This window comes from Aedes albopictus, chromosome 3 (assembly GCF_035046485.1).
Source record: "Aedes albopictus strain Foshan chromosome 3, AalbF5, whole genome shotgun sequence".
Taxonomy (NCBI): Eukaryota; Metazoa; Arthropoda; class Insecta; order Diptera; family Culicidae; genus Aedes; species Aedes albopictus.
Window position 1 is genome coordinate 139,158,574 of NC_085138.1, and position 288,358 is coordinate 139,446,931.

Below are 288,358 nucleotides of genomic sequence, written 5' to 3' on the forward strand. Positions count from 1 at the left end.
TTTGGTGTAGAATCATGCCCTGAGTTCGAAAACGCGAAGGAAAAAAATTACAGTAGAGCGGATTTTTTTTCGACTTTCCATACAAGGTTGATGATTTGAAATCGATTTTTGTTCTATTCTTAAGCAACGTCGCTCACTTCAAACATCTCATTCTTCGTAATCAATACTCCGATTGAGCTGAATTTTTTACTGTAACTCGCCTACATATAATTTGTCAAATAAACGTTGAGAAAGAATTTTTAAATTGTTTTTTCCTTATTGAAAAAAATACATTTCTTCATATATTTTTAGAAATTTGGCTAAAATTTAAGGAGATCGTCCCTAAAACTCGCCAATATCTCGAATTTCATCATTCTGACGCAAAACCTGTGTTCAGATGATCGAATGGTATTGTATTCAGCTTTTAATTTATGGAAAAAGATTTGAAATTGGTTGAACAAAACGCAAGATATTTGAATTTTAGTAAATTCCATATTTTTAAAAGTTGTAAAACTCGATATTGAGCTAAAACTCAAAAACTGGTCTACTTTAAATTTTTTGAAGCACGGTTTCGAAATCAGTGCTAAATTGTGCTTCAAAAATTTTGGTCGTTGACAGAAGTTCACGACTTTCGTTTTATTTTGTAAACTAGTGTTAACAGAGGGCCATAATTGAACAACACAATCACAACGACGACCCCTTTGCCTAACGTTCTCGTGTTGAACGGCTAGGTACTAGTAGTTTGATGATGACTACTAGCCCTAGACAGGCAAAAAGATCGTGGTTGTGATCTGTTAAATGTTGTTCGGCTTTGCTTTCGGTTCTATCGATCTGTGACACTTGTTCAGAGATTCATATCGAGCGAACGTTACTTATTTGATTTTCGCGCTTTCATCTCGTATGCTCCTATTGTGTCCAAATGATCTTATTCGAACCGAGTTTCATTCTTTCTTGCCAACTGAATTTTACTTTCTAGGTTTAATCACCGCATGACTTTATCATAATTGAATTTTATTGGCTTTTCTCGGTGAACTTAATACTACTCAAAGAAGGAGGGAGTAACGAAAGTAATGAAAGAAACGGTGGATAGAATCGCAAGTGTGCGACGAGAGAAATTGAATAGAAGTTGAAAATTAACAGAGGGCCATAATTGAACAACACAATCACAACGACGACCCCTTTGCCTAACGTTCTCGTGTTGAACGGCTAGGTACTAGTAGTTTGATGATGACTACTAGCCCTAGACAGGCAAAAAGATCGTGGTTGTGATCTGTTAAATGTTGTTCGGCTTTGCTTTCGGTTCTATCGATCTGTGAACAAGTGTCACAGATCGATAGAACCGAAAGCAAAGCCGAACAACATTTAACAGATCACAACCACGATCTTTTTGCCTGTCTAGGGCTAGTAGTCATCATCAAACTACTAGTACCTAGCCGTTCAACACGAGAACGTTAGGCAAAGGGGTCGTCGTTGTGATTGTGTTGTTCAATTATGGCCCTCTGTTAATTTTCAACTTCTATTCAATTTCTCTCGTCGCACACTTGCGATTCTATCCACCGTTTCTTTCATTACTTTCGTTACTCCCTCCTTCTTTGAGTAGTATTAAGTTCACCGAGAAAAGCCAATAAAATTCAATTATGATAAAGTCATGCGGTGATTAAACCTAGAAAGTATCACTTACCAAAGTAAATCCAGAGAATGTGAATTATCCCCCTCTTGTCTAAGAAAAACTTTTAAGCGTTCACTTCATGAGTGTTTACTTTCCACGTCAAGTAAGCAATGGCGTGGCGGTGTGTATGGCGTTTCTCAAAATCAGAAATTTGTACCACTTGCCGAAGTAAATCTTGGCCCAACAATATCACCCCTACTAACAAGCATTTCCATCTACAATCGATTCAAGCATTTCTAGATAAGTCTAAGTTAAGCGTCGCATTCAGTGTATTTCTGTGTGGAATAGACTTAATGCTTCTGCTCCCTAGCGGGGTGGAAACGCGCGAAAGAATTTTCTTCTTTGTTTGTTTTTGCATCGAAAAGTGGTCGGTTGTGGACGGTGGTTTGTGTATTGTCAGATTTCTTGAAGCATGAACACCGCGCGGTCGTTGAAATGTTTCAAAAAGAGGCTTTGCCCAAAAGTTCACGAGGTATATTGTTTTCGAAAGAAAACGTAGGAAACGCCGCAATGTTATTTCCCATAAGAAAGAAGTAAACTGGGAGTGAAAAACGCGGCTGTATCTTTCGGAAGCGATAGGCCGCGTGAACTTTTGTGCAATGTTGAAGAATGTTGAAGCGTTGAAGAATCTGGGGCTGCCGGTGTCCGGGTTAGGGGAGCGGATGGTAGTGAACCTGGTCGCGTCAAAAATGGACAACGATACCCGAAAGGCATGAGAGGCGGAACAGAAATCCGGAGTTCCTCTGGATTACGCCGGAACGATCGAGTTCCTGAAAAAAACAGTGCCGGATTCTGGAGAAAATGGAGGCGAACAGCAAACCAGTGGACATTGGGAAGCCGGTTCGCCCGGCAGTGAAATCGAAGACGCTTATGACCAGTGAACAAAAGAGTACAATGTGCGATAATAAACATGAACTGTACAAATGCGAACTTTTCAAGAAGAACAGTGTGAATGAAAAATACAACCATCTGCGGAAGTTTGACTTGTGTTTTAACCGTATGCAGAAAACTCATCGAACAACCGATTGCTCTTCTTCGAACTCCTGTCGGAAGTGCAGTAAAAGACACCACACGTTGCTGCATCCGGAGGACAGGAAGCTCGATGAGCCACAGGTGAAGGCACCGCCGTCTTCAAGGGAAGAAACGGCTGTACGACCGACGGACGAGCACCGAGCTCGCTCTGAGCAGCCATCCATTGGCACACCCGAAACCGACCGAAGTGAACAGAACCTCGCCCTCTGCACGACGGTGGTTACTCCGAAGAAGCAGACGTTGCTCTCGACGGCCGTGATCCTAGTTTACGGTCGAAGCAGCGTTCCATTTCCATGCAGAACGCTAATTGACTCGTGCTCCCAAAACAGTTTCATCACCGAACGATTCGCCAACTTGTTGGCCTTGAGGAAGCATTCCTCGGACTATCTGGTCAGCAGCCTGAATGGCGGATCCATTCGTCATATTCTACGAACAACGATCAAGTCTCGGCTGTCGGACTATTCAGCGAAGCTCGAATTTCTCATCGCGCCACGGGTCACGGTAGACCTGCCGTCAAAATCATTTGATACTTCCCACTGGAACTTGGCTGCAGAAAGTATTCTCGCCGATCCAACTTTCAACAAGAAAGGTCGCGTTGACATGCTGTTAGGAGCGGAAATGTTTTGGGATTTGGTGAAGAGCGGTCGGATCAAACTAGCAGAAAATCTTCCTTCACTCACGGCTACAGAACTTGGCTATGTAGTTGGAGATGTGTTATCGGAGAGGATCCAGTTTTTGCACGGACCTTCTTTAACGTCATGGAGGAAGAAAATTTGAACGTCACCCTGCGTCGTTTCTGGGAGATAGAAGGAGCGGACAACTTTCGTACGTCGTCAGCAATGAAGTCAAACGACTGCATCGAACATTTCCAGCGTACCCACACCAGAGATTCCGAAGACAGGTTCATCGTACGACTGCCTTTCAATGAGCGAAAGGGGGAACGTGGTGAATTTCTTGAAATGGACACCCGCCTCTTTCTTAGTTTGGAGCGAAGGTTAGACCAACATCCCGACCTGAAACAAGAATACTCGGCCTTCATCGCGGAGTACGAAAGCCTTGGCCACATGAAGCAGGTGGAAGCAAACTTGAACGAAGCCCCAGGACCCACCTAAAGCCTGCGCACTTTAGAATCGGTACGCTTTCTACCGGCTGCAGATCAAAAACGGTTTAACCTAGAAAAAAATGTTGTAAGAAGCAAATGAAGCTTATTTATTGTTTTTTGTAGGAAAAATATGAAAAAATCAGTTGATTTTCTTCAAGATAAAATTTTGACCTGATTGTGAAATTCATGCCATTTAATTCTGCACAAACCAATGATCGCCAATAGTTTCAAATTTCACAGCTTACGGGCTGATATTTCCACAAGAAACAAAATTATACTCATCAAACGTATGCTCAAAACAAGTTACGACATTAAACTCTTGACAAATATAGTCCACAAGACCATAATAAACTAATAGCCTTATTGTCCATTCACGCTATATTCAAAACATAATTTTACTCAAACTAATTTTTTATGAAAAAATATTTCCTGAGATCGTTTTTTGGATCTACAATTCCCCAATTCAAGTGGCCCAACTTAATTCATATCGAAACCTGGATTATTTTTGGAATTATTAGCAGTTTTCCCTCACAGTAGTCGGAAATTAACAGTCATAAAGCTAACTCCTCATAATAAGCCTAAAATAAGACAGTTTTCATGGATAAAACACTGAAAACCATATAGATTATGGAACTATAGATGTGATTCTATGATACAAATAAAAAACTTCTGTGTAGATTTAGTTTTATTTAAAAAAATCGTTGGATATTTCACGCCATCAAAACTCATCCAATGAATTTCGTCAGCAATAGTCCATACAGCTTTCGAGCCACGATTATTTATATTGTACTGCATCAAATCATTGGTTTCTTCTATACCAATACTATTCGTATAGTGTCCTTCCCGTATACGCATTTGCCGAACTAATGATTATGCGAAAACAACTTTTTTGAAAGGTCAAAAAGGAAAGGAAAGGAAATATCTATGCAAGTCTTTGATTTTCCATAAAACCCTTCAAAGGCTAACCATAGCTATATTGGAAATTTTAAAACACACATGGAATATTTTACCTCCCTTAATCAACAATCATAATACCAACAACTATTCAATACTGCGTAATTGGTGGGTTTGATAATTATATATTCCTACACAAATCTTGAATCTGACAATGATTGGTTTTTGCTCAATGTGTGCAGAAAAAACTGGCACTATTTACGAATTCAGATCAATAGTTCATCTAAAAATATAAAAACAACAAATTTTATATTTTCCCTACAAATAACAATAGATATGCTTCAATTGCTTCTAATAACACTTTTTTCCAAGTGACACCGTTTTTGAGCGGCAGCCGGTTGAAAGTGTACCGATTCTAAAGTGCGCAGGCTTTATTACTTGCCACACCACTGTGTCCTATGACCGGGAAGTACGACAACCAAATTAAGAGCCAGTTCGCGAGAGCCGCAACCCCTTCTTGTATCGATGTGCTCCGATTGAGCTGAAATTTTCAGGGTATGGTTTTCCATATAAAAGATGATATCTGACCGATTTTCAGATTTTTCCGTTAGGGGGAAGTGGGGTAAAATAGCCCTCAAAGATTTCATGTCTAAAAATAGGTAAAATCACTAAAATCGCAATAACTTCCGCAAAAGTTAACGGATTCAGCTGAAATTTTGGATGGACACTCTACTCCTATGGCACTTCCATTTAAGCCAAGCGTTGGATATTCTTTGATATTTAATTTGAAGAAAAACGTTATTTTCATAATTTTTTTGACGATTTTCAGGGCGCCTGTTTTCGTACCAACAGAACTAGGATGAAAAACTGAGGATTACCCAAGAGCTTTCATTTGATATGTGACCCAGATGCGCCAACTTAAAAACTTTCGAAAAAAAATATTTTTTTTCTCGGGTATGCATTTTACCCCATATTTTTAGCTATCTCAAGAAGTGTTGTCGCAAATTATTACAACGTTATTTAACTTTCAAGGGGTTTTTCTTCAATATTAATTCAACAGAAAAATGATGACTAAGAAATGCAATTATTAGATTTTTTTCATTTGGGGAAAGTAGGGTAAAACGGACTAACTCAACCTCCTTTCGAAATAACCTTGTTACGATGTTCTCTGATCGGTCTTTAATTTTCAGAGTTCTTTATTCTATTCAAGAATAGATGCTTTACCACATATTTTTTTCTTGAGAGGATAACGGGGTAAAACAATTCTCAGAAAAAAATGTTGAAAATAATCAAAATTTCAAAGCCTACGAATGCTTTGGTAAAACTTGTCGAAATTTCATGAAATAAGAAAAAAATTCTTAATTTTTATTGCTTATTCAATTGAGCAAGTCTGACAACATTTTGACGTCGAGAAATGTCACAGATTAGCACGTGGTGTGTGAGTCACCGGATTTTCTCTCGATTTTTCTTTTGGCATGTATCTCCGGTTCAATTTTCTCTTTTTTTCTCGTGAAAGTTGTTGCAGTGCACAATGGTCCACGACAAAGATTTAAGAGGAAAGATGCATTCAGCGCCTTCAAATGATTTTTTGGACAAATATGGTCTTCTACGAAGTTGTTCCTAAAAATCAGGCCCTCTTTTCAATGTACATAAAAATTAGGGTGGTCCATATTTTCAAAGAAATTGGGAACCAAACTTTTTTATTTGCAAGAATAACTGTATACATTCTTCGGAAAAGTTGTAGATCTATCAATTTTGAGCAAGTTTCCTGAAGACTTTTTTATGTAGCTTTGAAATTGACCGATCTAGAGATGTTTTTTTCTGAATAAGCTCCAAGAAAAACCGGTTTTCTCGCGTTAACTTTTTCAGTTTCGATTTTTCATCAAAGTCGCCCATGAAACATTTGTAGAGCATTTGAAGACGCGTCGTTTCATGCGCTGTAATGGTCCTTATATCTTTTGGTTCAAAAGTTACAGGTGTTTTTCCTAAAAAATATTTTTTTTTAAAGGTGTTAGGACCGATTGGTGTGTAAAAAATGCTGGAAAAGTGCCTATTTTTTTCTACAAAACCATCAATATATTTTGAACGGAATGACGAAGCAACATTCCCAGCGCACGAAAATGTGCGTTATTTTTGAGTTCTTGAATTGTTCTTAGGAAATTTTGACGTGAAATTTGAAACAAAAAAGATAAAGGGTGACGCTAGAACAAATCGTTTTATTGCTTTACCGTTTTTGTTTAAAATTTCTCGTTTAAGTCGCGTAAGAACCACTTTTACAGCTTCCAAAAAAAAAGCGCATTTTCGTTCGCTGAGAATGTTGCTACGTCATTCCGTTCAAAAGTTATTGATGATTATCTAGAAAAAAATAGGCACTTTTCAAGTATTTTTCACTTGAGTTACAAAAAAACACCCCTCTAATTTTTTGATGTGTTTTATAACAACGTTTCTTCTTTTGAATGCGGGCAAAAGATAATTTTTATGATTGCCCCAACCCGTCATAACACCTTTTCAAAAAAATATGCTCTACAAGTGTTTCTTGGGTAGCTTTGATGAAAAATCGAAACTGAAACAGTTAACGCCAGAAAACCGGTTTTTCTTGAACCACCCTAAGCTTATTCAGAAAAATATCTCTAGATCGGTCAATTTTAAACCTACAAAAAAAAGTATCTGCAGGAAACTTGCTCAAAATTGATAGATCTACAACTTTTCCGAAGAATGTAACAGTTATTCTTGCAAATAAAAAAGTTTGGTTCCCAATTTCTTCGAAAATATGGACCACCCTAATTTTGATTTACATTTAAAAGAGGGCCTGATTTTTGGGAACGACTTCGTAGAAGACCATATTTGTCCAAAAAATCATTTGAAGGCGCTGAATGCATCTTTTCTCGTAAATCTTTGTCGTGGACCATTGTGCACTGCTGCAACTATCACGAGAAAAAAAAAAGAAAAATGGACCGGAGATGCATGTCAGAAGAAAAATCGAGAAAGAATCCGGCGAATCACACACCACGTGCTAATCTGTGACATTGCTCGACGTCAAAATGTTGTCAGACTTGCTCATTTGAATAAGCAATAAAAATTAAGAAATTTTTTCTTATTTCATGAAATTTCGACAAGTTTTACCAAAGCATTCGTAGGCTTTGAAATTTTGATTATTTTCAACACTTTTTTCTGAGAATTGTTTTACCCCGTTATCCTCTCAAGAAAAAAAATGTGATAAAGCATCTATTCTTGAATAGAATAAAGAACTCTGAAAATTAAAGACCGATCAGAGAACATCGTAACAAGGTTATTTCGAAAGGAGGGTGAGTTAGTCCGTTTTACCCTACTTTCCCCAAATGAAAAAATCTAATAATTGCATTTCTTAGTCATCATTTTTTCTGTTGAATTAATATTGAAGAAAAACCCTTGAAAGTTATTTAACGTTGTATGCGACAATACTTCCTTAGACAGCTAAAAATATGGGGTAAAATGCATACCCGAGAAAAAATTTTTTTTTTCGAAAGTTTTTAAGTTGGCGCATCTGGGTCACATATCAAATGAAAGCTCTTGGGTAGTCCTTCAAAACGTAGTACTCAGTTTTTCATCCTAGTTCTGTTGGTACGAAAACAGGCGCCCTGAAAATCGTCAAAAAAATTATGAAAATAACGTATTTCTTCAAATAGAATATCCAACGCTTGGTTTAAATGGAAGTGCCATAGGAGTAGAGTGTCCATCCAAAATTTCAGCTGAATCCGTTAACTTTTGCGGAAGTTATTGCGATTTTAGTGATTTTACCTATTTTTAGACATGAAATCTTTGAGGGCTATTTTACCCCACTTCCCCCTAACGGAAAAATCTGAAAATCGGCCAGATATCATCTTTTATATGGAAAACCATACCCTGAAAATTTCAGCTCAATCGGAGCACATCGATTCCACTTCCTTTGGAAAGGGGGTCGCGGTTCTCGCGAACTGGCTCTTAAGAGTAACTCTGTTGTTGACAACTGTTGTCTTCGACGGTTCAGCGCCTACGACTACGGGAGTTTCGATAAACGACGCATTGCAAGTTGGGCCTACTGTGCAAGCTGACCTAGAATCCATTCTTCAGAACTTCCGCAGTTTCCAATATGTCTTCACTGTAGATGTACCAAAGATGTTTCGGCAGATTCGAGTACACAATGACGACGCGTCGCGACGCGTCGTACCAGCGTATACTCTACAGAACCACACGATCGTCTCCACTGAAGGTATTCCAACTGCAAACCGTTACATATGGGCTAGCTTCTTCCCCATTCCTGCCCACTATGTCGCTATGTCAGCTTGCAGAAGACGGTCGGGAAAAATTTCCTTCGGGTGCAGCAGTAATCAAGAGATCCTGTTACATCGATGACGCCCTGAGTGGAGGTCATACGAAGGACGAAGCTATTGCGTTGTGCAAGGAATTTGAGGAACTTTTGCACACTGTACAATGGTCCACGAACCAGATTTACGAGGAAAGATGAATGCAGCACCTTCAAATGAATTTTTAGACAAATTTAGTCTTCTACAAAGTTGTTGCTAATAATAAGGCCCTATTTCCAATGTACATGAAAATTAGGGTGGTCCATATTTTCACAGAAATTGGAAATCAAACTTTTTTATTTGCAAGAATAACTATATACATTCTTCGGAAAAGTTGGAGACCTATCAATTTTGAGCAAGTTTGCTGAAGATAGTTTTTTGTGGCTTTAAAATTGATCGATCTAGAGATATATTTCGGAATTAGCTTAGGGTGATTCAAGAAAAACAGGTTTTCTGACTTTAACTTGTTCAGTTTCAATTTATCATCAAAGTCGCCCAAGAAACACTTGTAGAGCATTTGAAAACGCTTCGTTTCGTGCGCTGAGACGGTCGTTATCTCTTTTGGTTCAAAAGTTTTGAATGTTTTTCTTTAAAAATCATAGTTTATTCAAAAGGCGATATTGCGGATGGGGCAAAGATAAAAAATATCTTTTTCCAGCATTCAAAAGAAGAAATATTGTTTTAAAACATATCAAAAATTAGAGAGGTGTTATTTTTGTAACTCAAGTAAAAAATACTTGAAAAGTGGCTATTTTTTCTAGAAAATCATCAATATCTTTTGAACGGAACGACGTAGCAACATTCTCAGTGCACGAAAATGTGCGTTTTTAGAAGCTCTAAAAGTGGTTCTTTGACGACTTTGATGAGAAAATTGAAACAAAAAAGTTAGAGCGATAAAACGATTTGCTCTAGCGTCACCCTATGAAAACTATGGGAAAATGCTCAAAATTTGGGCAAAACCGTTTTTTCGCTTTATCTTTTTCATTTCAATTTTCTCATCAAAGGCGTCAAAGAACCACTTTTAGAGCTTCTGAAAACGCACATTTCCGTGCACTGAGAATGTTTCTACGTCATTCCGTTCAAAAGATATTGATGATTTTCTAGAAAAAAAGCCACTTTTCAAGTATTTTTTATTTGAACAATTATAATTTTAAAGCTACAAAAAAATGTCTTCAGCAAACTTGTTCAAAATTGATAGGTCTCTAACTTTTCCGAAGAATGTATACAGTTATTCTTGCAAATAAAAAAGTTTGATTTCCAATTTCTGTGAAAATATGGACCACCCTAATTTTCATGTACATTGGAAATAGGGCCTTATTATTAGCAACAACTTTGTAGGAGTCCATATTTGTCTAAAAATTCATTTGAAGGCGCTGAATGCATCTTTCCTCGTAAATCTGGTTCGTGGACCACTGTGCACTGGTGGATTCGAGGCGCATAAATAGTGCGCCAACGCGAAGGAGATTTTGGAGCATATTCCAGCACACTTGCGAGGAACCGACTTCAACGTGAATGACGGTAAGACTTCTGTTGTGAAGACGCTTGGCATAGCATGGAGCCCGGAGGAAGACTGGTTCCCCGGGTAGACGAGAAAATCTAAATCAAACACTTTTTGCTGTCATAGCTCGATGTGATTTTGATGAGTTATTCAAAAATCTTATGAATATCGCACGAATAGCTCAAAGTGATATGATATCAGTTTTTGTTCTTGTCGGAATAGCTGAAAATTTCTACATAAGAACAAGTTTAGCTCTTCTGCACGAAATGGAACACATACACCCATAGAGATGGCACAATATTAGTGAAATATCATGTGCCCCTTTGTGAGCTGTGGAAACGAAGAACCACATGCTCTTGTTCCCATGTTATTTACAACAGCGAGCCACAGTTGAGTGGTAAGCATCGCCGCCTGTGAATCCTAAGGTCGTAGGTTCGATGCTGCATGCTGACATTTTTCTATTTCATTTTTTTCTAGAAAAAAGTGACAAATCTTGTCTGCTATTGTTTTGATCTTGTAACATCTTAAGAAGCTATTATTGAGTAGTTCACCATATTAGATTTTGCTATTATTTCTGTTCTTTTACCTCTTATATCAATCAAACCAATATCAGTTTTTGCTCTTCAGTAATTCAATCAATCATAACTGAATATGCTATTCGTCAGATTTTTCCACCTACTCGGGTCACCATGCAAATGGAACCGATCATTAAAGATCGTCAACGTTTGACGCGTAAGCAGATATTGAGTGACATCGCGAAAATTAAAATCTTCGATCCACTGGGTTTCGTGGGACCCGTGATAACTGCGGCCAAGCTGATTTTTCGTGAAGTTGGATTGCTGAATCGCAACTGGGACGATGAAGTGCCAAACGATCTGGCGAAACGCTGGCACACTAGGCCGTCCCTTATTTTGCAAAAATTGGAAATGTTATAAATTCGTCAGTGTAAAATGATCGTTTTAGCTAAGAAATGATCGTGTCAAAATTTGAAGTCCATATCTTAAGGCTAAGTGGTCCCTCAAGGGGCCTAAAGTTGTCAAAAATAGTATGGGACCAAAAAAACATGAATGTTTTTTTCGACAAAAACTACGCTGTTCTACTAAAACCGGTAATTTTAGGACCCTAAAAGGCCAAAAATGTGCTTGGAATTGCGATATCTCTACTCGTTTTTGAGACAGCAGATCTCATCTCCAGAGGTGAACGTTCGAAGAATTTGATTTAACGAGAAATTTGGTGGTATGGCCCTGCTGCACTGCAAATATCCAACGTTTCCGTAGACCAGCCACCCATAGTACCCGAAAGTGAGTTGCCTGAAATTCGACCATCAATTTGTTTGGCTGTGGCGATATCAACCGAATGGTTGCCGATATTCAAGAGGATTGGCAATTTTGCTAAACTACAACGGTGCATGGATTACGTCGTCCGTTTTGCGCACTACATCATCTCCAGAAAGAAAAAGTAGATAAAGGGACGACCTACCGCGCAGGAGACCGCTGATGCTTTGAAATTAATAATACGCCTTGTTCAGCGCGAAGCTTTCCAAAATGAAATCTCGGCCCTTCAAGAAGGATTGGACGCAAAACATCGCCTACGGAACCTAAACCCGTTCATTGATCCTGAAGATGACGTGTTGAGAGTGGGTGGGCGTATCAAACGGGCATTCATACCGTTTGATAGTCGCCACCAGATGCTGCTCCCAGCAAAACATCCTGTAACTGAAGCACTTGTTCGGTATCAGGATGAAGAAAACCTACACGCAGGTCAGAAGGCACTGCTGGTCGTTATTCGCCAACGGTACTAGCCGCTCAATGTCAAATTAACCATTAGGAAAGTGATCAAAGCATGCGTCACGTGCTTTAGTGTGAATCCAACGAAAACTACTCAGCTGATGGGTGATCTCCCTTCCTACAGAGTCCAGCCTGCTCCTGTGTTCGTCCACACTGGAATCGATTTTGCGGACCATTCCACATCAAATCACACACCGGGTTGAGGAAAGCAATAATAACAAAAGGATATCTCTGCTTGTTTGTGTGCATGAGCACCCGGGCGCTACACATTGAGGTGGTCTCGGACCTCACCACAGAAGGTTTCCTTGCAGCGTTGAAAACGTTTGTGGGTCGTCGAGGATTGCTGAGTAAAATTTACTCAGATAATGCGACCAACTTTGTTGGATCGCAAACCATGTTGGAGAAGCTAGCGACACTATTTTCTGAAGAGCAACACACAAAAAGGGTCGATGAATTCTGCAGAACCAAGGGGATCGAATGGAGCTTTATTCCACCGTGGAGCCCCCACTTCGGTGGGATATAGGAAGCGGGTGTAAAGTCGGTTAAGTTTCACCTGAAACGGATTGTGGGATCTCGTAGCTTAACGTTCGAGGAACTGACAACTACAGTGGTGCAAATTGAAGCTCAACTCAATTCACGACCACTAACGCAATGTAGTGATGACCCCAATGACCTTACAGCGATTAGTCCGGCGCACTTTCTCATTGGCAGAGAAATGCAGTGTATCCCTGAACCCTCCTACCTCAACTTGAGGGAATCCGCGTTGTCTCGGTGGCAACTCGTACAAGCGGTGCAGCAACAGTTTTGGAAACGTTGGACGTCCAAATACTTACCCGAGTTGCAGAATCGTCAAAAGTGGTTCAAGGTTACCCATTGGTCCTTATCGTCGATCCAAATGCCCCACCAATGCAGTGGCAGTTGGCCAGAATCATAGCTCTTCATCCGGGACGAGACAACGTCATCTGAGTTGTTACGCTGAAGACGCCGAAGGGGGTATGTAAGCGACCTGTGACCGAAATCTGTCTCCTGCCGTTAGATAAGGACCCCGTAAAAGGATAATTGAAATGTTGCATTTCAACGGGGGGGGAGATGTAGATCGTATAATGTAAAACCCACACTACTTGTTATCGATCAACCAATATGTTACTTTATTCATTCGCATTGAAATATGACAACTCTTTTCTCAATAAATAAACTAGTTCTGTGAAACCGACGGTAGAAGAAACACGCGTTTTTCTTTCGCTACCGATTCCGAAAGTTTTAATACAGTCCACTTGCCTCGTCGGACACCCTCAATATATTGATCCATTGTCAGATCTTATCACCAACCATAGGTGACTCCTAGATCGACAACACAGCGAAACAAAAATTAACTATTGGTCTGTCTCAAGAGCAAACTTATATGCCTCCGACAGATTTTGGGTCGCTGAATCTGAATCCGGGCTAAGATTTTTTTCCAGCACGTCACAATTTGGAGCTATGCCTCTATTTAGGTAAATCAATTTTCAAAGCGAAAAGTTCCTGGAGCGATCGGGAAACTAACGCAGACACCCTCATCTTTGCATCATATCCGCACGTTTACCGCTTCAGTTATACAGGCCCTCTGCTAAGCCTTTATAAATTTATTGACCTCCGTCCCTCGCAAACCGTTTCCAAATCACATATGTATTTTTCATCTAAAACACGAGACTAGTACACCAGTATGAAAATGACCAATTTTTGGTATACATGTTTCAGCACGGCATAACAGACCACCCAAACAAAACTGCCATTGAACTAAATAGCAAATCTATAAATTCAAATTGAAGTACACATTGCGCTCTATTATGCCACGTCGTGACAATGAAATTCAATCTCGAGATATTACCCTCTGCCTTCGGAATCCACGGAGCTGACCGAAGAATCGTGCCGTGCTCCAACCAGACAGAGTGCACCATCAGTTCCATCAGGGATCCAATTTATTTCATGATTAAGTCATAATCATTAATTTTGTTACCACCCCCAACAGTCGGTTGTTCCAAACCTGCCGCCTACCATTCATAACCAGATAAGTACAATAAATGTTGCTGCCTCGCGCCACGTTTTGGCCGGTCGGCGATCTTAGCCGAGGATTGGCGAAGAAAAAGACTTCTCCCAGTTTAAGTGACGTGCAATAATTAAGCAGGACCCGAATTAAAACATTTCTCCAGCCCTGGAAGATGGGGATCTTTCGTGTTGTAGCCATAATTTCCACTTGTCAAAAATCTGACCTTTTACCGTAAGGAGCCGTGAAGTAACGACTTCTTCAAACAGAAGAGGAAAAAAACCACAAACAACCTACTGCCAAAAGGGCGCTCCCTCTGCGGTGCGGTGGTGCGTGCGATTTATCGAAACAAGAAGCGCAAAAAGGAAGCAACTGGATCTCGGCCCCGACTCCGGAGGAATAATGGCACCAGCGAGAAAATGAATCTCTCCGAAATTCAGCCGCATTGTTTATCACTTTGCAGCGCCCATTAAAACATGATTTCGAGGGTCGCGCGATTTCTGCGTCTTTGAGGTCCGCAGCGGAACGCGCGCATACCAAACTCCGTACACCGGCGGCGGACCACCGATGCCATTCGCGTAAAACATTCCACGCAAATCGACCGAGGTCCCATTGACCGATGAGGCGTATGGGGGTACCGTAGAACGGAGTAATATTGAAGGACGGGCTTACAGGTGAGTTCGATATGTTTACTCGAGAAAGTTAACGAATTAGTTTTTACACAGTTTTCGTAGTTAGAACGTACAACTTAGCCTGTCTCTGACTAACTTTTGAGTATCCATATTCTCATGAGTTCAACCGCGGAATGCAGGTTCGTATCATCAATGTCATTCCTACTAACGGTAACATTTTGTGCCGGCTCGCGCTTCGTGCGCTATGCAAAACACGCGCGGCGAACCCCCTTTAGAGTAGTCTGGCGTCGGCAACCTGTAGGTGAGCAGGTATTATTCCACAAAATAATAACAGCTTCAATTAATAATAAAAACCATCCGACACCTCAATGATAACTGCTTCGATTCAATTCTCCAACCGAGAGGGACCGAAAGAAAAACAGATTTTTGTTTCTTTGTAAAATGGCCCGATGGGTTCAAGCTCCTCACAAACCTCCTGCAACGAGAGAGAAGATCCCATCTAGACTATGGATTGTGCGCGTATGGCTACGAGCTGGGGTGGGTAACACATGCCACCTTGGTGGTAAGACTCGTATGCACAAACATGCTATGATACGCACTCAAAGCCGCTGAAGATAAGGTAGGATGCCATGGCGTCGTGACCGCGAAAATGTAGACGAGCTGTATCACCTAGCAGTGTGATTTAGAACAAACCGTAGATATTTTTTTTTCGAAATGATGATAGTTTAAAAGTTTCCGTAGCGTAAGCAATAATATCCATGAGGAAGCGATTTGATAACGAGCAACCGTAGGAAAGATCGGGCAGTTGAGCCTGCTGAGAGCTGTAGCAATACGCAGAAACTTATGGATAAAAAATTGCTTTTAGTCTTGTGTGCCCATGGGTCGCAGAGGCTGAATGGTTTTCGTTCAGAGTGATTACATGCCAAATACCTTGACCTGTAGGTTTGTCACATGTATTTCCGCCGACCTCTTTTATTTCTTTGTTGACGCAAGCCCTTGGGCTGCAAAACGGTGAGTCGATAGGAGAGCGTCCAACATCGCTCTGGTCCGCACAAGTTCCTACCTCATGCTTCCACGGGTCAAGCGATGACAAACCCATCCCCATCAGCGTGGTCGTCCCAGTGTTGGTTGGGACGTTAAACAGAACTGGCACGATGGCCCTCCGGCGAGATAGGAGTGTTGGCGTAGGCCCAATAAGCCACCCGTAAAAATCCCCATTTCGAATAACATAGGAGAAAATACGACTCGATATACGACTCGAATCGGCAAAGATCTACGCGACGAAATAAGGACTACGATTGGAAACTTGGAACATGGAATTGCAAGTCACTAGGTTTCGCAGGATGTGACAGAATAATCTACGACGTACTACATCCCCGCAACTTCGACATCGTGGCGTTGCAGGAACTATGTTGGACTTGACAGAAAGTGTGGAAAAGCGGGCATCGAGCGGCTACCTTCTACCAAAGCTGTGCACCACCAATGAACTGGGAACAGGATTTATAGTGTTGGGCAAGATGGGACAACGTGTGATCGGGTGGCAGCCGATCAACGCAAGGATGTGCATGTTGAGAGTTAAGGGCCGTTTCTTCAACTACATCATCATCAACGTCCACTGCCCACACGAAGTGAGACCTGATGACGAGAATGGAGCGTTCTTAGCGCAGTTAGAGCAAACATACGACGTCACGTGACGTGAAAATCGTTGTCGGTGACATGAACGCGCTGGGAAGAAGGGGGGAAACGCACAGATGAATAATCGGGCGAACAGCCTGCACGCCGTATCGGATAATAACGGCCAGCGATGCGTAAACTTTACAGCCTCCCGTGGTATGGTAGTTCGAAGCACCTTCTTCCCCCGCAAAGATATTCACAAAGCCACCTGGAGATCACCCGACTATCAAACAGAAAACCAAATCAACCACGTTCTAATCGACGGTAAATTCTTCTCGGATATAACCAATGTCCGCACATACCGTAGTGCGAATATAGATTCGGATCACTATTAAGTAGCTGTGTGCATTAGTGTGGGTCATCGGAACCGTTTTCTCAGATCAAAGCTTTTTGGGTTCCGTTTCGGGTCCTGAGTATCTGTGCAAAATTTGAGCACGATCGGTTGCGTCTACACTTTGCGCATTGCAATTGAAATTTGTATGGGATTTTGTATGGGAAAACATACTTTTTTGCATTTTAGCCATAAGTTTAAAAAGTTTGTCTGAAACTTTTCAACCGATACAGTAAAATGATAGCCTAAGATGTTCTGAAAAACTTTGTTGAAGACCGCAAAGCGATCCGATGCTTGTGAAAATAGATATAACCAACGAACCGTATGCATGTGTTTATGTTTTAACATGTAAAGGAATAACAATAGCAACAAAATCATGCTGTTTCGCCAAGCAATGCCAACGCTATAACTTTTTTCATAAGCATCAGATCACTTCGCGGTCTTCGACAAAGTTTTTCAGGACACCCTAGGCTATGTTTTCACTTTAACGGTTACACGGTTTTAGAAAAATCCGAGCTTGTTATTAGAGAAATGCAAAAAGTATGTTTTCCCATGTAAAACCCCATACAAACTTCAAACGCGATGCGCAAAACGTAGACATAACCAATCGTGCCCAAATTTTGCACACTTATTTGGGTCCTGAAATGGGATCAAAAAAGCTTTGATCTGATGGGATACCATTGAATTTTTCATTTTTCCATATAAACGTTGACCCACTCTAAGTGTGCATGTGCTCAAAACTTTCGACGGTTATAACCACGCGTCGAAATCGAACGCCGCGGCTCTACTTCGAGCAGCTGCGTAACGTAGAAGTGGCTCAAGACTACGCACAGCAGTTAGCAGTGGCCCTACCAACGGAAGAACAGCTTGGCGCAGCTACACTTGAAGATGACTGAAGGAACATCCTATCCGCCATAGGTAGTACCTCGGCTAAAACACTAGGCCTCGCGACTCCGAATCACATAAATGACTGGTACGACGGCGAATGTGAACAGTTGAAAAACGAGAAGAATGCAGCATGGGCGAGAATGCTGCAACATTACGGCTGTTCGGGTTCGTTGGGAAGTTGACCATCAATATTAACTTCTTTTCCCGATCAGCCTAGATAGCTGTGTAGGTTGTCTCAATTGGCTAAGAATAACACTACGGATCGCCTGATCCAGTGGTAAGAGTCCACTAAACAGGTGACCCCTAATTCATGGTGTTATGCGACTTTATGCTTACCGTGCCAAAAAATGAATGCTTGGGGGTCTAATAAAAACCTAACCACAAACAGAGCCTGTGGAGAGTTAGGACGTCTCCCACAGTATTACGCCTTTACTGCGTTAACCGGAGCAAGGGTGCAGTGGACCTTTCTTTTCTCCGAGATAATCAGTTGTCCTTCTTAAGTCTCAAATAAGGGCGGGGTTATTCAAATGTTGTTAATTAGCTTACATCCCAAGTAACACCGAAAACATAATCAGAAGTTTTAAACTAATCATTTTGTCCTATAAGAGTTGTTTCAAAGTTTTTCGAAACAAGTGTTGTCTTGTATAAGTCGTATTCATGATTCCAAAAAATAGTCCTTAATGATCTCTTATTAAAAAGTCGTATTTGAGTCAATATTTTGTCTTTTCAAACAAATCTGACATGTTGTTATCAATTTTGTTGGATATGTTCTAATAATGTTTATTTTGCCGCAATATGACAAGTCTGATTAAGTTTTATATTTGTCTTAATATGTTCATCAAACATATTCTCGGTAGGGACTTTCGGTTCTTCAGATTTGTGCTCATGAAAATTCGAGCTGTGGCTTCTTCACTTTAACGTTTCGCTAATAAATGCAAATACATTACAACACTCCAATTTATTGGGTTTTACCTTACATATCCTGTATTGCACGCGAACTTTTAATAGCGAACTTTCGATAGATTCTTCTCTATACTACTGCCGTCCAACTTACCCGATTATTGTAATAAGTATATAAACTATCACAATATTTTGCAAATCACATTTATATTTTACGACATAAAATGCCTTGAGTCTTTCTGTAATAGCTTCTTTAAAGACCACTGCAGACCACTTACGTCAACCCGTTGCACTATCAGGAGGATTTGTTTTGCTTTTTATAATAATGGTATAAGTTTGCTTGAATAAGGCGAATGGGGTCAATAGTGACGTAGATCGCAAAGGAAAATTCCTTGAATTTCTTCATGTCTACCACACAATAAGCAAATGAAAGCCCCTCTATAGCTCTACAGACTCAATATGTTTGATAAGTCGTATTAGAGTAATATTTTCAGTCTTACTTCCAATACTTGTTTTGGTTAAGTTCTGTCGAGACATAATATGTTTCATTTGTTCTTATGAAGTCATATTTAGGGTTTCTGCAGTATGTATGCAAACATGTGTAACATGATGACATGTTCAGTATGTTTCATAAGTCATATATGAGTAACATTTTCAGTCTGTCTTTCAATACTTGTTTTCGATGAAGTTTTTGTTAAACATAATATGTTTTGTTTGTCTACATTAAGTCATATTGATGTTTTTTTCAATAAGTTAACAAACATATGTAACATAAACTAATGTCATTATTTTTAACTAGGCTATGTTACACTACCGATCAGAAAAAAATCGATATGATGTTCAATATGTAATAAATTAAGAATAAAAACTATACTTTTACCGTGCCAATGCTCTACAATTTTGATTTTATTAATTAATAAAATTTCAATTGGCTCGACGGCATACATCAATTTTATCATCCTGGAAAAACTAGTAGTGTACCATTTCCATATAGAAATTGTTATCAACTTTCGCCGCATTAAAATATCCAGTCAAATATCCCATTTTTATCCATGATGTATGATTTTTTTGCAGGAATTAGAGTAATTATTTAGGAAAACAAAGCACTTTAGGTTACACTCAAACCTCCATTTAGGTAGGATCCATTTAGGTAAAATCTATTTAGGTCCCTCCATTTAGGTAACGTTACCTAAATGGAATTTGATTGTGTTTAGATCAGTTGGAGTACTTAAGATTAGGTATAAAGGTTGTTTACGGGAAAGAAGTAGTGATAGGTGCAAAGGGGATATGGGGGGAAGGGAGGGGGGGGTGTAATGCTGAGATATGCCCCCTAACTCCCTCCCCCCCTTCCGTGCAGTGTTGAAAAGTGTGAAAAGTATCCAGCGTCATTTCCAGCTGAAATTGAGATAAGCAACCATCCTTCCATCATTCAATTGATATCAGCTCCAGCATTGATGACGTCAAACCCGACATCAACCTATCATTCACCTGTTTTTATTTTGGCCACCAAACCCAATATAGACCCAACAGATGTTCGATGTTGGTCCAACAATGGCCCAACCTACGATAAAAATTGACCCGACTTTGACCCGACATTCAATATTTTTTCAGTCTGGCGGAATTTTGCAGGGTTTTTCGTGTTTCGTACACAGCTAGTAATTTGAATGACAATTCTGATCTAAGACCCTCCAAATCCCCCGAAAACGCCCTTGAAGCCCCTTCCTCCTGAAACCCATCCCCTCCTGGAACTTCTTGAAAGCCATTTGAAACTCCCTCCACATGACCTCCTTTAAATCTCCTAGTAACTCACCTTCTTAAACTTCTTTGCAACCTTGTACTCCATTTAGGTAATGAACTGAATCCATTTAGGTAAAAATTCTATTTAGGCAGTCCCGACTCATTACCTAAATGGAGGTTTCAGTGTACACATGCTCAAGTAAAACGATGGTTTTAATTTGTTTTATTTTATTATCCTTCAAAGATACGTGTTTATAAGGCGCATTGAATTTATCGAAGTACAAATGCCTATTTCACCAGAGAAAATGACTCGCACCACAATCTCTGGTCATAGAAAGCCTATTTTAAGTTGAAATAGTTTTGCTGAAATAACATCGCAAGCCATATTTTGCACTTGAATAGTTTTTTTTTTGACATTTTGAAACATAGTTGAATACGGTTATGCAACAAACATTGATTACGCTTTAGAAAAGAAACTGAATTTTCATCCTCAATTAGATAGAGAAGACGTGTGGTTTATTGAAAGTTGTCAAAATTATGTACTGTAAAACATACTAAGAAACATTATTAAGTATGCTTTGATTCATATAGAACATGATTATAACATCTCAAATATGTTGCCGAAGCTCCACCTTCTGCGCTTTTTCGGTCATATATCTGCCTGAAAAAACGATTTTATGAACCAAAACACAGTAACTGGTCATATTGGAGTCGAAATAATTCCTATAGAACATGGGTTCCCTTAATGCGTTTTCGCCATTGGCGTTTTTTAATTGACACCGATTTGGTTCGTCGTTGATGTTTCCTTTTTGTGTTGTGATTGTGAAGAGTGTTATCCTGTCTAATTTGGGTAGTGGCTACGGCAAGGAAACGTCAGATCAATTTTCAGCGTAAAAAGCGTATGAAGCCCAAGTGGATCTACTTCAAAAAGTTCATTTTCGTAGGGTAACTTCTGTATAGGTTACCTTGTGAACCCAGCTTTGCTTTTTTCATTATAGATGAAGTGTCGTGCCTCGAGCATGCTATATTTTAGAATAACGTTAACAGTATGTTTCAACTTTTCCTTATGGATGCCTTCAAGCAAGCTCTTGTATTCAGCAAATTTTCACTGATATTTGGCATCTGAAGTAGCTCAAACATTGAATTGAGATGCTCCAGTTTGATGGAACACTTAGGTAGTGCAGTTCATGGTTAACTTAACATAGAAGTGCACCTAACCCAACTCTGCATGAGCAGAATTTGTCATGAGTTGACTGATTGGCATGTGTCATATGAGGAATCTCCGTTTGACCTTCTTTGCACTTTTGAGTGTTCCTTCGCAAACTTTGCGTATTCAGGCGTCCCTGCTCAACAAACTAGGGAACTTAATTGGTTGAGATCACATTTTATGGATAACTCTCTTCCATTGCTACTCCAAGAGAGTTTCATTGTGGTTTTGTTATTACAACGCCCTTCATTGCGATATACCATAGCTACTGCTTTGAAAGAAGCTTGTCCTCTGCAGTCTGTGCGGACCGCAAGAGGTATTCCTGAATGGAACTCGGACCTGTTCAAGTTCCAATGTCTTCGGATAAACCAGACTTTCGTATAGCTACGAATCTTTGCTTCTACCCCGAGGATTGTAGCTATAGAATCGATTAAGTGGGCACTAAAAAGCTCTGCTTACTTCAAATCTCCTGGAGCAAATGGGGCTTTATCCTATTTTTCTCCAAAGGGACTTGAGTTTTTCAAACATGTTTTGAACTCTTGTAGTTTTCTACTGGGTATTTTCATGGCGTGTAGTTTTATCCCGAAAGGGTGCGTGCGTAGTAAAAAGAAGGAAAAAGTTCCAGATTTATCTGGTTACCTCGTTCTTTCTGAAATGCTTGAAACGCATTGTCGATTATCACATCTGTGATGTTCGTCTGGCTAACATGCCTGTTCATGTGAACTCACATGTCTCCCAATTTGGAACGTCCACAGTGACTCTTTTACACAAAGCTGTATACGTTTTCAAGAAAGCACTCGCTCAAACGTAGTTTTTGCTCGGGTGATTTCTTGAATATTGAGGATGCTTTTGATGACGTGCCTTTCAATGTCATATTGAAAGTCGCATGACGTCGCAAGCTACCTCCAATGAGCTATAGGCTCTTTTTACGCTTATGCGTTTTACAGTGTCCTTTTAAGGGCACTGATTACCCCGTTGTGGTATGGGCTATGAGCTCTCGTTGCGCTTAGGCGTTTATTCCCTCTTCTAGGGCACCCCTTCCTATTTCATCACCTTTCCCTTTCCCAATTCCCATCCCTTGTCCCATTCTCCCTCACGTAAATGATGAAATAGGCTCATATGTATGGCGATGGCACAATTGTCCCAAATGGAGGATAACGTGCCTATGGAGCCGGCCTTCTGATACCTGATACCTGATGGGCGAGAATGCTGCAACACCGTACGAGAGCGAATGAGGCACGTTATAGACAGACGCGGAACAGACAGAACTCAGTCTTCCGGACGAAGAAGCGCTGTACCGTGCTAAGGACACACGAAAGTTCTACGAGAAGCTGAACCGCTCGTGCAGAGGCTTTGTACCCCAAGACGACATGTGCCGAGATGATCACGGGAATATTCTCACGAGCATGCGTCAGGTGGTCGAGAGGTGGCGGCAGCATTAAGATGAGCACCTCAATGGCGATATTGCAAGTACCGAAGGTGGCGTTTTAACAGATCTAGGAGTATGTGAACAGGACGAAAGACTTCCGGCCCCTGACCTCCAAGAGATTGAGGAGGAGGTTGGCCGGTTGAAAAACAACAACGCCACTGGAGCAGATCAACTACCAAGCGAGCTTCTAAAATACGGTGGAGAAGCACTGGTGAGAGCACTACACTGGGTCATTACCAAGATTTGTGAGGAGGAAGTATTACCGGAGGAATGGATGGAAGGTATCGTGTGTCCCATCTACAAAAAGGGCGACAAGTAGGATTGCGGGAACTACCGTGCGGCCACACTACTGAGCGCTGCCTACAAAGTACTCTCTCAAATTTTATGCCGCCGTCTATCACCGATTGCAAGAGTGTTCGTGGGGCAATATCAGGGGGGTTTCATGGGTGAACGAGCTACAACGGACCAGATGTTCGCCATCCGCCAGCTGTTGCAGAAATGCCGCGAATACAACGTGCCCACACATCACTTGTTCATCGATTGCAAATCGGCGTATGATACAATCGATCGAGAACAGCTATAGCAGATTATGCACGAATACGGATTCCCGGATCGAGTGATGTGCGTAGTTCGAGTATCAGGGACACTCTCGAGTCCCTTTGAATCTCGCAGAGGGTTATGGTCTTTCGTGCTTGCTGTTCAACATGCGTTAGAAGGTGTAATAAGGAGAACGGGAATAAACAGGAGTGGGACGATTTTCACGAAGTCCGTACAGCTGCTTGGTTTCGCTGATGATATTGTTATTATTGCTCGTAAATTTAAGACGATGGCAGAAACGTACATCCGACTCAAGAGTGAAGCTAGGCGAATCGGATTAGTCATTAATGTGTCGAAGACATGATGGCAAAGGGCTCCAGGGAGGAATCACCGCGCCCGCCACCCCGAATTTATATCGACGGTGATGAAATCGAGACGGATGAAGAATTCGTGTACTTGGGCTCACTGGTGATCGCCGATAACGACACCAGCAGAGAAATTCAGAGGCGCATAGTGGCAGTAAAATCGTGCTTACTTTGGACTCCGCAGAACTCTACGATCGAATTAAGTTCGCCGTAACACGAAGTTAACTATCTACAAAACGCTGATTAGACCGGTAGTCCTCTATGGGCACGAAGCATGGACCCTACGTGCAGAGGACCAACGCGCTCTTGGAGTTTTCGCACGGTAAGTGATGCGTACCAACCCGTAACGTGGGTAGATCACCTTGGAATGGTGCGTTACGGTGTAAGATCTACGATTTCAAGTTTTGATCTTGCTATTTTCCAGCCCGGTTTATTTAAAGGCAGGAACATTCCAGGATCAAGATTTGGTGTACTTTTTTACATTACTTATTTATTTTTTTATTCTATTTATTTTTCACTGCTAATATGCTAAAATATATATAACAGTGGAGAACGTATCACAATTTAATACTTTTTTCTATTTCAGATTTACAAGCAGGCAATCAGCGATCAAAACGGCGAAGTATCCCTTTCTTTAGAAAGGTCAAGATTACCGTACGATACAGTGACAAGTAGACCACGTTTTCCGCGTCGATTTATTCGTGCCGAGTTCCATAATTTCGGTTTCTTTTTCGAACATTTACGATAATGTATTTTTGTTCATCACACCTTCAACTTATATTACGCGTTGCGAACATTCGCGGAAAATAAATAAGTACAACGGTTTTATTATCCGCAATCTTATAACACGGGAACGCGAAAAAAAAAGTAATACAAAAACATAGGTGAAACTCAAGTGCAACGATTTTATTTGAGGGGCCCAGAATCAAAGGGGTGTAAGTGACCATTTTGTCGATTTTGAGCTGAGCATATTATAGAGTTCTTCATATTTCAAGCTTTCAGGAACTTTTTTAAGATTGTTTCTACGATGATTGGAAAAATTACAATAAATCAAAGAAAATTGGGTTGATTTTGAAACCCCATACATTTTGTATGGGATGAAAAATTGATCAAAAACTTTAAACCTCATTTACTCGAAAGTGAGTTTTTGTCATTTACACCCCTTTGCCTCTAAGCCCCTCATTTGTTTAGTTGTCCAGTTTTCTCGTAAAGCTACGGAGCGGGTTTCGGTTTTTCAGCATTGGTAGTAACACTAAACGGAATTGCATACAGTTTATTTTCTGACTGAGAAACGATAAGATAAAACTTGCGTTATTACGAATTGATCCGTCATAAGCGTGGTTTAAAAATTATTCATACCCGGTATATAATTAAATTTAATACACAAACATACAATAAAATTATTGTATTCTTCCGACAGCCGGCTGGCGGAAGACTAAATCATATCAAGGGTTGCATAGCTCACATCACTTACCAATGTGAATCCAAATCTGCGTAACTTTCTATCCCTTCCCTTCCCACTAACAAACTTCCTTCCTGTGACAACCGTGGGGATGCGGAGGTACACACGGTCTCTAGTAGCAACGGATGTCACACCAACATTCCTTCCCTTCCCCGATGACCGTAAGGACGTGGCCGGCGCCGGTACTGACAATTTAAAGTTCTGAACCTTCAAAATTGCACATTGAGGATGGAAAGCTACACCCAGGCCCCATCCATTTGGTTCCCTGTGCAATGTTGACTGTTCTGATCAGTAACGGAGTAGCAACTACGAATTGTACGGTCATCTCATGCTCATGCTCATGCTCATGGTAAGTGATGCGTACCATCTACGGCGGAGTGCAGATGGACGACGGGACTTGGAGAAGGCAAATGAACCACGAGCTGCATCAGCTGCTGAGAGAATCAACCATTGTCCATAGCGCGAAAATCGGGAGGCTACGGTGGGCGGGTCACGTCATCAGGATGTCGGATAGCAACCCGACTAAAATGGTTCTCGAGAGTCATCCAACCGGTACAAGAAGACGTGGAGCGCAGCGAGCTAGGTGGGTCGACCGAGTGGAGGACGATCTACGGACCCTACGCAAAGTGCGGAACTGAAGACAAACAGCTATGGATCGAGTGGAATGCAGACGGCTATACAGCAGAGGCCACCCCGGCCTTAACCTGAACGGTAAGCTAAGTATGACGCAAGCCCTAGGTTTCTCCGGGTCCGGGACCTACCTAGAAGGCGTTGCTTCGGAGAGGTGCTAGTGCACATCGCTACCTCTATCTTAGCTGTGTAGCATTGCAGCAACGAATGTCATGACACGCTCTTTAAAGAGGACATCGAGATAATGTGCTGGCCCATTGCCAGCTTTAGTTCAGCTACCTGTGGCGGTCGTAAAAAAGTCCGCTTAAGTAGGGAGGAATAAGGTAGGCTGATGCGTATGTCATCTGACGTTACACGAGCCATCGGAGGTTTGGTTCAGGTGTCTGGAACCAGGGCACAAGTCATAGGACTGCAAAGACCCTGACAGAAGCAAACTGTGTTGGAGATTTGGCGTCGAAGACCATAAGGCACAAGGCTGCACGAGTCCATCCACTTGTCTGATTTGTACTGCGAGATCCGTAATCGACATTAAGCTTAGCTTCGGTAGCCACGTTGATTACGCCTGTGCTGTGTATGCCAGTACTTAGACGTAAGCTTCCGGCTAGTGTCAGCCGGCGTGGGGAACTGCACTAAGTACCGAAAGCTACCGTGGTAAGCTGGAAAGTACTTATAGGCTAATGTGCCTGAGGGTTGCGAGCGCGTACCGTATCGTGTCACACGACGCGCTCTGCGTCATCACTGATACGGTAACTATTGGCATCCTTATCAGGGAGAACAAAAAAAAACAGTTTTATCCCGAGGGTAGATAGATGGGTTAAAAGGCGTAATGGGGAAGTAATACTCCATCTGACTCAGGTCCTTTCAGGCCTTGGCTGCTTCCTGCAGTATATAAATCGTTTCGGTCATGCGCTTTTCCCCGAATGTCCGGTTTGTGCTGGTTTAGAGAAAACGACGGAAAACGACACTACCTGACCTGGATCTTCTGTCCGAATGTCTGTTGATATGACTTAGAAGAAAACGAAACAGTTATCAACTGAGAGCTTCCCCTGCCAATTTCCATTTTGCTTGTGCATATCGTGTGGCAGGCAAGAAGATGCTCTATGCCTAAAGAAGTGAAGGAAATTTCCATCGCAAAAAGTTCCTTAACTATGGCCTGAACTGTGAACTATGGCCCTATTCAGGATGTTCTAGGATTTAAAATGTCTTGATTCTCGAAAAATATCAATACCGTTCCAAGTTTTAATCGTAAGAAACACAAAAGGGCAACATTTTAGCCAGGATGGGCGCCAGAAAGAGAAAGCCCCTGCCAGCCAGAAATAAAATAATCGCATAAGCAAGCAGGTCCCAGCAGCCAGCCAGCGCCTCTGATCAGACTGGCGTCGCGTCGTCGTTGTAGTCGTCCATCCGAGGTCGCACGAGGACGATAACGACAACGACGACGACCCAATCTGACTAGCCAACCGCCGCAATCGGTGGCGACGCCGCCCAGAGGCATCCACGGCCGCCATCCACAAACAAGCAGAAGCAACCCGAAAAGGTTGCATAACAACGCACTCGACTAAATGGCACTCTATTAATCAAGTGCAGATCAGCAATACGAGCAACAAAAAATACCCGAACGTGTACCAAGGAATTGCTGGGGAAGCGCCGCAGCAGCGATTCAATGGCTCGAGTCCGGAGTGAGGGTGTGGCGGCGTGCATGCGGTAGGGAAAAATGAACATATAAACTGACATGCGAAATGGCACATCGTAATTGTGGTACATGCACTTTACGTGTGTGCACGCGCAATCGAACCCTGGCCCTGGCGGCTTCGGCTCCAGCGATTCTTCGACCCAAAGCGGCCGACGCCGCCGCCGACAAGTGAAGATCAAGAGGAGTACTCCACCACTTCACGGTGGTTTTTGTTGTTCTTTGGTAATTGATAATCTTCGGCCGCGTCGTCGCCAGCACCAGCAGTACGGTAGACATTTCGGATACTCGCGATACTGACAATTAGGAATTTGCCGTTTGAAGAGACTACTGGATAATGCAAGGCCGGCCGTGTGCTGAACCGGTTCCTAGATCAGCAAATAGTGTCGAATAAGCACCCCGGACTGATAGAGTCGAAGTGGTAAACGTGCGGATACTTGGCAAGACCATGGTGACGGTGAAGACTTCGATTCCCGGGTGATCCAGGAACTTTTCGTAATGAATGGATGTAAAATAATCAGCTAATATAACTGTGGAAGTGCTCAGAGCTGAGCTGAGAAGCAGACTCTGCCCTTGCCCGAATGAAATGCCAGACAAAGTGAAGAAGAAGCAAAACAATGCACCACCCCGGGGCACATATCTCCTGGGCTGGGAAGCTACCGATGCATGTAATTGCAATTATTATTAATAATGCGGCCGCGACGAGAAGATCTCGCGCGGGTTGGTCCACGAGAACAATGGAGAAATCAGTGCCGCCCGTGTCGTCGCGTCCTAGCAGTGTGCGGTGCGGTGCTTTGTTGATTCGACGCGATTGAATTTTAAGGCCTAAGTGAAATCTTGACAGGGCGTGCGTTCTTGCCGTCCAGAGAGATCTCGGCACCACCACCAGATGCCAATGGATGTGCGTATCAACTTGAAAGGAAGGCGGCGCTGAAACTGTTTCAGATCGGATTGTTTAGTTTTACATTGTTCCTTCTGGAGGAAATTATTAAGTTGAGTCCTGGTGGCTTTGATAAGAAATTTATCACAATCAATGGGAGCGGTTATGCATATGTTATTTCTAGGATTGGTGGGAGTTCGGCTTTGCAGTCTACAGGTCTCTAGAACAACCGTTTAGGATTCGTCCCTACGTGACAGCAATTGTTGATGCCTTCCCCTGAGGGACGAATCCTAAACGGTCGTTCTAGAGAACTGTAGACTGCAAAGCCGAACTCCCACCAATCATTATGCCCAAACAGTCGAACCCTCGAACATCTAACACTTATTTCTAGGTTGTTGCTGGGCCTCGGTCTAAGAAGCTAAGCCAAGTACCACTGCGAACATTGCCAGCTCCCATTCTCTATATGTTCACGGGTGCGAAGAGAGCCGATATGAGTTTTTAGGCAAATATGGTCTTCTACAAAGTTGTCCCTAATAATAAGGCCCTCATTCCAATGTGCATAAAAACTAGGGTGGTCCATATTTTCAAAGAAATTGGGAATCAAACTTTTTTATTTGCTAGAATAACTATATACATTCTTCGGGAAAGTTGTAGATCTATCAATTTTGAGCAAGTTTGCTGAAGGCACTTTTTATGTAGCTTTAAAATTGACCGATCTAGAGGTATTTTTCTGAATAAGCTTAGGGTGGTTCAAGAAAAACCGGTTTTCTGGCGTTAACTTTTTCAGTTTCGATTTTTTATCAAAGACACCCAAGAAACACTTGTAGAGCATTTGAAGTCGCGTCGTTTCGTGCGCTGAGATGGTCGTTATCTTTTTTGGTTCGAAGTTACAGGCGTTTTCCTTAAAAAAATCATAGTTTTTCAAAAAGGTGTTATGATGGGTTGGGACAAACATAAAAAATATCTTTTGCCCGCACTCAAAAGAAGGAATGTTGTTTTAAAACCTTTCAAAAAATTAGAGGGGTGTTGTTTTTGTAACTGAAGTGAAAAATACTTGAAAAGTGCCTATTTTTTTCTAGAAAATCACCAATATCCTTTGAACGGAATGACGTAGCAATATTCTCAGCGCACGAAAATGCGCGTTTTTGGAAGCTCTAAAAGTGGTTCTTAGGCGACTTCAACGAGAAATTTGAAACAAAAAAGATAAAGCAATAAAACGATTTGTTCTAGCGTCATCCTATGAAAACTATGACAAAATGCTCCAAATTTGGTCAAAACAGTTTAAACGCTTTATCTTTTTTGTTTCAAATTTCTCATCAAAATTGTCTGAGAACCATTTTTAGAGTTTTAAAAAACGCGCATTTTCGTGTGCTGAGAATGTTGCTACGTCATTCCGTTCAAAAGATATTGATGATTTTCTAAAAAAAATAGGCAATTTCCAAGTATTTTTTCACTAGAGTTACAAATATAACACCCCTCTAATTTTTTGATTCATTCATTTATTTAGTTAACATCAAATTCATGATACTACTGAATCAACAATTTGCCGCCATAATACTCGATTTGCAGCTGCAGCTCTCCAACCTCGGTCCCGCCCAACACTCGCCAGATCACGCTCCACCTGGTCCGCCCATCGTGCTCTCTGCGCTCCATGCCTTCCTGTACCAACCGGATGGTTAGCAAACACCAACTTTGCAGGGTTGTTATCCGGCATTCTTGCAACATGCCCTGCCCATCGTATCCTTCCGGCTTTGGCCACCTTCTGGATGCTGGGTTCGCCGTAAAGTGCAGCGAGCTCGTGGTTCATCCTTCTCCGCCACACACCGTTCTCCTGCACGCCGCCAAAGATCGTCCTTAGCACCCGTCGCTCGAAAACTCCGAGTGCTTGCAGGTCCTCCTCGAGCATCGTCCATGTCTCGTGTCCGTAGAGAACCACCGGTCTTATTAACGCCTTGTACATGGTACATTTGGTGTGGGGGTGAATCTTTTTTGACCGCAGTTTCTTCTGGAGCCCATAGTAGGCACGACTTCCACTGATGATGCGCCTTCGTATTTCACGGCTCACGTTATTGTCAGCCGTTATCAAGGAACCGAGGTAGACGAATTCTTCTACCACCTCGAAAGTATCGCCGTCTATCGTAACATTGCTGCCAAGGCTTGTTCTGTCTCGCTCAGTCCCACCTACCAGCATGTACTTTGTCTGAGCCGCATTCCCCACCAGTCCGACCTTTGCTGCTTCGCGTTTCAGGCGGGTGTACAGTTCTACCACCGTTTCAAATGTTCTAGCAATAATATCCATGTCATCCGCAAAACAGACAAATTGGCTGGATTTCGTGAAGATCGTACCCCGGCTGTTGAACCCGGCTCGTCACATAACACCTTCCAGGGCGATGTTGAATAGTAGGCAAGAAAGTCCATCATCTTGTCGTAGTCCCCGTCGAGATTCAAATGAACTGGATAGTTCACCCGAAATTCTTACGCTGTTCTACACACCGTCCATCGTTGCTCTTATCAGTCTGGTAAGCTTCCCGGGCAAGCTGTTCTAGTCCATGATTTTCGTGCGATTTTCGACTGAGCAGATTACTTTTAACGACTTGTCTGGCTTGCAGTCTTAATAAATTGGCCTACAAATTTATTTTCTTGGCTCCATGATTTTCTATTGCTATGTGCGGTCGATACTGTCGTATGCCGCCTTGAAGTCGATAAACAGGTGGTGCGTTGGGACCTGGTATTCACGGCATTTCTGGAGGATTCACCATCCGGTGAAGATCTGGCCCGTTGTCGACCGGCCGTCGATGAAACCGGCTTGGTAGCTTGGTAACACGAACTCATTTACTTTAGGTGAAAGGCGACGGAAGATGATCTGGGATAGCACTTTGTAGGCGACATTCAAAATGGTGATCGCTCGAATGTTCTCCCACATTAACTTGCCGCCTTTCTTGTGGATGGGACAGATTATCCCTTCCTTCCACTCCTCTGGTAGCTGTTCGGTTACCCAGATCTTGACTACTAACTGGTGCAGACAGGTGGCCAACTTTTCCGGACTCATCTTGATGAGTTCTGCTGCGATACCGTCCTTACAAGTCGCTTTGTTGTTTTTGAGCTGATGGATGGCATCCTTAACTTCCCTCAGCGTGGGAGTTGGTTCCTTCTCGTCCTCTGCTGCACCAACATAGTTATTTCCTCCGCTGCCTTGGTCCTCCGTGCCTACATTCTCTTCGCCATCCAGGTGCTCATCGAAGTGCTGCTTCCATCTTTCGATCACCTCACGTTTGTCCGTCAGGAGGCTCCCGTCTTTATCACTGCAGATTTCGGCTTGCGGCACGTAGCCTTTGCGGGATACGTTGAGCTTCTGGTAGAACTTACGTGTTTCTTGTGAATGGCACAGCAGTGCCATTTCCTCGCACTCCGCTTTTTCCAGGCGGCGCTTTTTCTCCCGGAAGAGACGGGTCTGCTGCTTCCGCTTCTGTCTGTATCGCTCCACATTCAGTCGGGTTCCATGCTGCAGCATTACCGCCTGCGCTGCATCCTTTTTCTCCAGAACCGCTCTGCACTCCTCATCGACCCAATCGTTTCGTCGACTCCATTCTACGTTCCCGATGGTGCTCTCGGCTGCGTTGTTGATGGCTCCTTTGACTGTACTCCAGCAGTCCCCTTGAGGGGCCACATCGAGCACACCCTCGTCTGGCAACGCTGCCTCGAGATTCTGTGCATATGCGGTGGCGACATCCGGTTGCTTCAGTCGTTCTTGATCGTACCAGGGCGGCTGCCGGTACTGTACATTGTTAATAACGGAGAGTTTTGAGCGCAGTTTAACCATCACCAGGTAGTGATCAGAGTCGATATTAGCGCCACGATAGGTCCTGACGTCGATAATGTCGGAGAAGTGCCGTCCATCAATCAGAACGTGGTCGATTTGCGATCTACGCTCCATACAAATTTCACAATTTTTGTATGGACGAAAGTCTACGAGGGGGGAGGGGGGGGGGTCTGAGATGGCCAAAATTTGGTCTACGTGGTTTATGAACAGCCCCTCATTGAAATGCGAAGCGCCCAAGTAACCACAAGCATTATATCATAACATTAATTCAATCGTATTATAGTTCAGCTAATGCAACATAACTTTTATTTTACATCTGTCAAGTAATGAAGCATTTAATCTACATTATGAAAGCATTGAAGCATTACGAGATTTTGACAGTTCTTTATAGTTCTATAGAGCCGTTGTTAAATGCTTCATTACATTACCATGTTAAAAGCTTTATAGCAATCAATAATGCAAGCATTTATTACTTTATGTATGCCTTTACTAAAGCTTCCATCGTTGTAAACAGAAAAATATCACCCAGCTCGAAAAAAAAACTGTAAAACACTTTTAGAAACAGAACCATTCAAAACAAAAGAAAAGCAAACCAAAACTTTTATGCGTTGCACTGCGTTGCACTTAGATTATCATGCTCAGATGTTGCTGTTTTAAAATTTATATTATGTATGGTTTTTTGGGTTTCTGGTTTGGACATGAAAACAATCAGATGCTTAGGGAACAAAAAGTATGTGGGGTACAGGTTTCCTTATGTAACATAACGCCCCGATTTCACAAAAGGAAGGATTAAAGCGCTGTCTGTATTGTTTCTTATTTATTGTATTTTAGATAGAAGTGAGCACGTATGAAAACAAAAAAAAACAGAATCAACACAGACGAGTTTATATTCGAGAGTAACAGAACTGATGGCATTCAGACCCCAGCACACTCAATAATGCACGAGCTAAGTATACTTTACTTTATGTTGCACATTTTTCCAGGTGCAAAATACATGGTATCGTAGCACACAGCGTTAACGCGTCCGAGTTTCATCGTGGTTCAGTTTCAGCAGTCTAGGTTCAATTCCCGAAATACAATAAAAAACATCAAAGTGAGAGTATCGGAAGATAAAAATAGATAGAAAAATGAAAAACATACTTTTTTCTTTTTTGACATGATGCATTAAGTATGCATTCCATACGATTTGATTGCATTAGCTATAAGGTACAAGCATTTTATATGCTTTAGCAATCACCACAGTAAAGCTTGCTTTAAATCAACAATAGTAGCGCCACTTTCGACTTTAAACCTACTTTAATGGTGCCTATATGACAAAACAACTTTATATCGCATGTCATATAATACACTATAAAACGAAATTAATGCTCTATATACAGCGTCATGGTTACTTGGGCGGTTTTCCAATTTTTCGGAATTTTCACAGTGAAAATGTATTCATTGTAAAGTAGGTGGAGAATGGAGTACAGTGAATATATTTTCAATGCACGCATTTGTTGTGTGGAGTTACTTCCACACACACCTTATAGGCTAGTCATCTCGGGACCCACGATTTTACCCTTTCGAAGAAGAACTCACTTTTTGCGAGTTTGTCGGGAGTGGGATTCGATCCCAGGTCCTCGGCGTGATAGTGCTTTAACCATCACACCAGGTCCGCTCCCATTATTATATTAATTTATTACAAATTTTATTTACAAACTTTTCCAATATTTCGTCCAAAAATCTCCAGTAGGAATTCTTATAAGAGTCCCTGGAACAATTTCTCAATGAAATTTCCATCAGAAGTACTTGCAGGATTTTTTTTAGAAATGTCCTTGGTACAATTGTCCAAAATGGAGGATAATGTTGCTATGGAGTTTTCAAGAATTGCTTTAAAATTATGTTTAGAAATTCTTCTAGAATTTTCTCAGGAAATCCCGCAAAGAGTTCCTGAAAGATTTTTTTGGAGCCAATGTTAGCATTAAAACCCCCGGGAGTTTCGCAGGAATTCCTCCAGGAACTATTGCAGCGGACCTTGTTGGATGGTTGGAAGCATATTTCAAACCAAAAACTTGGGATCGATCCCATTTTTGACAAAGTAAAAAAAAAAAGATGCACGAATGGATACAAATCTCGGAAATAGAGATAGAAGAATCCTCCAGAAGTTAGTTTCCAACTAATTTCCGCAAGCACTTGAAGGTATTTCAAAATCTTTGGATAGCCTGAATGAATACCTAGCGGAACTGCTGGATAATACCGGGAGAACTTCCTGAAGAAACTTAAACAGTGATATACTTAGAAGTTAGGCTTCATGGCCATGCGGTTAGTGGTTCCAGCCGTTTATGCGTATTGTTTCGATTCCCATTCCAGGTATCAGGTATCAGTATGTCGGCTCCAGAGGCACGTTCTCCTCCATTTGGGAAATTTGTGCCATCGCCATGAACACGAGCCTGTTCATCATTTACCTGACGGAGAAGAGAAGGAAAAATGATAGGACAGGGGAAAGGACAGGTAAGCGAATAGGATCGTCATTCGTCATACACCCAAAAGCGTACCACAATGGGTTCACATAGTGTCCTGAAAAGGACACTGTAATAACGCATAAGCGTTATACAATGGGTACAATGGGTTCAAACAGCATCTTGAGAAGGACACTGTGATAACGCAAAAAGCGTAAAGAAAGCCTATAGCTCTTTACCACAGCGGGTTAAGAACAGCAGAACGTCCTGAAGATTCAGGCTTCTGAAGTCAGTTTCACTTAATAAGTGTTTTCCGAGTACTCCACGGTGTGTTTATAGAGCAACTTAAAAACAAAAAAATAAGTAAGTCTGAAATTTTGCCTAATAATACTTTGGGCCATTCCCTTCAATTTGCTGGGTCGGTGAAAATCATCCATCGGGGGGTCTGGGACAAAATTTTTTTGTAAATTATTGCATCTTCTACAAATAGTCACAACTTTTTTGTCTTTGAAGATAGAACCATAAAAATTTCAGACGTTTCGAAGTAGTATGCGTAGATGACTGTGTGAAAATTTCATTGAAATATGTTGAATGGTTTTCAAATAATACCAAAATTATCAAACGCATTCTAAAATACTAAGCTTAGTAGCAAAAGTCCAACAAAATATCTATATATTTTTTATATAATAATACATGAACAATATTTAATTCTAAGCACCTTGAGTCATTATGATGGCGGTACTGTGAAAACTTGTTTTTCAAATGATGAACAGAAACATAGTCAAATACATGAAAGGAAAACACACACACTGCCATTATGTAGCTTTTCACTAAAGTATTAATTATTTATTTCAAGAGCGTGGTTTTGCGTATACATGTTTATTTTTTAATAATTGAGGTCTTATCTGAATATCAAATTGCAATCGAAAAGCTTTACGGGAGCGTGGCCCAATAATTTGGATTACAAAAAAACTGCTTGTTATTTTTTCGAAAGATATAGTTTTATGTTGAAAATAATAAAATATTCTACTAGTGAACAACGCCATAACAATGATCAATCACTCTTCCTCATGCTTGGAGGTTTTGAATTACACAGAAAATATTTTTTAAACATCATATCACTCAATCTGTCACCGCTACGTGGCTCGTGTGTGTCTCGTTCGTTCATCGCCTTGCTCCATTCGCGACGAAAGTGCTCAAACCTCAACAAACCGCTGCCAGTGCCGTGTTTCAGTACGAAAAAAAAAGTTCCTGTCCACTTCGCCACAATGAACCCGAAAGCCGTTCTCCTGTTCGCCTTGGTGACCGTTTCGGCTTCCCTGTGCCGGGCCAGTTCCTGCACCAGTCCGGAGGTCAAGTCGAGCTTCTTCTCCACCTCGGATGCCACCATCGTGAGCCAGATCGCCTTCGTGACGGAGTTTAGCCTCAAGTGCTCCAATGCCGGTGCGGAGAAGCTTCCGCTATTTGCCGAGGTCGGCGGAAAGCTGGCTCCGGTGGTGCGCGTTGGCGACGGAAAGTACCAGGTCAGCTGGAATGAGGAAATCAAGAAGGCCAGCAGCGGCAAATACACCATCCGGCTGTTCGACGAGGAATCGTTTGCTGCCGTCCGAAAGGCCCAGCGCGCCGGCGAAGACATCCAATCGGTGAAGGCCCTCACCAATGTGGTGGTCAGCTTCCCCGGTGCCTACAAGGGTCCCTGGATCAACTCGGAAATTCTGGCCTCCGGAGTGGTCGGATTCGTGGCCTACGTGGCATTTTCCACACGCAGCAAACTATTGGCGTAAACGGGGAGAGGAGATTTGAGAGGAGTTTACTTTCACCATCATCATCACCATCGTCGTCGGTTGGTTGGACGATAGCTTTCGTTCGATTCGTTTTTTTCTATGGTGAGCATTTTTGATTCTCTCATTCGTTTTTTCGTACAAGTAGGAAATTTAATTTATGAAAATGTTTTGTTTGTATGAGAAATTAGAAGAAGTCAAATTATTTCTCTACCGGACACATGTTCTAGATGTGATCTGGAAATGCTTCTTCTTTAGGTGCCGGCCAGAGTGGACGCGTCACGCGGCGCGACGCGGTGCAATGCGGCATTTGACAGGTCGCGCGTCGACGCGCGGCAGAACTCCGTTCATTGGAATACAGGGAAAACAATCATAACATGCCAGAGTGCGCGCGGAACGATGCGAAGCGGAAAGCGTTTAGCCGCGCGACGCACGACAAAACAGTGCATGCACTGTTTTTGATGCGGAAGTCACGCGGTTCGCGCGGAGAATTTTGTATTTTTGTGTGGGTTTCGTCCGTTTTTACCAAATCATGGCGGTTATTTTACGAAATTGTTTTTCAAATGCATTTAAATGTGAATGTAAAAAATATTAACATGAATAACATGTTTATTAATCGGTGGCGTCTCGTAACCTCACTTATCACCTATTCTGTGAATCAAAATCAGTAATTCCTTTGAATTTATGACTAAAGACTTAACGGAAATAATCAAAATCTCTGTCATTCTACATCCTTTACAAGCAGAGCTTTCACATTAGCCCTACCATGTTTCATGCACAAAAAGGATGTAAGCTTAAAAAATAGTTTCAAAATAAAAATATACTATTTTGAGTTAACAAACTTGTTCCATTGCCTTGCTGTATAAGAATAAACGAAGGGCGCCATTTTTTTACGTATACAACCCTGTGGTAGCTCTTATTGTATACGTTAAATCTTGTTGTTCATAAAATTTCAAAATTTGTACCTAAAGGACGGGTAGATTTGAGGTTAGGGAATCATCATTGTCCCAAATGTACACCTCTTTTGAATCATCAGAAGTAAATAGCATTTGAAGGTAAATTTAGATAAATGGTTCATTTTTAATTTTAGATTGAGCACAATAATCACATATTTCTTTGAAATTTTTCATCAAAAACCTCTAGAAAACTGTTGAAATGTTATGACTCTTAAACCGATAGAGAGGAGACAGCTCACTTTGATTGTGTGCTACTGGTTGTCAAGGCGAACCTGTCACAATCTGTCTCTGCAACCCGAGTTGGAAATTATACATTGATGGTGTGAAGTGATCCAATATCCAAAAAATCTTATCAAAACTTCTCACCGTTTGTTGTATTTTGAAAGATGACATAACTATGGTCAGTTTAATAAAATCTATCTAAATAAAAATGGAATGGTGTTTGTATGTCACGAATAGGCTCGGAAACGGGCCAACGAATCTGCACCATTCTTTCAGTGTTTTATTCGTGCAGGGCTCCGACGTGTTCGTGCGAAAAAAGAATTAGGAAAATCGACCGGGAGAGCATCGAAAACGAGAAAGTTTGAAATTTCATTGTGCGGGGCATTTTTCTACGGAGCTGCATGTCAAAAAACGCAGTAGGCAGGCAGTACGACGTTTTCCGGGACAGCTAGTAGTTAATAAATGAAATAGTTATTATTAATATTATTATTTATTTACGATACTTTACCATAGTAGTTATGGTCAGTATTCATGTGCAAAGGTGACGGAAATTATGACAACTTTTCAGTTTGCTTTACGAACAGACGCGTTGCACCGCGTTCACTGTGGCTATCAAGCCGCGTTGGAAGCCGTGTCAAAAACGCGCCGCACCGCGTCGCGTCGCGTGACGCGTCCACTCTGGCCGCGTCCACTCTGGCCTTAGACTGGATTAAGACCGTGCGAATATACAAATCGATAAGACTACTTAAGTCATTGTCATCAAATTGTTTTTCCTAGGCTTTATGCTGAGGCTGTTCATGCTTAATGTAGAAACAACTATTCTTTCAGTACTTATTATCAGTTATTTGTTAATCATATTGCTATTAAATTCAAAGACAAACTTAAGTTAAGGTCTAACAGCTATGTCAAATATCGTGGAATAATCCGGAAACTATGTTTAGTACCATAAAGTTGCCCTTGATCGAATATTGCCCAACTGAATTCTGTTTTGAATTCAGTTCTCGTTATTGTGTTCTTCAATCAAGACAGTGTTTTAATGTAGACTCATACCCGGTGTTGGTAAAATCATACTGAAAATAGTCTCATGTGCCGCTCCTGCGTGAGCAAACTCGCGCGCGATTCTGAATCATTTTCTCACGCGCGAGATTTTCATGGAAAATCTCGCTCTCACGAGTCAAGCGCCGAGATCTCGTTCGCTTGTAAAAATAATCCCAATCAATTCGAACGGCATTTAATGTTATTGTACGCTAGACTTGCTTTTGTTCTATCATATAATCCTAAAAACTTTGATGGCAGTGTGTGTGTTTTCCTTTTATGTATTTGACTATGTTTCTGTTCATCATTTGAAAAACAAGTTTTCACAGTACCGCCATCATAATGACTCAAGGTGCTTAGAATTATATATTGTTTATGTATTATTATATAAAAAATATATAGATATATTGTTGGACTTTTGCTACTAAGCTTAGTATTTTAGAATGCGTTTGATAGTTTTGGTATTATTTGAAAACCATTCAACATATTTCAATGAAATTTTCACACAGTCATCTACGCATACTACTTCGAAACGCCTGAAATTTTTATGGTTCTATCTTCAAAGACAAAAAAGTTGTGACTATTTGTAGGAGATGCAATAATTTACAATATGCGCTTTTAACAGTTTTTGCATAAAAACCTTCAAAAAAAAATTTTGTTCCAGACCCCCCGATGGATGATTTCCACCGACCCAGCAAATTGAAGGGAATGGTCCAAAATATCATTAGGCAAAATTTCAGACTTACTTATTTTTTTTATTAAGTTGTTCTACACAACACACCGTGACTCGGAAACGCAATCGCGCAAAAACTGGACAGTTACATATTAAATGATACGAAGTTAAAAAAACGGATTCACAGCTATCACAGGCAAATGAATCAGCTTGCTGAATATTCGCCATGTGATAACTGAGTCGGCAGTGGCCAGTCAATGCTTTGACCAGCATGCTGCAATTCTTCTTTGACAGATTTGTTAGATACTTTGCCACCCGAAGAGATGGCTCAGTACAATACATTTTTTTTTGGCGACATGACTCTAAACTATTCCAGTATTGTTTGTGCTGAGTGGCAGCCCCAATCTGAAACATTACCCAACACTTGGATATCGGAATAGCTGGCTCAGGGCCAATGAAGTCATGTGATGCTCCAGTGCGAGCTCACTCATCAGCCATTTCATTTCCAGCAATGAAAGAATGGCCAGGTACCCATACAAGGTGAACAGCGTTTGCTGAATTCAGCTCCTCGAGATGAGTTCGACAAGCAATAACTATCTTCGACGGAGAGTTGGCCGAAGCAAGTGCTTTAATGGCAGCCTGGCTATCTGAACAGCAGTATATTACTTTGCCCATTACGTGCTGCTGAAGTGTTGATTGCACTCCGCACATAAGAGCAAAGATTTCGGCCTGAAAAACGGTGCAGTGTCTACCAAGTGAATAAGACTGATGCAGCCTTAGCTCACGAGAAGAAACAACAGCACCTGCTCGACCTCCGAGAAGGAAGTCATCAGTGTAACATACGATGCCGTCTAAAATACTTCTCTCCAGATAACCAGATGTCCACTCTTCCCGGGATGGGAATTTTGTGGAAAATGTCCTATATGGAAAATTACAAGCAGTTGTAAGATCACTTGAAGCAAGGACAACTTTGTCCCAATTCACCAAAAGTGGAAGCAACGAGGTGTGTATTAAACTGCGGTTCACAGGAGTTTCCTCTAGTAGATCGAGTACCTGTAGACGGTAAGTGCAAGAAAGTGCTTCTTGTTTGAGATGAATGTGTAGTAGGCTGCGGCTTATTTTTCAAAAGTTGTTGAAACCTGGAATTCGTAAGCTCTTTTGGATTCAAATGACACAAAAAGAGAAACCTCTGAGTTTAAGCCAAAAATATTGAGATTTAGAGGTCGCGCAATCGCTTCAAAGTCTAATTTTCGAGTAATAAAAATGTGTTTTTACTTCAAGTGCCATAACTTTCTCAATTTTCAACCGATTTTCAATCTTTTTTTATGAATTTCTCACAAATTAAATTTAACTCGTAGAACATCATTTTTTTCCAAAGTTACGGTAATATGAGTTTTTTAAGATTTAATTCATTTTTTTTGTTCTTTTTACAAAATTTTTTAACTAAAGAGTCCTATAACTTTTTAACCGTTTGACCAATTTTATTTTTTATACTTGCTTTTGTAGATATTTTTGTTGCCTAAGAATGCTGTGAATAAACTGTACCTTTAAAATAACGTTTCAAGATAGATAAATATCAAAAACTGTTCAGAAAAACGTATTTTATTGGAAAAATCGGAATTTTGGCAAAATTTTAATAGTTTTCATGCTTAATTTCGGGCTCAAAGTGAAAAAATTATTCTCAATAATCATATGGAAGCCTTAAACTTCAGTTTATGGAGTGTTCTGAATAAAAACATATTTTCATGTTCGAAATGCGAGAAAAAAATGAAAAAAATCCTCCAATGTTTCCATATCCCTAAATATGATGCTCAGTATCTGGTTTGGAGTAAAAAAAAGCAAATAATCGTCAAAAACTCCAACTTAGCATGAAAAAATCACTTTTTAAGGCATGTTTTGACAGTTTTTGGTGAAAAGTATCATAAAAATGGCTACTTTGATGAAAAATTTGTTTAGGACAAAGATAGGCAACAAAAATATCTACATAAGCAAGCTAAAAAAAAAAATTGGTCAAACGGTTAAAAAGTTATAGGACTCTAAAATTAAAAATTTTTGTAAAAAGAAGAAAAAAATGAATTAAATCTTCAAAAACTCATACTTTGTGTGACTTTGGAAAAAAATGATGTTCTAAAAGTTTATTCGAAATTTAATTTGTGAGAAACTCATAATTGATTGATTTGTCTTTATTAGAGAGACTTTCAGCCCTTGGCTGGTTCGTCTCTGAGAAACTCATAAAAAAATATTGAAAATCGGTTGAAAATTGAAAAAGTTATGGCACTTGAAGTAAAAACACCTTTTTATTACTCGAAAATTCAACTTTGAAGCGATTGCGCGACCTCCAAATCTCAATAATTTTGGCTTAAACTCAGAGGTTTCTTTTTTTGTGCCATTTGAATCCAAAAGAGCTTACGAATTCCAGGTTTTAACAACTTTTGAAAAATAAGCCGCAGCCTAATGTGTAGTGGAGCAAAGTCAAAGAGAACTTCGAGCGCTGCCGTCGGAGTTGAAGAGAACGCTCCGGTCATCGCCATTAAGCACATCCTTTGGAGATGGCCTAACTTTGATTGGACCGTTCTCATTTCGCCCTTTTGCCACCACACAAGACATCCATAGGCCAATATTGGATGTACAACAGTTGTGTAAATCCATTTGATATACTTGGGTTTTAACCCCCATGTAGTACCAAAGGTTCGCCGGCATTGCCCGAAGGCCATACAAGCTTTCTTGATTCTGAACTCAACATGAGGTGTCCAGGAGAGCTTGGAATCAATAATGACTCCAACGTACTTTACCTGTTCAGTCACATTGAATTCAGAATCAAAGAGACGTAAAGGTCGAACACCATTACGATTTCGCTTTTCCGTGGAAAGAACTATAGATGTTTTACTCGGATTAACCGAAAGGCTATATTGGCGACACCAACCCTCAACTACCTGAAGAGCGTTTTGCATCAGGTCGAAAAGGGTGCTGATGCACATACCGACTAACATTGTTAGGTAGTCGTCGACAAAACCATAAGTAGGAATCCCGCTTTAATTGAGTTGTTTCAATAGCGTATCTGCTACGAGATTCCACAAAAATGGTGATAAGACCCCTTGGGGGCATCCACAAATACTCAATTTCCTATTCGTCACTTGACGCAATGTCGAGAAGAGATGTCGGTTTTTGAGCATTTGGTGAATCCAATTGGAAATCATTGATGATACCATGACCCCGCGCGGCTTCTAATATGGCATCGAAAGGCACGTTGCCAAAGGCACCCTCGATATCTAAAAAAACACCCAAGTAGGATTGCTTTTGAGCGAATGCCTTCTCGATATCGTAAACAACTTTGTGTAAAAGAGTCACAGTGGAATTTCCAGATTGGTAGGCATGTTGGTTCACATAAAGAGGTACGTTGGCCAGATGAACATCACGGATGTGATGATCCACAATGCGTTCTAAGCATTTCAGAAGAAAAGAGGTCAAACTGATAGGTCTGAAACTCTTTGCTTCTTCATACGACGCACGGCCCACTTCCGGAATAAACTTTACAGTAATATCCCGCCAAGATTTGGGAATATATTCTATAGCAAAACTACAAACAAGTAGTTGTTTCGAAACATTTTTGAAATGATCAAATCCCTTCTGAAGCAAAATAGGATAAATCCCGTCTGCCCAAGGAGATTTGAAAGGAGCAAAGCTATTTTGTGCCCATTCAATCGATTCTAAAGTTATGATACCCCGAGCCGAAGCTAAAGAATCATAACTACAAGAAAAGACATCAGGTTCATCCGAGGATGTAATATCCACATATCCAGGGAAGTGTGCACTGAATAAATATTCCAAAACTCCCTCATCAGAGGAAGTGAAATCACCGTTTGGCAAACGAAGTTCGTTCACTTGAAAATCCTTTGATTTTTCAAGGATTTTGTTCAACCGACTGGCTTCACTCAGACTGGAAATATTTGTACAAAGGTCTTACCAGCTGGATCGTTCAGCAGACCGAAGAGCTTTCTGCTAGGCCTTGCGAGTCGACCTGAAAGCCTCCGACATTTCTTCGAACGGAAAATTCTTCCTTGGGCCACTGACTGGGTGTCTTATATGTTGTCCGCTATATAGTGTAAGTTATGTTCAGTCTGTACTGCCTCTGGCTGAAGACGGTGTGTAGTATCTTTCATTAAATTGGTTATTATAATCAGACCAACGACAATCAAATCTCTATTTTAGGACCTCAACATCTTTTGGACGAATTTCTGACATTAATTGAACGTTTTGGGTTATCAACAATTATTTTAAAATTTGATGCTAGAAAACTGTGTTAAAACTCTCACTACACATTTCGGTACAAGATCCGGAATATAAAGTTTCATGTTTAAAAAATATTTATATGGTCTTTAAACATTAATAAACGCAAGACCTTTACCGACGCGTGCTTACTCGTCAATTCAACGAGTGGTACTGATCTTTCACCACTGAGAAAACTCCCAGGTCCATCCAAAATCTATCTTGTCCGTGTTCAACTCGCTCCGTTCAACGGATTTCTCCATCTGCCTTGAATGATCCCCTCCATCGCAAATTCAACGAAGTACACCACTCACTCTCCCGCCAGAGATTCAATCTTCCTGAGCACAAACGTAACGCCTCAAGCGCCCCATGCGCAAGCTCCCCATCGCCGCGCCGGTGGTGCCGCACAGCCAGAACCAATGCAGCACCACCTCTTCGAGACCCACCAAGCCAGAGCGCAGCCGCGTGGGGTGTTCCGCAAATCCCACACACTCATTCGTCGCACGGCTCGATTCCCACTCCCCAACCCGTGAATGAAGCGCTCGACCGCGCGGACACCGGCGGATTGGTGGGTACAAGCTAGGCAGCAGAGGCTGGACCACTCTCGCGTGGCGTGCGCTCGCGAGAGAGAGCTGGTTCGGTGGGGGCGAGCAAACGCGTGCGATCGCACCTCGATCGCAGAAAGGTCCGTCCGTGGTCGATGACGACCACGCATCCATGATCGTTGGTGCGACTGCTACGGCAAGGTATCCGCGGCCCGGTTGACGGGCTTCCAGTGCGATTGCGTCTGTCGCGCGGTTAAGACGATTATCTGATCTTGAAGGCTGTTTTTTTGGTTTCGTTTTACGGCATCTCCCACGGTATTTTCGAAGACGAGTCGAGTGTGGGTCGTTGAGGCGATCAGCTGAGTCGCTTGGGAGCTTCTTTCTTTCTGCGGTGTGTCGAGCGGTTCGTGGGTTAGTGTTGCGGCTTTGATGGTGAAGTTTTTGCTTTCGGCTCTCAACGCGGGCGGTAGTTCAAGAAGGAAACCGAAAGTGGTGTACGCCTACGCGCGCTTGCGTTGCCGCGTAGATTTCGTTCGGTAGATTCCGAGATCAAGTGGGTCTACGAGTGGTTGGACCTGGCGCCGTTCGTCTGCCTGAACGTGCATTGCGGACGAAGTGTTTATTTTTTTGGACGGAAGATCCTAGTAATTTGGAGAGATACAGATTGCTGAGGGGGGTTGAAGCGGACCAACCGCGAACTACCCGGATCGATTGTTGTTATTGCTGGACACACGCCAGATCCGATCGACCGAAGAAAGCAAAACACGGTTGGTGAATTAATAAATTTACATACTCAAGTGTGCAGGGCAAATCCAGAAGATCGAGACGAAGAAGAGGACGAAGTGGTCGGAAAGTGTTTCATATTTCCATCGCGGGTCCGTCAGTGATTTGTGCTGTGCTGCTAAGGCGTGGAAGTACACGGGTCTACACAGGAGCAGATAACTGGTCACCTCGGCGGTTCTCGCAAGTGCATGTCGATTGTCGATCCTGACGCGGAACCGGACCGGACCGAAGACAGTGAAGTGAAGTACCCAGCGGCAGCAGCGCATATAAAAGTGGCTATAAGTTGCAAAAATTTTAATAAACAGCGCATACGATTATCTTCGGTTAATCTGCGGGCGAGGTTTGCGATCGCTCTCGGGGAAGTCCGGGGATCGAAGCGACGCGACGGTCGGTGGTCGTCAGCGACCAGCAGAAGATACTCAGATGCGTGGCTGGCTGCTGCTGTCGGAAACTGAAGTAGAGTCGTTAAGTGGGCTTCGTGGCCGTGCGGCTAGAGGCGTCAGTCATCTAGACGTTTCGTAAGCCTTGGAGTGTGGGTTCGATTCCCGCTCCAGTCGGGGAAAACTTTTCGTCAAACGGAAAATTCTCCACTGGGCCACTGGGTGTTATGTGTGTTGTCCGTTGTCATATGTTAGTGCTTGTTCAGTCTGTACAACCTCTGGTTGAAGACGGTGTAGTGTCTTTTTTTTTTTTTTTTAATAATTTCAAAAGATCATTTGCTGGATTGCGTCTCCCGGGTGGATCGTACCTACACGTATATACGTGCGAAGAGTGACCGTGAAGCGATAAAACAGGAAAACAAAGAACCAAAAGGAGAAGAAACCGATAAGCGGAGGTTGTAGTGAAAAAAAAGAGAATCAAAATAAAAACAGAAGTACGGAAAGCGAAAACGGGAGACCGAGAAGAACCACAAGAAGCACAGTTAACAGATACTTATCGAAAAATTAAATTATTGATCGGAGCGTTTGCGGCGAGGATTGCAGAGAAGGAACTTAACTACCGAGGGCTGTCGAGATATCGATCCCAGCATAGCGAAGGTATGTACTACAAGCGTGTAGAGCGGACTGATTGGACAGTTTTATTTCGCTGTATTATTAATTTGTAGTGAATGTTATCCTATAAAGTGGCGTTTTTCATATACTGTGCTATCAGATGGAGGTTATCGGACGGCTTGCGGGTGAAGATTGTTTTCTTGATGTGTTTTAGTTATGGTTTTGAATTATGTGATGTGGATAGTTGGATATTAATTTTGTTGTCTTGAATCTGCGTAACAAGTTCAGCAAACGCATATCCTTGGGGATATCTGTTATCTACGACAAATCGTTAATCAAGTTACATAAAATATGTGTTTTTTTTTCTTTTGTTACTTGAATTTACCATTTAAACATCATAGTTTGTATTTAACTATATCAAAGAAATAAGATTTCTAGATTTTAGATTAGTGTGGTATCCTATCTTTGCTATGCTTAGCTGACTTAACAATGACTGTAATGTTTGCTGCATCGTGTTTCATCTGAACCGGCAGAAGTTAAGATTGACATCCAAATGAATGATGGTCAGTTAACTTACAGTCAATTAGCAAGGAAAACCTCTGCTTCTTAAGAATCTCAACGGACAGTGTGGTTTTTAATAGGGATTGGAGGAATCTCTCTGATTCACCTTTCGGATCATACTAATTTAACTGGAAACTGCTGATTTGACTATTTTTCGATAAAGCTCAATAATAAACTGTTGGTTAGTGAACTACACAGGATAGACGAACTATAAGTTTCAAAGAGCATTGACACTTTTTAACTGTCACTGTACAACGTCAAAATTATTGCCGATAAACGAAAAACTACTCACCGAATGCAAAAGTGTGCCTAAGCTCTTTGAATACAAATGGAAAACATTTTAATTAGAACAATAATACACATACAAAAAAGCAAACAGCTGTTTTACTGCTATTTAGCTTGGGTGGTGAATGTTGTGAATCTACTGATTTTGAAACTGCTGCAAACTGTAGTGATCGGGTTTGAACCGCTACACATTGCTCAATTACAAACATCATAGAAAATATAATACATGTAATCTTCGATATACCGTTTCCTCGATATAGCGTACTTTTGATATTGCAAATTCGATATAACGTACAACAGTAAAAGCTTATTTTTTCCAGCACTTTCCTCCAAATAAACTACGAAATCACTCAATTCAACGTCTTGTTGCAGCATTAGCGTTGTTACCCAGAATTAACGCATATTAGGAAATAAAAGTCCAAAAAACGAAACAACTTTTTCGTGAAAACTCATGTTTTTCATAATTGGTTTTATTAATTTCACCGAAATTTCATCAACACTAGTATCAAAAATATATATTTTTCTCCTGCTTAGATATAACGTACAAAAGGAAAATGTATATGTACGTTATAGCGAAGAGTGCCTGTAATAAAAAAAAACTTTCTGATGGTTGAACTTGTTTCTTATTGTTGAATCAATCTAATTTCTTTTGAATAAACAATAATATTTGCAAGCGAGCATCTATGTACACATATTACGCAGTAGTTTTTCTTCACATGACCATTGCGATGACTCTACGATTTCTTTGTTTGCCTGCTAGAAACCAAATGTTGACGTAACAAATCAGGGAGTTTATATTCACATCAACAGCATACTAGTGTGTGGGACCATTTGGCAGAGCAATAGCATGTGGTTGTCCAGGTAGGCCTCCACCAAGGGCGCCAGTCTCAGAGGGGCGTCGAAAAGGACTAAAGTTACAAAGGAACAGAATGGTGGTATTGAATGTTTGCATGTGATCAGGATTTAACTTAACTTATGCTGTGTCTAATAACACTAATTTACAAAATAAAACGAAAAGTGTAAACTTCTAGCAATGACCTACACTTTTAATACATTAACGTGCTGATTTCGAGACCGTGTTTAATTTTTTTTTAAGTGGAACAGTTTTTGATTTTTACCTGAACATCGATACCCACAGTAAAAAAAAGGAATTTATCAAAATTCAAATATTTTGCGTTTCAGTCAACCAATTTTTCTGGCTTAATTGTTGCTGTTCTTTTTTGTGCTGTGATTGTTAAGAGTTTAATCTTGCCTAGTTTGGGTAGTGACTACGGTTAGGATAGCTCAGATCAATCTTCAGCACAAAAGAACAGCAACCATCAATCTTTGTAGACTTATGCAAAATGGTACAGCCCAAGTGGCGTTAGTCCAAGAACCTTACTTTCGTAAAGGGAATTTCTATCTAGGAAACCTTGTGAATCCGGTGTTTGCTACTTTCAGTAAAAATGAAATGGCAAACTCGCGTGTCATGCCTCGAGCATGTGTGCTTGTCAACAACGCAATCGTTGCTACACTCATCTTTGAACTAACTACTAAAGATGAATGTGCTATCACAATCGATGTATCTGTTGGAAACCTCAACAGGAAATACGTTTATTGTTCGGTGTATTTACCGCATGATGAACCATCCCCTACGATTGCTTTCAAGCAAGTCATTGCATACTGCACTTCAAAAGGCCTTCCGCTAATTGTTGGTAGTGTTGCTAATGCTCACCATATGATTTGGGGCAGCACAGACATCAATTTGAGAGGCTCCAGTTTGATGGAATACTTAAGGCGAAACTGGAGGCTTTTCCGTTGGGAGCAGCGTGCGCTATAAGCGAATTCAAATTTTCTTGGTAGTAGTGAGGTGCATGAAATGCGAAAATGGGGAGTATTGTAATCACGCCGATATTTGAACAACAAAAACAAGTTGAACTGATTATGATTTTCAAATCAATAAACGATTCAACAAATAAACAAATAAACAAATAAACAAATAAACAAATAAACAAATAAACAAATAAACAAATAAACAAATAAACAAATAAACAAATAAACAAATAAACAAATAAACAAATAAACAAATAAACAAATAAACAAATAAACAAATAAACAAATAAACAAATAAACAAATAAACAAATAAACAAATAAACAAATAAACAAATAAACAAATAAACAAATAAACAAATAAACAAATAAACAAATAAACAAATAAACAAATAAACAAATAAACAAATAAACAAATAAACAAATAAACAAATAAACAAATAAACAAATAAACAAATAAACAAATAAACAAATAAACAAATAAACAAATAAACAAATAAACAAATAAACAAATAAACAAATAAACAAATAAACAAATAAACAAATAAACAAATAAACAAATAAACAAATAAACAAATGAACAAATAAACAAATAAACAAATAAACAAATAAACAAATAAACAAATAAACAAATGAACAAATAAACAAATAAACAAATAAACAAATAAACAAATAAACAAATAAACAAATAAACAAATAAACAAATAAACAAATAAACAAATAAACAAATAAACAAATAAACAAATAAACAAATAAACAAATAAACAAATAAACAAATGAACAAATAAACAAATAAACAAACAAACAAATAAACAAATAAACAAATGAACAAATAAACAAATAAACAAATAAACAAATAAACAAATAAACAAATAAACAAATAAACAAATAAACAAATAAACAAATAAACAAATAAACAAATAAACAAATAAACAAACAAACAAATAAACAAATAAACAAATAAACAAATAAACAAATAAACAAATAAACAAATGAACAAATAAACAAATAAACAAATAAACAAATAAACAAATAAACAAATAAACAAATAAACAAATAAACAAATAAACAAATAAACAAATAAACAAATAAACAAATAAACAAATAAACAAATAAACAAATAAACAAATAAACAAATAAACAAATAAACAAATAAACAAATAAACAAATAAACAAATAAACAAATAAACAAATAAACAAATAAACAAATAAACAAATAAACAAATAAACAAATAAACAAATAAACAAATAAACAAATAAACAAATAAACAAATAAACAAATAAACAAATAAACAAATAAACAAATAAACAAATAAACAAATAAACAAATAAACAAATAAACAAATAAACAAATAAACAAATAAACAAATAAACAAATAAACAAATAAACAAATAAACAAATAAACAAATAAACAAATAAACAAATAAACAAATAAACAAATAAACAAAAAAACAAATAAACAAATAAACAAATAAACAAATAAACAAATAAACAAATAAACAAATAAACAAATAAACAAATAAACAAAAAAACAAAAAAACAAATAAACAAATAAACAAATAAACAAATAAACAAATAAACAAATAAACAAATAAACAAATAAACAAATAAACAAATAAACAAATAAACAAATAAACAAATAAACAAATAAACAAATAAACAAATAAACAAATAAACAAATAAACAAATAAACAAATAAACAAATAAACAAATAAACAAATAAACAAATAAACAAATAAACAAATAAACAAATAAACAAATAAACAAATAAATAAACAAATAAACAAATAAACAAATAAACAAATAAACAAATAAATAAACAAATAAACAAATAAACAAATAAACAAATAAACAAATAAACAAATAAACAAATAAACAAATAAACAAATAAACAAATAAACAAATAAACAAATAAACAAATAAACAAATAAACAAATAAACAAATAAACAAATAAACAAATAAACAAATAAACAAATAAACAAATAAACAAATAAACAAATAAACAAATAAACAAATAAACAAATAAACAAATAAACAAATAAACAAATAAACAAATAAACAAATAAACAAATAAACAAATAAACAAATAAACAAATAAACAAATAAACAAATAAACAAATAAACAAAAAAACAAATAAACAAATAAACAAATAAACAAATAAACAAATAAACAAATAAACAAATAAACAAATAAACAAAAAAACAAAAAAACAAATAAACAAATAAACAAATAAACAAATAAACAAATAAACAAATAAACAAATAAACAAATAAACAAATAAACAAATAAACAAATAAACAAATAAACAAATAAACAAATAAACAAATAAACAAATAAACAAATAAACAAATAAACAAATAAACAAATAAACAAATAAACAAATAAACAAATAAACAAATAAACAAATAAACAAATAAACAAATAAACAAATAAACAAATAAACAAATAAACAAATAAACAAATAAACAAATAAACAAATAAATAAACAAATAAACAAATAAACAAATAAACAAATAAACAAATAAACAAATAAACAAATAAACAAATAAACAAATAAACAAATAAACAAATAAACAAATAAACAAATAAACAAATAAACAAATAAACAAATAAACAAATAAACAAATAAACAAATAAACAAATGAACAAATAAACAAATAAACAAATAAACAAATAAACAAATAAACAAATAAACAAATAAACAAATAAACAAATAAACAAATAAACAAATAAACAAATAAACAAATAAACAAATGAACAAATAAACAAATAAACAAATAAACAAATAAACAAATAAACAAATAAACAAATAAACAAATAAACAAATGAACAAATAAACAAATAAACAAATAAACAAATAAACAAATAAACAAATAAACAAATAAACAAATAAACAAATAAACAAATAAACAAATAAACAAATAAACAAATAAACAAATAAACAAATAAACAAATAAACAAATAAACAAATAAACAAATAAACAAATAAACAAATAAACAAATAAACAAATAAACAAATAAACAAATAAACAAATAAACAAATAAACAAATAAACAAATAAACAAATAAACAAATAAACAAATAAACAAATAAACAAATAAACAAATAAACAAATAAACAAATAAACAAATAAACAAATAAACAAATAAACAAATAAACAAATAAACAAATAAACAAATAAACAAATAAACAAATAAACAAATAAACAAATAAACAAATAAACAAATAAACAAATAAACAAATAAACAAATAAACAAATAAACAAATAAACAAATAAACAAATAAACAAATAAACAAATAAACAAATAAACAAATAAACAAATAAACAAATAAACAAATAAACAAATAAACAAATAAACAAATAAACAAATAAACAAATAAACAAATAAACAAATAAACAAATAAACAAATAAACAAATAAACAAATAAACAAATAAACAAATAAACAAATAAACAAATAAACAAATAAACAAATAAACAAATAAACAAATAAACAAATAAACAAATAAACAAATAAACAAATAAACAAATAAACAAATAAACAAATAAACAAATAAACAAATAAACAAATAAACAAATAAACAAATAAACAAATAAACAAATAAACAAATAAACAAATAAACAAATAAACAAATAAACAAATAAACAAATAAACAAATAAACAAATAAACAAATAAACAAATAAACAAATAAACAAATAAACAAATAAACAAATAAACAAATAAACAAATAAACAAATAAACAAATAAACAAATAAACAAATAAACAAATAAACAAATAAACAAATAAACAAATAAACAAATAAACAAATAAACAAATAAACAAATAAACAAATAAACAAATAAACAAATAAACAAATGAACAAATGAACAAATAAACAAATAAACAAATAAACAAATAAACAAATGAACAAATGAACAAATAAACAAATGAACAAATAAACAAATAAACAAATAAACAAATAAACAAATAAACAAATAAACAAATAAACAAATAAACAAATAAACAAATAAACAAATAAACAAATAAACAAATAAACAAATAAACAAATAAACAAATAAACGAATAAACAAATAAACAAATAAACAAATAAACAAATAAACAAATAAACAAGTAAACAAATAAACAAATAAACAAATAAACAAATAAACAAATAAACAAATAAACAAATAAACAAATAAACAAATAAACAAATAAACAAATAAACAAATAAACAAATAAACAAATAAACAAATAAACAAATAAACAAATAAACAAATAAACAAATAAACAAATAAACAAATAAACAAATAAACAAATAAACAAATAAACAAATAAACAAATAAACAAATAAACAAATAAACAAATAAACAAATAAACAAATAAACAAATAAACAAATAAACAAATAAACAAATAAACAAATAAACAAATAAACAAATAAACAAATAAACAAATAAACAAATAAACAAATAAACAAATAAACAAATAAACAAATAAACAAATAAACAAATAAACAAATAAACAAATAAACAAATAAACAAATAAACAAATAAACAAATAAACAAATAAATAAATAAACAAATAAATAAATAAACAAATAAACAAATAAACAAATAAACAAATAAACAAATAAACAAATAAACAAATAAACAAATAAACAAATAAACAAATAAACAAATAAACAAATAAACAAATACAGTTTCATACCGATTTTGGCAACACGAGGTGAATTTTATGTTGCCAAATTGGGATGTTGCCAAAATCGGTAAATTTTTTTGTGGATTATTTTCAACTTTTTTACGTTAATTTGGCTTATATTTTAAATATGGACTTTTCACAAGTTAAAAAACGATCCCTGTAGGTGACGTCAAGGGGCAGATCACTCTTTAAATGTACATTCGATTTGCATTTAATGCATAAAAATGCATTTTTATGTTTTTCCATCGACTTAGCATTGAAATACGCGAATGTCAAACCAAAAGTGTTGAAGAGAATCGTTGTGATGGATTCTACATTTGTCAATTCAGAAGTTTTCACAGTGGAAATAGAAAACTTGTACCGAAATTGTGAGTAAAATTCTATTAATCAAAGGTTGACATACTTAAATATATCATGGAATTGCAGGAGCGGCTCTGATTGCGGATGGAACAACTATTGGACTGGTTTCTCCATAAAATAATATACTAGTACTCGACGTCCAGGGTCTGGCTGCGACCTGATACCTGGGGAGATTACCTCAGAAAACGAAGAAACTCTACAGTTAAAGTGGAAAACCATAAAAAGAGAAGCAACATTAAACAAAGAATAAAATATTAATTAATTAATTTATTTATTTATTTGCCATTCTACTACCCATTGAGTAGAATTCTGCATCTTAATTGACACACCCGTTGTTACCAAACGGAAACTTTGCGCTAATGGTGAGGAATAGGAAAACATTTGTTAGATATTTCCAACGGTCGTGTAAAGTTTTAGAGTCGGGGTTTTCACGTTTGGGCCTCCGATCCGTGCAATTGAGGCTGTTCCAACCTTGTGGGCGAGGTGTTACGATTTGTGTTGTTGACAGACTTACTGAAGCACCCGCTAGCTAGGGAACATTTCGCGATGAGCTGCGGTAACCCCGTCAAGCCGCCGTCACCGGTAATCCCACTTTCGCTCAAGGTCAGCATCGACAGCCGCATCGTCGACTCGTTCGTCCCGCCAGAATTCATCAACCGCCGGACCGTATCAGGCACCCCCGTGTAGAACGACACGCGGAGCTGACGTGAGATGCTATTCCGCAAACCCGCTTCGGCTGGCCGGTGCTCCTGGACCCTCCGTTAGCTGATTCGCCAAATTGCCGGATCGACTCCGGCCCACGATTGATCGCCCGCCACTTCCGCCTGGTACCTCGCGACTGCACCACCTGGCCGCGATACCACCAGATTTTCGGGCAGCAAAAGTAATTTGAATTGCTATGCTAGATAGTTTGTACTACATATTTGAAACTCATTTTGTTGTTCGTAACTGACAACTAACAACTGCCAGCAATCAATCATTGTAGCAAGCCATGGCTTGCTAATTTACTGAATTAATGAATGAATGCATTGAAATGCATTTGAATGCAAACGATTTAGTTGATACATCAGATGTTTCAAGAGTGATCCGCCCCTTGGGTGACGTTCATAAATTACGTCATGATTTGTGAAATTGTCAATTTTGGAAAATTTAATGAATTTTGATTTTTCGAAGAAGAGTAAGTCTTAAATATGAATACATTTACAAATACAAACGATTTTTCGGTAAAAATTTTTGGTCAAAATTTTTTGTTGCCAAAATCGGAAAAAAAATGTTGCCAAAATCGGGTGTTGCCAAAATCGGTAAGAAATTGTTGCCAAAAACGGGTGTTGCCAAAATCGGGAAGGAAATGTTGCCAAAAACGGGTGTTGCCAAAATCGGGAGTAGACAAAAACGGGTGTTGCCAAAATCGGTAAGAAACTGTAAACAAATAAACAAATAAACAAATAAACAAATAAACAAATAAACAAATAAACAAATAAACAAATAAACAAATAAACAAATAAACAAATAAACAAATAAACAAATAAACAAATAAACAAATAAACAAATAAACAAATAAACAAATAAACAAATAAACAAATAAACAAATAAACAAATAAACAAATAAACAAATAAACAAATAAACAAATAAACAAATAAACAAATAAACAAATAAACAAATAAACAAATAAACAAATAAACAAATAAACAAATAAACAAATAAACAAATAAACAAATAAACAAATAAACAAATAAACAAATAAACAAATAAACAAATAAACAAATAAACAAATAAACAAATAAACAAATAAACAAATAAACAAATAAACAAATAAACAAATAAACAAATAAACAAATAAACAAATAAACAAATAAACAAATAAACAAATAAACAAATAAACAAATAAACAAATAAACAAATAAACAAATAAACAAATAAACAAATAAACAAATAAACAAATAAACAAATAAACAAATAAACAAATAAACAAATAAACAAATAAACAAATAAACATATAAACAAAAAAACAAATAAACAAATAAACAAATAAACAAATAAACAAATAAACAAATAAACAAATAAACAAATGAACAAATGAACAAATAAACAAATGAACAAATGAACAAATAAACAGATAAACAAATTAACAAATTAACAAATAAACAAATAAACAAATAAACAAATAAACAAATAAACAAATAAACAAATAAACAAATAAACAAATAAACAAATAAACAAATAAACAAATAAACAAATAAACAAATAAACAAATAAACAAATAAACAAATAAACAAATAAACAAATAAACAAATAAACAAATAAACAAATAAACAAATAAACAAATAAACAAATAAACAAATAAACAAATAAACAAATAAACAAATAAACAAATAAACAAATAAACAAATAAACAAATAAACAAATAAACAAATAAACAAATAAACAAATAAACAAATGAACAAATAAACAAATGAACAAATAAACAGATAAACAAATTAACAAATAAACAAATAAACAAATAAACAAATAAACAAATAAACAAATAAACAAATAAACAAATAAACAAATAAACAAATGAACAAATGAACAAATGAACAAATGAACAAATGGACAAATGAACAAATGAACAAATGAACAAATGAACAAATGAACAAATAAACAAATACACAAGTACACAAATAAACAAATAAACAAATCAACAAATCAACAGATCAGCAAATCAACAAATATACAAATAAATAAGGTAATGAATAAATGAATCAAAAAATGAATTAAAAAATAAATAAATAAATAACTTTTATTCTTCTATAGCTTCTATCCTGAAGTTTTTAAAGAATTTGTTAATGATACATATTTTCAATTCTTCTACGAATTATATTCGAGATTTTTCCACTTAGATTTCTGCTAGCCAGGAATCTTCTTTGCTTTTCAAGGATTATTTCTGTATTTTCAAAGTAATTTCTCCAAGCATTATACTTGGAAATTCTAAATTTATAGGAGAAAACCTTTTTTGAAATTATCCAGGAATTATTTCAGGGATTTTTTTTTAATCTTATACCGATTTTCATAGAAATTTTCTAAGAATTCCTTTGGAATATCTTTCACATAATCTTTTCGGAATTCTCCAAAATTGTTTAGTGAAATCTCCTGGAACTATATCAGAAATTTGAACTTTCCACGGATTCTTTTTGGAATTCTTTCTGTTATTTATCCTGATGTCTTCCATAGATTTCTTGCAAAATTTCCCGTCCGTAAACTTTCAAAGTGATTTCTCTTGAAATTCTTCATGACATTGCTGTCGAAATTATTCCAAGTAATTCTTTCGGAATCTTTCTATGTATTGTTCCCGGAATCCTAAAAAGAAGCCCTCTTAGTATTTTTAATGATTTTTTTTTCCATTAGATTTCTCTCGGGATTTTTCCAGAGATTCTTTCCGGTATTTTTTTTCCGAGTTTTTTTCTAACCTCCGTAATTCTTCCAGAGACTTCTCCAGAAATTATTTTTGGGATTCCCTGCAGAATTCTTAAACATGTATTCGTGAATTATTCAAGAGGTTTCTTATGGATTTTTTTTTTCAAGAGATTCAATCCCCAAGATCCTTCAAGTTTTTCTCTTTAGCTTCCTCAAAGATTTCTCCCGGATAATTTTTATTGGAGTCTAGTGAAACTTAACATTCATATGAGGAGTGAATAGAGCTGATACTGCTGAAGCGGTAAGCTCGCGGGTATAGCGGGGATTCTTCTTGGAAATCCTTTCCCCTTTTTGTAAAAATCTCTCATCGAAATTCCAGTAGGAATCCCCGAACGAATACTAGGAGGAATTTGAGAAGGAATTCTCGAACAAATTCCAGGAGGATTTCCTAAAAAAAAAGTCCTAGAGAAATCCTCCAAGGAATTTCCGAAGGAGAAAAATCCCCGGATGGGGATCCAGGGTGAATTTGTGCAGAAAGATTTAAAGGAGGAATGCCCGAAGAATTTTCAGGAGGCAACCCCTATTGAATTTCAGGAGAAATCTCAGATGCATTTCTGGGAGTAGTCCCGAAGGTATTCAAAGAGAAATTCCCGATAGAATTCCAGAAACAATCACCTGAACGAATTCGAGGAGAAATCCTCAAAGAAATTTCCAAAGGACTTCTAGATGTAGTCCTCGTTGGAAGTTCAGGAGAAATCCGCAAAGGAATTCCAGGAGGAATCTCTGAAAAAATTTTTGGGGAAATTCTCCGAACGAATTCCGGGGAGAATTCCAGACGTAATTCCCTAAGGGATTTCAGGACCATTTCCCAAAAGAATTCCAGAATGAATTCCAGGAAGAACTCTCGAAGAAACTACAGGAAGAATCTCAGAGAATTCCAGCAGGAATCACCAAAGGAACTCTAAAGAAAATTTTCTAAGGAATTTGATGAGGAATCCCCAAACGATTTCTAGAAGGAATCATAATAAGACATGCAGGGGGAGAAGGGGGAGTCTCGAAAAAGTTCCAAGAGGAATCCTCGAAAGAATTACAGATGCAATCCCCAAAGCTCTTCCATGATGAATTCGCAATGGAAGTCCAGGACGAATCCCTGACGTAATTCCAAGAGAAATCTTCGAAAAAAACTCCACGAGGAGTCCCCGAAGGAATTCCAAAAGCAATCCCCAAAGGAATTCCTCCTAGAATTTCTTCGAAGATTTTTCCTGGAATTCCTCCAGGGATTCATCTTAGCCTTCCATCGAAAATTCCTCATGGAATTCCTTTGTGGATTGCCTTTGGAATTCCTTCGGGAATTCCTTCTGGAAATCCTTTCCCTTTTCTGGAAAGATTCCCTCTGGGAATCTTTAAAGGATTCCTTCTGGAATTCCTTCAAAGATTCGTTCAAGGATTTTTCTTGATATCCCTCTGGGATTCCTCTTGGAATTTTTTCTAGGATTCCTGCTGGAATTACTTCGGGAATTCTTCCTGAAATTACTTTTGGGATTTCTCCTGAAATAACTGCGGGAATTCCTCCTGGAATTCCTGCGGATATTCCTCCTAGAATTCGTTCGGGTATTTCTTCTGAAATTGGTTTTGGGGATTCCTGCTGAAATTCTTTGAGATTCTTCCTGTAGTTTCATCGAGGGTTCTTCCTGGAATTCCTTCGGGATGGTTCCTAGAGTTATGTCGGGGATTGCACCTGGAATTCGAATGGGGATTCTTTCTTGGAATTCTTTCGGGGATTCCTCCTGAAATTTCTTCGGGGATTGTTTCTGGAATTCCCCCGGAAATTTTCGAGAATTGCTCTTGTAATTCTGTCGGGGATGTCTTCTGAATATTCTTCAGGGATTCCTCCTGGAAATCTTTCAAGAATTCCTCATGGAATTCGTTCGTGGATTTTTTTTAATTTTTCGGGGATTTCTATCGAAAATCCTTCAGTGATTTTTCTTGAAAATCCTTCGGGTATTCCTCCTAGAATTTCCACCTTGAGTGGCTTCAGGGAATCTCTGAAGTCCTGGAATTTTCTGGAATTCCGTCTGGGAATCCTACTGAAATTTATTCGAGGACCCCTCCTGGACTTATTTCGGGGATTACTTCAGGATTTTCTTCAGGGATTCCTTCTGGAATTCCATCAAGGAATACTCCTAAACTCCTTCGGGAATTCTTCCTGGAATTCTCCCGGGAATTTCTCCTCTAATTCGTTCGGGGGATTGTTCCTGGAATTCTTTCGGGGATTCCTACATGAATTTCTTCGAGGATTCCTCCTGATGAAAGTTTTCCCCTGGATTCCCGTTCTGGGACTTTTCTTTAAAATCCTTCGGGATTCATGCTGGAATTTCCGCAGGGATTCATCCGGGAATTCCTTCGAGGATTTCTCCTGGGAATCCTCCTGGAAATCTTCGGGGATTCTTCTTATAATTCTTTCGGGGATGCCTCCTGAAAATTCTTCGGGGATTCCTCCTGGAAATCTTTTAAGGATTCCTCATGGAATCCGTTCGAAGATTTCTTTTGAAAATTCTTCGGGGATTTCTATTGAAAATCCTTTAGTGATTTTTCTACGAAATCCTTCGAGGATTCCTCCTAGAATTTCCTCTAGAAATGACATCAGAGAATCCCTGAATTCCTGAAATTTCTTGGATTTATTTTTGGGATTCCTACTGAGATTTATTCAAGGACTCCTCTTAGACTTCCTTCGGGGATTCCTTCAGAATTTTCTTCAGGGGTTCCTCCTGAAATTCCATCAAGGAATACTCCTGAAACTGCTTCAGGAATTCTTCCTGGAGTTCTTCCGGGAAATCCTCGTCTAATTCGTTCGAGGGATTGTTCCTGAAATTCTTTCGGGGATTCCTACATGAATTTCTTCGGGGATTCTTGCTGATGAAAGATTTGCCCTGGATCCCCGATCGGGGATTTTTCTTGAAAACCCTTCGGGGATTCCTACTGGAATTTCTGCAGGGATTCCTCCGGGAATTCGTTCGAGGATTTCTCCTGGACCTTCTTTAGGAAATCCTTCTGGAACACCAAGAAGAATCCCAGAAGGAAATACAGGCAGAATCTTCGAAGGATTTCCAGAAGTAGTCCTCGATAGAATTCCAGGATGAATCCCCCGAACGAATTAAAGGAGAAATTCCCGGAAGAACTCCAGGAAGAATTCCCGAAGGAGTTTCAGGAGCATTCCTTGATGGAATTCCAGAAGCAATCTCTGAAGAAAATCATGAAGTAATCCCCGAAGTAAGTCCAGGAGGGGTTCTAATAAATTTAGAATCCGTTTATCCAATAAATATAATATTCAAACGGAATTCCAGAAAATTCCAGGACTTCAGGGATTCTCTGAAGCCACTCAAGGTGGAAATTCTAGGAGGAATTCCCGAAGGATTTTCAAGAAAAATCACTAAAGGATTTTCGATAGAAATCCCCGAAAAATCAAAAAAAAATCCCCGAACGAATTCCACGAGTAAAACTTGAAAGATTTCCAGGAGGAATCCCTGAAGAATTTTCAGAAGACATCCCCGACAGAATTACAAGAGCAATCCTTGAAAATTTCCGAGGGAATTCCAGAAATAATCCCCGAAGAAATTTCAGGAGGAATCCCCGAAAGAATTCCAAGAAAAAATCCCTAATCGAATTCCAGGTGCATTCCCCGACGTAACTCTAGGAACCATCCTGAAGGAATTCCAGGAAGAACCCTCGAAGAAACTAAAGGAAGAATCTCAAAGAATTTCAGCAGGAATCCCAAAAAGGAATTTCAGAAGGAATACCCGAAGTTATTTCAGGAGAAATCCCAAAAGTAATTTCAGGAAGAGGAATCCCAGAGGGATATCAATAAGAATCCTTGAACGAATTCTAGGAGGAATATCCACAAGAATTCCATAAGAAATCAACAAGGAATCCCCGAATTCCCGGAGGAATCCCAGAAGGACTATTAGTTGTAGTCTCCGAAGAAATGCCAGGAAGGAAATTCCCGAATGATTTCCTGAAATTCCAAGATGAATACCCGAAGAAATTCCAGTAGTAGTTGCTGTTGGCATTCCAGGAGGAATCTTCGAAAGAATTCCTTATGGAGTTTCAGGAGCATTCCTTGAGGTAATTCCAGGAGGAATCCCCAAAGAAATTCCTGGGGGAATACTCGAAGGAGTTCCATACGCCTTTTCCGAAGGAGCAAATTCCGGGATGAATCCTCGAAGAAATACAGGAAGAATCTCAAAGAATTCCAGCAAAAATCACCAAAGGAATTCAATAAGGGATTCTCGATGGAAGTTCAGGAGAAATCTCTGAAGGAGTTTCAGGCGAAATCTTCGAAGAAATTCCAGGAGAAATCTCCGAAGGAATTCCAATAGGAATCCTTGAAGGAATTCTAGGAGGAATCCTTTAAAGATTTCCAGAGGGAATGTTTCCAGAAAAGGGAAATAATTTCCAGGAGGATTTCCCGAAGGAATTCCAAAGGCAATCCACAAAGGAATTCCTATTCTAAGCGGAATTCCTTTTGGGATTGTTTTTGCAATTCCTTCAGGGACTCCTCCTGGAGTTTTTTTTCGAAGATTTCTCTTGGAATTACATCAGGGATTCGTCCTGGACTTCCATTGCGAATTCATCATGGAATAGCTTTGGGGATTGCATCTGTAATTCTTTCGAGGATTTCTCTTGGAACTCTTTCGAGACTCCCCCCTACTCCTCCTGCATGTCTTTTTATGATTCCTTCTAGAAATCGTTTGGGGATTCCTCATCAAATTCCTTAGAAAATTTTCTTTGGAGTTCCTTTGGTGATTCCTGCTGGAATTCTCTGAGATTCTTCCTGTAGTTCCTTCGAGAGTTCTTCCTGGAATTCATTCTGGAAATCTTTTGGGAAATGGTCCTGAAATCCCTTAGGGAATTACGTCTGGAATTCCCCCCGGAATTCGTTCGGAGATTCCTCTTGGAATTCATTCGAGGATGCCTCCTGAAAATTCTTCGGGGATTATTCGAGGATATTTCTGGAATTTCCCCAAAAAATTTTTCAGAGATTCCTCCTGGAATTCTTTTGCGGATTCCTCCTGAACTTTCAACGAGGACTACATCTAGAAGACCTTTGGGAATTTCTTTGAGGATTTCTCCTCGAATTCGTTCAGGTGATTGTTTCTGGAATTCTTTCGGAGATTTTTCTTTGAATACTTTCGGGACTACTCCCAGAAATGCATCTGAGATTTCTCCTGAAATTCAATAGGGGTTGCCTCCTGAAAATTCTTCGGGCATTCCTCCTTGAAATCTTTCTGCAAAGGTTCACCCTGGATCCCCATTCGGGGATTTTTCTCCTTCGGAAATTCCTTGGAGGATTTCTCTAGGGCTTTTTTTAGGAAATCCTCCCGGAATTCGTTTGAGAATTCCTTCTCAAATTCCTCCTAGAATTCGTTCGGGGATTCCTACTGGAATTTCGATGAGAGATTTTTACAAAAGGGGGAAAGGATTTCCAAGAAGAATCCCTGCAATACTCGCGAGCTTTCCGCTTCAGCAGTATCAGCTCTATTCACTCCTCATATGAATGTTAAGTTTTACTAGACTCCAATAAAAATGATCCGGGAGAAATCCTTGAGGAAGCTAAAGAGAAAAACTTGAAGGATCTTCGGGATTGAATCTCTTGAAAAAAAAATCCATAAGAAACCTCTTGAATAATTCACGAATACATGTTTAAGAATTCTGCAGGGAATCCCAAAAATAATTTCTGGAGAAGTCTCTGGAAGAATTACGGAGGAAAATCTCGGAAGGCCAAGATGAATCCCCGAAGCAATTCCAGGAAAAATCTCCGAAGATATTGTATTAGGAATTCCTTTGGGGATTGTTTTTGGAATTCCTTCGGGGATTCTTCCTGGAATTTCTTCGAAGATTTCTCCTGGAATTAGTTCAGGGATTCCTCCTGGACTTCCATTGAGAATTCATCATGGAATAATTTTGGGGATTGCATCTGGAATATTGTATGTCTTTTTAGGATTCCTTCTAGAAATCTTTTGGGGATTCCTCATCGTATTCCTTAGAAAATTTACTATAGAATTCCTTTGGTGATTTCCGCTACATTTTTTGAGATTCTTTCTTCCTGCATTTCTTCGAGAATTGTTTCCGGAGTTTCTTCGGTGATTAACTCCTGGAGTTCCTTCGAGGATGGCTACTAGTACTCCTTCGGGGTTTCCTTTAGGATTTTCTCTGAGTACTCCTGAAAATCCTTCTTGGATTCTTCCTGGAATTTCAACAGCGACTACTTCTTGAATTCCTTCGGAGATTCATCCTGGAGTTCGCTCAGAGATTCTTCTTCGAAATTCCTTCGATTGTTAATCCTGAAATCCCTTCGGGATTTTTTCTTGAAATTCTTTTGTGGATTTCTACTGGAATTCTCTCGGAGAATCGTCCTGAAATTTCTTCGGGGGCTACTTCTGAAATTCCTCCAGGATTTCGTTCGGTGATTCCTCCTGAAATTTCTTAGAGGATGTCTCCTAAAAATTCTTCGGGGATTCCTCCAGCAAATCCTGTCCCCTTCCTGGAAAGGTTCCCCTGAATTTTTTTCAAGGATTCCTCGTGGAATTCATCTGGGGATTTCTTTTGATATTTATTCGAGGATTCTTCTTGAAAATCCTTCGGGGATTCATACTAGAATTCTTTCTGGGATTTCACTTGGAGATTCCTCCTGGAATCCCTTCGGGGATTCATCCTGGAATTCCTGTGGTGACTCCTCCTACTGATTTCTTGGAATCCTACCAGAATTCATTCGAAGATTCCTTCTGGAATTTCTTCGCGAATTACTTCGGGAATTTCTCATGGAATTCTTTTGGAGAAACCTGCTGGAATTCTTTGAGAATCTTCCTGTATTTCCTTAGAGAGTTCTTCCTGGAATTCCTTCGTGGTTTCCTTCTAGAATAGTCATGAAATCCCTTAGGAAATTTCTTCTGGAACTCCTCCCAAAATTCGTTCGGAGACTCCTCTTGGAATTCCTTCGGGATGCCTCCTGAAAATTCTTCAGGGATTAATTGAGGATTTTTCCTGGAAATCTTTGCCCTTTTCTGGAATTCCCTCTAGAAATCGGGAAAGTTTCTAATGGATTTTCATCGAGGACTACAACTAGAAGTCCTTCGGAAATTCCTTCGGGGATTTCTCCGCGAATTGGATCAGGGGACTGTTTCTGGAATTCCTTCGGGACTAGTTTTCTGAGATTTTCATCGATATTCTACATAAAATTCTTCCGAAGTTCTTCCAGAGTTTTCTACCAGTACTCTTTCAAAGTTCCATCGCAGAATTCCTTCCTTACTAGCATTCCCAAGCAACACGACTTGTTGCTAATCCAGTAACAGCAACCTTAGTGCAATTTATTCACTGTCCGTATTACGGACGACAGAACACAATTGCTTCTTCTTTGAAACCCAAAAAGCGCAGATTCTGAATTCTTATACAACATAAACGAGGAGGAATGATAAAAAAAGTTGGGAAAAGATTTTGTCCAGACTCGAACCACGGACACCAGGAGTATTATCTACTCACCTTACATGCTACACCAAAAGCTCTGTGAGAGAATCGATGCTTAACTCACCCTAAAAGCTACTGAAGTTACTTGGTACTTTATTGCACCTTCTTTGTCACAAGTTAGAGAACTGTCAAAATGAAAAGACGCTCAAGTTTTCTGTAACGCATATGGAACCTAATCTGAATAAACAAATCAGAGTTAGATGTTTCATGCATGTTACATAACACATTTAATATAAGGTGACTGTATTATCACTTGCGAGCAATATGTAAGCTCCGCCTCCACAAATCGATGTCAAACACGTGGTAATTTGTGATTTCTATGAAACAAAGCCGCAACTATACGGGTTTCGGAGTTTAAATGAAACTCAACTGACAAGATGGAAGTTTCGTGTGCTTCTAGTGCAACTCATTTATGCCAGAGCATAGAAAGCCACAATCTGCATGATGTTGCAGGTGCTGCTTGGGTTCATTCCACTCATAAATTTAAACCGAATATTAACTACACAAAATTTAATAATCCTCCAAAAACATAAATACCTTTTACAATCCCTACAAAACTCGTAATTCTTTATTAGTTACTAAATGTGTGTTTCATACAGAATTATAAATAAGATCATTTCTATCAGTCTCAGTAACATGTATTGATGATACTCTCCGTCGTTGGTACACTTGCGATAGCAAGTTGTGAAAACCCTTTATCGATAGTACTGTTGAAACTACTATTCCAATAATAAAAAAAATATACAGGCTTATTATATTCATAAAAACCACCTTCAGCGAAACGTTCATCCAAAGTGGCCAAGATATTCAAAAGCTAAAAATATTCTCTAGAAACGAAACGCCACGCCACTGTTGTAAAAATACCTCGATAATACGCACCTACATAACACTCATAATTTTAAAACAAGTTAATCAACAATTATCAGATTGAAACCTTTCAAACCATCAATAATGATTAAAAATAAATCAAGGTTTACGAAATTTTTGCTTAGATATTCTCTTCAATATTTTGATTGCGCTAGATTGATAACTGAACGGTTTGTAGGTCACCGTTCAGTTATCAATCTGTTCATTTTCAACAATGCTCAAAACCTATGTTACAATTCAATCGGCATCGTTTGTGTTCATACAATCAACGGGTATGCCATTAGTCAAGAACATGCGCATCATTAGTTGCTGATGTATTTTAACATTTCCAAAAATATCTTTTACAGAGTAAGCTAAATGACACAAAGAGAAAGTTACGATCATGCTTCAGCAAAATGCCACTGCTTTACGTTAGCAGTAGAATTTCATTCAATTATCCCACCGGAGATCCCACCTCCCCGTGTGTTATTTTTCGGTCTCCGCTTTGTGCGACGATCAACAAAACTGGTTTGGCTGGCTCGGCCGCTTTGCTGCTGCTGGTCCGTTGCTTACTCACACATGCAAGCGCATGAAAATTGATGTTGTTCAATTGAAATAAAAATGGTTTTGATGTGGAAAATGACATTTTCCACTAATTATGTCTTCGACAAAAATCTTCCTCTTGAAATTTCCTATCTTTGGACGGGACTCAAAAAAGTGCTTTTCATGTAAACTTTTCGAGATATTGCTGCGCAAAGTAAAAATTTGGCTGAAAAAAAGTCATCACAATTTTGTTCAAAAATGGTTTTTGAAAACTGATAATCATTTTCCACAAGTTAAAAAATTCCAGGTGATACCTTGATCATTCCTCTAACTGTCCACGGAGACCGTTTTCAAAAATAATGCTTCATTATTTTTATAAAAATCATAGAGTAAAAAGTGAGGAAATGCTTCCAGTTTCACCTTAAGTAGTACAGATCTCGGATTACTTAACATAGGCAACCGCCCAACCTTTATGGTATCTGCTAGAGAGGAAGTGTTAGACATAACGCTTTGCTCTAGCAGAATTAATCACGAGCTGACCAATTGGCATGTGTCAGATGAAGAATCTTTATCTGACCATCGCTACATCTTGTTTAAACTGTGAATATTACTTCGCAAACTTTGCGTTTCAGGAACCCCCGGTAAACCAACTGGGATCTCTTTACCCATTTGGTTGCAGCCAAATTTCATGGATACTCACCATCCATTGACAATCCAAATGATTTAGATGATGCCGTTGATACTATCATGGAAGCTTTTGAAGAAGCTTGCCCTCTGCGGTCTGTGAAGACCACAAGGGGAACCCCTTGGTGGAACTCTGATCTGGCGAAGCTCAGCAAACAATGTAGAAAAAGTTGGAGCAGGCGACGTTCGGCTGGATCGGAGGCTTTCAGGTCGGCTCGCAAGGCCTACCAGAAAGCTCTTCGGTCTGCTGAACGATCCGGCTGCAAAAACCTTTGTACAAATGTTTCCAGTCTGAGTGAAGCCAGTCGATTGAACAAAATCCTTGCAAAATCTAAGGATTTTCAAGTGAACGAACTTCGTTTGCCAAATGGTGATTTCACTTCCTCTGATGAGGAAGTTTTGGAATGTTTATTCAGTACACACTTCCCCGGATGTGTGGATATTACATCTTCGGATGAACCTGATGTCTTTTCTTGTAGTTATGATTCTTTAACTTCGGCTCGGAGTATCGTTACTTTAGAATCAATTGAACGGGCACCAAAGAGCTTTGCTCCTTTCAAATCTCCTGGGGCAGACGGGATTTATCCTATTTTGCTTCAGAAGGGATTTGATCATTTCAAACATGTTTTAAAACAACTACTTATTTGCAGTTTTGCTACAGGGTGTATTCTCAATTCCTGGCGGGATATTACTGAACAGTTTATTCCAAAAGTGGGTCGTGAGTCGTATGAAGAAGCAAAGAGCTTCAGACCTATCAGTTCGACCTCTTTTCTTCTGAAATTCTTAGAACGTATTGTCGATCATCACATCCGTGATGTTCATCTCGCCAATGTGCCTCTTCATGCGAACCAACATGCTTACCAATCTGGAAAGTCCACTGTGACTCTTTTACACAAAGTTGTTTACGATATCGAGAAGGCATTCGCTCAAAAGTAATCCTGCTTTTGTGTTTTCTTAGATATCGAGGATGTCTTTGACAACGTGCCTTTCGATGCCATATTGGAAGCTGCACGGGGTCATGGTATATCTCCAATGATTTCCAGTTGGATTCACCAAATGCTCAAAAACCGGCATCTCTTCTCGACATTGCGTCAAGCGGCGATTAGGAAATTGAGTGTTTGTGGATGCCCCCAAGGGGGAGTCGTATCACCACTTTTGTGGAATCTTGTAGCAGATACGCTATTGAGGCAACTCAATAATAGCGGTTTTCCTACTTATGGTTTTGCCGACGACATTGTTAGTCGGTATGTGCATGAGCACCCTTTTCGACCTGATGCAAAACACTCTTCAGGTAGTTGAGGGTTGGTGTCGCCAATATGGCCTTTCGGTAAATCCGAGTAAAATATCTATTGTTCTTTTCACGGAAAAGCGAAACCGTAATGGTGTTCGACCTTTACGTCTTTTTGATTCTGAAATCAATGTGACTGAACAACTTGGGGTCTTAAACCCAAGTATATCAAATGGATTTACACAACTGTTGTTCGTCCAATATTGGTTTATGGATGTCTTGTGTGGTGGCAAAAGGGCGAAGTAAGAACAGTCCAATCAAAATTAGGCCATCACCAAAGGATGTGCTTAATGGCGATGTCTGGAGCGTTCTCTTCAACTCCGACGGCAGCGCTCGAAGTTCTCTTTCACGTTGCCCCACTACACATTCATCTCAAACAAGAAGCACTTTCTTGCACTTACCGTCTACGGGTACTCGGTCTACTAGAGGAAACTCCCCTGTCTGGCTAATTTGTCGGCGTTTTCATTTCCCAGAATTCCACAATATCCGGGCACCCAGTATAAAGTTACCTCGTTCCTACTGGACAATTGCTTCAGAGAAATAATGCATTCCCACACTAGCTTTGATTGACAAGTGAAAGCTTTTAGCGCATTTAGAGTCGCCAGACTGTCCGAAAAAATACAGATCTTGGCAAACCTATAATTTCTTTTCAGACAAATGTTGGTGCACTCTAGAATGGCTTGAACTTCCGCTTGAAATACAGTGGGACTGCATCCCATTGGTATAGCCTTTCTGATACCGGGGCCAAAAACGTCAGCTCCAGTATTTTCTCCCATCTCTGACCCATCAGTACAAAATACAATAGAACCTGGACGTAAACTTGGCCCACCAGCATCTCAAACATAGCGACATGGGACCACTTTGAAGGGAACATCATAGTTGGTCTTCGTTATCATCCAATCTTCTACTGTTTTTATGCCCATGTTTAATTTGAAGTCTTTGATGATTCTCAAATGTCCAACAAGATCCCCGTCTAGGACTTTAGTGCAACGTATAAACTGCAGGGTACTTTTTGCCGCTTGTAGTTTAACAAATTGATGCAATGGCAGCATATTGAGAAGGGCATCCAAAGCAACTGATGGAGTGCTTTTCATTGCTCCTGTCATAGATGTACAAGCAAGTCTTTGTAGCTTACTTAGCTTCTTTTGAGAGGTTACCTCATTTGTTTTGGGCCACCAAACAAGTGAAGCATAAGTAATCTTAGGCCGGACTATTGCAGCATAGATGCAGTGAATCATGTTAGGTCTAAGACCCCAGGTTTTTCCTATGGCTTTGCTGCAGACCCGAAAGGCATTGGTACCCTTGGTTTAAACATTGTTTAAATGGACACAAAAGTAACGCATGATCACTACATATCCTCCAATAGCAAACCAACTTGTCCATGCTGTATGGTCCCTCTGACCGTAGAGCACATATTAGCAGACTGCCAACAATATGAGGAAGCGCGTTCAAGATTGAAGCTACGGACTACAATCAGGGATATGTTAAGCAATAATGAAGAAGACGAGCTAAAATTACTACAATTTCTAAAAGATGTTAATTTGTACAATAAAATTTGAGTTTCACTATTTCTAAGGAGGCGAACCAGCTCTCAAGCTGAAAACCTCTTAAATAAAGATATTGCTGGGATTCTATCGTCAACCATAATGAGGGCGTTTTTATAAGATTCGTTACGGAGCTTCCTTCAATATTGTTCCAGAAGGTTTTTATGACATTCCTTCAAGAGGTGTTTTTTTCTGTGATTTCTCTAGAAGTACCTTCTCGGATTTCTCACAGAATTATTTCTTCAAGAAAGTCTTGCAAGATTCCTCTAAGAGCCTTTTCTACGCTTCCAGCTTGAACTCTTTCCGGAGTTTATGTTGTTCTGGGATTTATCCAGGAAATTTTTTCGTGAATTCCTCAAGAACTTCAAGAGGAATGTCAGATTCTCAAGGAATTCCTTGTGCAATGTTTGCAGATTCTTCTGCGATTCTGTAAGATGCTCCTAATGGAAATCACCCAGAAGTTTATAACGGAATTTCTTCAAAAGTTTATTTTTATGATTTTTTTATGGAAATACTCCAGAACTACTTTTTTGTGATAAACTTTATTCAGAAATTCCTCTAATATTACGTGAGCATATCCTCCGGTAGTTTTTCAAGGAATGCCTCTACAAGTTTTTTCTGGGTTTGCTCCAATAGTCGTGTCAATGTGTTGTTCCTAGAACTGTCACCATTCTTCTCGGTCTGCTTTTTCATTGCCTTCAATTCCAATGTGACCAGAAAGTGTAGGCAAAAAGTAACCACTTTTCTGTCACCAGAATGCCAGGGTTATTCTGTTTTGAAGTTAGATTTTATAAAATGTTTTCGTTCAAACTTTTATTAGCCTGTCCAGTGCAGGCTTATTTATCAAAACTTTCAATCTCATTCTCCTGCACTAAAAATGACCTTGAAAGCATCGATTTATTATTATTTTTTCACTTGCCAACCAATCCATCAGATGACTTTAAAAAGCCCGACTAATTTGTTCCACCTGTCGCTCACTTTGGCTGGGTCCTATCAAGTCCACTCGAGAAGACAGAGAAAAAAAATCAATCAGCGGAAAGCCCAATAATCAAAATCATTCGTCAGTTGTAGTTGTAGCTGAAAGCCGCCAGGTTTCGAAACTTCACCACACCAGCACACGCACAACCGGCCGTCCGCGAGTCCTGAAATGCCTGAAATCCAATCACCGAGCCGACAACGACGACGACAACAGGTCCATCGCGGTGACAACAGGTACCTCGCTCTTTGTCCACCGCTCCATATGCCCCCTTCGGCATTGAGGAGATTGATTCGCGTTGCGCGAGAGGACCCCATCATCATCATAGGTAGACGGCGGACGACCGACGACGGCGACGACGACAGGTTCAACCTCAATCTGTTGGGACGAAATTCCGCCGAGTGACGAAAGCGGCCGTAAATTGAAAGTGAAAACATTAGACGTCCTAATTTGACAAGAAGGGGCCTGAAAACACTGACCCGGGGCCGGGGTCTCTATTAATGGAGTTGATGGATTGGAGATCGGAGCTTAAAATGGGTTTAATTGAACTATAATTATTTCGGGTGGCTGTGGTTGGTTGATTGGTTGGAGGGCTGGCTGGTCGGAGTGTTTGGCGGCCGGCACAAGCCTTGTGTTTGATCGGGTGACTCCACTTGGAGATCGTCGTCGCTCCGCCCTACCCGTGCCAGCCCGGTCGTCGACGGAATCGAAGAACCACTTATATCTGCCGTCGTCCGTCGATTGATTGATGCTGAATGGAGGGCCGTTTCTCGCGCTCGTTCGATGCACAGAGAAAAAATGTAATAAAACGCTTTGACGTAACATTGGTGAAATTTCCAAAGTTACATATACGAATGAACAAATGGAAACAACGTAAAAAAAGTCAAAAAAGGCAAAAAGTCAACTGCTGAAAATGCTGATTAGAAGAACTACACCCACTTTTAGCACACTACTTACATAAAGGCGATTTGTTCAATTCCTTAAGTATATATTTGTTGTTAGCTGTGAGCTACAGTTTGTTCAGTCCGTCGTTACAAGTAATGGTGTTTACTCATAATTCATAGTTTCTATGTAGAGTTGGTTACATATGACATTTACGAAAATCTTTAAATGATTCAGCATTATATACAAAGTGTTAGGTTCGTGAGTGTAAACTTTTTTAAGGGTGATAGAGAACCATAAATGGTGAAAAATTGTTCTACGCATATGATCAATTCTCAACCGTTACGTACCTAGTTATTGAACTTTCCATGTTTTTGATTATTATTGCCTTAACTGGCAAACTTATCGCACTTTTTGGCCCTTATTCGAAAGAGTATTGAATATTCTATCAAATGGCATCTTTGAATCGATTGGTTTAGTTAAATAACTAAATTTTCTAGAGCAAATAGCTCAAAAATAGTGTGTTTTAATTTGTTTTTGACAATTATCTTTGAAAAATGCGTAATAAATTATAATTCTTTCTTGGACAAAATTGTGGCCCCTGTTCCACTCTACAATTCGTTGTTTGACACCAAACTTCTAGCTCTTATCGTTTTCTTGCAATTTAGATTAAAATGTGCGACACAGTGCGCAAAAAAGTGCTTACCTTGACAGTTGCAAATTTATGATCTGAAATGCGATGTTTAAATCGAAATTGCAAGAAAACGATAAGAGCAGTGTCTAAGAACAAATTGTAGAGTAAAACAGGTGCCACAGCTTCGCCTAAGAAAGAATTTACAGTAAAACCTCCATGAGTCGATATTGAAGGGACCATCGACTCAAGGAAATATCGAGTAGTGGAACAAAAATCCTTTGGGAAGCTTTTTGGGGGGACCATCATAGTAACCCAGAAATTATTTTTCAGTATGGAAAAATTTACCTCCATGAGTCGATATCGAGTCAAGGAACATCGACTCATGGAGGTTCGACTGTAATATTATTACGCATTTTTCAAAGATAATTGAATAATTGACAAAAACAAATTAAAACACGCTACTTTTGAGCTATTTGCTCTAGAAAACTTAGTTATTTAACTAAACCAAACGATTCGAAGATGCCATTTCATGGAAAATTCAGTAATCTTTTGAATAAGGGTCAAAAAACTGCGAAAAGTTTGACCATTTTCAAGTTGTAGCCAGTTAAGGTAATAATAGTCAAAAGCATGGAAAGTTCAGTAACTACGCAACGGTTGAGATTTGACCATATGCGTAGAACATTTTTTTCACTATTTGTGGTCCTCTATCACCCTTTAAAAAGTTTGCACTCACGAACCTAACACCCTGTATATCGAGTCGATATATTCTCAGTATCATCAAGGTTACTCCAAAAAACGCACTGAGTAACCAGGTCATGAGATCAAACATTATTTTTAACTCCTAGTATGAGCAGTGAGCACCCTCGCAAATATAAAAATACGTTTTTTTTAAATAAAAAGAATATCGGGTTAAGTACGGTTCCTTTGAATTCCACTAAGAATTTGCATCCTCTGACAGATACGTATTTCGACCTCAACTGTAAGGTCGTCTTCAGTGTCTTGTACTTGACTCGACTCAAGTACAAGACACTGAAGACGACCTTACAGTTGAGGTCGAAATACGTATCTTTCAAAGGATGCAAATTCTTAGTGGAATTCAAAGGAACCGTATTTAACCCGATTTTCTTTTTATTTACAGATATTCCCCTAACAAGCCCAGGTTAATCATCATCGTTTCTTTTAATTATTTTTTACAATTTGCCACTTAACAGTTATTTATGCCACGAGTTGCCAAAAATTTGTTTTTGTTTTCTGCACGAGTCGTATATTTATCCAACGAGCATACCGAGTTCCTTTATTAATCCCTCATGAATATCTTCTCCTTCCATCCGAAAATCCTTCAGCTATTTCCTCAGAAATGTCTCCAGCGTTTCCTGCACAGTACCTAACAGAGAAGAAATTCTGCCATGAATGCTTTCGCAGATTTTCTGCCATTGATTTTTTAAGAATTTTCTTCAGTTTTCGAGAGCTTACTCCAGAAATTATTCTGAGAACATTTTTTTTAAATAAAACCTTCCCTGGATTTCTTATGAACATGCCCAGGAATTCCATCCGAAAAGTTTTCCACGGATTTCTTTTGAAAGTTCTTTAGAACATTTTCCATGGATCGTTTCGTAACTTGCTCTAGAATTTCCTTCGGAATTTCATTGGACGAGCTTGCAGAAATTCCTTTAAAATAACATTTAGAAAAGCTTTCTTGAGTTTCCTTAAAAAATACTCCATAGATTTTTTCAGAAAATCATCTATGGATTTGTTTAGAAATGCTTTCAGCGTTTATTTAAGAAAATCAAATGTTCTTCTAGAAAACTCTCCAATGATTTCTTTAGAAAATCTTCCACAGACTCCTTCAGAAATTTCTCGAGTGAATCTTAAAAACATCCCTGGAGATAACTTCTAAAATTCCTATTGAGATTGTTAAAATAGGATTTGCCCAAGGATTCCAAGTCCAAGGAAATCTTCCATGGGTTTCTTCCAAAATTAATCCACAGATTACTCCAGGAATTCGGTCTTAAAATAAAATCCATCAAAGTTTGTTTCAGAAACGCCTCCAGCGATTTTTTTAAACCAGAAATTCTTAAGGATTTTTCTCCAGGGTTCCTTCAGATATTCCCGGATGAATTTCTCCACACATTCTCCCAATAACTTTTTAGGTAAATTTCTATGGGTTCCTTTTGATACTCCATCAATAATTATTTGAGAAATTCTTCAAGGGATTCATTTTAAAAAATCATCTGAAATTTCTCCAGAAATTCCTTCAGAATTTTTTATAGGAATTTCTTCTGAAGTTCTTTCAAAGATGCTGGAATAAATTCTTCCAGTGGTTTCTACAGATTTTTTTTTAAAATTCACTCAGGTATTTCTGGTGTACTAGAGATTTGTCCAGGAGATGCACTAGGGATTTAATTGTAAACTCCCACATGAATGTATCCGGAAATTTCTTCAGAAATTCATTCATAAAATCGTACCGGAGTTCCTCATTACTACTTAAAGTGATTCTAGCAGGATTTCCTCCAGAGATTCATGCAGTAGTTTATACAAAGGCCTCTTCAGGATTTCATGCAGATGTTACTTCATGTATTACACCAGAAATTTATCCTGCATTTCTTCTAAAGTATAATAATAAGGTACAGTAATACTTCAACGGATTCTTCAGGATATTTATTGAAAAATATTCCCTAGTAATTTCTATGGAAATTCTTTTAGAAATATCTCAAGAGTTTTTTCTTATTTGCAGACGCTTATCAATCTGTTTCCACAGGTATTTTTACAGGATTTTTTTTTTCAGTCATTCGTCCACAGATTTTTCCCGAAAAACTTTCAGAAAATCCTCCAAGAATAAGGGTTTCTACAGTAATTTTCCTTTAAATCCCTCAATATTATTGCTTTAGGTTACCTCCAGGGGTTTCCCGGGAAGTTTCTCTAGGTATTTCAACAGAAAGTCCCCATGAAGTTCCTTCAAGTTTTTTTTTTCTAGAATTTCCCTTGGATTTCTTTGGATGTCTCTCCAGAAATTCACTCAAAAGTTTTTTTTTAATTTCCATAGAGATTTTACCTAACATTCCTTCAGAGATTCTTTCAGTGTTTCAAAGTGATTTAAAAAAATCATGCTGGGGTTCCTTCCGGAATTGCTTTGAGAAAATAATTCTATCCGCAGAGATTTCTTCAAAATTTTAAGGATTTCTTTTGGAATTTCTGCGAGGATTTTTTTTCAAAAGCTTTTCCTGGAGTTCTTCAAAAATTCATTAAAAAATATTTACAAATTCTACAGGAATTATAATGTTTGAAAATGCTTTGACATCCATGTGCAGTGGGAATCGAAGTACGGAATTGGAGTACGTGGATGTCTTTTCATAAATTCAAATCTCAATTTGTTTATCGAGCACTTGTTTATTGTTTCTGTTGTGCACGTGGATGTCAAAGCATTTTCAAACATTGTTTTTTCCTCTTGACTTGGTAAGCCGAAGGAAAAATCGATTAATTTTCATCTATAGCAATTCCTTTGAATAGTTTCTCAATTGCTTTCCAGAAGTATATCTTGGGATGTCTTCAAAGATACGGGCAGAGTTTGTTAATATATTCCTCCTGGGATTTTTTAGAAGTTCTTCCAGAAATTATGTAATAATTGCTGCAGAACTCTTTGAGGAATTCTTGAAGGAACTACTAAGAAATCTCTGGAGGATTGTTTCATTGGAGATCCCTTAGGAAACTCTGAGAAGAAATTCTTGTTTTTTTTGGTAAAATTTCTGGACAAAAATACCTGTAGAAACTATTGGAGGTACCCCTGACTTCCAGAAGAATTTCTTGCAAATATCTAGATGAATTTCCAAATAAATGCCCGAGAAAATCCCTGAATAAAAGGGATAATCTTTAAAGGAGTCTCTTGACAAATTCAAGCTGTAATTTCTGAAAGTTCTGGAAAAATCTGAATTTCTATTTTTTGAAGAAACGTTTGGAGGAATTCCTGTGGAATCACCTGGAGAAATTCGTAATGGAATTTTCGAAGAAATCCCAGGAGCAATTGTTCAGAAATATTTGAAGAAATACAAGCATGATTTTATTTGATAATACTACTCGACAAAATTTTACAAAATTTGGTGTTATGGGATGAGAAAAAAAATGACAGCGGTTTGGGACCCTAGAAGTGTCATAGTGAAAAAATTTTTGGAAAATATTGGACCAGGCCTCACAGTTCAACACCGAAGTTTGTATGGAGAACTTGGGGTGTTCAATTGATATGCGCATTAGAACGTGCCATGCATATTTTTAGGCGTTTTCGGTAATTGGATTAGTTTCGTTATTGCCTAACGCCTAAATATATGCACTGCGCGTTCTAATGCACATATCAATTGAACACCCCAAGTTCTCCATACAAACTTCGGTTTTGAACTGTGAATGTCCGGTCCAATATTTTTCAAAAATTGTTTCACTATAACACTTCTAAGGTCCCAAACCCCTGTTAATTTTTTTCTCATCCCATAACAAAATTTAGTGTTGAACGGTGTAATCCTTGAAGGAAGTTCCTATAGAATTCTTTTAAGGAAACTCGAAGAAATTTCTTTTGAAAATTCCTTGAGAAACACCTGAAGAAGTCCCAGGGGAAATTCCTGGAGGAGCTTTTGAAAGAATCTCTGAAGGAATCCCAGGAGAAATTGTAAAAGAAATCAATGGACAGCTATGCACTCTGAAGGGATCAGGTATCAGTAGGTTGGCTGCAGCGGCACGTTCTCCTCCATTTTATTCTGAAGGAATACTAAGAAAAATCCTGAGATGAATTATTGCCAAAATCATTCTAAGAAACCTTGTGAAAATGTTTTTTCTTTAATCTTTACAAATTTTGACAAATCATAGAAGAGCCCCCAAAGGAATTCCTGGTGGTGTCCCTGGATGTAATCATGGAAAATGTTCTACATTTATTAAGAAATGTTCTTTCAGAACTTGTAAAAGGAATTCTAGGAAAAATTGTGGCCATGGCCATAACTGGAGTTTTGCGTCCTTCCCCGGAAGCCAGAGAGAGTTTGCTTAATCAATGATGGTTCAATTAAGTTTTCAAGCACAGAAGTCGAAAATTTAAAGTCATGGTGCGAATTCCTCTTCATAAAACTCAAATTGAACAGGTTTTGAAGATCGATCCAGATTCTATAAAAAGAATAATCCAACTCAGCATTCTTTCCGATATTTCTCCGTGAAGTTACTTTAAAATGGATTAGTTTAAGATAACTTCCTATGAATTGCTTTATAAAGTTCTCCAAAGCTTCTTTCAGAAATTCCTCAGCGGGATTCTACAGAAATTCATTCAAAAATTCTCCTAATAAAACTTCCATAAGTTTTTTCGTAGATTCTTTCAGATATTTTTCCAGCATTTTCTTCACACAATACAAAAAAAAACAGAATTCCTTCAGAAATGTCTCCAAAATTTCGTTCAGAATTTCATACAGGGATAATCCTACAGAGACTCATTAGGCTTCGAAGTGTTCTTTACATTTTTTTTGCACGAATATCTTCAGAAATTTCTTAGAGATTCATTTAGAAACCCATCTAGAGATTTTTCTTCAAAGAGTTCTTTAAAAAATACTATATGGATTCCTTCCAAAATCGCACAGTGAGGCACAGTGAGTTGCTTCAGATATTCTCAACGAATTCGCATATTATAAAAATCTTCCATATTTTTTTTTGCTCCACCAGTCTTTTTAGAATGTTTATAACGATTATTTAAGATAGGTGTTTCTTAAAAAATCTCTCATTTCTTGAAATCCATTCAGAAATCTTTTGGGGATTATTTTAGGAATTTCCTCAGGGATTCCAATGGAAGTCTCCGCAGGAATGTCTCTGGTAAAGCCACCTAAATCCTACAAGTATTCCAGCAGAGATTTTTGAAAGGTTATTTTTAATGATTCCAGCAGTAATTTCTCCAGAGATACCTGCAAAAGTTCATGCAAAGATTTCTTCAAGAGTTCTTCTTTGCATTCTTTCATGTATTACCCAAAACAATTTCTCAGGTTTCCCTTCACGAGTTCTAAAAGGAATTCATTCAGAAGGTTATGTAAAAATAGCCATAGCAATTTCTAAAGGAATTATTTAAAAAATATCAAAGCGATTTGTCGGGGAATCTTTGCAGATGGTATTCTAGATGTTTCTCAAGATATTCCAAACGAGACTCCTTCGATAATACGTACTCTCAGTGAGTACTTTTAGAAAATTCTCCAGTAACTTTATTAGAAAACTTCTCCAGCATTAGTTTTTAATTATTCATTAAATTATTTTTTTGAATTCTAACAAGAATTTCCCAAGGAGTTTAACCAGATATTCCCTCAGGAAATTATTCAAACATTCTTATAGGGATTCTTCTTAGAATACCTCTAAGGATTTGTAGAATAATTGGACTAGAGATTTCTTAAAAAAAATGCTTCAGCGATTATTTCATACATTGCTCTACAAATTCCTTCTTATCTTTCTTCAGGAATTTCTTCAAAAATTTCTCCAGAGACTGCTTTTGCATTTTAAGGATTCAGCTATTCTAGTGAAGGATTTCTTCAGTAGTTCTTTCATGAATTGTTTTTGTCAGAGATTCACCTATTAATTGCTCCAGAGATTCCTACAAGCATTCATTTTTAACCCTTGAGTGATCGAGCTGTTGTATTTCGTACAACACAGTGAAAAAAAATCTCGCTTTTTGTATTCAGCATTGGCGTGGTGCTGGTGGTGGTGGGCAATCGCGCGAGTTACGGAAGTTTAAATTTCTCCTGTGGTACCGTCACACATATTTCTTGGGATTTTTTCAAAGATTTGCCAGGAAATTTGTCTTCGGAAGCTTAAGAACAAATTGCACAATCAATCACTGGAAGAAATCCCTAAAGAAATTTCTAAAGTTACCCCTGCAGAATCGGGTCGAGATATCCTTGAAAGAACCCATATACATACCTCTCAAGGTTTCTGAAAAAAACTTCTTGAATATTGTCTGGAGGGGCTCTTTTAACCCTCCTAAGATGTAAAGCTAGGTACAACAGGACGACGTAACGTACAGCGAGCCTGACTAACCCCAACATCCTAGGGTTAAACAATATCTGGAGGACTTCTTCAAGAAATCCTTAAGACACTTTTGGAGAAATTCCTAGAAGAGTGGAATGAGAAACTTTCGGAGGAATTTTGGAAGTAATTTCGAGAAACTCCTGGAAGAATTTCTGGAGAAATTTAAGGAAGGAGTTCTAAGATGCACCCTTGAGGGAATTCCGAAGAAACTCAAAGAGAAATTTCTGAAGGATTCCCAAAAACTATCGGCAGGAATTTTTGCAGAAATGAACAGACAAAGGTAGTGGAGGAATTGTTGGAGGGCACACTGAATAAATTTCTAAGGTTGTCCTGAAAGAATCCCCAGAAAAACTTCTAGGGATACCTCTGGTGAGTTTTTTAGAAAAAAAAAACTTTCACTGATTGGATGAGTTGACAACAAATTTCAGAAGCAATTTTTGAAGTAATTCCTAAAAGAATTTCAGAAAGATACCTTGCAGAAATTTTAGAAAGTAGAATTCCTGATTCTTTAAGAAATTTCCGAAGGAATAGACTTTTTTAATTATTGAAAGAAGTCAAGAACTTACTGCAGATAAAAGCAATTGGAGAGATACCAAACAATACAGTTCTGAGTAATTCCAGAAAGAATTCATAAGATAATCTCGGGAGATATTCTTGGAAAACTACAAGTGAGATCTGAATAAATCCTTAACTGAATTTATGAAGAAACCCTTGAAGGACTTCTGGAGGAGCTTCCAGAAAAATCTTTTGAGAATTTTCTAGAGGAATTTCTGAAGAATTGCCAAGCAATAATTCCTACAGGAACTATTGAAGGTATTCCCGTAGAATTATAATAAGGAATTCCAACAAGAATTTTTGAAAAAATCGGATTTTCTGAAGCAATCCCTAGACCTGCAGGAACCTTTGATAAATTCTCCGAAGGAGCTCTTGCGGAAATCTCTAGATAAGTTCCTGTTTGAAACTGTGAAGAAACTAATGCTGAAATTGCCGTTTTTTTTATTGAAAGAATCTTTTGAGGAATACCTGGAGAAACACGTGGACTGGTTCCTAGAAGAAACTTTTGAGTAGTGTCTTGTAAAACTCCTAAAGAAGGAGAACTTCTGGTGGAATTCCTGAAAAAAAAAACTCTCGAGGAACTCCTGGAGTAATTTTCAAAAAAATATATGGACAGTAATATCGTGCTTGGCGTTAACACGGATAATGCTTCGATCCCTTGGCAGCTCATGGTGAGATGTTTGCGGCGTGATCGACATTTGAAAAGGTTAACAAAGTGCTTGGACCAGCGTTTCAGCTGGTCAGCCAGGTTGATTATCTACTGTCCAGACGTGTCTTTCATGGGCATTGCAGCATTTATCTTAGTTCCACTAACGTGACGTGACATATTGTAAAGGAGACAAATGTCCTCTGATAGATGTGCAACAGAATCAATCTGTTATTTTTTGCTGTGATTTCTCAGATTGCCTCAGCCATTACTCGCTTGAAACATTAACCAGCCGAGATTGACAATTAGCAGTCATTTGAATGCTCTCCGACTACCCCTCCCTTCTTGGAGGGCACACCTCCCCACAGCAGCAGTTAAGTAGATGCAACATAGAAGCACTTGAACCACCAACCGACCCAACTGTAGCTGCAATCGTCCGGATAGGTTTTCACACTTAGCACCGCCAGCTTCAAACCGATCGATTGGAGCGCGATCTCCGGTGCTGCACTGCACTTCTCTGTGGTACGTTGGACGGCGCGCGGCGTGCAAACTAATTGTAATGAGTTGAAACAGAACCGCGTAGAGCCGCGTTTAAGTAGGCTTAATTTGCACTTCTTCGCGCCGACTTTGAGCCAAACCGAGGCGCGATTATCGCGCGGCGAGAAGGTTCGGACGGGGAGTTGTACCTACAATTGTACATATTTACACATCCGTACGACCCTCACTCGGGTGGCGGCGGCTTTTCAGACTGCACGCCAATCGATCGACGGAACGGCTGACTGACGGGATGTGATTGGAAAAGTAAATTAGCCTTCGAAATGATACCCCCGCACTGGACCCCCTTCTCCGCGGCGGGAACGCCTACGTGTTAACTATTTCGTACAAACGGGGTCACTGGCTGTTCCGGACGACTGACGACACGCCGAAGACGACGGATGGTGGTTATTGCGGCGGCATGGAACATTTTATTGAGGAATGCAAGCCTTCGACCATATTAATTGCTAATTGGGCTGTTGGGAACAATTTCGATATTATCCGGCGGGGCGGGATGATGAGAGTGTACTTTTATACGTGATTAAATGGTTATTGGCTTTTTTGTTATGAACTTTGGATGTCCGGTTGATCATTCGATCAAGATGGTCAGTCAAAACTCTTTGTGGGTGCTATAAGAAGCTATCTCGAAAGTTGTTATGTATTTTGTCTGTAAATTTTAGCAGCAGTGCCTATGATTTTGAAAACAAATGCCTTTTTGTTCTTTTGTGTTGTTTTTTCTTCAATTATCATGTCTTCTTGTTGTGCTATGTTTCCGTCTTTCTATCTTCCAGTTTTTCTGTCTTGCTGTCTTGCTGTCTTTGTGTCTTTCTATCTTTTGATCTTCATGTTTTCCTGTCTTCCTATCTTTCTGTCTTCCAGATTTGCAAGCCTTATTTCTTTCTGTTTTATTGCGTTTTTGACTTCTTTTCTATCTATTCTTCTGTATCCCTGTTGTCCTGTCTTTCTGTGTTCCTGTCTTCCTGTCTTTCTCTCTTTCTCTCTTTCCGTCTTCATGCCCATCTTTTTGTCTTACAATGTGCCTGTCTATTTCTCTTTCTGTCTTCCCGTTTTCTTTCCTTGCTGTCTTTTTGTCGACCTGCTTCCCTGATTTCCTGTCTTTTTGTCTTCCGGTTTTTCTGTATTTCTGTTTTCCTGTCTTCCAATCTGTTTGCCTTTCTGTCTATCGGCCCTGTCTTCCTGTCTTCCTATTTTATCTCTTTCATTCTTTCTGCCTTCGTGTCTTTCTGTCTTACTGTCTTCCTGTCCTCTTTTTCCTGTCTTCTTGATTTTGTGTTTTCCTGTCCTCCTGTCAACCTGTTCTCCTGTTTTGCTGTCTTCTTATATTCTTGTCATCCTACCTTCCTGTCTTTCTGTCTTCCTGTCTTTCTGTTACTGTCTTTCTTGCTTCCTGCAATTCTGTCTTCCTGTTTTTTGTCTTTCTGCCTTTCCGTCTTCCTGTCTTTCTATCTTCCCTTCTTCCTGCCTTTCTGCCTTCCTGTCTATCTATTTTCTTGTCTTTCTGCCTTCTTGTCTTCCTAGCTTCCTGTCTTCCTGCCTTCCTGTCTTTATGTCTCTCTGACTTTCTGCCATCTTGTCTTCCTGTCTTCTTGTCTTCCTGTCTTCTTGTCTTCCTGTCTTCTTGTCTTCCTGTCTTCTTGTCTTCCTGTCTGCCTGTCTTCCTGTTTTCCTCTCTTTCTATCTTCTTCTCTTCCTATCTTCCTGTTTTCCTCTCTTTCTATCTTCTTGTCTTTCTGTCTTCGTTTTTTATCATTCTGTATTCGTCTTCTATCTCCCTGTTTCCCTGTCTTGCTGTAGTCCAGTCTTTCTGTCTTCCTGCCTTTTTGTCTACCTGTTTTTCAGTCTACCTGTCTATCTTTCCTTCTGTCTTCCTGCCTCCCTGTCTTCCTGTCTTCCTCTCTTTCTATCTTCACTCTCCTTATCTTTCTGTCTTTCTGTTTTCTTGCCGTTCCGTATTATTGTTTTTCTGTCTTCCTGAATTCCTGTCTTTCTGTCTTCCTGTTTGTATGTTTTTCCATCTTCCTGTTCTACTGTCTTCCTGTTTTTCTATCTTTCTGTTTGTCTGTCTTGTTGTATTTCTACCTTCCTGTCTTTATGTCTTCTTGTTTTTCTGTATCCCTATTTTTCTGTTCTTTGTTTGTTTTCATGTCACCTGCCTTCCTGGTTTTCTGTTACTGTCTTTCTTGCTTCCTGCCTTTATGTCTTCCTGTTTTTTTGTCTTTCTGCCTTTCCGTCTTCCTGTATTTCTATCTTCCCTTCTTCCTGCCTTTCTGCCTTCCTGTCTATCCATCTTTTTGTCTTTCTGTCTTCTTGTCTTCGTAGCTTCCTGTCTTCCTGTCTTTATGTCTCCCTGACTTCCTGCCTTCTTGTCTCCCTGTCTGCCTGTCTTCCTGTTTTAGTGTCTTTCTATCTTCTTCTTTTCCTATCTTTCTGTCTTTCTGTCTCCATAGAAAATCTGCGCTCCATAAAGAATGAACATATTTTCCATGAAAATGTGCAATATAATCCATAAATAATGAAAAACGTTCCATACTTCATAGAAACGTATTTTATAAATAAAATTTCCTCATAAGAAGTGCAACTTTGCATCCATAAATAAATCAGAAATGCACCATGATAAAACACAAATATTCCATAATAAATTAGAAATGATCCATAAAAATTGAAAATTGTACCCATAGAAAATTGAATATTGCTCCATCGAAAAATCAAATTGCACCATAAAAAATAAAATTGCACCATAGAAAATAGATAAATGTAAAAAAGCACCATATAAAACACGAATTACTCCACTAAAAATTGAAAATTGTCCATAGTGTCCATATTGCCATAATTTAAATTCGGTTATTCAATACAACTTTACCTTGCACTACTTCAGTGGTGCAAAAGTTCAAAATTATGGAAAGTTTTCAATTATTTATGGAGTAATTCATATTTTTTATGGTGCAGATTGATAATTTTATGTTCAATTTATCTATTTTCTATGGGTACAACTTTATTTTTTTATGGATCATTTCTAATTTATTATGGAGCATTTGTATTTTATTATGGAGCATATCATTATTATTTATTGGTGCAAAATTTTACTTTCAATGAGAAAATTTCATGTATTTTCCAGTCTTTCTGTCTTCCTATGTTTTTATCTTATCTTCTTCCTGCCTTTCTACCTTCCTCTCTTCCTATCTTCCTGTCTTCCCGGCTTACTGCCTTCCTGTATTTATGTCATTCTGTCTTCTTGTCTTTCTGTTTTCCTCTTTTTCTTCCTATTTTCCTATCTTCCTCTCAACATATCTTCTTGTCTTTCTGTCTTCATCTTTTTTCTATTATCCTGTATTTCTGTCTGTCTTTCTTTTTCTCTGTTTTTTCTATCTTCCTGTCTTCCTGTCTTGCTGTCTTGCCATCTTACAGTCTTTCTGTCTTCCTGCCTTCTTCTCTTCCTGTTTTTCTATCTCTTCCTGATTATCTGTCTTTCTTTCCTTTCTGTTTTTCTGTTTTTTTTTTTTTTTTTAATTTTTTCGTCTTTCTGTCTTCCAATCTTCCACTCTTCCTATCTCATTCTCTTTTTATCTTCATGCCTTTCTGTCATCCTGTTTTTGTGTCCTTCTGTCTACTAGTTTTTCTGTCTTCTTGTTTTCCTGTTTTTCTATCTTCTTGTTTTTCTGTCTTCCTATCTTCTTTTTTTATTGTTTATCTGTCTTCCTATTTCCCTATCTTGCCTTCCTGTACTTCTGTATTCTTGTCAACCTGTCTTTCCCTCTTCTGTCTTCCTATCTTTCTGTTTTCCTGTCTTCCTGTTTTCCATTTTGTTGTATTTTCTCCATTAGTTCTGCATTCCTTTTATCAAAACCGTGCAAAGTCATATTATCAACCAAAATACACGATTTCTACCCTGTAGGCCAAACATGAATAAATTTCAAAGAAGTTATTTTTCTCCTGTCTTCCAATCAAGTTCCGAACGGTCCCGCAAGCAACACTCTAATTGAATTAAATATTTTATGAAAACATGCCCCTTTCTTTTCGTGGTCGTGCCACCTCGAACCGGAGCTTTCGAGCTAATAAATTCAAACTTTGACCATGCCTGAAGGAGGTGCGTCGTCTTCGCCACATGCTTGGCTCCAGATTGCCTCTTCCTCGAAACGCACAGGCGACGGTCGCAACGCCCTTGTCTTGTGGTAAAATATTAATTAAACTCTTCGATAACACCACCGGGTTCGGCCCTCCACTGGCTGCGGCTGCTGCTGCCGCCATCAGAAAGCGATAGCAATCAAAGTGCTTCACGGTAGGTGTATTCTCGATAGCCGATCCGGAACGAACTAAAATATATGAGTTTATTGATTTCGCTTAATTTCTGGACAGTTGCATCTTCGAACCGCGGCATGGCGACGTTGGTCGAGTTTTGGCTTGACCGTGCGAGCGGATTGGGAGTGTTACTCCCGTAACAGCTTTCGAACGAAGGTTTCCAGAAGGTTGGCAACACTGCCGAATCGAATTCGCCAAGCTGTGCAAGATGCGCGCATATTTTAGTGTTAATTTGAGGAATTCGTCCTTTAGCCGAAGCGATCGGTAGGATGAGTTTTCTCCGTTGAGCAGAAAGAAGATCGGAAAAAAAGTTATCTGTCCTTAATTTTCAGGGCCACAGCGTGACAAATAAGCGATCCCGTGTATGTTTGTGCTTTCTTTTCGGTGGTCGGAGAACGGACGAGATACCATAAAAGGAGTAGGTAGCCCTGTCAAAAAAATGCGGGTCCGGTTCCAGAATTCGTCAACTGAAGTCGCGGATGAATGCCTGCACACAATGAAGTTATTCTGGTTTTGTCAGACGGACGGACGATGTGTGGTGTCACGTAATTGTTGAATCGATTTTTAATTGCTACTTGAATTGGAAAATCAGCAGCCGACGACACTCTCACAGTAGTGTTATAGAAACGAAGAGCCCGATATTCAATGTGGAGAGAAAAGTAATCATTTGGGAAGCTCCCGAGCTCATAACTTTAATGACCTCGAACCCCAACTCGATGGTCAATCTACACTCACTTAAACCGACCGTAATTCGCCTAATTGGAAAATAAACCCTAATCAAGCGCCGAAAAGTGCACCGAATTCGGATTTTATGGCACTCTCTTGGATCGCTCTGGGCCTTCATTCGACTAAGGAACGAATTTTGTACGGAGTTGATTCGTCATCAAGAACCGCTGCGATACGAATTTGAGAGTCTTTGAGAATGTTAAGACAATAATTTTACTAATTTCGTTTATTCATTGGAACAAATAATACCAGGAAAACAGGGAAACATAAACGCAAAAAATGCAAATTCTACTGGAACAGAAACATCAAAAAGTAGGAAGACTGGAAAAGCACAAGAAGATGGGAAGAAATTAGGACAGGAAGTAATGTAAACAACTAGACAGAAGAACAAAAGAATAAAAAAAAATAGTGCCAGAAAAAATCAGGAAGATATGAAGACAGCAAATCAGGAAACACAAGAAGACAGGGAGACTGGATGATGTGAAAATAGATGGAAAGAAAAACAGGAGAAACAGAAAGAAATTAAAGCAGACACACATAACAATGGGAAGACACAAAAAAGGAAACAGCGTAACAGGAAGACAGAAAAACAGTGAAACAAAGAGGCTGAAAACTAGTAGGTATGATTTGAACAGTATAACATTATGATCGAAATGATTACTGAATATATGTACAAATATAGGAACATGGTGCTAAAAAGCAAAACAATATGCTGTCACAAAGACTGGAAACAGAGTCATGGAAACGCAGAAATTCAGAAAAAAACAGGAAGTAAGAATTACAAACAAACATGAAAACTTGAATATAGAACAGCCAAAAAACAGAAATCTGAAAATAAAGAAAGACATGAGATCAGGAAGACATGAAGACCAAAGCCAAACAACTAGATAAGATGACAAAAAGATAAGAAGACTAGAAGACATGAAGACAGGGAGGCAGGAAGACAGGAAGATAGTAAGACAGGGAGACACAAACACAGCAAAACAGGAAAACAGGAAGACAGAAAGACAGGGAGACAGTAAAACAGAAATACAGAAAGACAGGAAGACAAGAAAACAGGAAGACAGGTAGGCAAGGAGAGAAGAAAAAAAAAGACATTTTTATGAGATGTTGGCAAACATAAGAGTTATTAGTATTTTCTGTAATAAGTTTTAAAATTTTTCCAGGGATTCCTCTGTAATAAGTTTTAAAATTTTTCCAGGGATTCCTCCAGGATTTTTTTTCGAGAATTCCATACACTCCAATGGATTCCACCTAGAGCTTCTTCAGGGATTCACTTGGCAACTTCTTCGGAGATTCCTTCAGAAACTTCTTCAGGATTTAAACCAAAAACTTCATCGGAGATTTATCCAGTTGTTCAATCGCAATTCATCTAGAAACTCCTTTAGGATTGGCTTCATAATGTCCATTGGGTTTTTTTCCTTTTGGGAAGTCTTTCAACAATTTCTTCTGTTTTTCCTCTTTCAGAGATTCTTCATAGAACTTTTCCACGAATCCCAAAAGAAAGCCCTTAATAAATTCCACCCAGAACTTTATCGGGGATTTCTTGGAAACTCCTTCTGGAATTCCTCTAGGCTTTCTTCAGGAACTCATTCAGGATTTGGCCCTATGCACCTCCAGAGGTGCTCAGGATACATAAGTTAGTAAGTCATTCAGAAATTCCTTTAGGAATTACTTGATAGCTTCTTTCTGATGCTACCCCACCAATAAACTTATTTGAGAATTCTTTCGGAAATCCTTTGAGAACTCCTTCAGATTTTTTTTGAGAATTCTTTCGAGTATTCCTTCGGAAATTCCTCAGAAACTCATGCGGGAACATTTTCAAGAACTTCTTCTGGAGTTTCTCCAATAACTCCTAAGAAGGCTCCTTAAACTTCTTCAGATATTTCTCCAAGATTTCCGTTGCAATTTTTACTAGGAATTGCATAATGAATTCCTTTTACCTGTATTTTTAACAGTTTTTTTTAGAAACTCCTCTACAAACTTAAATAGATTTTTTCCCGTATTTTTTTCTATAATATTGCCCACAATCATTCAGTATTTTTCACAATTTTCTATAAACATTTCGCAAAGAAATTATGATGAAGTTCTTCTAGAGAATATATTCCGTGACTACCGGTCGGTTTACTAGAAGTTCAGAAGAATATCAAAGATTATTTCTGGAATTACTTCAGGATTTTTCCAACGAGTTCTTCGATCATTATCTAGAGATTTCTTCAAGATTTTGGTATTAAATTGTTCTCCAGGATACATGATTTCGGAAAATTTTAGTAATTTTCCCAAGAACTTCGTCGGAATTGAGTTGCGTTGCGTTGCATTATAACGGAGCAATTCGTAGATTTCATACTGAAAGTTGTCATGTTATGTCTTCAATACTTCTATTCCAATTGCTTATGGAATGCTATTTTGGAAGGAACAGCTATCCAATCAGAGATTGAAGAAGAAAAGACATGGGAACTTGCATTGCTGGCCACGCCCATCTTCTCCGTGACGAGGATAGGAAAGGATGTGATGATATATCACCCACTTTATGAAAGGTCATCGACTCAACGACGCCCCCATAGGTATCAAGAAGTTGGATATTTGGAACGGGTTGGTTTGGGATTCACTTTTTCCAAGAACTTCGTCGGAATTTTTTCATTATTTTATTTCAAGAAAAATTTGAGTAATTCTTTTAAGATTTTTTTTCAGAAGTTCATCTAAGCTTATTCTCGATAGTTTTTTTCTCACGAATCATGGAAGGCATCCGTTAAAAATAAAAAAAAGTATACATATTTCAAAAATTTGAGAAATTGTTTTAGGAATTCCTAAAAAATAACGAAGAATTTGACTAAATCACGATTTACGCTGTGTTCTCAACCATTGATTTAAAATCTGAACTCATCATTACTAAGCTGAGAATCTAAAGTTTTCGAAACATTGAAATATTTAGGTGGGCATTGACCGCAACAATGAGATAACAATGAAAACTTGAGCGAACCTCCCATTTTCCACACATTTCGGTAATATCACAGACAAACAGACGTATCACTCTGATAATTCTCATCGAAAATCGATTTAACGAGCTATTTAAAAATATGATAATTGGTCAACTGACCATTCGTGGCGCTCGCGTCGTTTTTGTTCGAGTTTGACGTTTGCCCACTACCGCCACCTAGTTGATGGTTGGCCACACTCAGTTCTATGAGCATTGGGCGAACATGTTTCCGCGTGACTATGATTTGAATCGAAAAATGTTCGAAGTGTTATGTCTATTTGTATGTGGTAAAATCTTATGTAATAGCTATGAGAATTTCTGGAGTTACATTCATGAAGGATTTGCAATTGGATAATTTGAAGAAGGTTCTCGTCAATACTTGTTGATCGCAGACAAACAAGAGAGCGGGAGATTGACATCTACGCCAAAGGAAACATATAATTGTAAATGATGGATACGATTCTAATACAGTTTGACTTTATGTTTCGCAGACTCGAAAGCTGCTATATAGCTTTGTTGGTTGAAGCACCAAACTAGCGATACGGAGTTCTGGGTTCAAATTCCACCAAAACAGATGGTATCTTTTTCACATACTTCACTCTCATTTTGTCAATTAGTAATGCATATTTGCTTTCAAACGTCCATTTCAGCCATATTGACCGATTGGTATATCCGGAAAAGGGTAATACTTAATTTGTCATCAATGAAATACATTGTAGGGAAATATTTATAAGCGATTCAAAAGTATCACTAGAGATATACGAAAAATATAGATACATTCACAATATAAAGAACAAATTTAATTTATTCAAAACTTTAAATATAGTTGATTGACTACCTTCCGTCATCGCAAAAGGCAAACACTACCCGGGAACGAGTTTGCAATCACTGCCACTATTTTTTACTGACTCGTCAGACACTCTGTTGATCACATGCTCATATTGATTCACTCACCGAAAGTCAACATTTACTCGATATACATCTCCCTGGGCTCTAGCAGCCATCCTCAGAAACGTGTGGGCACACAGCGTACTCTATTGTTTTCCAATTTCCATGTTGAATAAGTGCGCGACGCCTTGCTCTATAGCCGTATAATGACTCCATTTATCACGCGACTGAAGAATCAAAGCCGACGACGGCGATGACGAAGACCTCATCACCGATGACTGCCTGGGCTGGTGAGAGCAATCCGACGACACGCGTGCTCTTTGCTCATTAGGCACACACTTCGACTGCCTACACTACACTACGTAGTACGTACACGTTGGGTGTATGACGGCGAAGGGGCTAGGCCCGACCCTGAGAAGAGCTGGTCCTCTTCTCCTAATAATGCGCTGCGTAGGTCACCGGAAAACCAAACAAACGTAACGAGTATAAATGTGAAGAAATAATCAAGCAAGACAAAAGCCACATTTATCAATTCTGAGGACGACTGACGACGACGACGACGAGCCGCGTGTCTGGAATCTCCGCGTGCGATTTTGCAACATCTCTCTTATTTGGTGAGGGTGTTAAGTTGACCCTGAGGCAGGGGTGCCAGATTCCTTCGTAAGTCTTGGACGTAAGTCTAACGACGACCAGCATCTCTAAGTACGCTCTCACCTACCATCCAGGCGACTGATGGACAAACGTCGACGCATATTGGACATTCGTCAAGTGCCCCGAAAGGTCAACACCGTTCCATCAGTTCCAGTCCAGCACTTCGCACCACCATGCACATTACTCACAGCTTTGGAAAAGACACAGACAGGGCATGATTTCGTATCGCCAACACGTCCGCGAACCCAATGCCGCCGAATGATAAATGTCTTCATTTTTATTCAAATTAGTTCAAAAACTCACAACTTAATGTCTATTCAGCGCGCACTTACTCAATCGGTGGGGCCGACGATGACGGTCGTCAAATGGACCTCTTCCCAGGATGGTGCGGTTCCCGTGCATCTCGTTGCCCATCATCCGAAACTATAGCCAAACCCTGGTGTGTACCAAATACCGTGAAATGAGGAAGCTTTGATTCTAAAAATACGGAAATTCAATCCTTCTTCTGCTTGTCTCATGACATTTCTCAAACAATATTCTCCAGATAAGAATTGTGCAATATCTGCGCAGTCAGGCTTACTTCTAGTCTCACCTCCGTCGCGCAAGCAGTCAGTCATCATTAGACACATTCCAGCGTAACGGGACACCGCGAGGAACTAACTTTCGTGAACAAATGACGTCTGCAATCGAATATAATGTTCATAATCATATGGTTGAACAGGTTTTATAACAAGCCTATTAGATGTACTCTCTGGTGCAATACTTGTTTTATGGGGTTTTGGTTCCAATTTACATAATATAACATGTTACATTTCGTAACGGGACACCATCGCAGAAATCTCGTTTTTAAAATTTACAAACTGAAATGCGTATATCAGCTCTGTTATGAAGTTTTGAATAATAGAGTCTTCTAGACATTTCTTCTTCGGATTGATGTGAACAAGCTTGCCGAAGTAGGTTTTACTGAGAAATGTATAGTTTTGGAAATATTCTTGATTTATTTTTGGGAGCGCAGCGTTACGCTCGCGTGAAAACAGTGTTTTACAAATGGTGTCCCGTTACGGCTAAAGACATCTAGTTGTTGATCAGATGTTTTGCTGGATAGAATATTGGTGTCTTCGGCAATGTTTTTCAGACAGATGGTAGCTGTCCGGCAGGACACAAATAGGCCTTCAAACCCGCTCTGGCCCAATGGTGGCCATCGGAATGGGCCCTGGGGAACCTGTTTCGAGGTTTATTTAACCTATACGTACCCGATACCGTCAACTTATTTTCAAAATGCTGGCATTTTGTCAATTTTTATCCGATTTTTTTGAAGTCGCCCTCAATTGATCATAAATTGGTGCTAGTTTATTATACTCAAGTGGCCATGCAATATCCGGAACCATTCCGGCGATATTCCGGGTTGTGCTGGAGTCAGGGGGTTGTCAAAATGACTAAAAGTGATTATTTTGTGTGTTGTTGTGTTTGAATCATCGATTTTCGGCCAAACAGTGAAGCACAACTGCTATAACCAGATTTGAATAAATTGGCCCATCCGGATCCCCGTGACAAGTTCCGCGGGGCCTCATTGGGGACACTTCTGATTTTTAACCTAAGCATGCCGTGCGACATATCAATCTTCATGATTTCGACTGACTGAGTCAGAAACGATAGACTGAAGTACACTGAAGTTTTTTTTTTTACGCGGTTTTTTTACGCGTTTTTTTTTACGCGGTACAGCGTAAAAAGTCGAGTTATTTCAAAAAACGTCGTAAAAAACCGCGTTATTTCAAAACCCGTCGTAAAAAAAACCGAGTTTTTTCAAAAACACGCGCAAAATTCATCCAACGTAACTTGATTTTTTTGACTTTTTACGACGTTTTTTTTTTAAATAACGCGGTTTTTACGAAGATTTTTGAAATAACGCGGTTTTTTTACGATGTTTTTTGAAATAACGCGGTTTTTTTTACGCGGTACTATTACCGTCGTAAAAAAAACTTCAGTGTATGTATCAACTAATATGGCCACCCCGAAACATATAGCACAGGTTCCACGGGGGTGTCATCGGGGACATTTCTGGTTTCCAACCAAAACATGCGGAGCGACGTATCAATCTTCATGATTTCGAAAGAATGGGATGACTTAAGTATGTATCAACTGATATGGCTGCCCTGGAGCAGGTTCTGCTGGGGCCTCTGAGACACAATAACACTCACGAAATAATCACTTTTAGCCATTTTGCAAAACAGACCCCTTCCCCACCCCCTGACTCCAGTACAATCCGGAATTGTTCCGGATACTACATGGCCACTTGAGTGTAATGAATAAGCACCAATTTATGATCGATCAAGGGAGACTTCAAAAAAAAATCGGAGGAAAATTCACGAAATGCCAGCATTTTGAAAATGAGTTATCGGGGATCGGGTACGTGAAGGTTAATTGTATCTTCAAAACTATGGTTGTGCGGAGTATCTATCTTCGCGATTTTTCCACATTCTACATTATAATGATCCGAAGAAAATTCAATGATACATATCTACAGTACATTCATTCAGAACAGTCTTTTCAAGCATATGTCGCATGTTTCTTTAAACCTTTATTTGAAGGCTCATGCGCCTTGGGAATAAAGGAGCCAATTTCATCTATCTATATATATAAAAATGAGATTGACTTCCCTTTGAGGCAACAAAAGTCACGAACGGCTGAACCGATCAGAATGAATCTTACATGGTTAGATTCGTATTCATGGTGGCTGTGTTTATATGTAAAAAAGTTAGGAAAATGAACTAAAAATGTAAGAAAATAGACAAAATGCTGATTTTTTTGACCTGGGAATGAAATCAGCACGAACGAATTGAAACCAATCTAGAGTGCGGTGCTATTTTGAGCTCAACAGTTGTCAAACCAGCACAAGACGGCAAGACAAAGTTTGCCGGGACAGCTAGTATATATAAAAAAATGAGTTTGAAGTCCCTTTGAGGCAACAAATCTCACGAACAAATAAACCGATCAGCATGAACCCTGCATGGCTTGATTCGTATTCACGGTGGCTGTGTTTATAAGTAGAAAAAGCTACAAAAAGCAAGTGAAAAAGTGAGAAAATTGATAAAAGTACTGATTTTTATGAGCTGGGAAGAAAATCAACACGATCAAAATGAAACCAATCTAGAGTGCGGTGCTGCGATGACCCCAACAGTTGTCAAACCCTCACAGCTTGGCAAGACAAAGTTTGCCGGGACAGCTAGTTTGAAATAAATTTTACATTTTTAGGAGATTTTTCCTTTATACTATGTTAGTTTTGGGGAACCGTTAAACTCGCCGTTTGGTCAAGGTTAGAGAGAACAATGTTTTTTAGAAGGGATGGGATTATGGGGGCTTTCCGTTGATATTTAGCTAATGACAACCAGTACAAGGATTTCGAGAAGAAAAAAAGGTTGACAATCAAAATGACAAGAAGGAGGTCGCTAGACTTTCAATCAATGGTTACTAATTTATGTTCTCACAAAAAGTAATGCAACGCCATTTTCGTGATGCATTTTACATTCTTTTAATTTTCAATAAGAACATAAGCTTCAAAATATGTTTGTCGTCATAGAAGTGAGTTATACAGTGATTAATGGGGTAAAGAAGGAATGCCAACCATCACTTCAGGATCTTGAAGTTTTGAATGTTTTGTGATTCTATAAGCCTTTTTATCATCATGGTGGTAATTCATAGTACATGTTAAAAAGGTTATAGCATTTCAAGAGTATGTTGTCACCACAAAACTTCATAAAATATCACTTGTTATACTGATTTACCAAAATACCTGCCCTTTGTTTACGTAGTTTTCGTGAGCTGAGAAACGGGCTTTGTTCCAGTAGGGGCGTTACATCAAGAAGGATAATGAAAATATATACACCCTATAATATCATTTCATAATGGTTACGTTTTTTGGGTTCAATATTTGATCAAACGAAACTTATTTATCCACTTATGAAAGTCATCAAAATTTTCGTAACGGGACACCATCTCTACGTACCCATTGTAACGCCTAAGATAACGCGTCGATCAAGGTAACCCATATGTTGGAAGAAAGGTCTCCACGAGTACTAAGAGAATCTAGAAAATTATTTTTCTAAAGTTCGTAATAAATTCGTTATTACAACAAATGTGCTATTTTCGTAACGGGACACCAATAAATTGCGGCTATTGCAAAAAGTGCTTAAAACTTGCCAAAACCCATTTGTATAAAAAGTTATCTTTTGGTGTATAAAATATACATTATTATACTACATTAACAAAAAATAGGTATAATGTTTTCAAACTTTAACATGCAAGCAGCCATATTTGAAAATTATCAATGAAATATTTCATTTTTCTCACATAAAATGCTATTACTTCACCTAACTATTTAAATACGTTACCAGTCAAATTTTAAGTAAAACAAATGATTTTCCTAAGATTGAACCTACCGTTTTTCATATGCTGGAAAGCTTGGGGCAAAACAATCACTTTGAAATTTCACACCCTTGGCGTAGAAGTGCGTGGAATGTGTCATTAGATCAACCGGCACCTCATCCTGATCATGCGGGTTCGTCGGTCGAGACGATGAATCTGAGCGGTAAGGATCACGTTCTTCATCAGGTCGAGTTCCGCATCCATGGTTTTTCTCTCTGCAAGACACTGCGAAGGCTACGTAGACTTGTCGTTGCGAAGCCGCGAAGGGACCAAACTTCCGCTGTTCATTGTTCATCAGGTCGTCGACGGTGACTCCACGTGAAACGATACCAGCAACATGTAACCAGTTGGAATCAATAGTACTAGCTTGGATTTCGCAGATTTGGATAGCCACAAATGTCTTCCAGGTACATTGAGGTGAGGAGTTTTCTGCCAATCATCGAGTCTGCATGTCCAGCGAAGTAAAAATGAATCAGGTTCTCTTCGGGTTTCCATCGAATTTCGAGCGTCCAGGCATTACTTCGGAAATCCAAACAAATAAACAGAAAAATATTTCGAAATTTTTTTAAAAAACTCATTGCGTATTCCGAGATTACCCTACAAATTCCTCATGAAACTCCACTGCGATCTCTTTAAAAACTATGAAAGATTCATTCGAAAATTGTATCCAGGAATTTCTTTAGTTTGTCAAGGATATCTTCAGACATTCATCCAAATATCTTCCTTTCTCCAGCGATTCCTTGAGAAAATCTTCCAAGGTATTTTTTTAGACATTCTGCAGTGAATGCCTTCGGAGATTCCTCCTTAGAAATCTTTCAGGAATTCTTTCATTGATTCCTTAAAAAACTAGTTTCTTTTAGAATCTTCTCCAAAGTTTTTCCCAAGAATTACGCCAAAAATAAATTTAGGAACTTTTTCATGAATTGGAAATAAATGCCTTCAATCCTCAAGAAATTCTTTTCCTAAAGTCTTCCACAGATTTTTTTGAAAGTTCATTAGAACTTCTTTCATATATCTCTTCAGTTTGTATTATCGAATTTGATTTGGAATTTTCGTTCGATGATCTTTTAGAAGTTTCTCAAAAAAAAAAATGTCATTGAAAAGCTTCCATGAGCTTCCTTCAAAAACTCGTACATTGATTTGTTTCAGAATCCGAGAATTTTTTTTTCTGATTTTTTCAGAAATGCTGTCAAAGATTCTTTGAGAAAATAAAAAGTTAATCCATAAATTTATCCAAATATTTCTGAAGGAAAGCTTTCACAGATTCCTACAGATTCTTTTATAAAATGGTTTAAAAAAATAAACAAAATAAATTTCTCTTATAAACATTTCTTTGGAAATTCCTTCAAAAACATTGTAATCTTTCGATTCCTTCAGAGATTACTCCAAGAATTTGTCGTCAAATCTACCAAAGTTTCTTGTAGTAAGTCTTCTGGCGATTTGTTTTAACATATTTTAAAGACGCTCCTTCAGATATTCCCTCATGAATTTCTCCAAAATATCTTTAAGGTGGATTTTTATGGGTGTATCCATAAACTCTACAAAAAAACTACATTATATATTATTTTGAGGATTCATTTACAAAATTCTGTAGAAATTTCTTCAGAAAATTTTCCATACCTTCAGAAATTTATTAAGGTATTTAGTCCAGAAAATCCACCAGAGATTTGTTCACAAATTGTTCTAGGGATACAACATGTCCGGAAATGTCTGCATAAAATGCTTCGGAAACTCATCGAAAGATTCAACACACAGAAGGACGAAAAAAGCTAACACACAGAAATTTCTTCAGGATTTCCTTCAGATATTAACTCAGAAATTTATCTGGAATTTCCTCTAAGGATAACTTCCATAATTTCTACACGAACTCTTCAAGCTATTTATTCAAAAATTCATTTTAAAAATATCTATTTTAAAAATATCTCAAAAGTTTTTTTTAGGATCTTTGCAGACGGTCATCTATGCGTTTCTCTAGGTATTCAGGGTTTTTTTTTAAATTCGTCCGTAGAATTCGCCAAGAATACTTTCAGAAAATCCTTCAAGATTTTTTAAAGGATTCCTCCAGAAATTTTCCTATGAAATTCTCAGTATTCTTTTTCTAGAAAATCTACCAAAGGTTTCCCGAGAAATTTGTCCATGAAATACTTCAGGAATTCCTTCTCGGATTTCTTCAACAATTTTGCTGGGATTTCTTCGAATATTCCTGCATAGATTCATTCAAAAGTACATTCTAAAATTGCTACAGTAATTAACTGAGGATTTCTCCAGAAATTCTTTCACAGTTTATCTCATAAATTTCATTTCGGATTCCTTCTGGAATTCTTTTGAGGAATTGTTTTTTTAAAGTTCTTGTAATTTTTTGTAGGACTTTTGCAGTACTTTCTGAAGCTATCACTGCACTTGATCAATTCCTGAATGAATGCCTAGGATAATACATTGGATATTATATAAAAAAAAGACAATTACACCGTCTTCGACCGTGTGGCCACTACAGACTGAACATTACAACATTAGGCAACGGACAACACATATAACGCCCAGTGGCCCAGTGGAGAATTTTCCGTTTGACGAAAAGTTTTCCCCGACTGGAGCGGGAATCGAACCCACACTCCGAGGCTTACGAGATACCTATACGACTGACGCCGCTAACCGCTCGGCCACGAAGCCCACATTATCTGAAGAAATACCTTAAGATACCTCCTTAATTCTCAAAACAAAAAAACATGAGAGACTAATGGAGGTATTCAGCAAGTAATTTCAAGGGAAAAAGAGAAACTTCTGGAGGGATTCCTGGGAAAAATCCATAGAGGGGTTGTTGCGTGAATCTTTTAAGAAATGTATACATAAATCGCAGACAAAGGTTTTGGTGGAATTCTTGAAGAAATCACTCAATTAATTTCTGAGAGATTCCTGGAGATGTTTCCGATGGAATCCTTGTAAGAACTCAAAGCGACATCTCAGAATGTTCTTGTAACTACTTCTGAAGGGTTTTGTACACAAAAATCTCTAAACAGTTACCTAGAGAAAGTTTTGAAGGAAGTCCCTCATAACATTTAAAGAAAATCCTGGAGGAATTCTTTAGAGAACCACTGAAGAAAAAATAAAAATATTTTTTTGAAGAAAACCTTGATATAATGTCTCGAAGAACTGAAGAGCCCTCTGCTGGTATTCGTATAAAAAAATCTGAAACAAATCTTTGAAAATTTAGTAATTTCGTAGGAATTATTCAGATAATCTTTGGAAAAAAAATCGGAAAAAATCTCTGAAGGCCTGAATAAGCCCAAAGCAATGCCTGGAGAAATAACTGAAAGAACTTCAGAGAAACATCTGGAGTAACATCCAGCAATATCTGGTTGGAATTTTCTATAGGAGTTTTTGAAAAAAATGTTCGACAAAAAATTCTGCAGAAACAGAGTAATACCTAAAAGATCTTCTGAGGAAATTAAACCAACAATTTTTGAAAAAAAAAATGGAATTTATAAAGGAAAAACCTTGGAGAAGTTTTTGAAAGAATCTCCGTATTATTGTGACAAATTCTCCTCTTTTTCGTTTTTTAAGAATCGTTAGGAGGAATTTCTGAAAAAAAACCAGGAGAAATTTCCTAGTCGAATTTCTTCCCAAATTTCTAAAAGCATTTGTAGAAAAGAACTCCTGCAAAAAAAAAAACAAACAATATTTCTGGACGTATTCCTTCTGAAAGGTTTGAGGAAATACATGAACACACTTGGAATACAAGCATGAGTTTGTGTTGCAATCCTTGATGGATTTTTTTTAAATAGAATCTCTTGAAGAAATTTCCGAGAAAACCCGTAGATTAGTTTCAAGATGAATCTGTTAGTAATTTCTTGAGAATCTCCTGAAGAAATGACAAGGAATATTCCCAGGGAAATTCCTGAAAGAATTTCTTGAGGTATTCCAAGATAATTTCTTAAAAAATCCATGGATAGGAATGCATTTTTAAGGGATACTAAGAGGAATCTTTAGAGGAATTCTTCCTAAAACGATTCTGAAAATTCCTGCGAGTTTCATCTTCTGTAAACATTCCAGTTTTTTTTGAAGGTCCTCAAAAAAATCCTCAAAGGGAAAAATATCTTTTAAAGAGCACTCTTGCAAACCCATAAAGTGTATTTCAGAAAGGATGTCCTTTTCCCGATAATTACATGAAAAATCGTTAAATAATAATGGATGGGAGAGTTTCCCGAAATAATTCTTAGCTAGGCGCAATAGTAAAGTCATTTCCATGGTGCCTACCAGACTAGGGGCGCTGAAATTTAGAAACATTGAGTAACCAGCCCTGATTTTACCGTGACAGCACTGGTGGTAGAGCTTGACTCCTTCAGGACGGGATGGTGCAAAGGGCAACAAGCTTCTCCATCGTCTTCTTCAGCTTCTTGAACAGCAACAGCCATGTGGCCGAGGGCGATGTATTCGTGAAGGAAGTCGTGGTGGTGCATCTTCATAACTTCGTTTTTCGACAGTCGCTGTTCCAATGATCTCAGTCTGAGGATGTCGAATGCTTCCGATACTCCAATCATTTGCTCGTGATCGGGGTGCTTTGGCATCCTTATGGCGCCAAAGATCAGGTATTTCTTCAGATTTATTTTTAGAAATTCCACCTAGGATTGCTTCAAGAATTTCCCTGATATTTTTTCGAATATACTTCCAGTGATTCAGTCAAAAGTACTTCCTAAGAAGTCTACAGGGATTCTTCCGAAGATTCCTTCAAAAAGTTCTGCAGAGTGTCTTTCAAAAATTCCTGCTGGGATTTCTTCTGATTTTTATTTTTGGAAAAAAATATGTTTATCTCCAGAGATTTCTTCAAAATTTTAGGGATTTCTTAAGGAATTTCAGCAACGAATTTCTTCAAAAGTTTTTTTTTCCATTGGAGTTTCCTTTTACCATTCTGCAGATTGCTCCAAACATTCTTCCTAGTGCTTCTCCAAGAATTATTTGAGAAATTCCTGCACTGATTCCTGCAGAAATTCGTACTGAGCGTTTTTGTAGAATTTGCTCTGGCGGTTCAACCATAAAATAACTCATGGGATGTTTTCAGATATGTCAGCAGAATTTTCCAGAAGTTCAGAAATAGCGCAAAAAATACTGAAGAACTTTTGATGAAATCCATAGGGATTGTTTCACATAAACTTTAAAAAAACTATCGAAGATAACTTTGCAAACTCCTAGAAAAACTCTTGGAAATATTTAAAAAGAATGCCTAGACAAAAACTCTTGAAGCAGTTTCTGAAGTATCTCTTGATGAATGCCAGGAGAATACAAACTTTTAAACCTCTCTGAAAAAGTAATCCTGAGAGGCCTCTGGAGGAACCGCAAATCATTCCAAGGGAAAAATGCTGGAGGCATTTCTGGAGGGATACCTGGAAAAGACATAGAAGATTTTTTGAAATAAAATCTGGACGAGCTGCAGAAACATCTGAAGGTATTCATAGAAAAATCTCGAAAAAAAAAAAATAAAAAAGCTAATTAATAAAGTTCTGGAGTAATTTTTGGATAAGAAATCTGAAAGAATTCCAGAAGAAGGGGCCGATAAATTAAAAGCAGTGCGTGAAGAAATACCTGGAGGAACCCCTGAAAATTCTCCTGGAATTACATCTTTGGAAGAAACGATTGGGTGAAATGCTGAAGAAAAACCCTGGAGAAATTCATACAATATTTTCCCGAGAAATTCCAAACAAAAACTCCTGAAAAAAAATTTGCCGAGGAATGTCCCCAGAAATGTTTGAAGAAATATATGGAGGAATACAAGTGTAAACTTACGTAGCAATCCTCCAAGGAAGTTCCTATAGAATTCCAAGAGGAATTTCGAAGGAAATTCTGAGGAAAACCGTGGACCAGCAACAAGAAATTTTTTTTGACAAATTCCCTGAGACACTCCCGAAAAAACCCTAAGGAAGTTCATGGGAAATTCCTGAAAGAATCTCTGGAGGAATCTTGTAGGAATTTTCAAAATAAATTATTGGGAGAGATGCCTTCTGGAGGACTGCTGAGATGAATGTTTGGAAGAACTCTTGTTGAAGTTCGCTGCGAAATTTTCTTTCTGTAAAAATTTTAGAAATATTTTGATAAATCCAAAAAGAATCTTCAAAAAAGTGTCTGGCATATCTAGAAATTTTGGGATTTTTTTTTGCTAAAATCAATATAGGAATTCCAGCAAAAATGTCCGCTTCATGGAGAGGTTTTCCCGGAGTAATTCTTAATTAGGTGCGATAGTGATGTTATTTTCTTGAAAGCGTGAACGTATAGGGGCGCCGAAATTTAGAAACATTGAGTAACCAGCTCTCTTTTTACCATGACAGCACTGCCCCTGAGATATAAAAGCTCAAGTTGGCTAGGATAATTACACCATTTTCTAAACATTTTTAAAAAGATTCAACTTTGTGTAGAATGACTCAATTTTTTCAAAAATTGAACCACTGAAACACAACTAGTTGATCAACTTCCAGTGAAAATTTGAGAATATTTTATGCACTTTTTGAAAAGCTACAGCTATTTGACCATCTTTTGAAAGTGAAGAACTTTGCCTGTCCCGGTCATTTTGTCTATCCCCTGTATGTAGGTTTAAAAAATTGAAATTGTTAAAAAAAAAGAAAATGAATTCAACAACGTTGTTTAAGACACCCCTCCCCACGGTAGGTACTCGATTGTTCATTCATGCACCCCTCTGGAGGTGTCAAAAAAACCCGAATGAATGAATTTCGAAGAAGCCATCGTTCCCTCAAAACGCTCAAAACGGATCTACGGATCTACTATTATTGAATGGACGGAGTAGGACGGAACCAGGAAGGGAGGCCCGACAGAGGGTGTTTGACTTGACACTTCTTGTTGGCAGCTCGCACAGTCAGTGTTTGCCTGCCGTCACGCCGCCGCTACCGCTCCTGCCGAGAGTACACACCTCGAGTCCATTATTGAATGTTGGACATTACGCGTGCTATCGGTGAAGAGACCAGGGCCCATGTAGATCGGAAATCGGGTGCGATATTCCCACATAAATTAGACTTTCCGACTTGTATGGTGGTTACGTGAGTAGGAAGCTTCAAGTGGTGCTTCCACTAAAATAGGTGTTGCACGCTCTGTGTAGTGTGTGTAGTTCGGTGTGACACTTAATGGTGTGATTTACTGCCAATTGATTGTGGTCAAATTGGTGCCATTAAGTGGGGTGGTTTGAATATCAATGGATAGAATGGTAGTTGTGGCATTGTGGTGAAACGTGAAGATTTATTTCAATTAGTTGAAGCGTGAGCCAACCCATTTTTCGTGCGGATTTAGTTATACAATTATGTACATATTGATCGGATAAAGGCGTAATTGATGACTCATATGTCTCAGTTAAAATCAATAGTACTGTTTTTCTATATTATTGTTCCAGTATTATTAAAAAAAGTGATTTTTAAATAGTATAACTATGTGTTATATTCGTTAGTTAGGACCCAGAATATTCCATAAACATTTTCTCATAGACCTTCAACAATCTTTTCAAACATTTTCATCCAGTTCACCGGAATTTATAAAAGAAATTATCAAAAGACCAGTTTCCAGTTTTAGGTACGTGATTCGGATATCCAGTCGTTCTCAGTTCATTTATTCAGCTTGTCTTCTTGTCTTATAATCTTCATGTTTTTATGTTCTGTTTTTACTGCCACAGATCAGAGTTCAGAAACCATGAGTTTATAATTATGGTAAAGATAGCTCAAGCTCGTCTTCAGCATAAAATTATCATTGAATACTTAAAAAGGAAAATCCCTTTACAGTCGAGACACGTTTTATTGAGTTGAAAAACTTTCCACAACAATACTGGGTGGCCTCGGCTTCCTAGACTTGCCCAATCTTGATCCTTATGAAACACCGTTTCAAATGCTCATACTTTTTTAGTTTTTATTCCCAATCACACAAAGTGAAACCTCCCAAGTTGTCCAATTTTCGCTATCGTAATCCTAATTATAGCTTTAAACATCTTATTTTCTCGTAGTAACACAGAAACCATAACAAAAACGTCTGATCCCGAAAAAAAACGCTGAACATGCTTTTAATAAGCAAATCATGCCTTACCGCGATGTAAATCACCATTCGCCCGATTGGTTTATATCGCCCAGCATAAAAAAAGCCCAAATCTCCTCAGCACAACTGTAATCAAACCGAAAAAGGAGAAATACGACAGTCATGCAGATTTAGCACGTGCGTCGTCTTGCGATCTTAATTAAGTACACGAGCCTCACATCTCTCAATGAATCACCGCCGGTCACGATTTGTGGTGCAGCCAAGAGGCGGCGAAATTCGAGCACTTTAAAACACCCTGGCCTGGCCGGAGCGGGGAAGAAAAAGAGGGCGATCGTCGTCATCGCCGCCGTCGTCCCGAAGGGGTCCCAATTAAATTAATTAACTTTAAAGACCATTTTCGCTAGTTTTGCGCCACATTTAGCAAAAGTTTTGCTCATGATTACGAACGAGTACGGACGAAACGCGGGGGACCGCGCGACAAAATCTGAATAGTTCCCTCGTCGCAAATCTCCGGCACCAACTCGTGCCAAGATTTATCGACCTTTTCGGCTTATGTCCGATTTTTTTTCTCACCAACTCTGACTTAATTATGCTACACAACCGAAAGCAGTCATTAACACCACAACCCTTCGTCTGGTTCCCGCCGCAGACACACGTGATGATCACCGCCGCTCCACTTGTGGTCCACTCTACTGACGTCTCTCATTGAACTTTCTGTCCGAATACGAAGAAAAAACACAATTTATTCCAGGTGTTTTGGGGTAAGGTTACGTTAACACCTTGGTTATTATCAGAACACATCTGAACGATATTGAGGTACATCAAGTTCTACGTTCTTTTCTTTTTCTTCTGCTTATTCTTCCTCTACTTACTATTCTTCTTCAACTTTTCGTGAATTTATATCAATTGTTTCAAGAATTGTTACTCGCACCATAAATTGACAAAATTATGTTTCGATTCAGACATATCTTCCCACTCGGGCTAACAAAACAGTTCAACTTGAGCAGAGTACGCTGCTGCTGCTGACTGCTGATTAGAAACGGGGAGCCGAAAGGCGTTACTGCTGCCGCACAGCCAAAACTACTGGCTGTGTTGTGCACCCGAAGGAGTTGACAAGTGGCCCAACTCGGTTAACCTGTTCCAGTTTGTTTATCGGCCTTAGAGCTGCCAAATTTTCGCTAATGAGCTTCTAACACCCAAGGCACGACCCATCGCAGCAGCATCGAATGGTTGTTGGCCAGCTACCCTACTTTGTTGCCGTCGTCGGTCCTTGCTTTGCCTTCGGGGGGTGAATGATGATGCCCTCACGGGTTTGTCGTCATCGATGGGAAGTCATTCAAGTTTACTCGGGGCAAACAGACGGTGGTTTTGGAAGAATGTGGGAAAAGGCGAACTTCACCTAATATTAGTTGGACGTGATTCGGTAAATACGGTATAATCGTTCAGTAATCGGCCCAATCATCATATCCAAGTCAAATAGCTTCAAAGAGATTCTTGAACCACCATAAAGTTCAACCTTCCGTTAATCGCGCTGTTGTACTTTGTACAACACATGAGAATTATCGACTATTACTTTGAAACCATCTTTTTTATCGATGTCAACCCCAAATGTATGCTACAGGAATCTTATTTGGAATATTATAAGACCTTTTTTGAAAACAGTATAACTCCTTATAATGCGGAAAATTGAAAATCGCAATATGAAGAACGTACTATATTTAAGATAAGATAGACAGTTGAATGTGAATTAGTGTATTTCAGAATCTAAATGATCTAGAAATATTGTTATATCCCATATAACTCAGGATCCTGAGTACTTAGAAAGATGGTGTCTTCAGCAAAGTTGTTTAGTAGATCAAACACTAACTGATGAAGACAAGTATGATGTGGAATTCCACATCCAGGTGGCGCAAGTGAGTACTCAAATATTATAACTCATATATCTCGAGACCCTGATTACTTAGAAAGATGATGTCTTCAGCAAAGTTGTTTAGTAGATCGAACACTAACTGATGGAGAGCCGTATGATTTGAAACTCCACATCTAGGTGGCGCTAGTGGGTATTCAAATTTTATAACTCATGTCTCAGGGCCCTGATCACTTAGAAAGATGGTGTCTTCTGATCTACCAACCTACCTTGCCAAAGATATCAACTTCCCAGGTAATCAGACTCGGAGATATATAAGATATAAAATTTGCATACTCATTAGCACCACTTACTGGCGAAATATTGATTTCAACGACCCATCAACCAAATGCACTTAACCTATTTGACAACTTTACCGAAACCACCATCTCTCTTCTAGTAACCAGGATCCTGAGAACTATTGCATATACATTTTTTATGTTTACTAGCGTCATCTAGTGGTGAAATTACGATTCAAACGGACAACTATCTGTAAGTTTTCGATCTTTTAGAAGGGCGGCACGAGAGGTAACTTTTCCTCCATTTGGTCTTTGATCTACCAAACAACTTTGCCGAAGACACCATCTTTCTGAGTAAAGTGGAGCTTCGTGGCCGTTCGGTTAACGTTACCAAGTGTGTAACCGCACCATGCTATCCACTGGTGCATGTAATGTATGTCGTGTCCATGGTCTAGTGTTAAGTTCTGTTCAGTCTGTACAGCCTCTGGCTGTAGACGGTGTCCCGTGCATTTTTAATCGGGATCCTGAGCTACATGAGATTAAAAATTTACATGCTCACTAGCGCTTCCTAGTGGTGGCATTTGAAATCAAACTGTCACTCATCTATAAGCCCTTGATATACCAAACATCTTTGCCGAAGACACTATCTTTCTAAGTAATGAGGGTCCAGCCCAAGTAACAATCAGCATGCCTTGAAGGTTTATTCATGTTTTATCCCGGTTTTATACGAGCATGTCAAAAAGCTAGTTGTTCTAAATAAGTTTTATGTGGTAGTTTTTTTTACTTTGAACCTTTGGCGTTCCATAAAACTATCATATAACTTCTGCTATAAACATCTTCAGTTAAAGACTTGCAAGTAGACATGAATTGGTTTTATCACTTCTAATATACCATTTCAATAAAACTTGCATTTGCGGTTGTTGTCGGAGAGATTCTTTTTGTAAACAAATCCACAAAACTGTGAGGCAATGCATAAAACCAACAAAAGATTTTATGGCCGTAACATAAACCAAAAAAATGCTGTGATAAAACCGCTAGTTCTATCATAAGCTCAGTTATGACTACCTCAGGAGGGTTAGCCCTATTGGAGGAATCATCAGGAACACAGAGTTTTATCAGAAAAATATGTCGCCTAGCCGGGATAATTTATGTAAATACAGAAAAATTATTACTCAATTTTATGATTTCACGTACAGCTTAAGATCAAATTAAACCATACAACACGTATCCATCATTTTATTTTGTCAGAAAAATTACCTAATGTCTTTTAAACTCCGCTGTGTTGGAAAAACCTTTTTTGCACACAATTCCACCGAGTAAATTAAATGCATTTAACTCCCAAATTATGCATAGTTTGTGTGGCGCACTTAGTTTTTGTCATTATCACAGTCACATTCACCACAAATTTTCCGTGGCATGTCTTCTGACACGTATTAAATAGGAAAACAAATCTGAATTCCATATCTGCATCTTTCCAATTGATGGCTGGATAAACAACGAAGCATAATTTATTCTGACGATCGAACATTGAGAGTGAAAAATAATCAAAACAATTATTTGACAAGTCAGAAGATGGTTTTATTTAGAAGATTGATAAAACTATGATACAACCCGAAATCCTAAGCCGGTTTGCATACGAAGTCCTGTGGACCCTAATAAGACTGGGCCAACTAGCCAGAACGTGGGCTTATTGAGGCATACAAGAACTCGAGAGCATTTTCAAGTCGGCATCAATGGTTTTATGTTTAGGGCTTTTGAATCGCTAAAAAACTTTGATAAAATTAAAATTGTTACTTGGGAGAGATACATAATATATAATATTTACGTGCTCACTAGCGCCGCCAAGTGATGAAATTTCAAATTAAACTGCGAATCATCCGTAAGTACTGGACCTACCAAACAACTTTGTCGAAGACACCATCTTTCTAAGTTATCAGGTTCCCGAGATACATAGGATATAAAGTTTATTTGCTCACTAGCGCCGCCTAGTGGTGGAATTTGAAATTAAACGGCCAATAATCTGTAAGCCGTTTACCCACCAAACAACTTTGCCGAAGACACCATCTTTCTAAGACATCAGGATCCTGAGATATAAGATATAACATGATATTGCTCACTAGCGCCGCCTAGTGGACGTATTACGAATCAACTTTGTCAGCATCAAGTAGCTCATGAAATTTACAACAACTTTGCCAAAGACAGTCCTTTTCTAAACAATCAGGATCCTTAGATATTTCAACGCGCGACTGCTCGCGTCACAAAAATTGGCGCGAGTACTGAAGGTTAAATAAATTAATTTTGGTTTCAAAACTGTTTCCAGACTTTCTCGATTTAGGAACGTGAGACGTTTAAAAATACGAATTTCCTAACTATAACCTGATGATTACACAGCGAAACATTTTTTGTTTTTTTTATGTGCCTTTTAGGGTTTCTGATTTTAAATCAGTGACGTGCTAGAGCAAATCGGACTCAGATTTGTCCCAGCACGTTACAATTTCGAGATGTAGCTCAATGCATATAACCAAATGCGCTATTTTTTGTTGATTATAGTCAGCCAACTATTAAGAATGTGCGGGTGCGATTCCCAGTCGGTCCAGGCACTTTTCGTAAAGTAAATTGCCCTACATTCCTTGAGAAAAGAGCGTTTTCGCGCTTGCCACAAGATATACACATGCAAAATGGCCAATATCAGAGGAACCTCTCAGTTAATAACTGTGGAACCTCATAGAACATTAATCTAAGTGGAAGCTCACAGGATACTAAACTGAGAAGCAAGCTTTGTCCCAGTTGGGGTGTTCCACCGAGAAAAAGAAGGTTATTCCAGTCAGATGAGCTATCTGAAGATACTATTCAATTCGAAAAAAGTCTGTTAAGGACAGGTATCCCATAACTCAAAGAATACGAAAGCAATATGTTAATTAATGAAGCATTGTTTAAGTTTTAATAATTGAAAATAAATTTTCATAAAAAATACAAAAAAATGTTAATTGTTTTATTTTGTTCTATATTTTCAGGTATTTCCGGCGATTCTGGCTTATGAGCATTTTTTCCCAGAAAATCAATGTTACCGGCCTAGAAGAAATGACACAGACATAAACTACAGGTAACATTGCATAGAGCAGTGGGATAAGGTTGAAAGTTTTGTAGTTCCATGCAAGTCACTTTGGGGTATTTCTTTTATTATCGTACAAAGTGGGCTGAAGGGTCTCAGATTTTCATGAAACTTTTCCCACAGGCAAGGCTCATGGATATAAAAACAAAAAAAAATGAGAAAAAATCAGGGTCGCCTATTTTCCCGGAAAACTCAGGTGGAAATTATTTGCTTTCCCCTGACACTACTTACTTTGAAAAACCATAACTTAAAAACGAAGCATCGTAGAAACAAAGTTTTCTTTAGAAAATAAAAGCAAATTTTCTCAGAAATCTAAAAAAAAAAATAAAATGAAAAAGGTTTTTACACAGAATTTTCCATTTATTTTTTTATTTTTTTTTTATTTGTGAATTAAGAAAAAATGAAAATAATAATAATAATAATATCAACTGGAAAAAGTTTCCCACAGAGTTTTCCACTGTTGAGAAAATTCGTAAAAAAAATCCGAAAAAACGATGCCCGAGCTCATGAGAAATTTTCAAAAAAAATTAAAGCTTATGGTAATTCCATAAGCTTTAATCGCTGAAATTTCCGGAATGCACTTTTCTTCTGGTTTTTAAGTTATTACCAATTTTGTTGAAAAATGTCCAAATGTGCCATATAAGCCTTTTCTTGGAAAAATCATAACTCAAGAATGAAGCACCGTAGAAACAAAGTTTTTTAATGAAAATAAAAGCAAATTTTCTCAGGAATCCAAAAAATATGAAGTGGAAAAAGCTTTCCACAAAATGTTCCACCGTTGAGAAAATTCGTAAAGGAAATCCAAAAAAACTATGCCCGAACTCGCGGAAAATTTTCAAAAAATATATTTTTGAGAAGGTAATTTCATAAGCTTCGATCGCTGAAATTTTTGGAATGCACTTTTTTTTTCTTTTCTGAGTAATGGTCAATTTTGTAAAAAATGACCATGTACGCATATACTATATAGTGATTTTTAACAAAATTGGCCATAACTCAAGAACGAAAAATAAGTGCATTCCAAAAATTTCAGCAATTAAAGCTTATGAAATTACCTTTTTAATTTTTTTTTGGAAATTTTCCGCGAGTTCGGGCATAGTTTTTCCGGCTTTTCTATATGAATTTTCTCAACGGTGGAAAATTTTGTGGAAGACTTTTTCCACTTCATATTTTTTTTTTTTGGATTCCTGAGTGCTGTATTCTCCGGAGGGGAAGATAGCTGATGATGGATTCGATTTATTATAGCCTTCGCGATTTGGTTTGCTACAAATCATTCGGAGCTTTTCTTTGGAAATTCATTTGGATATTCCTCAAACAATTTGTCAAATATTCACAAGTATATTCAAAACTAGCTGTCCCGGCAAACTTTGTCTTGCCCGGTTGTGGTATCAATTTTCTTACTTTCTTAGTTGATTTTCGTAATTTTTAATACTTATAAACACAGCCACCATGAATACGAATCAATCCGTGCAAGGGTCATGCTAATGCCACAAAAGTTCAGCCTATTGGACGCAGTGGCTTAATTTCCCCAACAGGGGAGGAAAAAAAAGGGTCATGCTAATCGGTTCACCCGTTCGTGAGTTTTGTTGCCTCAAAGGGACTTCAAAGTAATTTATATATATATAGATTGTTTTGAGAGATTTCTCTAGAAAGTTCTCGAAAGATTCAATTAGAAAACCATTCAAGGATTTCTTCAAAAATTCTTTCTGTATTTTCTTTTGAAATTTTTTCATGAAATCCTTGAACAATTCCTACCGAGAATTCTTTTCAGACTTCTCTGTGAATTCTTTAAGAAATTATTCCAGAAATATCCTTATAAAATCCATAGAGTTATTAATGAATTCCTGTTAAGTCCCCAGAAGATTCATCCAGAAACTAAGCACATAAAAACGAAAATAAAACTCTTATATATGCATCCTGTTACGGATTCCTTCCGCAATTGTTCCATTGATTCCGTCAGGAAATTCTCCAGGGATTTCTTCCAGAAAATTTCAGAATTATTTCAGAATATTCTACAGAGACTCTTTCATAAAATTATTCATGCTTTGATACAGAAATTCCTCCATGAATTTCCATGAATTTCTTCAGAAATTTTTCCATGTACTTTTCAGAAATCTCTCTTGGGGTTTTTTTCAGATAATTCTTCCACTTAATTCTTTAAGAAAATCAAAAAAATCGGAATTCTTTCAGAAAGTATGTTAGATATCCACCTACCAAAGTTTCCTTCACAAGTTCTTTCAGAGACTCTTAAAGATAATTCTTCCACGGGTTTATGGAAAAAGTCAATGTTATGTATCATTAAAAAAAATTCCAGGGGTCCCTTCAGAAATTTCTTTAGACATTCGTTTATAAAATTTCACTAAAAAATCTGAAAGGGATCTTTTTATGGATTCCTTCTGCAACTACTCCTGGGATTACTATAAAAAAAATTTCGATGGTGTCCTTTAGACAATCCTTCTGACGGATTCAGCATTTCTTTACAAACTCCTTCATAGATTTCTTCATAAATTTCTACATCTGAGTAGCAGGCTTTGTCCCACTGGAGACGTTACTCCAAGAAGAAGAAGAACTTGAAGATATAGCAGAAATTCCTTTTGAGATTCTTGCATTATTACTTTGAATAATTCTAGCAGAATGCCTCGAGGAAAACCTGATGAGGTTCATATGGAGATTCTTTTAGGATTTCCAATAGTTTTTCTCTGTGTGTTTCCTCTGAAATTCTTCCGGACCAACCTCAATGATTTTACCCAAGGATTTAAAAATTCTTTCAGGGATTCTAGCAGAATTTTTTTTTTACTTATTCGTTTATTTGGAAGGCTCGGGTGCCCGCCACATGGGCATAACTGAGCCGAAATCTTTTGTTTTTACATTGATTTTACATTTTACAATTTATTACTGCCTTAAAACTGTGTTGGTTTGGGAAGCCGAAGTACTCGCGGCTGTTTTGAGGTTAAGGATTAAAGAATAAAATAAAATTGGGAAGGACAGATTTATGGGCTTAAAACTAAATTATTTGCTAACTTATACAAACAAAACTTTGATGGGACAAATTGTCCATATCTGTAACGGATCCAAAAAGAGAGGACTTTATTGGTAGAAAACGACAAAAAGAGGACAAACGGAAGGGGGGCGACGACAGACAGGGGCGAACAACAAAACCAAAAGGCGGACAACGAAAACAAGGAACGCACTACATCAAACTCTGACATCAACACGCTTCAAAAACTGATAATTCAGAATAATGTATTCCAAATCAAGTCCTGCCAACACTTCTCTAACGGGTTTCTGTTGTTTTCCTCGGACCCGGAGAATTTCATGCAGCTCAGATCTGACCTCACGATACTCATTGCATCCCCACACGACATGTTCGATATCCTGGTAAGCCACGCCACAGACACAGAGATTGCTTTCTGAGAGCCCGACACGGAAGGTATGTGCGTTCAACAAATAGTTGTTGGACATCAACCGACACATTACACGAATGAAATCGCGGCTCAAATCCAACCCTTTGAACCATGGCTTCTTCGACACCTGTGGAATGATGGAGTGCAACCATCTACCCATCTCTTCATCTCTCCATTTGTGTTGCCAGCTGATCAAGGTCTCCTGACGGGCCAATGCAAAAAATTCGTCGAAGGCGATTTGCGCTCGTAAATATCGCCTTCGCTAGCGCCCACCTTAGCCAGAGAGTCCGCTTTCTCATTGCTCGGAATTGAGCAGTGTGAAGGGACCCAAGCTATGGTGATGATGTATGAGCGTTTGGACAAAGCACTTAAGATTTGGCGTATTCCTTTCAGGAAGTACGCTGAGTTTTTCATCGGTTTCATTGACCGAACAGCCTCCAGAGAGCTAAGACTGTCGGTAAAAATGAAGTAGTGCTCAGGTGGAAGAGTGCGAATGTACTCTAAGATGTAGTATACAGCCGCTAGCTCAGCAATGTATACCGAACATGGCTTTTGAAGCATGTAGGTGGCGCTGTGAAATTCGTTTTAGACACCGAATCCAGTCGAATCATCGGTTTTCGAACCGTCTGTGAAGAACTGTCTGTCCCCGCTAGCCTGCCCGAACTTACTTGCAAAAATTTGAGGAATACACACGGAACGAAACGATTAACCGGAGATGGGCTTACCTCCAGCGTCATGTACCAGTAGTACACAGATATAAAACGAGTTTGAGGGTTCTGATCGAGCAGCTTTTCGAAATTTTCTATGACCAATGGATTTACAACCTCGCATCGGATGAGGAACCGGAACGAGAACTCCGCAAAGCGGTCTGTCAGAGGCTGTACACCAGCAAGTACCTCTAAACTCATAGTGTGAGTTGAGTTCATGCAACCTATCCCAAGTAACAAAATTAATTTTATAATGCTTTTGAAGTATTCTTCAACACCTGTTCTTTAAAACCACGCATAAACCAAATTGCTCTGCAACACGACATCAACTTAACCATAAACCCGCCATAAGACCAAAGAGGCCCATCCTAAGATGCCCTTGAAGAGTTGTTTTTAAATTTCTCTTAAAACTTGTTGTACTTCCCAAGTTGTCCTCAAGGCGAATTTCTCTCACCTTGTAGAATACTTCAAGTGCATGATAAAACGAAAATAAATTTGTCAGTGTTGTTGCTGATGCAGCTTTTATGTCGACAGAAAAGTTTGGTGAATTAATTTGAAATTAAAAACACAATGAAAATGACACATTATTGTAATCGGGATTAATTTATTACACAAATTGGAAATATTTCCGTGGTGTAACAAGGATGCCAAATGCCAAGCGAAATTCATCGTATATATGTTGCAAGATACTTCCAAAAATTGCAACGCGCTTCCATTATAACGCACTAATAAAATATTTAAAAATATTATTCCTGGTCATGCGAACATTGCTCATGAGTTTTCTCAACATGGCTTCCATTGAAATCTAGGCCGGTGGTCGGTCCATCATCGATGGTTTTAATCAAAATCACCATAAGATCGTCTTAAATTTCTTTCAACTCATGCCAGAGCTAAAAGCATAACTCAAGAATACTAGAATTTATAACGTTCTCAATGCAGCCTGGTTGGCCTCCATCTAGAACGCCTTAAATTTATTTCATCTTAAGCAAGGGTAAGAAGTATTACTCAAGAGTACTCAGCTTTATAACGTTCTTGATATAGGTTTATGCAAACGCCGCCAAGAACGTCATAAAACATGTACGCCAAATTGTAAACAAACAATGTAGGTGTAAAACTGAAAATATGTTCAACAATTCTTGTTGTGTTTATGGTTTTATGAACTGAACCTCAAGTATTCTTGGAGGTGTTTTTAAAACCACATATTGACGATGAATAGATGTGCTCAGCTGAGACTCCGATAAGATAAACTAGAATATGCAATGTTCTGATAAAACTATCATAAACACAAATAAAACCAAATAGAATTAAGATTGTTACTTGGGTAACACGATCCGAAGACAACGGTACTGAACCCGTTGAAGCTTCAGCAAGTGTGTTTTCGCCGCGGATTGAAAACAGAAGCTACCGTATTCTAAAACCGACAGAATGGTTGTTTGGTACAGCCTGATCAGATCTTCCGGGTGTGCTCCCCACCATGTTCCGGTTATAGTTCGCATAAAGTTGATTCGCTTTTGGCATTTCTGTATCAGATACACAATGTGCTTCCCCCAGGTGCATTTGGAGTCGAACCAGACGCCGAGATATTGAGAAGACATACTATGAGTGATTGTCTTACCCATCAGATGGAGCGGAAACTTTGCCGGTTTGTGTTTTTTTAGAAAAGACAACCATATAGCAGAAATTCTTACAAAGTTTATTTTTACAAATGGCTCTTGTGATTTCGTCACAAATATCTGAAGGAATGCTCTGAATAGTTACATGGAAACTTCTGGAGAAATTCCTGAAGTAATTCCAACGAAAATCTTTTGTAACAATTTCTTATTCAATTTCTGAAAAGAAAATTCCTGAAGAGATTTCTAACGAACACTTATGAGGATCAAAGGAATACCAGGCGAAGTTTCTTAAGGGGCCCTTGAAAGAACTCCTGGATATTCTTTAGGAGAAATTCTTCGAAGAATTTCTTGTACAATTTCTCAACTTAAGTTGTGGAGGAATTTTTCAGTATTATTGAGAAAATTTCTGAAGGAAAGAAATTAAAAAAAAACTCCAAAAGGATACCTGGAAGAACTGAAGAACCCTTTCCAGGTACTCCTAGAATTATCTCTAGAAATTCTTCCGAATATCCTTCAGATGTTTCAAGAAATTGTGCTCTGGAAAAACTCCTGATGGATCACTGGTAAAATGTGTAGAAGAATTTCCGGTGAAAGGTTTGAGCACCATCCCCTGGAGGAATTTCAATAAAAAATTTCACAAGAACTCCTGAAGCAATCCCAATGAAAAATTGCTGGACTAATTTTGAAAGAGTCCCTGAAAGAATTCCTCCAGAAATTTTTGAATTGCTGAAGCAATCTTTAGGAAAATTTCTTTAAAAACACCGCGGCCGCGTTTCTTAAGGCGAAACTGGAAGCATTTCCTCACTTTTTGGTTTTTGATTTTTAATAAAATAACGAAGCAATATTTTTAAAATCGGTTTTCGTACACATGTAGAGTATGGATCAAGGTATCTTCAGATTTTTTTTTGTGGTGGGAATTATTTTTCGTTTTTGCAGAAACCATTTTTGAACAAAATTTCACAAAAAAATGGTTTCTGCAAAAATGGAAAACATTTTCCACCACAAAAAAAAAATCAAAAGATTCCTTGATGCATACTCTTTGATTTTGATTATATTGCTTCGTTATTTTGTAAACAATCGAAAGCCAAAAAAATGAGGAAATGCTTCCAGTTTCGCCTTAAAGGAAAAGCTGTAAAAGTTCTTGAAGAAATCGAAGAATAGTTCCAAGAAGAATCTCCTGAAGAAATTTCTGGAGGTTTTTTTGACAAATTTACAAAGAAATACATGGCAGGTAGGCCACATTTTCAAAAAAAAAAGTTCTTTGATTCCAAGTCCACCCTCATATTCTAATCAGCACCTAATAGAAGTCGCCAGTCAAAATATAAGCCAATTCCATTGAAAGTAAGTGCATAAGAACCTTTTCAAAAAGTTATGTTTCGAAAACTAAAAAGGCATCTCAGAATGTTTCATATTTTACGCCTAAATTTCTGAATTTTCTGAATAAATATGAAACTGGGTATCCCTTTAATCTTTAAGATGAAAACGTGAAAAAACTTATATTTTTACAAATTTGATGCGCCTATAACTTGGCTTCGATTTTTTGAACACCCTATCTTCAAATCCGTCAATTCGTCATCACTCTTATTTCTTGTGCAAGATTAAATGACTTCGTACTCCAACAATACAGAATCTAATGTTGTTTAACACATGGTCATAGTTGCTACCAGTAATTCTTAGGACAGGATAATAATTTGTTTCGCGCTGAATATTCGACGATATACTAATATGAAAGATAAAAGGCATTTAATTCCAACATATATGCTGTATTTGATTAGTGTTAGGTGGCCTTTAAATGAAGATAGTTACTTAATTACTGAAGTAAAATTAAATAAATTTTATTTTCTATGGGAACTTACTGGACACGGTGTCGACAAAATACTTTTTAGGGAGCGTCCATGAAGTAGCATATTTTGGTCGTTTTTTTACTTCTCCCTTCCCCCTAATACATGACTCATAACATTACTGTTTCTAAAATTAAATCCTTAGAATAAAATCCTGCTAAAAAAGGTATACCACATAAAGCTAAATTTGCGATATTAAGTCCTACAAAACCAGAACCTCCCTCATCCCCCCTAAAAGTTACGTCATTTATGGACGCTCCCTTACCTTAAGCAGCATCCAACCTGCAAGCAACGACCTACACCGCACTTACTGCGTAGGAAGTCCATCGCGTGCCACGCATAGCAGGTTCTTCTTGCGCACTTTGGTATGAAAAGTGCATTACCTTCAGCCAGCAGGGGCCAACCTTCTTCACTCATTCACTCACAGCCATCAACCCACTTCCTTCGGAAAATAATCACGACCGCAAAGCAATCCCACGTCCCCGCCGCCACTCGCCAATCGTCCGGGATCGCCGTTGTTGTTTGTTGTCGTCGTCGTCGTCGTCGTCCGCGGAGAGATGTCCACTCGAGACAGCCCACTCGCCAATCCAGCGCACACGATTCGATTCGATTCGTTCGAGTGACACGTCAAGTCAACGAGTGATAGTTGCTGGCTGCAAAGCCCGGTCCAGCCACGCGCCGCTGAAGGATGCTGCTCTGCCTTCATTCCGCCGCGGCGCGCTGGCGCTGCTGTTGTCGTTGGTTGTTTTGAGCAAATTTTTCAAGGTAATCGCTTTTCTAAAAATATGAAAGCAATGATTCTTGTCCGGATCGCGCGAGTGGGTCCCCTCCACTGATTTAGGGACAGGAACCGGGTTGTGCGGTGGATGGACCCCGACTGTGCGCCTACCCGAACTGCTTGTGGAGCTGGAGTTGTGGAGCAGGTCTTTTGAGCCGAGCACCAGGAAAGTAGGCAGCGGACAGAAATAGTCAGCGTTGTTTATATCGATGGTAGTGAATGTATACTGCTAGTCAGAATAGAATGACCTACGCTGGAGCTAGGGATTTACATGGCTTTTTTGCGGGATGCACTGAGCTTCTGGTAGAACTTGCGTGTTTGTTGAGAACGATAGCAGTTCTATTTCCTGGCACTTGCTTTTTATGGTTTTATTCGTCTGAAGGACGCGAGTCCTGCTGTTTCTCCTTCAGTTTTTGCCGGGTGCTTTGTCTCTTCCAAATTTCTAAAAGGATCAGCAGGACGAATTGAGGAAAAAGTCTCGAAAAATCCTTTGGAAGAAACATTTGGAAAAGGACCGGGTGAAATCATAAAACTTCCAAACCCACCGATTCCACAGAATCGTACGTAACTCGTTCGATAGTTTAGTTGGTTGAAGTGCTGGACAAGCCATATGGAGTTTTTGGTTTGAATCCCACCAGTATAAGTGCCATTTTTTTAAGTTTATCTCTCAATTTGTCAATTAAACAGGGGGCTCCGTGGTGTCACAGGGGCGCTTCAAGGGGTCTCAGGGGTGTTTAAGGAAGTCACAAGGGCGTTCCAAGGGATTTCAGGTGTCTCCGATGAACGTATCAGGGAATGGTATTACGAGGATGTAAGAGACTTTGAAGGGCGTTTCAGGGAAGAGGGGGTTTGTCTGAGGGTTTTTTCAAGAATGTTACAAAGGGTTTCAGGGGCGTATCAAGGTATTTCAGAGGCATTTCGTAGAGGGTGATGAAGGGGATGTCAGGAACGTTTTAAGGGCATTCCGAGAGGTTGCAGGAATCCTAAAACTTGTTATTAGACAATTTTTTTACATCACCATCGGAACTCGTCAAGGCAGGGATTCCGTTGATAATTTTGGGGCGATGTGGGGTTATTTATCGGGAACAAATTGGCGTGGTAAAAGTAAGAAAATTTCAAGAATGAACTAATGTATTCGTGAGGTGCCGGGTAAAGATTCCTCCAGAGGTTCCTCTATTTTTCTGACGCCTTGAAATTTCTTCACATTTTTAAGAATATTTGAGAAAATATGGTAGAATCTTTCAAATGGTACTTCAAAAGTTTCTTTACGCTTCAGGAGGTCTAGGAAAATTCCACCAGGAGATACACGGAAGTTCCACCAAGAGTTGCTGAGGAGTTGATCCATACTTTCTCCGGGAATATCTCAGGAGTTCCTCGGAAATTCCTCCAGAAGTTCATCGGGGATTTTTCCAGGAGCTCCATTAGAATTTACTGGAAAAACTTGTAATTTTTTTTTTTTTTTTTTTTTAAGTTTTCAAATCCCGTTTATTGAAGCAATTTTATCCTAGTTACAGGTTATGATTAAGGCTAAACTATAACTAAATTATTATACCTCCAGTGAGCTAAATAGTGCTCTTTAAAGCGAGTTATTTATATGAAGCCGAGACTTACTCTCGCACTCCGCTGAAGCCGAGACTTTACTCGCTCGCACTTGTAGGTAGTGGGCACAAACAGGAGTGTGTTGTGGATTGGCATCTAAGCCGAAAAGAGAGATGAGTTTGTGAAATAGGAGTGTTCATGGTACGGCTTCGGGGTCAGTTTGGCTTTCTATTCCGCAGAACCATTACCTGTTCTGTGGCTTAGTTGGTTAAAGCACCGGTCTAGCGAATACGGAGTCTTGGTTTCGAATCCCACCAGAACGCGATTTTTTTCACAAATTTCATCTCTCAATTTGCCAATTAGCAATATTTCGTGCCTTCTAATTACAAGTGTTTCAGTATGTTTCAGACATACCAGCAAACCTGGTAAAATGCCAGTAAAATGGGCAATATGTATCATTGTCCATTGGAATTCCTCAAGGAGTTTCTTCGGGAGGTCTTCGGATTTTTTTCCAAGAGTTCTTTGAACTTTTTTTAGAAGTTTCTTGGGAATTCTTGCAGGACTTCTCCAAAAAATTCTCCAGGAATTCCCCGCGAATTTCTAAAAAAGTGCCTTGGGAATTTTTTCATAAGTTCTTCTAAAATTCTTCCAGTAGTTCTACCAGAAGTTCCTCGGAAGTTCTTCCACGAAATTCCTCCATAACTTCGTGAATTCCCTCAGGAGTTGCTCGGCAATTTTCCTAGGAGATCCCGGTAGTTTTTCAGGACTTCAAAGGAAATTCATTCAGGATTTCCATGGATACGTCTGCAGGAGTTCTCCGGGAATGCATCAAGAAGTTTCCTTCAGGAGTTTCTCGGAAATTTCCCCAAGAGCTCCTCGGGAATTCTTCCAGAAGTTTCAAGGGCAAACCTTTAGAAATTCTTCTACAATTCCTCGGAAAGATCTCCTGGACTTCCTCGGGCATCTCTGCAGGAGTTTCTTGCCAATGTTTCCAGAAGAACTCTGGCAACTTTTCCAGAAGTTCCTAGGAAATTGTTTTAAAGTTTCCTCCGGAATTCCTCTTCAAGATTTCCCTGAAAAGTTCTCTGGGAATTTCTCAATGAGTTCCTCGGGAATACCTTCAGAAGTTCCTCGGCCGTTCCTTCAGGAGTTTGTCTGGATTTCTTCTAGAAAATGTTAGGGAAGTTTTCTACGAGTTCTTAGGAAATCCTCCAGAAGTTCGACATGAATTCATTCAGAAGCTCCTCGGGAATATCTCCAGAAGTTCCTTAACAATCTTCCAGGAGAACTCTTAGTAGAAGTTCAAAGGAATCTCCAAGAAGTTATTGAAGGAATTCCCAAGGAACTTCTACAGGAATTCCTAAGGAACTCCTGGAAGAATTTCTGAGGGGTTATTGGAGCAATTCCCGATGAACTCCTGGAGGAATTCCCTAGGAACTCCTTGAAGAATTCTCGAGAAAATTCTGGAGGAATTCCCGGTGACTTCCTGAAGGAATTATTCGGAGAACTCCTGGGGAATTCCCTGGGAATTCCTAGAGGAATTTCCGGGTAACTCCTGGTGGTATTCTCAGAGAATTTTTGAACTACTACAGGATTCTCCGGGGAACTCATGGAGGAATTTCCTGGAAACTCCAAAAGGAATTCCAGGGGAACTCCAGGAGGTACTCTCAGGGAATTTTTGAAGGAATTCCTGGGGAACTCATGATGTAATTCTCAGAGAAGTCTTGAAGAAATTCCCGAGTAACTCCTGAAGGAATTCCCGGGAATCTGCTGGAAAAAATCCCAGGGAACTCCTGGAGGTATTCCCGGAAAATTCTTGGAAGGATTACCGGGGAGCTCCTGGAGAAATTGCCGGGAAGCTTCTGAAGAAATTCTCAGGATATTCCTGGAGGAGTTCTCGGGAAACACCTGGTGGAAGGAATTCCCAAGGAACTTCTGCAGGAATTCCCAAGGAACTCCTGGAGGTATTTCTGAGGGGTTATTGGAGCAATTCCCGATGAACTCCTGGAAGAATTCCCTAGGAACTCCTTGAAGAATTCCCGAGAAAATTCTGAAGGAATTCCCGGTGACTTCCTGGAGGAATTATTCGGAGAACTCCTGGGGAATTCCTAGAGGAATTGCCGGGAAACTCCCGGTGGTATTCTCAGAGATTTTTTGGAGGAATGTCCGGGAAACTCCTTTAGAAATTCCTACGGAACTACTACAGGATTCCCCGAAGATTTCTTGGAGGAATTCCTGGAGGATTTTGCGGAGAACTCCTGGAAGAATTTCCTGGAAACTGCAAGAGGAATTCCTGGGGAACTCCTGGAGGTACTCTCGGAGAATTTATGGAGAAAATCCTGGGGAACTCATGATGTAATTCTCGGAAAAGTCTTGAAGAAATGCCCAAAAAACTCTAGAAGGAATTCCCGGGAATCTCCTGGAGTAAATCCCAGAGAACTCTTGGAGGTATTCCCGGAACATTCTTGGAGAAATTTCCGGGGAGCTCATGAAGGAATTCTCAGGACATTCCTGGAGGAGTTCTCGGGAAACACCTGGTACAATTCCCGGGGAACTTTGAAGATTTTTTTTGTGAGAAACTTATTACCTGAGGACTTTTGGAATTCTTGGGGAATTTCTAGAAATATTCCGTTTAGTTCTTGGAAGTATTCCTGGGGAAGCCATGGAGATATTCCCGGGGGCTCCTGTAGGCATTCTCGTGGAACTCCCGAAGGACTTCCCGGGGTTCTTTCGGGGAGAAGTTCTGTGTAGATTCTGAAGAAATTCTCAGGTTTATTATGAAGAAACTTCCTAAAAACTTTTTTGAATTCTTGTGAAGCTGCTTCATACAATTTTAGAATCGATTCTAAGAAGTAATTCTGGGAGAACTCTGGGAGGAAACCCAGAAAGTGCTTCTGGAAGAATCTCAAAAGGAACTGTTGTTGAAATTCCCAAAGAAACGACTTGAGGAGCTTCTGAAGGAACTACTGGAAGAATTTCAGAAACATAACAAAAAAAAAGCTGGGGCATTCCCAGAAGAAACTTATCAAGGAATCTCACAAGGATGAATCCCACAAAGAACACCTGTAGGAATTGTCAATTTTATTATTCTTAACATTCTTCTGTAGCATCGTTTCGTTAAAATGCTTTTAGAAAAACAAATGTCAAAATTACTTTCGGAAAAAGGAGGAATTTTACCTGAGCGCTCTACTTTTGATCAGAAAACTTACCATTAATTGGGTTAGTGCTTCAAATGAGAGAGCTTTTTCGTACGAACAGGTTTTGCTCCTAGGGTTTTGATCAAGGGTATTTTCAAGAAGTTGCATGACAGCCTGAGAGAAGGATATTTCAAGGGATTTCAACGCCCCTACAACGGCGTTTCAGAGGCGTATCAGGGGGCTGTCCCCATAACACACTCATGTTCTGCAATGAAATTCAGAAAGTAAAACACACTGAAATATTATAAACAGCCTCGAAGTCGCCCCTGAAAATCCGTTGAAGCTTCCTTGAACTCCTTAAAGGCCTTGAGACTCACTAAAATGCCCTAAAGTTTTCCAAATCCCTTCAAACAACTTTGAAATTTCCTGAAACGCTGTAAAACTCCCTTGAAACAGCATGAAACGCCCCTGAAAACTCCCTGAAATGGCTCTGAACCCCTTGAACCACTTTGGAACACCACTAAAGCAGCCAGAAACACCTTGAAACTCATAGAATCACAGAATCTCCGACTGCCCCCTCAAACAGCCCTGAACTCCTTAAAAGCACTGTAACGTCCTTAAATTCCTCTGAAAGTCCCAGGAATTTTCTGAAACACCATTGTAAACCCGTTGATCTCTCTGAAAAGTAAAATAAATTCCCTGTCTTGAAGTGTCCTTGCCAGGGTGTTGCAACACTTCTGAAACTCCTTGAAAGAAATAAGTCCTCTGAAACGCCAATATGATCCCTATGGATTCTCAAAAAGTCTAAGTAAGGGAGGTTTCCTTCTGGAAACCTGAGCGGTCTGTTCTCCAGTTTGGGGGCCACTGATCGACGTTGAAGTTCCGGGTAAGTACTCCAAGCTTGACTCTGCACTCGGGTTCTCCCGACCAGGGATCGGTGTCAGGCCCTGCGAGCCAGCCGCAGCGGTCAAGGAAAGAATACATAGCAGATCAAATGGCAATGACCCACGCAACGGAAAAGGACTTGCGATTGGAAACTCAGTACGTGGTAGAACAGCTCCTTTCAATTTCATGGGGAGCACCCACATATGCGGTCATGACCGCTGAGGACCGCGGGTACAGAATCATAGCGCTACAGGAGGTGTGTGGGACAGAATCCATGGCGTAAATGCTAAGAGCCATCTATGAGAGCTATGACAGAAGCGAGTGAACGGCTGGTGACCGTTGGCCAGGTTAAGAATCAAGGGCCGATCCCTCAATTTCCGAATATCAATGTGCACAGCCTAGACTTGGGAAGTACTGATGATGACAAGGGCTCATTCTACGCGGCAGGACCTATCATACACTCTGACCACTATCAGTAGGTCGGCTTCAGAGGTACGTTCTCCTCCATTTTGAAAATTTGTGCCATACCTGGCGATGATCAAACTGCGTCCAAATCTTATCCGTTATTCGCCGCGGCATACTTACAGAAACTCGAGGCAGCCTTGCCAGACAAGGGTGAACTCTAAGGACTGTTGAAGTACAAGTAAAAACATTCATCAACTACGCAGCTGAGGACATCATCAGGTACGTGAAACGGGGTCGACGGAACGTATGGATCGACGAATGCAGTGTGATTTTGGTGAAGAATGCATTGCGGACGGTATTGCTGCAGCATGGAACCCGACAGTATGCGGAACGGTACAAACAGAAGTTAAAACAACAGACGCGTCTCTTTTTTAGGAGAAAAGCCGTCTGGAACAAGCGGAGTGTGAGGAAATGGAGCTGCTGCGCCGTTCTCAAGAAACACAGAAGTTCTACCAGAGGCACAACACATCCCGCAATGGCTTAGTGCCATGAGCTGAAATATGCAGGTATATGGGCGGCGGGAAAGGTGTAGGAAACGCTGACAGGGACGACCAAGGCAGTGGAAGAAATAACTTTATCAGTACAGCAGGGAGCAGGGGATATCAGCGAGTCAACTCCCACGTTAAGGGAAGTTAAGAATGCTATCCAGCAGCTCATGAACAATAAGTCAAAGGACGAACCACGATCCAGCAGTACTCTTTGGTGATTCTAGCATCCGGAATATGCCAACAAACTGGAAGGATATGATGAACAGGGAATGTAGTGAGCATGCCAAACTACAACCCTACAAAACTAGTGTTCACAAGAGATCCGAACGGTTCAAGAAGATTTGGAGGGAAGCGTGCAAGGTGGGTGGATCAGACGGAAGAGATCTGGCGAGCGTGGTTGAGGTTGAAGATTGACACTGTGACTACCATCGGCGAGCGAGCGAAAGACCAGTTAAAACTGAGTGTTGCTGATCAGGCAACGAAGTTAAAGGAAGAACCTAGCTTTAACTCGAGGATTTGTGGTTTATTCCGGATCAAATTTCCATATAAAAAAGGCTATTGCGAGCTACATCCTACAGTTCATAAGAAGCATGCGTCGGTACCGTACATTTTTGATGTTTTGAGCGCAGTTCAACCATATCCTGGTCTATAGTCGATGCAACGTAGTCACATCATTCCAAAAAGTAGTATACGTTAATACCTTCGCCTGGACAACAGGTGAAAACGAGATTTTCGGACTTCACCTACATTCACCGCGCAAGGCGAGGGCGACGGAAAACGGGAGTGATTCCTCTTCTTCATCACTTGTCATATCCCATTGTTGATACCGGTGGCACGTTGTTGTTGTTGTCGTTGGGTTGCTGGTCGAAAAGACACCAGATTTAAGTTTCTTCATCATCACTGGAGCAGTTTTCTTTGTGATCTGTTTGGGGTCCCCCCCATTGTTGGGACTATTGATTCCACTCAGCCAGCCAGTCAGTCAGTCAGTCAGTCAGTGTGCCAGTTGGCATCATTAATCTTCATATGAATATTAATCATTAGACCTCATATCCGATCGCTGCTGTGGGCTGTCTGCTGACTGCTAGAGCTGGATGAGGTTGCGATATCCAGGCGAGGGCTGGCTGGTCGGCCGGCGGTGGCGATCATGATGATGAGAAGGAGTATAGGTAACCCGCGACCCGCGACCCGCGACTCGATCGAGTGTTATTGAGCGGCGGCGGCAGTAAGCCCGTTGCTCCTTTTGTGCAACTCATGCTGCTGCAGGTTCGGTGCGCAATCTTGATGTGGTGTCTGAAGGGAAACCGATCGAAATGAGCTGAGGTGGTGGCACGCGTGCTGTGGTGGATTCCTGAGTTTTTGGCAGTGCTGTTGGCTGCTGGATGTAGAAATTGACCTCTTGAATAAGTGGCCATTTTTCAAGGTGTCAACCAAACGGCGGTGATGGATCTTATCTGCACTAGCTGGCTTCAATGCAAATGACGGATTGTTTGCTTGAGCTTTGTTTGGAGCTAACTGTTTTGTCAATTTCGTCAGATATGGATTGATTAAGGTCATAGATCCGTGCAGAAGCTGGAAACCGTTTTAATGCATTTTGTCGAATGAGTGGCAAGCTTAACTTTGACATTTGAACCAGTCTATCAATAGTGTTCAAACAATTTGTTTATACACATAATACATTTTGAGTTGTAGTGATTGAAATACAAGATTATTCGCGTATGAAACGTATACGGGCCGTAAAACATGCGGGTGTATAGAGAAGTGCGGGATAATGACTTAAAATTTGGAAAGTAAATAGACGGGCCTGTGGCTCAGCTCGTGACCTTCTGTATAGTAAGCCGAAACAGTAACCATTAGACCACAGTCCTGGACCAGTCCTTATGATCAACAATTTGCTCGTTATCCATAACCTTTTCCTACAAAACACATCAAACTTGCCAATCAAACGCAACCTTCCGGCAACATTGTCTAAATAATTGGCAACCGTTTGGTCATCCGCTACCGGCGGCTCCAGCAACATTTAATCCGATTCGCGTGTTCATAATCCTAGGCGACAATGAGCACGGCTATGGCATCGATTGCATCGTCTCGGTGGTCCTATTACACGGGGTAGGTCTGGGCGGGCTGACTCTTAATTTACTTGGGTCACGCTCCCTCGTCGGTGGCACGGCAACTCAGAAGCCATCAGTAGTAGAGCCACGTGCGCAAAGTAGCTATAAAGCTAAGCCATCGCCATCGGGTCGGCGAAGACGACCAACGATATGAAGGAACCAATTTGCCATGGGTGATAATGATTATTGGTTTATTAGAGTCGACGCTCTGGTGGATATCAGCGCCAACAGAGCGGAACGAAAGAGAACGGGAGAAATCCGCCTAGATTTTGGTAGAAGATGTAGGGAGAGAGCGGAGTAAAAAGTGTTACTCTCATGAAACACTGATTTTAGCCACCCAGGTAGACACATACAGCTGAAGAAGCAAACGCTATTCTTCATCAGATCATTCTGAGGGGGTCTGGATTTTATCCCGATCGGCCAAGGAACTCTTCGTAATGGAAATTCCCTTGATTTCTTTGGGTATTGAATAACCGGTAATGGTGCTCATGCTAAATCCTGCCGATAAACGCTTTTCAACATAACAAACTGCACAACACAAGTTCATTTGTGGTGATTTCGGGCATTTTTGGTCAAATTGGTTACATTCCAGGATCCTCCTGCCACCTGGATAAACCGGGAAAGTGGACAATTTTTCATCAGATTCGAAACCTGCCGTGCGATATGTCAAACTTAATGAATTCAGGGGTTCTCAAACTTTTCCAGATTGCGACTCACTTCTGATTGTATAGTAGAATTTGGCGACCCACCAGCACGAATTTCTATAACATGTGCTTCATTGGTTTTTTGATGCGCTCTATGAAAAGTTGTAGCATGTTGAACTTTTTTGTGAGAGAAAAAAATAGTTGCCTATCCCAAACATTTTGGCCATCCCCTGTACACTTCATCGCTTTCATTGTGATCCAATCTTTCAATATCTTTTCAAATGGAGGCACACTGCTTTGTATTTTTGAATCAAACATTTTGTTTTGTGTTTTCTCTAAAAAGTTTCATCAACATCAATCAACATGCTGTCACTTTCCTACCCTGTCTATGGTAGAATGATGAGCACGAGGATGTTGACGTGTGACATCAATCAACATGCTGTCACTTTCCTACCCTGTCTATGGTAGAATGATGAGCACGAGGATGTTGACGTGTGGCTCTTGTTCTTTTTCCAGTCCGATTGGGGGTCCATTATGAGTTGATGTTAGCCGATACCCAAGTTTATACATACTCACTTATTTTACCTGTATTTTATTCAGCTGTCCTAATTTCGGTAGATACATATACAGATTTCAGAAATTTATCATAATTTCAACGAAGTTGAGCTTTGCCGAAATTTGATAAAAATTGTTTGAGAGCTCTGACATGGTTGTTCAGCACGCTCCTGATAGATAAATCGAAGATTCAGAATCTATTCCAGGGCACAGTTAATAGCTTCAAAATTCAAAATATTTATATTCATCATGTACAAGTTGATATAGATTGTGCTGGATGAATACAACTGGAATACATTGATTCCGGAATACTGGCTTTCTCAGTCTCGAGTAAATCAAAACGGTTAGTTTTGATTTTCCCGACTTTCGGCTTGTTTATTTAGCCTTTTTCAAGCTCCCTCTCAAAAATCCGATAATACCTTATGTAACTAGAAACGGTTGACAGCTTACCCCTTGAAAAAGGCCTAATAAAAAAAAGCAAAGCTAGTCTGTTTGATTTACCCAAGACTGAGAAAGTCAGCATTCAGCAAAGTTGGTAAGAGCTAGGGAGGAACCTCACTTCTATTAATGATTTTGCCGATTTTTCAAGAGAGTATTTCGAGAGTAAATTTCGAAAAGGGTGTACTGCATAATTGTATATATGAGTTTTTTTTAGACATTTATTACCATATTGAACAAAACCTTCGCGACCCGCCAAAAGTTAGTCCGCGTCCCACCAGTGGGTCACGACCCAAAGTTTGAGAAACGTTGAATTAGATAAATTTATTTCCGGATATTTCAGATATTTTTGTCATATTCCTGGATCTTTGTTGTTTAGTTCGCTCAGGGAAAGTGGCTTGATTTCAATAGTATCAAATCTTGGTTGGTGACTTCTAAAATTTCATGAATTTACGGAACGAAGTTGAGATATAAAAAAAACACTACACCGTCTTCAGCCAGAGGCTGCACAGACTGCACATTACATACACGAGACAACGGACAACACACATAACACCCAGTGGTCAAATGACGAATTTTCCGTTTGAAGAAAAGTTTTCCCTAACTGAAGCGGGCATAGAAACCGCACTCCGAGGCTTACGACGAAACGCCTAGACGACTGACGCCGCTAACCGCACGGCCACGAAGCCCAAGGATATTGCGACCATTTCTAACATCCTTGTGGATTTGCTCCGAAAATATATCCTGGTATTTCCGCTGGATTTTCTTTCGGTTTTCTTTTGAGATTCCTTCAGAAGATCTTTTGGGCATTTCTTGAAGATTTTTTTTTTCTGATGTGTATCCTGCAGATCCTTGAGTGATTTTCTAGGAAGATCTTCTAGAGTACCCCCATATATCTCTACTGGGAGTCCTCGAGAAGGTCCTTTTGAGATACTGCATGATTTCTTTCTTGAGAAAACTGATCGAGAAGTCAAGAAAAACGGGAAAATCAAAAATTGCATTAAGCGGGCCATTTCTGTAAAGAATTGCTTTTCAAAACACGTGGTAGGAAGGCAGTAGGATGTTTGCTTGGACAGCTAGTTATGAATAGAATAAAAACTCTAATTAATCCACCTAGCGGTGATGGCGCCTTTCTCGTGCCTTCGAAAACATATTATAACAAATCTCAAGTGACATGTTGATGAATATCGCACTTTCATACGTTTAACAAAAAATCATTTCATGGCACCAGCAATCATATCGTTTATCTGGCTTTTTATGTGTGAGCTTCACACTCTTAAAAAAGCCACAATCTTGAATTTTGAGCCGCCATGTTGGATTCAAGATCGCCATCTTGGAAATTTTGGTCGTCATTTTTGGACTCCAGACCTCTTCGTCTTCCCCATACCAAATGTACCCACAAGCATGGTTTGAGAGATTGAAACTCCATAAAATATCCATTCATCCCGCCGCTATCTTGGATTCCCGATCGCCATCTTGGATATTGTCATATTGTGATTGCCATGTTTAGACTTCATACATCTTCCCCATGCCAAATTTACCAATATTGGTTTTCGAGCCTGAAGCTCTATTAAACAGCCACCATCTTGGATATTAGACCGCCATCTTGGTTATTTTTGTAGCTATATTTGACTCCAGAAATCCTCGCTATACCGAATATACCCATATTGAAGGTTTTTTTAACCTTAAACTCCATTAAACAGCCGCCATCTTGAATTTTGGGACGCCATATTAGATTTTAGATCATCATCTGGGATATTCTGGTCGCCGTTTTTGGACTCCAGACATCTTCTCCATATCATATTTACCCATATTGTATAGTTTTAGAGCGTAAAACTTCATTCAATAGCCGCCATCTCGAATTTTTAACTCTCCCTCAGACACCCTTGGTGGAATTCCTACAAGGGTTAATTGACACATATTTAGAAAAAAATCCAAAAGAAATCTCTTACCAAAATTCGTTGAGAATGTTCTGAAAGAATCTCCAGAGGAATTCATGGAGGGTTTTTAGAAGAATCCCTGAAACAATGTTTGGAAAAGCTCTTTTACTTAGAATTGAGGATATGTATCTTATGGCGAACTCCTGACAAAAACCAAAGCTTCCTTGAATAAAATGCAGAAGAAAATTGTAGAGCTCTCCTAACAGAGGCAATTTTGCAGAAATTTTCGAGATTTTCAGTAAAAATTTTCTAGAAATTTCAAAAGATCATCATGAATTTTCACTAGAATTTCTTTAGCATTTTCTGATAAAAATTTCCGCTTAAATAGCACTTTAGAATTTCCATTACTTTATGAGTTTCACCGGAAGTTAATTCCAGAATTTTGTCGAAAAGATTTTTGGGAGGTGCCAGCAACTCCTGCTCGGATTGCACCGAAGTTTCCGAAAAAAATCGGAAATTTAGAGCTTTCGACTCCAGAAAATGCGCAACAAATTATTTTTTTTAAATCTTCTTGAAATTTCTTTAGGAACTCTGTTATGTCTCAATTTCTAGAATCTATAATGTCACGGGTACACTCGTGAAAATTGTTTTATTGTACATACTCATTTGTTTATCAAAGTTTTCAAGCTGGAATTTAAAATCTATCCAAGATTCAAATTCTTCCACAGCAATACTAGTAGGTACATTATTTATATGAAATATGAATATTTTTCTTAGATTTTTTGACAATCTTCATGTGCAAAAATATTTCCTCTAGAAAGAGGGCCCACACAAAACCGTGACCCTGGGACCCCACATTTGTTAATCCGGTAAAATTTAGATAGAAGGCTCGGAGGGTTAAGTCACATATGCTCGGCTCGGCTGTCAAAAGTTCGTTTTTTTTAAGTGCGCATATAGCCTTTCAGTACACTTTGCTGTACGAGAAAGGCAAAAAGGATTTATTTACATGTAAAAGTCTTTTTCTTACTTGCCTTACTCAAAGTGATACCAAAACAAAATTTAATAGCATTCTACTAGAATGGCGTAGCCACGATCTGGTGATAGAAGACAATATTTTTTAGGGATTGATTGAGATACACTAAGTTAAATATCTCTCAAATAGTCATATAATAGTACCACCGACGAACCGACGCACAGTGGGGAAAAACCGACCCAAAAAGGCCATTCTACTAGAATGGCGTAGCCACGATCTGGTGATAGAAGACAATAATTTTTAGGGATTGATTGAGATACACTAAGTTAAATATCTCTCAAATAGTCATATAATAGTACCACCGACGAACCGACGCACAGTGGGGAAAAACCGACCCAAAAAGGCACCTAATTATTGCTGCTGATTGCGATCTTTGAAGTCCATCTTTTCTGAATGGAAAAATGTCAAGGAATCGATTGGTGATAGTTTCATTCACCGGAATTGAGTGTAAAGGCCCATTTTGCCCCATTTTCCCCTAAAACACTGTATTTCTGAATTAAATAATGGTTTCAACTGATTGCGGCTAACCAACCAATTTTTTATTGATGTAGAATTAATAGGTGCATTCTATCGGGCATACCTCGATCTGTAGCATTGACTGAAAGTGCCCATTTTGCTTCATTTTCCCCTAAAATACTGTTTTTCTAATTTAAAAAATAGTTTCAATTGATTGCGGCCAACCAACCAATTATTACCTGATGTAGGATTAACCGGCGCATACTTTGAGGTGCACCTCGATATATGTCATTGACTGGAAGTGCCCATTTTGCCTCACTTACCCCTAAAACGCTGTTTTTCTGAATTAAAAATTAGTATCAACTGATTGTTGCTTACCTACCATGTTTATCTTGATGTAGAATTGACAGGTACATTCATGAGGCTCACCTCGATCCGTGTCATTGACTGGAAGTGCTCATTTTGCCCCATTTTCCCCTATAAATACTGTTTTCTGGATTAAAAAATAGTTTTAACTGATTGCGGCTAACCAACCAGTTTTTACCTGATGTAGAATTTACCGGCGCATACTTTGGGGCATACCTTGATCTGTGTCATTGACTGGAATTACCCATTTTGCCTTATTTTCCCCTAAAATACTATTTTTCTGAATTAAGGAATTGTATCAACTGATTGTGGCTAATCAATAAAATACTGTTTTTTCTGGGTTAAAAAAGTTAGTTCCAACTAATTGCGGTTAATCAAGCAATTTTTTCCTAATGTGAAACTAATGGATGCATTATTTGAGGCACAACTTGTTCTGAGTCATTGACTAGAAGTGCCCATTTTTTCCCTTTTCCCCCTAAAACACTGTTTTTCTCGTTTGAGAAACAATTTCAACTAATTTAAGCTAACAAAAATAGTTTTTCCTCATGTAGAATTGATCAGTGCATATTGTCAGACAAACTTTGTGTCATTAACTGGAAGTGGTCATTTTGTCCTATTTTCCCCTAAAGCACTGTTAAAGTTAGTTAGACGAGGTGCAAGAATAATTTCAATCATTATTGATCGGTGCTTAGATTGACGGGATTAGCCAAAAACCCTTCACTGATTTTTTTAGCCCAATAGTGCATTTAACGCCGATCACCCCATTTTGAAGTGGATTGTTCCGAGAGGGTTTAAAAATCGCTCTAGGAAAACGCCGCGTCGTCGGTAAAAGTAAAGTTTTTAAAGCCCGTGTGCTATTATCGATGATCGCTGATGGATGAATAATCGGATGGCTTCGGGAGATTGGGCCAAAGCCATGAGCGAATGAGTAATTTTTTTTTCATTTTCGGAGGGGACAAAACCGAAACCATTTAGTTATTTTTTAATGTTGCGGTCAGCATGCCTCGAGGTGAGATGCTTAATTCATTGATGATTAGTGTTTTTATATGTCCAGGGTCCGGCCTCAAAGTGTGGCAGGCAGTTCATGAAGAGATGCGGTGGTTCGGAAGAAAGATAGAATGGTGGAAGCGGAGAAGCAAAAATCAAATTTCTCAAATGGACACATAAAGTTGATCCCGGTGGTGTAAGAGGTGTAGGTCCGGCAGCGGCCGGGGGAAATCAAACATAGGCAAAAACTGAAGGCAAACTCGAAAATGATGGTTTTAGTCGGTCCACAAATAGATAATCATTATTTTCCATTCGATTCGAGGAGGCTGGGTGCGAGAGACACATGCAAAAGAAGGAGTGGGACTCCGTGTGGGATGTGTGTTATTATCTGTTGGCCGTTCGGCAAACACTAATTAAGAATGGATTATGATGATTGAGTCCGAAGAATTTAGATGCAGATTTGATGAGCAACCAGGCGATATGAGGGGCCGATGAGTGAAACAACATCATTTGGTTTGCCGTTTAATAGTTGGCTGGTTGAGTTAATGGATGTGGCTTTTAAATAGAGATGTCTGTGGGATAATAGGCGTTTTCGGAATATTTGAAGACACGAAACAGTATGGAATTTGAATACAAGGCCAGTTCAGTGCCCATATAGCCGAGGCGGTAAACGCACGGGCATTCAGCATGACCATGCTGAGGGTGACGGGTTCGATTCCCGGTCAGTCCAGGATCTTTTCGTAAAGGAAATTTCCTTGACTTCCTTGGGCATAGAGTATCTTCGTGCCTGCCACACGATATACGCATGCAAAATGGTCATTGGCAGAGGAAGCTCTCAGTTAATAACTGTGGAAGTGTTCATAGAACACTAAGCTGAGAAGCAGGCTTTGTCCCAATGAGGACGTTACGCCAAGAAGAGAGAGAGACAGTTCAGTGATGTTTAAATGTCTGCCTTCTCATTGCCATAAATTGAGTAATCTGGTAATCCCAGAAGTAATCATGCATGATCTTGTATGATCTTCCGATCCACTTAAATATTTGCTTCCTTTTTAATAAGAAAGTAAGTAATATGATGTTTTATAGGTTTCATCGACAAAAGCACCTCGATGGATCCAAAACTATTGAGAACTGTATTTGAATACTATTATTTGACTAGCTTATGTGAGTTACAAGTTCAAAGCACTACTTAAAAATGAAGCGGTTTAGTGGACTACAAACTCCCACACACTGCTTAGCTCCAAAAGTACCTCTTTATCTAGGCTTCTAGTTACTTGGAAACTTATACCGTTATGTCTCTCTGAGTGATTCTGTACCCAGGCCAACTGTCATGTTATGACAGACCCTAATTCATGCCCTTCAATTAGCAACGGCATTGACCAGTATCATCAAAGTAAATGGACACCCTCACCGGCACCAAACCCGTAAGATTAATGGGTGCAGTTTACCTTTGGAAGGTCGAGACCCCTCCACTCCCCCCATTAGTATTGTCGGCAATCCTTTCGGTATCATGTAAACCAGATCACTCATTGATATCAGCATTCGGCATTCGCCAAATGGGAGGGAAGTGGGCAACTCACATTATCCCTTTCAAAAAAGGCTATCACCGCACACGAAAGTAACAGTCCAGTCCTCTGATTTCAACCACAAAACAAGAAACCGTCTCAAAATCAAAGCACCTGTTTTCGCGAGTCACCATCATCATCAGTAAACTCTGGACACTGCACTGGACAGATGTGTGTCAGTCAGTCCTTTGGAAGGGACACCTTTACCGCAATGGTAATGGAGAATATCATTACACGTACGTGTACGACGTATGTTAACAAGTTGAGCAGACCAAACATCGTCGCCGCAGCTATCCACCACCAACACCGCAGTGTAAAAGATCCATTAAAATAAGACGGCGACTTTGGGCGGGCAGAAGAACGTCGCTCCCAAAAGCGAAACCTAAAAGAGCTGTCGCCATGTTAATATCGTACGTTTGTCGGTGCAATAACGGTGCAGCCTCTGGTCGGCCACCTTCACTTGCATCATCATAGATCAATGAACACGGGCGAAGGGACATCACGAAAGGGACGATGCTTCAGCATCAACGTGTTGAGACACAGTGGGGATCTAGAGCGGGAAAAATTCATTGCAAAATTGATTTAATACATTGCTTTGGGGCTGTGTTTATTACGTAAGAGAATTTTCACGATTTTTCGATACCTCTTCTCGCCCTTGCAAGTTGTTTTTGTGTATGACAACCCAAACATTTATGTATGGTGCGTGAGATAATTTACCCGACCAAACTCCACCACCCCCCCTTCCCTCAATAGACCCTTTCAAAGAACCTGTAGGGATTTCTCCAGGGATTCCTGTCACAATTCCTCCACGGATTCCTTTTGGAATTCTTCCAGATATTCCTGTTGGAATTCTTCAAGAGACTTCTGCCGGAATCCCTGAGGGGATTTCTACAGGAATTCCTCCAGGGATTCTGGTGGAAAAATCTTCTGAGATTCCTCCACGAATTACTGTAGGAGCTCCTCCAGTGATTCCTGTAAAAAATTCTCCTCGCTTCGATTGGTGCGAAATACCTCCAAGGATTTCTGCCGAAGTTCTTCCAGGGATTTCGGTCGTAATTCTTCCATGGTAGAGTTTATACCAGGGTTTCCTGTCGGAATTCCTCCAGGAATTCCTGACGGAATTTATCCAGGGATTCCTGTCAGAATTCCACCCGGGATTTTTGTCAGAACTCCCCCAGGCATAACAACCGGGATTCCTGTCGGAATTCCTCCAAGAATTCTTGTCAAAATTCCTCGAGGGATTCGTGCTGCCATATTTCCAGGGAATCCTGCAGGAATTCCTCCAGGGTTTCCTGCCAAAATTCCTCCAGAGTTTCCTGCCGGAATTCCTTCAGGGATTACAGCCAGAATACCTCTAGGGATTCCTGCCGGAATTCCTCTAGTGATTCCTGTATAAGTTCCTCCCAGAAATCCTGCCAGGATTCCTCCAAGGATTTTTTCACAGAATTTTTTTGTCGGAATTCTTGTTCAAGTGCCTGTAAGGATTCGTGCAGGAATTCCTGCCACAACTGCCGGAATTCATCCAGGGAAACTAACCGGAGTTCCTCCGGGGATTCCTGTCAGAATTCTTCTGGGGATTCCTGCCAGAATTCCTACACGAATACGTGCCGGAATTTGTCAAAGGATTTATGTCAGAATTTCTCGAGGGATTCCTGTAGAAATTCCTCCAGAGATTCCTGTAGGAAATTCTGTACAAGTTGCTTCAAATAGTCATGTAAGAAAATCTCCTAGGATTCCTGTAGATCCCCCAATCGTATCGTGCCTCTTCGGCCTAACCGACTTGACAACACAGTAGCATCTCTTCGTTTTTGGACGTGTACGAACAACGTACGAAAACCAACGCAGACAGTCGGACATTGTCCTGTAGATGGGCTAGATTCCTGTAGGAGTTCTTTCAGGGATTCATGTAAAAAGACTTCCAAGGATTCCTGTTGGATTTCTCCAGAAATTTCAGTTGTAATTCCTTCAGGAATTCTTGCCGTAACTGCTCCAGGGTTTCCTCCGGAAGTTCTCCACGGTTTCCTGTCTGAAATCTTCCAGAGATTCCTGCTGAAATTCGTCCAGGTATTCCTGTAGGAACTTCTTCAGGGATTCCAGTCAAAATGCCTCCAGGAATTCCAGCTGCAATACCTCCACGGATTCCTGTCGGAGTGCCTCGAGGGATACTTGTCGGAATTCCTCAAGGGATTCCTGTTGGAATTCCTCTATAAATTTCTGTCAGATCACCTTCAGGAATTCCTGTCGAATATCTTTCAAGGATAACAGCCAGAACTATTCCAGGGATTCCTCAAGGTATTCTTACCGGGATTCTTACCAGAGTTCCTCCAGAAATTCCTGCCAGTATTCCGCCAGGGGTTCCTGCCGGAGTTCCTCTAGAAATGTGTGACAGAATTCCGGTACTCCTTCAGGGAATCCTGTTGGAGTTCGTCCAAAAATTGCTGCTGGAATTACTTCAGAGATTTGTACCCGAGCTCTTCCTGGAATTCGTGCCAAAAACCCTTCGGAATTACTTCAGGAATTCCTGCCGGTGTTTTTCCATGGATTCTTAACAGAGTTCCTACACAAATTCCTGCCGGCACTCCTTCAGGGATTCCTGCTGGAATTTGTCCAGAAATTCCAGAGATTTGTACCTGAATTCTTCCTGGAAATCCTTCAAGGGTTTTTGCAGTTTTTTGTTTCAGAGATGCCGGCATTCCTTCAGAGATTTCTGCCGGAATTATTCCAAGATTCCCTCCAGGTTTCTGACGACATTCCTTGCAAAATTCCTCCATGGATTTCTGGCGGTATTTCTGCCGGAATTTTTATAAGGGTTTTTGCTGGAATTTCTCCATGGATTTTTGGCGAAATTCATTCACGGATTCTTTCCATAATTCCTTCGAAGATTTATACTGGGACTTCTTCCGCATTTTCTTCAGTGATTCTTTCCGAGGTTCTTTCTGAAGTTCCATCTGGGATTCCTCTCGCGATTCATCCTGGGTTTCCTGCACGGCTACCTAGCAGCTTTATTTCAAGGATTTGTCACGGGTTTCTATCGGAGATTTCTAAGGGCCTGTCCATAAACTACGTAGACTCTTAGGGGAGGAGGGGGGGGTCTGGCCAAAGTCTACGCTTCATACAAATTTCGAAAATTTTGTATGAACAAAAGTCTATGGTGGGGGAAGGGGGTCTGAGATGGCCCAAAATGAGTCTACGTAGTTTATGGACAGCGCCTAATAGAAACACTTCAGATATTTCTCCAGACATGTCTTCCAAAGATTTCAACAGAAATACTTCCACTGTAACTGTTGGAGTTCCTGCATGATTTTATCTATATATTTTATATGAGTTATTTCTTGGGGGATTTCCCCAGGCATTTCTTCCGAGATTCATCTAGATATTGCTTCCGTTATTTACCAAGAGATTTTTGGGGATTCCTTCCGGATTTCCTTTAATAATTGATTTTACGGTTATATCACAGATTCATACCAGGAATCCACAAAAGATCATTTTAGTATTTCCTCCGGATTCTCTTCCAGAATTCTCCGAAGGACTGTTTTTCTGAATTGTCTCAGAGATTCCTTCATTGGTAGTTACTGCAGAGCTTCCCTCCGAATTTCTTACTGGGAGTGTTCATAGGATTATTTCAAGATTCATCTTAGGTTGTCTCCATAGATTACTTATGGAATTCTTCCAGCAGGTTCCATCATTGATGAACCATCAGACATTATTCCAGACATTCCTGCAGATATTTCTCCTGTCAGAAATCCTCTCGAGATTGCCAACCGGATTCTTTCAAGGATTGTTTCACAAAACTATTCTTGTTATTATTTTAGATATTCATTCAGGAATACCTTCGCAACTTCCAGGGATTCTTCTAAGGATTTTTCCAAGAAGTCGTTCCGAGATATTTCCATGGATTTATGTAGAGATTATTCCAGAGATTTCTCTCGAAATGTGCTATATAATTCCTCCAAAATTTATTTTCCTCTGTTCGGGGCATGAATCATCGCGGCCAATATTTGACTTATTGTGCTATATCTCGTATCCTTTGTATATTTAGTACATGTCGTAATAATCATATCTATTCGGAAGTGCCTCCTAGTTACCTCCATTTGTTTTTTTTAGATCGTTCAAAATTATCCTGAATTCCTCTCAGTTTTTTAGTTGGATTCTACCTTCCGGAATTCCATCTAGAATTCCTCTTGTGACAGCCCATGACTGTCTACCCGGGCTTCCGACAGAGCTTTTAATGGGTATTCCTCCAGGGCTTCTTTTAGAATTCCTTTAGATATTTCTTCTAGAATTTGATTGGATTTTTACAGAGATTTCTCGGAAAATTTGATTGGATTCCTACAGAGATTGCTAGAGGGTCAGTCTTTTGTAGATAGTATATGCAGGCGACGTGTCCAGTTATTAGTCCAGTGTAGATGTGACATTCCTTTTGTTGGGACCTAATAAATATTGGGTTTGCTTGGGGTTTAACATGACGTGACGAGCCTTTTGGCTCGTAAGGGGAACTGCATTCCAGTTAGATGTGACTATAATGACTATATATTTGTACAGTTTCATTTTTACAGAGCAGTTTGATATCGTTCGGAAAAGCTCAGGGCCAATAAACCAGTTTAAGAGAAGTTTTAGGAGGTCTAAGTTCAGAAACGTTTCAATGCGTGTTATGAGGTTTCGAGAAGTTGCAAAGAAGTTCTTGAAGACCCTCCTAAACAGTCATTGAACTCGCAACTTGTCGGAACATAATTACATGAGTCTGAGAGGCCATGGTTATGCATGAACTTTATTCGTAGCACTTCAAATAATTACTAGTTATGTTTGTAGAATGTAGATCCAATGCCCTATGCTGCAGGGAGAATTTTGATACCCTTCAACAGTTCAATAAGGTCCCCATGCCTCTTCCATTCATCTCGAACTCGCCTAAAAACCTTTTCTACTCCACTCCTCCTCTTTTCAGTAAATCCTTCTCAAACTTTACTCAACTGCTCTGAATACATCTAAATTCCGTTTAGATAATGTCACTTTACTGGATATGACTGAATTGAATTTCATTTACCTAAATGAATTCTACCTTAATTGAGGTATCAGTTTTTTTATATTTTAGTTGTGAGAGACCTGGGAGAGATTTTCCGAAGGGTTTAAGAAGGGTTCTGGACCGATTTATAGAAGGGTCAAAGCGCTTAAATACTTTTCCGTGAACGGCAAAGGAGGGTTGCAGGATTATTTCAGGGTTGGCCCTTGGGTTAACCTCATTGGATAAAAAAGGCCAAATGTAGGTTTCTAAAGCCGAACCTGATCATGAAGGATAATAAGGGTTTAGTAGATTTTATAAGGGTTTCATTTTGCAGAGAGGGTTTCAAAATGTTTCTGGGGAATTAAGGAAGTTTATAGGATTTCATGAAGATTTCAGGGGCATAGCAGGGAAGGTTGCATGGGCTTTAATGGGAGTTGGGGGTATGGTGATCAGCAATGTTTCAGTGAAGTTTAAGAGGGGTTGAGAGGGTTCCATGGCAGTTTTAAGGACTTTTGGGATATTCTGAAAATGTTGAATTCTGAAGTTGGGAGATTCGGGGAGTTGCTGTTGATTCAATTGTGTATCTCAGGGGTGTATCCGAAGGTTTCGAATGACTCAAGGTGATTTCATGGGATTCAAGGCGATTCAGAAGGTCACCATGAGGTTGCAGTCTTTTTATTTTATATTTTATGAAAAATGTGTTCATTTGAACGAATACGGATTCCCAGCGTAAACTGATACGATTGATCAAGGCGACGATGGATGGAGTGATGTGCGTAGTTCGAGTATCAGGGACACTCTCGAGTCCCTTCGAATCTCGCAGAGGGTTACGGAAAGGTGATGGTCTTTCGTGCTTGCTGTTCAACATTGCTTTAGAGGCTGTTATTAGGAGAGCGGGAATAAACACGAGTGGGACGATTTTCACGAAGTCCGTTCAGCTGTTTGGTTTCGCTGATGATATTGATATTATTGCTCGTAAATTTGAGACGATGGCGGAAACGTACATCCGACTAAAGAGTGAAGCCAGTCGAATAGGATTAGTCATTAATGTGTCGAACACAAAGTACATGATGGCAAAGGGCTCCAGGGAGGAATCACCGCGCCCGCCACCCCGAATTTATATCGAAGGTGATGAAATCGAGGCGGTTGAAGAATTCGTGTACTTGGGCTCACTGGTGACCGCCGACAACGACACCGGCAGAGAAATTCAGAGGCGCATTGTGGCAGGAAATCGTGCTTACTTTGGACTCCGCAGAACTCTATGATCGAATAAAGTTTGCCGTAACAGTAACACGAAGTTAACTATCTACAAAACGATGATTAGACCGGTCATCTTCAATGGGCACGAAACGTGGACCCTACGTGCAGAGGGCCAACGTGCCTTTGGAGTTTTCGAACGGAAGGTGTTGCGTACCGTCTACGGCGGAGTGCAGATGGAAGACGGGACTTGGAGAAGGCGAATGAATCACGAGCTGCATCAGCTGCTGAGAGAACCAACCATCGTCCATACCGTAAAAATCGGGAGGCTACGGTGGGCGGGTCACGTCATCAGGATGTCGGATAGCAACCCGACTAAAATGGTTCTCGAGAGTCACCGACCGGTACAAGAAGACGTGGAGCGCAGCGAGCTAGGTGGGTCGACCAAGTGGAGGAGATCTGCGGACCCTACGCAGAGTGCGGAACTGGAGACAAACAGCCATGGACCGAGTGGAATGGAGACGGCTACTATGTACAGCAGAGGCCACCCCGGCCTTAGCCTGATCGATCGTCGATCGATCGCCATCGTTCATTTGGACGATGGTAACTTACCTTACTTACCTTAGCAATCAGGCTAAGGCCGGGGTGGCCTCTGCTGTACATAGTAGCCGTCTCCATTCCACTCGGTCCATGGCAGTTTGTCTCCAGTTCCGCACTGTTCGTAGGGTCCCAACACTATAAATCCTGTTCCCAGTTCATTGGTGGTGCCACAGCTTTGGTAGAAGGTAGCCGCTCGATGCCCGCTTTTGCACACTTTCTGTCCTTTCCAACAAAGTTCCTGCAACGCCACGATGTCAAAGTTGCGGGGATGTAGTTCGTCGTAGATTATCCTGTCACATCCTGCGAAACCTAGTGACTTGCAATTCCATGTTCCAAGTTTCCAATCGTAGTCCTTATTTCGTCGCGTGGGTCTTTGCCGATTGTATCGAGTCGTATTTTCTCCTATGTTATTCGCAATGGGGATTTTTACGGGTGGCTTATTGGGCCTACGCCAACACTCCTGTCTCGCCGGAGGGCCATCGTGCCAGTTCTGTTTAACGTCCCAACCAACACTGGGACGACCACGCTGATGGGGCTACCACCTTGGATCTAGCTGGGCGTGGTGCAGCGTTTCTTACTCAGCCGCTGGATGCCAGAACAGACGCTGTTTGAGCCGCACCTCCTTGGTGAACAGACACTCGGATCGTACCTCCTCAATCTAGCTGAAGTCAGAAGGACAACAGTGCCCAGGCTGCACTACCAGCTAAGTACACAACTCTTAGCTGGCGGTCTTTGTCATCGCTTGACCCGTGGAAGCATGAGGTGGGAACTTGTGAGGACCAGAGCTATGTTGGACGCTCTCCTTATCGACTCACCGTTTTGCAGCCCGGACGATGGTAACAGTACTGCTGAATAGTAGCAGAATTAATATATTTTAGCCACTTTCTGGAATGAAAATAGCCTTCTGTGCAACGCCGACAATGTCATCGCTCTCAGTCTTCGGGATAAATATTGACATAAAAGGGGGCAAAACAAGCTTTCGATCAAGTTTACGCGTGATAAGACATTTTATAAAATCATTTTCTGCTTTGCTTTGTGGTGTGCGTGCTGCTTCGTGGATTTCGATCCACTTTATGACCCTGACAGACGTACGAGGCGTTTCCCTTCAGAAGAAGGATTGGATTACTTTTGTTTTTGAATCTTTGCGTACAGGACGAAACCGATCATTAGTGTGGTCCGTGCTTAAATCTATCTCGCAAAAATATAAACATAGGGAATCGCGCCACTTGGGCGGTGGCTTCTATATTCGTCTGTTTTCCACTATAACTCAGTCAAATTTGAGCCAATTGACACAACTTTTGGAATGTGGTGAGATAGGTATAGTATCTACCCGTGTACAACATTTCAAGTCAATTGGTTCAAAATTGACTGAGTTATAGTGGAAAACAGACGAATATAGAAGCCACCGCCCAAGTGGCGCGATATCTTTCGCTTAAGATGAGAGATTATCACAAATGTAAACTAAAGCTGTAGGGTCTGGGACCATTTGGGCAGGAGCACCTATTTTGGGCACTTGCTGCTATAACTCAATCAATTTTGAACCGATTGACTTGATTTTCGAAACACGATCAGGAATGCGCAGTATCTAGCTATGTTTAAAAATTCAAGTCAATCGGTTCGAAATTGACTGAGTTATAGCAGCAAGTGCCCAAAATAGGTGCTCCTGCCCAAATGGTCCCAGACCCTATATTGCCCCCTGATGAATTTTTCTTTGTGACTTGGTGAAGTGTTTCTGCGCATAAAACAGACAAAAAAGGTGAATTTATAGGATTCCTTGAAATGGTTCACCCTTATCCTCATCGAAACAGATTCATTTCACACCAGTCCTGACGTGCGCAAGAAAAAAAAATCGCGAGCCATAGGAAACAAATAATAAATTTTAAATTTAAATGTAACTCTGCCTCTGATGGTGACGCCTTCATGAATCACGTAGGTTCGCACTCCGAAAAAGTCACGGCATCACTCCGGCAGGTTGGCAAATCAAACAGGAAAAAAAAAGTCCTGGTTGAGAAGACCTACCTACATACCTACGTATGTATATGAAGAGGCGTTCGGTAATCGCGGTCCCCGTTCGTTGGTTGGATGCATCTTAAATTATGCGCCACGTTCGCCGTTTTTTGATGATTTAGGACTCCTTCGGTGCGCGGTGGCTGGCTGGTTCGCTGGCTGCTTGCGTAAGACCCTCAGTGCCGAAAGGAAGGACACTGAGACGTGGGGAGATGGACCCTTCCTTTCTTTATGGGCCATTAATGAGAGTGGCCTTCTCGAAATAAAACGAAAATCCATTATACATTTTTTCCTTCTTTTTGGTTTATTTTCCTTACTTACAGTTCGAATGTGTCGTCTTTCGATTGAAAATGTCTGATTTGTGTTGTTGTTTTTTCGTTCTTGTCTGTTCACAGGTCCCTACTTTCAATAACAGGCCTACGCGGTACCGGAGTTGATAGCAGCAAGTGCAGCTGAATCATTATGGTGAGTAGTAGTAGTTCAAGGGATTTGAATTATCAGTGATCGTGGGTATAGCAGTCTCATAAGCTGTTTATTGGAATCAATGCTACAATCCACATACGCTATCCTGTGTGAGTTTTTAGCATTTTATCGGTGTTACATCTGACCGCTTCAAGTGCCACTTTACTCAATGATCCAAAGATCAATGCAGTCGGTGTTTACCGACAGACATAATCATTTGATTGCCCTCCGAACTGCCCATGATTTAATGAGCAATCCACTTGAACTGGAATCTCAAATGGCGACCTGCACGTAACCTCACCAGACTACCCCCTGCCCCTCCGCAATGAACACGAGCTACAATTAACTCAACGATATTACACGCATGCGCAAAGCTTTAACGACCGCCTCAACCACAACCGCTAGGTCGACTTCATTATCACCCAAATCCGTAATAATCGGTCTCACTCGATAAAATTGATTTCACACTCTGTCGGGTACAAGCCGACAACCACGACACCGCACCGCACCTTACCCAGTCTGATCTATTGGTCTCAATCCGAACAAGTCAATCACCGGTCATAATACCGGCGGAGCGTCTATTAACTCAATTTCGAGGAAAATACCCTCTCTAACACGTGTGGCGGGACTTACACTGCAGCAGCGCACGTGCTGTTTGTTACACGGACCCTCCTAATCCCCACGGGCCGCCGAGACCAATTGGTTTCCAATCCATGAAGTCACGCAGCGCAGTCGGAGACACTACCTGTTTCTTATAATAGAACCCCAATCAACTAACTGACGATGGCATGTGTCATTCATTCCGGCGGCAGGGTGTACTTTATATCACTTGCCAGTTGCTGCCGCCGGCCGCCGAGATGCCTCCCGGTGTTGCGCGACCAGAGCGATGACGTTTGGATGTCTTCATCTCTTCCGTTTGCTGGTTGGTCGGATTGAGTGGACTGGGGGATGCTGGAAATACACTGAGCGAAATGAGAATGGCTTCATACAAGTGTTCTTACATTATATGGAATCTGTTTTGCATGTTCCATCTTCTGTATCTATCTCCTTATTACCTTATTTTCTCTATCTGCTCTATCTAACTATCATCTGATTTGTATGCAGAAGGTCCCGGGTGCAATCCCTGGCCCGTCCTTTACTCCTACTTGTGTCTTTCTATCTATTTTCTCTATACTCTCCTCTCTATATATACAACTCATGTTGTGTATCCATAAGTTCATAGCTATCGCTAGAACCAGAGGCTCTACCCCATTTGGCATAATACCGTTTGGTATAATGTCATTTGGTATAAAATCCATTTGGCATAACAATAATTATTCACATTCTTACCAAGAAGGTTAGGTAGTGCAGCCTGGGCACTGTTGTACTTCTGACTTCAGCTAGATTAAGGAGGTACGACTCGAGTGTCTGTTCACCAAGGAGGTGCGGCTCTAACAACGTCTGTTCTGGCATCCAGCGGCTGAATAAGAAACGCTGCACCACGCCCAGCTAGATCCAAGGTGGTAGCCCCATCAGTGTGGTTGTCCCAGTGTTGGTTGGGACGTTAAACAAAACTGGCACGATGGCCCTCCGGCGAGACAGGAGTGTTGGCGTAGGCCCAATAAGTCACCCGTAAATATCCCCATTGCGAATAACATAGGAGAAAATACAACTCGATACAATCGGCAAAGACCCACGCGACGAAATAAGGACTACGATTGGAAACTTGGAACATGGAATTGCAAGTCACTAGGTTTCGCAGGATGTGACAGGATAATCTACGACGAACTACATCCCCGCAACTTCGACATCGTGGCGTTGCAGAAGCTTTGTTGGACTGGACAGAAAGTGTGGAAAAGCGGGCATCGAGCGGCTACCTTCTACCAAAGCTGTGGCACCACCAATGAACTGAGAACAGGATTTATGGTGTTGGGCAAGATGCGACAACGTGTGATCGGGTGGCAGCCGATCAACGCAAGGATGTGCATGTTAAGAGTTAAGGGCCGTTTCTTCAACTGCAGCATCATCAACGTCCACTGCCCACACGAAGGGAGACCTGATGACGAGAAAGAAGCGTTCTACGCGCAGTTACAGCAAACATACGATGGTTGCTCGCCGCGTGACGTGGAAATCGTTGTCGGCGACATGAACGCGCAGGTAGAAAGGGAGGAAATGTACAGACCGGTAATCGGGCGAAACAGCCTGCACGCCGTATCAAATGATAACGGCCAGCGATGCGTAAACATTGCAGCCTCCCGTGGTATGGTAGTCCGAAGCACCTTCTTCCCCCGCAAAGATATCCACAAAGCCACCTGGAGATCACCCGACCATCAAACAGAAAATCAAATCGACCACGTTCTAATCGACGGTAAATTCTTCTCGGATATAACCAATGTCCGCACATACCGCAGTGCGAATATAGATTCGGATCACTACTTAGTCGCTGTATGCATGCGCTCAAAACTTTCGACAGTTATCACCACGCGTCCAAGTCGAACGCCGCGGCTCAACATCGAGCAGCTGCGTAACGTAGAAATGGCTCAAAACTACGCGCAGCAGTTAGTAGTGGCCCTACCAACCGGCTGTTCGAGTCCGTATGAAGTTGATCATCAATATTAACTTCTTTTCTCGATCAGCCTAGATAGCTGTGTAGTGTCGGTAGCGATTGTCTCAATTGGCTAAGAATAACACTACGGACCGCCTGTTCCGGTGGTAAGAATCCACCAACAGGTGACCCCTAATTCATGGTGTGATGCGGCTTTATGCTTACCGTGCCTAGGAATGAATGGCTAGGGGGGTTTAATAAAAATCTAACCGCTAACGGAGCCTGTGGAGTACCAGGGCGCCCTCCACAGTATGTAGCTCGCTAAACGGAGCAATGGTGCAGTGGACCTTGTGTTTCTCCGAGTCAATCAGCTGCCCTTCTTTAGTCTCACTTGAGGCTAAATAAGGGCGGGATTATGAAGATGTTGTTAATTAGTTTAAATTTTCACCTATATGGTTTCGCATTATGCGATTTACACAGTGCATTCTGTGCAACCTCGCCTTTGGCGTTTTCCAATCGATACCGATTTGGTTTTATTGTTGCTGTCAAGCATGGGAAAACTCATTCGCTCATCCGAATGCTAGCGATGAAAAATAACAAAAAGAACGCCAACAACCCAATGCTGAGTGAGAGCACGGCGCACTAGGAACGAACGCAACACGAACGGCTCGCCATCGACGCCACCGAAGCGAATCAGGAGAGAAACAAATAGAGTGCGAAATAAATCAGCTTGCATCGGTGTATACGACAAGAACGTTCGCTCTCTCAACTACCGAGTGGCATTCAGCTGATTGAATCAAAACGCACTCACTGATTCAATTCCCAGTACTGAATGCTTCCACTGAACGCCAAATGAACGTTCCAAAATGAATGCTCTCGCACCCGACTCAGAACGCAAACATTCGTTCAATCTTGGTTCGTTCGCCTTCGACACTCAGATTCGGTAGCGATTCATTCGGCCGTCGTTGCATGCGTCGCTCGGTGCTCGGCGACTGGCAAGAATAGGCAATGAAAGTGGAAAGATTTTGCTTGGCTGGGGGAGAAGCACACTCGCATCAGATTGTGCGTGGATGTGAGTGAGGGATACGCAATAAATTAATGATTTTTTCCCATCCTTGGTTGCTGTTCTTTGTTGTGCTGTTGTTGCGAAGAGTTTAATATTACCTAGTTTGGGTAGTGGCTACGGTTAGGATAGCTCAGATCAATCTTAAGCATAAAAGAACAGCAACGATCAATCTTTGCAGACTTATGCAAAATGGTACAGCCCAAGTGGCCTTGGTACAAGAACCTTACTTTCGTAAGAGAAATTTCTATCTAGGAAACCTTGTGAACCCGGTGTTTGCCACTTTCAGTAAACATGAAATGACAAACTCGCGTGTCATGCCACGAGCCTGTGTGCTTGTCAACAACGCAATAGTTGCTACACTCATCTCTGAACTAACCACCAGAGATGTATGTGCTATCACAATAGATGTATCTGTTGGAAACCTCAACAGGAAATACGTCTATTGTTCGGTGTTGAACCATCCCCTACGGATGCTTTCAAACAAGTCATCGCATACTGCACTTCAAAAGGCCTTCCGCTAATTGTTGGCAGTGATGCTAATGCTCGCCATATCATCTGGGGCAGCTCAGACATTAACTTGAGAGGCTCCAGTTTGATGGAGTACTTAAGTAGTACAGATCTTGCATTACTTAACATAGGCAACCGCCCAACCTTCATGGTATCTGCTAGAGAGGAAGTGTTAGATATAACGCTTTGCTGTAGCAGAATTAGTCACGAGCTGACCAATTGGCATGTGTCAGATGAAGAATCTTTATCTGACCATCGCTATATCTTTTTTGAACATTTAAATGTTACTTCGCAAACATTGCGTTCCAGGAATCCCCGGTCAACAAACTGGGATCTTTTTACTGATTTGGTTGCGGCCAAATTTCATCGATACTCACCATCCATTGACACTCCAAGTGATTTAGATTATGCCGTTGATACTACAACGACCTTCATCATGGAAGCTTTTGAAGAAGCATGCCCTCTACGGTCTGTGAAGATCACAAGAGGAACCCCTTGGTGGAACTCTGATCTGGCGAAACTCAGGAAACAATGTAGAAAGAGTTGGAACAGACGACGTTTGGCTGGTTCAGAGGCTTTCAGGTCGGCTTGCAAGGCCTACAGGAAAGCTCTCCGGTCTGCTGAACGATCCGGCTGGAAAAACCTTTGTACAAATGTTTCCAGCTTGAGTGAAGTCAGTCGGTTAAACAAAATCCTTGCGAAATCTAAGGATTTCCGGGTAAACGAACTTCGTTTGCCAAATGGCGATCTGACTTCCTCTGATGAGGAAGTTCTGGAATGCTTATTCAGCACACACTTCCCTGGATGTGTGGATATTACATCTTCGGATGAACCTGATATATTTTCTTGCAGTTATGATTCTTTAGCTTCGGCTCGGAGTATTCTAACTATAGAATCGATTGAGTGGGCTCTTAAAAGCTTTGCTCCTTTCAAATCTCCTGGGGCAGATGGGATTTATCCTATCTTGCTTCAGAAGGGATTTGATTATTTCAAACATGTTTTGAAAAACTACTTGTTTGCAGTTTTGCTACTGGGTATATTCCCAAATCCTGGCGGGATATTACTGTAAAGATGTTAAGTTGTAAAGTTTATTCCGAAAGTGGGTCGTGCGTCGTATGAAGAAGCAAAGAGTTTCAGACCTATCAGTTTGACCTCTTTTCTTCTGAAATGCTTAGAACGCATTGTGGATCATCACATCCGTGATGTTCATCTGGCCAACGTGTCTCTTCATGTGAACCAACATGCCTACCAATCTGGTAAGTCCACTGTGACTCTTTTACACAAGGTTGTTTACGATATCGAGAAAGCATTCGCTCAAAAGCAATCCTGTTTGGGTGTTTTCCTAGATATCGAGGGTGCCTTTGACAACGTGCCTTTCGATGCCATATTGGAAGCCGCACGGAGTCATGGTATATCTCCAATGATTTCCAATTGGATTCACCAAATGCTCAAAAACCGATATCTCTTGGGATTAGGAAATTGAGTGTTTGTGGATGCCCCCAAGGGGGAATCTTATCACCACTTTTGTGGAATCTCGTAGCAGATACGCTATTGAGGCAACTCAATAATAGCGGTTTTCCTACTTATGGTTTTGCCGACGACTACCTAACATTGTTAGTTGGTATGTGCATCAGCACCCTTTTCGACCTGATGCAAAACGCCCTTCAGGTAGTTGAGGGTTGGTGTCGCCAATATGGCCTTTCGGTTAATCCGAGTAAAACATCTATTGTTCTTTTCACGGAAAGGCGAAACCGTAATGGCGTTCGACCTTTGCGTCTCTTTGATTCTGAAATCGATGTGACTGAACAGGTAAAGTACGTTGGAGTCATTCTTGATTCCAAGCTTTCCTGGACACCTCACATTGAGTTCAGAATCAAGAAAGCTTGTATGGCCTTCGGGCAATGCCGGCGTACTTTTGGTACAACTTGGGGTCTAAAACCCAAGTATATCAAATGGATTTCCGCAACTGTGGTTCGGCCAATATTGGCTTGTGGATGTCTTGTGTGGTGGAAAAAGGGTGAAGTGAGAACGGTCCAATCAAAATTAGGCCATCTCCAAAAGATGTGCTTAATGGCGATGTCTGGAGCGTTCTCTTCAACTCCTATGGCAGCGCTAGAAGTTCTCTTTGACGTTGCCCCACTACACATTCATCTCAAACAAGAAGCACTTTCTTGCACTTACCGGTTACGGGTACTCGGTCTACTAGAGGAAACTCCTGTGAACCGCACATCAACACACACCTCGTTGTTTCCACTTTTGGTGAATTGGGACAAAATTGTCCTTGCTCCAAGTGATCTTACAATTGCTTACGCATGAGCCATAAATAAATGATTAAGTAAAAATACAATTGCTTGTAATTTTCCATATAGGGCATTTTCCGAGATATTCCCTTCCCGGGAAGACATCTGGTTATCTGGAAAGAAGTATTTCAGAAGGCATCGTATGTTACACTGATGGCTCCCTTCTCGAAGGTCGAGCAGGTGCTGGTGTTTATTCTCGTGACCTAAGGCTATATCAGTCTAACTCACTTGGTAGACACTGCACCGTTTTTCAGGCCGAAATCTTTGCTCTTATGTGCGGAGTGCATTCCGCACTTCAGCAGCACGTAATGGGCAAAGTAATATACTTCTGTTCAGATAGCCAGGCTGCTATTAAAGCACTTGCTTCGGCCAACTCCAGGTCGAAGATAGTTATCGCTTGTCGAACTCAAATCGAGGAGCTGAATTCAGCAAACGCTGTTCACCTTGTATGGGTACCTGGTCATTCTTCCATCGCTGGAAATGAATTGGCTGATGAGTTAGCTCGCTCTGGAGCATCACATGACTTCATTGGCCCTGAGCCAGCTATTCCGATATCGAAGTGTTGGATTAAGCTTCAGATTCACACCTGGGCTGTCACTCAACACAGACAATATTGGAATAGTTTGGAGTCATGTCGTCAAACCAAATTGTATAGTGCTGAGCCATCTCTACGGGTGGCAAAGTATCTAACTAATCTGTCTAAGCAGAATTGCAGCATGCTGGTCAAAGCATTGACTGGCCACTGCCGACTCAGCTATCACATGGCGAATATTCAGCAAGCTGATTCATTTGCCTGTGATAGCTGTGAATCCGATTATGGAACTTCATATCATTTGATATGTAACTGTCCAGTTTTCGCGCAACTGCGTTTCCGAGTATTCGGAAAACACTTATTAAGTGAAACTGACTTCAGAAACCTGAATCTTCAGGATATTCTGTTGTTCTTAACCCGCTGTGGTAAAGAGCTATAAGCTCTCTTTCGCTTTATGCGTTATTACAGTGCCCTTTTCAGGGCGCTGTTTGAACCCATTGTGGTACGCTTGTGCATAAGTACCCTCTTCCATGGTATTTTTCCTATTCCCCTACCTGTCCCTATCCCCATCCAAATCCTTTTTCCTTCCTTTTCCCTCAGGTAGATGATGAAATAGGCTGTTATTTTGGCGATGGCACAAATGTCCCAAATGGAGGATAACGTGCCTCTGGAGCTGGCCTTCTGATACCTGATACCTAGCAGTGGCCCTACCAACGGAAGAGCAGCTTGGCGCAGCTACACTTAAAGAAGGCTGAAGAGACGTCCGATCCGCCATAGGTAGTACCTCGGCTACAGCACTAGGTTTCGCGACTCCGAATCACAGAAACGACTCCCAAGTAACAATCAGCATGCCTTGTAGGTTTATTCATGTATTATCCTGGTTTTATACGAGCATGTCAAAAAGCTAGTTGTTCTAAATTAGTTTTATGTGGTAGTTTTTTACTTTGAACCTTTGGCGTTCCATAAAACTATCATATAACTTCTGCTATAAACATCGTCAGTTGAAGCCTTGCAAGTAGTCATAAATTGGTTTTATCACTTATTATATACCATTTCAATAAAACTTGCATTAGCGGTTGTTGTCGGAGAGATTTTTTTGTGTAAACAAATGCACAAAACTGTGAGGCAATGCATAAAACCTACAAAAGATTTCGTGGCCGTAACATAAACCAAAAAAATGCTGTGATAAAACCGCTAGTTCTATCATGAGCTCAGTTATGACTACCTCAGGAGGGTTAGCCTCTCTCTCTCTCTCTTCTTGGCGTAACGTCCTCATTGGGACAAAGCCTGCTTCTCAGCTTAGTGTTCTATGAGCACTTCCACAGTTATTAACTGAGAGCTTCCTCTGCCAATGACCATTTTGCATGCGTATATCGTGTGGCAGGCATGAAGATACTCTATGCCCAAGGAAGTCAAGGAAATTTCCTTTACGAAAAGATCCTGGACCGACCGGGAATCGAACCCGTCACCCTCAGCATGGTCATGCTGAATACCCGTGCGTTTACCGCCTCGGCTATATGGGCCCTAAGGAGGGTTAGCCCTATTGGAGGAATCATCAGGAACACAGAGTTTTATCAGAAAAATATGTCGCCTAGCCGGGATAATTTATGTAAATACTGAAAAAATATTACTCATTTTCATGATTTCACGTACAGCTTAAGATCAAATTAAACCATACAACACGTTTCCATCATTTAATTGTGTCAGAAAAATTGCATAATGTCTTTTTAACTCCGCTGTGTTGAAAAAACCTTTTTTGCACCCAATTCCACCGAGTAAATTAAATGCATTCAACTTCCAAATTATGCATAGTTTGTGTGGCGCACTTAGTTTTTGTCATTATCACAGTCACATTCACCACAAATTTTCCGTGGCATGTCTCCTGACACGTATTAAATAGGAAAACAAATCTGAATTCCATATCTGCATCTTTCCAATTGATGGCTGGATAAACAACTAAGTATAATTTATTCTGACGATCAAACATTGAGAGTGAAAAATAATCAAAATAATTATTTGACAAGTCAAATGATGGTTTTATTTAGAAGATTGATAAAACTATGATACAACCCGAAATCCTAAGCCGGTTTGCACACGAAGTCCTGTAGACCCTAATAAGACTGGGCCAACTAGCCAGAACGTGGGCTTATTGAGGCATACAAGAACTCGAGAGCATTTTCAAGTCGGCATTAATGGTTTTATGTTTAGGATTTTTGAATCGCTAAAAAACTTTGATAAAATTAAAATTGTTACTTGGGCTGGTACACCGGCGAATGTGAGCAGTCGAAAAACGAGAAGAATGCGGCATGGGCGAGAATGCTGCAACACCGTACGAGAGCGAATGAGGCACGTTACAAACAGGCACGGAACAGGCAGAACTCAGTCTTCCGGATGAAGAAGCGCCAGCAGGAAGAACGAGATCGCGAAGCGATGGAAGAGCTATACTGCGCTAAGGATACACGAAAGTTCTACGAGAAGCTGAACCGCTCGCGCTGAGGCTTTGTGCCACAAGCCGACATGTGCCGAGATAATCACGGGAATATTCTCACGAGCGAGCGTGAGGTGGTCGAGAGGTGGCGGAAGCATTACGATGAGCACCTCAATGGTGACGTTGCAAGCACCGAAGGTGGCGTGGCAATAGATCTAGGAGTATGTGCACAGGACGAAAGACTTCCGGCCCCTGACCTCCAAGAGATTGAGGAGGAGGTTGGCCGGTTGAAAAACAACAAAGCCGCTGGAGCAGATCAACTACCAAGCGAGCTTCTAAAATCCGGTGGAGACGCACTGATGAGAGCACTACACCGGGTCATTGCCAAGATTTGGGAGGAGGAAGTATTACCGGAGGAATGGATGGAAGGTATCGTGTGTCCCATCTACAAAAAGGGCGACAAGTTGGATTGCGGGAACTACCGCGCGATCACACTACACAGTGGCTGATTTCGTCATTTTAGCGCGCTAAATAATAACTTTTCAACTATGACGTTTAGGGATATAAATAAACCCCATAAGTTCCATAAATCGGCACCAACATTTCAAAAGGGCGTAACTGCATTTACAACCAATGCCTTCTCACAAAGCTGTGGAGCGTATCCCATCCCTCTCGAGCAATCCACTAGCACAAATAGAAAGATAAAATCCTCCTCTTTCGATTAATGGATGTGAAGTGCGTGAGATGAATGAAATACGACCCACAGCTCTGTGAGAAGGCATTGGTTGCAAAAGCAGTTACGCCCTTTTGAAATGTTGTTGCCGAAATGGTTGTAAGTTTATATACAAACACCATCTTACAGTCTCTTACAATTCAATGATTTTGGCTTTCTAAGAGAGACAATTACTTGTACTTTCACATGCGTAATAGGAAATTTGCATATTATTGCCTATAGCTAAGTAACATATGCTTGAAATATGGCCCAAAAAACTATAAAAACCGTTAAAACTATTTTATTTTTCAAAATTAACGGGATGTCATGTTCAGCAAAATTGTGTATTTTACCATTATCTATAACTTTGTAGAACATGAGAAAATGTAAAATCAGTTATTAGAAAGTTATTGCGAAAAAAACCCTTTTCAATTTTCTGATGATAGAAAACGTAACGTATCTTGTAATGTCTGAAGGAGCACTTTAACTTCTGTGAAGTATCATAAAAAAAATCTCATGATAGTGGATTTCTGTTGAAGTTTCTAGGGATTATTTTTGGAGAAATACGTGAATTTCTTAGAAAAATCCGGGTAAAAATTCCTTAAAATATCTTTGGAGTAATATTTAACATAACAACACCTAGGGTGGATCAGTTTTCATTTTCCCAACTGTATTTCGATGTTTGAGCACATGTAATCAACGATGTAATGATTCCAGCAAATTACTGCTCCCAGATAAGCGGTTGACATTTGCTTAGAATTTATGTTCCCATTCAGCAAACCTTGTTCCAACAACATACCACTCATTCGTGGTCCCTTCCCCGTTGGAATTTTCCACCACACTTCTGCACATATTTTGATAGCTCTACCAACGCGACGCAATACTCGCCACCGAGACTGTGTCGTCGATCGTTCATCCCATCCCCGAATGAGACAGTCCCAGCCAGAGATGAGTAGCCGCCGATAAGAACCGTCCATTCGTTTTAAAAGCGTTAATTTGCTGCGCTGCTGGCTGATGCTACTTCAGACGGAGACGCACGTCAAGGTCCTGACATTCCTGCAATTGTCATTCGATTTATGACTCCGAAATTATGGTAATTAAGCGTTTTAAACAGACAACAGCGAGTAAGAAAAGAAAGATGCTGAGGCTTCGATCGGGCTGCGGCTGTCAGAAGTACGATCCTCCGTCTACATACACAAAAAATGTGTTAACATTTTATGAGCAATTGTGTAAAGCCCAAGAGTACAAGCAACGCGAAACCCGAAAGAAAACGACCTGTCAAGACGAAAGTGGACAGCACTTGGGGAAACTGATAAAATAATATGGGTAGGCATGGGAGTCCATCCAATAGGCTGGAACAAGGCCGCTGATCGAAAACGGGGAAAAGGTGTGGCGGCGACAAGTGAAGCTGCTGTGTGGTGCGCATCGTATACGTTATCAATTTCGCACGATCTTGGAATGCTGCTGAATAAATTTGCTCGGAATTGGACGTGACTAGATTTACAACTGTTTTTGGCACGAAATGAAGTAAGGGGTTTTTCGGTTTTGGAGAGATGGTAGGGCAGCCGTTGTGCTTCTGTTGGTTGGACGTAAATTGAGTTTTTAACTGCGTCTGATCATTTGATCGAGGGAAAGGGTGATTTCATTAATCCTTGTTGGTTAGGGTAGGATTTATGATACTTCTTCTCCTTCTTCTGTTGAGGCTATTGAGCACGGTTCGTCGCATTACACCTTCCAGAGCGATGCTGAAGAGTAAGCATGAGAGTCCGTCGTCTTGTTGATTCAAATGAACTGGATAGTTCACCCGAAATCCTTACGCTGTTCTGCACACCGTCCATCGTTGCTTTAATCAGTCTAGTCATCTAGTCATCCCAGGAAAGCCGTTTTCGTCCATGATTCTCCATAGCTCTGCGCGGTCGATACTGTCGTATGCCGTGATGAAGTCGATGAACAGGTGATGCGTTGGGACCTGGTATTCACGGCATTTCTGGAGGATTTGCCGTACGGTGAAGATCTGGTCCGTTGTCGACCGGCCGTCGATGAAGCCGGCTTGATAACTTCCCACGAACTCATTTGTTTTAGGTAACAGACGACGGAAGATGGTCTGGGATAGCATTTCGTAGGTAGCATACAAAATGGTGATCGCTCAGAAGTTCTGACATTCCAAATGGTCGCGTTTCTAGTGAAGTGCAGATTACCACTTCCTTCCACTCCTCCAGTAGCGTTTCGGTTTCCCAGATCCTGACTGTCAACCAATGCAGACAGGTGTCCTTTTTAATTTTGGAGGTACTAATTAATGCGGCTTTTTGACCGGAAAGTTTCATCTCAAATCTGACAGGAGGGTGCTTCCAGCATTTGCTTGAAATGCGTCTATACAAAATTCTTCGAACCCTTCTAATTGGATCAGTAACAGCTCAAGTCATGCTTGCAAGCACGCGTGCTCCGTGCAATTCCGTAAAGTTCAAAGAATGCCTGCCTATGCTTACTGGAGCAAAGCAAATAAACGACCGACATTAAAAATCATCCATATCGACTCGCAATCACGTTTCCAACGCGCCCATTCAGTGTGGGTGCGTCCATCGCCATCATCCGTCAGAAAAGAAGCCAGCGGTTTTCTCACAGCAGCGTAGTGCGGATAAATAGGGTAACCAATATAATTTGGACCCCCATATATTTTGGACCCCCTGGATCGCATTATCGCAACTTTCACAGATTTAATGAAGAGATGACGAAACTTTTTAGAATCATTCGTTAAGTTAGATTGCTCTCCACGGGCAGCAATCATTTCCTCACTGGAAATATAACTATTTGCCTTGAAATTAACTTTTTCCAATCTCGTCATCCGTGCGAGTGTCGCAACATGTTTACAAAAAGAGAATGTAGCGCTAAGGTAACTTGCAGATGTAAACAAAAACGTTTTTCATTCTAGCGCACCAAATTCACAAAGTTCGCCTAATCAGCCTTTGTCAATCAAGTAATTGGGACATGATCCAGCATATTTAAGTGGCAGAATCTTTGAAAGTAGTTTCTAACGGATTTAAACACCGGGTGTCCAAAATATATGCCAAAGAGGGTCCAAATACATTGGGGTGTCCAAAACAGTGAAAACTGATGGTTCAAAAATAAGTTATTTTCATCAAATTGTCAGCCAGAAATGACCCTGTGGGTATTTTTAACGGACAGTGGAGGCTTTTACGATGATACTAACGTCATCATTATGTGTAACACCCGCTGGATCTGTTTGATTTTGGCTTAAATTCTAACTAATGTCCTCTAGGGGTCCAAAATTCGACCGTTACCCTACCACGTGTGTCAAGTATAAACCGCTCCTCGAATTTCACGTTTTTTTTTCTTCCCATGTGGAGTGGGCATCCTCCTACACCCACCTGGGAAGGCCCTGAAGTTACAGCCGGCTGCTTTTTTCGAGCTTTGTTTGCGCGTCTTGTCGCATGCGAGGGTGTGATGGCCTTTCTGGTCTCCGCCGCCAGGCCGGTCGCGACCACGAGACCCACTTTAAATCATAAACGTGCCTTCCCAGTCCGTCCGCGCCGTCCATCCAAGCAAATCAAATCAAGGCACGTCAACTGCGCATGGCTGACGACTGGCTACCAACTGGAACTGGAGGATCCAGTGCGCTGCTGAATCACTCTCCCGCGTTTTCCCGCGTCAAAGTGTCTCATAAGCGTCGTCCGCTGTTGGATCGGTGCGCGATGTGGGCACACGACGTACCAGCAGAGGTCATCAACGGAAGGAGGGCATGTCACGACCCGCAGTCACATAATGCTCACGCTTTTCTCTCGGCTGTGCACGCGCGGTAGCACACACTTTGGGCTCAACAACGCAGCAACGCAGCTGGTCGGTTTGTTTGGTGGATCGGATGATGCTGGATGCTTGCCGGATGGAATAAGGCTTTTGACGGGTTCCCCTGGGTTTGTTGGGGAAATGTTTCAAACCATGTAGGGTAATGCATTGTGTCATTTTCTTGCGTCACTCCGAGGGCTTGTGGTTTTGCCTGAACGTGAGTGTTTTGATGACTAGTATTAAAAACCATCGGAAGCTTTTGGAAGATGTGAATGAAAACGATTTATGTTCATATTGGTTCGCCAACGCTCACAATAATTACTGAAATAAGGCCCCGAAAGCAGAAGTAGCACGGAACGATAACATGCCTTCTATTTTGAAAAATAGTAACGTTGACGACAAATGTCCAACGCAGTTGCGTTGCCATGTCCCAGAGCTGTACCTAGCTGAATATAAATGTTTTCACCTAATGCGTCCTGTTCCATTTTTTGACAGATGAAATAACTAAACCAGATTTGACCCTTCCATATGGCCTGGCCGTTATAATTTCTGTTTAACGTAGTCGTGCATTGGGGTCATTATGAAAGCTACGTGGAGCATGCACTACGTAACCGGATGAGTGTCAACAAATGCACAGTTCTGCACAGCAAATGATTTTCTAATATCCAGGCGCGTAATTTCTCTCGGTGTATGTATTCTCGAACGTAATCTCTCTCGGATACATCGTTTATCAAAAATTAATACATTTACCATGTACACCCTGATAGGCACCGGAAAGTATCAACAAACCCGCTTCAGCGGATACTTATCACCTACCTTCTAACTCGGTGAATAGCCGAGAGGTAAGAGATAGGACTCACAATCAATGGATCAGTGTACGAATCCACGCCAAAATTTTACTTATATATGATTCATCTATCGATCCGATTCTAGCGCTTGCTAGACTCACTTTCAAGCTACTACGGCTAATTTGCTGCGTCGAAAGGATGGAATTTGCACATCACTTTTACGACGCAACTGATGTGCAGTAAAAATGATGTAATATCACAAGATTTTTTTTTGCTGTGTGCCGTGTGCAGCATAGTTGTCCCATGTTCCAAAACAGGAAATTCCAAGAAACGCAATTTAAGCTCCAACACTGTGACATTCTCTACGGAAAAATGTTATTCAAAAACGTGGTGGATATTCAATTTACTTCAACTTTTTAAAGAAAAAAAAAAATCAGTTGAGACTGTAATGCTGACGAATCTAGTAATTTTCGGGATTTTCTCGGCACTTATTACAATATCCTGTATCGAAATTTTTGGCATACACAGTGTAACCGTTCGTTAACTATTCTTTAGAATTTGGATAAAGCGCGGTGGCTTAAGCGCCATTGCTCATTTTTCACTCTACAATTCTTACTGATTCACACTTCCCACTCTTCTATTTTAATACTCACTCCTGCTTATTTCTCACTCACTTGTCACCCCTCACTGTTCATTACCTCACTCTTCTCACATATTCAATCTCCATTCCTCATTGTTCATTTTTCACTCCTCACCTCATCACACCTCCTACCCTCATTTCTTACAGTTCACTTCTCAATATTCACTGCTTACTCCTCTTTTCGCTCTCCTCACTCCTCGGTTTTTACTTTTCACTGATCACTCTCTACCAGGGATGCCATATATACAGATTTATCTGTATTATACAGATTTTCAGCATCAATACAGATAGCGTTTATATGAAATACAGATTCTCTATTTGTATGGGATACAGATTTCTCACTCAAATTTTATATGGGATACCGATTTTTGAACGAGTGATACAGAAAATCATCTGGCATCTCTGCTCTCTACTTCTCCCGGCTTCACGTTCCTCACTTCTCACTCCTTACTGCTCACTCTTCTTCGGTAACTCTTCCCCATTGCTTATTCACAATTCTGAATCCTCGATGATTATTTATTTCTTCCCAGTGATTCACACTCCTGAGTTCTCAACTTTTCAGTACTCCCTTCTTACTACACAGTCTTTTCACTAACTCATCACTCCTCACTTTTAACCACAAACTCCTCATTACTTACTCTTTATTATTCGTTTTAACTTTTTACTTAACTGCTCCACTTTGGGCTCTTCATTGATCACTCCTCACTTTTTTCCCCATTTCTCACTTCTTACTCTTTGTATCTCTTTTCCCCTACTTACTTCTTACTGTCTCCCACTCCTTAGAGCTCATGCCTAATTGCTCACTTCTTACTTCTCACTCATCAGTACCCACTGCTCACTTCTCACTCACTATTCTTCACTGCTGAATTCTCAGTAATTATGTACTACTCATCTACTTCTTACTCTTAACTTATCATTGCTCTCTCTGCTTTACACTCCACACTGTTTCACACTCATTTGTTTTCACTCTAACTCTATCACTGCTGAATATTAATCATAGCTCACATCTCATTACTCACAAAAGTACTCACTTTCACTTCCGACAGTTTTTCATAAAAAAAAGAATTAATATGGAATAAAAAGACTTGGTGTTGTTTTCATAGAGTTTCCAAACAAAGTATACTAGCTAAGCCAAAATTATATGTAAAAATAAACCTTTAGGCGATGAAAAGTCCAAAAATTGGATTTCATTTAATTTGGATTATGATTTAATCATTAAACAGTAATATGGGACAACTACACAATGATGTGGCTAATTTTTCAAAAGTTGATGAAATTGGCGCTCTTCTAGATAAAAATCACATAAAAACCATCTCCGAGTATCAGCCAAAAACATTGAGTACGAAATTGAATGCCATAAAAAGATGGTTTTACTTTGATTGTTATAACTTTTTCAATTTTCAATCGATTTTAAGTCTTCTTGCAGTCCAGTGTAGAATAATCAGATGTTAAAATACACATTAATATATAAAAAGTCTTCTTATATATAAATCTGTTTGAAATTAATTTTTCAATGAACTTCTAAATGTAACTATTTATCAAAACCACAAACTTTTATTTTAAGGGTCTGACAATTCTTAAGCTGTTTGATTGGATTTTTACTTAGATATGCATTATCCAATAATTTGTTTGGAAATTCTTGCAACGAATGTCACTTTGAAATTGCTTCTTCAGTTATTTTTTGGAATTTCTTCAGCATTTTTTCGTTACTTTTTTAACACGTCTACAATTTCTAGAAGGATTATTTTCCGAATTTTTTTTATTTACGCAGCCGCGTAAAAAAGACCTGACTGTATATTTGGACATTTCTTTTAAAATAATGGAAAGAACCATCCACTAAATTACTTAAGAATTTTGTTTAGATATTTTCTTTTTTTTCGACAATTTCTTTTGGGTATTGTATTGGCATTTCCATCATTGTTACATTGGAAATTGCCTCGGAATTTGTTTTATTCCTCCAGCAATCGCTGCGCAATTTTTTCGGTGTTTTCATTGGCATCTCTTTCGGCAATCTTCATTGAGAATTTCCACGGCAGAAAAATCCTCTGGCATTTTTTTGGTAATTGTTATTTTGGAAAATTTATTAGAAATTTATTTGGAAATTCCTAAAATAATCCATTTCAATATCATTTCAAAAAATCCTTTGGAATTTTCTTCGGGAGATTATTTCACTAACTTATTTGCAAATTTGTTCAAAAATGCCTATGTGGATTCCGATATTCTGTTTTTGGTAATTTAATTAATTGTTTTTTCCACAATTTCCTTTAAAAAGGTTTTTTTTAATTCTTCAGAAATTGATCCTGAAATTCAATGGCAATAGGGCACGTTCGGTATAGTACTAGATTTGTAGTAATGAGCTGAATTGTCCAAGGGAATCGTGCAAAAAGCGGAGGTATTATGATTCCTTGTCTTATTTGATGCTGTTAGAGCAAAACATTGAAAAAACTGTGTTGTTGTTTTCTCTATTTCTTGTCTCTTCAACAGCACAGTTTCCAAAGTTTTGCTCAAACAGCATAAAATTAGACCTGGAATCATAATACCCACGCTTTTTATACCATTTCCTTGCAGAAACGGAGAATTTAACTTCTCATCATACAAAAATTCAGCTCATTACTACAAATATAGAACTACATCGAACTGTGCCCCATTATTTTGCAAATTTGTTGTTCCTCCCAGTATTTATCATGGAAACTCATTGGGAAAATTACTTTCATAGTTTATGTGTAAATACTTTTATAAATCTGTTCGCATTTTACACGAACTCGTTTGGCAATTCGTTTTGGAGTTTATGTGGTGGTTTATTTTTGAATTTCTTTTGTTTGTACAATGAAATTTATTTCAAAAACCGTTGTAAAAAAGTAAAGTCACGGTAGATCGCGTTTTTTTACGACGTTTTATGAAATAACGCGTTTTTTACGCGGACCGCGTAAAAAACTGTGTAAAAAACCGTGTGAAAAAAAAAACCGCGTAAAAAAACTTTAGTGTATTTCCTTCGGCAATAACATTAAGAATCCATTTGCCAGTTGTCTCCAATTTTCATCAACTGTTCTTCAGAAATACGTTCGGATTTTTTTCTATTCCTATTATTTTTATTATCCTATTATTTTTCTATTCTATTATTTCTGTTCCTTCGTAAATACATTCTTTGATTTTTTTTCACATATTTTTATGTGTCGGTTTTTTGAAACCTCTTAGAATGAGTATAATTATGATGATTAACCTGTATAATCAGTTATGTACCTTTTAAAGCTATGTTCATTTAGAATCCGGAATGGCAAAATAACAAACATAAAAGGTGAAGCCCTCAAAACAAAGGTTATTTATTGTACTTTCATGGAAAAATATCATTGAAATTATTTATTTTTATTTTTCACTCATTTTCTCACTTTTTCAGTGTTGACCTCCCTAAAAATCTGCACAACGGTGGTAAATTTTAGCAACAACCCCTTCCGAACGTTTGTTCAACAATCAGGTCATCTATGCAGTGTCCTGAGTGCCTTGACTAGTCTGACTAGGATTCCGAAGAAAAATTGCCAAACTTTTTTTTTATTGCGAAATGAGGGGCAATTCAGTGAATTGAGAAAACGCGAAATTTGAGTGTTTTTTTCGTTGATAAACACTACCCATCTGTGACGATACCACTGAACGTCTCCGGCTGTCAAGGCAGCTCATCAAAATGAGTAAAACCTCTACTTAGAGTGGGTCAACGTTGTATGGAGAAACTTTCAATTTGACCGCATCAACCCGGAACAAAGCTTTTTTGACTCCTTTTTGCGACCAAAACAACTGTGCAAAATTTGGGAGCGATTGGTTGCTTCCTCGTATTCCGCATTGTTATTGAAATTTGTATGGAAGTTAGTATGGGAAAACGTACTTTTTTGCATTTTACTCATAAGTTGAATTTTTTTTTCTAATACCGTTTAACTAATGACGTTAAAGTATAGCCTAGGATATACCGAAAAACTTTGCCGAAGACTACAAAGTGATCCGACGCTTGTGAAAAAAGTTATTCGCTTGGTAACTTAGGCCAAAAACTGAGATTTTCTTATTGATATTATTCCTTTACATGTTAAATGATAAGCACCACCAGGCAATCTGTACGTTATAACTTTTTACACAAGTGTCGGATCACTTTGCGGTCTTTGACAAAGTTTTTCGGCATATCCTAGGCTACGCTTCAACGGCATTAGTTAGATAGTTTTAGACGAAAAATTTCAAATTATGAGAAAAATGCAAAAAAGCACGTTTTCCCATACTAAATTCCATACAAACTTCAATCGCAAAGCGGAATACGGGGACGCAACCAATCGCTCCCAAATTATGCACAGTTGTTTAGGACGCTAAAAGGAATCGAAAAAGCATTGTTCCAAAAAATCGACTTTGTTGACATATCCCTTGTGTGCGTTTTTGAAAAGCAGCACGCGATTCCTGAGGCTGTCATCCTTGTATGAATTGGTTCTCATCATCTTGTTGCGAAAAAACCATGCCCAGAGTTCGAACTTCTTGCTAAATCTTCAAATTTAAAGCAGATTTATCAATGAACCCAAGCTTTTTTCTTCCGAGGACACTTCCTTATGCCATGGTTAACAGCATCTGTGCACATAACACATAATGGTTTTGACGATATCAACATTTTTCGCGATTGTCGTACCTGACCACGCTAAATTTTCAACGTGTTTGTGCAAGATTTTTTTCCTTCACTTGTCTTCAATCTGAAATAACTTTTCACTCGTTGCAAGAAAACCGATGAAATTTTCACCATTTAAAGAGGATGATGATGATTATGTTCATTGAGAGCGCCACTAGAAAATGTGACATAATTCCGGATTCTAAGTGAGCATAGCTTTAATTCCGCCCTCTAATGCTTATCATTTGACAGATATGCATAATTTCGTCTACCACTTGAAATATTCGTCAGTGTCAGTTTTTAATTTTATATTTTTGTTATTTTAAATTTTCGTTGGCAGCTTCTTTTGAAATGCATTCGGTGCATTTGGTATATTTGGTATACTCTTCCTTTATACCTTTGAGAATTATTACAACAAGTTCACTTGAGAATTACTTCGAAAATTTGGTTTCAGTTCAAGATTAAACGCTTCAAAACGCTTCAGGTAAAATTCGGGAATTCATTTGAAAGTTTATTAATTCCTTTAATGAGTTCTTCAGAAGTTCTACTTTTGAGAATATTTTTGAGGAATTTCTTCAGAAGTTCGTTTTTAATTCGCTAAGGATTTTCACTATTTCAGTTTTGAGGAATACTTCGGCCATTATGTTGAGAATTTCTTCAACGATTCATTTTGGAAATTCTTCCAGGAAATTCCGAAAACCATTTTCTCCGAAAATTTGAATTTTGATACATCTTTAAGAATTCTTCTAAGGATTTGGTGTATGCAAGCATTAGGAAATTCCTTCGATAATTCGGTTTTGAAATCCAATAGCTGATTTTCTTAGGGGATTTCTTGCTAACCCTTCGACAACTCATTTAGTCATTTCGAAGACTGCTTCTAAAGTTCATCCAGGAGTTACTTATTGAGTTCCTGTGGGAACTCTTCCAATATTTTTCCTGAAAATTCATTCAGATTTTACAATTGACATCCAACTGAAGTGTCTCCATCTTTCTCTGTCTTACAGAAATGTGTACAATACTTCGGGATTTCCCATTTAACTCCTATTAGGAGTTTTTTCTCCAAGTATTCGTACAAGAGTACCTTGAAGTAGAGTCTATCCTAGTTGCACCCTTGGGAATTCTTCTAGTAGTTCTTACAGGAATCTTCCCGGAGCTTTTTTTTCAAAAGATCTTCTGAAATACCAACCAATGGTAATGCATCCTTGGAGAAGTTTCCCCGACAATTCTTCCAGAAGTACCACGGGGAAATTCTTGAGGAGCTAGCCAACTGAAAATTGGTAGCTGAACAACAGCTTATGCAGCCAAAAATATGAAAATCAAGCTGATTCGTGTTTGAGTCATCTGTTGTACAGTATTAATATTTATTGGGTACATCGTTAATTTTTCGTTGAGTTCCTTCGCGTTACCACAAAAAAAGTCCATAAGAAGGTCCAGCGTGGAAGATCCTTCGTAGGATCTCAAGACCACAGCGCCACATCGTGGGTGCCAAATTGGCAAAGCTTGATTTTAAGTTTTTTATTAATATCTCCAGATCATCATTATCAGTTTCAATTCAATCCTGAATACATTTCTCCACAGAAATTCAACAAATCCAGATCCTATTATTCATGCGGAGAAATTGTTCCTGCTATATGTTAGAAAAGTACAAGAATAACGGAAATCTCTAAGGGCTTTAATATTCCATAATTCATCGCTGTTTAACGATAGTAATGAAATATTGCAAATTTAGTAAATAAGTAAACGTGGGAAAGGCTTAAGTGGAATATTTAGGTACACGCTGAAAAATAAATTGTAAACACAATTAAATTCTAGTTCAAATCAACCGATTTTTCAGTTTACTATAGCGACAAACTGATTTCTAGTTTAAACTGAACTGTTCCGTTGTTTGATAATACAAATATTTTCATTTGTCGAAATTTTTGACAGTTGGTTAAAACAAACAGAGATTTGGTAGTTTCAACATAAAATAACGGACTGTTTTAAACGACTGCATTTTTGCGACTAACAAAGTCGGAATGTGATTGTGTTGGTGAGTGTAAGTCCTGCGGCAGCTCGGAAATCTATTTTTAGACACTCGGAAAGCGGATGGAAGTTGGAACGAAAAAAAAAGATAAAAAGGTGAAACCGACCAACTTTTTGTGGTGCTGTTTTAAGTACCTGCGCATTGTCCATCACGTCCAAAACTGCACTTGGAAGTTGGAGTGATGGATTCGAAACACTTTCTCCGTTGTGGCGATGTTGGGGTGAAAATTTTAAAGATGTGTGAGTGCTTTTGGGCTATGTTCGTGGTCCCTATTTTGTTGAAACATATGATGTTTTTATCGTTATATGGAATATTGGGAATTGATTATTTTGATCGATGAACTCCAAGTAAGAACAAATAAATATAGCTTTGGAATGAGTAAATGCTCAGTTTGGAAATCAACCATGCGTTTTATTGTTTTAAACGAGTTTCATTTTTCTACGTGTATATTGCGTATAAGAAACAGTAACTTCTATAACTTCCTTTCATAACAATGATTTAAGTATGTGTTCGGCACAACATTTAAAAATGATTATTTTTTATATCCTTTGAGGTAATCATTCTTCAACAACTCCCTTTAAAGTTTTTCAAACATCATTACTCGGATACTTTTTCATATAGACGTATCAACATAGTATCCAAGTTGTATTATATGAAAGATGAAAGGTATGTAAAGCATAGTACATTTAGAATCCATACTCGCAGTATTCTTATCGTTATTTAACTATGGAAATTTGGTAGACGGTAATTTACTTTCCTTCCTTGTATAACGTAAATCCGGTCTTCAGCAAAGTTGCTCAGAAAGTCGTAAGACCTATGAAGTCTCCAGAATTTCGAGACACCTTCTTAATATTCTCAGGCTACCATTCTTTTTGTGAGTCTATAACTAAATTATAATTTTGAAACCGCTTTTATGCCACCTGAACTGTTTTTATTAGATTCTTATTTGGCTCTGATCATTGAGAAGTCAAGTTCTGCTCTATTACCACCAAAGTTTCAGTGACCTTACAGGTCCATCGAGGTTCATTGCTCCCAGCTAAGTTCCGCAATTTGCAAACAAACTGAATGTGTGCGAGCTCACGTTTTTAAAGTCAACCTGTCGTTCGATTCACTTATGGGACCTTTTCTCAGATATTTTAAATTTATTGTTGCTACCTACATACATCATGCTAATATGGTTTTTCACTCAATACTTTGTTTGCGTTAGGCTACTTGTCCTGCATCTCATCAATTTCATTTCATGAGATGATCTTATCGCATCTGTGATGCCACCACCGACCGACTTACTTCTAACACAGAAAACAGGCGAACAGCAATTGTGCATTCCAATGCATTCAAGTTGTCCCATCGAACTCCGTTTGATGCGTATTTGCAGTAAACAGTCATAAAAATTTCACCTACCACACAGTTTGTGCAGTTCCTCTTCAGCTCTGGACTGCAACCTGAGGACGCTTCAGCATGCATAAGCAAATAATAAAAATGACCGCGCAACAATCATCAGTAGCGAAGCCATCATCTTCAACTTGTTGCCCACGACGACGACGACGACGAAGACGACTGAGCAGAATCCGTGACCGAAAAGCCCCTCTAGGTCGCAACCTGGTTCGGAAAGCGTCGTCGCCAAGATTACGCAAAAATATAAGGTAAAACCGATTTGCAGCCTATTATGCGTGCTTTTTGACCAGTTTGCTCTGTCAGAGTTCAGCCGTAGCAGCGATACAACAAAAAGCCGACAACCAACGGTGGCGGCTTGCATCCATTCCACACAGCTTCTTCGTCTTCGAGTGAGTGAGGATGGCACGATGCGGTGTCGTTAATTTAATTATCCGCGTAACGGCAGTCAAAGAGCGTGTGTGCGCACTCCATCGTCACCGCGCGGTCGGCGTCGTCGTGAAAAGAGGTCTCCGTTGTTCACCTCGCTACTGAAACATTCCGGTCAGGTTTCAGGTCCAAGCGGAGATCACAGTATCCTATCCGGCGACATCACAGTGGTCCAGATTTGAAAATACCTGGCAAAAATTGCCAAATCATAGTAGTCTCTAGATTTAGCCTATACGAATGTATTGGAACATGATTTAGCGCTCAATTTCATTTTAAAGGCATTTTCATTTTTTGTCGGTTTCTTCGACCAAAATCCGAACAAAATTGATGTTTTTCATACAATTTTACTATACACATATCTCATGGCGCTATTGTTTTGGCAGATCTTGGCAGTTGCATTTTTCTTTAACAATTGTATTACTTATATCAATAGACTTTTGTGTTGGTTCAACTTGTTTGTGTTCTTTATCAAAAATTCAGCACTAGGCAGTGCAGTAACAAAATACAAAATTAATATTTCCATTTTTTTAAATGCCAGTTTAGTGCTCCTGGTATTATGGATGAATGCTCAATATACTGTATCCCATATAAGACATGTTCAAAAATTGAGTTTCCGTCAGCTTTTCTCAAAATTGAACCTCTGTGCGACACGGCGCGGTGGGACAGTGGGATGTCAAGTGGTCAACGATGAACGCAAAAGGGGAATTCAGGAATGACGAGTTACATATATCGGAAAATAACCAAGGTGGCAGGAATGAGCGAAGTCCGTTGACCGGACTTTGGAGAACACAAATTGGCGTCGACGGGTCAAATTCTAATAAAATCTGGCCTACGAGACGAACACGCTCCTCGTCACCGTGGAGTTGGCTTCCTGCTCAGAGTTCACGCCCATGCTGCGCTCATGAAGTGGGAAACTATTAATAAGAGGTTAATTGTGGCCTTATTTAGAACACGGGTTCCAATCCTTACCATGAACCAATGTTACGCGCCAACCGATGCTGCCAAAATGCAAGACAAAGAGAATTTTGACAGCCAACTGAATGCTGTCGTGGATAAGATTCCAAAAGGAGATATAGAGATCTTCAAGGCCGACTTCTACGAGAAGGTTGGTTCCGACAACCCTGACTATGAGCAAGTCATGAGACGCCATGAACTAGGAGAAATAAGCGAAAACGGAGAGCTGTTTACAGAGTTTTGTGGCTACAATGACATGGTGATTGGGCGATCGCTGTTTACCCATCCACCAGTGCACAAAGTGACATGGGTTTCCCGTAACAGAGCCTTCTTGATGTACAGAAAAAACGTAGCGCCGACATTGCGTCAGACCACCCACTCTTAATCGACGTGATCCGGCTGCGCATTGCTAGGATCCATTGACAGAAGGAGAAACTCGGGCGCCGGTTCAACACACGCCGACTGGTAGACGCTGCGGTGTACGCCAGTAAGCGCAAGCTTCTGGCTAGTGTTGCCACGTCCATACTTAGGTATGGCGGCCCGGCGTGGGGCACCGCGTTAAGTACTGAATGCTACCGACGGAAGCTGGAAAGTACTTACAGGCTTATGTGCCTGCGGGTTGCGAGCGCGTACCGTAGCGTGTCACACGACGCTCTCTGCGTCATTACTGGTATGGTGCCTATCAGCATTCTTATCAGTGAGGACATGGAGTGCTTCGAAATGCGCGGCACAAGAGGCATACGCAGGACTGCCAGGATGGCCTCTATGGTCAAATGGCAGCGCGCGTGGGACAGTTCCACCAAAGGAAGGTTGATCCATAGGTTGATACCGAGGGTAGATAGTTGGATTAAAAGGCGCCATGGGGAAGTTACATTCCACCTGACACAGGTCCTTACAGGTCATGGTTGATTCCGACAGTATCTATACCGTTTCGGGCATGCGGATTCTCCCGAATGCCCAGTGTGCAATGGTTTAGAGGAAACGGCGGAACACGTTTTGTTCGTGTGCCCGCGTTTTCGCACAATGCGTGACCGCATGCTTGCCACATGCGGGGAGGACACAACTCCGGACAATTTGGTCCAGAGGATGTGTAGAGATGAGTTTGGCTGGAACGCCGTTTGAACGGCTATCACCCATATCGTCTGGGAGCTACAGAGGAGGTGGCGCGTGAACTCGGAGAATGGCCAGTCCAGATGCAGTACAAGAGGTGGTCCAGGGGTTCGAAGTCGGCTTCGTAGGTCATACCGGTGCCCTGCGGTCGAGATCGACCCTTACAGCGATTAAGTGGCCGCGGAGAAGAACTCCCGGTAGCGGTGCTGTCGTGGCTTCGGTCTACTGGGTTGGATCCGAGCCCGTGGTTGGAAAGCGGTCCCCGGCAAGGGTCGAGGTAGGTGAGACCCTGCTGTCTGCAACCTACACATGCATCTGATAGGGCCTGAAGGGTAGTGATACCCTTCCTTTGCGGGCAGGTCAGATCGGGTTGCATGTGGCCATCAGTTCTTGATGTCCGCTCAGCAGTAGGGCGCGGGCGAGGTTGACCCTGCCCGCCTTCCGAGGACAAAGGGAGTGGTGAGGACCACTCGGGAAACTGGCTAAGCGCCAGCATGTTACCGTGATGGACTCTCCAAAGCGAGTCATCGATGTTCGTTGCTGCAGGCTACGCAGCTAACCTTGAGGGTGCAATATGCACTAGCCCCTCTCTGAAGCAATACCTTCTTGGTGGTTCCGGAGAGACGTAGGGTTTGGCAACCATAGGAATGTGTTTAGTGGGTCGACGAGAGAGTAGTCCTGGCTTCTACTATTGTAGTAGAAGACGGCCTCAGCCCCACACTATCCTAACCTTCCTGTTAGGGTGTCTGTTTGCAGATTATCCCCCTATGGTTTAGAAGGAAAAAAAAAAGACGCTGCGGTGAAAACGTCCTCCGTCGAGTAGCTGAAGAACCGTGCAGCGGATATTCCGGAAGATGGTAGCGCAGAAAATCAATGAAGTGCCTTCAAGAACACCTGCATCGCCACCGGCGAGAACATTTTGGGTGAGCTACGCACTCAGAAGATGCGGTGGATTACATATGACACCTGGAGGGAGATAAAGGAGCGAAGGAATGCCAAAGCTGCGATAGACCGAGCAAAAACACGAGGAGCCAAAGCCGTAGCCGATCAGCGCTATCCAGCTCTCGAGAAGAAAGTGAAGCGATCATATAGGCGGGACTAAAGAGCATGAACAGACTCCCTAGCCGACGAAAGCGAGAAAGCCGCAAATGCCGGCGGCATCCGTCTCCTCTACGATGCCCCACATCACCTCAGTGGAACTAAGATTAATGCTACGATGCCAGTGAAAGACACAGCTGTTGATTGACCCGGGTGAGCAGCTGAAACGCTGGTTCGAAATCTTTGTAAATCTTTTTTCAAGTATCGGCTGCGTCACCAACACCTGAGCATGATCCTCTAGGGGTTCGACCCGTTTCCCGTGTCAACACCAATTCAGGAGATAGAAACAGCCATCCGTAGTATGAAATCAAACAAGACCTCGGGGGTCGATCTCATATCAGCCGAGATGCTCAAAGGTGACCACGTAGTATCTGCACTACTGCTGCATCAATTATTCTGCAAAATATGGGAAACCACGACATTTCCGACCGACTGGATGCAAGGCATCTTAGTGAAGAAGACACCCAAAAAGCGTGACATGAATATTAGCGATAATTGGCGAGGCATGCTGTAACTGTGTATCGTTGTCAAAGTTCTCTGCAAAGTGATCCTTAACCGGATACAGGAGAAGATTGACGCAGCTCTCCGACGATAGTAAGCAGGATTCCGTACCGGACGATCCTGTGTGGACCATATCGTCTTGGAGCAAATCAATGAATTCCAAGAGTCTCTCTACCTGGTGTTCATTGATTATGAAAAATCTTTCGACCGTCTCAACCACGGAAATATGTGAGGAGCCCTCAGGCGCAAGGGTATCCCTTTGAAAACCATCGGCCTCACTCAAGCACAGAAGAGGGCATTTTTGTGCAGAGCACTGCACAACGGTGTCTTGCCGGACCCCATGAGGTATACTATCACCGCTACTAATTCTTATCGTAATCGACGAGATCCTGGGTGGTGCAACTGATCTCCTGAATGACTTCGAAGTGGCTGAAAGTAAAGGTTACGAAGTCTACCCAGACGGAGGTCTTCGCTTTCGCAGGAAGTCCAAAAGGTGTGGTGGATGCGACTGCTCATGATAAGTTCTCGCAGAAGCGGGTGAGGCAGCCATCAGGTGAGGAGCTGTCTGGTGGTGCCCGCAAGATTAGGAAAATCCTAACCCCGAAGGTCAACAGTAATGCCGGCAAGCTAGACGTCCCGGAAATTTGGGAAAGGTGGTCCTGAAAAGGCTGGCCCGCCCCGGATGGAAGGGCAGGGGGTTGCGACCGTTGTTAACCTTCCGTAACTCGCGCGGTTGACTACCTGCGTCAGCACCACGCTAATGCTGAGTACAAAAAGCGAGATTTTTTCAACGTGTTGTACAAAATACAACAGCGCGATCGCTCGAGGGTTAAGCCCTCAGAGATCACAGAGTGATGAACCAAGGGGAGGACCCCCTTGGACGAAGGTCGAGCGGAAGATGAAGAAGAAAAAGCCGCAGGTCTAGGAAGTCAGGGATACCAAACCAAGAAGACGTGCAAGAGCAGGTGCCAAGCGCGAAAAAGCGACGCGCTCGTCATCAAGACCGAATAGTCTAAGAACTCGGACATCTTGAAGGCGATACGAAGCGACACAGAGCTCGTGGATCTGGCAGCCGACGTGCACAGTATCAGACGTACTCGTACGGGCAAGATGATGCTGGAGCTGAGGCGTGATAAGGAACGCAAGAGCGCGGTCTTCAAAAATTGGCGGAAGAGGTCTTTGGCGAAGGAGTAGAAGATAATTGACGTTACTTTTTGTAGTCCTGGCCTAACAAGTAGTTCGAACTGGAGAGTAGACGATAGCTACACTCACGGCGATCACGTGGCGAGAAGAGGGCAAGCAAAAAGGTCTGCTTTAAGGGTATCTGTCAGAGTTCCAATGCGAATCCGTGGGGTGATGCCTTGAGGATCGTGATGGCCAAGACGAGAGGTGTAATGGGTCCTAGAGAGCAAACTACAAAGATTGTGGAGGAGATCATCGAAGGGCTTTTTCCGCATCATGATCCTAGTCCTTGACCTCCTTTCGTAGGACAGCCGGGGACTGGGGCTGGCGATGACGAGAGGGTCACCGATGTGGAACTTGCGGGAATAGCAAAGTCCCGTAGCGTACGTAAGGCCCCAGGTTCAGACGGAACTCCGAACCAGGCCCTAAAAGTAGCTATTACAGAGGCTCCCGAGATGTTCAGGTCTGCTATGCAGAAATGCCTGCACAAGGGTGTTTTCCCAGAAGTTTGGAAGCAACAGAGCCAGGTTATATTGCCAAAGGCGGAGATACCACCTGGACCCCCATCGTCATACAGACCAATATGCTCCATCGACTCAACGGGGAACATCCGTAGTGAATTTCTAAGTCAAATTTATAGTTTTAACAGTTTTCAACATTGTTAAATCCCGCTGTGAGTCTTCTTGTTTACGGGCAAAGATCGAAGGGCGACGGAACGGTGCATGAGTGTGGCGCGACCACCGTCCTGTGATTTGATGAGCGAGATTACGACGACGAAAAAAAAACAAATTTACGGTCAAACCTGCCTACAGTTGGGCTTGAGTTGCTGCTGCTGTTGATAGAACAGGACAGAAAGATAATCTCACGGATGAGTTTGCAGGCTCAGGACTGTAGCTTGGTTTGGTCGTACGGTCGGCGGTGCTCATTATCGTTATGACGGATGATTTACTCGGGCCGGAGTTCGAAGGGAACAGAAGTAGCAAAGCTACCGGCCCGGCAGACGATTTAACGGATGTCACTGAAGACCCCAATTGACCAGTGGTAATTTATTGCCATTTACGGCGAGGTGAAATGTGACTTGATAACAGTGCCCAGAAGTGTGCAGATTGACCGTTGATGGTGGGCAATTTGAACGAAATTAATTACACACAACAGCTAGTCGGAGAAGAAGACGAACCCGGTCTCTGTGGGACGCGATTGGTTCCATGCCCATGAGCGAAGGAATGGCATTCCGACGGATTCGTCGCGAGGTCAGATCCTTAAGTGCAAGGCGTGAAATTTGACGCGACCGCCTGTCTGTCTGCCTGCAAGCGCCTTCATGGGCACTTTACCTTGGCAAGAATGTTGCTGGAAGCCAATAATAAGCAGTTTTAATATCGCTGCGAAACAAAAGCCTCATCATACGGTTACGTTTTATGATTATTGCCACGGACCTTCCACAAAATATTGCAATCCTCCTCCGGTCGAGCCGAACCGCGGCATCCGTCGTCATCTTCTTCACCGCGTTCAGGGGAAAGCCATGTGATTAAGTATGCTTGGCCGAGCAGCAGCAGCGCCATCTTTCCATCTTAAAAAACATCCTGAAGAAGGGAGGAGGCGTAGGATGATCAATCAAGGACGGAAGGGGCCAGGCAGTCGGTCAGTGGTGGGTAGAAGCCGCTTCTCCGATGTCCTGATTTAAGTGTTTAACTTGCAACACACTCATCACTTTGCGTGTTGATCGCTTGTAAGGAGGCCATAAGCAACAACAGACAAGACAAGTGCACTCTATGGGAATGATTGGGCGGATGGATGGATGGACGGCCGGACGGACGACGGAGCGATCTGCTGCGGTTGAGTGATTAAAGATATTATTTTAACCTTTGAAACGCCTTCTGCTCCTTTCGTTTCGTTTCGTTCGCTTCGTACAGTTTTTACGACTATTACATTAATGACGAGAGTGTGATGAACGGACGATACAAGCGCGAGAAAAGAATCTGTCAGATGTGGGGTAGATTATCTTTCCCGAGAGGGGGAAAGCGTTTTTGTAGATGTATAATTAATTAGCTGTTGATTGCTGTGAAGTGAGATGATGCGTATCCGTTTCAACCCGGCGAACGATTAGCGGTAAATTATTGCACTTTAGAGGAGGGTGTTTGATGATTGTTTTATTCGTGAACGAATGGAGTCCGATGTAAAAGTTGAATGTGTAATGCAACATATTTAACTATTTAACGTATGGGGAGAGTTAGTTTATATTCAGTCAACATATCCTTAACATTATTTTTGAAGTGTTCGCAGAGGTGCTTAATCCACCTTTCAATAGTATTATCTCAGTCAGCACATTTCAATTTGGAAATTGAAGCTCTTGAGCGTGAAGAGATCGCAGATCTTTTTCAACCGCGTGCAGGCAGCGCGTTTACGGCTGCCCACGAAGCCGCTGACCTCTACCTTTCATCTGACATTTGCACTAAGTGTCCAGCCCGCTGGAGTCTGCCGTATTTTACACGTTTCAAAATATTCGCATCCTTGTACACTTGGTACAACTCGTGATTCATGCGTCTGCGCCACACCACTCCATTTTCTTGATTCCCACCGAGAATTGCCCGCAGCACTCTGCGCTCCGGTCTACATTCTTCAACGTCCACGCCTTCCCAAGTAACACCGCGAAACATGTTGCTGCTGAAAAAGTTGTTATGCAGACGTTATTCGAAAACAACTCTAGTTAAAACATAGTTTTCACAAGTTTTTTGAGAACATGTGCATTCAAGATAATGTTGCCAATATGTTTTTTTAAAAACAAACTCAAAAACCAAGTGTCTCATCATCAGGCAATGGTTTTGTCACTTAAGTTTGTTCAACATGTTTAATTCAAGTTATGATAACAGCATGCATAACATCTTCCCTTAAAATGAAGAACGTGGTTCAACTTTCTCGAATGTTTGTTTACATTCGCTTGTCAACCCGTCGTATGTGAACGATTGAAAGTGTTCTATTAGGATTGCGCATTTCACAAAGAATTATGCCGGAAATTAAGAAAGCTAATTAAGCAAAAAAAACTCCAGTTTAGCCGCAGTTCTTTCTTAATTGAAACCGCAGAATGCCTTATGTTCTAACCAAAAAGAAAAGATTGCTGAGACAAGTTTGGCGACCCAGCGAATATGGACGGCAATTGGTGGGAATTCTTCCTGTCACTCCGATGGACGTACTTTTCATGTGAAACATCCTAAAGTTCTCCCCCAAGTTTTTGAGTTTTTAATGATCCCGCACCCACATATTCCCGAAGCCGCTAGTCGTACTCTTTTTTGTCTTTCACTGATACCGTGGCCGCAATTTGTCCGCTGCTCCGCTTCTACGGCAAAAATCATCCTTTGGAGTACCGCGTTGACCTTTTCGTGTAAAGGTGCAATTTTTTGGTAACATCCTACTGCGGCGGCACTACGACGAGGAACGATTGGAGGCATTTTAGGATTAGGAATTGAGCAGGAATACTCTTCGATTGAATTCTGACGATGGCGATCTTGATGGCGATGTTTGTTTGTTTTGTTTATTTTTGACACTGCACTTTGAAGAAGTGCTTGTGTCAGACGACGAAATGGGTTAAACAAACTTTTGTTATATTTTGGTTTCGAATACTTATAGATGACAAAATTCAAAACATAACAAAACATTGTTTGAAAGATGTTTATTATTACAGTGTGTGTCAAAAAAATGTTCAAACGTAAAATATGCGCGAGTTCTGTCGATTGCTTCTTAAGCTTTTTGAATAAGAGACTATTATTGAAAAAGGTTTAGGGTCTGGAATCATTTTGGTAAGAGGAGTTATTTTGGGCACTATACGCCATAATTCAGTCAATAACATTGTTTTACAACAATGCATATGTATTTTTGGTTACAACTGATATTGTACGTGGATCCACTAAGTCAATTAAAATTGGCTCCCTGTCCTAATGGTCCCCAGACACTACTTTTGATAAGTTTGTTGAAAATATAAAAGAATATTAGTAAAGCCATAAGTCCAAATGTTTTCGGTTGACACTATATTTTTTTCGTACCAGTCGTTTGAAGGTGCCACCATATTGATTCTTCTGGAGTAATACGAAACATGTTGAAGAACCCCAATGCCGGTCGTGAAAAATCAAAATATTTTGATAATATGCAGTCGATCGAATGGCGCACCAATTTTGTGGAAGTAGTTTGCTAATATTCACGATAAAATTTAAAGCGCACACTTTATTTAGTGACTCTCGACTATGTTTGAGTTTCTTTTTCTCCATTTAATTTGGGAGCTTCATTTATTTTATTTTTTCCTGAAAATCTCCTCATAAAATAAAATATATACATAACCTTTTCATGTATTCGTGCGTTTATTATTATCTCCCGTAAAAAGTTGTCAGTTGATGTTATAATTTTGTATTCCGAAACATTTCGGTAACATGTTTGTTTGTTTTCATTAGGTTGCATAATAACTTCTGCATAACAAAAATTTGTTGCAGAAGACAAATTTCTTGCGCTTTTTCGGTCATGCAAAAGTCACGGAACATGTTATCGCATCTTTATTCCATAACTTGAAAATGTTTTGGAGAAGTACGACAAACTTCTCTATAACAAGGTGTGTTACTTGGGTTGTGACCGTATAGGGCAACCGGAAGAATGAGCGTCTTATAAAGAGCGAATTTCGTTTGCGTTTGCAAGTTACGGGACCTAAGCTGGTTACGCAATCCGTAAAAGGCCCTATTCACCGCTGCAATACGCTTTTTCACTTCACGGAAGATGCCATTACCACATGTTACAAATGTAACAAGATAAACAGATTCCTCAACAACTTCAAACACATCCCGCTCAATCCCTTCCTCAGCACTAACATAAACTAGGCCTGCCTCTGTCTCTACCCTCTATCATGTACTTCGTCTTCGTTACCTATGAGACCAACATCGTCCACAAAGCCGAGGATCATGTGCGACCGTATGATGATAGAGCCATTCCTCTGCACCCAAGACTTCCAAATCGCTCCTTCGACTGCAATGTTAAACAACAAATTTGAAAAAGCATCATCCCGCTTCAATCCATCTAAGGTTACAAACAAGGTAGACACTTCGTCTGCGATCCGAATACTTGATTTTGATCCATCCAGCGTTGCGCGTATCAGTCTAATTAGTTTCACCGGAAAACCATGCTCTGACATTATCTGCCAAAGCTAATTTCTTTTCACTGAATCGTACACCGATTTAAAACATATGAACAGATGGTGAGTCTGCAAGTTCTTCTTCTTCTTCTTCTTCTTCTTCTTCTTCTTCTTCTTCTTCTTCTTCTTCTTCTTCTTTATGGCTCTACGTCCCTACTGGGACTTGGCCTGCCTTGCTTCAACTTAGTGTTCTTTGAGCATTTCCACAAAAAAATGCAAATATCAAATGCGGGAGCACCAAACGCGGTAAGATTTTCTAACAAGTAACCCGATGTCAGTGGGAGCTTTCGAATCCTAGGTTGGCGGGGATATTGGCTATGGTTGCTACGTTGCCTTTGGTAACATGTGTTACCGCGTTTGATGCGCATTTGGGCACCGTTTGCATTTTGAACGCACACAGCAATAATTGAAGGGTTTTCTTTGCCTGCCATTTGCATGAATTTGTATATTGTGAGGCAAGTACAATGATACATTATGCACAGGGAGTCGAGAAAATTTCCTCGACCGGAACGGGAATCGAACCCGATGGCGATGAGATCTAACGCTAGAAATGTGTGTTCTCTGGTTTTGAATCAGCGTAACTCGTGGATGGTTGCCACGATAACGCCGACATTCTGTAGTTCACGAGCCAGGGGCCCAACACGTGCGGGTTCAGTCAAAGTTCTCACGTTTTAAGATCCGACATTCAAATCGTTCCCCTTAATTCGTTGCTGGATCTGTTGCCCTTGTAGCAATCCGTTTACGCTACTATTGCTTTTTTTGTTGTTTGTAGGTTTTCAGCAGGTTCGGGGTCACGCTGTCTGCTTCGCGTTGAAAGGGCTGCCTCCCTCGGTATAGCTGACGCGATACAGCATTTCATACTCAGCCGCTGGATGCCAGAACAGACGCTGTTTGTGCCGCACCTTCTTGGTAAACAAACGCTCGGGACGTACCTCAATCTAGCTGAAGTCAGAAGGACAACAAGAATACTTCATGAAAATATACAAAATAAATACTGAACATTTTTTTTCAGGGATCTCTTAAGAGATACCCCTGGAGATTCCTGAACAAAATTTATTGAAGGGATTTCTGAAGCAATATTTTGAGAAATTTCTACAGGAACCTCTGGAGAATAAATGGAGGAACTCCTTGAGATGACTCGGGAGGAATTCCCAGAAGAATTTTATGGGAAAAAATCTGACGTAATCTTCGGAGAAGTTTATGAAGGAACCCCTTGAGATATCTCTAGAGGAATTCCTAGAAGAAATTTATGGATAACTTTTGTAGGAATTCAAGGAAAAAAACGCCGAAGACTCTTTAAAAAACCCTTGAAGAGATTTCTGAAGGATACTCTTGAGAAATTTCTGAAGTTTAGCACAGGAAAATTTGTGGAGGAATCCTTTTTTTTTTTTGAAGAGTGACCAGAGCCCTTTCCCACATTCCCCCTACTAGGACCAATACTCACGATGGACTAGACGATGTCGTCAACTTGAGCAAAGTGTGTAGTAATTAGCATTGGGTCGTAGTAGTTTTTAAAAATACTGTTTTTAACTTTTCCCATCGCACTAGTGTTTTGATCGAATGGAAGCTCCAAAGATGATTTGATAATTGAATAATATTTCAATAATCGAAAATCTCCGAGGTCACTGGACAACATTCAGAGATAAAAGAGTGTCTATGTCTATGTTAACGCCTTCAGGGTACTATTCTTAAGAAATATACAAAGAGCAAAAAGAAAAAAAAATGTGTCGTAGCTAATTTTTAAAGATTTGATATTTCTGAAAATTATTCGAAGACAGCTCCCAGAGCTAGCGTTTTTAGCCGATATGGGCAACTAGTTTTTCTGACAGCTTCCCCAAACAATAATCAGATAATATTCTCAGTTATTTTATAATACATTCTGAAAATTATTTCAAGCTGATTACCAATAGTGTCAATAACCGATGTTAGTCATTGACAGCACCAGCATCATCCCCAAATAACTCTAATATTAGTGTTAGATAACACTTTTTGAGCTTCCATTCGATATTCTAAAGAAATTTGTCAAGCCCTATTTGTCAAAATATAATCAATAATGTATCAAATTGTGTTTCTAATTTCGCTAGTCGTCTTCTGCATATCTGTGATCATCTCAGTCCAAAGTAATATTATATCCATCGTAACCCTTTATAATGTCCACCGTCCTAAGTCCTAACTAAATTCCTGCTTTTTTAATCAGGGAAATAATACCGTCTAAGATATAAAAACAAAAAAGTTCAGTCAACTGATTTTTGTCAAAAATAAAAATGATAATGATTATTTGTCAACTTTTATAAATTCACAAAACCCATAAAAATAAGAAATACAAATATAAACTCCTATAATCAACAGTTTTATCTTTACCTAATCAGCCCATAATTTTCTAATTGTAATGAATCAAATCTGTAAGGCTGTAAGTCAACTTATCCTAGCGTCCCCTGTCCTGTGTACTAACGAATTCAAGTAACGAATAATGAGTGTAACGCAGAGACCTCCTCTACCCACTCTTGCGTTACGTTAAATTTAATAATTATTGTTAAATTTGAGAAAATTCAAAGAATGCAAAGATTAGGTCTATGCAAGCTGAATTATAAGTTGTTTTTGACTTGTGATAAATGCACGACGGATACTCCTTTGGTTCCCATTAGCACTTACGGCGATTCCTTCACTTGCGCTCAACTCGTAAACTAGATATATCTAGCTCAAAGTCGAAGCGGTGGTGAATGAACTGGCGCTAAAATGCTAATGGGTTAAGCCCTCCCATCGCGTCAAGATCGAATATCCAGGGGGAGGGAAAATTTGTGGAGGAATACTTGAAATAATTTCTGCATGAATCCGAGCAGAAACAGTAGACAAAGGTATTGCTGGAGTTCTTGAATTAATCTAAGGTACACCGGGGCAAGTTGAAACGGGTGGGGCAAGATGAAACTGCGGGTTAACATTATGTTTTCCAATGATGATAAACAGTTTGATTGCCGTATCATATAGTTTTTGATTCAAGCAATCTTTTAGCGAAGAAAGAATTTCAAAATTGTTTTGAAATCTATTTCAGAACTTCGTGTTTCATCTTGCCCCACCCGTTTCAACTTGCCCCGGTGTACCTTATGCTTGAACTTCTGAAGGGATTCCTGGAGGTTGTTCTGAAGCATGAAGAACTGCTGAAGATACTTCTGGAGGTTTTTTTTAAAGAATTTATTACAAAATGTCTGAATAAGTGGGCAAAAATCCATGAGACATGCTGTAGAAAAATTGCTAGAGGAACTTTTCGGGAAAATCCAGCAGAAATTTGAGGCAAATCTGGAAGAATTCGTAATGGAATCATTAAACTATACATTTAATGAAATTAAATTTTTCGGAGGAACCTCCAGAGAAATGCCTGGAAAAGTGGAGCATTCTCTGCAGTTATTCCATAAAGAATTTTTTTGGGATATTCCTGGAGAAACGACAACAAATAAATCCGCAGTTGTGGGTTCGAATCCCTCCAGAATGCGATTTTTTTTTTACAAATATCATCTGTCAATTAGTCAATTAGCAACATTTCGTGCTTTCTAATTTCATGTTTTCCAGAATAATTTCTTAAAGATTTCCCCAGGGTCTCCAGTTAGTCTAGTGGTTAAGGCTATGGATCGCCAATCCGGAGACGGCGGGTTCGATTCCCGTTCCAGTCGAGAAAATTCTCTCGACTCCCTGGGCATAGAGTATCATTGTACTTGCCTCACAATATACAAATTCATGCAATGGCAGGCAAAGAAAGCCCTTCAATTAATAACTGTGGAAATGCTCAAAGAACACTAAGTTGAAGTGGGGCAGGCCAAGTCCTAGTGCGGACGTAGAGCCATAAAGAATAAGAAGAAGAAGAAGAAGAAAAAGATTTCCCAAAAAAAATCTATGAAAGTTTTCCTGAAGGATCCCCGGAAAAGTTTTTGAAAAAATCTCTCAGGAAGGTCTCAATTAAGGTACACCGGGGCAAGTTGAAGCGGGTGGGGCAAGATGAAACACGAAGTTTTGAAATAGATTTCAATACAATTTGGAAATTTTTCCTTCGCAAAAAGATTGTTTGAATCAAAAACATTGTGTTATGGCGATCAAACTGTTTATCATCATTAGAAAACATCATGTTAACCCGCTGTTTCATCTTGCCCCACCCGTTTCAATTTGCCCCGGTGAACCTTGATTGCAAGAGAAGTTTGCAATGCAATCCTTGGAAGAATGTTTGAGGAACTTCTAAGACGAATCTTGTGAGAATCTTCGGAGGAATTGCAAAAAAGGGACCTTTCGAAGCTCCAATAAAAAATCAGAAAGCATTTCTGCAAAGATAAAATCTGAATTTCTGAAGGAATCGCTGGAGAAATTTCGGGATGAATACTCCTAGAAACCTCTTGAGAATTTCCTGCAAGAATCTCTGAAGGAATTTCTGAAAAAATAACTGGAATAATTTTAAATGAAACATCAGAAGGATTCGCTAGAGGAACTCCTCTACAATATGGCAAGGAATTTCTGCAAGAATTGAATTTTAAAAACTTTCTAGAAAAGTCCTAAAAAGATCTAAAAAAATCGCCAAAGAAATTCTTGAAGGTATCTTTGGGTCCTTGCTTTTTCTTGCTCTCAGTTTACGAAAACTGGTTCTACGAAACATATTCGTTGAGGTTTTACAAAATGATATTATTAGTGCAGGGAAGGCTTCTCGTGAAAAGTTTTAGAGATTTTTTGATGGAGCTCTTCAAGGCAGTTCAGAGAAGTATTCCAATACTTCCCAGTGAAGCGTCGAATGACTCTTGTAAAAGCCTTTCAATACTAAGTCTATCAAGGATTTTCGGCGATTGTTTCAAAGCCTTCCCGCAGAAACCTTCCAAGGTCTTCCGCAGGAACCTAACAAAGCTCCTCGTTGAAGCGTTGAAAGCTTCATTTATCAGGAAAGCTTCCTAAGGCTGCTTAGGGAAATAAAGCCTTTTAAGATTTCTCAAGGAAGCGTTCAAAAACTTCCTGGAGAAGTTTTCGAAAGCTACTAAGGGAGGTTTTCCAAAGCTTCTAGGCTATGATTTCTCGAAGGTCGAAGGTTTCTTGGATAAGCTTTAAAAGATGTATCATGGAAACTTTCCAAGGCTTCTTATTAATGCGTTTCAAGTTTTCTAAGGGAAGCATTCCAAGGCATGCTGGTAAAGCATAGAAGGTTTCTCGGATAAGGTTTCCCAGTCTTTTCATGGGAGCTTTCAACAGTTTTTCGACAGAAAATGGAGCAATAAGGAACGAATGAAATGTGGTCACAATGAATATAATTAGCAGGACCTAAATGCTCATATAACACCGAGCTGAGAATATGTCCCAGATGAGATGTAAAATAGAAAAGGATTGAACCAAAGTAATATAAAAGCAACAAGCACTGTTACATACAACCAAAATCACATTGCAGTTCAAGGTAGGTTACCCGTCAGCATCTTCCTACTCCCAAAGCGGGCATAAATATTCCAAGAATCTCCGAGACCACAAATCACACCAACCACCATCGTCGATCGTCGTCGTCAGCATCTCAAAGGCAACAGCATCTCCGACAGCATCGCAACCGAACGGAGATTTTCCCATGAAAACTGGTCCCGGACGAAAATGGACATAGTTCGAAAGAAACTGGTTCCACCACGCCAAAGCCGCTGCCGCCGCCGCCGAGTGTGTGTCCGCAAGAGCTACCGTTTCGATCGGATTCTGAAACGCAAAAGAGAAACAGGTCCAGGCCGCAATCCACGGAACGCACCACACGGCCTCCGAGTCTGTAGCGATGACAGCACAACCTGCTACCTGCCATACTCATACGGACCGCCGAGCCGCAGTCCACCGTCAAGCGGACCATCGACATCTTCGATCCAAATTGGGAACCACCAGAAGTAATTCCTGTCCATATATACAAATAAGCGGTCCGGGCCCAGATCTGGGAACCCACTTCGGTATTCCACCGGACTGATAAAGGCATCCATCGATCGACCTGCCGAGCCGCGCCATCGCATTGATAGGGCCCGATAATAAAAAAGTGATTCTTCGATGGACCTTAAAAGGTTGATCGATCCATATCAGAGCGGGTGCACCGCGCAATGGACCCGCCATCCGAGCCGAGATCACTCTTTGGCCTGTTGTAACTGTCGTACAACAAACAACCCGTCGCGTCTAGATTTGCTCGATTTGGGCTGGACGGCTTGATGGCTGATACCGATGTGAAACACATACCGGCCTGGGTGTAATCAGTTAAACGAAAAAATGCAACCATTGACCATAATGGGGGTATGCATCGGGGAATTCCAGATCATCACTTGGACGAACCGTTTCGAGTGCAACTGGTGATATTCAAATTTAAGGTTATCCGGGAAAGTTTTTGTACACACATAATAGCTAGCTCAGTGCGGTTGATACTGATCACTTTAATGTTGATGACCAGGTGATGCGTTGGGCATTTCTGGAGGATTCCCAAATTTGCTGTTTTCGCTTCTGTCTGTTATATTCCAAGTTCTGCTGGGTTACATGCTGCAGCATTACCGCCTGTGTCAGATTCTTCTTCTAAATCTCGCTACTCTTCTCGTTGAGCCATTCGTTCTGTCAACTCCTTTCCACATACCCGATGGTGCTCTCGGCTGCGTCGTTGATAGCTGCTTTTACTGTACTCCAGCAGTCGTGTAGAGGAGCCATTTTGAGTTTTCTCACGTCTGGCAACGCTGCCTCGAGATTCTGCTCGAGGTTCAGTCGCTCTTGAACTCAATGTTTTGACTATAACCAGGTAGTTGTCAGAATCGATATTTGTTTGCAATTATATCTGTAGTGACCAGTACTGTCATGGTAAAATCAAATATACTTGTGCACCCTTTAGGGAATGACTTCAATATTGCGCATTGTGCTCATTATTTGTGTTACAGTTAGTTTTATGACAACTACCAACTTACACGATTCACTTGTGCGTCACGAAAGAACGTTTTTTACTTTTTTATACGGTTATAACAAATTGGAAGACTTTCCCTAATTGGCTTCTTTAGGGGTTTTGAGATAATACCATCTTCTGAATCTGCATGTCAAACTGAGCCGAAATCCAAATTTTCGTGAAATTTGGTGCCCGGGAACCTATTTAAAAATCGGTTTGAAGTTTGTATGGGAGCGATTTGTCGAATCACCCCTCGTCGCATTTTGTAGTAGGCGGAGCTGTCAAGCAGTTGCCCAGCTGTCAAAAGATGATTTCAAAAAATCTCTTTGTAATTCATTTTATGTATCAAAATGAAGTTCGAAAAATCTGAAAAAAATCATGGTGGCTCAGAAAAAGGTGCTCTTTCATATAAAATCAAAAAATTAATACATTATTCGAAATTTAAAAACCCAATTCTCTTTGAAAGGAATTAAAATGGGCCCAGTGAAACAAATTTCTATCAAATGCAGCTTTTGGTGAGATAGCGGGCAGTCGGTCATAGTTTTTCTTGTTATTAGAAAAAGTTAAGTTTATTTATTGATATCTTGAGAAAAAATGCACAACTTACAAGATTATTAAAACTACAAAGTAAAAAAGAATAATTCGTTCTAAAACGAAAATTATCAAAAATAAAGTTGATATTAAACCAAACATCACTGAAGTACATTTTCAGAAAACTTGTAGCAGACTATTGAAGCTTCCAATTCGTATTTAGAGAATAACTGTTCAACGAACCTTTATTTAGTTTTGATATTTTAAATTCAAATCTTCTTCAAAAACACTAAATTGATTGGATGCATTCCTTAATTTCAATGGCTTCGGCTGATATTTTGGCCAGTGACTTCAGAATGCCGATTCTGATTGGGCTGGACTTGAAAATCAAAGAACATGTTTTTATTATGTGGGCAAGCTTACTGGTTCATGCATTGATTTATCGAAACATTTCTCCAGGGGTTTTTTTAGTATTTTCTCCGGGAATTTTCTTTGGGATTTCTTCAGGAATTTCTCAAGTTATTTCTCAATCATTCTTTTTGGAATTGATCCACGGGCTTCTTTATTAACTTTTCCAGGTATGCCTCCAAAAATTCTTTCTTTCAGAAATTCAGAATAAATACTTAAAAACTTGTCGAAACGTCGGATGAAATAGGATCACCCCGTTTATCCTGACCGAAAAGCCAACCCAAGAAGGACAATTTTGTCAATTAGTCGGTCGTTTTTTCATAAATACTTTAAAAGATAGCTTCAGAAATTCAAAGATGTATTACTCCTGGAATTATAATAAAGTTTCTGCAAGCAATTTTTCTCAGGAATTTTTCAAGGAATTCCTTTAAAAAAAATCTAGAGAAATCGTTCTCCTGGCGTTCCTCCAGAAATTTCTTAAGAAAAGTCGGAAGGACGGAATTTATTTACAATGTTCATGAAATTGTAACAGAAATTCCTCCAGAGATTTCTGCAAGAGTTCCTTCGCAGATTTCTTCAGAGATTCTTGCAAGAATTGCTCTTTGGATCACTCCAGATGTTTTACCAGGAATTCTTTCAGAGATTCTTGCTAAAGTTCTTCCAAAGAATCACTACAGAGATTTACTCCAGAATTTCATGTAGAAGTCCTCCACGAATTATTCCTTGTCATTTTTCCAGAAATTTCTCAAAAAGTTCGTGCTTCATAAATTCCTTCAGTTCTCAAGGTTGTTTTCAAGAAATAATTCTAGGAATAGAGTAAAGTGGGGCAAGAGTTTCTTTTGAAGTTTTTGAGCTCAATTCAAATTATTTCTTTAGGGTGTCAAGGTTGTTCGAAGCCTTTTTGAAAAAGAGTCTTTCACTCCAAAAATTATGAAAACTGATCAATATTTATAAAAGTTATGACAAAATGTTGGTTTTTGATAAAAAAATTGTAATATGCGATGGTCCTTCCAACGCATGGAATGGAATTGTAATGAAATCGAATTCGATATTTTATTTTGGGGGGTAATTAGGTATATTTTGAAGATACTTTAGCATGTATAACTTTTTGCAAAAAAGATTTGGAAATCATATTTTACACATAGTGGGGCAAAAGTTCGAGTCATGTGGCAACTTTTGGTAAAAACCTCAAATTCTGCAAAATGTCTATATGATCTCTAAAAATAATGGAATTAGTGAGAAAGTTCGATCAAAGTTGAAAAAAAAAGATGTTTTATCTGAATTTGGCGGAAAACTACTAATTTTTGGTGTAGTAAATTTAACCCTGATTTGGGTAAAATTCAGATCGAACTTTAAAGTGTATTCCAGTTCCAACATCAAATATTAATTGGTTTCAGGTATTCCGATTATCAAAGTGTCAGAATAGTGTGCTACGGTTAACAAAATTCCACAAACACTCGATTCGAACTTTTGCCCCAGTGGTGGGGCAAGAGTTCGAATAAGACACACACATATAAAAAGTATTGTAACTTGAAATTGAAAAGACATTTGGTGTAACTTTGTTCAGCAAAGTTTTAGCTCATGGATGGTAGAATCATCAGACAGTATTCATTTATTTATATCTGCTTTGGTTTTTTGAAAGATATTGAATTTTCTACTAGGGTCGAACTTTTGTCCCACCTTACTCTACTAAGAGAGGGCTTTTCAGGTTCTTTAAAGCTGCCTTCAAAAAATCCTTCCATCAGAAATTTCCTCAGTGAGTTTATTGAAGAATTCCTCAAGGACTTTGGTATTCAAACATTTCATCAGGACTCTCATATCTTGATAAATTGTACAAAAAACTCTTCGAAGCATTTTTCCTGAGGTACCTCCAGGAGTTCTTTAACCTTCCAGGACGCCGCGCGCAATCATGTAACCGAAACTGCACCGCGCTCGCGCAGTATACGAAAAGCGAGGTTTTTTGGTAGTGTTGTACTTTTTGCAACAGCGCGCGCGCTGAAGGGTTAAGGGAATGATCAAGAAATTTTACCAGGAACTCCTTCAGAAACTCTTCAAAGGTATCTGTTAGAAACCTCTTCATGGAATTTTCCGAGGAACGTACTCTAGATTCTAGAAAGTTCTCCAGATATTTTTTCAACTGCTTCAGGAGGTTTTCCATTGAATTATTTTCACATTTCCAGAAGTTTCTCATGAAATTCTATTGAGAATTCCTTCAGTGGTACCTCAGAAAGTATCCCCTGGGATTATTCCGGGTATTTCTTCAAAGATTACTTCAGAATTAGCCTCAGCGTTTTCAGTCCAGAAAACCTTCCAGACAATTTCCAAGAATTTCTTCTATGAATCCCGCAGGTATCTTCTGGAGTTCTATCAAAGATTCCTTGTGAATTTTCTCGGTGATTCTCTGAACTAATTCCTGGAACGTATATTTCCAATGGAATCCCTGGAAAAAAATCCCAAGGAAATCTGTGGGGTAGTTCTGAATCTGTACGCGAAACTGGGCCGAAATCCAAATTTTCATGAATTTTGATGCCCGGGAACCTATTTAACCCTTTGAAGCCGGATTTTTTCCATGTGCTATTATGTAGTTTTTTCTACGTTTTTCTATAGTTTTGGTGGTCAATAGCATAAACCCGGTAGAATATTATCCAGAATATTTTTCTGGTCATCCTAGGTCATCCAAACTATTCTTTAGTTTAGATCCTTAAATCGACGATTGTAGCGGTAACTTCTTTCATTATACGAAGCTACGATTTGTAATCTATCATGTCCAGTAAGTCTTCTAAAAGTTACAGTATTTGTTTTTATCACCTAAGCTTCATAACAGTTGTTCCTCCAACTACTTTGGTAAGTACAGTGGATTATGTAACCCAAGAAACACGACTTGTTCCAAAGCCAGTACCAGCAACATCAGTGCAATTTATTCACTGTTCAAATTAAGGACAACAGAACACAATTGCTTCTTCTTTGAAACGCAAAAAGCGCAAATTTTAAATCGTTATGCAACTTGAGCTAGAGGGAACGATAAAAAAATGAAAAAAATATGACCGGACTCGAACCATGGACACCAGGAGTATTACCCACTCACCTTACATACTACACCAGAAGCTCTGTGTAAGATTTGCTGCTCAACGCACCATAAAAGCTACTAAAGTTACGCGTTACTACATTGTACCTTCTTTGCCACAAGTTAGGAAGCTGTCAAAATGAAAAGACGCGCAAGTTTTACGCAACACATTTGGAACCTAATCTGAACAAACAAACCAGAGTAAGATGTTTCATGTGTGTTACATAGCACAATTAATGCAAGCTGGCTGTTTTGCCATTTCTGAGGAATATATAAGCTCCGCCTCCATATATCGATGTCAAATACGATGTTATTAGTAACTCCTATGAAACAAAGCTGCAACTTAACGATATTCGGATTTAAATGCAACTCAACTGACAAGATGGAAGTTGCGTGTGCTTTTATTGCAACTCATTTAGACCAAAGCATAGAAAGCCACATTTTGGATGGTGTTGCAGGTGCTGCTTGGGAACACTACTTAACGTAGTAGCAAAAGCTATTATCACAAGTGTATGTAGACCTGAAGCTATGGGCTCCGGAGTAGTGTTGTTGATCTGGAATACATATCTCAAAACTATCTTGAAATACTCATGATATGCCAGGGGGATTACAGAGTGATTATTAAACATTGTGAAAAACTACTGTTACAATCAAGAGCAAAACTTCAGGATAGTTTGTACGCCAAAGTAACAATTCCTATGCTTTCTGCTCTTAGACATTATTTATGAAGGTTTTGTCATTGATTCAGTAAAGCCTTTTAGGTTTAATAAAGCATTCTATATTGTGAAGCAGTCTCAACGATAAATGCAACTTCAAAACACTTTGTAGATACCTTTAAGTCAATTCAATTAAACTTATCTGCTTGCCTTTTCTCCGAGCAAAAATTTTATCCTAAGCGGACTGTGGAGTACGTGTTGAAACTAAATCCTAAAACTTCTTTCAAAGCCGTATGCATGGCATATCGCATCGGCCCTAAAACTTAATAGATTGCATAAAGTCGTCATAAAGTAAACTAAAACCTTTTAGGGATAACAAGCGGAAGCATTAAGGCAAGCTAAGGAGTATTACTGCATTGCGATCTTTGCGTGGAAAATATGTTTCATACGCAATACAAACGAAAACGTAATTAATCGCGCATAATTTCTGTTTCCACTCTTTAAACTAAACAGCTGATGTTTTATTATTGTAATTTATTATACTATATACCTACCTAATACTCGAACAGATAAAACAAAAGCCTCAAAATAGCACGAAACACTACTAAAAAGCTGGAGAACCCATGAAATTTCTGTTTGTTTACATTTTTGACGGCTATCGGCCAGCCGAAGCGTTCTTAAGAACAGTAAGTCTGAATGCGCCTTTCCTTAGAACCTAATTGTGTTTCAGTAGCGCAAATCATATGTGTTAAGAATAAGGGGGCTCATGCTGGTCTTTGCTCCGTATTCATTAGGAACAACAACTCTAGAATATGTTGCTTTAAAACTAACTGTTCTTAAACAATCTCAATCAAAACTAAGAGGGTTTAACTCGGCAGCATCCATATTTGCAGTCTTGATGTTTGGTTTTTGGTTGCAAATTGTGTACGCCATGTTGATGTTTGGATTGCAATTTGAATGCATAATTTTGTATAGCATGGCGCTGCGTCTTTTTCACTAGCAACTTCTTGCATTGCACGGGTAAACTTATATGGCATGAGTTTCGCTGCTATAGAAACAGAGTTTGACGCCGTAGAAATGGCAAGCTAATATCATGGCCATGGTGGATCGACATTATTTTGTTATTTTTAGTATCCTCAATCATTCGCAATTTACTTCAATCCATTTGATGAATATGATTTCAGATTTTTTTTTAAGATTTTAATCGTTCATGTTTCCATGTTTCACGAACTTTGATACGGCTTGTTGATCTTCTTGCGACCTACGCAACAGATCTAATCTTTGCTGTAAAGTGTACTACAGGACAATGGCATAAACTTAAGTAGCATATACAACGTTTTAAAGAAAGATTTTAACAACCTCCTAAGCTTAAAAATGAGTTTTATCGGTTTGATTGTAACAACAGCTTGTAGGCAATGAGGAAACTAAAAATGTTACTTGGGCGATCCTCAAGGTCCCAAAGGTTCATAATAATAATAATATATAGTAAACTTCAAATTGGCCCAGTCACCGCGATTGATTATTAAAGTTACTCAGTATGTCAGATATAGCTGTTGTTAAGAGTGTAGACCTGAAGTTTTGAACTCAAAGATAGTTTGGCTGATCTGGAACATGCCCATAAGGTCTCTGAATAACATTTGAGATTACAAGAGCTTTCCAGATTTCAGCAGATTATGCTATGCTATTATTTATGGTTAAAACACATAAAGTTATTCTTGTAGATTTGAAATACTTCATTACAGAACAGTTTGGACAAACCTGAATGTTCCACAGGCTTATAAAAAAAGTAGACTTCAGTTTGGTCCAGAGCAACGTTACTCAGTATAGCAGATATGGCTATTGCTACGAGTGTAGACTTGAAGTCCTGGACTCCAAGGTTGTTTGGCTGATCTGGAATATTCCTGTAGTGTCTCCAAATGACATTTGAGATTTCAAGAGCTTCGCAGATCCCAGCAGATTATGCAACACTACTACTTATGGTGAAAACACAAAGTTATTCTTGCAAGAACAGTTTGGACGAACCGGCGGTAGGCCTTTGGTTAGTTCCCCTAGAACAATCGGAATGTTTAACGCCGCCCACATGTGCTCGATGGTTTCATTTACTTCAGGTTAACCCTACGATCGGTGCAACCACCTGCAACGTGACAACCATCGAATCGGCACGTTGGCTGACTGGTGCAATGGTCAAAGGCGTTCACTTTGGACTTGGACACTGATTGTTTTGCGCATTTCGTCCCTTCAACCATGTGCTTCTTTCTAAGACTCCGACAAGGTAGACGGCGCGGCATGGTGTACCACCCGGTCCACCGGTACTTGACTTGGATATTAACAAGTTGCAACCACCGAGAGTACCGCCGACCGCGTGCAGGTCGGTGCGGCGTCGTCGATCAACCCGAACTGATAGTGTCATCCACCGGTAGCGCAGGTATCAATCAAACTTTCAAGTCGATCAATATTTACATTTGTATTCACGCGCCGCGCCGTGGCCGCTTTTGACGCGTGCATTTTTATGAAGGCGTTTTTTTTTATATTGTGTAGGTTGAGCTCCTGTGGTGGCGGTGCGGTTGAACTTGATAGGACCGACTCCTGTTGACGTACTCTGAAAAACAACGTACGGAGCTCTGATTGAACGGAAATAGTCGAAAAAAGTGCTTTTATCGTTCATAGGGAGTTTTTATGGCGCACAATTGTGATTTCTATAAAATATACTTTCAATCAGAGCATTCAACATATAAGGAATTGTTGCTCCTGGAACCCTTCACTGAAAATAAGGTTTGTATTTAAGCATGATTCATAAAACAAAATTTAATATTCAGAGAAGTCAACATTAAGATTCAACTGTAACTGCGTCATCATTCAGAAGCACCAGGAATTTCAACAACAAAAATCGAACAACATCCTCAATCCGTCATCGCGCCCGTCAGCTCATCTCGCGCGTCAATTACTTGTCAATAAATGACACATTATTCGGAACTAAATTGGCACGTCGAATAAATTACACGGCACTCTTCATCCAGTCAGTCAGCCAGTCAGTGGACATATTGATGCCCTACAAGTCCATTGCTGGTTGGAGTGCAGCAACCAAAACTCCACTCGAGAAATCCCCCTTCGCACAAGGATCCACTTTGTTTTTGCTCACCACCGAAACGCGCTGCTGGCTGCCACTACTCGATGGCTACTTGAGCTCTCAATCCGAATTCAATTTTTATGAACTCTCAATCATCAACCGAACAGCTGCGCCACTCTCCGGTCGGTTCGGTGGTGTTGTGGAAGATCAATTCCCGCCCGAATATGGGCTTCTATAGGTAAGGTACACACATATTCGACATTTGAGGACACTGTCTGATTAATGTGGCGCCCTGTCTGTCCGACGCGGCGGATGATGGAGTGTGGTGACGCCTCATCAGCTGACTGGCTTTGTCTTTCAATTATGAGGATTGTGTTAATTTCGACCCTCTCTGGAGTTGTTCTGCCCGTTGTCTTCATCTTCGCTTCTCAATCTACGGACCAACGCCATGTGGTCATGGGAAACTAAACTGTCACCGGTGACTGGTTGTGTGACACTGTGGATCATCTGACAACTTTTTGAAATAAAACTTGTAGGGTAACTTGGGGTAATACGCACCCCCGGGGCAAAACGACCTCACACTACTTCATTATATAAATGAAGTATCCTTCAGATACAGGCAAACTAGACGTGAAATTGAGCCGGTCAAGGCCAAAAATGACTACAATAGTCGAAGTAAAGTGTGGTAAACGATGATTTTCCACATTTAGAAAGATAGTCTAATTTGAAGTGCACGGAATTTCAGCAATTGCGCGTTGATTATATGGAATCATGCCTATAACTATCATCCTACAACTTTCATTGCTGTCGTAAATGGTTAGATGGAGCCTCCTGGTATCTCATCTGAATTCAAAGCGGGTAATGCCAGAGATCGTTTTGCCCTACGTCAAGATGCATTTGCCCCAACAGTTTATCTGCACCTAAAACGTAATACTTAACCGATGGCACAAATATCCCAAATGGAGGAGAACATGCCTCTGGAGCCGACCTACTAATACCCACAAAATCATCTTAATCTTAAGGGTGATAAACAAATTATGTCACGCTAAAATCGACCTTTTTCAACCCCCACTCCCCCCTATGTCACACTTTTTGTGTAGGACCAAAATATTTTTTGTTAGGGTCGTCACGTTCTGCAAATGTTTTGCTGAAAGCTTAAAAATCTGTTTAAGTCTGCTAGATAAGTTCCAGATGTAATTGCCCGTTACAGTGTAGTGCACCCCACGTAAAGATATTGGTCAGTTAATTGCTATTTTTTCCTTGATTGATTACTCTTAGTATCCCTTCATAAGTTTACAATTATAAACTCTGCCCTGCTACAACTGTACTACTACTTATTGTTCGAACAATGAGTCACAACAAATGTTTTGCACTACATACCGACAGACAAGCAACGATTTCTGAAGTCGATTGTCAAAACACAATGAATATTGGCGGAGCAAGCAGACTGGATGTGTTTTTGAAGCTAATGCAACAAGTGTTTTCCCGTTTCACCGAGAGTATCGAAGCAAAAATCGATTCATGGATGGAACGATTGGATAATTGTGCCGATGGAGTTGAGTGTCAATTTAGCTCCATAGAAAAGGAGTGTACCAACGATTCAAACGCTGTCTTCCTCAGCCCATCCACGAAACACGTTACCTTATCAACTATCGCTTAGATCGCAGATCCCCAGAAGCTCATTATCAAAGGGATTCCGTATCGTCTATCAGAAGACCTGAATCTTATTTTCTGGGATATAACGTACAGTCTCGGCATACACGCTAATACCCCATACAGACATGTGATACGAGTGTGATTCCTCTACAACGATACGCAGTGTCAAGAAAATTCTAACAAGACTGACTTGAACTGAGAGAATTTTCAGTTACTTACCTTAGGGGTGGTGGGGGTAAAGTGGACAACTTAAGCATTTTGGTCGTTTCCCGCGGAAATGCGGACAAATCCATCTGCTTTTCCAAGCAATATGGAAGGTAATGATATACTCTAGAAATCTTGTAAGGGGTTGCATTTAAAAAAATATTGTTTTCTTTGATTATTTTCTTCACCAAATCGTGCATCAAAATAGCGTGAAAAAAATTGGTGGGGGTAAAATGGACAATCGATGGGGTAAAATGAACAAGTCGGTAAAAGTTACATAACAGCATATTATTTCTATGTTTTTAAATATAAACTATCAAGTTTCATACGATACCTTTATTTTGTTGTTTTCAAACTTTTAATACAAACTTTGAAACACACTCAAAAAATTATTGTAAAAATGGTGTAAAAAACAAGCACTGTTTTGGATGAAAATTATATTTTGTTGATATAAAATATTTTTTATATCCTTTTACTTCAACTATCTCACTATAGATATGACGGCTGATGATTCTGAAGTTTGAAAAAAAAATATAGAACATTTTGGTGAAATCTGAACCGATTGTCCATTTTACCCCCACGGTCTGATTTTGTTAAAATTATTTCAAAAACTTTTTTTTGGAAAACTAATTTTTTTTTTTAGGTCAAATATACTCTTCTAGGTGGACTTTATTGGTTAAGGGTGTAAAACTTGTAATAATTTGAAAATAACTTACGATAATACCTTAGCAATTATAAGCAGATTTTACATCATTTCCGATTTTTCACGTGATTTTTTAAGTTTTTGTCATTTTGAAGAGGTTTATTTGATTTTAATGTTCAAAATCAGCAAAAGTATAATGAAACATGCTTAGGCATAAGCTTCAATCGTTAAAACATTTTGAAAAACAATAAAAGTCATGAAACTGTACCCTGTCCATTTTACCCAACCTGTCCACTTTACCCCCACCACCCCTACCGGTCAGGCTAAGGCCGGGGTGGCCTCTGCTGTACATAGTAGCCGCCTCCATCCACTCGGTCCATGGCTGTTTGTCTCCAGTTCCGCACTCTGCGTAGGGTCCGCAGATCGTCCTCCACTTGGTCGACCCACCTAGCTCGCTGCGCTCCACGTCTTCTTGTACCGGTCGGATGACTCTCGAGAACCATTTTAGTCGGGTTGCTATCCGACATCCTGATGACGTGACCCGCCCACCGTAGCCTCCCGATTTTCGCGGTATGGACGATGGTTGGTTCTCCCAGCAGCTGATGCAGCTCGTGGTTTATTTGCCTTCTCCAAGTCCCGTCTTCCATCTGCACTCCGCCGTAGATGGTACGCAACATCTTCCGTTCGAAAACTCCAAGGGCGCGTTGGTCCTCTGCACGTAGGGTCCAAGTTTCGTGCCCATAGAGGACGACCGGTCTAATCAACGTTTTGTAGATAGTTAACTTCGTGTTACGGCGAACTTTATTTGATCGTAGAGTTCTACGGAGTCCAAAGTAGGCACGATTTCCTGCCACAATGCGCCTCTGTATTTCTCTGCTGGTGTCGTTGTCGTCGGTCACCAGTGAGCCCAAGTACACGAATTTTTCAACCGCCTCGATTTCATCACCGTCGATATGAATTCGGGGTGGCGGGCGCGGTGATTCCTCCCTGGAGCCCTTTGCCATCATGTACTTCGTCTTCGACACATTAATGACTAATCCGATTCGCCTGGCTTCACTCTTTAGTCGGATGTACGTTTCCGCCATCGTCTCAAATTTACGAGCAATATTATCAATATCATCGGCGAAACCAAGCAGCTGAACGGACTTCGTGAAAATCGTCCCACTCAGTGTTTATCCCCGCTCTTCTTATTACACCCTCCAAAGCAATGTTGAACAGCAAGCACGAAAGACCATCACCTTGCCGTAACCCTCTGCGAGATTCGAAGGGACTCGAGAGTGTCCCTGATACTCGAACTACGCACATCACTCGATCCATCGTCGCCTTGATCAACCGTATCAGTTTATCCGGGAATCCGTATTCGTGCATAATCTGCCATAGCTGTTCTCGATCGATTGTATCATACGCCGATTTGAAATCGATGAACAAGTGATGTGTGGGCACGTTGTATTCGCGGCATTTCTGCAACACCTGGTGGATGGCGAACATCTGGTCCGTTGTAGCGCGTTCACCCATAAATCTAGCCTGATATTGCCCCACGAACTCTCTTGCAATCGGTGATAGACGGCGGCATAAAATTTGAGAGAGTATCTTGTAGGCAGCGCTCAGTAGTGTGATCGAGCGGTAGTTCCCGCAATCCAACTTGTCGCCCTTTTTGTAGATGGGACACACGATACCTTCCATCCATTCCTCCGGTAATACTTCCTCCTCCCAAATCTTGGTAATGGCCCAGTGTAGTGCTCTCACCAGTGCTTCTCCACCGTATTTTAGAAGCTCGCTTGGTAGTTGATCTGCTCCAGCGGCTTTGTTGTTTTTCAACCGGCCAACCTCCTCCTCAATCTCTTGAAGGTCAGGGGCCGGAAGTCTTTCGTCCTATGCACATACTCCTAGATCTGTTACCACGCCACCTTCGGTACTTGCAACGTCGCCATTGAGGTGCTCATCGTAATGCTGCCGCCACCTCTCGACCACCTCACGCTCGCTCGTGAGAATATTCCCGTGATTATCTCGGCACATGTCGGCTTGTGGCACAAAGCCTCTGCGCGAGCGGTTCAGCTTCTCGTAGAACTTCCGTGTGTCCTTAGCGCGGTACAGCTCTTCCATCGCTTCGCGATTTCGTTCTTCCTGCTGGCGCTTCTTCATCCGGAAGACTGAGTTCTGCCTGTTCCGCGCCTGTTTGTAACGTGCCTCATTCGCTCTCGTACGGTGTTGCAGCATTCTCGCCCATGCTGCATTCTTCTCGTTTTTCAACTGTTCACATTCGCAGTCGTACCAGTCGTTTCTGTGATTCGGAGTCGCGAAGCCTAGTGCTGTAGCCGAGGTACTACCTATGGCGGATCGGATGTCCCTCCAACCATCTTCAAGTGTAGCTGCGCCAAGCTGCTCTTCCGTTGGTAGGGCCACTGCTAACTGCTGCGCGTAGTCTTGAGCCGCTTCTACGTTACGCAGCTGCTCGATGTTGAGTCGCGGCGTTCGACTTCGACGCGTGGTGATAACTGTCGAAAGTTTTGAGCGCATGCATACAGCGACTAAGTAGTGATCCGAATCTATTTTCGCACTGCGGTATGTGCGGACATTGGTTATTAGAGTGGGTCAACGTTGTATGGAGAAACTTTAAATTTGATCGTATCAACCCGGAACAAAGCTTCTTCAATCTATATTAGCGCCCAAAACAACTGTGCAAAATTTGGAAGCCATTGGTTGCGTCCCCGTATTCCGCATTGCAATTGAAATTTGTATGGAAGTTAGTATGGGAAAACGTCCTTTTTTGCATTTTACTCATAACTTGAACTCTTTTGTCTAATACCATGTAACTAATGACGTTAAAGTATAGCCTAGTATATGCCGAAAAACTTTGCCGAAGACCGCAAAGTGATCCGACGCTTGTGAAAAAAGTTATTCGCCTGGTAACTTAGGCCAAAAATTGAGATTTTATTATTGATGTTATTCCTTTACATGTTAAATGTTAAGCACCACTGGGCAATCTGTACGTTATAACTTTTTTCACAAGTGTCGGATCACTTTGTGGTCTTCGGAAAAAAATTTCGGCATATCCTAGGCTATACTTTACCGTCATTGGTTAGACTGTTTTAGACGAAAAATTTCAATTTATGAGAAAAATGCAAAAAAGCACGTTTTCCCATACTAAACTCCATACAAATTTCAATCGCAATGCGGAATACGGGGAAGCAACCAATCGCTCCCAAATTCTGCACAGTTGCTTTGGACGCTAAAACCAATCGAAAAAGCTTTGTTCCAAAAAATCGACTTTGTTGACCCAGTCTATTGGTTATATCCGAGAAGAATTTACCGTCAATTAGAACGTGGTCGATTTGGTTTTCTGTTTGTTGGTCGGGTGATCTCCAGGTGGCTTTGTGGATATCTTTGCAGGGGAAGAAGGTGCTTCGGACTACCAAACCACGGGAGGCTGTAAAGTTTACGCATCGCTGGCCGTTATTATCCGATACGGCGTGCAGGCTGTTTCGCCCGATTACCGGTCTGTACATTTCCTCCCTTTCTACCTGCGCGTTCTTGTCGCCGACAACGATTTTCACGTCACGCGGCGAGCAACCATCGTATGTTTGCTCTAACTGCGCGTAGAACGCTTCTTTCTCGTCATCGGGTCTCCCTTCGTGTGGGCAGTGGACGTTGATGATGCTGTAGTTGAAGAAACGGCCCTTAACTCTCAACATGCACATCCTTGCGTTGATCGGCTGCCACCCGATCACACGATGTCGTATCTTGCCCAACACTATAAATCCTGTTCCCAGTTCATTGGTGGTGCCACAGCTTTGGTAGAAGGTAGCCGCTCGATGCCCGCTTTTCCACACTTTCTGTCCAGTCCAACAAAGTTCCTGCAACGCCACGATGTCGAAGTTGCGGGGATGTAGTTCGTCGTAGATTATCCTGTCACATCCTTCGAAACCTAGTGACTTGCAATTCCATGTTCCAAGTTTCGTCGCGTGGGTCTTTGCCGATTGTATCGAGTCATATTTTCTCCTATGTTATTCGCAATGGGGATTTTTACGGGTGGCTTATTGGGCCTACGCCAACACTCCTGTCTCGCCGGAGGGCCATCGTGCCAGTTCTGTTTAACGTCCCTACCAACACTGGGACGACCACGCTGATGGGGCTACCACCTTGGATCTAGCTGGGCGTGGTGCAGCGTTTCTTACTCAGCCGCTGGATGCCAGAACAGACGCTGTTTGAGCCGCACCTCCTTGGTGAACAGACACTCGGATCGTACCTCCTCAATCTAGCTGAAGTCAGAAGGACAACAGTGCCCTGGCTGCACTACCAGCTAAGCACACAACTCTTAGCTGGCGGTCATTGTCATCGCTTGACCCGTGGAAGCATGAGGTAGGAACTTGTGAGGACCAGAGCTATATTGGACGCTCTCCTTATCGACTCACCGTTTTGCAGCCCAAATTTTCAGTATGGCACTCATTTCAAGCGCAATTGTACAGTGATTCTTGTATCACGTGTGTGTCATAAGTATAACGTCGCTCAGCACTAAAGTGCATGATTTCCAGACTGCACCAAAAATGTGAAACCCTTGCACATTCACAAAATCAGCTCCTGTGTCGGCAAAATTGACCTTGGAAAACAAAAGAATATCGACACTCGTTAAGCAAATCTTGCAAGCTGCTATCAAACTTGTGATCAAACGCACTGCTGTATAAGGTTTCAACGAAAAAGGGATCGGTTTACGTGAAGACCTGTTTGGAAAGCGAACCTGTGAGCATCGGTATCCTGGACCAGCTGTATGATCCCGAATCCAACCTATCCAAATAGTGCACGCTCCTCCTTCTTTTAAATCCTTGGTTTCCTTCCTTTCTTCCCATGTTTCCAACCTCTCCTAGAAGTAACAATCCGAGCTGTTTAGTTCTATCATTCTTCGTACTATTGTATTTCCTTTGATTTCATTCTATAGTTATCCATTAGTATGGGACTCGCTTGTATGGAAAAAATGAATCCTCGCTCCAGTCGACTTTTTTGATTCCATTTAGGTCCCATATCAACTGTGCAAAATTTCAGCGCAATCGGTGAAACTATAATTTAGCGCAAGCGGTTCAAAGTTTGCATAGGATTTACTATGGGAAAAGTTACACTTTCAAACAAAAAATCCCAGAGGTCGCCCTTTGTCTCCTTAATTCAAATCGATCAATGTTTCTTGTAGAAAAATCATTTATGAAACTTTCCTTCGAAGACCGTGAAACGATTGGATGCTTGTGGAAAAAGTTATTGATTTATTACCGATTAGTGATCCAACGAACGGCTTTTTGTTTTGTTTTATTAGCAGCACTGCTGCTGCCGTTGTTGCATGGGGTGGCGGGAGGCATCACCACCCCCAGAAACCGCAGCAACCAGGGCAGCAGCTACAGTGCTGCTAATAAAACAAAACAAAAAGCCGTTCGTTGGATCACTAATCGGTAATAAATCAATAACTTTTTCCACAAGCATGCAATCGTTTTGCGGTCTTCGAAGGAAAGTTTCATAAATGATTTTTCTACAAGAAGCGTTAATCGATTTGAATTAAGGAGACAAGGGCTGACCTCTGGGATTTTTTGTTTGAAAGTGTAACTTTTCCCATAGTAAATCCTATGCAAACTTTGAACCGCTTGCGCTAAATTACAGTTTCACCGATTGCGTTGAAATTTTGCACAGTTGATATGAGACCTAAATGGAATCAAAAAAGTCGACTGGAGCGAGAATTTTACGTTTGTCCCATACTATTATCCATGTTATATTCCATTTCTAAAAGTCAAAGCAATGGGTTTTTGCGGTTCCAATGATGACTGGGGGTAGGTGATGTTTATTGTTGCTGCTGTTGCAGTTCGGGCTGATGTTTGTTGCTGATTCTGTTGCTAGTGGGCCTTTAGATGCTATTAAGAAATTGCTAGAGTACATATATTTTTTTTTTGTCTGCGAGCCACAGACTGTCAACTTTTTTGTCAATTGAAAAGCGTTAATGGTATTCATTAAGCTGCCGAGGTTCCTTATAGTTTATATTTATTCATGCTAACAACATCAACGTTTCTACGAATTATTTGATACTTACACAGATAAAAATAATGAGGTTTACACGTCATGTGAACTTCAATTTAGTCATGTAAACTTCCGGTTATGATAGTTTACATGATATATCATGCAATTTTGTGTTATATGTCATGTAAAAACTCTGAGTCATGCTGAATTACATGACATATAATGGAAGTTTACATGAGATTTCATGAGATTCACATGACATGTCATGTAAACTTCTGTGAAATCCCACGCTCCAATCATGTGCATTACATGTCACAGAAATTCACACTATCTTTTCGATCTGTGTAGGGCCGTGCTGAGAACTTCTCTTAATTCTAAATATTTGAATGTACCGTCGTTGGGGGTGAGAATGGGTCAAAAAAGGATATTCAAAGATTGTTTGTTAAATAACAAATGCAATTGAAGTCGGAATAACTTTTTATTTGGTATGCATACTCTCCTATGTGGTAATGATAGTTTAGCAAGAAAGTATCACGTTATATGAATTGTTTAGTAAACTACAAATGATTGCAAATTGACCCAATCTCACCCCTTAGAGGGGGTGAGAATGGGTCAAAGTATTCGAAGTCACCTATCTAAGAATATAAATTAATTTTAATGATGATATATAGTAAACCTACCTAAAACACAATGTTATCATGACGAATAAAAGCTTAGGTAATTTTAAAAGATGATTAATCCACCTAAAAGGGCTAATACAACCGAAAAAATGGTTGAAATTTGATAAAATAACGTTTGTATACTGTATCACCATTTTTAGCCATCATTATCATCCTTATTAAGAGTTTCAACCTCCATGAGAAGAGGGGAGATTACAATGAGGGAGGGGCGAAGAAAGAATGAAAGGTTGATTGTAAAAAAAACATGCTAGTTTTTGTATACTGCATAAAAAATGTTTAACCAAACCCTCCGTTATAAACTCTTATGTGCATGATGAGAGGCCAATCTATATTGCCAAAGCAAATCTCTCCATCTCAAGATAGAGGGTCGTTCAAATATTATGTTAAGTCTATTTTGTGAGCTTACGATATTGCAGTACACTAAAGATTAGGTGATGATTAGAGGAGCTGTCCAAACGCATGGGTGTATTGTTATCAATGATTTTAGGCACTAAACGTATTAACACACTCGTTTGACGCTTCTCGACATATTTTTGAAAGAAAGCGTGCTTTAGTGAAAATACGGTAAACATGGCACCACTCTAACGTCAAATGGGAACTGGATAACAAGTTGAATTTTTAGTTAAGGTTATGTGCACTCGATAATTTGCTTGACCCAATCTCACCTCCATTCTTAATATTTAGACATAAGGTCGAAAATATTAAGTTTTTAAATAAAAAGAGCAATGACAGCCCGCTTTTTTCATTACATCAATCAGGTAATACATACAGCTAATCACTTATAAGAAAATTTATGGTTAGGTACTTGTGTTAGACATTACGAAGAATTTTTTTCTGAGTGATTTACTAGTAGTTTCATCATATACGTTTCGCCACAAATTTAACAAAAAACGATTATTGCAAAACATCTTATGCTGCATCATGACGTGTAAAAACATCTCCCCTTTGAAATAATATAAAGTTTTCAATATAAATTAGCGATAGTTATTGAGCTATTTCAAATTTTTTGTTTCTCCGTTTTGACCCAATCTCACCCCCCAGACCCATTGTCACCCCCATCGACGGTATGCCATGTTAATGTTCAAAGCTTGACAGCACGACAGCTTTCAAAGTTCGAGGAACCAAAAATGAATCTTTTAGAAAGCAAACTTGACATCATCTGTATGACCGAAACTTGGCTTGCTTCCTCCATTGATAATAGGTTAATCAATATAAAGGGCCTTAAAATGTTTAGAAATGATCGTTACCGTCACGGTGGTGGAATTTGCGTATACGAGCGTAAAGATTTACATGAAATAACTCAAAATGCTAATGTCGTTGCTGGTACCAGTATAACAGAGTATGAATGTCTAGAAGTCTCAAATGGACTTGAACTTTTTCTGCTAGCCGTTTACTACAACCCTCCTAACGTTGATTTCTCGGATACTTTGCTTCGACATTTTAATGAGTATACGGTTAAATATGAATCTACTTTTTTCTTGTGTGATTTCAATACTGGTCTGCTTGAAGAAAATAGCAAGCTAAGGCGTTTCAATGATGTTATTTCTAGCATGGGTTATGTATGTATTAATAACGAGCCTACATTCTTTCATCAGTGTGGATGTTCTCTGCTAGATCTCTGTTTGACTGATTCTTCAGATAAAGTGATAAGACATGTTCAGATTTCTTCATCTGGTGTTTCACACCACGATATGTTATTTCTATCTTCAGAAATTGATTCGATTTGTAACAACAGCATTATTCACTATCGTGACTATGTCAACTTTGATGCGCTTGCTTTGCAAAATGCATTTTATACCATCAACTGGGCTGAGCATATGTCACTTCACGATCCGGATTCATTATTACTAGCATTTCTGAATAGTAATCTAATTTTCCTCCACATACCTCTAAGATCAACAAAACCATATCATAGGGTAGTGGAGGTATTTTGGACCGGGCAGGTATTTTGGCCCACCTAGGGAGTTTTATGATATTTATCACATAATCTCTACTAAATCTTGGTAAATTTTTATTGGAACACGAAAAGTATTCAACTATGTGATGACCTTTATTTTGGATGTCAGTTAAATATGCTGTTCAGTATCAAAAATAGAGAAAATGTTTTCACTTCCAATGAAACGCACGGAAAAGCACCAAAAACAGAGAAGGTGACAAATTTGTAGTCGGCTTCGAAGAGGTATTAAATTTTAAAAATAAATATTTATTTCATGTGAATGTAGTTAGGGCCTTGTAAGAACTCAAAATAAACTGTTCTTAACCTCGGTGGAGCGATATTATTTACTAAAATGGTGGTTTGAGGTATGGCCAAAATATGTTCAACATAATCAGATGTGAATATATTTTGGACCACCTGTCAGATCCATCTCTCCAGTTCCTTCTAAAGGGAGAAAATAATCATGCCAATGTAATGTACTCTAAAAACAGATAAATATAATAAGTTTGTACCTCTTGTGATCTGGGTTGTTATACGTTTATTTTACAATGTTGTGGGTTCGATTTGTTCTAGCAACTTTTCGCCTAGTTGAAAATTTCGATTCGATTTGTGTCCTAACAACTGACGACAAGTTGAAATTTTCAGGTATTCAGTCATCCAGTTTAGAAAAGTTGTCCTTCTCGGCAATCAGTTGATGACTGAGACAATGTCAGTGACAATTTACGTATCATTCAGATTACTTTATTTTTGATGGCCCTTCCACTCATTACAATATGTGTGGAACGCCTTTATATTTAGCAAAATCTGTAGACTTTCACACTTATGTGAAGCGTTACGTAATTTATGCATGGTGACTGACGTCATGCAATAGTTAATAAATATACGTTTTGCGTAACTTTTTTTATTAAACATCATACTACAATGCGTAAAAACTGGCAATTGCAACAAAATGTCATCTTTTTACCGTTACGTAATTTTTAAACGTTCCCTGCCTCAAAAAATGAATGGAAAAGATGTAAACTTCACGTAGTTTTAACTATGTTTAAATTTTTGCTGAGGTGGCTTTCATTTCATCAATCAATTGAAGTTTAATTTGGTGGGCCAAAATATGTGCACTTGGTGGTCCAAAATAAAATCAGGTGGTCCAAAATAGAAGCCCGAGATCCTTCTGGAGTTTTGATATTTCTTGTATTTACTACAACAATTTTGAGTTCTGTTTGGCCTTTTTCGACAGAAAACATGTTGCTCTACGTGATGCCTACTGAAATTATCCATATTTTGAAGTGGGAACTTTCTTTTTCCGCTGAATTGTTCATCCACTTCCTAAAGGGGTCCAAAATACCTCCCTTACCCTATTCCATGGTTCAACGAAGACATTGAAAGAGCAGTCATTTCTAGAGAAATTGCTTACAGAAATTGGTTGAAAGACAAATCTCCTGCCAATCGGCTACAATATACGCGAATCCGCAATAAAGTCAATTTATTAATAAGACAGTCCAAAGAAAACTATGAAAAGCGAATTTTGAACGTCAATTCTACAAGCAAACAACTATGGCACAATGTAAAAAAGTTAGGAGTGTCAAAAGGAAAAGTTGATGAACTCATTTGATGCATCACAAGCCGAGGACATTAATAACTATTTCTCGTCCAAGTTTGCAATGATTGACAATCTTCCTTACGATTCTTACCCATCGAATTACAACGGATTTGTTTTTCGTGACCCTGAAAATTACGAGATTATTAATGCAATTTTCCATATCGAATCTAACGCTGTGGGACTTGATCTTATTCCAATTCAGTTTGTCAAAATTATTTTACCTCTCGCACTTCCTCTTTTTAAACACCTTTTCTCCAGATTTTTTCTACTTCTATGTTCCCAAATGAATGGAAAAGGATTAGGAAAAAATCTAACTCCTCTGATATTACAAATCTCAGACCTATTAGTTTGTTATGCGCACTGAAAAGGTTGTTAAAATTCTAATGTGTGAATTTATTGAACGATTGAACTGGCTCAACCCTCTTCAATCCAGATTTCGTAGAAATTCCTTCCAACTGTGTTTCCAAGCGGGTGCGAAAATTTTCATTTCATTTTTGACTTTTTTCTTCCATTCCAAAACAAAAATATAATAAAATGCCGAGATTCAGCAAATTTATTTGCTGAGATTTCGGCAAAAATTAAAAGCTGTTAATTTTGTGATTGACGAAATCTCGGCAAATCTTATTTTTGCTGAGATGGTTGCCGAGCACTCGGCGATGCCAATCTCGGCAATCTGTTTTTTCGGCGAAAAAAAACTTAGTGTGTACAATCCTTGTAGATCATCTCGGCAAATTTCTAGAATATTAGCCAGATTATTTCTAGCAAGAATTTTGGAAACAATTGATCGTAGAAAGCATTCAGTTTAGAGCTTCGAAAGTTCTCGCAGACAAAATTACTAAGAGAACCAAACACTTAACCTATGCTATGAAGGCGAAGATGAAAATTCCTCATAAATATTAACGCAGAACTCTCTGGGTCTAATACAAGCCATCGTAAATAATCGCAAACCCACGGGTGGTGTCTCCTGGCAGAAAACGATGCATAAATTTATTGCATTCGATTGTCGAACTTGTCGGCACTTGGCCGGTCAAAAACGGCGACGACGCCGTCGAACTCTATATCGAAACGGCCTTTCAGTTGCTCCTCCGTGAGATGATTCGCTAACAATCATTTTTCCTACGAGTTAAGCCGCATCGTTATTTTACGATTACTTTTGATTATGGAATTCACAGCCAGCCAGCGGCGGCTACATTCGAAAAAGGAACTGCCAATTCTTTGGATTCTCGGTAAACTGTGGATCCGCCTGGAAGAGCACTGGGCATCGTGCGCGCCGAGAAATCCGAAGGGCAGCAGCGTTGATGATTATAATAAAAATTGAAACCTACGGAATCCTATTAACGGTTGACCGGCAGAGGCAGACTCTTGCTGGCTCTCCGGGGGCGACGCATTATCGTTCCGTCTAAGATACAGTGTCATCGTAAATAATTATTCCCGTGTTCGTCGTTTTTCTTGGTTCCCCACCGTTAAATGGGGTAAATTTAGACTGAGGTCGTTTTCTTCCTAATTCGCAATGTCTTTCTAGAAGACACGATGAAATTGAATTGTGTTCCTTTACTTTCTCTTTGTGGCTCTATGTTCTCTCTGGAACTTGCCTTCCTCTCTTCAACTTAGTGTTCTTTAAACACTTTCACAGATACTTATTGAAGGGCAGGGATGGGAACACTCACTTGCAAAGAGTTCCACTCACTTTCTATTTTCTCAGCCCAGAAGCGTGCAATCAAAAAACGATGTATGGACGACTTTTGCCGTGTGGTTTTATCTTAAAGTTTGCCGAATAGAGTAGGGATCGAACACGCATACCAAATTCGTAACAGAGCTGTGAAAGCAACTCTCAACAAGGTGAGTGTAATTTACATTCACCTTGTGGAGAGTTGCCTTCGTCCATACATCGTTTTTTGATTGCACGCTTCTGGGCTGAGAAAATAGAAAGTGAGTGGAACTCTTTGCAAGTGAGTGTTCCCATCCTTGTTGAAGGGATTTCTTTGTCTGCCATTGCATGAATATGTATATTCTTTATTACACCACAAAACCTAACCTCAAATATGTTCGACATTTCACAGGACGCTTGACAGATGTAACATGAGCAAAAAGTGGACGGCAACAAGGTTACTAAAGTAGAAGATATTTTTTGTTCTTATCTTGCTTGTATGCGATCTGAGAATTTCCAAATTGGGGAAAGAGGGGTAAAATGCTATTTTTCAAACTTTCATCGTTTTTAATAATAATAAGACTCATTTGTTAGGCTTTCAAAGTGGTAACAGCAACTAGACAATATTTGCTCCATACTTCTATTTGATGCAAACATATCTTGACACCATTCACCTATAGTAATGATCAAGTCCCATTCAGGAATGATTTTATGAGTTGCGCCATTTTATCCCATCTTGGCATTTTGGGCTTTGTTCGCCTATTTTGGAGATTATGTTTCGTGGTGTAATAAAGGCTTGTGTGACAAGTACAATGATACACTATGAACAGGGAAAAAGCTTTTAACTGAAATGGGAATCGAATCTCCCGTCACCAGTTTGTCGACCGAAAGTCCTATCCACAAGGCTAACTGGAGACCCCTCCCCTATACTTCAGTTTTCTTTACTATCACTAACTAATAAGTGACTAACTAATATTCCTTTCGTTAACATGTTGACCGTAGAGACGAGCTGGCTCTTATTCTTCTTTTTCTTAGGTTTTTATCTGGCTGAAGCCGTTTACTCTATGAACAGTGTACGTTAAAACACTTCCATTAATTGATAGCTTCAACTCCATAACCATTTGTAAAACAAGAAAACTGATCAATGATGTATCACTCTACGGTTCCCTATTGTTAGCATGTCTTGGATTATTGTGCGGGTGCCGCCGCAGGTTGAAATATGATCTACAACAACGTCGCCGCCGATGCCATACCGCTGTGAACACATTTAATTGTGGCCCAGGGGATGATGCACCATCGTACAACGCATCACCGTATCGCGAGTCTTTTGCGACCGTGATTTATGGCTAATGGATCTTGGGAACAGGATGAATTGAGGTGTCGAGCGGAATGAGAATGGGGCTAGCTGCGGCGAGCTGAAATACGTTTTTTTCGCTAGAAATGCACTCTCATTCTACTGACTGAGCTGGTGGGGAAAAGGCGGCAAGGTTTTAATGTTTCATGCTTGGGAACAACCTTTAGCTGTCGATTTTCCGTTGAATAGATAAGCGTGCTTTCATTATCTTTTTATTGACAATCATGTTCACAAACTGTAGCGTTCATTTTTTCCCCTTCTAAACCATAGGGGGGAATCTGCTCAACAGACAGGGTAGTGTGGGTTTAAGGCCGTCTTCTACAACAAAAGCAAAAGCCAGAACTACTCTATTCTCAACCTACTTAACACATTCGTATGGTCGCCAAACCCTTTGTCTCTCCGGAACCACCAAGAAGGCATTGTTTCAGAGAGGGGCTAGTGCACATCGCATCCTGAAGGTTAGCTGCGTAGCCTGCAGCAACGAACATCGATGACTCGCTTTGAAGAGTCCATCACGGTAGCATGCTGACGTTTAGCCAGTTTCCCGAGTGGTCCTCACCACTCCCTTTGTGCTCGGAAGTTGGGCAGGGCCAGCAGCCCCACGGCCACGCTCAACTATTTTGCAGGCATCAAGAACTGATGCCTACGTGCAACCAGATCTGACCTGCTGAAGGCAAGGGTAAAACTACCCTTCAGGCCCTATCAGCTGCACCAGAAGGTTGCTGACAGTAGGGTCTCCACCTACCCCGGCCCTTACAGGGGACCTCTTTCCAGCCACGCGCTCGGATCCAAACTAGTATACCGACGCCAGACGCCTTTACCGACACGAAAACAACGCTACCAGGATGTTCTCTTCTCGGCCACTCAATCGCTGTTAGGGTCGATTTCAACCCAGTGGCACCGGTATGACGTACGAAACCGACTCCGACCCCTAGACCACCTCTTTCATCACGTCTGAACTAGCCATTTTCCGAGTTCATGCGCCACCTCCTTTGTAGCTTCAAGACTATGTAGTTGATAGCCGTTGAAACGGCATTCCAACTAAATTCATCCGTACGCATCCTCTGGACAGAATTTTCCGGAGTTGTGCCATCCCCGCATGTGGCAAGCATGCGGTTACGTATTGTGCGAAAACGGGATCACACGAACAAAACGTGTTCCGCCGTTTCCCCTAAACCAGCACAAACCGGACATTCAGGAGAACCTGCATGACCGAAACGGTGTAGATACTTTTGAAGCAACCATGGCCTGAAAGGACCTGAGACAGGTGGAATGTTACTTCCCCATGGCACCTGTTAATCCAACTATCTAATCTACCCTCGGGATCAACCTATGGGTTCACCTTCCTTTGGTGGAATTGTCCCACGCGCACTGCCATTTGACCATGGATGCCATCCTGGCAGTCCTGAGTATACCTCTTGTGCCACGCATTTCGAAGCACTCCATGTCCTTCCTGATAGGCCTCTAGCAGGATCTGATTGCGCTGGTTCGTAAAACGGCTTCCTCATTCCACGGTCCAGGCACTAAAGTCACCCACTCTTACCAGCGTCCTTCGCCCTGTCAGCACGGTTGTCATACAGTGACAGTCACGCATGAACTCTTTCTTGCTACACCGTTGGCAGAAAGCTGGTATTACTATACATTGCAATATGTTTAGAGAAGAGTAAATCGGTGTACTTAACCCGGGAGCGGTCGCGTCGTGTACTGAGTACACGCACCATGAAAAATGCACGCTTGTGGTACACAGCGTGAGCGCGGCTTTGCTGCAGGTAGTCAAAGACGCGACTGATCGAGAGTTAAATAAATTGTATTCATGGTATAGGAGAAAAACGCCTGCGTTGAACCACTAAACAAAACCACATGACGTAAATCGACAGTCAATGAAATTTGCTCAAAACTAGACAAACCCAGACAAGCGATATTTGTGATTCAAATGACGCGATTTGCTCACCATTCAACTCCTGTTAACAATGCCTAAATTACTTCTTGCATCATCGAAAGGTTACCTTCCCCAAGCCAGTTCAGCCAGAAAACAAAAGACCCCAGGAAATTTCGCAAACATTCCCCACATTCACTTTTTCGCCGTCCAAGTCCAAAAATTTGCGCATAATTCGAATGGCCTTCCCATCTCCCAATCGCACTCCCGGACAAAAGAACCGATAAGTTCAAGTACGCTCGCTGGCTGACTCGCTGGCTGCTCACACACTCCATTCCGATAGATAATGGGTGAGAGGTAGTCCCCCCTACGAAAAGCGATTATGCCCCCTCATTGGAGGTCCCTCCATTGTCAAAATTGAAAAGCAATTTACCAAAGTGCTCACTTTGGCCAGACATGGAGCAGCAAATTTACCGATATCGGGCCTTTAATTGACTGTGCGACTTGGCGACTTGGACGTAAGGACGGACGGACGAACGGTAATGTACCTACCCAACGGGTGAACGGTTCCCATCCACTTAGCAGAAGGAGCTGCCAACCCATCGAATGCCAACAAATCGCCAAATATTTATACAAAAGCGCTGCGCTGGATGACTGCTGGCTGCTGGCGAGGCACAGCTGTGGCGTCTGTTCAAACAATCATTTATCACTCAAAAAATTGAAGTCTATCAAACAATGGAGTAGCATTGGGCAAATGAAAGCGATAGTCCATAGAGAGGTTCGCTTTCAACTCGGCAGTCCAATGGAAGGAGGGAAAAAAAGGCTGTTTTAATAGCTGTATAATACGCCCTCTTGAATGATTTTTTGCAGTTGTTGGACCCGCAATCCTGGTGAAGTAAGAAGGTCTTGAGAGGCTGAGGGGGTTGTTGCAGATTTCGATTTTGATCGGACTCGGCGTCTGGGTGTAACAACACAATAGTGCGTCTCTTTTCGGCTTATAATTAACTACGGCTCTTTAAAGGACTTTAAACGAGCCAATGATTAATCACCTCCGTAATTACAAGATGCGTTTCTCCGCGTCCACAGCTCAACAAAGGCGGCAACAATGTGACTGGATCGATTGCTTCGGGGGGAATGGTTACAAGGAATGCGGTGGCACGACTTTGTGGGGTGGCTGTATGCTCCTTATACTCCGATCTGAGATGTCGAGCTGAAACTGCACAAATTGTGCGGTGTGAAGTGATTATGTTGATTTGGTGGTTTCGGACAGGGTGACCACTTGATCTGGAGAGATTTGATGTTTTTTACATGACCTTTACCTTTACTTTTACCTTTAGCTTTACCTTTACCTTTACCTTTACCTTTACCTTTACCTTTACCTTTACCTTTACCTTTACCTTTACCTTTACCTTTACCTTTACCTTTATCTTTACCTTTACCTTTACCTTTACCTTTACCTTTACCTTTACCTTTACCTTTACCTTTACCTTTACTTTTACCTTTACCTTTACCTTTACCTTTACCTTTACCTTTACCTTTACCTTTACCTTTACCTTTACCTTTACCTTTACCTTTACCTTTACCTTTACCTTTACCTTTACCTTTACCTTTACCTTTACCTTTACCTTTACCTTTACCTTTACCTTTACCTTTACCTTTACCTTTAACTTTACCTTTACCTTTACCTTTACCTTTACCTATACCTTTACCTTTACCTTTACCTTTACCTTTACCTTTACCTTTACCTTTACCTTTACCTTTACCTTTACCTTTACCTTTACCTTTACCTTTACCTTTACCTTTACCTTTACCTTTACCTTTACCTTTACCTTTACCTTTACCTTTACCTTTACCTTTACCTTTACCTTTACCTTTACCTTTACCTTTACCTTTACCTTTACCTTTACCTTTACCTTTACCTTTACCTTTACCTTTACCTTTACCTTTACCTTTACCTTTACCTTTACCTTTACCTTTACCTTTACCTTTACCTTTACCTTTACCTTTACCTTTACCTTTACCTTTACCTTTACCTTTACCTTTACCTTTACCTTTACCTTTACCTTTACCTTTACCTTTACCTTTACCTTTACCTTTACCTTTACCTTTACCTTTACCTTTACCTTTACCTTTACCTTTACCTTTACCTTTACCTTTACCTTTACCTTTACCTTTACCTTTACCTTTACCTTTACCTTTACCTTTACCTTTACCTTTACCTTTACCTTTACCTTTACCTTTACCTTTACCTTTACCTTTACCTTTACCTTTACCTTTACCTTTACCTTTACCTTTACCTTTACCTTTACCTTTACCTTCACCTCCTTAACCTTTACCTTTACCTTTACCTTTACCTTTACCTTTACCTTTACCTTCACCTCCTTAACCTTTACCTATCCCTGACGGAATGACGGCATTCCTGGAGAAATCCCTGGTGGAATTCCGTTGGGAATTCCTCCAGGAATTCCGTTGGGAATTCCTCCAGGAATTCCGTTGGGAATTCCTCCAGGAATTCCGTTGGGAATTCCTCCAGGAATTCCGTTGGGAATTCCTCCAGGAATTCCGTTGGGAATTCCTCCAGGAATTCCGTTGGGAATTCCTCCAGGAATTCCGTTGGGAATTCCTCCAGGAATTCCGTTGGGAATTCCTCCAGGAATTCCGTTGGGAATTCCTCCAGGAATTCCGTTGGGAATTCCTCCAGGAATTCCGTTGGGAATTCCTCCAGGAATTCCGTTGGGAATTCCTCCAGGAATTCCGTTGGGAATTCCTCCAGGAATTCCGTTGGGAATTCCTCCAGGAATTCCGTTGGGAATTCCTCCAGGAATTCCGTTGGGAATTCCTCCAGGAATTCCGTTGGGAATTCCTCCAGGAATTCCGTTGGGAATTCCTCCAGGAATTCCGTTGGGAATTCCTCCAGGAATTCCGTTGGGAATTCCTCCAGGAATTCCGTTGGGAATTCCTCCAGGAATTCCGTTGGGAATTCCTCCAGGAATTCCGTTGGGAATTCCTCCAGGAATTCCGTTGGGAATTCCTCCAGGAATTCCTCCAGGAATTCCGTTGGGAATTCCTCCAGGAATTCCGTTGGGAATTCCTCCAGGAATTCCGTTGGGAATTCCTCCAGGAATTCCGTTGGGAATTCCTCCAGGAATTCCGTTGGGAATTCCTCCAGGAATTCCGTTGGGAATTCCTCCAGGAATTCCGTTGGGAATTCCTCCAGGGATTCCGTTGGGAATTCCTCCAGGAATTCCGTTGGGAATTCCTCCAGGAGTTCCGTTGGGAATTCCTCCAGGAATTCCGTTAGGAATTCCTCCAGGAATTCCGTTAGGAATTCCTCCAGGAATTCCGTTAGGAATTCCTCCAGGAATTCCGTTAGGAATTCCTCCAGGAATTCCGTTAGGAATTCCTCCAGGAATTCCGTTAGGAATTCCTCCAGGAATTCCGTTAGGAATTCCTCCAGGAATTCCGTTGGGAATTCCTCCAGGAGTTCCGTTGGGAATTCCTCCAGGAATTCCGTTGGGAATTCCTCCAGGAATTCCGTTGGGAATTCCTCCAGGAATTCCGTTGGGAATTCCTCCAGGAATTCCGTTGGGAATTCCGTTGGGAATTCCTCCAGGAATTCCGTTGGGAATTCCTCCAGGAATTCCGTTGGGAATTCCTCCAGGAATTCCGTTGGGAATTCCTCCAGGAATTCCGTTGGGAATTCCTCCAGGAATTCCGTTGGGAATTCCTCCAGGAATTCCGTTGGGAATTCCTCCAGGAATTCCGTTGGGTATTCCTCCAGGAATTCCGTTGGGAATTCCTCCAGGAATTCCTCCAGGAATTCCGTTGGGAATTCCTCCAGGAATTCCGTTGGGAATTCCTCCAGGAATTCCGTTGGGAATTCCTCCAGGAATTCCGTTGGGAATTCCTCCAGGAATTCCGTTGGGAATTCCTCCAGGAATTCCGTTGGGAATTCCTCCAGGAATTCCGTTGGGAATTCCTCCAGGAATTCCGTTGGGAATTCCTCCAGGAATTCCGTTGGGAATTCCTCCAGGAATTCCGTTGGGAATTCGCCCAGAAATTCCTTGGGAAATTGCCCTAGAAATTGTGTTCGTTTAGGAATTCCTCCAGGAATGAAACTGTTTCAATAGTTATCTGGTAACCTTCTTAACAGCTCTCGCACCTTATTTTTGGTAATTACAATCATCCTCCGGTGCAATTTCATCCAACTGATGATCACCACAGAGGTGTTACAATAGCCATCTCGATCTCATAGCCCTGCGATGTATTCAAGCAATGCCAACCATTCGCTTCGCGTCGTCTCCGTTTTTCCACGAAGCAATCCTCATTCATCCGGGCAAGAGATTCAGCATGTAATTTACAACCGGCTTGTAAATCATTCCCCTCAACAATGAGATGCGACAGAAGAAATGTTTATCACTCGCGGCGGCACCGCTGCTTTTCGTCGGATGACCCAGCGTCAGGCAGGGTCGACGTTGAGTTGAGTCGGTGCACCTCTGCCTCCGGGGTGCTTATTGTTCAGGGCGGACCTTCGGAATTAGGAGTAGTCGGTGTAGAATGCGCTGCTGATGGCTTCGACGCACTGACGACGGCGGCGCAGCAGCGGCAACAACAATGCACCAACAAGTAGGTGTATCGCTGACACCTGACTTCACAAAACCACAGAATCGTCGTCATTGTTGTTGCACTTGCGGACGGATGGAAGGACAGACGCATACCCGCATGGCGGTGAGATTGATGATTACTGATGGCGCTGCGCAACGCTATATTGATCGACGAGATGACTAGGCAGAGGCGATCGAGACGCCGACGACGACCGAGGTCAGAATGTCTTCGATACAAAACGCTCGTAAAAGGGCCGATGGGCGGTTACTTTTCGGCAATAACAAATGTGTAGAAATTCGTGTGCCCTCTTGGAGTAGCAGGAGGAACGACACTTGAACAACGTTGCTGTTAACAAAGCCATCACACAAAAGAAGGTTGTGGTTTTCTGACGGATTTGGTTGGCACCTGTCGGCACTTGGTTGATCAATCACAAAGTAACGGCTGCCAGAGGGGGTAACTGTGTCAGTTAGGCAACGACCTGCGAAGAGCTCATAAGCTTTAGAAGGCAGCACAAGGCAGCTTGGAGGTATACGAGATACATATTACAGAATTTCTTGATCTACTATCTAGTTGTTGAACACCAAATCTATGAACTCTACTTGTAAAAAAAAAACTTTGATCATGATCCACAGTAACTAATCACGATTATTTCTCTTTTTGTTTCAGATCATGATCTTCAGGCGCCACCACAATCAGAACTGATCGTACGCATCCCGAATTTCACCCGGTAAAGCATACAATGCACCACACCATATCAACCCTTAACTTCAACCAGTCTCCGATCATGGGTTTCGCGGATCCCAACAACAACAGTTCCATCGGAACGATCAGCGGAAGCGACGACGCTTCCAAAAAAGACGAAAAGTACTCGCTCCGGCAGCGGCAATCCCGCCGTTCGACTCCTGCCGCCAAGCCCGAGAAGAAAACGGTTCCGAAAGAAAAACCCAAACAAAAGGCACCCCCACTGAGCAAGTACCGCCGGAAAACGGCCAACGCCCGGGAGCGGACGCGAATGCGAGAGATCAACAGTGCGTTCGAAAATCTGCGAAAAGCCGTCCCCATAGCGGTGGCCGGCAGCAGTGGGACCAGCTCTCCGGTAAGCTCCCCCGGTCCATCCGGTGGCAACAGTTCGAGCGAAAAACTCACCAAGATCACCACCCTACGGATGGCCATGAAGTACATACGGATACTGAGCGAAATTCTGAACAACCCCGATGGCCACCTGGCGATTGACAACAACAACGACCTGGACATGATCAACCATAACGAAATCGAGCGGGAAGTGATGCTCAAGGGCATGCTCCTCAACGAAGCCATGTTCAAACCAATGCTAAGTCCCCAACCGACGAAATCCGCGGAGAAAAGTCCCAGTAGGAAAACGAACTCATCCTCCACCACATCCAAGAAGAAACCCAAAAAATCAACCTCCAAATCCAGTCCCCCAAAACGAACCACCAGTACGCGATCCAAGCAAACCCCCAGCAAAGTGGAAGACAAGGCACCCAGTTTATACCACAAGGACGACCTGGTGGACCTGGGCATGATGCTCGACTCGGACAACGATTCGCTGCACCTTTCGGAACCTTGCCTCAGTCCCCTCCAATCGAGCCACGGACTCAAACAGCAGACCTTCAATAGCTGTAACACCACCGCAGCGAACGACCTAGAGTTTGGCCTGTTCCTCGAGTCGGACGCCGATTCCCTGCAGCTCTCCGAACCATGCCTAAGCCCGTTGAGCCACCTGGACTCGCTGAATCCCTTCAACGACCTGCTGCATACGGGATTCAACGAGCAGACGGCCCTGGAACTGTACTTATAACATCCGGCTGCGGACAGGTAGCGTACGGGGTTCGGGGCCCGGTGGAAACAATCAGTGATAGAGACGAAATGACAATTCCTCCTAGGTAATATGTATGTAGATAGGATGCGTATGTTAGATGGTAAGCCCGGTTATAGTGCTAGAGAATTCAATGATCCTGTTATTTATTCTCGATGTGTCATATTAGCTAAGGAAATCTGCAGACGATTGTACTTATAGTAAGGTAGGATTGTGTAGGCATTATTGGCTTTAGATAGGAAGATTGAGTAGATGAATGCACGGAAGCCAGAAGAGAGAAACAAATCGCCAGTTGATATGAAGTCGCCATAGAAGTATAACATTTAGCTTGCTGATTTGGTTTAAGGGTCGTACACACAATGAAGCAAAATTACTGGATAATGCCGGACACTGTTCTAGAGATGGATTGATTTATTTATGGTTGCAAAATACACTAGAAAACTATTTCTTCCTTGAAAACTCCCTTGGACAAAGTTTCGGATCGCTTGGATGCTGCACAACTTAAAATTTTCATTTAAGCCTATGCTGAAGATTCGGGCAAAATCGGCAATTGTTTGGAACTTCAAGGGGCCATTAGCAAACCACATAGACTTATAGAAATTTCAAAAAGTCTACAAGAGAGAGAGAGAGCTAAAATTTCCAAAACTGGATCTACGTGATTTATGAACAGCTACCAAGATCTTTGATGTCTAGTTGTTTCAATAAATAATCTTTTAGAGTCCCAGAAGAAGGTCTCAAATGGACCGAAACGTCGGACAATATAAAATAGCAGTATTTTTATGTTTGTCAGGAATGGAAAGCCATCCTCCTAGAGTATAAATTCAACAGTCAAAAATAGTCAACATATTCGCATGGTCGACGTAAGCGCCACTGTAGTTTTCAGCATCCTTTTGAACTTTTAGCAATTAATAATTCGAAGTTCAATATTTTTTCCACATGGACAGCTAACTAAATATTGGATCTTGTGTTCTATAAATTAAAACTGGTCACATATACCCACATACGTTAGATATTAGCTTATGTATGCTAACTTTGAATGTGGTGGCTACGTCGACTATGTAATGTATGCGAACATGGGCAGAGCGGTTATTCGATAAAATTCTTCATCCGATTTTTTACGACATTCAGGGAGATTTTAGGGGAATTTCAGTTGATTTGATTCAGTTGGTTCGTTGCAGGGGGTTTCAGAGAGGTTTCATGTGGTTTAGTTGTGATTTCATATGAAGTTTCGGGCAGTCTCCTCAGCAGGTTTCATGAGGTTTCATCAGGTGGGTATCAGTAAGATTGTAGGGGTTTAGAAGATGTTTCTGAAGTGTTTCAAGGATTTTCAAAGGATTGCAGGGGTTTTCATGGGCAGTTCAGGGTGATTATTCATAATACAGCCAGAGGTCCCAAGTTGGCTTTTCGATCAGAAGATCTACACAGCTGGGGGCTTCTAGCTGGGGGCATCGTCGAACTCTGTTTTTTTTTTAGTTGAGTAGCTTGGCGTTCTTGGTATGGAGTGGTAGATTAACAATGGAGTAATAAATCAGGGTGCACACATACATCCATATCTAAATAGATTCGTTACTTGAACGTAATATTTTATCACCTAAATAGATTTCAAGGTTACAGAGAAGTTTACGGAGTGACAAAATCTGCGGAATTTTAGGGTACTTTCAAAGTAGAATACAACAAGAAGCCTCTTTAAGATCCCGGGTAGAGGAAAACAGCTCAATGATAGCATATTTTGATATTGAGATCAAAACGTGATATTGGTTCGATTGATATGAGAGATAAAAGATCTAAAAATAATATCTAAAGTTGACTCCTGGAACATCATCATCAGATCATATTTAGATCTTGTTAGATCTAACCAATAGCAGCGAGGTATTGATTTGATCTTGAAATATAATATTTTGATCTTATTCAGATGTTCCAGGAACATTTTTGAGATATTATTTTCAGATCTTTTATCTCTTATATCAATCAAACCAATGCCATGTTTTGATCGTTAGTATTTCACCTCTACCCGGTATGTGCTTCCGGAAATTTTAGTGAGTTTCTTCCCAGGAAGAGGTGAAGTACTGACGATCAAAACGTGATATTGGTTTGATTGATATGTATAAGAGATAAAAGATCTCAAAATAATATCTGAAAAATGTTCCTGGAACATCTAAACAATATCAAAATGTGATATTTCAAGGTCAAACGAATAGCTTACTGCTATTGGTTAGCAAATTTGTGAGATTATTTTTAGATCTTTTATCTCTTATATCAATCAAACCAATATCACAATTTGATCTCAATATCATAATATGATATTATCGAGCTCTTTTCCTCTACCCGGGATTGTAGGCATGATAGCCTGGACTTTAAGAAGAACTTCATGGGAGTTTCAAAGTGGTTTCAATATTTTTCAACGCATTTCAGTGGGGTCTCAGGAAAATTTAAGAGGTTCCAGGGTTATTTCAGGGGGGTTGTAGAGGACTATTTAGGCGCTTTAGTAAGTTTCATGGAGTTTTCGGTGGCATCACAGGCTCTCAGCTGAGTTTTAGGGAGTCTTTAAAGAATCCATCAATTTCAGAGGCTTTACAAAACGTTTCATTAGCTTTCAGGGCACTTCCGATGAATCTTAGAGGATTTCAAATGTTCTCATGAGTGCTTCAATCAGGTTTTATAAGCGTTTAAAGGCGTATTAGTGCGTATAGAAAGTGGCAAGATATTCCAAAGAATTTCCAGACGTTTCAGGGCATTTCAGAGGGTTTCCAATGGTTTAGGAGGTTTCACAGGCTTCCAAGTGAGTTACAAGGGGTTTCAGAGGGTGTTCCAGGGTGTTTCAGGGGATTTTAGAGGGTTTTAGAGGATTTTAGATGATTTGCCGGGGATATCTAAAGCTTTTTTTTAATCTATTTTAACGAAATTTTTAGCCCTAGGCTAGTTCATCTCGGGACCCACGCTTTACTTCCCTTCCGAAGGAAGAACTCACATTTTGCGAGTATGTCGGGAGTGGGATTCGATCCCAGGTCCTCGGCGTGACAGTCACGTGCCATAACCAGCACACCAGGTGGTTTTCGGATATTTTAAAGGAACTTTGTAGGATTTAAGGGGAGCTTCCGGGGGAGTGAGCTCCTGAGTGGTTTCCATGGCCTTTCAGATGCGTTTCAAAGTCATTTAGGGAGTTTCAGTAGGTTTCAGAAAGGCTCCCCGGATATTTGGGGGCTTCAAAGGCTTCCAAATATACTTCAGGGGCTTTTCAGAACTTCCAGAAGGTTTTAGGACGTTTCAGACTTATTACCAGTGAAGAGAATTGTCAGACAAAAGAGGCACAAAACAAGCAACAAAGAAGGTGCGACGATTACTCTTTATCCCTACTGGTAACAGATAATGACATGATCTCGAAATTTTTTGTTGCAGACAAAACGGAAGCTGAATTTGTTGCGTACTTTTCAATTCGTGAATAATCAATTATTGCTAACCCAAAGTCGAAACTGTTTGATGATAGAGCTTCACCAGAGTTGCAGTGTTTACCGACTCGAAGTTACCGTTCGAAAATCGCAATGCAAGGCTTAAAAATCTCTAAACTCGTGGTGTACGATGTTAATCCCATTATTTTCAAATTGGGACAAACTTATGTCGCATGGGTTTGTTTGTCGCAACAAATACAGGTTGCGACATTGTCATTATTGTTGCGCGATGGTTGAATTTTGATTCACTGCTTATTACGATTGTAGATTCGATGACTTTTAGTCAAGAAAATTCTTGGATAACCTTATAATGTCATATAATATCATTGAATTCGTCACTTATGTTTTCCGGCCTTTGCAGTCTTTCAGAGCAGCAAGAACAATATTGCTTCAATTTCCGACGGTTTCGGTAATATATTTTACCATTTTCAAGGAATAGAAGTTGTGTTCTCTTGTATGGAACGGTAGTGCTCTACATTGGATAATTTATTCAATCGTGAAGCTCTACGAGACAACTGATTGCGTTAGTAGGTCGCATGGCCTATACAAAAGTAAGATCATGAAGACCCACAAACAGGCATTGACCACTTGACTGCACATAGATTTATGAGGCTGAGTAGGCAGACGTTTCATTCAAAATTCTCATACTGATCACTGATTACTCGACACATTCGTGTAGATCAGATTGCCTTTACTCCAGGGAGTTCTCGGATGCTCTCACTCAGTCCGTAAACTCATACACAGATAAAACTTAGATTTGTGAGCCTTTACTTTACTTCTCAGGTAAGTCAAGGGCTTTTCAGATGCCTTCAAAGGGTTCTATGGAGTTTCATGGGGTTCCAGGAGAGCTCCAGTGGTTCTCAGGGGCGTTTCAGGGAGTTTCAGAGGGTACCAGCAGATCTCATGGGTGATTCAGGCGGTCCAAGCGGATTACAGAGGGGTACATGGAGGTCTCATGAGCGATTCAAGGGGTTTTAAGAGGCCTTCAGAGTTCGATAGGGTATCAGGGGGCTTCATGAGAAGCGACCCTGAGGCCACCTGGATGTCTCCTGAAACGCTCCGAAAACCTCCTGAAGCGCCCTCGTGACTCTCTGTGGCTTGCTTGAAACGCCTCTGAGATCTCCTTGGATCCCCTATAACTCCTTGAAATGACCCTGAGACATCTTGAAGCACCTCTGAGGCCATATGAAATCCCCTGAGACGCCCTGAAACGCCCCTGAAACCCCATCGGATCCTCTTGAAAACCTTTGAAAACCCCTTGAAACCCTGAGATCTCCTGGTACCAAACCCGTGCATAAGGGGGGGGGGCAAAATAGGCAAAAACCCCTCCCTTGGCGCCACTTCTGTGCACGGGCCTGCCTGGTACCCCCAAAAACCCCATGGGACCCCCTTGACACGCCCCTGCATAAAAAGGGGTTTCATTGTATTCAACATTTCTTGACCATCCAAGTCTACGTTCAAGTTTGTTGTTTCCGAATGACCTTAAACAAGAGATGTTGTTATTACATCTTTGGAACATATGTTTCCCTTGTACTACTATTCATATTTCTTGTATGTATCGGTAGATTGTCCCGATCCGTTCTTACAAAACATGAACACTCGTCATCATGGATTATTTTGAATTGTTTTCATCGTTCTTTTTTGCACGAGTATATGACAATCTGTATATAGTATGTTGGATAATCGACCAGCTTAAATTTGTATGATCTGACTGAAGTCAGGCCTTGTCTTAAGGGACCGATAGATGGACAACAGCTAGAGTTATTTGTTACGCGGTAAGCAGTGGTCAGCTTCAGAAATAAATATTATAATGAACAGACATAAGTAAGTGGCTTCGTGGCCGTGCGGCTGGTGTCACTAAGCATTTAGTCGCATCGTGCTGGGGAGCGCGGGTTCGATTCCCGCCGCAGCTGTCAGGAAAAGTTTTCGGCTGTGCCACTGGGCGTTGCATGGTAGTCCGTTGTCTACCCAACTAGAAAAATATATCAAGTTAAAAACACATTGTGTTATGATGATATGATTTTTTTCTATAACTAATTTTGTTATAAACTAGATGCAGGATGATGTTAAAATAACTAAAACTGTAACAAAAAGTACACCAGTCTAATCAAAATAATAACAATTTTTGTTATAAGCAAAACAAAATTATAACACAATATGATATAAATTTCAGCTTCAAGAAAACTATTTCTATCATATTTTGATGTTCTGAATGTCAAAGAATCAGAACTAAATTATTTCACAATGAGTTATTGAACAACATTTATAACATAATATGATACAATTGAGTTATACTATTTTTTTAAACACCAATGATGTTAAACATGATTATATCATAATGAGTTATACATATCATGGATTGCCATAATTATGTTATATTTTTGTTAGAATCTTCTAGTCGGGTAGTGTAGTGCTTCCTTCAAAGAGCGAATAGCTCACTGGAAGCATTGAACGTGTCCGTGTAAGTTTTACGACAAGATTCCTGAGTACCCGGGATGTCAAAAAACTATAGATAATCTGTTATTACATGTGGACTCAATGTGCTAATATTCCATAATGGGATAGTTAAAAGATTTTTCACAGCAATTCCTTAGAATAATTGATGACCTAAGCAAAGTCATACCTTGTTAAGAGAGAGCTATATGTGAGAACTTTTTTATTTTATTTTTTTTTATTACTTTTTCAGACATATTGTCAGATGAAACATATAAATGATGATGATATTGTTCTACCATCTATTGTAGCAAGGCAGCTGCCTATAGCACTGGAATAATCTGAAAAGCGATTTGATCAAGATTGTGCTGTTGTTAGTGGTCAGTCATTCTCCTGTATGAAGGGCCAAAAAGGGTTGTGCGGACCCGCAAGCAGAGACACTTGCGCGAAACCCGCTTCAGGGGAAAAGAATCTCCTTCCAGAAGGAAGTTCTCACGAACAACTGCAAAATCAAGCCCTCGATTGACAGAATACTCCCAACAGATGGGGTCGAAGAGCCCGCCCTCAATCCACGAAATGTTAACAACAAGGAGGAGGCAGTTCCAAGCTCCTGTCCAAATCGTTTCAATCGGGTGCCCTGATGGTCCCTCCCTTTCCCAATATATGATGAGATATGTATATGTAATGTACGTCAGTGTGTGTTGTGTATGTTTTATTAAACATTTGTATGAAAAACAATCAAAATCATGGTTATTAAGCATTTATAAACAAAACATTTACCTGATTACTCCTGAAATAAAATGTGGATTAGCAACAAAACATTAAAAAACAAAGCACATCAAATCTCGATCCTGGAATATCTGCTCACCACTGATCGGCCACTTTAGGCATGAAAACAATAACAAGATCGAAATTTGATGTGGTGGTAGATCTTACGCCGCAACGCACCATTCTAAGGTGATCTAGCGACGTTACGGGGCTGTCAGATGAAACATATAAATAAACATAAACATAAACATAAACAATAACTAGAGTTACTAGCACTGGGACAATAACAGTCAACTCAACAAACGAATATTACGTTCAACAATAATAAGTAAGTTCCTCAATGAGATTCTAAAGTACCCGTGATGGTCTCGTCGAAGTCAATCCTTGAAGAAGTTCATTAAAATGCGTTAACCAACACCTACTCTTCCCAAGCAACATTTTGAAGACCAATTTAGTCTTGAATAGGTTTTTGGAACCGTGATAGAACCATAACAATTTTGGTATTGTGATTGTTGTAATGGCCTCTAGAAGTGTTTTTGGCTTATTAATGTTGCTTGTCCGGTTCAAAATAGGCCACTCTCTACCCAAGTAACAATTTCATTGCTGATTGGTTTTGTTTGATTTATAATAGGGTTTTATTACAGCAATAACCAAAACTCACAGTTTTATGACTACTTTAAAAAAGCCATTGATGAAATGTTTTATAGTATACTTGAAGATATCCATAAGGCCTGATTTAAGAGCAAACAAAACTCTCCGATATGTAAACCTTTTGGCATTCATTTTTACCACAATAAAACTGTTCAAACTCTCAAGAGATGGCGATCCCTTCGGTTTGTAACGACATCTGTTGGTGAAAAAGCAGAAACTACGACACTGCTAGGTTTATTGTGGTCATCACCAAAGTAAACTTGCTTTCGTTTTATTTTCGCTAATTATGGTCGTCGCCATATTGAAGAAATAGCTGACGTAAATGGAAAATAGTTAATTTTGCTCAAATAAGCAGTGAATAGCTAGTTTGCCGCCATTTCCATAACATGCTCACATAAATAAGCTCTCTCAGCTGAGTTTGCTTGTGATTCGAGATAGTTTTGCTAAATAAACAAATTGATTTATTTATTTATTTTACTAGACTAGACTATAAACAAATTGATTTATTTAATTACAAAATAATAGTAGTCATCATTTTCGAAGCGCATTAATTTCATGTTTCTGCAACCACCATATTAACGGTAAAATTGAATGCGCATGAGCCTACCAACACCAAAATAGTTCTTTGAAATGATCTTTTTCTACTTACAATTGATGTATCCTCATGAACTTTATGTGCCATGCAAGCTTCTCTGCATCTTGAAAACATTTTCAACAAGGTTTTAAAACGGTTTTATTGGTACTCTTAATGCGGTTTGCAAAACCTCTCCGAGAGTCCACTTAGCCTGAAGATGCTCTTAAAGAGGTTATAGAGAAGTTTTGATGCTTAAATCAGTTTTATAGCAAATTTTACAAAATTGGTCATGTAGATCTCTTATAGAGCTGAACAAAAGTTAAAATGTTACTTTGGTAGCGATACTATAGGAACAATAGGAACAAAATTCAGGCAGTCTGTCCTAGTCCCCGTCGAAATTCGAACGAACTGATTCTGTCATCATAATTCTTAGAAACTTCCCAAAAAAGCTGATTTACTGTTGTCCAGCTCCGGCGCGTTTTACTAAGAGAAATTACCGCAAGAAACTCGAGAGAAGTTTTGGGAGATATCCCGAGAGAAATCTCAGAAGATCCGGTGGAGTTCCGTGAGATACTTCGTTAGAAGTCCCTAGAGGTAAACTGGGAGAAATCCCGAAAGAAGCAAATGTTGGAATGAAATCCTTTGGAAATCCAGGAACTAAGGAATAAGTGACAGGTGATACTCCGGGAAATATCTCGTGGGCAAGTCCCGCCATGCAAGCCCGTGCACAAGGGGGGGGTTTTGGGTGTTAAACCCTCCCCATTACCGACGCTTTATACACTAGGCGCCCCTCCGCCTTTTGCAGAAATTGGGAAAAACCCCTCCCTTGGCGCCACTTCTGTGCACGGGCCTGCCGCCATGGCAGGAGTTCCGGGAAAAATCCCAGGAAACCTTTTCAGGAAAATTTCCGAAAAAACTTCTAAAAAATTGTGAAATGAGAAAAGCGCATTGGAGAAATCGAAAGATAAAGAGTAGTTCTTCCAAATGTCCCCAAGTCTAGTTTTGTTAGACATTCTCAGAGTTCCAGATAGCCAAAGCTTAGCAATCTCTATGGAGATTTCACTTTTTGTGCTCTGTCCCGAAAAGGACAATCTGTTCGATGCAAAACGAGCATTCTTCAATAAAACTTCATCATTATTTCATCCCACCGTCCAACTACAGCGCAAACGCCGCAGGTCTACCGTATTTACCTTTCTGAGCACATAGCTACTGATACCTTCCATCACTAACTGAGCAATCGCTCTCAATTTCTCGGGGGCATTGTTTTCAGCAGCGCGTCTATTAATTCCCACAATCAACCGCGAAAACCCCGCCCACGTGCGCGCTCAAGCGAAGCAAATTTGTTTCTCATTACCCTAGCCACTCGGGCCATTCGCCTCGCCTCACCGCTTCCATACTTTTCAACTCGAATCAGTGCCACTGGTAGGGGTTCATTCAAATATTACGTAACGCAAAATTTGCTAATTTTAGACCCCCTCCTTCCCCCACGTAACAACTTTTGTATGGAAAATTTTGAAATTTTGTATGAAGCGTAACGCAGCGCTGGACCCCCTCCCTCCCCTCTTAGCGTTACGTAATATATGAACGAACCCTAGGTAGTTGCGGTGGTCGTGTTCGGTTTCGGTAGCTAGCAGCTATTAGCCATAGTCATCCGAGGAAGGGGAATTAGGTGCGCACGCGCGCTCGAGCACGCTCATCGGTAGCACCGGCTCTAGTAAGCATCGAACCAGCAACGGCGGAACAAAGGGTGGGAGACCACACGTACCTACTGCTGCTGACCACCACCACTAGCTATGACTACCGTCGTCGTCGTCGTCATCGGCAGCAGCATGGTGGTCGCCATCAGGTGGAAACGGTGTAGGGGTGGCCTCTAGTTCTTTATTATTTCGCCGGCGCCGCCGCTGTCGCTATTGCTGGTGGTGGGGAATCTGGATGAAATGCACCGTCGGGTATTGATCCATGAGAACGGAATACTTCAAAGGAAGCTTATCCAACCAAAGTAACGGTTTTTAATCAAACAAATCCTCCTCTTCTTGGCGTAACGTCCTCACTGGGACAAAGCCTGCTTCTCAGCTTAGTGTTCTATGAGCACTTCCACAGTTATTAACTGAGAGCTTCCTCTGCCAATGATCATTTTGCATGTGTACAGGGTGCGGCAGGAAAAAATGCGAAAAGTTCAAGGCACTATTACACGTTAAATATGGGATATATATGACTATTTTTTCATGACAGTGTATCAGTCAATGTGTGTATTCTAGCACTGCAAAATAAAAATGAACATATTTGATGTTTAACATGTGATAATGTAAGCCTAATAAACGGGTATCAAAAAACTGCGCGCCCAATGGTCATTAAACAAAATGACTATAACAGTAAAAAAAATTAGCTTAAATTCGATGAACAACCAGATCATACTGATCCAGAGCCATGTAGTTTTACATACTAAATGAAATAAGTACATATATTTGATGATATTGTAGAGAAAACGGAAAATTTAGTTTTATCAGATACGAAATTTAGCGACCTGTGTACTTTTCTGCGGTTTGAAAATTCTGATTGTCTTCAGCTTCAGGCGCCGCCCTGTAAAGGTTAGTGACCAAATTGGGAAAAATTTTAATAGCCTTTTCAGAAAACATGCCAATCATAGATCATGGAACGTTGAAACATAGATTGGTTAACGTCAAATGGACGAAAACGAGATTTGAAGTTGAAAAACACTTTCGCATTTTTTCCTGCCGCATACTGTATATCGTGTGGCAGGCACGAAAATACTCTATGCCCAAGGAAGTCAAGGAAATTTCCTTTACGAAAAGATCCTGGACCGACCGGGAATCGAACCCGTCACCCTCAGCATGGTCATGCTGAATACCCGTGCGTTTACCGCCTCGGCTATATGGGCCCTAATCAAACAAATAGAAGATATTATTAGAACCACCATAAAACCAAAATGAAAAATATAACGTTTAATCACGGTTCTTAAAGCATCTACAAGACTAATTGGTCATCAAACTGTTGCTTGGGAAGTGACACAGCTAGTTTATTCGGAAATCGATTATTTTTTTGTGTTTCTACTTAGATTCAGCTTTATACTAGAAGTTTTAACAGAAATTGTGTTTCACCCCGCTTCACTTGCAACGGATCCTCTCACGAGCTAACGCTGGCTCAGCTCACCCAAATTGCGCAATTCTTCGAACAAATGTGCGCGGCGGCGGCACCGAGACCGAACAAGTGTGTTCGCACGTAATGGCGCAAAAATGGAAGTTTCCGATCGGGGTGCCCTGATAGTCCCAACTCGGCCAATGACAACGCAACGGTGGCAGTGGCGCAAAATGTCACCCAGCGGCGGTGGACCCCAGCTGACATTCCTCCTAGCTCTAGCTAGGCCACATTATTTGGGATCGACTGGCATTTGGTCAACGCAATTGCTACCTACCTGTACTTATGTATCTACTGCAGGCAATGTGGGTGATTGGGCAATTCCACGCGCGAGGGCAGGTGGATAAAATCATGAGAACAATTTCAATTAAAACATTCGCCATTCTTTTAGGGCAGGCCGACTAACTACTGCTTAAACCTGCCACGCTGGGTAGGACAATTGGAGTGCGGAAGATTTATGACGTTTGTGTGCGGGTGGAATAGATTTGATCCATCCAATAAGGGAAAATGTGAAGTAAACTAGTTCTGAAAAAGGGGAGACGAAGGTTTTCGATTTGGTGTAGAACACAGGTTAGAGCTGACCTTCACTAACTAACCAGCTATCTAGATTGATTGGATTTTGTAAGAATAGAACGGGCGGCGCTATCTTCTCCGTATTACTAGATGTTTTATATCTTTGCATTTTACCCATCATAAAAAGTATCTGAACCAAATGCTAATTTAAAACAATTTCCATAAAAAGATAGGAAATTTTATGAGGAAAAACTATGCCGAAGACAGCATTGCGTTTTTTCTATCCATTTTTGAGTTATTCACGATTTACTATTTGGTGAAATTTGGATTCAAGGTATTTTCAAAAACATTTCACAAAAGAACTGCTCAAAAACACATACAAAGTAAAAAAATCACGTATGCTCAACAAGTTTTTGTCTTGATTTTGTTTAGGAATTATGGTGGCATCATTCATTGAATTTTTGTTTCCGTTGAAAAAACATTTTCTTTGATCTAGAAAGGTACCTACTAGCGAGAAACTTTATCATTAGGTACCATTTTGAGATGCCTCAGTAGGCCATGGCATTTTTAACGGTTATGTACTGACAATGGTTTAATAGAGCATAATACACAATCAAACGCACGGCATATTTTCTATATCATTTAGAAGGTGATACATTCCGCAAAACATGCCGATTTTGTTTTTCAATGATGTTGTTCAAATCGTTCAAAGACATGAATAAAACGTTCTGGTAGTCCTTATCATTTTGATCAACATATAAAAATGGCGTCACTTGTTTATGTCCAAAACTGTTGTTTACCAATAATAGCCTACCTTGTTTTATTGTATGCCGTGTATGTGTTATGGTAATCATATTGTTCTAACCTTGGATAACATTATGTTAACTCACTGGTTCATCTCATCCCACCTGTTTCAATTTGCCTCGGTGTATCTTATTTTCGGTGTTGATAAGATTGTTCAAATTAGTAGATGTAAAAAAGACATGCCCTGCTTTTCAGAATGTCTAGAATTGGAGCTTAGTATCTAAAAACTGGTATTCTTACGTAAGATGTTCGTAATCGCGATTTGAATTTGGCATGGATCAACATATTCACTTTGCCACTGGGCTGTTTCACTGGTCCAGGACTCATAAGTCTTCATGTAGAAAAACAATTAAGAATATCGACAGGAAAGTAAGATAAACGCGAAAATATGGCTCAACATTTTGTGTAGAATATCTTTAAAAAATCAATAGGCTGTACGAAGCTTGTCAAGAGAGTTAGCTTTTTAAGAAATCTTTGCTAGGTAATTTCTATATGAAGGGATTAAAAAATCAAAAAATAAATATCAAATAATAATGTCACCATAATTCCATAACACAATCAAGACAAAAACTTGTTGAGCATATGTGATTTTTTTACTTTGTATGTGTTTTTCGGATGTTCTAATGAGAGATTTTTGGAAAAATACCTAAAAATTCAAATTTCACCAAATAGTAAATTGTGAATAACTCTTAAACGGATAGAAAAAACGCCATGCTGTCTTCGGCAAAGTTTTTCCTCATAAAATTTTCTATCTTTTTTATGGAAATTGTTTCAAATTAGCATTAGGTTCAGATACTTTTTATGATGGGTAAAATGCAAAGTATATAAAAAATGACAAATTTTTGTAAATTCAAAAATTCAGTATCAAAAAGTTACCTGCAAAACATGTCGTTAATTATTTTTCCCAAGAAGTTTGGATCCATATCAAGTTGTAAAAAATATAAAAATAGTGGGTATCGCCAGTTTTTGCACGGAAAAAAATATTTGTATGAAATTTATTACGATAAATGGCCATTTTTCAAAAATCTCGCCGGGGCGACCTTTAAACGTCATTTTTAAAAGTAGCCGTCATACAAAAGTTTGTTTCTAACACTCTTAGCTATCATTTGCAGGGTGAGCCCCCAAGCTTTTTGACCATGTGCAATTTTGGGACAACCTAATGGGTAGTTTGATTCTATTCAAAATGTGGGGTTCGCATGGGAAAGTGTGCTGATTTATTACTTTATGGTGGCACGATGTCACCCCTTCTGGCTTTTTTTTCTGAGATTCCCAGGCAGTTTTTTCGAGGATTTATTTAAGATTCCTTCAGAAATTCCCACTGGGATCCTTCCAGAAGTTTCTTTTGAGATTCTTAGAATGTTACATCTTAGATTCGTCCAGGAACTCCTTCCAGGATTCCTTCTGAGATTCCTTCTGGGACTACAAGGGATTTCTTCCGGGATTTCCCAATAAGTTCCGAGAATCCTCCAGGAATTCCATCCGAGGATCTCCTAATAGTTTCTTTCGGAATGTGTACAATAGTTTTGTTTTTACTTCAAGAAGGTGTTCCTGGTAAATGGAATCCCGGAAAGAACTGTAGAAAGAAAACCAAAAAAAACTTGTTTTTTATTAGTTCTTCAAGGATTTTCTTCTAAAATTAAATCTCTGCAATAGCACCCGGGATTTCTTTTGGGATTCCTCCAGGAGATCTTTCGGGAATTGCTTCAAGAATTCCTTCCTAGATTCCTCCAGGAACTCCTTCCTAAATTCCGTCAGGGATTCCTTCCAGAAATTCCATGCGAGATTTCCCTAATTGTACTTGGGTTCCCTTAGGAATTCTCCATGAACGTCTTTCGGTATTTTTCCAAAATTCTTCTCTGGGATTCCTTCAGGAACTTCTTGGATTGTTTCAAGAATTCCTTCAGTGATTGCTAGGATGATTTCATCGGGAATACATTCTGAAATACCTCTAGGAACTTCGTCAGGGGTTATTTTGGGAACTCCTTCAGGGATTCTTCCGGAAACTTTTTCTGGGCTTCTACCAGGAAATGCCTCTGAGATTTCCTCAAGAACTCCTCCAGGAATTCCTCTGGAGGTTCATTCTGGAATTCATTCAGATGTTGCTTATGGAAATCCTCCAGGAGTATTTTGAGGAATTCCTCCAGCAGTCACTGTATTTGGGATTTTCCATGAAATTTCTGCAGGCGTTCCTTAAGGAAATCCTCCAAAAAAATTCGGCTGTTTTTCCTCCAACAGTTCTTTTTTTAAATTAAAAAAAAAAACTTCATAAGAATCCCGGATGAAACTTTTGAAGGATTCCCGGAACTTAAAAAAATCGGAAGAAATTCCATGAAGTCCCAGAAGGAATCTCAGAAGGAATCCTGGAAAGAAATCATGGAGGAATCTTAGGTGAAAAATTTTAAGAATTTCTCCTGGAAGGATTTTAGAGAGAACTTCCAAAAATTATCTCAGATTAAGCATCTTGAGGAATCACAGAAGGATCCTGTAGGGTACACTTTGAATATTGCGTAACACTCTGCAACAATCTGTTCCCAGCTATCTTAGCAAATTACAGTAGAATCACTTGGCATCATATAGGACCTTACGATCAAGGTGACTTACTCCACCAAAGCTCCACTCCTCAATTAGGTTAACGGTCGAATTTTGGACCCCTAAAGGAAATTTGTTTCAATTTAAGCAGAAATCAAACAGATTCCGAGGGTGTTACACATAATGATGATGTTGGTATGACCGTAAAAGCCTCCACTGTCCGTCAAGAATACCCACAAGGTCATTCCTGGCTGAAAATTTGATGAAAATATCTGATTTTTGAAGCATCTGTTTTCACTGTTTTGGACACCCCAATGTACTTTGGACCCTCTTAAGTATATATTTTGGACACTCGGTGTTTAAATCCACTTGAAACTATTTTCGAAAAGTCTGCCACTTGGATACGCTAGATCACACCCTAATTATTACTGGATTGGCAAAAGCTGATTAGACGAACTTTGCGAATTTAATGCGCTTTAATGATAAACGTTTTTGTTCATATTTGTAAGATTCCCCAGCACCACTTTCTCTTTTCGTAAACATGCCGCGACACTCGCACGGATGACGAGATTAACAAAAAATAATTTCAAAGCAAATAATGATATTTCCAGTGAGAAAATGATTGCTGCTCATGCAGAACAATCTAATATAGTGAATGATTATAAAAAAATTCGTCATCTCTTCATTAAATCTGTAAAAGTTAAGATAATACGACCCAGGGGGTCCAAAATATATGGGGTCCAAATTGTATTGGTTACCCTAGGCAGCATCGCACTGACTACCTCGTTATCATGCTTGGCGTCACTGGTGCTTGCAAGGGGAAGCACAGGTAAGGGGAATGACACTATCGTTTGTTCGAATCCCACAGGATCCATGAATGCGGAGAAACCACGGGAGCAATTTTTGGAAGAATCGCAGGAAAACTTGCGGTTGTTGGCTGCCAGCAACCAGGTCCGAGAACCAAAAATGGTAACATTACGTTGTATATGTTAGAATGCTACCACCACGGAACGGGAGCATTATGATGTTGAATGTGATGAAAATGTAATTTTGTTTTTTGCTTATTGCAATGCACCTCATAAAAAACGATTAACTTTGCACAACTAATCAGCACTCTATATTTGTAATTATCACGGACAGAAATTCACACTAAAAATGGTAAAAGTTGAAAAATGTCATGAAATTTTCTCCATGCAATTCCAACGTTTGAAATCAACTTGACAATTTTAACAAGAGAAAAAGTTATAGCGATTTCATTTATTTTATGATTTTTTAGTAAATTGGTCTATTTTTAATATGCATCCAATTACTTTTTCAATGAATTGCCGGCTATGTTGTTGATTTCTTTTAAAACATATTTATATTCAAGACAATAAGAGGGAATATAAATGAACTATAATTCTAGAGTAACATGCGAAAAAGGCCTAAAAGCTTTTTGTAAACAAACATGTTTCGGTCGCTGTAGGACTCATCTAGGTCCACCCACGGACAACAACACATTTAACAGATAGCCCGAAGATTACTCTTTCTGATAAGCGTGTTGATGTGCGTGGGTGGATCAAGATGAGTCCTACAGCGACCGAAACATGTTTGTTTACAAAAGGCCTTTAGGCCCTTTTCACATGTTATACTAGAATTAGCATCTTGAATTTTGAAACGATGTTGAAATTTAATAAAATTTGGAGTTTTATTAGAAAAAAAAACTCTTATCGTTATAATTTTCTTCCGTGTTAAGAATTTTAAGTTAGGTCGAAAGTTATTCAAAGCTGATTATGTAAGTCATAAATGATCAAAATTTCATTGCATTCGGTTCATTGAATCCGGAGATATAACACCTCAAAGTTGGCTATCGGATAAATATACCTTTTTCTAGAATCTTTATAACTTCGTACATAATAGCCCGATTTTTGTCCAAATTTTGTCCACTGATACACAACTAGTTGTTCCACGTACAGTAAAAATTTGAGAATATTTGATGCACTTTTAGAAAAGTTACAGCTGTTTGAATATTTTTTGAGAAGGGAAAATTTTGCCTGTCCCGATCATTTTGTCTATCCCGTGTATACTATCTTTATTGCTCAAATATGACCGTTACAAAGTTTACCACAAGGGAGGGAACAACGATGAACATTCGTTCTCTGTAATTTTGGTGAGATTTTTTCAATATTTTTTTCCGGGATTTCAACAAGATGTTTTTTCATTTTTTTCTCAGTGTTCTCGGGGGATTCGCCATCGATTTCCGCCTAAGAAACTACAAAGTTTCTCCCGGTTACATGAAAAACTAGCTATTAAGTAAAAATCCACGATTATGAAGAGTTATAAAAATCTTCCGGGTTTTCTGTTAGAAGATGTTTTGAGATACTTTCCGGTTTTCCTCTGGGAGATTTCCATAGGATTTCAGCAAGGCTTTCTGTCAAGATTGTCTCCAGAGTTTTTTTTTCGGAGTTTCCATTGGACAGATGTTATTGCTGATATTTTTCAAGATGCTATTCTCATACCTCATTGTTCTCACTGTTCAGAGGGTTTCTGTTTTAATTTTAAATTTTTACCATTAACTTTTGGAATGTTGTTCTTGGAATATCTCTTAGAGATTTGTCATGGGATTTCCCCAAGAGTTCCTACCAAAATGTCTACTCATGTTTTTCCGGGGTTCCTCCAGGTGATATTCCCGAGATTTCCCCAAAAAAAATCGTTAGAAGAGTTTTTCCGATATTTTCTCAAAATTACCTCTGGAGTTTTTTTTACATATATCCTTGAGTTTCTCTCAGACAACTTCCTGAGTATCGGTGGAATTTCTAGATAAATGATTAGAAGGAATCCTGTTGGAATCCTGTGAGAATCTCTGGGGAGAAGTTTTGAAAAAAATACAGGAGGATATTTGATAGGCATTCCTAAAGGAGCTAAATCCTAAAAAACCTAAAAAAATCCTGGGGATGCAGATACTCGAAAGAAAAATAAGCACCAAAAAAACTCTTCGACAATCTGGCAAAATTTCTTTTCTAATAGTAATCTCGGGATGAAGTATTGAAGGAAAATTCAGGGAGGAACTTCGGGAAAACCTCCAACAGAAGTCCGAAGGAAGTCCGAGGAACTCCAAGACCAACACCGCGAAAATCTCTGGAAGCAATAGCGAAAAGAGAATTTCTGCAGAAGTCTAGTAAAAATCCTGGAAAATCTTATTGGAAAATTGAAAAAAAAAGAAAAAAAAATATTGAGAAAATCTCGAAAGAGGCGATTTCGAGAGATTCTCTAAAATAAAAAAAAAAACATGGAAGGAACTCAAGCAGAAATCCAAGGATAAAAAATTTCTTTAAAATCTCTAAGAAGAATCTCGGAAGGGACAAAAACAAAGGATCCCAGTAGAGATTCCACAAGGAACTCAGGGAATACTATCTGATTGGAATCCTGGGAGAAACTCATGTAAGAAAAACTCCTGGCAAACCTTTGGGAGAAATCTTGGGATGAATTCAAGGAGGAATTCCATCTTGGAATGAATTAGTGGAAGAATCCAACACTGAGGTGGCCACCGATAACATACATACACAGCAAAAAAATATGAAAGTTAAACAGCACGTAAATTGAAGATCAGCTGAAATTTGCGATAGAAAAATGTAAATCAGCAACATTTATTGTCAACCGAGCAGCCCGCTGCTGGTCAGATGGCTTGTTTACAGATTTTAAAGCATATTTGCTTTAAATTTACATGTATCTGCTATAAATCATGCCAGCCACTCTCCGTCATCAGCTAAACGAACGGCTGCTCGCAGCTGTGGCGTTTTCCCCGATGTCTCTCTCAGTACTCTCTACAGCAGCCGAGCATGTCGGGAATGCGTGCATTATGGTAGAAGCAGTTTAACTTTGACTGTCTGCTCTTTAACAAGCTGAGATAGCCGAGAGAGCTCGGGCGTGCTACTCACACCCCAAAGATCTGAGTTCAATTCTCGCTCGGAGCTCAGTTTTTCTTTATATTTTCTAACAGATATCTGCAATGTAATTTTAAGATCACACAAAAATTTCCATCATATATGGATTACTGCACGAATTTATTCTGGCCTGCTTACTCTCACACGAAATTTGACGTTTGAGAGGTGTCGGCACCGCTCAAACGTCAAATTTTCTGTGAGAGTAAGCAGGCCAGCATAAATTCGTGCAGTGGACCATAACGAGGTCCTTTTGTTACATTCGATCCGTCATAATTTTACATGCTTTTTTCGAACTGTGTAGTTGATGACGGAGAGATTTTATTCACTCGTTAGTAGTCAGAGTTGATGTCAGTTGCACGTAAGGTTTTCGATACCAGCTGATAATGTTGAAAAAGACGCGTTCATCAATCGGAACGATGATTGTAACGATAAGGGAGATTGTGTGTTACGAATGGTCATGCCCTTGGAAGCGGAGAATCAACAAGCCGTAGGCTGTTCTCGTTCGTCCGCTTCTGGGTGCAAGTTCTTGAGTGCTTAGTTTCCTACAATAATGTTGACGACGAAACTTGGAAAGAAACCGTCTAAGCTGCGTGTGGAATGCATTTTTTTATCACTTGCTGATTGTACTGTGCAGTTTAGTTATATTGATTATTATATGTGTGGAGCGGACCTGGTGTGATGGTTAGAACACTTGACTATCACGCCAAGGACCTGAGATCGAATCCCACTCCCGACAAACTCACAAAAATTTTAGTTCTTACTTCGGAAAGGAAGTAAAGCGTGGTTCCCGACAAGGTTGCAACCATTCATTTGCAAAAATTTACATTCATTTGCTATTATCTCAGTTCAGAAGCATGCTATTGAAAAACAATGTATGGATGAATTTAACCTTGTAGTTTTATCTGAAAGTTTGCCGAATAACATTGGGGTCGCACACGTATTCCAAAGTCGTGAGCGAGCTGTGAAGGCAACTTTCCACAGCGTGAATGAAATTTATATTCACCGCGTGGAGAGTTGCCTTCACAGCTCGCTCACGACTTTGGAATACGTTTGCGACCCCAATGTTATTCGGCAAACTTTCAGATAAAACTACAAGGTTAAATTCATCCATACATTGTTTTTCGATAGCATGCTTCTGAACTGAGATAATAGCAAATGAATGTAAATTTTTGCAAATGAATGGTTGCAACCTTGGTTCCCGAGATGAACTAGCCTAGGGCTAAAAATCTCGTTAATACAGATAACAAATGTTCATTACACGTTTTGCATAAGATTTTGATGCAAACAATAAAAGAGCAATAGTATGACCGGTATAAGAAAGATAATAAGAAACTACTCACAGCTAATCGCGTTCGGTAATTTTTACCAAAATCTCAACCGCTGAGCGTTCGGTAATGAATTTTTAACGAAATTCTGTAAAAACTAACAAATTTCGGTAAAATGTTATCGTTTATCTATCAAACTCTAACGAACTTCGGTAAAAGTTACTACCTTTACCGAATTTTTCCAGTAAAATAAACTTAACGGTTGAGATTTCGGTAAAACATTACCGAAGTCGGTGATTTTTTCTAACTGTGCTTACACTGAACAAACGTTTCTTAATCCCCGAACACAATCATTCCGCGCATAGAGCATGATATCTTTTAGCATCGCCAGCATTTTCCTTCAATCACGGCCATAAAATCTAAAAATTTATACCTCACAGCCATAAAGCACCGCGTTGAGTACTATTGCAATAGGATTAACTAAACCCGGCACCAACAAACCGTAAAATCCAAATCCAGTAGAGAAATAAAAAAAATACGATGAAGAAAACGCTAGCCAGCAAACTGGTAATGTATGTATCTCTCCACAAGCCACTCTAAAAATCCGATGATAAAATTATCAAATCGATCAGCAGCGTTTACGATCCCCAAGTGGAAGCATAAAAATAAAATCAAAACCCCATGCAATATGCGAAAAGAGAGAGAGAGACGGCGAGGGCAAACATTACACACGACATCCCACAACTAGATGAGATAGAAGCAAACAGGCAAACAACTAGATAGAAATGTAAATATTATTACGATTATGATTGTCGCTATTTATTCTGGTGCGCGCGATCACTTCCCAGTAGGCTCCACCACCATCCCTGTCGACTCGACGTCAACCAATTACACGGTTTCAAACAACTTTGGTAGGTACCTACCTACTTCCACGGATCACGGTAATAGCACCATCGGTGGATGGATATGGATACTAGTATGGTACACGCTTGTATGGAAAAAATAAATCCTCGCTCCAGTCGACTTTTTAGATCCCATTTAGGTCCCATATGAACTGTACAAAATTTCAGCGCAATCGGTGAAACTATAATTTAGCGCAAGCGGTTCAAAGTTTTCATAGGATTTACTATGGGAAAAGTTACACTTTCAGATAAAAAATCCCAGAGGTCGCCCCTTGTCTCCTTAATTCAAATCGATCAATGTTCCTTGTAGTAAAATCAATTATAACACTTTCCTTCGAAGACCGCAAAACAATTGGATGCTTGTGAAAAAAGTTATTGATTTATTACCGATTAGTGATCCAATGAACGGCTTTTTGTTTTGTTTTATTAGCAGCACTGCAGCTGCTGCCTTGGCTGCTGCTGTTTCTGGGGGTGGTGATGCCTCCCGCCACCCCATGCAACAACGGCAGCAGCAGTGCTGCTGATAAAATAAAATAAAAAGCCGTGCGTTGGATCACTAATCGGTAATAAATCAATAACTTTTTCCACAAGCATCCAATTGTTTTGCGGTCTTCGAAGGAAAGTTTCATAATGGATTTTTCTACAAGGAACATTGATCGATTTGAATTAAGGAGACAAGGGGCGACCTCTGGGATTTTTTATCTGAAAGTGTAACTTTTCCCATAGTAAATCCTATGAAAACTTTGAACCGCTTGCGCTAAATTATAGTTTCACCGGTTGCGCTGAAATTTTGTACAGTTCATATGGGACCTAAATGGGATCTAAAAAGTCGACTGGAGCGAGGATTTGATATGTGTCCCATACTAATGGATACGTCAGTCAACCACCGACCGTCACCGCAACGCCACAACGACGGTTACCTACTTACTGCCTGGCACATGAGAGCCAATATTGACGGGTAAATACGGACCCGGGTTAGCTGAGCTGCAGCAGCCAGCCAACCAGCCAGGAATTATGTTTTGAAAGCGATAAAAATTTGCATAAAACAATCTCGTTCCGTTTCGGTTGGCAGTTTTCCAGACGGTGACGGACAGACGCGTGCGGATTATGGTGCAGTTTGGTTTACTTGTTTTGTGTCACAGGTCATGGTGATTTTTTTTAGGATTTCAATAGTCCTAATTATTATTTTTCCTTCGCTTACTACTTCTTATCTTTTTCATGATTTTCTTTCATTATCTCCTTATACTTATTTATTTTTTTTTATCTTATGGTCCAGTTTCTTTCTCTATCCTCTTTTTTTTTCTTTTTTTTATTTTGTATTTTTCTATCCTTCTCATTTATTTCTTCCATTAATTGTAGTGAATTAATCGTTAGCATGATAAAAATATCTACTCCCACGGCATGATTAAATCAAATTTGTTTTTATATTTTCTTCTCCTTTTTAATGTTTTTAAAAATATAAAAAATGTCGGGTTTTTCTCAATGATGTTATAGAGAATGAAAACTTCTGAAGAGTGCTTCATAGCGAAATCAAAATATTCCATGTATTCCGAATTGATTTCTTTATTTTTGGTTTAGCAAACTGGACGGTTGTGTGACGAGACGACATGGGTTGGGGAGCTACGATCGCCAGATAGGTTTAAGCAAGGGGCAGACGGCAAAGCCCCCACAACACGCATTAAAACGCTTGATGATAGTCCGTTAGTAGATGTACAGAAAATATCGAAAATTCCATGCACAAAACATTCCCTAGCTGTAAAGATGTATTTAGTTAGACACAAACACACGCATATTGTAAGAAGTCCAATTGAAAGTTATGTTAGAGTTAGGTGACCGACGACCAACGGCGCGATGACGAAGGTCTGGCACATTGTACATTAACGGATGATAGTTTGCCATGTTGTTGCTAGATTAATGTTGTTCGATATCGACTTTCCAAGGAGCATGTAAATGTCTAGTTATTGGTTTACAGTGGAGAAACAGTACATGCTGTTATGTTAGCTAAATTAGAATGGTTATTTAATTCACGGTGGAGCACGATCTGCCCAGATGGTCGATTTCGATGCAAATCGTTGTTACTACATTCTGGATTGCCATTGTACGTTAGATGTTCATTAGGATTAAGGATATTAGGGCCATTCAATGTTATTGAAATAAACGTTAAAATATTATACTCGATGACGCGTGATTTTAACTTCCGAACATAATCTCACATGCCATGTTAACCCTTCCCATGGTTCTCCAATGATCGCCTTCGAATTCTTCGTGATAAGATGTGAAACAAGCCTCCAGAGGAGTATCAGAGGGGTATCAATGCATGTCAAGGGAATTCAAGGCATTTCATGAGAGCTTGAAGTAGTTACGAAAGGGTTTCGAGGCGTTTCAATGCATGTAAGGGGGCTGCAGGAAGCTTCAGAAATCTTCAGTAGAGTTCAAGAGAGCTTTACGTGGGTCTCATGAAAGTTCTCTGCATTATTTCAAGGCGTTGCGAAAGGCTCCAGAGAGTTTCAAAAAGTTTTAGGTAAGATTAAGGGTCTGCGAGGATTTGACCTTCTGGATGCTGGGTTCGCCGTAAAGTGCTGAGAGCTCGTGGATCATACTTCACCGCCACACACAGTTCTCCTGCACACCACCGAAGATCGTCCTTAGCACGCGTCACTTGAAAACTCCCAGTGCTTGAAGGTCCTCTTCCAGCAGGTTCTATGTCTCGTGTTTGTAGAGAAGCACCGGCCTTATTAGCGTTTTGTACATGGTGCATTTGGTGCGTGGGTAAATCTTTTGGGACCACAGCTACTTCAGGAGCCCTTAGTAGGCCCGACTTCCACTGATGATGCACCTTCGAATTTCACGACTCACGCGGTTGTCAGCCGTCAGTAAGGGTCCGAGGTAGATGAATTCCTCCACCACCTCGAAGGTATCCCCGTCTATCGTAACATCGCTGCCAAGGCTTGTACAGTCTCGCTCAGTCCCACCTACCAGCATGATCTTAGCCGCATTCACCACCAGTCCGACCTTTGCTGCTTCTCGCTTAGGGCAGGTGTCGCAGTCCCCGGCGAGATTCGAATGAACTGGATAGTTCACCCGAAACCCTTACGCAGTTTTGCACATCGTCCATCGTTGCTTTAATCAGTCTAGTCAGCTTCCCAGGAAAGCCGTTTTCGTCCATGATTCTCCATAGCTCTGCGCGGTCGATATTGTCGTATGCCGCTTTGAAGTCGATGAACAGGTGATGCGTTGGGACCTGGTATTCACGGCATTTCTGGAGGATTTGCCGTACGGTAAAGATCTGGTCCGTTGTCGACCGGCCGACGATGAAACCGGCTTGATAACTTCCCACGAACTCATTTGCTTTAGGTGACAGACGACGGAAGATGATCTGGAATAGCACTTTGTAGGCAGCATTCAAAATAGTGATCGCCCTGAAGTTCTCACATTCCAAATGGTCGCCTTTCTTTTGAATGGGGCAGATTACCCCTTCCTTCCACTCCTCCGGTAGCTGTTCGGTTTCCCAGATCCTGACTATCAACCGATGCAGACAGGTGGCCAACATTTCTGGGCCCATCTTGATGAGTTCAGCTGCGATACCATCCTTATCAGCTGCTTTGTTGGTTTTGAGCTGGTGAATGGCATCCTTAGCTTCCCTCTGCGTGGGAGTTGGTTCATTTCCGTCCTCCGCTGCACTGGCGGCGTCGTTTCCTCCGTTGGTTGCATCGGACTCCCGTGCCTACGTTCTCCACGCCGTTCAGGTGCTGATCGAAGTACAGCTTCCACCTTTCGATCACCTCACGTCCGTACGTCAAGAGGCCTCCGTCTCTATCCTTGCACATTTTGGTTCGTTGCACGAAGCCGTTGCGGGATGCGTTAAGCTTCTGATAGAACTTCCGTGTTTCTTGGGAACGGCACAGCAGTTCCATTCCCTCGCACTCCGCTTCTTCCAGGCGACGCTTTTTTTTCCCGAAAGAGGGGGTCTGCTGTTTCCGCTTCTGTTTGTAACGTTCCACGTTCTGTCGAGTCCCTTGCTGCAGCATTACCGCCCTCGCTGCATTCTTCTCCTCCAAAACCGTTCTGTACTCTTCGTCGAACCATTCGTTCAGTCGATTCCGTTCCACGTACCCGATAGTGCTCTCGGCTGCGTCGTTGATGGCTGCTTTCACTGTACTCCAGCAGTCCTCTAGAGGGGCCTCATCGAGCTCGCCCTCGTCAGGCAACGCGGCCACGAGATTCTGCGCGTATGCTGAGGCGACATCCGGTTGCTTCAATCGCTGTAGGTTGTACCGTGGCGGTCGCCACGGCGGTTGTAATGTTGGCACCACGATAGGTCCTGACGTCGAAAATGTCGGAGAAGTGCCGTCCGTCAATCAGAACGTAGTCGATTTGAGATTCCGTCTGCTGTGATGATCTTCAGGTGTAACGATAAAGGAGGCTGTGTTGGAAAAAGGTGCTACGTATGGCCATATTTGTGGAAGCGACGAAATCAATGAGTCGTAGGCCGTTTTCATTCGTCTGCTTGTGGGCGCTGAACTTATCAATCGTCGGTCTGAATTCCTCCTCCTGGCCTACCTGAGCGTTCAAACCTCCTATGATGATCTTGACGTCGTGGCTTGGGCAGCGATCGTACTCGCGTTCGAGCTGCGTGTAAAATGCGTCCTTGTCATCATCAGTGCTTTCGGAGTGTGGGCTGTGCACGTTTATTATGCTGAAGTTGAAGAATCGGCCCTTGATCCTCAACCTGCGCATTTTTTCGTCGTTCGGCCGCCAACCGATCACGCGCCTTTGCATATCACGCATCATGATAAAAGCTGTTCCCAGCTCGCGTGTGCTGCCGCAGCTCTGGTAGATGGTATGATTACCTCTGAACGATCATGTCCAACACACGTCCTGCAGCGCCACGATGCCGAACCCGCGGTCCTTCAGTAGATCGGCGAGTATGCGGGTGCTCCCAATGAAGTTGAGAGATCGGCAATTCCACGTACCGAGTTTCCAATCGCAAGTCCTTTCTGTTCGCTGGGGTCGTTGCCGTTGGTCTTGGTTCGTATTATTCTGTTGCTGATTTTCCGTTACAATGGTTTTTTTTTACGGCTGGATCATAGGGCCTGACACCAACCCCCTACTTTCCGGAGGACCATAGTGCACAGTTGAGCTTAGAGTCCTTCCCTGGCACTCGGACGTAGATCAGCCGCCCCTAACATGGGGATCAGACGCTGTTGTGAGCCGCTCCTCCTGGAGAACAGACGCTCAGGTTTGCCGAAGCAAAGCCCCCCTTCCCTGTCAGCCTACGACCAAAGTTCTCACCGGGGTTGGTTACCCGATCTTCCCTAAGGTTGCTCATAGTTTCTGGCCGGTACCGCGTGGAGGTAAGGATAGGAGTTGCTGGGCAGAGGCTAGTGGATCATAATGGGATCTGAATTGCGCAGCATACTCAGCCTTTACCGTGCCGAATATGGCCACATGGAGGGCGTCAATCTAAAATGTCGTGAATTTGAACTAAAACGCATCCTAAATTTGAACCGATACCAAAAAGTTGAAATACATATACATACTAAACTACTGTAAAAATTTGGTTTCATTTCGTTAACTGTAGACAATTTGCGAATGAGTTGAAGGTAGGGTGGCACAATAATTAACGACTCACTGAGCAGTAATATCTTCCAGAATGTAAGGGGAAATTTTACCAAAGGTAAGCTAAAAATAAATTAAGAAGTTCCTTGGAACATTGTACGAAGCATTGTTTTGGGAGTCCATCCAAGGATTCCAACAATAATTCGTCCATATATTATTGTAGACTTGGGTTCCTCCATATTTTTTTTCCTACAGAAATTCTTCCAGGAATTTTATAAGTAAGCTTTCCTGGGATTTCCTAAGGAACTCCTCATGGGACTGCTTCCGGGATTCAGGAACACCTGTTGGGATTGCTTTAGGAACTGCTACAAGGATTCTTTAAGGAGTTCCTCCCCGAACTCTTCTTAGAATCCTTTAGGATTTCTCTAAGGATTCCATCTGCAATTTCTTCAGGAACTCTTTCTGGGATTTCTCCAGGAATTTCTCAAGTGATTCTTCCACGAATTTCTTCAGAGATTTCCTCAATGCATTCCTTCATGGATTCCTCCAGGAATTCCTCCAGAGATTCCTCCAGAAATTGCTTCCGGGATTGTTCCAGGAATTCCACCTGGAAAGTTATCCAGGGATTCATTAAGGGATTTCTTCAAGGATTTTTTTCCAGAGACTCGTACAAGAATTCCTCTGAAGATTTATTCAGGAATTACTTCATAGAATCATCCAAGAATTCCATCAGGAATTCTCCTAGGCATTCTTTCGAGAAATTTTCCAGGCATTCTTCCAGGGATCCTATCTTGGATTCTTGCAGAGATTTCTCTAGGATTTTTTGCAGCGTTTCTTCCAGGAATTCCTCCAGATATTTCTCCAGGAATTGCTTCAAGGGCTCTTGGGATTGCTTCAGGATTTTTTTTTTTATTCCTCCAGAAATCCATGCAGACATTCTTCCGGGAATTAATTAAGGAATTCCCTCATAAATTATGTCAGCAGTTCATCCAGGAATTTCTCAAGGAAATCCTTCAGAAATTCTTCCAGGATTTTCTCTAGTAATACCTTTTGGAATTTTTCTAGGAATTCCTCCAAGAATTCTTCCAGATCTTCCTCCAGGAATTCCACTAAAAGTACTTCCTGGAACATTTTTAGGGATTTTTCCAGGGATTTCTCCACGAATTTCTCCAATGATTTCCCAGGGATTGCTTCAGAAATTCCTTAGAGGATTTCTTGAGGAATTCCTCCAGAAATTTCTCTGGAAATTCTTCCAGGAATTTCCCATGGGATTTTTTCAGAAAATTCTCCCAGGGTTTCTCTAGAGTTTCCCCGAGAAATTTATACAGTAATTGTTGTAGGAATTCCCCCAGGAAATCCTTCAAGGATTTCTCCAGCAATTCCAAAAAGAAAACCTCCAGGAATTCATCCAGGCATTCCTCCAAGGCTTTAGGAATTTCTGCAGGAACTCCTCTGGGAAATTCTCGAGAAATTACCCCAAGAATTTCTTCAGAAATTCCTCCAGAAATTTCTCTAAGAATTAATCCAGGAATTGCTCCTGGACATCCTTCAGAAATAATGTCAGCAATTTCTCCAGGATTTTCTTCAGAATTTTTTTTTGGGATTTTTTAAGAAATTATTCCTGAAAAATCTCCAAAAATATCCTCAGGAATTTTTTAGGGATTCCTCCAGGCATTTCTCCCAGACTTTCTCCTGAAATTCCTTTACAAATTGCTTCAGGTTTTCCTCCAGAGATTTCGTCACGATTTTTTTCAGGGATCCCTAGAAATCCTCTAGGGATTTCTTCAGAAAATATTTCAAAAAATTCTTCAGAAATACCTTCAGGATTATTTAGGTAATTCCCCTGGAAATTCCTCTAGAAATTCATCCAGTAATTCTTTCAAAAATTCCTCTAGATATTCTACCAGGAATTCCATCATGGATTCCTCTAGCAATTCTCTCAGGCATACCTCTTGGAATTCCTACAGGCATTCCTTCAGGAATTTATCAAGAAATTTCTCCAGAAACTCCTCCAGGAATTACCCATGGATTTTTTCAGAAATTCCTTCAAACATTTCTCCAGAAATTGCTCCTGGACATCTTTCAGAAATTAAGTCTGCAATTTCTCTAGGAGGAATCCTCCAGGTATTTCTCCTGAGATTCTATCAGGAATAGCTTCAGGGATTCCTCCAGAAATTTCTTCAGAATTTTTCCAGGGATTCCTCCAGGAAAATCTTCAAAGATTCCTCCGGGAAATCCTCCAGAAGTTCTTCCAAGGATTCTTCCAGGAAATCCTCCAGGAATACCTGCGGAAATTCTTCCAGGAAATTCTCTAGGAATACCTTCAGGATTTTTTCAGATTTCTCTCGGGATTTCTCCACAAATTTATTCAAAGATTTTCCCAGGGATTCTTTCAGGAATTGCTTCGAAGATTTCTCAAGGGAGTTTTTTTTTAGAAATATTCCTCTGGAGATTCCTCTAGAAATTAATCCAGTAAATCTTTCAAAATTTTCTCTAGAGATTCCTCAATTTCCACAGGAATACCTCTAGGAATTCATCCATGCATTCCTCCAGGATTTTATCCAGGCTTTCCTCCAGGACATACCCCAGGAATTTCTTCATGATTTCCTCCAAGAATTGCTTCTGGACATCCTTCAGCAATTCCTTCAGGGATTTCTCCAGGAAATCCTCTAAGGATTTCTTTAGAGATTCTTCCAGGAAATTCTCCAGCAATACTTTCAGGAATTTTTCAAGGATTCCTCCAGAGATTCCTGCAGTATTTTCTTCAGCGATTCCTCCAGGGATTCCCCCACGAATTTCTTCAGGGATATTCCCAGAGATTCCTCCAGGGATTCCTCCAGAAATTTCTCCAAGGAAATCCTCCTGGAATTCCTCGAGGGATTATTTTCAGAAATTTCTCCAGCAATTCCTCGCAGAATTCCTCGGGAGATTTCTTCAGGGATTCTTCCTAGTATTGCTCCAAGAATTCATATAAGAAATTTATCCATGAATTCCTGCTGAGTCTTATCCTAGTATCCTAGTATTACTCCAGGAATTACGCCCGGATTTTGTTCAGAAGTTTCTCCAGGCATTCCTCCAGGAATCCCTTCTGGAATTTCATCAAGAATCCCCAAGGAATCCTCCAGAAATTTATGTAGAATTTCTTTTAGGATTTCCTCATGAGACCTTTTCAGAAATTTCTTCAGGTATTCCTCCAGTAATACTTTCAAAAATTCTTCCAGGGATTCCTCCAGGAATTTTGCCCGGAATTCCACCAGGTATTCTACAGGGCTTCCTCTAGGCATTGCTGTAGGAATCGCAACAGCGATTCATAAAAGTTTTTCTTCAGGGATTTATCTAGGAAGTCTTCCAGGGATTTCTCTGGGAATTTCTCAGGTGATTTCTTCAGAAATTCCTCTCAGGTTTTCTTTAAAAATAAATTCAGAAGTGTCTTCGGAAATTCCAGAAATCCAACAAACAGCTCTTCAGGGATGTATCCAAGATCTTTTTCTAAAATTACGTGATCTTTTTTTAAAGTTATTTCAAGAATTTGTGGAGGAATTCGTCCAGCGAATAGTTTTGGAAGATAATTTAAAAGGGATGCATACAGGAACCAGGGAATTCTAGGTTAGTCTTTTAAAAAGTTCGTAATTTTCAAAAGATTTCAGCTTTATTTCTTATGAATATTTTGTAAACTTTAACAATATAAAATCAGAGCAAAATAATGTACGAGTGAATAAAAATCCCTAATCTTCCAGAAATTGGTCATCGCTACCAGCATCACGTTGATTTGTGTAGATCAGGCGAGCTTCTCTATGTATTGAACAGTATTTGAAGCGTGACAGCTGAAGAATATAATGTTAATATAGGGTATCGCGCCACTTGGGCGGTGGCTTCTATATTCGTCTGTTTTCCACTATAACTCAGTCAGTTTTGAATTAATTGACTTGAAATGCTGTACACGGGTAGATACTATACCTACCTAACCACATTCCAAAAGTTGTGTCAATTGGTTCAAATTTGACTGAGTTATAGTGGAAAACAGGCGAATATAGAAGCCAGAAGTGGCGCGATTTTCTACTCAATTTTATCATGCTGCGTTTAGTTATAAAAACTAGTAGGTACAAATTTCCTAGGGGTGCTTGCTCCCCCTTGACCGGAAAGTTGGCTACGCCCTTGAGTATTTCAAACATGTTTTGAGCTCTTCTAGCTTTCTATTGGGTATATTCATGACGTGAATTACTCTATAGTTTTATCCCGAAAAGGTGTGTGCGTTGTATGAAGAAGCAATGAGTTACAGATTTATCTGGCTAGGTCTAGCTAACATGCCTATTCATGTGAACTCACATGCCTCCCAATTTGGGACGTCCACCGTGACTCTTTTACACAATGTTATATACGTTTTCAAGAAAGCACTCGTTCAAACATAGCTTTAGCTTGGGAGATTTCTTAAAAATTGAGGATGCTTTCGATGACGTGCCTTTCATTGTCATATTGAAAGTCGCATAACGTCACAAGCTACCTCCAATGAGCTAGAGGCTCTCTTTGCACTTATGCGTTTTACAGTGTTCTTTTCAGGGCACTGATTAAACCCGTCGTCGTATGGGCTATAAGCTCTGGTTGCACTTATGCGTTCATTCCCTCTTCTAGGGCACCCCTTCCTAGTTCATCGCCATTCCCTTTCCAAATTCCCTTCTCTTGTCCCATTCTTCCTCAGGTAAATGATGAAATAGGCTTATATGTATGGCGATGGCACAAATGTCTCAAATGGAGGATACCGTGCCTCTGGAGCCGGCCTTCTGATACCTGATACCTGATACCTCCCAGCATTTCTTCCGAAGTTCTTTCAAAAACTTCTTTCGGTGTTCCTTTAGGAATTCCTACAGGTGTTCTTCTGGAATTTTTCCACGAATCCCTTTCAGAGTTTTATCGTCAATTTCTCCGCAAGTTTCTGTCAGGATTTCTTCCGGGACTCCAAGGGAAATTCCTTGTAGGGCTCCTTCGGAAATTATTTCCGGAGCTTATCCGGAAATACCTTCAGGAGCTCGACAATCCTCTGGGAGTTCTTTTCGGAGTTTCTTCGGAAATTCTGAACGATCTCGTGCCTCTTGCGGTTAGCTGTATTAGTCGACCAAGCATTTCGTAAGCCTCGGAGTGTGGATTTGATTCCAGCTCCAGTCACAGAAAACTTTTCGTTAAGCAGCAAATTCTCCACTGGGCCGCGGGGTGTTAAGTGTGTTGCCCGTTTTCTTGTGTTTCAAATGTTTAGTGTGTACAGCCTTTGGCTGAAGACAATGAGAATACAAAAAAAAACTGATTTACAAATTAAATTCCCGTAGGAAATTTTAGATAAGTTCCTGTTGAGAAATTTTCTGGCACATTTTTATGGACGAAAATAGAATAGATGTTTTAAAAGCGGAAGTACTAATAAAATACTCAGCTTTGAAGCCATGCCCCATTTGGAACAGCAACTGAAAAAAAGTTGATGTAGAAGAAGGCTGTTCAATTTGACAAGACGGCCCATATCCATAAATCACTTTTTTCCGGTATACAGACAACCGCGAAAACAATGCATAAAACTAACTAATTCCAAGACATTGTTCAAACAAAAACGCATCCACAAACGATTTCGCCATTTCTTTCTGTTCAGTAAATTCCAGCTCCATGGGACGCAATCAACCGCATCCTCGTCACACCGCACCGGAGGGAGGCAATGAACGACAACTTGATTACCATCGATCACCGACTGTGTAAGCAACCGTCACTACCTTACTGCTTCTGGAAAGACGTCGACGACCTCTCAGCAGAGCAACAAACGATGCAGTTCCATCCAGGAGCCGACCGCAAAGACAGCCGTGCTCCGACTGCCACCGCCCTACCGACCAACCGGGTCAATTCCGGATGCGGTGTGGAATCCCTTGGGTGGAAGAACTTGGTCTTCCCTTCTTGCGCCGAGCCATCAGTCCATAAATTGTTGCCTCATTGTGTGCAGCCAGCCATGTGAATCGCCACATATCGCCAAAGTTGATTGATCTCGAACGGAACGCGCCCTTTTTCCGCGCGCTCGCGCAAGCTCTGCTTCTACACGCATTTTGTTCCCATCGTTTCAAGTAGGAGTAGTGGAGGCCATTAGGTGGTCGAAAGGTTGGTTGTTGTCCTGAAGTGCCCTCTTCTATTCCAAACAGCCACTGCGTGGCCAATCACAATCCATTTATCTACTTTTCAACCGAGAATTTCATCCAAACACTCCTACCAGGGTTCCTGTATTGCTACATAGAGAGAAAGAGTGACTCCCTGCAGGGTCGAAACGCAGCGTTCATTGGATCGTTCCTATCCATCCAGGTCGTGTGAAGCAATTGTAGTGTGATTCTGTGAGCCCCCAATGGACGACTAGGAATTGGGTGTGGAGTGGATTCGATGCAGCTCGCAGTCCATGAGGGTGCGTACAATAATGTTGGGAAAGGGTTGGCGTCTATTTTCTGTCGTCTTCTGAGACTCGATGGTAGGAAGGCGGAAAGCGGAAGGGAGTTGCGTGCAGTTATTGAATTATTTATAGGATTATTGATGAGGTGTATGCAGAAAAAACTAAATTATGCGATGGGAAAGAATGCAGCGTTCAATAGGGGAAGTCGAAGTCAATTAGGATACATGCCATTCTGAAAACTGTTGCATAGGGGAAAATAGTGCCCTAAGGAATGCTTCAGGCAAAAATATAGAAAAATAATACGTTTTGAAAAATCAATTCATTCATTTTGGTACAAGAAACAATCATATCAAAATGTAGAACAGTTGTAGCAACATATGCAAAGCTTTGATCTGTCACTATAAGTTCATTTCATTTATTTAGTTAACATCAAATTCATGATAATACTGAATCAACAATTTGCCGCCATAATACTCGATTTGCAGCTGCAGCTCTCCAACGTCGGTCACGCCCAACACTCGCCAGATCACGCTCCACCTGGTCCGCCCATCGTGCTCTCTGCGCTCCACGCCTTCTTGTACCAACCGGATGGTTAGCAAACACCAACTTTGCAGGGTTGTTGTCCGGCATTCTTGCAACATGCCCTGCCCACCGTATCCTTCCGGCTTTGGCTACCTTCTGGATGCTGGGTTCGCCATAAAGTGCAGCGAGCTCGTGGTTCATCCTTCTCCGCCACACACCGTTCTCCTGCACGCCGCCGAAGATCGTCCTTAGCACCCGTCGCTCGAAAACTCCGAGTGCTTGCATGTCCTCCTCAAGCATCGTCCACGTCTCGTGCCCGTAGAGAACCACCGGTCTTATTAACGTCTTGTACATGGTACATTTGGTGCGGGGGTGAATCTTTTTTGACCGCAGTTTCTTCTGGAGCCCATAATAGGCACGACTTCCACTGATGATGCGCCTTCGTATTTCCCGGCTCACGTTATTGTCAGCCGTTAGCAAGGAACCGAGGTAGACGAATTCTTCTACCACCTCGAAAGTATCCCCGTCTATCGTAACATTGCTGCCAAGGCTTGTCCTGTCTCGCTCAGTCCCACCTACCAGCATGTACTTTGTCTTAGCCGCATTCACCACCAGTCCGACCTTTGCTGCTTCACGTTTCAGGCGGGTGTACTGTTCTGCCACCGTTCCAAATGTCCTAGCAATAATATCCATGTCATCCGCAAAACAGACAAATTGGCTGGATTTCGTGAAGATCGTACCCCGGCTGTTGAGCCTGGCTCGTCGCATAACACCTTCCAGGGCGATGTTGAATAGTAGGCAGGAAAGTCCATCACCTTGTCGTAGTCCCCGTCGAGATTCAAATGAATTGGATAGTTCATCCAAAATCCTTACGCTGTTCTGCACACCGTCCATCGTTGCTCTTATCAGTCTAGTCAGCTTCCCGGGAAAGCTGTTCTCGTCCATAATTTTCCATAGCTCTATGCGGTCGATACTGTCGTATGCCGCTTTGAAGTCGATGAACAGGTGATGCGTTGGGACCTGGTATTCACGGCATTTCTGGAGGGTTTGCCGTACGGTGAAGATCTGGTCCGTTGTCGACCGGCCGTCGATGAAACCTGCTTGGTAACTTCCCACGAACTCATTTACTTTAGGTGAAAGACGACGGAAGATGATCTGGGATAGCACTTTGTAGGCGGCATTCAAAATGGTGATCGCTCGAAAGTTCTCACACATTAACTTGTCGCCTTTCTTGTGGATGGGACAGATTATCCCTTCCTTCCACTCCTCCGGTAGCTGTTCGGTTTCCCAGATCTTGACTACTAACTGGTGCATACAGGTGGCCAACTTTTCCGGGCCCATCTTGATGAGTTCCGCTGCGATACCGTCCTTACCAGCCGCTTTGTTGTTTTTGAGCTGGTGGATGGCATCCTTAACTTCCCTCAGCGTGGGAGTTGGTTCGTTCCCGTCCTCTGCTGCACCAACATAGTCATTTCCTCCGCTGCCTTGGTCCTCCGTGCCTACATTCTCTTCGCCATTCAGGTGCTCGTCGAAGTGCTGCTTCCACCTTTCGATCACCTCACGTTTGTCCGTCAGGAGGCTCCCGTCCTTATCCCTGCAGATTTCGGCTTGCGGCACGTAGCCTTTGCGGAATGCGTTGAGCTTCTGGTAGAACTTGCGTGTTTCCTGTGAACGGCACAGCAGTTCCATTTCCTCGCACTCCGCTTCTTCCAGGCGGCGCTTTTTCTCCCGGAAGAGACGGGTCTGCTGCTTCCGCTTCTGTCTGTATCGCTCCACATTCTGTCGGGTTCCATGCTGCAACATTACCGCCCGCGCTGCATCCTTCTCCTCCAGAACCGCTCTGCACTCCTCGTCGAACCAATCGTTTCGTCGAGTCCGTTCTACGTACCCGATAGTGCTCTCAGCTGCGTTGTTGATGGCTGCTTTGATTGTACTCCAGCAGTCCTCTAGAGGGGCCACATCGAGCACACCCTCGTCCGGCAACGCTGCCTCGAGATTCTGCGCGTATGCGGTGGCGACATTCGGTTGCTTCAGTCGCTCTAGATCGTACCGGGGCGGCCACCGGTAATGTACTTTGTTAATAACGGAGAGTTTTGGGCGCAGTTTAACCATCACCAGGTAGTGATCGGAGTCGATATTAGCGCCACGATAGGTCCTGACGTCGATAATGTCGGAGAAGTGCCGTCCATCAATCAGAACGTGGTCGATTTGCGATTCCGTTTGTTGTGGTGATCTCCAGGTGTAACGATACGGGAGGCTGTGCTGGAAGAAGGTGCTACGTATGGCCATGTTCTTGGAGGCGGCGAAATCGATGAGTCGTAGGCCATTTTCGTTCGTCAGCTGGTGAGCGCTGAACTTTCCAATCGTCGGTCTGAATTCCTCCTCCTGACCTACCTGAGCGTTTAGATCCCCTATGATGATCTTGACGTCGTGGTTTGGGCAGCGGTCGTACTCGCGTTCGAGCTGCGCGTAAAATGCGTCTTTGTCATCATCAGTGCTTCCGGAGTGAGGGCTGTGCACGTTTATTATGCTAATGTTGAAGAATCGGCCCTTGATCCTCAACCTGCACATTCTTTCGTCGATCGGCCACCAACCGATCACGCGCCTCTGCATGTCGCCCATCACTATAAAAGCTGTTCCCAGCTCACGTGTGTTGCCGCAACTCTGGTAGATGGTATGATTACCTCTAAACGTTCGCACCATAGATCCTGTCCAACACACCTCCTGCAGCGCTACGATTCCGAACCCGCGGTCCTTCAGTAGATCGGCGAGTATGCGGGTGCTCCCGATGAAGTTGAGAGATCTGCAGTTCCACGTACCGAGCTTCCAATCGCAAGTCCCTTTTCGTCGCTGTGGTCGTCGCCATTGGTATCGGTTCGCATTCTTCTCTTGTTGATTTTCCGGTGCTAGTCTTTTTTACGGCTGGCTCGCAGGGCCTGACACCAACCCACTAACCCAGGGAGCTGGGCTTACCTTCCCGGAAGCTACGGGTTCTGCATTGGCATTTCCTCCAACTACAGTGCTAAATAGCTAGGCTCGAGCGCCAGTCTTCGCCGGGGGTGGTGTTTTTAATGGGCGCCCAGGAGATAATATTTTACCTGAGCTTCCACCCCCGTCACTATAAGTTACTAAAGCTTTTTTTTATTTGTTCCATGGTGGACGCAGTTACCCCAAACTCCAATCCCCTAAAATCTCCTTTTATGTAAGTTATTTCTTTGCATTCTTGATTTATGCATCTTTTTCAAAACTTTTTTTTTAGGTTTAAGATAGTCATAGTTACTCCCTAAAACTTGCATAAAAAGAGGAAGAGCTACTCAGAACCAATATTGTGCACAAGACAATGTAATAACGACGGCACAACTATGGCAACGGCGGCCAGAAGGTGTTTATAGGGGAGAGCAAAGGGAGGTTACACGGACGATTCAGGGTGTCCCAAGAGGTTTCAACGGGGTACCAGTAGATCTCAGAGGTTTTATAAGGGGGTCCCAAAGAGTTTCAGGAGGTTCTAGAGGGTCTCAGGGGCACTTCGGGGGTTTCAGGGTATCAGTATGTCGGGCAGCAGGGACGAAAGCAATCGCACAAGCGGGCGAGGCAACCGTCAGGCGAGGAGCTGTCTGGCGGTTCCCGCAAGGTCAGGCGAATCATTACCCCGAAAGTCGGTAATAATGCCGGAAGGTCGGACTTCAGCCAGGGTTCCCGGAAAGCTGGGAAGGGTGGGCCTGAAAAGGCTGGCCCGCCCCGGAACGATGGGAACAAGGGGTTGCGACCGCTGGTGGGCCCTCAACAGCCACAGAGCAGGGTGATCCAAGGGGAGGACCCCCCTTGGACGAAGGTAGAGCGGAAGAGGAAGAAGAAGGCGAATCCGCAGGTAGTAGCGCAGGACGCCAAGCCAAGGCGTAGGAGGGCAGGTGCCAAGCGCGAGAAGGGCGACGCGATCGTCATCAAGATGGAACAGTTCAAGAACTCGGACGTCTTGAAGACGATGCGAAGCGACGCCAAGCTTAAGGGTCTTGGAGCCGACGTACGCAGTATTAGACGTACCCGTACGGGCGAGATGATCCTGGAGCTGAAGCGCCAGAAGGAGCACAAAGGCGCCGCCTATAAGAGGCTTGCAGAAGAGGTCCTTGGTGAGGGTGTGCAGGTGAGGGCTCTGACACATGAGGCGACTCTGAAGGTCAAGGACATTGATGAGATCACCGAAGTGGAAGAGCTCGTCACGGCACTGCGGCAACAGTGCGATGTGCAGGTGGCCGCCGCAGCCGTTAAGCTACGGAAAGGGCCAGCAGGGACACAGCTTTGGTTCAGCTACCTGTGGCGGACGTCAAAAAGTCCGTTAAAGTAGGGAGCATAAAGGTGGGTTGGTGTGTATGTCACCTGACATTCCACGAGCCACCAGAGGTTTGCTTCAGGTGTCTGGAACCAGGACACAAGTCGTGGGACTGCCAAGGCCCCGACAGGCGCAAACTGTGCAGGCGATGCGGCGCTGATGTTCATAAGGCCCAAAGCTGCACGCCCATCTGCATGATCTGTACCGGGAAAACCTCGAAAAACAGACATACGATGGGTGGTCCAGGGTGCCCGGCCTTCAAGAAAGCCGCAATGAACAACAAATCACAGTGCAGGTAACGCAGCTGAACCTGAACCACTGTGATGCGGCTCAGCAACTGCTTTGCCAGGCGGTTTCTGAGTGGGAGACGGATATCGCCATCATTTCGGACCCATACCGAGTACCCGCCGGCAACGGCAACTGGGCCTCAGATGGGACCAGAAAAATGGCGGCGATATGGACGACGGGTAAATACCCCGTTCAGGAGTTGGTGTCTACTACCTATGAGGGCTTCGTGGTCGCCAAAGTAAACGGGGTCTTCTTCGGTAGCTGTTATGCGCCTCCGCGGTGGCCGATCGAGCAGTTCACGCAAATGCTGGACCGCTTAACGACCGTGCTAACAGGGCGAAGGCCGGTGGTAATAGCGGGCGACTTTAATGCCTGGGCCGTGGAATGGGGAAGCCGTTTCACGAACCAGCGGGGTCAGATCCTGCTAGAAACACTGGCCATCTAGATGTCGACTTGGCTAATGTCGGTACCAAGAGTACCTTTAGTCGAAACGGAGCGGAGTCAATTATTGACGTGACCTTAGTAGTCCTGGCCTAACAAGTTTTCCGAACTGGAGAGTAGATGATAGCTACACTCACACCGACCACCTGGCGGTTCGCTACAGTGTCGACTATAATAACAGCAGACAGCGGATAGAAGAAGAGGCGGCTAGGCCAAGGTCAAGCCCTCGTAGGTGGAAGACATCATACTTCGACGAAGGGGTATTTAGGGAGGCGCTCCGCCGTGAGCGAAACTTAATCGGTTCAGACGGCGACGAGCTGGTAGCGGTGCTCTCACGTGCGTGTGATGCGACCATGCCTAGGCGAGTCCACCCTAGAAATGGGAGGCCACCGGCTTACTGGTGGACCGACGCGATTGCGGACCTGCGCCGCGCCTGCCTACGGGCTAGGCGGCGGATGCAGCGAGCACGATCAGAGGAAGAGCGAAATGAACGGCGGGTGGTGTTCGCCGCTGCAAAAGCCGCGCTTAAGACCGAGATAAGAGCAAGCAAAAAGGCCTGGTTTGAGGGTCTCTGTCAGAGTGCCAATACGAACCCGAGGGGTGACGCCTACAGGATCGTTATGGCCAAGACGAGAGGTGTGATGGCTCCTACAGAGCAATCTCCAGAGATGTTGGAGGGGATCATTGGAGGACTTTTTCCGCGTCATGATCCAAATCCTTGGCCTCCTTTCGTAGGATAGCCGGGGACTGGGGCTGGCGATGAGGAAAGGGTCACCGATGTGGAACTTGCGGGGATAGCTAAGTCCCTTAGCGTAGGTAAGGCCCCAGGTCCGGACGGAGTTCCGAACCTGGCCATAAAAGTAGCTATTGCAGAGGCTCCCGAGATGTTCAGGTCTGCTATGCAGAAATGCCTGGACGAGGGAGTTTTCCCAGAAGCTTGGAAGAGGCAGAGCCTGGTACTATTGCCAAAGGCGGGGAAACCACCCGGAGACCCGTCGGCATATAGACCAATATGCTTGATTGACACGGCGGGGAAGGTGCTCGAAAAGATCATCCTCAATAGAATGTTGAAGTTCACTGAGGGCGAAAATGGTCTTTCGAGCAACCAGTACGGCTTCCGGAAGGGGAGGTCCACCGTAGACGCTATCTTGTCGGTTACAAAAACCGCCGAGAAAGCACTCGAGCCTAAGAGGAGGGGAATTCGCTTTTGCGCGGTAGTGACTCTGGATGTAAGGAATGCGTTTAATAGCGCCAGCTGGTCTGCTATTGCCGATGCGCTCTTGCGTCTGGGGATACCGGAGTACCTGTACAAGATTCTCGGAAGTTACTTTCAGAATCGTGTACTAGTCTACGACACGGAGGTGGGTCGGAAGTGCTTTCACATAACCTCAGGAGTCCCGCAAGGTTCCATCCTGGGTCCGGTGTTATGGAATGTCATGTACGACGAGGTGTTGAGGTTAGAGTACCCAGTGGGAGTGGTGATTGTCGGATTTGCCGACGACATTACGCTCGAAGTCTACGGTGAAACGATCGAGGAGGTAAAGTTGACTACCAACCACTCGATCAAGGTTGTGGAGGCGTGGATGCGGTCCAGGAAACTGGAGCTGGCTCTTCACAAGACAGAGGTGACGGTTGTTAACAACCTGAAGTCGGAGCAGCAGACGGAGATCAGTGTAGGAGAGTGTACTATCCTGTCAAAGCGCTCCGTCAAACACTTGGGCGTGATGATCGACGATAAGCTTACCTTCGGTAGCCACGTCGATTATACCTGTAAAAGAGCCTCCACAGCTATTGCGGCACTGTCCCGGATGATGTCCAATAGCTCTGCGGTGTACGCCAGTAAGCGCAAGCTTCTGGCTAGTGTTGCTACGTCCATACTTAGGTATGGCGGCCCGGCGTGGGGCACCGCGTTAAGTACTAAATGCTACCGACGGCAGCTGGAAAGTACTTACAGGCTTATGTGCCTGAGGGTTGCGAGCGCTTACCGTACCGTGTCACACGACGCTCTCTGCGTCATTACTGGTATGGTGCCTATCAGCATTTTTATCAGTGAGGACATGGCGTACTTCGAAATGCGCGGCACAAGAGGCATACGCAGGACCGCCAGGATGGCCTCTATGGTCAAATGGCAGCGCGCGTGGGACAGCTCCACCAAAGGAAGGTGGACCCATAGGTTGATACCGAGGGTAGATAGTTGGATTAATAGGCGCCATGGGGAAGTTACATTCCACATGACACAGGTCCTTACAGGTCATGGTTGCTTGCGACAGTACCTACACCGTTTCGGGCATGCGGATTCTCCCGAATGCCCAGTTTGCAATGGTTTAGAGGAAACGGCGGAACACGTTTTGTTCGTGTGCCCGCGTTTTCGCACAATGCGTGACCGCATGCTTGCCACATGCGGGGAGGACACAACTCCGGACAACTTGGTCCAGAGGATGTGTAGGGATGAGTTTGGCTGGAACGCCGTTTCAACGGCTATTACCCACATCGGCTGGGAGCTACAGAGGAGGTGGCGCGTGGACTCGGAGAATGGCTAGTCCAGATGCAGTACAAGAGGTGGTCCAGGGGTTCGAAGTCGGCTTCGTAGGTCATACGAGATCGACCCTTACAGCGATTAAGTGGCCGCGGAGAGGAAGTCCCGGTAGCGGTGCTGTCGTGGCGTCGGTCTACTGGGTTGGATTCGAGCCCGCGTTTTGGAAAGGGGTCCCCGGCAAGGGTCGGGGCAGGTGGAGACCCTGCTGTCAGCAACCTTATGGTGCAGCTGATAGGGCCTGAAGGGGAGTGATACCCTTGCCTTCAGTAGGTCAGATTGGGTTGCACGTGGGCATCAGTTCTTGATTATTATTATTATTATTATTATTATTATTATTATTATTATTATTATTATTATTATTATTATTATTATTATTTATTCTTTATTCGCTTCATCTGACTCGTGTCTTAATGAAGGTGGTGGGGAAAAGCCTCCTGGAGTTAGCCATGAAAAGTGATTGCCAGTCTCCAAAAGGCATAAAAACCCCGTATCTTTTCGACAAACATTACAGAGATTGACTTACAAGGATCTACATTATAATACAAACAATTTCATACTATTAAAACATTACAAACAACAGGTCACTCAAGCAGTTACTGAAAATAAAAAAAAAAAACATGTATGTAGATAAGCTTTTTACGTTAACATATTTGGACAGATTCTCGCCTGTATTCAAATTCGCTGCATCCAATGTCGAATAATGCTATCACAGCTCACGATGCCTCCGCTGCTGAACCTTTCGCTGGAATGCCTGAGCAGACAGGTTGAAGTCGAACAAATCGAATACTTCATTGAATGCAGTTGTTACGGCACTAATCGGACTATGTTGGCCATAAACTGTGTTGCTGCCTTCGGTCGTCAGGAAGTTACGCTGTCGTAGAGTCCGTTCGGGTGCGTAGATGTTCAGTCGCGATAAAATCTCAGGTGAATCGATTTCTCCCAGCAGAATTTTCGCAGCAAATCCGGCTTGTTGAGCAAACCTCCGGCTGGCCAGGGTATCAATACCAAGAAGGCGGCACCGCTGCTCGTACGGTGGCAGGTTTACAGGATCACGCCAAGGCAAGGAACGAAGAGCACGTCTTACAAATTTTCTTTGAACTGCCTGCTGTTTTCTGTTGATCCAAATTGTCTGATATGGGCACCAAACGACAACATTAGACTCCAGCAAGGATCTCACAAGGGTGCAATACAGTGAACGTAGGCACATCGGATCCTTGAACTCGTCACAGATTTTAAATATGAACCCCAGTTGTCGATTCTCTTTCGAAATCACATCTTCAAAGTGGATCCGAAAGGTGAAGCCTGGGTCCAATATAACACCCAAATCGCGTACGTGATTAACGCGCTCTAATTTCAAATTATCTATGGTGTAATCGTAGATTATCGGCTTGAGTTTTCGATGAAAAGATATCACATTGCACTTCTTAATGCTCAAGGTAAGCATGTTGATAGAGCTCCAGTTAGCAAAGGTGTTGACTAAATGCTGTAACCTTAGACAATCATCTAAACTTCTGATGGTCATATAGAGTTTTAAATCGTCGGCAAAGAAAAGCTTGCATCCAGGAGGTAACAGACGAGACAGATCATTGATGAAAAGTGAAAACAGCAGCGGCCCGAGATTGCTTCCTTGTGGTACGCCAGATAAATTTGTAAATATAGTTGAAGTTTCCGAGCCAATCACCACACAAAGTTTCCGGTTCGACAAATACGATCTCAACCAAGAAATAGAGTCTGAAGACATGCCAAGAAGCTCTAGCCGCTTCAACAGTATGCTGTGGTCCACTCGATCGAACGCAGATTTAAAATCAGTATATATCGCATCAGTTTGATGACCATCTTCCGTCGTCCGTATACAGTGTGAAGCGAAATTGACAAGATTCGTCGCTACAGATCTATTAGGATAGAATCCGTGCTGGCAGGTACATATGTAATGTTTACATGCAGCAAACAGCATATCTTTGACGACGATTTCGAAAACTTTCGAGCTGGCACATAATGATGTGATTCCGCGGTAGTTCTCAATACACCTTTTATCTCCTTTCTTATACACGGGAAACATAATGGAGAGCTTCCAGTTAGACGGAAACCGACATTGCTGAAGAGACATGTTGAAGAGCGAGGCTAATACGGGGCTTAAAGCATTGCAGCATCTTTTCAGTACACAAGCTGGAATGCCATCGGGGCTAGCGGCAGTGGAGTATTTCATTTTGTTGATCGCAGAAGCAACTTGCTGGCTAGTTATGTTTTTGACTGAAAGCTCACACTGATGTCTGCAAAGCAGTTGGGCGCGGGCGGGGTTGACCCTGCCCGCCTTCCGAGGACAAAGGGAGTGGCGAGGACCACTCGGGAAACTGGCTAAGCGCCAGCATGTTACCGTGATGGACTCTCCAGAGCGAGTCATCGATGTTCGTTGCTGCAGGCTACGCAGCTAACCTTGTGGGTGCGATGTGCACTAGCCTCTTGGTGGAGATGTAGGGTTTGGCGACCATAGGAATGTGATTAGTGGGTACGAGAAGAGAGTAGTCCTGGCTTTTACTTTTGTTGTAGAAGACGGCCTCAGACCCACACTACCCTAACCTTCTGTTAGGGTGTCTGTTGAGCAGACTGTCCCCCTATGGTTTAGAAAAAAAAAGATAGGGCCAATCCAGATCCAAATCCAGATCCAGATCTGGATTCGTATGGAGATGTGGAGGGATGAAGAATTTACCACTTGCTGATTAGTGCGCCTCTTATGTCTACACGGCACAGACTAGAGTGCTCGTACTTGATGTACGAGAAACTGTCGTCCTGTGTTGCAGTGACAAAATTGATTATATTTGTAGTTCTCTGTGAAATGTTTGGCTCTATTGCTGAAATTCAAATTAGAAACCAACCCAACATGTGACAAAACATTCTCTCCATGTCTATGCCTAAGACTGCGTTTCTTGATATGCAAACAATCGTTCCAACACAGAACTCCCAAATAGGAACACACTCAAGGTTCATTCCAGCTAGTCTGCCATTCCAAGCCCATATGTCAGTCCCCATCTCTGAATGCAGCAGTCCCTATTTCCACCGACTTTTCACGTCAATTCAAACTAATATTGCATATTAATATGACAACTATTCAAAGGCTGAGTTTTATTTGCGCTCTATACAACGAAGCAAGCATTTGGCTCACATATGGTTAGTGCAGGATGATTGGTCCCAAACTCCCGTGTTGGACTACAGGTCCAATCGGATGACGACTGGGGTGGTGGCGGTGCAATCGTCAACGAGACAACGCGTTTGTAGGTACCTACCAGACGGCATAGATCGTGCGCCAGCGCGCGCGTAACAATCATCGATCAAGATAAGTATGCAAATTTTCTTTTGTGTGGTCCTCTCTCTAATCGAACATTGCTAACGCAGCAGAGCTGAGCAGACACGGCGGTCAACCATTCAGTCAGTCAGTCAGTCGAATGGAATCTATCGGGAGATTTCTAAGATGGTCAATTTTTTCGAGGTGGGCTGGGAGGATCCACTGAAGTAACAACGACTACGGCAGGCAGATGTTTCAAATTCTTTGCACGTACGCACACTGGAGTAGCAAGGGAGACAATTTGGTCAAAACTGTTTTTTTCTCAACTGGGATAACACCTTCTTCCCAGTGTAGTGTTCTATACACTTCCATTTGGTCTTTCTACTGACTTACTGGGTTGGTGAGTGAATTTGGCAGCTGATGACTGAGTAAATCTGTTACTGGGCGAATTGATGGGTATGTGAAATAGTGTTCAAATGGAACAGGCGATAATGAGTAAAAGAGCCCATGAGTATTTTTATTTGAAAATAAATCAAACATTCATCGTTTTTATTTTTCTCTCATCACGATTTTTTCCAAGTTACTCCTCTCTGAATCCGGCGCTCGGTGACGCGTCGAGGCTTTGAGCGTTGTCTCTCCGAATCGTTGCGATCATCAATCAATGATTAGACTGCGAACTCCTACTCTTGATTGTCTGGCGTTTGCTCACTCTACGCAATCTTGTAGCAATATGTGAGGCCTATTGTTTCGTAAGGGGTTTTATGTTCCACGGGTGAATGGTCCAACTCTCCGAACTACGTTTACCATATTATCGGAAATTATTTAAATTGCATAAACTGCATATCTCTACTCATCAACGTTTTTATCGCGAAACAGACGTCCTCAAAGTAAATTGAAGAGAAAAAAAAAAAACAGAAAACATCGAAAGATCTCCAGATTCCGGTAGCAAACAACTCTCGCTAATCGTCGACCGAGTCAACCAAGGTAGGTACAACATCAGCCCGCGCACGATAAAATCGTTATCTTAAAAGCTTTTAAAATGCAGAATTATTATCAGATCAGCCAAGATGCAGGGAATCGTCCAATCGAGGAATTTGAACGCCGCCGCTGCTCAGTCCGTTGTCGACGGGCATCCATGGAAGCGAATCAGCTGATCGGATTGAGCAAATTGTGCGTGGCACTGATTGGGCTCAAGAGCGAATGATCGGCGATGTTGTGTGGAAGGTACGCACCAGCCAGTAGCACTGCGATCGGTATCATCAATTAGTTCGATTGACGTATCTATCCAGTAGGTTGGCGACGACGCTCTTCAACGAGGATGATGCGATGGTGGATTAAAGTTGATAACAAATCGTTTTGTACGCAAGTAGACAGAGAGCAGTTGGCAGTTGGATAACAAACATTTGTATATAATATGCAAAGACTCTTTTCATAAAATAAAGGAATTTATATATAGTATCTTTTTGAATCTGTTTGGTTTGCATCTCAAATCCTTTTTTATAGTATGAGTAAATCTGCTGATCAGATACTCAAGAGGTGGTTCCTCGGGTTATGTGGGTTTCGACCCACTAAAAACTCATTCTCTCTCTTCCTTACCTACACGGTACGCCCGTTAGGGATGACTTCGGAAAGGAGGAGTTAGATCTATGGCAGTACGGCAGTACTATCTATTACCGGCTAGCGCCTTAAGTTGTCCTCTCTCCCCTGTAAGCTTGATTCCTTAGAAGTACCACAGAGAACAGGCATGCAGGCTAGAACAAATTTCATTCAAAAAGTTGTGTAAGGATTTGAATCTTCACTTGAGTAAGGTTGCAAACCAATACACGATGAAAACACTAATGCCGCCAAACACCATATTGCTACAGTAAGTAGTGAATTAAATCAATATGAGAAAATAATCGATTGCAGCGCCTCGGTATTGTCACTTGTGTTGCCGATTTCAAATGATCGTTAAATTCCTTACACAGTTTCGGAACTGGACTGTCTGGATGTCTGTTCTCCGTGGTAGTACTATAGACTACCCGTTGGACTCAAGCTCCCGGATGGGGAAGGGGGGCCAACTCAACTTGCTGTTGGTCGGCCCGCCGTTTTATATGTAGTTTAAATACGATTCGGGAGACCGTGGAAGTAACGGAAGCCCACTTGTCCACTCCCGTACACATCATATAAACAATGTTGTCCGGAGTGATACCTCTACCGCATATCTCCTGCATACTCGACCTTTGCTCCACGACGCGTGGGCATTCAAAGAGTGCATGTACCGTGGTCTGCGCATATCGCAGTCTGCGCATTCTGGACATGCGGGTGGAAGGTTAGGGTAGTGTGGGGTTAAGGCCGTCTTCTACAACACTAGTAAAAGCCAGGACTACTCTCTCCTCGACCCACTAAAACACATTCCTATGGTCGCTAAACCCTACACCTCTCCGGAACCACCAAGAAGGAATTGCTTCAGAGAGGGGCTAGTGCACATCGCACCCTCAAGGTTAGCTGCGTAGCCTAGCAGCAACGAACATCGATGATTCGCTCTGGAGAGTCCATCACGGCAACATGCTGGTGCTTAGCCAGCTTCCCGAGTGGTCCTCGCCACTCCCTTTGTCCTCGGAAAGCGAGCAGGGTCAACCTCGCCCGTGCCCAACTGCTTTGCAGACATTAAGAACTGATGCCCACGTGCAGCCCGATCTGACCTGCCCGCAAAAGAAGGGTATCACTATCCTTCAGGCCCTATCAGATGCACCAGAAGGTTGCAGACAGCAGGATCTTCACTTGCCCCGACCCTTGCCGGGAACCCCTTTCCAACCGCGGGCTCGCATCCAACCCACAAGACCGACGCCACGACAGCACCGCTACCGGGACTTCCTCTCCGCGGCCACTTAATCGCTGTAAGGGTCGATCTCGACCGCAGGGCACCGGTATGACCTACGAAGCCGACTTCGAACCCCTGGATCACCTCTTGTACTGCATCACTCCAGCCATTCTTCGAGTCCACCTCCTCTGTAGCTCCCAGACGATATGGGTGATATCCGTTGAAACGGCGTTCCAGCCAAACTCACCCCTACACATCCTCTGGATAAGATTGTCCGGAGTTGTGTCCTCTCCGCATGTCGCAATCATACGGTCACGCATTGTGTGAAAACGCGGGCACACGAACAAAACTTGTTTCGCCGTTTCCTCTAAACCATTACACACTGGCCATTCGGGAGAATCCGCATGTCCAAAATGGTGTAGATACTGTCGGAAGCAACCATGACCTGAAAGGACCTGTGTCAGGTGGAATGTAACTTCCCCATGGCGCCTATTAATCCAACTATCTATCCTCGGTATCAACCTATGGGACCACCTTCCTTTGGTGGAACTGTCCCACGCGCGCTGCCATTTGACCATAGAGGCCATCCTGGCAGTCCTGCGTATGCCTCTTGTGCCGCGTATTTCGTAGCACTCCATGTCCTCACTGATTAGGATTCCGATAGGCATCATACCAGTAATGACGCAGAGAGCGTCGTGTGACACGGTACGGTACGCGCTCGCAACCCTCAGGCACATAAGCCTGTAAGTACTTTCCAGCTTCCGTCGGTAGCATTCAGTACTTACCGGGGTGCCCCACGCAGGGCCGCCATACCTAAGTATGGACGTAGCAACACTAGCCAGAAGAGCCAGAAGCATGCGCTTACTGGCGTACACCGCAGAGCTATTGGGCATCATCCGGGACAGTGCTGCAATAGCTGTGGAGGCTCTTCTACAGGCATAATCAATGTGGCTACCGAAGGTAAGCTTATCGTCGATCATCACGCCCAAATGTTTGACGGAGCGCTTTGACGGGATAGTGCACTCACCGCACTCACCTACAGTGATCACCGCCTGCTGCTCCGACTTCCGATTGTTAACAACTCTGGCTTGCAGTCTTATGTGTTGGCTCACGAAACCATTATTTTTGCTCCAACGTTTCGATCCCGGTTTGGATCTTCATCAGGGGATAAAACAATATTGTTTCGTAAGCCAACACATAAGAGTGCAAGCCAGAAAGAAATTACCGCCGTCACCTCAGTCTTGTGGTGAGCCAACTCCAGTTTCCTGGACCGCATCCACGCCTCCGCAACCTTGATCGAGTGGTCGGTAGTCAACTTCACCTCCTCGATTGTTTAACCGTAGACTTCGAGCGTAATGTCGTCGGCAAATCCGACAATCTTCACTTCCACTGGGTACTCTAACCTCAACACCTCGTCGTACATGACATTCCATAATACTGGACCCAGGATGGAACCTTGCGGGACTCCTAAGGTTATGCGAAAGCACTTCAGACCCACCTTTGTGTCGTAAACTTGTACTCGATTCTGGAAGTAACTTCCGAGAATCTTGTACAGGTACCCGGGTATCCCTAGACGCCCAGACGCAAGAGCCCATCGGAAGTAGCAAACCAGCTGGCGCTCATAAACGCATTCCTTACATCCAGAGTTACTACTGAACAGTAGAGAGTCCCCCTTATCTAAGGCTTAAATGGTTTCTCGGCGGTTTTTGTAACCGACAAGAGCGTCTACGGTCGACCTCCCCTTCAGGAAGCCGTACTGGTTTCTTGATAGACCACCGCTACCAGCTCGTCGCCGTCTAAACCAAGTAAGTATCACTCACGGCGGAGCGCTTCCCTAAATACCCTTCTTCAAAGTATGATGTCTGCCACTTGCGAGGGCTTGGCATTGGCCTAGCTGACTCTTTCTCTACCCGCTGCTTGCTGTTATTGTAGTCGGTACTGTAGCGAACCGCCAGGTTATCGCTGCGAGTGTAGCTATCATCTGCTCTCCAGTTCAAACTACTTGTTAGGCCAGGACTACAAAACGTAACAAACGTAACATTAGCCAGGTCGACATCTGGTATGCCCAGTGTTCCTAGCAGGATCGGACCCCGCTGGTTCACGAAACGGCTTCCATATTCCACAGTCCCGGCATTAAAGTCACCTGCTATTATCACCAGTCTTTGCCCTGTTAGCACGGTCGTCATACTTTCTAGCATCTGCGTGAACTGCTCGATCGGCCACCGCGAAGGCGCTTAACAGCTACAGAAGAAGATCCCGTTTACTTTGGTGACCACGAAGCCCTCATAGGTAGTAGACACCAACTCATGGACGGGGTATTTACCCGTCATCCATATCGCAGCCATTTTTCTGGACCCATCCGCGACCCAATTGTCGTTGCCGGCGGGTACTCGGTATGGGTCCGCTATGATGGCGATATTCATCCCCCACTCAGGAACCGCCTGACAAAGCAGTTGCTAAGTCGCGTCACAGTGGTTCAGGTTCAGCTGCGTTACCTGCACTTGTGATTTGTTGTTCCCTGAGCTTGAAGGCCGGGCACCTTGGACCACCCATCGGATGTCTGTTGTTCGAGGATTTCCTGGTACAGATCATGGAGATGGGTGAACTTGTGCAGCTTTGGGCCTTATGACCTTCAGCGCCGCATCGCCTGCACAGTTTGCGCCTGTTGGGGCCTTTGCAGTCCCACGACTTGTGTCCTGGTTCCAGACACCTGATGCAAACCTCTGGTGGTAGCATACACACCAACCCACCATTATATTCCCAATCCTAACATACTTTTTAACGTCCGCCACAGATGGCTGAACCAAAGCTATCTGTGTCCCTGCTGGTCCCTTCCGTAGGCTAACGGCTGCGGCGGCCACCTACACATCGCACTGTTGCCGCAGTGCCGTGACGAGCTCTTCCACTTCGGTGATCTCGTCAATGTCTTTGACCTTCAGAGTCGCCTCCATGTTCAAGAGCCCTCACCTCCTCACCCTCAGCTAGGACCTCTTCTGCCAGCCTCTTGTAGGCGGCGCCCTTGTGTTCTTTCTTGCACTTCAGCTCCAGGATCATCTCGCCCGCACTAGTACGTCTAATACCGCGTACGTCGGCCCCAAGACCCTTAAGCATGGCGTTGCTTCGCATCGTCTTCAAGACGACCGAGTACTTGGACTGTTCCGTCTTTATGACGAGCGCGTCGCCTTTCTCACGCTTGGCACGTACTCTCCTACGCCTTGGCTTGGCGTCCTGTGCTTCTACCGGCGGATTCGTATTCTTCTTCTTCCGCTCTACCTTCGTCCAAAGAGGGTTCTCTCCTTGGTTCGCCCTACTCTGTGGCTGCTGAGGGCTCACCAATGGTCGCAACCCCTTGTTCCCCTCGTTCCGGGACGGGCCAGCCTTTTCAGTGCGAAGGGGGAGTCTGCATGGCCGAATCTGTGCAAGTACTACATAAAGCAGCCATGACCCGACAAAAAATATTTCAATTGATAGTTTACCTCGCCGCTTACACAACACTTTACCAGTGGCTTTTGCCATCGACTGTCCTGTGGAAAATGAGGTAGGAACTTGTAAGAACCAGAGTCTTATTTGACGCTGCGCTCCCTCCTGATTATCGATCACGTTGGCGATTTTTAAATCTTAAGTAAATGTTTATTGAAAAAAAAATGGCAAGAGGGAATAACTTCCAAAGTAAGTCAAAGCCTGCGTTTCATCTTAAGGTTCTATGAGCAATGGATCATTTTGCATGTGCATATTATGTGGCTGACATGCAAATGCTTTATGTCCAAGGGTGTCTGGACATTTTTATTACGCAAAGTTTGTAGATGTAATGATGGTTTCAATGATGTCATAGTTGAATAGTTTTACTTACACCGCAGTAGTCTAGTCTGTAAGATGTAGTCATAGCAACCATTGACATGTCATATTTTTTAATTCTTGTTTCCAATTTCCTCAAATAAAGAAGTGCCCAGTCAACACACGATTGCATATGATGTTGCATAGGATGCAAAAGTGGAGGCGATATACGCACACTTTACACGCAGTCAAATGGAAGCAGGTACGCATATGACCTCCACTTTAGCATCCTTTTCAATATCATATAAGACTTTGTGTTGGCTGGGTGCATTCCAAGGTCTGTGTCTGGACCCAGAAGTGAAAACTGTGTAGGAACGATACTCTGCTAGCGCTTCAATATATTTCCGGTAGGAACAGTGCATCGAAGGCAATTTGGTTCTTCGACGTCGAAGAAAATGAAATGGACATGGAGCTTCACAAGACGCGACGCGAGACAAGACATAACACTTATCGTTCTTACAATCGTACGATTGTAAAAACGATAAGTGTTATGTCTTGTCTCGCGTCGCGTCTTGTGAATGTCAGTTTGTTCTTACGTTAGCGCAAAACATAAAAATGAGTGGACATGGAGCTGTTCGGCTGAATTTCGGTAGCTATGACCAGTGGAAAGAGGGGACCAAGCAAATTCTCATACGAGAGGGACTGAGGCGTGTAGCTGTGAATGATCTTCCGGCTAAACTGGAAAGAACTGAGGCATGAATTGATAAAGATTAGCGTGCAGCCGCCACTATTGGGTACTTGGTCGAAAGTAGTCAGTTGCAACTCATAAAAAGAGCCCAAGAATCATGGAACATACTGTGTGACTCATGTAAAGCAATCATCGGCTGGTCGAGTGGGTCTGTTGAAATGTATTAGTTGTTTGGAATTGGAAGAGGATGGGGATGTTGACGAGCACTTGATCGCAACGAATGCAATGTTCGACAAGTTTGCGGAAATAGGCTGCGAAATAGTGGATAAATTGAAAGGAAGTTTCATATTAGCGAGCTTGCCAGATTCGTATGACGGTTTTGTCACAGTGATGGAAGGATTGAATTGGAGGATACACACAGTTAAAACATTCGTGTAAAATTGTATTGATTTCGATGCACATATTTGGAGCATCAAAATAAATGCAAAATTCTATCACATTTCAAATTTACACGATCAGGTGTACAGAGCAAGACGTGTAAATTTACACGTCGATGAATATTACACGCAGCATAGCTTGAGAGCTGTTTTGTTCCGTTTTCCGCTCGTTCCCACTGAATGAGGTTTTTCTGCTAGCTGCTAGGCAATAGAAAAATAAACACGAAACAGTTCAGTGTTATGCATGTTTATTTTATTGATCTTGCGCAGAATAACACGCTTACGAATGCACTATATTTCACTTCGAATAGTTAAATATAATCAACGAAGTACACTTCCAAATTCGATCACCTTTCGCTGCTGGGTGGGAAGATGATCGCTTTGCTGCATCCACTGCTTCCGACGGGTAAGATGCGGGGTCTGGGAAATAACATCAAGGTTATCAATCACAATTGCACAAAAATGAAAGATAGCTCACCTGTAAATATATCCAAATGAACAAGAGTGGGTTTCTGCACACTTTACGTAGCTTTCATTCTGCGAAAACTGTGTTAAGATGGATTACACAATACACTTTGATCAGAAGCTGCAAAGCTAACTGCACTGCGTCGGCCATGCTTGTTGTTTTGCCATTGTATTTTTACACGCTCGTGTAAACCTAGAGTTTTATTGATAGAAAATTGAATGCGTGTTGCTATAATATTCCAAGAACACTGGAAAAATACATAATGCTGTAAAAACGTGCGAATAAGAATTCAAAATCATACAATTTGTCGTATGCATTGAAATGAACTCAATTTTAAATCAAATTTTTGGTTCCACTCGTTTAAATTCACAACGCTCATAATTTACATATCGTTAAAAAATCAACATTTTTTTTCTGTTTATTGCCGGATAATTGAATCCGTCCTTTGATGATTTTATATGCACATCCCATCTCTTATTGATCTATCATGCTTAGCTAACACTTGGAAAATGATTGAACCATTTTACAAAACGACAAAATTGTTGATGATGATATTTATATTGACGTGTTACCTCCTGCCACTTTCTGTCAGATTTCCATGTGGCTTAATAGGCTCGGTTCAATTTTTCTATTGGACTGTTGGTTCAATTTTTCTCATGTTCAATTAAGAAGTTTAATTGTGCATGAGAGAAAGCATGAATTAACATTATTTACAGCTGAATTTGAAATGTGTTGAAAGCTACTGTGGCGTATACGTCATGTATGTCTTTATTGGTAGTTGTTTCAAATACATTCATGGATGCATTGCCTCAAAATTAATGTTAAACTATTAATAACTCGTGTTCGAGGGAACAAATTCGACGAAAAATTTTGTGTTGACAAAAACGGAATGGAATATTGACGAAATCGGATAGTGACAAAAAACGGAACATACCTGTAATATGATTGTACTTTGCGTTCCAGGTGACAAAAACCTTAACAAAAGCATTTTAAGCTGAGAAAATCACAATTTCCAATCGCCTTTTAGAATTGCATTTTGGACACCGAATACATGTTTTGGACATCCTTAGGTATATATAATTTGGACAGGGTAATTATCTCAATGTTTAGCCATGAATACTGCAAAATCATGGAAATAGCATAAATTAACAAATATTTTCTTGCATATAATCAAATTTCTCCGCTTAATCTATTTTGATAATTATTACAGTTTTTGTGAAAATCGAGGAAATATCACCTGACCCACAGAATACGCCTCCAAGTATGCAATCGCACAGCATCCCAATGTAGTTCGTCAGATGACAAAAATATATTTAGGTACAGTAGAAAATTTGCAATGTATTTTGGACATCATCTATTTTATGTGTTCTAGATGAATGTTAAGAGCTTGGATGCCTAATGCTTCTTTATTGAACATTTTTCATTGCACTAAGGCTTTTAAATTTCTTACAATTATTAATTCAGCAATTTTAAGGTAAATATTGTATGTGACTGTGAAGTGTATGTCGTCTTGCATACCAGTGCATTTGAGGGGTTTTAGTGAAATAATTTACATTTCCGATAATTTTGAGGTAAATTCTTAATTGTTAAGCGTTTTCTCAATGTTAGTCATCAGAATAGGGTCTGTTTGATCCAATAATCGATATTGAGAAGAATCTACTTTTATTAGCTCCTTGGAACAATACATACATCGCCGTACATGTCCAAATTACATACATGTCCAAATTATATTTTTTACCCTAGCCATGCAAACTTAAAACATCAAGGAGAAATGTAGAAGTAATGATGATTTCAATGATGTCATAGTGAAATAGTTTTACTTATACCGCAGTAATCTAGTCTGTAAGAAGTAATCATAGCAACCATTGACATGTCATATTTTTTTCATTCCTGTTTCCAATTTCTTAAAATAAAGAATTGCATTCCAAGTTCTGTCCAACAAAGTTCCTGGGCCGACTGGGAATCAATACCTGAGCGCTTACCGCATCGGCTATGTGGGCCAACTAAGGTTATGAATAATCAAATTACTCTAACGACATTCCTTACAATATCTCTCATTTGGATGTAGTAATAAACAGCCCATTTCCATAATCCCTTGTTGAGTTGCTTACCGCCAAAACACTGGCACCACTTCAAAACCATTAGAATGTAAGCTTAAGCAAATAGAGGTAATCACGTTCAAATGTATGCGTGCCTTTTTTGTAGATGTAGTTGTGAAACTGCGAGGAAAATATTTGCACTCTTGCCCCGGACGTTAGTTTTATCATTATTTACCCGTTTTACGCAATTCGATTGGGTAATATTTGTTAGAGTGCACAACCCCTTGCTACTTAGTGTACCTGTTAGACCTTTTTACTGCTTATCAATACTAGTATAGATTCGATATAATGTTCACCTTTTTCGATATATGTATTTGTTTTACTTCTTTAGTATCAAGTTAACCACGAATAGATAAACAACGTTTCTGTTTTAACTCTCGAAGTGTCTCGTATATGTTTTCTCGTCCAAAGCCCATCCGAAAACTGTTTTAGGTTATGGGACCAGTGTCGTTTCGATTCGCGGAGTAAAAGTGTAAAATTGTTTTTTCGTACGATGGAGGAGGAACAACACGATCGGCATTTTCTTCCGTTGTTCGATGGATCGAACTATGCCGCATGGAAGTATAGGATGACAATACTCCTGGAGGAGCGTGAGCTCTTGGAGTGTATTCTGACAAATGCGGACACGGTGGAAGAACTTATAGATCAGACGGGCGATAGTGCGGAGGTGCTAGCACGGAAGACAAGTGACCGCGAAAAACGTGCCAAACGGGATCGCAAGTGCAAGTCATTGCTTGTATCGAGAGTTCAAGATTCGCAATTGGAGTACATTCACGATCAGATAACTCCAAAAGATGTGTGGGACGCCCTCAAGCGTGTATTTGAGCGTCGAAGCATTGCAAGCAGGATGCACCTGAAAAGGCAAATGCTAACACTACGTTTCGATGGCGGAGCACTTCAACAACATTTTCTCAAATTCGACAGACTTGTGCGAGAGTATCGGGCTACCGGCGCAGCGCTGGAGGAGCTCGACGTGGTTTGTCATCTGCTGCTAACGCTTGGATCATTATATTCCACCGTAGTGACAGCATTGGAAACAATGCCCGAAGAGAATTTGTCCATCGAGTTTGTGAAGTGCAGGTTGTTGGACGAAGAAACAAAAAGAAAAGGTGCAGAGCTGTGTATTCCGAAGAGCGAGGCTGCTTTCTCTGGTTCAAAACATTTCGCAAAGAAGAAGAGGTTCAAATGCTTCGGGTGCAAGCAGGACGGACATAAGTTAGCAGACTGTCCGTTGAAGAAGAGTGATTCAGAGAGGAAGAGTAATAAAAACAAACCGAAAGCTCACGTAGCCGAACCAAGTGGTGTTTGTTTCGTAAGTGTAAACAAAGATTCGCCTGAAGATGGTGTGGGAAAAGTTCACTGGTACATTGACTCTGGTTGTTCTGACCATTTAGTGAATGATAAATCACTGTTCGAAGATTTGAGGCCGTTGAAGAACCCTGTTGAAATAGCTGTAGCAAAGGATGATGCAACGATTCTGGCTGAGTACGCGGGTACCATCAAAGTGATCAGTAATGTGTACGGAAAGCAAATTGAGTGCACGGTAACCAATGTACTGTATGTGCCAAATTTGCGCTGCAACCTTTTCTCAGTGATGCGTGTTGACAAGGCTGGAATGACCGTAGTGTACGAAAATGGACAAGTCGAAATTCGCCGTGGTTCCGAGGTCGTCGCGTGTGGGTCGCGAGTTGGAAAGCTGTATGAACTTGATCTGTGCAGTCAGAAAAGTGCGGTGGATTCGATGATGACAAGTGGTCGGCTATCGAAAAGCCTCGAACTGTGGCACCGACGCCTTGGCCATCTAAACGCGCGTGGGATCGAACATTTGATCTAGAAGAAGATGGTAAACGGAATGGAACAATCGCGTATCGGGAAAGAGAGTGTTGTCTGCGAGTCGTGTTTGACCGGAAAGCAAACGCGGAATCCGTTTCCTGCTCGTACGGAAAAGAGATCATCGCGAGTGCTCGAATTAGTCCATTCAGACGTTTGTGGTCCTGTTTCTCCGGTTGGCATCGAAGGCGCTAAATACTTCGTAACTTTCGTGGATGATTGGAGCCATTTTTGTATGGTGTTTCTGATAAATTTGAAGAGTGAAGTGTTCGAGTGTTTTCGCAACTACGAAGCAGCAGCAACGGCGAAGTTTGGTCATCGGATCAGTCGTTTACGTTGTGACAACGGCGGTGAATATAGGAGTCTCCAGTTTGAAGTGTTTTTGAAGCAAAAGGGGATTGTGGTGGAGTGGACAGTTCCGCATACGCCTCAACAGAATGGGGTAAGCGAGCGGATGAACCGCACTCTATTCGACAAAGCCCGAACGATGCTGGAGGATTCTGGGATCAATAAGTGTTTTTGGGGTCATGCTATCCAGACGGCTGCATACCTCGCAAACCGTAGTCCTACGAGCGCAATCGATAGCTGTGAAACACCGTATGAACGATGGGAAGGAAGTAAGCCGGATTTGTCCAAGCTGCGAGTGTTTGGATGCAGCGTATTCGTTCATGTTCCTAAGGAGCAACGAGGTAAGCTTGAAGCTAAATCATGGAAGGGAATCTTTCTTGGGTATGCCATCAACGGTTATCGGGTGTGGAGTCCACGTCAGAGAAGAATAGTTCATGTTCGTGATGTCGTGTTCCTTGAAACGCAGCCTTCAATTGAACCGAGAAAAGGCATATCATCCGATGATTTTCTGCTAATAGGACCTCCAGGGGAACTGACTGACGGTGATTCATCGGTCATCGAGCAGGAGAAGAAGAATAGTGACATTGAATCGGACGCATCGGATGAAGAAGAGTTTAACAGCTTTTAGGAGGGCGATGACTCAGTTGCTGACAAGGAGGCCGAAGCTGAAGAGAACTCGAAGCGGCCACGGAAGGTACCGGTTTGGCACAAGGACTACGAGATGGACTATGCAGCATACGCCCTGATTGCCGTGAGCTATGTGGAGAATCTTCCTAATTCACTGGCAGAAGCTCGGAAGAGGGACGACTGGGATAAATGGCAGGTGGCTGTAAATGAGGAAATGGAGTCACAAATGAGGAATCAGACTTGGGATTTGGTCAAGCTACCAAAAGGCCGCTCACCCATAACGTGCAAATGGGTTTTCAAAAGGAAAAGGAACATCGATAGACAACCTGATTGCTATAAAGCCCGTTTAGTTGCAAGAGGATTCAGCCAACGGTCCGGGCTGGATTACAGCGAGACTTATTCGCCGGTCGCTAGACTGGAAACGTTACGGGCTGTTTTAGCAATGGCGAACGAAAAGAAAATGATTGTCCATCAAATGGATGTCCGAACGGCCTTTTTGAACGGATCGCTCACCGAAGAAATCTTCATGACACAGCCGGAGGGTTTCGAGAGAGGTGAAGATCTCGTGTGCCGTTTAAGAAAGTCCATCTATGGTTTGAAACAAGCTTCTAAAGCTTGGAACGATCGTTTCGATCAATTCATCACAGGGCGAATGGGTTTCCAACGAAGTTTAAACGACCAATGTCTCTACACACGGAGAATGAAGGGCGAGATCATTATTATCGTGTTATACGTTGATGATATCGTAATTGTAGGTGTGACATTGCAAGCTGTAGAGCGCGTGAAGAGTTGTCTGTCACGTGAATTCGAGATGAAGGATATTGGTGCAATCCGAAGCTTCCTAGGGATGAACATTAGCTACAACGTAGAGGAAGGAGTCTTGCAGATTGATCAACAACATTATCTCCGAGATGTCCTGCAACGGTTCAAAATGGAAGATTGCAAGCCCTGTTCAACGCCCATGGAGTGTCGGCTGAAGTTACAACGGGGCGTAGAAGAGAAGCGAACTACACAACCATACCGCGAACTGATAGGCTGCCTGATGTACGCATCTTTAACAACACATCCTGATCTGGCGGCAGCCGTTAACTATTTCAGCCAGTATCAGAGTTGTCCAACAGACGAGCATTGGAAGCATTTGAAGAGGATTCTTCGCTACATCAAAGGCTCCTTGGATGTGGGCCTTGTGTATCGTCGTGGGGAAACGGAAGTGCTTAAAGTGTATGCAGATGCTGACTGGGGTAACGACCCGGTTGATAGGCGATCAGTTAGTGGAAGCGTCTTCAAAGTGTATGGATCAATGGTCGCATGGATAACTCGCAAGCAACATACGGTGGCACTCTCTTCGACGGAGGCCGAACTGACGGCATTGTGCGTTGCCGTTTGTACTGGATTATGGATGGTGCGTCTGTTGCAAGATTTGGGGTGTGTGGTCGAGACTCCTGTGACATATTATGAAGATAATCAATCGACGATTCGGATAACGGAAGATTCCAGAGGATTCGGACGACTGAAGCACGTAGACGTTAAGTTCTACTTTCTAAAGGATTTGGTGAAGCAAAAGCAGATTGCTCTCGAGTACATCGCATCAAAGGATCAGCAAGCTGACATACTGACCAAAGGCTTACCTGTAATGGGTTTTCGAAGGAATCGTTCAGCTATTGGGATAGAAAGTTGCAGTGGTTGAGGGAGGGTGTTAGAGTGCACAACCCCTTGCTACTTAGTGTACCTGTTAGACCTTTTTACTGCTTATCAATACTAGTATAGATTCGATATAATGTTCACCTTTTTGGATATATGTATTTGTTTTACTTCTTTAGTATCAAGTTAACCACGAATAGATAAACAACGTTTCTGTTTTAACTCTCGAAGTGTCTCGTATATGTTTTCTCGTCCAAAGCCCATCCGAAAACTGTTTTAATATTTGCATATGCAATCTGAATAGCCTTTCAATCGGCGTGCACTTTTGTGTGAGGAAAAATTTGCGCTGGTGTTCGTGTGTTGAAATGTCACTTATCTCAATAAGGAGCTTCATCTAAAAGCAGACCACCACACGACATTCAGTGCTCCCAGTCGTTCCCAGATCTCCAAATGTACTCAAATCCACTCACTCAGCAACCCTACCAAGCCCAACTCGTTGAAGAACAACTTCCGAGCAACCGAGCACTCACGTCAGCGACTGTTTACAAAGTGTGGAAAACTTTTATTATAATTTATTGAGTCATGCCTCGTACCAAATCACGGCTCTGGTGCTCCGTGTGGACCCATATTTGCCCATAAAAGTGCTCCTCGAGGGAACCGAGCGGCGGCAGTAACCCATCGAAATCGTTGAATTGATGGCAAAACGGTCCAAACTGGCGGCCCCCGCATCATGTGGCAGCAGAAGTAGGCGATCGACGACGACGTAAGCTCCGATTGCTCCAAATCGATACTGATGGAGTTCTCGCCGCCGTCGTCGTCAGGCCTTATTCAAACAGCAACAACCGATTTCAGTTCCTTTTATGGAGGGAGAACTGAACTCTCCTAAGAGTGCCTATCCTGGTGCGGCGGCTTGTTGGGCAAGTGGCCTGGTGTTCATAAATCTAGAAATTATTCATCATTCGGTACGGAATGGATCTGGGCTGCTTAATTTAATTATTAATCATGCAATTGTGCAATAGAAAATGACTGAAAGCTGTAGTAATTTGCATGGATAGATGGCTAGATTGCCACTTACTTAGAGCGAAATAGGCGAGTGAGGGTTGTGGTTGACGACTATTACAGTGTGGTTAAAACGAACTCCATGTCGATATACATGGAGTTGTGAGTGTGTTATAATAAGTGACAAACAATTGACGACAATTGACTAATTAGGTGTTAATGCATATGTACTACCATTCAAGTCAGGTCAAACGTCGCAGCGCCACCTATGCGACAGAATTATCAACAATCTTTCATCACCCCATGAACGTACAGATATGTCTAAAAAATCATTTGGAGGCGCTGAATGCATCTTTCCTCGTAAATGTGAGTCCTGGTCCACTGTGCAATGCGGTGGCTGGAGGGCTTCGAACGCAAATTGAATTTAGATCCAGAGTTAGTGTGCAACGTCAGATCAGCGAGAACTTAAAAAGCAAATAAGTATGTATATCCACGATGTGTCATCGGAAGAGCTAAAAACCCTCCTCTGAGCATATGCTCTAACGGACCCGGAAACTTGAACATAGTCTAACGGCAACTCATAATGGACCCGTAATCGGACTGGAAAAGGAACAAGAGCTACCTATCAACATACTCGTGCTTATCATTATACCATGAACAGGGTAGAAAAGTAACATCAGCGCAAAGGTAACCAGTTCGATAAAGTAGAATAAGAATAGAATACATTAAGGCGCTGTACAAAGTGTAAATGCAGCTGCCAATTGGAATTGATCAAGCAGTGCTCTAGTGGCCAATAGAGCTATAAATTTGGATAAGTGGTTGAAAAATTTAAAAAAAAATCAAACTTGCCTGGGTTGCATCAGCAAAAGTAGCAGGCGTTTCACTGAATACCTTGCACCTGAAGGGCCCGGTGCAGTGGTGCTCTGTGACTTTTGACAATACTCGGTAGCGGTTTGTGGTGATTTCAAACATACATACATATGTTCCAACAATTTAGGATTCCAGAACCAGATGCACACAGCCAGCGGTTCCTGTATCGTGAACATCCACCGGAGTCGGTTAAAACATACGTGAAGGACGTTGTATGCTTTGTACTCTTTGTTAATTCTGGTCAAAATTGATTTTTTTTTTATTGATGCTGTTCCTTTACATGTTAAATGTTCAGCACCGTCAGACGATCTGAACGCTATAACTTTTGTCTCAAATGGCAGATCACTTCACGCTAAAACCGCTCAGCATCTAGAATGTGTAGGCCCTACTCATAAGTGCATAATTTCCAGACCACACCAAAAATGTGTAACCCTTACGCATTCACGAAAACAGCTCTTACACTCTTCTAAAGCCTGCGCACTTTAGAATCGGTACACTTTCAACCGGCTGCAGATCAAAAACGGTTTAACCTAGAAAAAAATGTTGTAAGAAGCAAATGATGCTAATTTATCGTATTTTGTAGGAAAAATAATAAAAATTCAGTTTTTATTTCTTCAAGATACAATTTTGACCTGATTGTGAAATTCATGCCACTTTATTCTGCACAAACCAATGATCGTCAACATTTGCAAATTTCACAGCTTACGGGTTAATATTTCCACAAGAAACAAAATTATATTCATCAAAGATATGCTCAAAGCAAGTTACAACATCAAACTCTTGACAAATATGGTTCACAAGATCATAATAAACTTATAGCCTTATTGTCCATTCACGCTATATTCAAAACAAAATTTTACTCAAAGTAATTTTTTATGAAAAAATATTTCCTGGGATCGTTTTTTGGATCTACAATTCCATAATTCAAGTGGCCCAACTTAATTCATATCGAAACCTGGATTGTTTTTGGAATTATTAGCAGTTTTCCCTCACAGTAGTCGGAAATCAACAATCATAAGGCAAACTCCTCATAGTAAGCCTAAAATAAGATAGTTTTCATGGATAAAACACTGAAAACCATATAGATTATGGAACTGTAGATGTGATTCTATGATCACAAATAAAAAAACTTTTGAGTAGATTCTGTTCTATTTAAAAAATTGTTAGATTTTTTTACGCCATCAAAACACATCAAATGAATTTCGTCAGCAATAGTCCATACAGCTTTCGAGCCACGATTATTTATATTGTTCTGCATTAAATCATTGGTTTCTTGTATACCAATACTATTCGTATAGTATCCTCCCTTAATCAACAATCATAATACCAACAACTATTCTATACTGCGTAATTGGCGGGTTTGGTAATTATATATTCCTACACAGATCTTGAATCTGGCAATGATTGGTTTTTGCTCAATGTGTGCAGAAAAAACTGGCACTATTTACGAATTCAGAGTAATAGTTCATCTAAAAATATAAAAACAGCAAATTTTATATTTTTCCTACAAACAACTCCTAACTGTATGAGCTGCTTAAATTGCACTTTGAGAATAAGTGGAGTGTCCCAACCCTTATTCATTTGGATCTCAGTGCAATTGGTACCAGCTCAGATCAATCACGGAGGAGCAACCATTGACATGTATAGTCAGATTTGATCGTTTTGATCGTATAATATTGAAGGTATTAATGTCGTTGTGGAAGTATTTTAATCTAGAACAATAAGCAGAGCTAAGAAAAATGTGTATATTCACTAAATTTAATCATAACGGATTTAAAATTCTAGAGTAAATACAATGATAAATGTAGTTTATATAAAGCAAAAAATGCTTTTCACGAGTGAATTCACGGTATTAGAATCCAGATTTAGTAGAAATTAATGCCAAAGTTCATAGTGAAACCGCAGAAAGAATGTATAGCTGAAATTGAAAAAAAATCAGTAAAATTGTAGTGCTATCGGTTTTGCGAAATACAAAGACAATTTTTAGTGGATCCTGCTGCAATCTCTGAAGAAGTTGTTGGTCGATCGCCATAAAGAATGAACATTTAACAAAAACTTGATCTAGTGCTACTGCTAGGGGAGGTTCACAAACCTCAAAAATCAAATATGAAATTCTAATAGGAAATGCTGAAGAAAATTTTGAGAGAATCCGTGATAGGCTCCTGAAAGAATTCCTGTTTTAGTTTTCAATAAAATTCCCTGTTAAATTTCTTGAAAATTTTCACCCGGGTTTTCCGGGTAAATTTTTGGTCAATTTCTTCACAAATTTCTTCTGATTTTTTTGCCTTTCTCGTACACCAAGGTGTACCGAAAGGCTATATGTTCACTCCAAAAACGAAAATTTGATAGAGCCTCCGGAGGGGTCAAGTCTTATATACCAATCGACTCAGCTCGACGAATTGAGGTGATGTCTGTGTGTGTGTATGTGTGTGTGTGCGTATGTGTGTATGTGTGTATGTGTACAAAAAAAACTCACATCACTTTTTGGCAGTAAACCTCAACCGATTTTAATGACCGACGGTTCATTCGACGCGGAATCTGGTCCCATTGTTTCCTATTGAAAATGGTTCAGATCGGTCCAGCCGTTCCGGAGTTATGGCCATTTAGGTGTTCCGGACCGGTACCCCAGGAAGGGGCCAGATATGAAAACGCTACAAACCCATCCATGCGGCACATCAAACTACGGCATTTTCGATAACTTGATGAATGGTAAGCAGAAAAATAGTCTCAGACCATATCTGAACCGGTAGTATCCCGGAACCGGTTCCGGGTGTCCCGCCGGAAGTGACGAAACATAAAAGTGAACTAAACCCATGCATGCGACATATCAAACCAGTAAGCAAGAAAACATTCTCAGACCATATCGGAACCGGTAGTGTTCCGGAACCGGCTGCAAATGTCCCGCCGGAATTGGCCAAGTATAAAAGTCAAACAAGCCCATGCATGCGACATATCAAAGAGTGGCTTTTTTGATATCCTGATGAACAGTAAGCAGGATAATATTCTCAGACCATATCTGAACCGGTTGTGTCCCGGAACCGCTTCCGGGTATCCCGTCGGAAGTGGCCAAATATAAAATTGAACTGAAACCATGCACGCGACATATCAAACCGCAATTTTTTCGATAACCTGATGAACAGTAAGCAGGAAAGCATTCTCAGACCATATCGGAACCGGTTCCAGATGTTCCGCTGGAGGTGGCAATGTATAAAAGTTTATTAAACCCATGCAAGCGGCATATCAAATAGTGGATTTTTTGATATCCTGATGAACAGTAAGCAGGAAAATATTTTCAGAACATATCTGAATTGGTTGTGATCCGGAACCGGTTCCAGGTGTCCCGCCGGAAATGGCCAAATATAAAAGTGAACCAAATCCATGCAAGCGACACATCAAATTGCGGATTTTTAGGCATCTTGATTTGGCAAAAAAAAGTTTCCGGCCATATTGGGGACAACCGGTAGTGTTCCGCAACCGATTACGGTTGCCCCATCGGAAGTGGTCAAATGTAAAGGAGAACCAAACCCATTCATTCGACACATTTAATTACTTTTTAGGTAAGCTGATGAACGGCTAACAAGAAAAAAAAATCATAGACCATACTTTGGAAAACCAATAGTGTGCTGAAACCGGTTTCAGGTGCCCCGACGGAAGTGGTCAAATGTAGAAAAGAGCCAAACGCATACACGCAGCACATTAAATAACGGTTTCTTCGATAACGCGAAGAACGGTCAGCAAGAAAATAGTCTCAGGCCAGTAGTGTTCCGGAACCAGATTCGAGTGCTCGCCAGAACTGGCAAAATGCACATATGAACGAAATCCATACATGCATTACATCAATTTTCTACCACATCAGAGACAATCGGTTAGTGGTAAAATGTGAACCGAAAGTGGTAAATGTGAAATTGGACCAAACCCATGCGTGTCGTACCATAAAACCACGGTAATTCGACAATGATTGCCGTCAAATTACCTGGGTAAACTTTTAATTCGATAAACTAACTCTATTTTAGTTTTGTTAAGATTGTATGATTTGTTTTTGAACACAAATCTTACAGATATTGTGGTGGTATGAATTGATAGCTTGTTCATTTCACGATTGTTGGCTTCCGAGGTTCACTGCGGTTGATTACCAAACGGATCAGGTGTCGGAAAGCACCAAATTAGAACTTTCGGAAAAAGCAGCTGCACGAGGAGCCGCTGCGGGTGTGAGTAACATCACAATATCGTATCATTCGTAATTACAGTGTATTACACTGTGACATTTGATCATTTTTTAATTCAACAAATTTCGAATGAGCGGGGTACAAATTAAAAAGTGTCGTATTAAAGAGTGATGAATACGCGGGGTTTGACAGTACATCAATTGCAGCTTTTTTGATAACTTCTTCTTCTTTATGGCTCGACATTCACATTGGAACTTGGCCTGCCTCTCTTCTATTTAGTGTTCTTTAGAGCACTTCCACAGTTATTAATTGAAAGGTTTTCTTTACCTGCCATTGCATGAATTTGTATATTGTGAGACAATTGCAATGATAAACTATGCCCAGGAGGTCGAGAAAATGTTCCCGACCTGAACGAGAATCAAACCCACCTTTTCCGGATTGGCGATTCATAGCCTTAATCACTAGGCCAACTGGAGACCCTTTTTTGATAACACGATGATCGATTCGTAAGAACATAGCCTTAGACCATATTTTAGACAACCGGTAGTGTCCCGAAACTAGGACACCCAGCCACTGGAAGTGGTCAAAGGTAGAAGTGATCTGTACCCATGCATAAGATAAATCAAATCGTGTTTTTTTAGGTAACCTAATGTACGTTAGCAATGATATTGCCTCAGACTATATTTGGGTGACCCGATGGTGCTCCGGAACCTGTTCCAGAAAGTAACCAAATGTACCATGCGAAACACCACATCACGGCTTTTTGAATAACCTGAGGAACGGTTAGTTAGAAAAAAAGGTTCGTACCACATTAGAGACTACCGGTAGGGTTGCAAAACCAGCGTTTGATGCTTCGCCGGAACTACGAAAGTAAATAAAATCAATGCAAGCGATAAATATGTGTAAGAGAACAAAATCTTGACATATTAAACCCACATATAAACAGACGTCTCACTATACTCACTACGTTCTGGTTTTCAACAGTCAATAAAATATAACCTAGAATGTGCAGAAAAAACTTTATCGAAGACCGCAAAGTGATCTGTGATTGTGTAAAAAGTTATATCACAGCTTGTTAGTATCGTCTTGATATTGATCAGCTCCCAGTTTTAGTAAAGGTACTCAAGCAGTCAACTGAGAAATCTGATATTATTCAGTTCTGCTTATACGTTGAACACGACGTCGGATTATGTGCCATCAATAAGTTTTAAGTCAATTCAATGATGGCTTTGATAAAATGCTTGCTTTTCTTAAAAAATATCAGGATTCAGGAACATTTTGACTTACGTCGACGGAAAGATCGTGAGAACATATATGACGAGAAAGGCACTATCACCTCTAGGTGGATTAATTTGGGTTTTCTTAAATGGAATCAATGGATTTGATCAGGAGTTCACCATGGACTTATCCTTATTTCAGAAGGCCAACCTCTCAACTCAAAAAAAAAATCGGACTAAAACTCTTCAAAATACAGTCTGGATTCCCTGGTTGGGTAACGACTACGCCCCGATTGGCGAACCGATTCTGTAGACACACGCGACTGACGCAAAATACGTCATGAAATACTCGCATAGTTACACAAACGTTCTGTATTAGAAGCTGCGTTGCGACGGGGATCAGACATCAAACTCGTTTTGACAATGATAGTGCTTTTAAGTTGGGTTTTGGTTTTTTAGTTCAACTGTTCTGGTGTTCTCCGATTTGAGTAAATCGTAAGCTGTCTAGTAAAATCAGACTCAAAAACTCCAAAAATACTTCTAAATTTTGAAAAAAAAAAATCCTTATTCTCCATGGAAAATTCTTCAAAATGTTTTCAAAAACTGTCAAATTCAGCAGGAACTGTTTCACTCTGCAATGGATAGAATATTGGAGATCCTCTATAATTTAGTCGAAGACTTTCTTCACGATTTCGGATAATTTTTCTTAACCTTCAGTAACTCGCGTGGTTGGCCACCACCGTCAGTACCACGCTAATGCAGAGTACAAAAAGCAAAAATTTTCAACATGTTGTACAAAATACAACAGCGCAATCCCTCGAGGGTTTAGGAATTGCACAAAAATTGTTAATAAGTTTTGTAGGCAAATTTAAAATTTCATAAATAGCTGGACGAATAATAACAGATTTTCTCAGAATAATCACAACACATCGTATACATCTTGCCAGTAGACAGTAATTTGAATTCTTGTGATAAAAATCAAATCAAGAAAAAATTCCCGCACTACTTTTTACTTTTGCATCACGTTTTTTTGAGAAGTGAAATTTGGGGGGGAGGGGGGGGGGCATACAGCAAACATACAAAGATTACCTCACGCTTGGAGGATTGAAGAGGGGTTCTGCAGTATTATGCCCACACAAAAAGTGTGATAGTTGTTTGAAAACGGTCATTTTGCGTCACGTAATGTGTGGGTCTCCAGTTAAGCCCATCATTTAACCTTCATCCAGCCAAGGTACATTTTCCACCTTCGGAAAAACACAAGAATGGTCATAATTTTTTTGTTTTTCGATGGATTTTGATAAAATTTTCACAACTTCCCGAAAAACTCTTCTAGTTTATGATGCCGGGGACATGGGTGCCTGATCCACATGGTTCCGGAGTTATTCCGGATTGTCTTGGGGTACACGCTCAGAAAACCGTTCTGATAAACGTGAACAAACAAACGCAAATATGAGAACAAGCAAATATACACCGTGAACTGGAACTAGTTCCAGTTGTCAATATGGGCATTCTAGAAACCGTGACATCTAGTTCACGGTGTACATTTCTCATTGTTGTAATGGTTGCTATGCATAGTTCCCGTTTGTTCCCGTTGCCGTGACTGGGAGTGCACGTATATCGGAACGGATTTTTTTGCGTGTACCAAAATTGGCCACATATTTTGCGCAACGTATATCTCAAGATCCCGATGAGGTAGAAGTATAGTATAGCGAATTGGTTCAGCAGGTTAAGAACTAACTGGCAACGGCGACTTTAGTTCGCGACTCGGCCGCTAGGCGGCGCCAGTGTCAAACATGTTCAAACCCTCATATCTCAGAAATCTGATAAGATAGAATGATGCTGTCTTCGGCAAAATTCTTCAGCAAGCTCAGAACTAACTGACAGTAAAGTTTTTGGTTTGGGATTTATCCGCTAGGTGGCGCATTTTGTCTCAAAAATCCAAACACGTATATCTCGATACCCTAATGAGGTACAACCATGCCGTTTTCAGCAAAGTTGTTCAGCAGACTAAGAAGTATCTGGCAAAAGCGTCTTTGGTTCGAGAATCGTCCGCTAGGTGGCGCCAGGGTCAAAAATCTTCAAACTTCTATAAGAATCCTGATAAGATAGAATGATGCCGTCTTCAACAAAGTTGAAATTCCCGGTCGAATTCCTGTAGAAATTCCCGGAGACATTCCCGGAAGAAAAAACGGAGCTAAAGAAGCAAAATTGTAGGGCGACAAAATTTGTCTGCAGGGAGTCAAAGACGGTGTTAAAGTATTGCCTCTTGTACCTCCGTACTCCACCGTCTACTATCCTTCCAAATGGATCTTAGCTTGTTAAAAATGGAATACTTCTTGTTCACGAGGGTGTTCATACAAATGTTGTCTTAATACTAGACGGAACCTATCGAATAAAATCAGAATCAAGGACACCAGACACGTCTTACTTTCTCTTAACTTTCGGAACAATTTGCTGGACGTTTTCTGATTTTTTAGATTAAATTGTTTGGACGTTTTGATTGCTGGTGTCACCTAGCCTCGCCATTGCCGGAAAGATCTCAACCTGCCGAAAAATTTTACAGAAAACGCCATGCTTTTAGCTTATTAGAGCAGTGCTTCCCAAACTGTGCGCCGTGGCGCTCTGGTGCGCCGTGAACCTTTCTCAGATGCGCCGCAGGTTTTTGTGTTGTGACGAAAAAAAAAACATTAACTTATTATTTGAATTGCGGAACACCCTTAATTATTTATTGCTTAGTAAAACTAGTGTCCATTCACCGTATGCTTCAGATTAGTTTTTGATTTTTCTATACAATGTCGTCCAAAGTTCTATATCAAGAACCTTATTTGTGCCTTTTGGAACCGGACTGTTTCAGCAATACTGCCGCAACCACGCTGAACTCGAACAAGCTTGTTATGCTCGGTTTCATCACTATGGCCATATATGGCCACTCCGGCGCCAAGCGATGAAGATTAAATTCATAAAGTTCAATCAAAGCCCACTTTGCAAATTCCTTACTTCTCTTTGTGTCTTAGTTTACCAAAAGTGTTGTTGAGCAATTTCTGCAAAAAAAATTAAACTTTGGTTAAGTATTTTAATTCAATTGGAATTCTTTAATTATTGCAAATGCTTTAGAATTTGGGGGTGAATTATTAGAAATCGGCAGCTTGTTCTAGCTGTAAATGTGAGATTTGGTTTGCTTATTTATGCGTATTTCTACGATAAAATCAACATGGTTTTTGAAGTCCGAAAAATATTTGAGTTTTCATTGGGAAATTAAAAAAATAAACAAATTTAGATAGTTTCGTTTTTTCTGGGTTCTAAAAAAACATGATGTAAGAAGTATTTCACGATTTTGCCTTTGAAATTTTGAATTAAAAGTTGTAATAAAATTAAAACATATTTGTGAAAGCCTTTGGTGCGCCGCGACATTTTTGGAAATTTAAAAAGGCTAAAAGTTTGGGAACCTCTGTATTACAGTAACGAGATAACGATACACTTAGCGAAAAAATCACGAATCAAAGACTCAACTATCAGACAGTTTTTAGCTTGCTGATGAACTTTGTTGAAGACGGCATCATTCTATCTTATCAGGATTCTTATAGAAGTTTGAAGATTTTTGACCCTGGCGCCACCTAGCGGACGATTCTCGAACCAAAGACGCTTTTGCCAGATACTTCTTAGTCTGCTGAACAACTTTGCTGAAAACGGCATGGTTGTACCTCATTAGGGTATCGAGATATACGTGTTTGAATTTTTGAGACAAAATGCGCCACCTAGCGGATAAATCCCAAACCAAAAACTTTACTGTCAGTTAGTTCTGAGCTTGCTGAAGAATTTTGCCGAAGACAGCATCATTCTATTTTATCAGGTTTCTGAGATATGAGGGTTTGAACATGTTTGACACTGACGCCGCCTAGCGGCCGAATCGCGAACTAAAGTCGCCGTTGCCAGTTAGATCTTAAGGCGCTGTCCATAAACTACGTAGACTCATTTTGGGCCATATCAGACCCCCCCTCCCACACCGTAGACTTTTGTTCATACAAAATTTTCGAAATTTGCATGGAGCGTAGACTTTGGCCAGACCCCCCCGTCCCCCCTTAGAGTCTACGTAGTTTATGGACAGACCCTAACCTGCTGAACAAATTCGCCGAAGACACAATTCTTCTACCTCATCGGGATCTTGAGATATATGTGGTCAATTTTGGTACCCCAAGTCAATCCGGAATAACTCTGGAACCATGTGGACCAGGCACCCATGTCGCCGGCATCATAAACTAGAAGAGTTTTTCGGGAAGTTGTGAAAATTTCATCAAAATCCATCGAAAAACAAAAAAATTATGACCATTTTTCTGCTTTTCCGAAGGTGGAAAATGTACCTTGGCTGGATGAAGGTTAATAACTGTGGAAATGCTTATAGAGCACTAAGTTAAAGAGAGGCAGTCCAAGTTTCAGTGGGAACGTAGAGCCATAAAGAAGAAGAAGAAGAAGAAGAATGTGTGGACGTTTCTGTATTCAAAGCCACGTGCTGCAAAGCATCAGAATATACATAAGCAGCCGTGAGCAGCATAGTTGTCCCATATCTATGGGATCCTGGGCAATTATGCTTTACACAGTACAGGTATTCTTCGATATAACGTACCCTCGATATAGCGTACCCTCGATATATAACGTACAACATTGAAAAATTTTATTTTTCCGACGAATAACCCTTAGATAAACTACGAAATCACTCAAATCAATGTTTTGTTGCAGTATTAGCCTTGTTACCCAGAATTAGCGCAATTTGGGGAAAAATTTAGTGTACGTTATATCGAAGCATAAAAAACGAAATGACTTTTTCGTCAAAGCTTGTAACAGTTCGTAGTACCCCCTCAGCAGGTTTGTGAGATTTTGTCGCGTTATAGTGTAGTTTCGTCTGTTTGTTTATTTAAAATTCAGGAAAGTGTTTGTGTTGTTTGTTTCCACTCTTTGTATTTGCTGGTCACCCGAAAAGGACGCAGCCATATATAGCAGTTACCATCACCCGTCAAGATTAGCCACCAGATGACTCTGCCTTACCTGAAACATGGCCGTAGATGGTGGTAGCGATAGGAGGCCATTTGGATCTTGCAAATCCTCAATTGACGAAAGAAACGGCCATTTGCCCAAGTAATCCCCAACAGCATAGTTGGAAGTGCTCACTGTTCTTTGAGCCAAAGTGAGGATCAAGTGTGTGTGTAGGATTCCAAGGACACAGGTAAACCTCGAATCTAGATAATTCAACGAGTTGTTTAATACCTGGAATCCCCCCCCCCTCACACAGAACCCCGAGGGTTTACTATAAACCGTAGTTAACCGTGGTGAACCCTAACCCCAAAATGGGTCACCCTCCGCCGTGAAGACATCCGGCGAAGATTTGGGCAGATGAAGATCCGGCCATTCGCTACTCCAGGCCGAGGACCAACCTGAGGCCCGTTCTCCAGCGGTCGCAGACACTCCGGTTCGATTAGGCGGCAAAAGTCGCAACGGACATGGGAGAAGAGGAAAGACGATGAAGAAGAGGATTGGTGGATGATGGCGGCAACAGGAGAAAGGGGCCCCGAAGAAAGAAGGTCAGATTAGAATAAGAAAGTGGGTAGAGTAGGGTGAAGGTAGATAGCTAGAAGATAGACAGAAAGTGCACAAAAGTTAGCCAATAAACAGGAGTGTGAAAAGGCAATCCAAGTGTTTTCCTGAATCCGCGAAATAGTAGGATAAGCGTGCCGACCCTGGGATTGAGAATAAATACAGAGTCTCGTTAGCCGCAGGGAAGGGTCACCTTCTGTGACCCTCTCCTCAGCCAACGGTAGCTGTGGCCTAACCGCCATTAGTTACAAGCTCAAGTTTTTCATTATTGGTTTTGTGAATTTCATCGAAATCATTATTATGGATTAATTTCACGTCGAATACATCTAAACTAGCATAAAAAATATTAAATTTTTCTCTGCTTCGATATAACGTACACTTCGATATAACGTACAAAGAGAAAACTTTTTTGTACGTTATATCGAAGAGTACCTGTAGTAGGTTAATCATGTTTCTTGATACACCCTTGCTGTTACCATTAAACAAAATATCGATTAACTTATTTGCGAAAACAAAAATCATAAAACTGTTAGTTTCCATATCGTATTTAAAGAACTTGACTTCCCTCACCGTGTAACACATAATTTCATTATAAAAACATTACTTTTCCCACTCACTTATATTGACACCGTGTTGAACAAATTCGTGTGTCACCCGAGAAATGTGCACAAATCTTCCTCCCTTGACACTTTCAATTACGGTAGCATCTCAACATACTACAATGCAATGGCAGCGGATGTACAAATTGGATTTCTTGTATCTGTTAATTATGATCCGTGTTGAACATTTCAGCGCCTTGTAGTTCTGGGTCCCCGATCTTGGGTACAGGTCCAACCGCAATCCAACAGGATTGGTTCGATCGATGCAGTTGAATACTTTGACGGACGTTCGCTGTTCGATGCAGGAGAGATCCAACTTCGACGGTAATGATGATGGAACGAAATACGATCGTCCCCGCCCTTCTTCTTTCTTCACAGTAAACCATCGGAAGGAGCCTCAATTGAAAAGATGATCTCCCCGGCAGCTGCCACTACTGATCATAAACCTTCAATTCTCAACAACAGGGAAAACAATGGACCGGGCAGAAGTTTTCAATTATCGAGATCGGTACTTGCTTGTTCGATAAGTCCACGAAGCTGCAGAACCGCAACTAATGTGGTCCAAACTTGTTTTAGTAGGGAAATAACAAACCCATGGATTTGACTTTTTAAATGAGTAGTGCTGCAGCATAATTATATCTCTCGATAGTTCACGTGGTAAAGCCTAATTTCTCAGTTTTGACCAATTTTGGGCCACTCTAATTAATGCGTTGTTCTCCCAGCAAGCGCATTGTTTAATTTGAGAAGACACATGTTGAATCAATTAGGTACGATGTCTGTCTTCATCGGAGCTGGTGGTAGAAGGCGTGTAAGCTAAGCACGGCCTGCCTGCCTGCCGCAAACCGCAGCATCCGCTTTATCTGGTTACTTTACAGAAACAGTAGGTACCTACTGCAGTGCAACGATGCAACGAAACGGTGGCATTGCAGCAGGGCGATAATCAGTCAATGTTATTTTGTTTCGCGGTTAGCAGATCGTTTAGGTTTGGTTGAACGATGCTTCGCGATACTCCGGGAGTGAACGCGGTGCGTTTAATAAAGTTTTACGACGGAGGTGATAATTGATGGGCAAAGTGTGATGATTTCATCAGTTTTGTTCTACGTTTGCAGCTTCAAATGGT

The 288,358-nt window shown here is 40.7% G+C and overlaps 2 protein-coding genes and 1 long non-coding RNA gene across 4 annotated transcripts; 2 read left to right on the plus strand and 1 right to left on the minus strand.

The window, feature by feature from the left end:
- The first annotated feature begins 36,061 nt into the window (after window positions 1-36,061).
- Window positions 36,062-36,964, plus strand: LOC115270335 (translocon-associated protein subunit delta-like). The gene has a single exon (XM_062855870.1). The coding sequence runs from the start codon at window positions 36,195-36,197 to the stop codon at window positions 36,708-36,710; it is 516 nt and encodes a 171-aa protein (XP_062711854.1). The 5' UTR covers window positions 36,062-36,194; the 3' UTR covers window positions 36,711-36,964.
- Window positions 36,965-44,492: 7,528 nt separating this feature from the next.
- On the plus strand, window positions 44,493-216,675 carry LOC109408408 (helix-loop-helix protein delilah). 2 transcript variants are annotated; one of them, XM_062861153.1, is made up of 3 exons: window positions 44,530-46,224; window positions 142,282-142,351; window positions 213,598-216,675. In XM_062861153.1, exon 3 carries the CDS (start codon window positions 213,671-213,673, stop codon window positions 214,748-214,750), a length of 1,080 nt encoding a protein of 359 aa, XP_062717137.1. In that variant the 5' UTR covers window positions 44,530-46,224; window positions 142,282-142,351; window positions 213,598-213,670; the 3' UTR covers window positions 214,751-216,675. The 2 variants fall into 2 exon arrangements, with proteins under 2 accessions (XP_062717136.1, XP_062717137.1); XM_062861152.1 differs by lacking the exon at window positions 213,598-216,675 and having other exon boundaries at window positions 44,493-46,224; window positions 142,282-150,809.
- LOC134292210 (uncharacterized) lies at window positions 46,033-73,199 on the minus strand. Its single transcript, XR_009999525.1, has 2 exons — window positions 66,601-73,199; window positions 46,033-48,795 (listed from the first exon to the last, which is right to left on the minus strand). It is a non-coding gene; the product is annotated as an uncharacterized LOC134292210 (long non-coding RNA).
- Window positions 216,676-288,358: the final 71,683 nt, after the last annotated feature.

Bases quoted from the DNA above. Each gene is read 5' to 3' on its own strand.
- LOC115270335 (XM_062855870.1), top strand. From the start codon at position 36,195: ATGAACCCGAAAGCCGTTCTCCTGTTCGCCTTGGTGACCGTTTCGGCT.
- LOC109408408 (XM_062861152.1), top strand. From the start codon at position 146,327: ATGTGCTATCACAATAGATGTATCTGTTGGAAACCTCAACAGGAAATA.